Source organism: Schistocerca gregaria, chromosome 11, assembly GCF_023897955.1.
Source record: "Schistocerca gregaria isolate iqSchGreg1 chromosome 11, iqSchGreg1.2, whole genome shotgun sequence".
Lineage (NCBI taxonomy): Eukaryota > Metazoa > Arthropoda > Insecta > Orthoptera > Acrididae > Schistocerca > Schistocerca gregaria.
The window spans coordinates 123,272,529-123,544,425 of NC_064930.1; the positions used below are offsets into that span (position 1 = coordinate 123,272,529).

Below are 271,897 nucleotides of genomic sequence, written 5' to 3' on the forward strand. Positions count from 1 at the left end.
ATACAAATATAATGTCAACAGGAATTTTTGGTAATTGCAGAAATGCCGAAACAACCTTGTCAGGAACCTATGTCAAAACAACAAGAAATAAACTATTTGCACCGAATTCTGCAAAAGTATAATGAAGGTATCATATTATGACGTTACGAAAGCTGCAGCCCCAGTAGAGAAGAAATTACTTTTTTTCTTTTATTCCATACAGTTCGAATACCTAAGTCACGTCAATATAACATTCATAAAATATGTGCTAATTAACTCTTACCTATCACTTACACATTGTGCACAAAATTGCAGTATTCATTCCAAATACAAATTCGTTGTTGCTGAGCTTTTATAAAGGTTTTTCAATGAAGATTATTTAAATTAAAAAAACTTAAAAAGTTAGTTTTTTCAGCTTTTTGAATTTTCTAATTTATGAAAATGCTTATAGAACACGCAGCTATGTTTAAAAACTTATATCAACTGGGGATCTAATCTGGGCCACCAACATGGCAAGCGAGCGTTCACCACAGAGTGGTGAATATACTGAAAAAAAAAAACCCGACTTAATATTTTTCTTTAATATGTGAAAAACATTGACATTTTTGCATGTAAAGTGCATCAAGTGAAAATGACGAAGACAGTAAGCACGATGTATTACTTGTGTAGACAGTGACTAAAGACGACAATATTTACTCTATTTATTTTCATTTGTCTGATAAATGAAAAGACATTGTACCTTTTCGAGTAGTATCGCTGACCGAGGAATACGCATTCTCCCTACGTTCCCTATGAAGTATATATATATATATATATTCTGCCTGAACAGGCCACGAAGGCCCAACGGCACCGACCGGCCGCCGTGTCAGCCTCATCCCCATCGGCATCACTGGATGCGGATATGGAGGCGCATGTGGTCAGCACACCGCTATTATGCTCATAAGAAAGTCCTAGCATGTGTTAACAACGCTAATATACATACAGGGTGTTACAGAAAGGTACGGCCAAACTTTCAGGAAACATCCCTCACACACAAATAAAGAAAATATGTTATGTGCACACGTGTCCGGAAACGCTTAATTTCCATGTTAGAGCTCATTTTAGTTTCTTCCACCCACGCTCAATGGAGCACGTTATCATGATTTCATACGGGATAATCTACCTCTGCTGCTAGAACGTGTGCCTTTACAAATACGACACAACATGTGGTTCATGCACGATGGAGCTCCTGCACGTTTCAGTCGAAGTGTTCGTACGCTTCTCAACAACAGATTCGGTGACCGACGGATTGGTAGAGGCGGACCAATTCCGTGGCCTCCACGCTCTCCTGACCTCAACCCTCTCGACTTTCACTGATGGGGGCATTTGAAAGCTCTCGTCTACGCAATCCCGGTACCAAATATAGAGACTCTTCGTGCTCGTATTGTGGACGGCTGTGATACAATACGCCATTCTCCAGGGCTGCATCAGCGCATCAGGGATTCCGTGCGACGGAGGGTGGATGCGTGTATCCTCGCTAACGGAGGACATTTTGAACACTTCCTGTAACAAAGTGTTTGAAGTCACGCTGGTACGTTCTGTTGCTGTGTGTTTCCATTCCATGATTAATGTGATTTGAAGAGAAGTAATAAAATGAGCTCTAACATGGAAAGTAAGCGTTTCCGGACACATGTCCACATAACATATTTTCTTTCTTGGTGTGTGATGAACGTTTCCTGAAAGTTTGGCCGTACCTTTTTGTAACACCTTGTATATACATATATTTTTAAAAGCCTGGCTTTTGCAGACAATTTGGCAATTGTCACGAAAGGTCTAAACCAAACAAAAGAAGTTTTTGAAAAAAAAACACAAAATCGCTTCCAACACTGGACTACAGATCTCTTACGAAAAGACAGTTTGTGAGCACAAAGAAACTCTCATTTCTGAACACAAAGTACGGCATGATTTACAAAACGGCAAACTTCAAATACTTTGGTGAAACACTACAAATGAGCGGACATAACAGAGACTCAAAGGAAGAAAGAAAAACTAAACTCGACAAGGCATACAAAGTAGTGTGGAATCATTACAACAAGAAGTCTATGTTACATAAAGCCAAATTACTCCACTAAGACGCGGTAGTGCTCCCCGAGGCACTGTATGCAGCAGAGACCACACTAATCCTAGGGCACCCACGTATCAGACAACTAGAAAAAGTAGAAGATACTAGGAAAATATTTGGCGCAACTAACAATGGAATATGGATCAAGAAACCTACGGAGGAACATTACATACGGAGACAATCACAGAAAATAATAGAAAACGCAGACCACAATTCTATGGAAACCTATACAGAATGTTATCACACAGACTAACCAAACAGATCTTTGACTGGGTAACCGCTAGAAACAACAAATGGGTGGCAGAGGTAGAAAACGATCTGAATCAACTCAACATCACACCAGACACAAGAAACGACTGAACAAAATTCAGAAACATCATTACGAAATGATGAGATACACGGTGACAAACGAACAGGCGTAAAATGGACCGAAGAACGCAAGCAACGTCATAGCTGGAAGATGAAAGAACTATGGGCAACCAAAAAGGCAATCAAGATGAAGCCGAAGACAGAAAGGCGTCAAGAAGCGTGAACAGAGGACCGGAAACAGAAAAACAGCGACCGAATGAAGGAAGTTTGGGCAGCAAGGAAGGCAGCAAAAGAAACTGGCCATGTAGTTTAGTCCAACTGTGCTCTTTAAGGACAAAACACCAGTGGTAATGGAAATGAGCCGTTGGCGTCATTTGCCACGAGGCCCTTTATGGTTCAGGTCCGGCCGCCTTGGTGCAGGTCTTATTACATTCGACGCCACATTGGACGACCTGCGCGCCGGATGGAGATGAAATGATGTTGAAGACAGCACAACATCCAGTCCCTGAGAGGAGAAAATCTTAGACCCAGCCGGGAATCGAACCCGGGCCCGTTGGACATGAGACGCCCGCTAAACCCGCTAGGCAGAACAGGTAATAGAACTGTGGAAAGGGCGAAGAGTTGAAGCCAGTTTCTGCTTCTAATTCTCATGTATTGTAATTTAGTAACTCTTTCATGGTTGAAGACCAACAAGAAACCTTAACAATCAACAAGATAAAAATCCAATTAAGATAGCAACAAAATAATTTAAAGAATCAAGATATGCAAGGTGCAATACCAATGGCTGAGGGCCACAATCAAACTTCAAGATTTCAAAATATATTACCCTAATCTTTAAAGGCAGAGGGCTGCAGTCTTTAAGCTTGAAAGATAATTTAAAAATTAATCTGCAAAATTTTAAGAAACAATGACTATAAGCCTAAAATTTAAAATAGCTGACATCAAATAATTAAACACCGGTGGCACTCACAAGGGTACCTCCACATCGCACCCCCCGCAGATTTAGTTATAAGTTCGCAAAGTGGATAGGCCTTGAAAAACTGAACACAAATCAATCGAGAAAACAGGAATAAGTTGTGTGGAACTATGAAAAAAATAAGCAAAATATACAAACTAAGTAGTCCATGCGCAAGGTAGGCAACTCCATGGACAGTGTGAGCTCAGGAATTCAGTGGTCGCGTGGTTAGTGTGAGCAGCTGCGGAACGAGAGGTGCTTGGTTCAAGTCTTCCTTCGAGTGAAAAGTTTACTTTCTTTATTTTCGCAAAGTTATGATCTGTCTGTTCGTTCATTAACGTCTCTGTTCATTGCAATAAGTTTAGTGTCTTTGTTTTGCGACCGTACCGCAGAACCGTGCGATTAGTAGACAAAAGGACGTGCCTCTCCAATGGGAACCGAAAACATTTGATCGCAAGGTCATAGGTCAACCGATTGCTCTACAAGAAAACACGTCTGATATATTCTATACGACACTGGTGACGGCATGTGCGTCACGTGACAGGAATATGTTGTCGGCCCACCTAACTTGTACACATGGCGAATGGGTAAAAAGATTCTTCTGCCTTGCCTGGTTTAGCTTTTCTTGTGGATGTGATAATCACTCCCACAAAAGTAATGAAAACATAAGAGTTTGTCACGTAAACTGCAACAAATGAATGCAACACTTTCACAGTCGCACAGTTTTCAAATTTTCCCGTGTGTAGACCGTCAAATCCTGCACATGTCCAAGCAAATCTGAACATGTCCTGGAATTTTGAAGAGCGAAGTTGATTATGTGTGAGTGCTTGAACTTTGATAATTGTCTGAAAATAAAAAAATAAACTTCTCACTCGAGGGAAGACTCGAACCAAGGACCTCTCGTTCCCCAGATGCTAAGGCTAACCACGGTACCACGGCGCTCCTGAGCTCATATTCTCCTAGATTTTGCCTACCTTGGGCATGGACTACTCAGTTTGTATATTTTGCTTATTTTTTTCATAGTTCTACACAACTTCTTCCTGTTTTCTCGATTGATTTGTGTTCAGTTTTTCAAGGCCTATCCACTGTGCCAACTTATAACTAAATGAGAGGAGGGTGCGATGGGGAGGTTCCCTTGTCAGAAAGCCTCCACTGAGGTCGGTCTGCCCTCGTTCACTTAGGTGAGACAGGTGGTGAGTGCAGCTATGCTTGATCCGTCGGAACCCAACCAGGGGGCAGCCACGGACCGACCGACCGACCAACCGACCGACCGACCAACCGACCGACCGACCACGACTTGCTTGCCACCAATCGGTGCATGAAATTTCGAACACAAAATCACCCCAACAGCGAACCACCGAAACGAACCACCAGAACATCAATGGGCGTGGCTTGGGTAGTTGAAACCACTAGAGTAGAACCCCTCTAATCCGTCACCTTCGGCACCGGGACCACGGTCGGAACGAAAAAAAGGTCGGATTATCCGAAAAATCTAATACATATTGCAAAAAATATAAAAAGACATTTAGTACAAAAAATTCAACGATATAAGAACTAAAAGACGTCTACTGTAATATAAAAAGATGCTTTTTATAAAGTGTTAAACAATATATTAACTAAAAAACGTCTGCACACACTATAATACAGAGCGAGGTGGCGCAGTGGTTAGACACTGGACTCGCATTCGGGAGGACGACGGTTCAATCCCGCGTCCGGCCATCCTGATTTAGGTTTCCCGTGATTTCCCTAAATCACTCCGGGCAAATGCCGGGATGGTTCCTCTGAAAGGCCACGGCCGACTTCCTTCCCCAATCCGATGAGACCGATGACCACGCTGTCTGGTCTCCTTCCCCAAACAAATCAAAATCACATTGTAATATGTGTTGGTTTTACAAGGAAAAACAACAAACAAGTTACAGTACTGTACTGTACTTAATAACGTATAAATTATATATACTGTAAACTAAAAAATTTTTATAGCACTGTATATAAAAAAGAATTTTTTTACAAAGAAATAAACTACTGTATGTATAAACTAAGAAATGATTATACTGTATGCATTGTTTTTACAGTAAAAACGAAAACAAGCTACTTGGAAAAAAGTTAGTGATACATTTTTGTTTAGCAGATGTTATTCTAGATTTAGCTGCAGTGTCCCTTTTTTTCCCACACAACGTCCATTGCAGCTGAAGTTGGATTCTGCTCGATTTATTGAAGGGCGATGTAAAAAGCGTTTTTTGCATCGTTGTGTGAATCTTCGTGACCCTACAGTCATAAGTACTGTAGAGAACACGGAATAAAGCAAACAAAGACGTTTTCTAATCGCAACAGAGGATAAAACTGCACAATAACGTACAGTATAACAATATGCACAGCGATAGTCACCGCAACAATGGTTCAAATGACTCTGAGCACTATGGGACTTACCTTCTGTGGTCATCAGTCCCCTAGAACTTAGAACTACTTAAACCTAACTAACCTAAGAACACCACACACATCCATGCCCGAGGCAGGATTCGAACTTGCGACAGTAGCGGTCACGCGGTTCCAGACTGAAGCGCCTAGAACCGCACGGCTACGCCGGCCTGCACCGCGACAATGGCCCGACAGGCGTGCAGTCAGTGACAAGTCGGCGGGCCTCAGCAAGGTCGGACTAACAGGAGTGACGGACCATCCAACGTCGGACTACAGGGGTTCTACTGAACTTTGAGGGCCTGGGTCGGTGAAGCAAGAAGCTCGTAGCGATCGGACAGCGCTCCGACACTGCGCAGGGACCGCCAGCGGATGCAGCCGACTGCACCGCACGGAGAGATCTTCCGCGGTCCGCATCAACCGACCGACTGCCCGCTGATCAGTCCGCGACTGCTGCTCCGTCGCGACTGCACTGCTGGTGCGTCTCCCACTCACTTCCAGACACACCACGGCCGAAACACTGGCGCGGACCCAACCGTGCAGAGGAAACACGCTCACTGGCTAACCGACATCGCTGCACCAGGAAAGGACCGACCCGAGTTCCACAAGATGGTAATTGAAGAGGCCCAGAAGCGCTCTGACACCCAGTTTCACGTCGGCTGATGGATCGACCGGCCTCTCAGATGCAGTACGCAGACAACATTTAAAATAACTTGCCAGTGGAAGTAACGCCAACTACACACACACAACCTCAGAAACACTTGCACAAAGACCTGGACGATACAACAGCAACTAACCACACACGAAGACAAATTGGGAGTCGATACACACACACACACACACACACACACACACACACACACACACACACACAGCCGACTCACGAACGATCGGCGATCCAAAACGCTTCGTCCGGTTGGACGACCGACTGACGATCCATCCAGACCGCGGCCCGGCTCAGGTGATACGTGGCGGCAATGGTGGGGCTAGCCGTGTCGACGCACACCTCACTGCTGCTCCAACCCGAGTGCACCAGTGCCGCTTTGCCACTCCGACTGGCAGGTTCGGACTGCATTCCAGACGCGTTGCAACTGACTGGCAGACCCGAACTCCGAAGCCGAACTGGCAACCCGAACCACCGACACGAACTGCTTTACGACAATCACCGGGAAGTAATAGCAGCCGAGCAAAGACACTACGAGAGGGGACAGATCGATACGCGCTGTTAGCGCCGGTCACGGTCGAGGAAAGCAGCAACTCAGTAACAGTAGTAATTTAAATTAACGTAGTGAGGTGGAAGTACGTTAAAAAAGAAACAGGGTGCAGAAAAGGAGGATGGCGGAACACAGAACGATAATTCGTTACGCTGACCACTCAGCTTATCGGGGCGGACACCAATAATAGTAGCCAGCCGCGGTGGTCTCGAGGTTCTAGGCGCGCAGTCCGGAACCGTGCCACTGCTACGGTCGCAGGTTCGAATCCTGCCTCGGGCATGGATGTGTGTGATGTCCTTAGGTTAGTTAGGTTTAAGTAGCTCTACGTTCTAGGGGACTGATGATCACAGCTGTTGAGTCCCATAGTGCTCAGAGCCATTTGAACCAACCAATAATAGTAATAATAAAATACAGGGTGTTACAAAAAGGTACGGCCAAACTTTCAAGAAACATTGATCACACACAAAGAAAGAAAATTTGTTATGTGGACATTTGTCTGGAAACGCTAACTTTCCATGTTAGAGCTCATTTTATTACTTGTCTTCAAATTACATTAATCATAGAATGGAAACACACAGCAACAGAACGTACCAGCGTGACTTCAAACACTTTGTAATAGGAAATGTTCAAAATGTCCTCCGTTAGCGAGGCCTTCCGTCGCATGGAATCGCTGATGCTCTGATGCAGCCCTGGAGAATGGCGCATTGTGCTACAGCCGTCCACAATACGAGCACCCAGAGTCTCTACATTTGGTACCGGGATTGCGTAAACGAGAGCTTTCAAATGCCCCCATAAATGAAAGTCAAGGGGGTTGAGGTCAGGAGAGCGCGGAGGCCACGGAATTGGTCCGCCTCTACCAATCCGTCGGTCACCGAATCTGCTGTTGAGAAGCGTACGACCACTTCGACTGAAATGTGCAGGAGCTCCATCGTGCATGAACCACATGTTGTGTCGTACTTGTAAAGGCACACGTTCTAGCAGCACAGGTAGAGTATCCCGTACGAAATCATGGCGGTGAATCGAGGGAGTACAGTACATACTGACGAAACTAAAATGAGCTCTAACATGGAAATTAAGCGTTTCTGGACACATGTCCACATAACATCTTTTCTTTATTTGTGTAAGAGGAATGTTTCCTGAAAGTTTGGCCGTACCTTTTTGTAACACCCTGTATTCACATTAGCGTTGTTAACACATGCACCGAGCGAGGTGGCGCAGTGGTAGCACATTGGACTCGCATTCGGGAGGACGACGGTTCAATCCCGCGTCCGCCCATCCTGATTTAGGTTTTCCGTGATTTCCCTAAATCGCTCCACGCAAGATCTGGGATGGTTCCTTTGAAAGGGCACGGCCGACTTCCTTCCCTAATCCGATGAGACCGATGACGTCGGTGTTTGGTCTCTTCCCCCAAACAACCCAACCAGCCCCAACACATGCAGGGACTTTCTTATGAACATAATACAAGTGTTGGTCTACTAAACTGACATACGGCCGGGAGAGCGGTGTGCCTACCACGTGCCCTTCCTTATGCGCACCCAGTGATGCCTGTGGGCTGAGGATGACACGGCGGCCGGTCGGTACCGTTCGGCCTTCGTGGTCTGTTCAGGAGGAGTTTAGTTTAGTTTTATAATACAAGTATTTTCCGCAATATTCTACGTTGTTTACATTTCCGACTGATTGGATGAAATAAATATTTGTCGATTTGCGAGAGTGTCATTTGGCATGAACTAATTGGATAGCTTCAATTATTGTGAGTGAATCCTACATTCATATTCTTCTTTGTCTCAAAGCCGAAAGCGGTTTCTGTGGTCGTCTATATTGGGCGTGACGTCAAAATGACAATGTTTCTGAAAATGCTGTGAAAAGAGTGTTCTTCTTTCTTCTTCTTTTAGTGTTCAACCCTGAGGCCATTCCTGTCTCGTTTCCTCTTTATTTCCACATAAGTGCTACATCTAACGTTATTAATGATCTGTTGCATGTACAATATCCTTGCTCGTCCCCGCCGATTTCTTCCGTCAATAGCTCCTTTCGTTCCAATGACATTGCTGCGTCTTAGAATGTGCGCTGCAAGTTGGTCTCTTCTTGTTTGGGTATGCCTCCACAGATATCTGGTTTCCTGCACTCTTCTAAGCACCTCTTCATTTGTTACTTTGTCTCTCCCGTTGATCATCGATACACTGACTGTGTAACCTATATTAAAGAGAAAGTTGTCCGAAGTAATCGTTATTTATTGAGAAACAATCGGAAGTTTATTCAGAATTTTATAGCTTTTCCCCTTCTCCCTAAACGACAAATCTTGAACCATTTATTAGTGAACACGCTATTTCTCTCTAAAAGAGATCATAGAGTGCGGGCTTTTGAGTTTTGAATATTAGTGGGTCGAGGAAGTCAACGCCTGAAATGGCAGAGCTATGTTTGATTATTTAAAGTTCATACAGTTGAAAAATAGCAGTGACAATGATGTTTCTCGTTTTTATTCTTTTTTATGTCATTTCCTCTTAGTGCGATATTGAAGAGACGACAAGCAATCGTAAAGTACATCGCTGACTGGCACATGTAAACGAATTAACGGCAAGAAATAAGGAATTACCTCTTTTAAACTGAAAAATCAGTACCCGGCTTGTCCTTTATCCCCAAACTGTTACAAGAAAAATATTGTAACGTTCGTTTAGAAGTAAGCTAAAATCACGAATATATCTTTTCGTATGAAAGTATATACAAAGGCCAACAAAGCATATTTCTAAAAGCAAAGTTCAAAGAAATTAAGCCCTAAAGAGAAGGAATAGCATTTTTCAGTTAATAACTTGCAATGAAAAGAAAAATAATTAATCTTCATTTAGACGGGGAAAGCAAGGTTATTATTTATTGAAAAGTGCATACTTACGAATGCAGAGCTATTCCATTTAATTCTGAAAGGCTGCGACTGACGAAATAGTTCATTACAATAAAATTTTAATAAAGTTAAGGATATTGTTGTAGCAAGACGCTACTTACAGAGAGGTTATCGCTGATTCACAACGGAACATAAACAATATTACATCATATCTTTGCCTTTTGAACGTATTCCCCAATTTACTGTACGTGAAGATTTTCTAACGTTTACACTGATTCCTTGTATATACTATTATTCGTCGATGCTTTGCAAGAGGAGCAGTACACAAGAGGCAAAGAATCTGTATGACGTATTGTTCGATTATAAACGAAATCTGTCGTTTCTGGTGCTTACGTTATTGATAACTACATAGAGTAAGCTTCGCTATAGCTTGCTGTTATTAGTAAAGCAGTGTATCATTCCTACCCTCCGTAGGATTTTTCTGTTTACTGATAGTAGCTTTGATGGTAGTTTATCTTTCGAACCTAGTGAACCCTGATAGTCAGGTCTGTTGTTGTAGTTAATATCCAAATAGCTACCACTGATCCATTATATCACGTAAACTGTTATTGTGTCGGATTGGTTCAAATGGCTCTGAGCACTATGGGACTCAACTGCTGTGGTCATTAGTCCCCTAGAACTTAGAACTACTTAACCTAACTAACCTAAGGTCATCACACACATCCATGCCCGAAGCAGGATTAGAACGTGCGACCGTAGCAGTCGCACGGTTCCGACTGCGCGTCTAGAACCGAGAGACCACCGCGGCCGGCGTTATTGTGTCCATTCTTTTGTACATAGTAATGTTGTCGCGAGCTGTAGCGTGATTTATAGAGTGAGAAGCTGAACATCAAATCTTATGTGCCGTCGTTGTGTTAGTACAGTTAATTATTTGAAGTCACACAGATTACACTACTGGCCATTAAAATTGCTACACCACGAAGATGACGTGCTACAGACGCGAAATTTAACCGACAGGAAGAAGATGCTGTGATATGCAAATGATTAGCTTTTCAGAGCATTCACACAACGTTGGCGCCGGTGCCGACACCTACAACGTGCTGACATCAGGAAAGTTTCCAAGCGATTTCTCATACACAAACAGCAGTTGACCGGCGTTGCCTGGTGAAACGTTGTTGTGATGCCTCGTGTAAGGAGGAGAAATGTGTACCATCACGTTCCCGACTTTGATAAAGGTCGGATTGTAGCCTATCGCGATTGCGGTTTATCATATCGCGACGTTGCTGCTCGCGTTGGTTAATATCCAATGACTGTTAGCAGAATATGCAATCGGTGGTTTCAGGAGGGTCGAGATGACAGGCATCTTATCCGCATGGCTTTAACGGATCGTGCAGCCACGTCTCGATCCCTGAGTCAGCAGATGGGGACGTTTGCAAGACAACAACCATCTGCACGAACAGTTCGACGACGTTTGCAGCAGCACGGACTACCAGCTCGGAGACCGTGTCTGCGGTTACCCTCGACTCTGCATCACCGACAGGAGCGCCTGCGATGGTGTACTCCATGACGAATCTGGGTGCACGATGAATCCACGTTCTGTTTACAGCATCATGATGGTCGCATCCGTATTTGGCGACATCGCGGTGAAAGCACATTGAAAGCGTGTGTTCGTCATCGCCATACTGGTGTATCACCCGGAGTGATGGTATGGGGTGCCATCGGTTACACGTCTCGGTCACCTCTTGTTCGCATTGACTGTGCTTTGAACAGTGGACCTTACATTTCAGATGTGTTGCGACCCGCGATTCTACCCTTCATTCGATCCCTGCGAAATCCTACATTTCAGCAGGATAATGCACGACCACATGTTGCAGGTCCTATACTGGCCTTTGTGGATACCGATAATGTTCGACTGCTGCCTGGCCAGCACATTCTCCAGATCTGTCACCAACTGAAAACGTCTGGTCAATGGTGGCCGAGTAACTGGCTCGTCACAATACGCCAGTCACCACTCTTGTGGTATCGTGTTGAAGGTGCATGGGTAGCTGTACCTGTACGTGCCATCAAAGCTCTGTTTGACTCAATGCCGAGGCGTATCGAGGCCGTTATTACGGCCAGAGGTGGTTGTTCTGCGTAGTGATTGTGTGAAAGTGTAATCACATGTCAGTTCTCGTATAATATATTTGTCCAATGAATACCCGTTTGTCATCTGCATTTCTTCTTGGTGCAGCCATTTTAATGGCCAGTAGCGTACGTCGTTGTGCGTGGGCAAGGTCTTATCAGCACAACTTATTCTAGTGTTACGAGAGTGAGCTACATTATCCGGTTGATTTTCACTTACGTATTGCAGTGCTGTTAAGAGCTTGTCCATACAGTATATCTCCTACGAGTTAATGGCATCTGAAGGGTGGCGCAGTACATGTCCCAACCTGATGCCATCGTAGTACCGTTGCGTTGAGTTGAAACGTGGATTCGGCCTTAAGCCCTAGCGTCCTACATCACTGCCTTGTCTGGTTTCGGCCGTAAGGAAGAGTAGGTTGCCATTCCTCCACAGACATTTACTGAAAGTGTCCCCAGCATAGTTGAAGCCATCATAAAGGCGAAATGCCGACACAGCCTATATTATTGTCCACTAATAGGTGTCTGCGCCAACGGGCTTGCCGCAGTGGTAACACTGGTTCCCGTCAAATCACCGAAGTTACTCACTGTCGGGCTGGGCTGGCACTTGGATGGGTGACCATCGAGTCTGCTGAGTACTATCAGTAAGCGGGGTGCACTCAGCCCTTGTGAGGCAAACTGAGGAGCTACTTGACTGAGAAGTAGCGGTTCCTGTCACGTAGAGTGACAACAGCTGGGAGAGTGGTGTGTTGGCCACACGTCCCTCAGTGTCATCTAAGGGCTCAGGATGGCATGGCGGCCGGTCGGTGCCGTTGGGCCTCCAAGACATGTTCAAATGCTATTTGTCTTTTTTTTAATAGATGTCTGGATTCTTTTGATCAGGTACTCTATGTAGACGAACAGAAGAGGAAGAAAGGCAATTGGAAGAAAAATTCAAGAAAGGGCTACACTAATCGGTCACATTTTATTGTCAGACACAGCTGACGGTCTACAAAATTACAGAAGAAATAATAGATCACAAGTTCAGAAGTCATGTCTTACTCGCTACATGGAATTCTCTCGTATATTACTCTCTACGTAACACTAAGAGCGTTACAAGAAATTGTTGCTCAGCTCCGTATACGACACAAGAAATTAAGTACAGAAACCTTGATTATAAGTACTGTTCTCTCATGAATACTATGGCAAAATGTCCCTACAGATGACATTCTTCCAAATTATTTCTTATAAAAATAAATGTTGTGTAAAAATATATTTATGTATATGTATATAGCCTCTAATAAATGTGATATCACGTAAGTACGATTGGAAAGCGCTTTGGATGTCCGCAACCAGATGGAGCTAGCTGCAATGCGAATACGCCGGACCGTTCTGAAACAGAAGAAAACAGAAACATTTGTTACAATTACTGTATAACTTTCAGCGAAGCGTGGTTCCTTATGAGACACTGCAATAATTACTTTATCAACTATTGCAACTTTACGTTATCTAGTTACATTTAATCTTCTGCGAGGACATCTACTGTGAACAGAAAAATTAAGTACATAGGAACAGATAATTAGTTTCAATTATTAATTTTTTGTGGTGTTTTAGTAGCGTCTACAGAGCAGGAGAGCTTCTGTAAAGTTTGGAAAGTAGGAGGCGGGGTCCTGGCAGAAGTAAAGCTGTGAGGAGGGGGCGTGAGCCGCGCTCGGGTAGCTCAGATGGTAGAGCACTCGCCCGCAGAGCCTTACTAGCCTCCTGCTTCACAACTTTGCGCCAGCCTCCATGTCCGCTCCACTACTAGTATCGACCATTCCAACCCCCTTTCATTACATCCAACAATTTTTTCCTAGAGTTCAGTTATATCTACCGGTCCTTACCACTGACACGTTTGTACCTCACCAAACCAGTCTCCGAATTGTTACAACACTGGTTCAAATGGCTCTGATCACTGTGGGACTTAACATCTGTGGTCATCAGTCCCCTAGAACTTAGAACTACCTAAACCTATCTAACCTAAGGACAGCACACAACACCCAGCCATCACGAGGCAGAGAAAATCCCTGACCCCGCCGTGAATCGAATCCGGGTATCCGGGCGCGGGAAGCGGACTGTTAACAACAGTGCCGCCCGTCCAACCCCATCGAACGTAAGTATCCACAGTACGTGTGGCGACACATGCGGAAGGCGATCTACGCGCGTTTTCCCGAATCAGACGTTCAATCAGCGTCGTACATCACCGTGAATAGCAAACAAGTTAACCGGGATCGTCTGCACCGCATCCATCTCGCCGATTGATCCCTCCGCACCCACTGTGGAGTGGATGACACGGACGTCCACCGGTTCCACTGTGGCACAGCGTTCAACGTCTGGACACTTGCGCGGCGAACTTTGGCGTTTCTTACTCGCTAGACACCGGCTCAGATCGACGTCCACATGCTTTTGTACCCCGATAAGACTTTCTACACCTCCGCCAAAACTCACTCTGTGAATTGGACCCGTGGCCACACGATCCGCTATCTTTTTACTTCTGGCGACAAGTCTACGCTTGGGTATTGGACTTATCTCAATGAGCGACATTGTGTCCTCATACGACACCCGCGCTATGAGCAATATTTTTCCAGTTTCTTACGGAGCACCTTCGATGACCCACCTCGTAGCTGGAACGTCCAAGCCCTGAGAAGCTGCAAACTGTACTAACCGAACCGAACTGAATAGATCTGCTACCCAGAACCCACGCCTACGCCATGAGAAGACACGCTTGGACGAGCTGGCCTGCTGTAGGCGGAGACACTTCAGGCGCTCCTGTAAGGACTGGTCTTTAACTGCAAGTCGCACGACGAGTTTATATGGGAAAGAAAACTTTTCCTTATTTATTCCTCATAATTTCTTCTTAAAGAGAAAAGAAATTTGATTTTGACAAACTTTTTTTTGTTTCAAAAGATTGCTTCTTCGCCATCAATACACGAAGGAGACTAAAATTTTTGTTTACTGGAAGGCAACTAGTATAGTTTTAGTATTTGTTTTCAAAAAAAAGTGGTAATAAAAAAGTGGTAATCGTAAGAACTAAAAAAAACAAAAAAAACAAAAAAACAGGTAGCTCAGATGATGGAGCACTTGCCCGCGAAAGGCAAAGGTCCCGAGTTCGAGTCTCGGTCCGGCACACAGTTTTAATCTGCCAGGAAGTTTCATACAAGCGCACACTCCGCTACTGAGTGAAAATCTCATGCTGGGGACTATATCTTACATTTCAAGCAAAAGTTCAGGAAAAGGAATTACTTTATTTTTGATGTTACAATCGTTTTGTACTAGCTCTGAATGTACAGTTAAGATCGTTTTTTCAGAAACACGTCAAATTACGAATTATCTGGCACGCTTAGAATTTGTATTATTAATTACGCAGTCTCGTACTGTTTATTAAGTTTATTTCTGGAGTGATTTGTGAAATAATGATCGAACCTAATATAAATTCATTTATCAAGAAAAATTGTAAACCCTTTGTAATATTACTATTTCCGCTGAGTGAAAGAGTAGTGAGCATGCCTCTGATGTGATCGGATGTATTTTTGTATTTTGGACGAACAATGTAATTTCGGCTTTGTTAATGTGAAAATTCAAAAGACCATATGGTAAACTATAATATAGAATATATATTAAAGTAACAACAAAAATTCTGCAACCACAATCTTCAAATTTATTTAGATCAGTTCAACCACGAAGACCTAAAACGTGAGAATCTAAGCGTCAAGAAACAAACCCCTAAAAAAATGATTCAGATGGCTCTGAGCACTACGGGACTTAACGTCTGAGGTCATCAGTCCCCTATACTTAGGACTACTTAAACCTAACTAACCCAAGGACACCACACATATCCATGCCCGAGGCAGGATTCGAACCTGCGACCATAGCAGCAGCGCGGTTTCAGAACGAAGCGCCTAGAACCGCTCGGTCACACCGGCCGGCTCAGACTCCTAGACAAGAAGAAATGCAACCAACGCTACACGAAAAGCTAAGTAAAGTAGAAAGTTTATTGTAAATTTCGATCCTGGAATTAGGAAGGAGGGGGAGATTACAACAGACAACAGTATCGACACACTCAACCAGCGCACACTTTCACCAACACCCACCGCACACTACCATACAAGACACCTAGAATAATTAAACTGTATCAGAATAAACAGTGAATGCATTCAACGCTGTAAATCTATTCTAGCGTAACTATAAACATCAGACATATCCACCCCTGCTCATTATATCGCTTACCGCTGTTGGTATGTAACACTAGTAACTGAACAGTTAGTACAGAAGCAATGTAAGAGGTAAAATTCAAGACATATAATATGGGAACAAAGTTTAATTGATGATCCCAAGAAATAACATAGCTAACACTCACACACCATTGCGCTTTCCACAAGGCACGTAACAGTTATAGTGTTTCTGTAAATGGTGGCCGGCCGCTATGACCGAGCGGTTCTAGGAGCTTCAGTCCGGAGCCGCGCTGCTGCTACGGTAGCAGGTTCGAATCCTCCCTCGGGTGTGGATGTGTGTGATGCCCTTGGGTTGGTTAGGATTAGGTGGTTGTAAGTCTAGGGGACTGATGACCTCAGATGTTAAGTCCCGTAGGGCTTAGAGCCATTTGAACCATTTTTGTAAACAGTGTTTAGAAATATTAATGTGGAAATTGAACTGCAGTGAACCGGGACTGCAAGATTCAAACTAGTTCCGTGGCTTTCTGATCAGGCTGGTTCAGATAGGGTAACATTTCTCTGTCTCTCTTTCTGTCCAAGTCTTGATCTATTATCATATCTTCCTAAAATTTGAAGATGTTTTGTGCTTTTCTTTAAATTTCTAATATACTTTTAATGTGCCATTACTTCCATTGTAATTGTTGACAACAGTAATTGCTGTTTGTAATATGGAGAACGTTTAGTAATCTACAAGATAAACTGTAAAATGAACGACCTGCTATAAAATGTAAGGCAACAGGTCTATAAATGAACAATAAATCAAATTCAGATTCAAAAAGTCAACGTTCTCCTGTCCAACCCATCCTGTCGCCGCTTATCTGCTGACAACACAGCCTCCTTTTTCACTGGCGGCTCCGCCTCTAGTGACATCTGGTGGCCAATTTCGCATTACGTAGCGCTGTCCGGAAACTGTTGATCAGATAGTGCCTCATCAGTTTCGAGTTATGACATTGTAACGTGGAGTTTCGTCAAAAATGCCATTCAAAAGCCGAGGATTAACCCGTGCTGGGAGAGACTGTATGTGCTTCTCTCTCTCTCTATCTGTGTGTGTGTGTGTGTGTGTGTGTGTGTGTGTGTGTGTGTTTGCGTGCATGTGTGTGAGAGAGAGAGAGGGAGAGAGAGAGAGGTGGGAGCAGAAGGGAGGTTGCACGGTGCGAGCGTAGACCGTCGTGAAGGAAGTCAGTTCTACAGAAGACACAGCAGGGAAACGGGAGGAGAGGAAATTTGAGCACGCAGAGACGGAACAGGGGGCAGAAGACGTAGAAAGACTACCGACATGAAAGAGTTCCGCCTCGGGCTGTCTGGGAACGGGACACTCCCACACACCCACGTGACCACACACACACACACACACACACACACACACACACACACACTCACACACACTCACTCGCAATGGTGTTTCCCTGATCTGGCGAGCATATACGGAACGAGAGAAACACTAAAGCTTAAGTCGTCTCGATTCTGGCGGACAACTTCTGTGTTGTCCTTACGCAGCCTATATGCCACCTCTAACTTTTTATTTAGCTCTGAGAATTAACTAAACATCCTGTGCCTGATTGTGGCGTATGCCACATGTTTTTAGCGTGCCACTTCTTTTCGTTTCTCCATGTTCCCAGTAGGTTTTAGGACCTGCTGCAAAGAAGTGTCAGCATGACTCAGAGAAATAAAGGCAATTTCAACACTTGCTTCTACGTCTACATGACTACTCCGCAATTCAGGCGGGGGGACGATCGAACACGAACACTTAAATCTTCCCGCGCGAGGTCCTATTTCTCTTATTTCATTATGGTGTGTAGGTGTGCATAAAGAGAATATTTTCACATTCGGAGGAGAAAGTTAGTGATTGAAATTTCGTGACAAGCTATCCCCACAACGAAAAAGGCCTTTGTTTTAATGATGCCAACCCAACTTGCGCATCATATTCGTGACACTGTCTCCACTATTTCATATTACACAAAACGAGTTGACCTTCTTTGATGTCCTCCGTCACTCATGTCTCATGTGGATCCCATACCGTGTAGCTATACTACAGCAGCGGACGGACAAGCGTAGCACAGACAGTTTCTTTAGGGGATTTGTTGCATCTTCTATATGGTCTGCGAGTGAATCGCAGTCTTTGGTACGCCTTCTCCACAAAACTTGTTTCCAATTTAAGCCGGCTGGAGTGGCCGTGCGGTTCTAGGCGCTATAGTCTGGAGCCGAGCGACCGCTACGGTCGCAGGTTCGAATCCTGTTTCGGGCATGGATGTCCTTAGGTTAGTTAGGTTTAATTAGTTCTAAGTTCTAGGGGACTGATGACCTCAGAAGTTAAGTCACATAGTTCTCAGAGCCATTTTTCCAATTTAAGTTGTTCGTAATTGTAATCCCTAGGTTAAATTTACGGCATTTAAATTTGATTGATTCATTGTGTAACCGACGTTTAACGGATTCCTTCTACCACTCATGTGGTTGGCCCCACAATTTTTATTATTTAGGGTCAATTGCCAATTTTCACACCACACAGATATCTTTTCTGAATTTTTGCACTTTATTTCTGATGTAAGAAATGGAAACGTCGTGTAACTAGGGCCTCCCGTCGGGTAGATCGTTCGCCTGGTGCAAGTCTTTCGACTAAACGCCACTTCGGCGATGGGGATGTAATGATGATGATTAGGACAACACAACAGCCAGTCCCTGAGCGGAAAAAATCTCCGACCCCGCCGGGAATCGAACTCGGCGCCTCAGGATTGACATTCTCTCGCGCTGACCACTTTTTTTTTTTGTGAGGATTTTATTTCATTGTTGCAATCCTACAAATGTTCATGATACTATGCGGTTTCTTGTGACAGTGAAATGTCTTATGTAGAAAGTACCTGGAAAATATATGCAGATGTGGTCTGGTGAAGAAAGTGTGCGTATTAAAATTTAAAATAAGTGATTGCAGCAGCATAATGAGGTATATTTTGTAGTGAGGGAGTGAGCTCCACGTGGGATCCGAAGCACGGACCCCACGGGGGTGCCTGACATGCGCCACATGCCAAGGCAGAGGTGGAGGCTAGTGTTCGGAAGTCTGAAAATTCCAGCGCCGGCCGGGGATTGAACCCCGGCCCGGCTGGGGCGAATAGCCCCAGCCGAGGTGCTGGAACGTTCCAGACCCCCTTACCACTTTTTTTTTACTTTATATATTTTTTTTCTATAAAGTAATTTCCCTTAAAAGCCCCTTAGGAAAATGGAACTAAAAAAACCCCTAAGTGCCACCGCCACTTTTTATCCTATAACAAAAAATCTGATCCACTTCAGGCGTTGGCTCCTGAGTAAACCCACCCCAGAGAGCTGCCTATATATCAGGGGAAATATGGGAAATCAAGGTTAGGGCTATCCTTTGCCACTTTTTTTTGTTACATGTGAATTCTAGTAACTAAGTGTTACAAGTAAGTGTTACAACAATAAAGGTGGCATAAAAGAGTAATCCAGAAATAAAAACATAAATCACTGATGTAATTCCAACTAAAAGGTTCTTCAATAATGTAACTGGTTCCACTTGGAGCCTCGTCATCGTTATCTGATATCTCCAATTGCGCCTTTGAAGGGCATCTGCAACGGAGGCATTCAGCTTCGCTAGTGCCTCAAGGAAAACAGCATCCTTGCAGCAGCTTGTCTCTACCTTCGCTCATGGCTGACAAGGCAGAACGTTCAGCCGTTTGTGTGATGCGGCACAGAACATTAACCGCAGCTCGGCACTCCCCAGCTTAGTGGGGGGTTAACGAAAACGCTGCGTAAATAATTTGCGAAGAGCGTACGGTATTTCGGTGTGCGTTCGAGGGCATTGTGAGCATTTTGCAGGAACCACCAGTAATCAAGCTGCTCTTTCTCTCCGTCGCGAAACATGTAGGCGACGGTAAGTCCTTTGAACCATGTAAGCGCATGATATTTTGCAGCCGGAAAGTAAGTTCCATCGGGACAGAGTAGGGTCTGAGGGTCAATCATATCAGGTGTGACCCGGAGGTAACAAGCCAATATCTTCTGTGTTAGTCGCCAAACTCCGGACGATGATGCGCAAGTAAAACGATGTTCATCAGTATCCAAAATGTGACAATCTGGGCAATAAGGGGAGTCTGCCAGTCCAATAGTGTGAAGTCGCTGTAGTGTGGCATATTTTTTGTTGGCGATCTGATACCACTTCGAACGCACCGTGGAGGACAGAAAGTTGTGGTGTATCGTTTTCCACACTCTTGGCCAGTGAACCGTAGGGTACTTGTTTTCCACCACGTTATGGGGAACAGCACGCAGAAGGTTGGTATAAAAATCTTTCGCCTTTGGTGGACGCGTGGCGGAGAGGTTCGAGCTGACATAGCTGTAATCAAGACTGAAGGTCGACACATGGGAGAGCTGTGGTGCGACGTGCGCAACCGACACCGGCGGGACGTTAGAGACTGGCATCAGAACCTGTAGTAAACGACCCGTGAGAGAGGTATATTGACTTTTCCATCGTTTCCTCATGTTGCTCATGTAAAGGGCAGCTGCTCTCGCCCTGACGTTGACCAATCCCAGCCCTCCTTTGTGCACTTTGAGGGTTAGAGTATCGTATCGTACTTTAAAGATATGACCTGCGGAAACGTAGTAACTGAAGGCCGCTTGAAGCCGGCGACCTATCTGCAGCGGTAGTGGGAGGACTTGTGCCACGTGGCTGAGTTTTGATGCCACGTAGAGGTTCAGGTATTCAACACGTTGTAGCTGGTTCAAGTCCCGGAGCAGGTTCTGTCGCACCATTGCGCGTATGATCTGTAATAACCGTCGGTAGTTTGCTGCAGCTGTTTTACGTACATCTTTCTTGAACGTGATTCCCAAATATCGCAGATCAGAAACTGGTGGGAGGGGAGCGAGGGCTTCCGGTCCGAGACCTCGCCCAATATCCAACGCCGCCGACTTGTTGATGTTCAGAAGACTGCCGGCGGCCTGTCCGTATCGCTCAATCCAGGTTAGTACGCTTTGAACTTCGTCATTGGAACGAACCAGCAGTAGCAGGTCGTCAGCGTATGTCCTATAGCGAAAGGTGACGTCCCGCAACGTGATGCCAGATAGGCGGTGGTTAAGGCCCCCTAGGAGTGGCTCGAGTGCGATGGCATAAAGGTAGGTAGAAAGGGGACAACCCTGTCGTAGAGACCTCTTAATGGGTACTGGTCCTACCGTCCTTCCATTGACCAGGACGTGTGAGCTGGCTGCGGTCCAAAGACGCCGTAGGGTGTCGATGAGGCCCGGGGGAAATCCCTTACAGTCCATCACTCGTAGGAGGAAGTTGTGGTGCACTCTATCAAAGGCGCGGTTGAAATCTACGGAGACGATCGCCGCTCTCAGACGGCACGCAGAAGCGATTGCTATTAAGTCCCTGCAGTCACCGGTGGCCATGTGTATGTTGGCTTCTCCCCCCTGCGACGTCTGTTCTGGAGCGAGGATCATCGGCAAAGTCGTCTTAATACGGCTCGCCATAATCCTGGTGAAAATCTTGTAATCGGCGTTCAGCATTGTAAGCGGCCGATAGTCGTTAATCGATAGCCCTCCACCTGGCTTGTGTACCGGTATGAGAAGACCTACAAACGCTGGCGGCACAACACAGTCTGGAGACATAAGTTCGCGGAACATTATAACCCAGCGAGGCATCATGATGTCACGGAAAGTCCGGTAGAATTCGATGGGCAATCCATCAGGTCCAGGAGACTTATTGGCCGCACCTTTGTCCACGGCGTCTTCGACTTCTTCGAGTGAGATTTCCTCTGTTAGTGCATTCACGGTAGCCTCGTCGATAGTACGTGTTACCTGCTGTAACACTTCAGTAGTGGCCTCGTCATCGACGATTCTTTCCTTGTAAAGATGACGAAAATGATCCTCCACCGCCTTTACTATGGTTGCTTGGGTCGTACATAAGCGACCGTCGTGTGTCCTGAGTTGTGTGATTAAGTGGTGGCGTTGTCGACGCTTATCCGCCACAACGTGGTGCATAGTGGGTTCCTCTGCAAACGTCCGGTCGTACCGTCGCGAGCGGACGACTGCACCTTCTAGTCGGCGCTTCGTCAATGATAGTATGTGAGCATTGATTCTGCTTTGGTCATGTTCTCTCTCCGGGGAAGGGGGTAAGGCGTCGAGGTCCCTGAGTGCCGCGTAGTAAAAATCGAGGGTCTGTCGATGCCACGCAGTCACGTCCTTGCCATATTGCATAAGTGTCCTACGGATTGCTGGTTTGGCTCAGAGGAGCCACCACTCCAGGGTCGAGGCGTATCGAGGGTGGCGGCGTTCACAGTCAGTCCACGTTGCTGCAACTTGCCGACGGCAATCCAGGTCCTGGAGATGAGTTATGTTGAGCTTCCAAAAGCCGTTGCTGCGCCAGACTTGTTGGGGGCGTAGGTGTATAATGCAGATATAGGCACTGTGATCAGAATAGGTTTGAGGCGATAGTTCGGCGTCCACCACACCTTGTGTGAGATCTTGTGACACATATATGCGGTAGAGTCGGCTGGCCGAATGACTGGTAAGATGAGTGTGGCCAGAGTGGTTACCGTGGACTTTTTCCCACGTGTCGCACAAGTGAAGTTCTTGGATCGTCGCACCCAGTTCCGGACAAGGCGTGTAATGTGGGATTTGGTCCTTGGGGTGAAGTACGCAATTAAAATCGCCGGCGAAGACGCTGTGGTCGTATCGTCCTAGGAAAAGGGGAGCGACATCTGTGGAGTAGAATCTGGCGCGGTCGTGACGTCTTGTGGTACCCGACGGCGCGTAAACATTAATGAATCGGGTGTTGAGTGCCGTAAATGCTATTCCTCGAGCGGAGGGAAGAAACGTGACGTCGGTAACTTCAATACCTTCACGCACTAATATTGCCACTCCGGAATCTGCAGGGCTACCGGGCGTCACATGTGTGGTGTACCCGTAAAAGTGCGGGAGTGCCGTCGTTTTCGCTTCTTGTAGTAAAGCAAAGTCAACCCCCATGGCTCGTATGGTTCCTTTCAAAAGTTGGATCTTGACAGGAGAACTGATCATGTTGATATTCATTGTCGCCAGGCGGTAAGCCTGGATGGCTGCTCAAATTGTCTCCTAAATCGTTTATATGTATAAATACGGAACAGCAGAAGGCCTATAATACTTCCTTGGGGAACTGTGACCTCTCTGACAGGAAATTACGGGTCCAGTCACACAGCTGACACGATATTCCATAAGCACGCAGTTCCAGTACAAGCCGCTTGTGTGATACAATGCTAAAAGCCTCCTGGAAAGCAGTTTGTTGAAACCCCTTACAGGATTCTTTTTCTTACTTCTGTGCATTAACTTACATTTAAAGCGAGGTGCCATTCATCACACAGCAAACAGAAATTCTACCAGACTCCTGCTAAATTCACTTTCCTACAGAACTACGTCATCAGCAAACAGCCTCAGATTGCTGCCCAACGTGCCCGCAAATCATTTACGTATACAGAGAACAGCAGCGGCCCTATCACACGTCCCTAGGACACAGCTTTGTCTCTTAGTAGTCAGTCTTCCGACGGCGTTGATGCGACCCGCTACGAATCTCTCTCCTGTGCCAATCTTTTCATCTCAGAGTAGCACTTACAGTCTACATCCTCAATTATTTGCCGGTTGCATTCTAGTCCCTGCCGTTCCCTACAGTGTCTACAGTTTCTGCCTTCCACAGCTCCCTCTACTACCATGGAAGTCATTCCCTGATGTCTTAACACATGACCTATCACCCTATCCTTTCTCCTTATCAGTGTTTTCCACATATTCCTTTCCTCTCCAATTTTGCGCAGAACCTCCTCATTCCTTACCTTATGAGTCCACCTAATTTTCAACATGCGTCTGTAGCACCACATCTCAACTGCTTCGATTCGCTCCTGTTCCCGTTTTCCCACAGTCCATGTTTCACTACCATACAATGCTGTACTCCAGACGTACATTTTCAGAAATTTCTTCCTGAAATTAAGGTCTATCTATGATACTAGTAGACTTCTCTTGGCCAGGAATGCCCTTTTTGCCATAGCGAGTCTGCTTCTGATGTCCTCCTTGCTCCGTCCGTCATTGGTTATTTTACTGCCTATTTAGCAAAAATTCCCCAAACTTCATCTACTTCGTGACCATCAATCCTGATGTTATGATTCTCGCTGTTATCATTTCTGCTACTTCTCATTACTATTTATGAAGTCCTATCTTCACTGCCATATCTAGTACCCTATTCCGTACGCTCGGCTTCGTTCACAGTTTGCAGTGGGGCACTGTGTCAAATGCGTTCGGGAAATCTAGGAGTATGGAATGTACCAATCAAATGGCTCTGAGCACTATGGGACTTAACATCTATGGTCATCAGTCCCCTAGAGCTTAGAACTACTTAAACCTAACTAACCTTAGGACGTCACACAACACCCAGTCATCACGAGGCAGAGAAAATCCCTGACCCCGCCGGGAGTCGAACCCGGGAACCCGGGCGTGGGAAGCGAGAACGCTACCGCACGACCACGAGCTGCGGACTATGGAATGTACCTGTCGACCTGTATCCGTAGCGGGCCGGTGTGGCCGAGCGGTTCTAGGCGCTACAGTCTGGAACCGCACGACCGCTACGGTCGCAGGTTCGAATCCTGCCTCGGGAATGGATGTGTGTGATGTCCTCAGGTTATTTAGGTTTAAGTAGTTCTAAGTTCTAGGGGACTGATGACCTTAGAAGTTAAGTCCCATAGTGCTCAGAGCCATTTGAACCATTTTTGAACCTGTATCCGTGATTCGCAGGTTATTGTGTGAGAAGAGGGCAAGCTGAGTTTAGCACGAGCGATGCTTCCTGTCTCGAGGAAATTTTTCGAGATCGAATTTAGAATATGCTCAATTCTGTAGCTAACTGAATTCACAATTTTGGTCCGTAATTCTGCGGGATCGTTATTTTACCCTTATACAGCAGTAGCCTGCACATTTTTCCAGTCTCCTGGAGCTTTTGCACTGAGGGAGAGGTTCGCGATAAATGTAAGCTAAGTAAGGAGCCAATGACGCAAACAGAAAATACAAAACCGTAGTGGGTTTCCATCTGGGGACTTGATTCTATCTTTTTCAGTTTCTTTTCAGCGCCAGGGCAACTCATTTCTGTGTCCTCACACAACGCTATGTCTGTATGATCCTTTGCATGAATGATTTTCTTAAGCGCGAAATTTAAAACTTCAACTTTCATTTTGCTGTCTTCCACAGTCACACCAGACCAGTGACGAATAGAAGCCTTTGAACTACATAGCTTTTTATGTCCGGGTTCTCCACCTAGTCTATCACTAAGGTACAAGGGCTGTTCGGAAAGTATAAAAACCGCAACTGAAACCACAGTGAAAATACGATATAGCTTAGCATGGGTGTGTTGGTCAATGTCTCTCGTACGGCTGCCACTCCTGTCACGTCTCTCTCTTTAAGTTCTGAGGGTACAGTAAACACACAAAGATGTCTAGAAAGCAGTGTCTCCCGCCAAATATGTTCACCTGCCTGTGGCGGAGTGGTTACACGACAATAACATCCCTGGACTGGCCTGCACAGAGTCCTGACCTGAATCCTACAGACCTGTGGGACGTTTTGGAACGCCGACTTCGTGCCAGGCCTCACCGACCGACATCGATACCTCTCCTCAGTGCAGCACTCCGTGAAGAATGGGCTGCCATTCTGCAAGAAACCTTCCAGCACCTGACTGACAGCCTGCGAGCCAGAGTGGAAGCTGCCATCAAAGCTAAGGGTGGGCCTACACCGTATTGAATTGCAGCATTACCGAAGGAGGGTGCCACGAACTTGTAAGTCATTTTCAGCCAGGTTTCAGGATACTTTTGATCAGTTAGTGTACGTTACAAGAGAGCCGCAAAGATACAGTCCTGTAATCTACAGTTCCATACCTCCCAGGGAGCTTAAGAAACTAAATAATGACAACTGCAGTGTCATTTTGTAGTTATTGTTGATTTTTATGTCATTCCATACGCTATCTATTGTGAAAACTATGTTACAAATGGTTTAAATGGCTCTGAACACTATGGGACTTAACATCTGAGGTAATCAGTCATAGAGGCAGATATGGCCCGGCCACACGAAATACTCTCCGTCCGCGGTGGAAACACCGGCGACACCGCGGCAATACGCCGACAACAGTGCCTGAAGCATCCTGACACATGAGGAGTGTTGCCTGGTCTAGGCACAGCATTGTGGCTACACTGCCGCAATATTTAGATCATCGTTACTGCCGCCACATTGTTGTTGTTGTGGTCTTCAGCCCTGAGACTGGTTTGATGCAACTCTCCATGCTACTCTATCCTGTGCAAGCTTCTTCATCTCCCAGTACCTACTGCAACCTACATCCTTCTGAATCTGCTTAGTGTATTCATCTCTTGGTCTCCCTCTACGATTTTTACCCTCCACGCTGCCCTCCAATGCTAAATTTGTGATTCCTTGATGCCTCAAAACATGTCCTACCAACCGATCCCTTCTTCTAGTCAGGTTGTGCCACAAAGTTCTCTTCTCCCCAATCCTATTCAATACCTCTTCATTAGTTACGTGATCTATCCACCTTATCTTCAGCATTCTTCTGTAGCACCACATTTCGAAAGCTTCTATTCTCTTCTTGTCCAAACTATTTATCGTCCATGTTTCACTTCCATACATGGCTACACTCCAAACAAATACTTTCAGAAACGACTTCCTGATACAGAAATCTATATTCGATGTTAACAACTTTCTCTTCTTCAGAAACGCTTTCCTTGCCATTGCCAGTCTACATTTTATATCCTCTCTACTTCGACCATCATCAGTTATTTTACTTCCTAAATAGCAAAACTCCTTTCTACTTTAAGTGTCTCGTTTCCGAATTTAATTCCCTCAGCATCACCCGATTTAATTTGACTGCATTCCATTATCCTCGTTTTGCTTTTGTTGATGTTCATCTTATATCCTCCTTTCAAGACACTGTCCATTCCGTTCAACTGCTCTTCCAAGTCCTTTGCCGTCTCTGACAGAATTACAATGTCATCGGCGAACCTCAAAGTTTCTAGTTCTCCATGAATTTTAATACCTACTCCAAATTTTTCTTTTGTTTCCTTTACTGCTTGCTCAATATACAGATTGAATAACATCGGGGAGAGGCTACAACCCTGTCTCACTCCTTTCCCAACCAGTGCTTCCCTTTCATACCCCTCGACTCTTATGACTGCCATCTGGTTTCTGTACAAATTGTAAATAGCCTTTCGCTCCCTGTATTTTACCCCTGCCACCTTCAGAAATTGATAGAGAGTATTCCAGTCAACATCGCCACATATTGCGGTAAAATATGGCCCTTCTAAACACGCTTTAAGACGTAGAATGGAGCGAGGTCGCATGAAACAGTCAATGCCTTCTCTACGCGATAGGAATGGAGATACTATCGAAGACAGTGCTGCTAAAGCAGAGTTAATAAACACAGACTTACGAATTGCCAATACAAAAGAAGACGAAGTAAATATTCCTGAATTCGAATCGAGAACAGCTGCCAACATGAGTAACGCAGAAGTAAATATCCTAGGAGTAGTGAAGCAACTTAAATCACTTAATAAAAGCAAGTCTCCTGGTACAGACTGTATACCAATTAGGTTCCTTTCGGACTATGCTGATGCATTAGCTTCATACTTAACAATCGTAACAACCGTTCGCTCGACGAAAGATCCATACCCAATGACTGGAAAGTTGCACAGCTCACACCAATATTCAAGAAAGGTAGCAGTAGTAATCCACTTAGTTACAGGCCCATATCGTTAACGTCGATATGTAGCATGATTTTAGAACGTATATTGTGTTCGAACATTCTCAGTTACCTCGAATAAAACGGTGTATTAACACACAGTCAGCATGGGTTTAGAAAACATCGTTCCTGTGAAACACAACTAGCTCTTTATTGAGCTACTGACAAGGGATTTCAGATCGAGTCCGTATTTTTCGATTTCCGGAAGACTTTTGACACTGTACCACACAAGCGGCTCGTAGTGAAATTGCGTGCTTATGGAATATCGTCTCAGTTATGTGACTGGATTTGTGATTTCCTGTCAGGGAGGTCACAGTTCGTAGTAATTGACGGAAAGTCATCGAGTAAAACAGAAGTGATTTCTGGCGTTCCCCGAGGTAGTGTTGTAGGCCCTTTGCTGTTCCTTATCTATATAAACAATTTGGGAGACAATCTGAGCAGCCGTCTTCGGCTGTTTGCAGATGGCGCTGTCGTTTATCGTCTATTAAAGTCATCAGAAAATCAAAATAAATTGCAAAACGATTTAGAAGAAATATCGGAATGGTGCGAAAGGTGGCAGTTGACCCTAAATAACGAAAAGTGTGAGATGATCCATATGAGTGCTAAAAGGAACGCGTTAAACTTCGGTTACACCATAAATCAGTCTAATCTAAAAACCGTAAATTCAACTAAATACGTAGGTATTACAATTTCGAACAACTTAAATTGGAAGGAACACACAGAAAATGTTGTGGGGAACGGTAACCAAAGACTACGTTTTATTGGCAGGACACTTATAAAATGTAACAGACCTACTAAGGAGACTGCCTACACTACGCTTGTCCGTCCTCTTTTTAGAATACTGCTGCGGGGTGTGGGATCCTTACCAGATAGGACTGACGGAGTACATCGTAAAAGTTCAAAGAAGGGCAGCACGTTTATTCTATCGCGCAATATGGGAGAGAGTGTCACAGAAATGATACAGGGCTTGTCCTGGAAATCATTAAAAGAAAGGCGTTTTTCGTTGCGACGGAATCTTCTCGCGAAATTCCAGTCACCAACTTTCTCCTCCGAATGCGAAAATATTTTGTTGATACCGACCCACATAGGGACGAACGATCACCACGATAAAATAAGGGAAATCAGAGCTCGTACGGAAAGACAGAGATGTTCATTCTTTCCGTGTGCTATACGAGATTGGAATAATAGAGAATTGTGAAGGTGGTTCAATGAACCCTCTGCCAGGCATTTGAATGTAGATGTAGATGTAAATAAGCTGGTGCAATGGTCAGTACACTGGACTCACATTCGGGAAGACGACGGTTCAAACCCGCGTCCGGCCGTCCTGATACAGGTTTTCCGTCATTTCCCTAAATCGCTTCAGGCAAATGTGGCGATGGTTCCTATAGAAGGGCATGGCGGGCTTCCTTCCCCGCCGTTCCATAATCCGGTGAGACCGATGATATCCACCAAATGCCGGCCGCGGTGGTCTCGCGGTTCTAGGCGCGCAGTCCGGAACCGTGTGACTGCTACGGTCGCAAGTTCGATTCCTGCCTTGGGCATCGACGTGTGTGATGACCTTAGGTTAGGTAGGTTTAAGTAGTTCTAAGTTCTAGGGGACTGATGACCACAGCAGTTGAGTCCCATAGTGCTCAGAGCCATTTGAACCATTTTCCACCAAATAAACCAGCCAACCAAAGAAATAGGTGCAGATCAGAGATGGGGATTATTCGAATAATTTTTATGTGTAGATAATTATCCAACTTCACTTACGGGTGAAGAGATTACTCCTCTCTGCGAATACAAATTAGAATTTAGTATTACTATTTTTATCTGAAATAACGAATAACGGAGAATACTACCACAATTCTTTGTCTACTTCTCGAGCGTAATTGTCTCCGTATAAAACTTTGTTTTCTCCTGCGGGTCAGCACTTTCTGTTCGATTAATACTTTATTAATGCTTTACGCTATCTGATCGAAGGTATCCCACCAGGCCTTAAATGGAGGCAGCGACTACCGTGTTGTCAGTAGGGGAGCACTAATAGCAGACTGGGTCAGTCTGGAAATCTCAGTGGAAGAAAAAATAATAATAATAATAATAAAAACCCGTTCAAATGGCTCTGAGCACTATGGGACTTAACACCTGAGATCATCAGTCCCCTAGACTTAGAATTACTTAAACCTAACTAACCTAAGGACATCACTCATATCCATGCCCGAGGCAGGATTCGAACCAGCGACCGCAGCAGCAGCGCGGTTCCGGCCGGACCGCCTAGAACCGCCCGGTCACAGAAGCCGGCTAACTATGTTACAGATCCGTACAAACAATAGTATCGGCACTCATCCGATTTCGTATTCAGAAGTATCAGCTGCTGGTCGCTTGGCGCGGTGCCGTCGCAGTGAGTAACAAAAATGAGACGGAGTTCCGCGACTGTTACTTTAGAATGTGGCCGACAATCCTGCGCTCTTTTCTGTACCGAGACTGCAATAATCTATTTCCTGAACGTCCTCAGAATTTTGTTATTTCGAGCGGCCTCAATAATGTTTTGAATATCAAGCAGGCTAATATAAGTATATCGCATTTACGAGTGGGTGGAATGTGAGAGAGACGCGGATCTAGTTTCCCAGCCAGCCGCTGACGTCACGCTAGCGGCATGCTGCCGGGCCGTATCGTGATGATGTGTCACTCCATCAGAAACGCCCGCTCATTTTTCTACCAATTCTGACGCAGGAACGGATGAGCCGTGAGCCGCTGACCTGGTGCTTACGAGAAACTCCGGCTCTTTCAGTGGGAAACGGAGAAGCTGTCGGAGAGGACAGCGTGACGAAGTTGACAATTAACGACGATTCGATACAGGATAATGGCCCCTTGTGTATGCGTCATCAGCGACCTCTAGTGGCTAGCCACGTGTGTGTGCCCAGATTTCCAACCTACAGCTTGTCACAAGCAGGCGTGAGTCTTATGGCACCAATTGCATGCAAGTACACTACCGGACGTTAAAATTGCTACACCACGAAGAAGACGTGCTACAGACGCGAAATTTAACCGACAGGGAGAAGATGCTGTGATATGCAAATGATTGGCTTTTCAGAGCATTCACACAAGGTTGGCGCCAGTTGGTGGCGAGCGCCACTTCTGCCAGCTAAATAAAAGATTCAAACTACGGAAGGCACTAACTACTGATAGGGATAGTTAGCAAATGAAAGATTTTAATAGAGAACAGACAATGTATTTACCTTAATATCATCAAAAGTCATAACATATGTAGCGGTTCATAACATCCATTCTTACAAATTTCAAAACTCCGCCATCTCTCTCCCCACGTCCACCACTGCTGGCGGCTCACCTCCAACTGCGCAACGCTACGCGCTGTTCACATCCAACTGCCGCTGCCCAACACTACAATGGCAGACAACAATGCAAACCAGCCACAGACTGCACACAGCACAGCCAGCGATTTCCATACAGAGCGCTACGTGGCGTTACCAATAAGAAAACCTAAACAGCCTACTTACAATGTATAAAACTACTGCTGGTGGAGAAGAACCGTTTCGGCCAAGGTTGTAGCGACCTTCTTGAGGGTCTAATGGTTCAGCAGCGTAAGTTTTATACATTATGATACGGTACCCTACCTAGAAAATTTTTATGTCGACTGACTCCGGCCGCGGAAGCCTACGCATTTATAGGAAGGCAATTTGTCCATTGCCGTACACGTTTCGCTTATTTTAGCTGTGAAGCATCTTCAGTGATCTGTAATACATGTGTATTTTTACACATATAATAAAAGTGCAGCGTGACAATTATTGAAGGATATGAAATAAAATCGTCTTAACTTGCGAACGGTTTGCGTTAGGACGTTCAAACTGCACTGTTGGATGCGGAGCGCGATGGGAATCAGTGTGTGGATTTGGTTTGGTTCAGCGACGAATCCCACTTTCTTTTCCATGAGGTTTGTTAATGAGCAAAACTGGTGCACTCGGTGGACTGAGAATCCACATCGCGAGAAATAGCAATAGTCCTAAAACCATTGCTGAGGTAAAACCAGCCATTCAGGAGGTCATCGATGTTCCGACACATCAGCGGGTCATGCAGGATTTCACTATTCGTCTGCGGCACTTCATGGTCGATGATGGCAGGCATATCGACCAAGTCATAACCTAAATACGAATATATGTATCGATGTTTACACGTTGAATACAGTGTGTGCATGATGTAGTTTGTAACTAATTTACGATTACTTATTGTAGTTCAATAACATTGCTCGTGCATTATGTGGTTCTTACAATACGTTACTATGTTACATTTTGCAGTGTTTTTCTCTTCCTTTTCAGTGGCCGAGCGGTTCTAGGCGCTTCAGTCCGGAACCGCGCGACCGCTACGGTCGCATGTTCGAATCCTGCCTCGGGCATGCATGTGTGCGATGTTCTTAGGTTAGGTTTAAGTAGTTCTAAGTTCTAGAGGACTGCTGACCTCAGATGTTAGGTCCCAAAGTGCTCAGAGCCATTTGAACCATTTTTTTCTCTTATTTTTCTAATTAGAATCAATTTTTGGAGCACAAATTTCCTGGGGTGAGATTATCGTTCGCTGTTACGATTTCCAGCCCAAGTGTGTTGTCCTGGATACGCATTCATTACTCTCCGTGTCCCACCCGGCCAAGTGCCCGGGTTCGTTCACCGACATTTGTTACAACACTTACATTTTACATATTGACGAAAGATACCTCCACGAATTTTGAACCAACTAAGGAACAACGGAAACCAGAAGAAATAACGAAAATTAACGGAGCTGAGCTTTGTATAACCGCTCTCGGGCGTCGTTCACATCATATGTTGTGACTACACTGCATCTTTACGAACAACCTGTACAACAAGGGATACATTGCCTTTTGACCCTCCTGACATATATGATTCTTGGCCCTTAAACAAGGATTGACATTTCCACTCATCGAATGCTCATGGAATAAGGCTGTTACACAATAGTTAAGAAACAGTATAGAGGGTATAAATTTTAAGTTGACAAACCAGAATAACTCCAAAAATAAGCTTCACACGAAATAATGTATAGAATCCAAAGTTGATTATTTTCGAGGGGGACATCTCTCGGTGCTAAAATTAACCCACCCGCCAGCCCCCTGTGGGTGGGGTGCGAGGCAATTTTAAAATTTCAAGTGGGAACCCCATTTTTTAATGCAGAATCAGGTTCCACATAAAAAAACTACGTACATTTTGTCTCAAACATTTGTTTTGATTGTTGGTAGCTGGCGCTGTAATTCAAGAAAATCGATGTTGTCATTTTTGAGTGAAAAATGGTTGCGATGAATAAAAAATAGTAATTTACTTCGTAAATTTTGATTTGCTAAAACAAACTCTCCCTCTCTCCCCATAGGGAGGGATTTGAGAGAGAGGAATAAGTTTTACAAATGCTGACCGAAATACACTCCTGGAAATGGAAAAAGGAACACATTGACACCGGTGTGTCAGACCCACCATACTTGCTCCGGACATTGCGAGAGGGCTGTACAAGCAATGATCACACGCACGGCACAGCGGACACACCAGGAACCGCGGTGTTGGCCGTCGAATGGCGCTAGCTGCGCAGCATTTGTGCACCGCCGCCGTCAGTGTCAGCCAGTTTGCCGTGGCATACGGAGCTCCATCGCAGTCTTTAACACTGGTAGCATGCCGCGACAGCGTGGACGTGAACCGTATGTGCAGTTGACGGACTTTGAGCGAGGGCGTATAGTGGGCATGCGGGAGGCCGGTTGGACGTACCGCCGAATTGCTCAACACGTGGGGCGTGAGGTCTCCACAGTACATCGATGTTGTCGCCAGTGGTCGGCGGTAGGTGCACGTGCCCGTCGACCTGGGACCGGACCGCAGCGACGCACGGATGCACGCCAAGACCGTAGGATCCTACGCAGTGCCGTAGGAGACCGCACCGCCACTTCCCAGCAAATTAGGGACACTGTTGCTCCTGGCGTATCGGCGAGGACCATTCGCAACCGTCTCTATGAAGCTGGGCTACGGTCCCGCATACCGTTAGGCCGTCTTCCGCTCACGCCCCAACATCGTGCAGCCCACCTCCAGTGGTGTCACGACAGGCGTGAATGGAAGGACGAATGGAGACGTGTCGTCTTCAGCGATGAGAGTCGCTTCTGCCTTGGTGTCAATGATGGTCGTATGCGTGTTTGGCGCCGTGCAGGTGAGCGCCACAATCAGGACTGCATACGACCGAGGCACACAGGGCCAACACCCGGCATCATGGTGTGGGGAGCGATCTCCTACACTGGCCGTACACCTCTGGTGATCGTCAAGGGGACACTGAATAGTGCACGGTACATCCAAACCGTCACCGAACCCATCGTTCTACCATTCGTAGACCGGCAAGGGAACTTGCTGTTCCAACAGGACAATGCACGTCCGCATGTATCCCGTGCCACCCAACGTGCTCTAGAAGGCGTAAGTCATCTACCCTGGCCAGCAAGATCTCCGGATCTGACCCCCATTGAGCATGTTTGGGACTGGATGAAGCGTCGTCTCACGCGGTCTGCACGTCCAGCACGAACGCTTGTCCAACTGAGGCGCCAAGTGGAAATGGCATGGCAAGCCGTTCCACAGGAATACATCCATCATCTCTACGATCGTCTCCATGGGAGAATAGCAGCCTGCATTGCTGCGAAAGGTGGATATACACTGTACTAGTGCCGACATTGTGCATGCTCTGTTGCCTGTGTCTATGTGCCTGTGGTTCTGTCAGTGTGATCATATGATGTATCTGACCCCAGGAATGTGTCAATAAAGTTTCCCCTTCCTGGGACAATGAATTCACGGTGTTCTTATTTCAATTTCCAGGAGTGTATTAATTTGTTCCGCAGGTTCGGATAAGTTTTGTTTGTTTCCTGGTCATGAGGCCACACAAGTTTTAATTATCAAACAACTAGCTAACTAAGTACACAAACATCCTACATACTAACGAGTGAGCTCATTAACTAAAATACTAACTGACTCCGTAACCATTTTCCATGCAAAAATGAGAACATGGATTTTCTTGAATTACAGAGCCAACTACCAAGAATCAAAACAAATATTTAAGACAAAATGTACGTAGTACTTTATGTAGAATATAATTCTGCAATAACAAATGGTGGTTCCCATTTGAAATTTGAAATTTGCTTCCCGCCCCAACCCCAGGGGGCTCGGGTGACTGCCTACATCTACATCTACATGATTACTCTGCAATTCATATTTAAGGCCTTTGGAGAAGGTTCATCGAACCACAATCATACTATCTCTCTACTATTCCACTCCCGAACAGCGAGCGGGAAAAACGAACACCTAAACCTTTCTGTTCGAGCTCTGATTTCTCTTATTTTAATTTGATGATCGTTCCTACCTACGTAGGTTGGGCTCAACAAAATATTTTCGCATTCGGAAGAGAAAGTTGGTGACCGAAATTTCGTAAACAGATCTCGCCGCGACGAAAAACGTCTTTGCTTTAATGAGTTCCATCCCAACTCGCGTACCATATCTGCCACACTCTCTCTCCTGTTACGTGATAATACAAAACGAGCTGCCCTTTTTTGCAGCCTTTCGATGTCCTCCGTCAATCCCACCTGCTAAGGATCTCACACCGCGAAGCAATATTCTAACAGAGGACGAACGAGTGTAGTGTAAGCTGTCTCTTTAGTGGACTTGTTGCATCTTCTAAGTGTCCTGCCAATGAAAGGCAACCTTTGGCTCGCCTTCTCCACAATATTATCTATGTAGTCTGATTTTAGCACCAGCATATGCCCCCTCGAAAATAATCAACTTTCGATTCTACACATTTTTTTCGTGTGAAGTTTATTTTTCGAGTTTTTTTAAAATAATTGAAAAGTCACGATCGCTTCAGTATCGTTTACTAGATGACCGGTTTCAGCACTCTGAAGGTGCCACCATCGGATCTGAAGTGCTGAAACCGTGGCTTTTCAATTATTTTAAGAAACAGAGTGATCGCCCCGTGACACAGTATATGTTCACGGCAAGAAAGTATTTTTCGAGTAATTCAGGTTTGTCAACTTAAAATTTATACTCCCTGTATGTCACTAGCCGCCTCACTGTATAGGCGTCATCCTTACGGTAAGTGTGTGTGTGTGTGTGTGTGTGTGTGTGTGTAAGTGCGTGCGTGGGCGCTGTACGCTACTACGGCGACACACAAGGCGGCTTCTGTCCGCCCTATACGGCTGGCTTGGCAGCGATACGAAGCGTAAACTGCCTCGCCGACAGCGCCCACATATATCTCCCGCACACTTGCCAGCTTCCCCCCCCCCCCTCTCCCCCCCCCCGCCCCCCCCCCCCCCCCCACACACACTCACGCAATACACGTCAAGTCTCCAGCACTGGCGCTCGGTCCTCACCGTGTAGAGCTCCGGCACGAACTACTGGAGACTTCTAAAGCACCGGCCGCAGGCGGAACCTTCCGTCAAAGCCAGTTCGCACGACCCAGAACACTATACAGGATGGTCCATTGATACTGAGCGTGCCAAATATCTCACGAAATAAGCGTCAAAAGAAAAAACTAAGCTTGTCTAGCTTCAAAGGGGAAACCAGATGGCGCTATGGTTGGCTCGCTAGATGGCGCTGCCATAGGTTAAATGGATACCACTGCATTTTTTAAAAAAATAGGAACCTCCATTTTTAATACATATTGTTGTAGTACGTAAAGAAATATTAATGTTTTAGTTGGACCAGTTTTTCCGCTTTGTGATAGATGGCGCTGTAATGGTCACAAACGTACGAGGGCTATCCACAAAGTACATTACGTTTTGGAATTAAAAATAAATAAAGTATTGGAATTTTTTTAAATATATACAGATGAAAGCCACACTTAACTACTACTTTTCTACATAGTTGCCATTTAAATTAAGGCACTTATCGTAGCGATGGACGAGCTCGGAAATTCCTTCGTCGTAAAACTCGGCCGCCTGCGCCTTCAACCACGTGGTTGCCTCTTCTCGAAGCTGTGCGTCGTCATCAAAACGCTGCTCAGCCAACCACTTCTTCGTTGATGGGAATAAGTGGAAGTCGCTCGGTGCCAGGTCGGGACTGTACGGCATGTGAGGAAACAAGTGCCACTTAAAAGATTCGAGAACTTCACGAGTGGCATTTGCCGTGTGGGCCCGGGCGTTGTCGAGAATCGGCGAGATCTTTGAGCCCAACTTTTTTCTCTGCCTCGTAATGACTGGGTGTTGTGTGATGTCGTTAGGTTAGTTAGGTTTAAGTAGTTCTAAGTTCTAGGGGACTGATGACCAAGGTGTTAAGTCCCATAGAGCTCAGAGCCATTTGAACCATTTTGAGCCCAACTTTCCCCTGCGCTTGTTTGGCAATACCTTTGAGAGTTTATTGTAGTGCCTCTTTCCGGGAAATCCACAAAAATCGTATTTCTACCGGGTTACTGATTAACCACGTGGTTGAAGGTGCAGGCGGCCGAATTTTACGACGAATGAATTTCCAAGCTTGTCCATCGCTACGATAAGTGCCTTAATTTAAATGGCAACTATGTAGAAAAGTAGTATTTAAGTGTGGCTATCATCGGTATATATTAAAAAAATTCCAATACATTATTTATTTTTAATTCCAAAACGTAATGTACTTTGTGGATAGCCCTCGTATAAGTACGTGGTATGACGTAACATTCCGCCAGTATGGACGGTATTTGCTTCGTGATACATTACCCGTGTTAAAATGGACCGTGTTGATGTATGGCTATTGTGATCAAAATGCCCAACGGGCGTGTGCTATGTATGCTGCTCGGTATCCTGGACGATATCATCCAAGTTTACGGACCGTTCGCCTGATAGTTACGTTATTTAAGGAAACAGGAAGGGTTCAGCGACGTGTGAAACGTCAACCACGACATGCAACAAATGATGACGCCCAAGTAGCTGTTTTAGCTCCTGTCGTGGTTAATCCGCACATCAGTAGCAGAAAAATTGCCGAGAATCGGGAATCTCAAAAACGTCGGTATTGAGAATGCTACATCAACATCGATTGCACCCGTACGACATTTCTATGCACCACGAATTGCATGGCGACGACTTTGAACGTCGTGTACAGTTCTGCCACTGGCCGCAAGAGAAATTACGGAACTATGACAGAGTTTTTGCACGCGTTCTATTTAGCGACGAAGCATCATTCACCGACAGCGGTAACGTAAACCTGCATAATATGCACTATTGGGCAACAGAAAATCCACGATGGCTGCGACAAGTGGAACATCAGCGACCTTGGCGGGTTAATGTACGGTGCGGCATTTATCGACGGCGGTCTAAATGGTGCAATGCATGCTGATTTCCTGCGTAATGTTCCACCGATGTTACTAAAAGATGTTTCACTGCGTGACAGAATGGCGATGTACGTCCAAGATGGTGGATGTCCGGTACATAGCTCGCTACGATTGAAGCGGTATTGAATAGCATATTTTATGACAGGTGGATTGGTCATCGAAGCACCATACCGTGGCCCGCACGTTCACCGGATCTGACGTCACCGGATTTCCTTCTGTGGGGAAAGTGGACGGATTTTTGCTACCGTGATCCACCGACAACACCTGACAACGCGCGTCAGCGTATTGTCAATTCATGTGCGAACATTAGGGAAGGCGAACTACTCGCTGTTGAGAGGAATGTCGTCACACGTATTGCCAAATGCATTGAGGTTGACGGACATCATTTTGAGCATTTATTGCAATCATGTGGTATTTACAGGTAATCACGCTGTAACGCGTTCTCAGAAATGATAACTTCACAAAGCTACGTGTATCACATGGGAACAACCGAAATAAAATGTTGAAACGTACCTATGTTCTGTATTTTCATTGAAAAAACCTACCTGTTCGTCTAAGATTGTGAGACACAAATTTGTGACTATTACATCGCCATCTATCACAAAGGAAAAAAAGTGGTCCAACTAAAACATTCATTTTTCTTTACGTACTACACGAAAATGCAATAAAACATGGGTGTTTCTACTTTTGAAAAAAAAAACGCAGTTGATATCCGTTTGACCTATGGCAGCACCATCTAGCGGGCCAACTATAGCGCCATCTGGTTTAAGCTAGACGAGCTTCGTTCTTTGTAGTTTTTTCGTTTGACGCTTATTTCGTGAGATATTTGGCCCGGTCACGGTCAATGGACCACTCAGTATACACTTTCTTTTTTTTTTCAGTTTCAGTTTTCGTACTGGTTTGATGAAGCCTGCCCCGAAGTTCTATCCTGTGTCAAGCTATTCATTTCAGCACAGCACTTGCAACCTACATCGTAAGTTCTTTGCTGGATGTATTCCAATCTCTGTCTTCCTCTACAGTTTTTGCCCTCAGGAGCACCCTCTAGTACCGTGGAAGTCATTCCCTCATGTCTTAAAAGACGTCCTGTCACCCTGTCCTTTGTCCTTCTCATTGTTTTCCACCTATTTCTTTCCTCTCCGATTCTGCACAGAACCTCGTCACTCCTTACGTTATCAGTCCACCGGATTTTCAATATTTGTCTGTAGCACCACATCACAAATGCTTCAATTCTCTGCCGTTGCGGTTTCCCCACAGTCCATGTTTCACTAGCATACAATGCTGTACTCCAAACGTTCAGCCGGCCGCGGTGGTCTCGCGGTTCTAAGCGCGCAGTCCGGAACCGTGCGACTGCTACGGTCGCAGGTTCGAATCCTGCCTCGGGCATGGATGTGTGTGATGTCCTTAGGTTAGTTAGGTTTAAGTAGTTCTAAGTTCTAGGGGACTGATGACCACGGCAGTTGACTCCCATAGTGCTCAGAGCCATTTGAGCCAACCAAACGTTCATTCTCAGAAATTTCTTCTTCAAATTAAGACCGATATTTGACACCAGTACACTTCTCTTGTCTAGGAATACTCTTATTGATAGTGCTAGTCTGCTTTTGATGTCCTTCTTGCTCACTCCGTCATTGGCTATTTTTCTCCTAGATAGCACAATTCCTTAACTTCACGTGCTTCTTGACTATCAATCCTGGTGTTAAGTTTCTCGCTGTTCTTGCTTCTGCTGCTTCTCATTATTTTCGTGTTTCCATTTATTCTCAGTCCACATTCTGTACTCATTAGATCGCTCATTCCATTCAAGGTTCAAATGGTTCAAATGGCTCTGAGCACTATGGGACTCAACTTCTCAGGTCATCAGTCCCCTAGAACTTAGAACTAGTTAAACCTAACTAACCTAAGGACATCACACACATCCATGCCCGAGGCAGGATTCGGACTTGCGACCGTAGCGGTCGCTCGGTTCCAGACTGTAGCGCCTAGAACCGCACGGCCACTCGGGCCGGCGCTTTACCCTTCATTCGATCCCTGCGAAACCCTATATTTCAGCAGGATAATGCACGACCAAATGTTGCAGGTCCTGTACGGGCCTTTCTGGATACAGAAAATGTTCGACTGCTGGCCTGGCTAGCACATTCGCCACATGTGTCAGCAACTGAAAACGTCTGGTCCATGGTGGCCGAGCAACTGGCTCGTCACAATACGCCAGCCACTCCACTTGATGAACTGTGGTATCGTGTTGAAACTGCACGGGCAGCTGTACCTGTACACGCCATCCAAGCTCTGTTTTCGTCAATGCCGAGCCGTATCGAGGCCGTTATTACGGCCAGAGGTGGTTGTTCTGGATACTGATTTCTCAGGATTTATGCAGCTAAAGTGAGTAATCACACGTCAATTCTAGCATAATATACACTCCTGGAAATGGAAAAAGAACACATTGACACCGGTGTGTCAGACCCACCATACTTGCTCCGGAGACTGCGAGAGGGCTGTACAAGCAATGATCACACGCACGGCACAGCGGACACACCAGGAACCGCGGTGTTGGCCGTCGAATGGCGCTAGATGCGCAGCATTTGTGCACCGCCGCCGTCAGTGTCAGCCAGTTTGCCGTGGCATACGGAGCTCCATCGCAGTCTTTAACACTGGTAGCATGCCGCGACAGCGTGGACGTGAACCTCATGTGCAATTGACGGACTTTCAGCGAGGGCGTATAGTGGGCATGCGGGAGGCCGGGTGGACGTACCGCCGAATTGCTCAACACGTGGGGCGTGAGGTCTCCACAGTACATCGATGTTGTCGCCAGTGGTCGGCGGAAGGTGCACGTGCCCGTCGACCTGGGACCGGACCGCAGCGACGCACGGATGCACGCCAAGACCGTAGGATCCTACGCAGTGCCGTAGGGGACCGCACCGCCACTTCCCAGCAAATTAGGGACACTGTTGCTCCTGGGGTATCGGCGAGGACCATTCGCAACCGTCTCCATGAAGCTGGGCTACGGTCCCGCACACCGTTAGGCCGTCTTCCGCTCACGCCCCAACATCGTGCAGCCCGCCTCCAGTGGTGTCGCGACAGGCGTGAATGGAGGGACGAATGGAGACGTGTCGTCTTCAGCGATGAGAGTCGCTTCTGCCTTGGTGCCAATGATGGTCGTATGCGTGTTTGGCGCCGTGCAGGTGAGCGCCACAATCAGGACTGCATACGACCGAGGCACACAGGACCAACACCCGGCATCATGGTGTGGGGAGCGATCTCCTACACTGGCCGTACACCTCTGGTGATCGTCGAGGGGACACTGAATAGTGCACGGTACATCCAAACCGTCATCGAACCCATCGTTCTACCATTCATAGACCGGCAAGGGAACTTGCTGTTCCTACAGAACAATGCAAGTCCGCATGTATCCCGTGCCACCCAACGTGCTCTAGAAGGTGTAAGTCAACTACCCTGGCCAGCAAGATCTCCGGATCTGTCCCCCATTGAGCATGTTTGGGACTGGATGAAGCGTCGTCTCAAGCGGTCTGCACGTCCAGCACGAACGCTGGTCCAACTGAGACGCCAGGTGGAAATGGCATGGCAAGCCGTTCCACAGGACTACATCCAGCATCTCTACGATCGTCTCCATGGGAGAATAGCAGCCTGCATTGCTGCGAAAGGTGGATATACACTGTACTAGTGCCGACATTGTGCATGCTCTGTTGCCTGTGTCTATGTGCCTGTGGTTCTGTCAGTGTGATCATGTGATGTATCTGACCCCAGGAGTGTGTCAATAAAGTTTCCCTTTCCTGGGACAATGAATTCACGGTGTTCTTATTTCAATTTCCAGGAGTGTATTAGTCCAATGAATAGCCGTTTATCATGTGCATTTCTTCTTGGTGTAGGAATTTTAATGGCCACTAGTGTAATTTATTATAGTGAAGTACACAAGCGGTATCTTCTGCCTTGTGGCCGTTAACATCCCGCTTACCTGCCCTGACCGTTTGCGTAGTTTTGCGGTAGTGTGTTTTCCTCGGTGTGTTGATTGCTGTATGGCACGGCGTGTAGTTCGAAAGCTTGTTGTTGTTCTCCTTTTGTCTTTGAGTGTTTATTGTGTCTCGACTGCGTTAATAAGCCAATTATTGAGACATAATCGTGCTGTGATCCTCGTCTTTGGTGGTACCTTTGCTCGTCGTGTTGCTGGTCGGGTGGAAAGGAGTTCATTAGGTGGTTTGAGTTTCCTCCCCTGGCCGACCCTTGGAACACTTCAAAGCACCACTGTTTGTTGTTTGTGACTGACACTTCATTTGGTCTCAGGTACTGTGCCAGGCCTTCAGTCGTGTATTAATATTGTCTTTCTTATGTTTAGGATATGGCCTTCAGCAGAACTTCGTAACAACTTTAAGATTAGGCCTTGAGCCGTGTTTCATTTTCTAATCTTGTTGCTCTGTATTTAGGCGTTCGGCCGCGTTTGTTTCAGAATTTGTGGCTTTAATATGCAAATACTTGTCTGTAAGGTATCTCTTTAATTATTTTGAATTCTTCAAACGGCCCTCAGCCAAGTTCTGTAAATGTCTATCTTAAGGTTGTCTTTAATTGTTCTTGAGTAATTGCTTGGAACTTCAGCCGACAAAATACTTCAAGTTTTCTGAAAATGTTTTTCTGTTGTACTGTTTAAAAGCTTATCTTTAAAGCCTCTCTTTTATTATGTAAGCCAGCCGAAGTGGCCGTGCGGTTATAGGTGCTACAGTCTGGAGCCGAGCGACCGCTACGGTCGCGGGTTCGAATCCTGCCACGGGCATGGATGTGTGTGATGTCCTTAGGTTAGTTAGGTTTAGGTAGTTCTAAGTTCTAGGCGACTGATGACCTCAGAAGTTAAGTCGCATAGTCCACAGAGCCATTTTTTATTATGTAGAGAAAATTGTTTTAATTGGGGTTTCAGCCGAAGCATTAACTTGATTTTCCTTAATAGGGCATTCAGTTGGAATTTGTAGATGCTTGGCTTTTAAAGAATTTTCTTAGCTGAACTGAAATATTCTTTCGGCCTTTAACCGAGAAAATGTAATTTTACTTAAGTAAGGCCTTCAGCCTTGGTGTTTTAAAAGCAATCATTTAAACTTATTCTGCAGAAGATACTTGGGCCCTCAGCCGTGAATTAATTTTTGTTGTTTTAAAGAGAAAACTGTACTTTGGTTTAAGGAATAAAGTTGCGTGTGTTCTTGTATAACTAACAGTAATTGACCCTGGCCCCTTTCGACAACCTGTTCCGCTCTGTCCTGCGAATCCAGATTCCACAAATAACTGAGGAAATAGATTGCAGCGTCTCAAACGTCTCAAAAATTAGATCGACAGGAAGTGCAAAACGTCTAAGCAGGGATTGCTAGAGGACAAATGTAAGGATGTAGAGGCTTATCTCACTGGGAGTAAGATAGATACGGCCTACAGGAAAATTAAAGAGACCTTTGGAGATAAGAGAACCACTTGCATGAATATCAAGAGCTCAGATAGAAACCCAGTTCTAAGCAAAGAAGGGAAAGCAGAAAGGTGGAAGGAGTATACAGAGGGTCTATACAAGGGCGATGTACTTGAGGACAATATTATGGAAATTGAAGAGGAGGTAGATGAAGATGAAATGGGAGATATCACACTGCGTGAAGAGTTTGACAGAGCACTGAAAGACCTGAGTCGAAACAAGGCCCCCGGAGTAGACAACATTCCACTGGAACTACTGACGGCCTTTGGAGAGTCAGTCCTGACGAAACTCTGCCATCTGGTGAGCAAGATGTATTAGACAGGCGAAATACCCTCAGACTTCAAGAAGAATATAATAATTACCATCCCAAAGAAAGCAGATGTTGACAGATGTGAAAATTACCGAACTATCAGTTTAATAAGTCACAGCTGCAAAATACTAACGCGAATTCTTTAGACGAATGGAAAAACTGGTACAAGCCGACCTCGGGGAAGATGGGTTTGGATTCCGTAGAAATGTTGGAACACTTGAGGCAATACTGACCTGATGACTTATCTTAGAAGAAAGATTAAGGAAAGGCAAACCTACGTTTCTAGAACTTGTAGACTTGGAGAAAGCTTTTGACAATGTTGGCTGGAATACTTTCTTTCGAATTCTAAAGGTGGCAAGGGTAAAATACAGGGAGCGAAAGGCTATTTACAATTTGAACAGAAACCAGATGGCAGTTGTAAGAGTCGAGGGGTATGAAAGGGAAGCAGTGGTTGAGAAGGGAGTGAGACAGGGTTGTAGCCTATTCCTGATGTTATTCAATGAGTATATTGAGCAAGCAGTGAAGGAAACGAAAGAAAAGTTCGGAGTAGGCATTAAAATCCATTGAGAAGAAATAAAAACTTTGAGGTTCGCCGATGACATTGTAATTCTGTCAGAGACAGCAAAGGACTTGGAAGAGCAGTTGAACTGAATGGACAGTGTCTCGAAAGGAGGGTATAAGATGAACATCAACAAAAGCAAAACAAGGATAATGGAACGTCGAATTAAGTCGGGTGATGCTGCGGGAATTAGATTACGAAATGAGACACTTAAAGTAGTAAAGGAGTTTTGCTATTTGGGGTGAAAAATAACTGATGATGGTCGAAGTAGAGAGGATATAAAATGTAGACTGGCAATGCAAAGAAACGTTTCTGAAGAAGTCAAATTTGTTAACATCGAGTATAGATTTAAATGTCAGGAAGTCGTTTCAGGAAGTGTTTGTATGGAGTGTAGCCATGTATGGAAGAGAAACATGGACGATAAATAGTTTGGACAAGAAGAGAATAGAAGCTTTCGAAATGTGGTGCTACAGAAGAATGCTGAAGACTATATGGGTAGACCACATAACTAATGAGGAGGTATTGAATAGAATTGGGAAGAAAAGAAATTTGTGGCACAACTTGACTAGAAGAAGGGATCGGTTGGTAGGACATGTTCTGAGGCATCAAGGGATCACCAATTTAGCATTGGAGGGCAGCGTGGAGGGTAAAAATTGTAGAGGGAGACCAAGAGGCGAATACGGGAAGCAGATTCAGAAGGATGTAGGTTGCAGTAGGTACTGTGAGATGAAGAAGCTTGCACAGGATAGAGTAGCATGGAGAGCTGCATCAAACCAGTCTCAGGACTGAAGACCAAAACAACAAGATGAAAACACTTGACAGTAGAACTGTCAAACCGAACGTCACATTTCTTTCATTGAGATTTTCATACAAAAATACCATTGTAATTTCCGACTATTCTGATGATTTTTTCAACAAATTTTCTTCATACAAACCTTATCCTCATAATTACGGGCACAACAACTAAAAGAATCATCGAAATCGGTCGAGCCATAATTAAGTGGTGATCTTTTCATGCATGCGGCAACTGATTTTTTATTCATTTGGAAGACATCCGGCGTTTAGCGCGCAGTAACAATGAAAATAACATTGACTTAAACGTAACGATTTTATAAAATCTGTGGCGCGCGAAGTTATTCTTTGACTTCATGTCTCACGTGGAGAAATTACTGAAATGGTTACGGCTAGAAGTTTATTTAGACGGCTACGGCGTAAATTTTGTAAGGCGAAAAAGAAAGCTCATGTTCAAAAGAAGGAGAGAAGTTTTGGTTTAACGTCCCGCCGACATCAAGATCATCAGACTGGAGCACAAGCGCGGATTGTGTCAAGGATGGGGAAGGATATAGGGGTCTGGTTTAGCTGGGGATACAACCCGTCGGCTTTGATCAATGATGTCAGAATTGGCCAGAGCATGTATTAGAAAGATGAAAGAGCTGAGAAGAATGTTCAGAAACAAAGGAACGCAAGAGAGAAAAACTGTACTTCACATATATAAGGGCCAGTAGTAATTTCACGTTAACGATATCGCGTATATGTATTTTAGTATTTCTCCGCAAAATACAATGGAAAGAAATGAATGAAATAAATTACTAGCAAAGAATACATCACGTCACATGTATGTCAGTTGTATGTCGAAACTCTTTCGAACTGTATTGATTAAGTGCTGTACGGGATACAAGTTCAGCGTACGTCGATTTCTTAGTTTTAACTAGCATTGTGGTCCTGTTCTTCACTTGAACGATGTATCCTCCGCTTCAGTGAATCCTAATTGGAACACGGGATACAAATTGTAGATGTGTTGTTTATTTCGTCGCCACTATTACTAACAGTCTTTTCTTTCGGCATATCAGTACCATTGATGACAGAAGGACCTACGTATGTAATATACATATACCAGACTTCCGTTGACCTCTATATATGTACACTCTTAACGAAAAGGTGGAAATAGACGTACGTTACATTTACAACCTGTACCTCAATTGAACTACACGGAGACAAGAAGACGACACATGTACAATTTGTATCCCGTATTTCACTATGGGGTACAGTTTTCTTGTTGCCTTGGACGCTGCTAGTGTCCCATTCGTTACTTGAGCTACATAGCTATACGCAACATTTGTATTTTGCTCGCCAGTTGACATATATAGTGTCAGTGTAGAGGCGAAGTGAAGGACGGGATACAAAATTTTAGTTCTCTCGTCAGTGTAAAGGCGAAGTGAAGGACGGGATACAAATTTCAGTTGTGTCGGGGGGTTTCGCCTGTAGTATAGCAAGTACACATTCGAAAATGTCGCACTCATCGTAGTGCTGGGAAACGAAAGAAGATCGACAGCTGAGAAATTTCTATTACGTACTTCACATCACGAAAATACACATATTGGTGGAATAAAACAGTGAAATATGTCAAAATAGTGAAATACAGTGAAAGAAGCAAATGCAAAAGTGAACTTACCACACAGAAATATCGAGGAATAACCGAAGCTCGTCTAGACAGACAGTAACGAAAATTACATACCCACAAACAGAAAAATCCATTCCTATAATCAAAAGAATTCACTTAATATTGTTCTACAATAACAAACTAATACTGCAAATTACCTCAATATAATTACGAATAATTATTTTAATGTACAATGATAGCGCTTATACGGAGCACAGAACTGTTTTATTATCTATGCCTCCAAGTGAAGACATTACTATATATGACTAATGTATGACGTCATTGGTCAAAGCCGACGGCTGTATCCCCTGCTTCACTAGACCCGGAAATAGACCGTGGCCTTTCAAAGGAACCATCCCGGCATTTGCCTGGACCGATTTAGGAAAATCGGGGGAAACCTAAAACAGGATGGCCGGACGTGGGTTTGAACCATCCTCCACCCGAATGGGAGTCCACTGTGTTAACCACCCCGCTACCTCTCTCGGGTTCGTGTTCACATCTGAACACAACATGTATTTAAGGGTGAGAAAACTTGTCATGTTTCTGAAGACCGTTGGAGTGAGTAAGAATTTATACGTACACGCATAAAAAGATGGCTCCAGTGACGACTGATTGCCGATTCGAGCCTGTAAGTTCTAATTAATTATATCCGTTTCCAATGGAAGTGTCTCTAAAGAGCAGTCACCATTAACTATTCCCGGGAGGGCACTTCATTGCACCTATCTCCGTCGTCTCCGGCTTGTCTACCGAAAATCTAGAATAACACGACCTTCGGATTTTAACAGCAACGATAGCAGAAGAGAATCTTGGAGTTCCACAAATTTTTTTCTTCTAGCTCTGCCAATCTACGGCGATTGCGATATTCAATTATTATAATTTTACTGTATAGGGTGTTACAAAAAGATACGGCCAAACTTTCAGGAAACATTCATCACACACAAATAAAAGATGTTATGTGGATATGTGTCCGGAAACGCTTAATTTCCATGTTAGAGCTTATTTTAGTTTCGTCAGTATGTACTGTACTTCCTCGATTCACCGCCAGTTGGCCCAATTGAAGGAAGGTAATGTTGACTTCGGTGCTTGTGTTGACATGCGACTCATTGCTCTACAGTACTAGCATCGAGCACATCAGTACGTAGCATCAACAGGTTAGTGTTCATCACGAACGTGGTTTTGCAGTCAGTGCAATGTTTACAAATGCAGAGTTGGCAGATGCCCATTTGGTGAACGGATTAGCACGGGGCAATAGCCGTGGCGCGGTACGTTTGTATCGAGACAGATTTCCAGAACGAAGGTGTCCCGACAGGAAAACGTTCGAAGCAATTCATCGGCGTCTTAGGGATCACGGAACATTCCAGCCTATGACTCGCGACTGGGGAAGACCTAGAACGACGAGGACACCTGCAATGGACGAGGCAATTCTCCGTGCAGTTGACGATAACCCTAATGTCAGCGTCAGAGAAGTTGCTGCTGTACAAGGTAACGTTGACCACGTCACTGTATGGGGAGTGCTACGGGAGAACCAGTTGTTTCCGTACCGTGTACAGCGTGTGCAGGCACTATCAGCAGCTGATTGGCCTCCACGGCTACACTTCTGCCAATGGTTCATCCGACAATGTGTCAATCCTCATTTCAGTCCAAATGTTCTCTTTACGGATGAGGCTTCATTCCGACGTGATCAAATTGTAAGTTTACACAATCAACATGTGTGGGCTGACGAGAATCCGCACGCAGTTGTGCCATCACGTCATCAACACAGATTTTCTGTGAACGTTTGGGCAGGCATTGTTGGTGATGTCTCGATTGGGCCCCACGTTCTTCCACCTACGCTCAATGGAGCACGTTATCACGATTTCATACGGGCTACTCTACCTGTGCTTCTAGAACATGTGCATTTACAAGTACGACACAACATGTGGTTCGTACACTATGGAGCTCCTGCACATTTCAGTCCAAGTGTTGGTACGCTTCTCAACAACAGATTCGGTGACCGACGGATTGGTAGAGGCGGACCAATTCCGTGGCCTCCACGCTCTCCTGACCTCCACCCTCTTGACTTCCTTTTATGGGGACATTTGAAAGCTTTTGTCTACGCAACCCCGGTACCAAATGTAGAGACTCTTCGTGCTCGTATTGTGGACGGCTGTGATACAATACGACATTCTCCAGGGCTGCATCAGCACATCAGGGAGCCCGTGCGACGGAGGGTGGATGCACGTATCATCGCTAACCGAGGACATTTTGAACATTTCCTGTAACAAAGTGTTTCAAGTCACGCTGGTACGTTCTGCTGCTGTGTGTTTCCATTCCATGATTAATCTGATTTGAAGAGAAGTAATAGAATGAGCTCTAACATGGAAAGTATGCGTTTCCGGACACATGACCACATAACATCTTTTCTTTTTTTGTGTGTGAGGAATGTTTCCTGAAAGTTTGTCCGTACCTGTTTGTAACACCCTATATAAACTCAAGAGTTTAGATAACTTACGCTCTTTTCTTTTGGTCAGATACATAGTAATAACATTTTACATCTACATCTATACTCTGCAAACCACCGTGAGATGCATGGCAGAGGGTACGTACCTTTGCACCATTTATTAGGATTATTTCCCGTTCCATTCACGTATGGAGGGCGGGAAGAATGATTGTCTGATTCTGAGTCTGTCCGTCCAGTAATTATCCTAAACTTATCTTCATGATCCCTACGTGAGCGATACGTAGGGGGTTGCAGTATATGCCTAAAGTAATCATTTAAAGCCGCTGCTTGAAACTTTGTTAATAGACTTTCTCGCGATAGTTTACGTCTGTCTTGAAGAGTCTTCCAGTTCAGTTCCTTCAGTATCTCTGTGACGCTCTCCCACCGATTAAACAAACCTGTGAACATTCGTGCTGCCCTTTTCTGTATGCGTTCAATAGCCGCTGTTAGTCCTATCTGGTAGGGGTCCCACACACATGAGCAGTATTCTAGAAGTGGTCGCACAAATGATTTGTACGCAATCTCTTTTGCAGGCTGATTGCACTTCCCCAGTATTCTACCAATAAACCGAAGTCTTCCACCTGCTTCACCCACAACTGAACGTATGTGATCCTTCAGTGTCATATTCCTACAAAGTGTTACACCCAGGTATTTGTCTGAGTTGGCCGATTACAATAGCGACTCACTAATATTATAGTCATAGAATATTACGTTACTTCGTTTTGTGATGCGCAAAATTTTACATTTCTGAACATTTAGCGCAAGTTACCAATCTCTACACCACGTTGAAGTCTTATCAAGATCTGACTCAATATTTATGCAGCTTCTCTCAGTTAGGACTTCATAATAGATAACTGCATCATCGGCAACAAGCTTGATTTTAGTATTAATATTGTCTGTAAGGTCATTCATATACAACATGAACAACGAGGGTCCCAAAACACTTCCCTAGGAAACACCCGAAATTACTTCTATTTCTGACGATGGCTCTCCATCTAAGAAACATGCTGCGTCCTCTATAGAAAAAATTTCTCAATACAGTGACAAGTTTCACTGTATACCGCATATGATCGTACTTTTGAAAATAAGCGCAGGTGTAATACCGCATCACTACTGCGCTTTTAAGCGACTTGTTAATTTTCATTTAAACAAGATCGGTCTTTTCAGTTTTTGGCAAACAATATTTAAATTACACATTACAAGTAAATACTTTTTCGATTAATAATAAACAGTACTGCTGTGAACTTTTCTAACGGCGTTGTCAATGTTCAACATTATCGCGCTTTATTGCTGGCAACATGGAATTTTTTTTACCAGTATAATGACGGGTTTGATGTGGTCCGCCACTAACTCCTCTCCTGCCTCTTCATCTCCATGTAGCACTTCCAACCTACGTCCTCAATTATTTGCTTGACGTATTCCAATCTCTGTCTTCCTCTACAGTTTTTGCCCTCTACAGCTCCCTCTAGTACCATGGAAATCATTCCCCGATGTCTTAGCAGATGTCCTATCATATTGTCCCTTCACCTTATCAGTGTTCTACACATATTCCTTTCCTCTCCGATTCTGCACAGAACCTCCTCATTCCTTACCGTATCAGTTCACCTAATTTTCACCGTTCGTCTGTGGCACCACATCTCAAATGCTTCGACTCTCTCCTGTTCCGGTTTTCTCACAGTCTATGTTTCACTACCATAAAATGTTGTGCTCCAAGCGTACATACTCAGAAATTTCTTCATCAAACTTAGGCCTACGTTTGACACTAGTGGACTTCTCTCGGACATGAATGCCATTTTTGGCAGTGCTAGTCTGCTTTTGATGTCCTCCTTGCTCCGTTCGTCATTGATTTTTATACTGCAAGGGTAGCAGGATTGCTTAACTTCATCGACTTCGAATTAAATAAGGTGATGCTGAGGGAATTAGATTAGGAAAGGAGGCACTTAAAGTAGTAAATGAATTTGCTATTTGGGTGCAAAATAACTGATAATGGTCGAAGTAGAGAGTATATAAAATGTAGACTGGCAATGGCGAGGAAAGCATTTGTGAAAAAGAGAAATTTTTTAACATCGGGTGTAGATTTAAATATCTGGAAGTCGTCTCTGAAAGCATTTGTGTGCAGTGTAGCCAAGTATGGAAGTTAAACATGGACGATAAGTAGCTTGGACAAGAAGAGAATAGAAGCTTTCGAATTGTGCTGCTACGGAAGAATGCTGAAGATTAGATGGGTAGATTACATAACTAATGAGGAGGTATTGAATAGGGTTGGGGAGAAGAGAAATTTTTGGCACAACTTGACTAGAAGAAAGGATCGGTTGGTAGGACATGTTCTGAGGCATCAATGGATCACCAATCTAGTTTTGTAGGGCAGCGTGGAGGATAAAAATCTCAGAGGGAGACAAAGAGATGAATACACTAACCAGATTCAGAAGGATGTAGGTTGCAGTAGGTACTGGGATATGAAGAAGCTTGCACAGGTTAGAGTAGCATGGAGAGCTGCATCAAACCAGTCTCTGGACTGAGGACCACAACAACAACTTCGAAACTAACAATCCTGATGTTAAGTTTCACGCTGTTGTCACTTGTGCTAGTTCTCATTACTTTCGTCTTTCTTCAGTTTACTCTCAGTCCATATTTTGTAGTCATTAGACTGTTCATTCCATTCAGCAGATCATATTATCCTTCTTCACCTTCACACAGGAGAGCAAAGTCTTCAGCGAATGTTATCACTGCTAACCTTTCACCTTGTCTTTTAATCCCACTTCTGCCGGCCGCGGTGGCCGGGCGGTTCTAAGCGCGTCATTCCGGAACCGCTCGACTGCTACGGTCACAGGTTCGAATCCTGCCTCGGGCATGGATGTGTGATGTCCTTAGGTTGTTTAGGTTTAAGTAGTTCTAAGTTCTGGGGGACTGATGACCTCAGATGTTAAGTCCCATAGTGCTCAGAGGCATTTGAAGCATTTTTAATCCCACTTTTTAACATTACTTTTACGAGGCGTACCGGGAAACTAATGTCCGATTAGAGGCGAAATAGAAACTGCAGTGAAAATCCGATGGAAGTTCGCACAGATGTGTTGGGTTCAAATGGCTCTAAGCACTATGGGACTTAATATCTGAGGTCATCAGTGCCCTAGACCTAGAACTACTTAAACCTAACTAACCTAAGGACATCGCACAAGTCCATAACCGAGGCAGAATTCGCATCTGCGACCTTAGCAGCAGCGCGGTTCCGGACTGCAGCGCCTATAACCGCTCGGCCACAGCGTCCGGCTGATGTGTTGGGCAGTGTCTTCACTGTTCCCGTCGATCGCATCCTGTCGCTCTTTCCAGTTCACAGCGCAAAGTGATCACGTAGAAATGCCTCAAACAACAATGTCTCCCGCCAAGTATGTAGATATTTCGCCTGAAGCTACGCAGCCCGTATAAACATAAATGTCATTCGTTTCTTTCTTCGAGACAATTTTCAGTCGCATTCTCCAGGGGCAATGAAGACGCTCCTGCAGCGTTTTCCATGGGAAGTATCCAGTATTTCTCATTCTGGAAACATCCCCCAGGCTGTGCCTAAACCATGTCTCTACAATAACCTTCCTTTAAGAAGTGCTAATTCTGCAAGGTTCGGAGAGCTTCTGTGAAGTTTGGAACGTAGAAGACGAGGTACTGGCAGAAGTAAAGCTGTGAGGACGGAGCGTGAGTCGCGCTTGGGTAGCTCAGATGGTAGAACACTTGCCCGCGAAACGTAAAGGTCCCGAGTTCGAGTCTCGGCCCGGCACACAGTTTAAATCTGCCAGGAAGTTTCGATGGGAAGTGTTTGATCACCCACAATACAGCTCTTAGTTGGCTTCCTCCGTTGTTCATTTCTGCTCACACGAACCGCTGCCTACGAAGACAACAGTGTGGCAGATACCAGGGACGGCAGACCAGCGAAGAGAATTCGCGGAAAGCACAGGCGGCGATTTTCTGTGACGAGGGTGTCGGAAAGTTTGTACAATGCCACGAGAAATGTCTAAGTCGGAGGGGCGAATATTAAGAGAGGTAGCTGGAAGGAGTGACTAATTGTTGCGAATAAACAATTTTTACAAGTTAAAATCTTCTGGATTATTAGGCCGCGTCATGTATCTTCTACATTGATCGACGTTTCGACCCCTCTGCTGGGATCTTACTCAGGATCTTTTAGTGTCCACTGCTGCTAGAACACTCTAGCAGTAGTGGACACAAGAAGATCCTGAGGAAGATCCCAGCAGAGGGGTTGAAACGTCGATCATTTTAGAAGAAACATGACGCTGCCTAGAACACTCTAGCTGTAGTGGACACAAGAAGATCCTGAGGAAAATCCCAGCAGAGGGGTCGAAACGTCGATCATTTTAGGAGGAACATGACGCTGCCTAGAACACTCTAGCAATAGTGGACACAAGAAGATCCTGAGGAAGATCCCAGCAGAGGGGTCGAAACGTCGATCATTTTAGGAGGAACATGACGCTGCCTAGAACACTCTAGCAGTAGTGGACACCAGAAGATCCTGAGGAAAATCCCAGCAGAGGGGTCGAAACGTCGATCATTTTAGGAGGAACATGACGCTGCCTAGAACACTCTAGCAATAGTGGACACAAGAAGATCCTGAGGAAGATCCCAGCAGAGGGGTCGAAACGTCGATCATTTTAGGAGGAACATGACGCTGCCTAGAACACTCTAGCAGTAGTGGACACCAGAAGATCCTGAGGAAGATCCCAGCAGAGGGGTCGAAACGTCGATCATTTTAGAAGAAACATGACGCGGCCTAGAACACTCTAGCAGTAGTGGACACAATAAGATCCTGAGGAAGATCCCAGCAGAGGGGTCGAAACGTCGATCATTTTAGGAGGAACATGACGCTGCCTAGAACACTCTAGCAGTAGTGGACACCAGAAGATCGTGAGGAAGATCCCAGCAGAGGGGTCGAAACGTCGATCATTTTAGGAGAAACATGACGCTGCCTAGAACACTCTAGCAGTAGTGGGCACAAGAAGATCCTGAGGAAGATCCCAGCAGATGGGTCGGAACGTCGATCATTTTAGAAGAAACGTGACGCGGCCTAGAACACTCTAGCAGTAGTGGACACCAGAAGATCCTGAGGAAGATCGCAGCAGAGGGGCCGAAACGGCGATCATTTTAGAAGAAACATGACGCGGCCTAGAACACTCTAGCAGTAGTGGACACAAGAAGATCCTGAGGAAGATCGCAGCAGAGGGGCCGAAACGGCGATCATTTTAGAAGAAACATGACGCGGCCTAGAACACTCTAGCAGTAGTGGGCACAAGAAGATCCTGAGGAAGATCGCAGCAGAGGGGCCGAAACGGCGATCATTTTAGAAGAAACATGACGCGGCCTAGAACTCTCTAGCAGTAGTGGGCACAAGAAGATCCTGAGGAAGATCCCAGCAGAGGGGTCGGAACGTCGATCATTTTAGAAGAAACATGACGCGGCCTAGAACACTCTAGCAGTAGTGGACACAAGAAGATCCTGAGGAAGATCGCAGCAGAGGGGCCGAAACGGCGATCATTTTAGAAGAAACATGACGCGGCCTAGAACACTCTAGCAGTAGTGGACACAAGAAGATCCTGAGGAAGATCGCAGGAGAGGGACCGAAACAGCGATCATTTTAGAAGAAACATGACGCGGCCTAGAACACTCTAGCAATAGTGGACACAAGAAGATCCTGAGGAAGATCCCAGCAGAGGGGTCGGAACGTCGATCATTTTAGAAGAAACATGACGCGGCCTAGAACACTCTAGCAGTAGTGGACACAAGAAGATCCTGAGGAAGATCGCAGGAGAGGGACCGAAACAGCGATCATTTTAGAAGAAACATGACGCGGCCTAGAACACTCTAGCAATAGTGGACACAAGAAGATCCTGAGGAAGATCCCAGCAGAGGGGTCGGAACGTCGATCATTTTAGAAGAAACATGACGCGGCCTAGAACACTCTAGCAGTAGTGGACACAAGAAGATCCTGAGGAAGAATCCAGCAGAGGTGTCGGAACGTCGATCATTTTAGAAGAAACATGACGCGGCCTAGAAGACTCTAGCAGTAGTGGACACCAGAAGATCCTGAGGAAGATCGCAGCAGAGGGGCCGAAACGGCGATCATTTAAGATGAAACATGACGCGGCCTAATAACCCAGAAGATTTTAACTTCACTGACAACAGCCATGAAAGCCTGCAGACTTACATAAAACAATTTTATTTATTTTCACTATGGTTTCCGTTTCGTGACCGATCGGACATTCCCCTCCAAACAGACGTCGTACTTCCATCATTCGATGTACAGATTTTTATGTCTCGTGTAAAAGTCGATAGGTTTCAGTCCTCAGAACGCGGTAGCGGCTTGGTTGGGGACCAGAACAGTGTAGCTATTAGAGCGGCCCCATCTGTGTGTGTGTGTGTCTGGTGGGAGCCGCGGGGGGTGGGGGGGGGGGTGGCGGCCCCCAGCGGCGCCTTGCCTCCCCCCCCCCTCCCTCCACCCACACATGTGTGGGCGTCGCTCGCTCGCCTCGGCGGGTTGAGTGACAACGGCAGATGCAGAAAAGCCCCGGCGGCGTTGCCTTGCCTCGTCTTCCCCTCGTCCAGGCGTCAGCGCCTCACACACGGCTCGCCCGAGACATCCCACCGGCTGGATACACGCAAGCACACACTCGCTGTCTTAACTGCAACAGCGGAAACTGACGAGCTCGAAAGTAAGCGCCAACACAAGCGGAGACGTCCCACGAAACCTGAGCTGTTTGCACGAATGCAAATCTACATCCATACTCCGCAAGCCACCTGACGGTGTGTGGCGGAGGGTACTTTGACTACGTCTATCGGTTCTCCCTTCTATTCCAGTCTCGTATTGTTCGTGAAAAGAAAGATTGTCGGTATGCCTGTGTGTGGGCTCTAATCTCTCTGATTTTACCCTCACGGTCTTTTCGCGAGATATACGCAGGAGGGAGCAATATACTGCTTGACTCCTCGGTGAAGGTATTTCCTCGAAACTTCAACAAAAGCCCGTACCAAGATACTGAGCGTCTCTCCTGCAGAGTTTATCTATCATCTCCGTAACACTTTCGCGATTACTAAATGATGCTGTAACGAAGCGCGCTGCTCTCCGTTGGATCTTCTCTTTCTCTTCTGTCAACCCTAACTGGTACGGACCCCACACCGGTGAGCAGTATTCGAGCAGTGGGCGAACAAGCTCAAAAAACGGTTCAAATGGCTCTGAGCACTATGGGACTCAACATCTAAGGTCATCAGCCCTCTAGAACTTAGAACTACTTAAACCTAACTAACCTAAGGACATCACACACACCCATACCCGAGGCAGGATTCGAACCTGCGACCATAGCGGTCGCGCGGTTCTAGACTGTAACGCCTAGAACCGCTCGGGCATCCCGGCCGGTGGCGAACAAGTGCACTGTAACCTGCTTCCTTTGTTTTCGGACTGCATTTCCTTACGATTCTTCCAATGAATCTCAGTCTGGCGTCTGCTTTACCGACGATTAATTTTACAAGGCCATTCCATTTTAAATCACTCCTAATGCGTACTCCCAGATAATTTCTGGAATTAACTGCTTCCAGTTACTGACTTGCTATATTGGAGCTAAATGATAAAGGATCTTTCTTTCTATGTATTCGCAGCACATTACACTTGTCTACATTGAGATTCAATTCCCATTCCCTGCACCATGCGTCAATTCGCTGCAGATCCTCCTGCATTTCAGTACAATTTTCCATTGTTACAACCTCTCGATACACCACAGCATCATACGCAAAAAGCCTCAGTGAACTTCCGAGGTCATCCACAACGTCATTTATGTATATTGTGAATAGCAACGGTCCTATGACACACCCCTGCGGCACACCTGAAATCACTCTTACTTCGGAAGACTTCTCTCCGTTGAGAATCACATGCTGCGTTCTGTTATCAGGAGCTCTTTAATCCAATCACAGAATTGATCTGATAGTCCATATGCTCTTACTTTGTTCATTAAACGACTATGGGGAACTGTATCGAACGCCTTGCGGAAGTCAACAAAAACGGCATCTACCTGTAAACCCGTATCTAAGGCCCTCTGAGTCTCGTGAACGAATAGCGCGAGCTGGGTTTCACACGAACTTCTTTTTCGAAACCCGTGCTGATTCCTACAGAGTAGATTTATAGCGTCCAGAAAATTCTACAACAGATCGACGTTAGAGATATAGGTCCTTAGTTCTGCACATCTGTTCAAAGTCCCTTCTTGAAAACGGGGATGACCTGTGCCCTTTTCCAATCCTTTCGAACGCTTCGCTCTTCTAGAGACCTACGGTACACCGCTGCAAGAAGGGGGGCAAGTTCCTTGGCGTACTCTGTGTAAAATCGAACTGGTATCCCATCATGTCCAGCGGCCTTTCCTCTTTTGAGCGATTTTAATTGTTTCTCTATCCCTCTGTCATCTGTTTCGATATCTGCCATTTTGTCATCTGTGCGACAATCTAGAGAAGGAACAACAGTGCCGTCTTCCTCTGTGAAACAGCTTTGGAAAAAGACATTTAGTATTTCGGCCTTTAGTCTGTCATCCTCTGTTTCAGTACCATTTTGGTCACGGAGTGTCTGGACATTTTGTTTCGATCCACCTACCGCTTTGGCATAAGACCAAAATTTCTTAGGATTTTCTGCCAAGACAGTACATAGAACTTTACTTTAGAATTCGTTGAACGCATCTCGCATAGCCCTCTTGACACTACGTTTCGCTTCGCGTAAAATCTATATTTACCAGCCACCAGTGAGTTCAGTGTTCTACTTACAACAAATCCACTTGAAAATGCTACAAAATAGCAGGTCAGCAACTGGAAGCAGTTAATTCCATAAATTATCTGGGAGTACGCATTAGGAGTGATTTAAAATGGAATGATCATATAAAGTTGATCGTCGGTAAAGCAGATGCCAGACTGAGATTCATTGGAAGAATCCTAAGGAAATGCAATCCGACAACAAAGGAAGTAGGTTACAGTACGCTTGTTCGCCCAATGCTTGAATACTGCTCAGCAGTGTGGGATCCGCACCAGGTAGGGTTGATAGAAGAGATAGAGAAGATCCAACGGAGAGCAGCGCGCTTCGTTACAGGATCATTTAGTAATTGCGAAAGCGTTACGGAGATGATAGATAAACTCCAGTGGAAGACTCTGCAGGAGAGACGCTCAGTAGCTCGGTACGGGCTTTTGTTGAAGTTTCGAGAACATACCTTCACCGAAGAGTCAAGCAGTATATTGCTCCCTCCTACGTATATCTCGCGAAGAGACCATGAGGATAAAATCAGAGAGATTAGAGCCCACACAGAAGCATACCGACAGTCCTTCTTTCCACGTACAATACGAGACTGGAATAGAAGGGAGAACCGATAGAGGTACTCAGGGTACCCTCCGCCACACACCGTCAGGTGGCTTGCGGAGTACGGATGTAGATGTAGATGTAGAAATATGAATTTTTCGATTAATTTCCCAACCTAATTCCACTTACGATTGACGGACGGTGCGTGGTCCGGAAATGTGACAAGCTAATCGTGTGGCACAGGCACACTTGCCCGCTGATGTACGAGGCTGGTTTGATACGTCTGGCAAATTTCGATGAAAGAACATTTCCATTAAGCTTTCAAAGTTGGTAAGGTTGATTAAACCAAGGATCGTGCAAGGGATGTCAACCATGTACAGCGTGCAGTTCATTGTTGACATCCGTCTCAATTGGTCAGTGCGTCGACGTACGCAGACATACGGGCGGCGGTATTGTCTCGTACACAAGATGCACTAATACACTACTGGCCATTAAAACTGCTACACCAAGAACAAATGCAGATGATAAACGGATATTCATTGGACAAATATATTATACTAGAACTGACATGTGATTACGTTTCACGCTGTTTGGGTGCATAGATCCTGAGAAATCAGTACCCAGAACAACACCCTCTGGCCGTAATAACGGCCTTGATATGCCTAGGCATTGAGTCAAACACAGCTTGGATGGCGTGTACAGGTACAGCTGCCCGTGCAGCTTCAACACGATACCACAGTTCATCGAGAGTAGTGACTGGCGTACTTGACTAGCCAGTTGCTCGGTGAACATTGACCAGGCGTTGTCAGTTGGTGAGAGATCTGGAGAATGTGCTGGCCAGGGCAGCAGTCGAACATTTTCTGTATCGAGAAAGGCCCGCACAGGACCTACAACATGTGGTCGTGCATTATCCTGCTGAAATGTAGGGTTTCGCAGGGATCGAATGAGGGGTAGAGCCCAGGGGTTGTAACACATCTGAAATGTAACGTCCACTGTTCAAAGTGCCGTCAATGCGAACTAGAGGTGACCGAGACGTGTAACCAATGGCACCCCATACCATCACGCCGGGTGATACGCCTGTATGGCGACGACGAATACACGCTTCGAATGTGCTTTCACCGCGATGTCGTCAAACACGGATGCGACCATCGTGATGCTGTAAACAGAACCTGGATTCATCCGAAAAAAAGACGTTTTGTCATTCGTGCACCCAGGTTCGTCGTCGAGTACATCGCAGGCACTCATGTCTGTGATGCAGCGTCAAGGGTAACCGCAGCCACAGTCTCCGAGCTGATAGTCCGTGCTGCTGCAAACGTCGTCGAACTGTTCGTGCAGATGGTTGCTGTCTTGCAAACGTCCCCATCTGTTGACTCAGGGATCGAGACGTGGCTGCACGATCCGTTACAGCCGTGCGGATAAGATGCCTGTCATCTCGACTGCTAGTGATACGAGGCCGTCGGAATCCAGCACGGCGTTCCGTATTACCCTCCTGAACCCACCGATTCCATATTCTGCTAACAGTCATTGGATCTCGACCAACGCGAGCAGCAATGTCGCGATACGATAAACCGCAATCGCGATAGGCTACAATCCGACCTTTACCAATGTTGGAAACGTGGCGGTACGCATTTCTCCTCCTCACTCGAGGCATCACAACAACGTTTCACCGGGCAACGCCGGTCAACTGCTGTTTGTGTTTGAGAAATCGGTTGGCAACTTTCCTCATGTCAGCACGCTGTAGGTGTCGCCACCGGCGCCAACCTTGTAAGAATGCTGTGAAAATCTAATCATTTGCACATCAGAGCATCTTCTTCCTGTCGGTTAAATTTCACGTCTGTAGCATGTCGTCTTTGTGGTGTAGCTATTTTAGTCACCAGTAGTGTATAAAAGTGCCAATGGCTGTAGCATCGTGTACAAAAGGTGTAACAAGACAGTGTGTTGGCAGAGCTGTTATTTGTACTCAGGTGCTTCATGTGAAAAGGTCTTCGATGTGATTATGGCCGCAGGACCTGAATTGACAGATTCTGAACGTGGAATGGCGCTTACAAGGAGACGGCACGAGCGTGGGGTCGGGCATTTGTCCGAAATTTTGTGTGGTGAAAGAGGACCCCTAACACCTCACGTGGTTGAAATATTAAGACGCACTACCCCCATAATTCCGGGAAAAATAGATCCAAAGCTTCTTAGGTGCCATGTGAGTACAAAATGTTAGTGCACTGCCGAGCCACCGTGTGTCCTAGATGTTTAGGACTCGGACTTTTACGCCAGAGGTCTCGGGTTAGATCCCTGCTCAAGGCACTTTTTTTGGCCTGTTTCCTTTTCTTTTGTTATTCCAGCAATTACTCAGATAGTTTCCCAAACCTAAATTATCTTTAACAAGTTAGTTTCATTATTGAATAAAAATTATTTTATTTTTGTCCAACAACACAATTCATGGCGGTGGGTTTTCCATTTTTCATTGTAAAGTATATGAGGCAAAAACATTGGGTTTTTAATCAGAATAACAAAGTCGATAGGGAAACATTCAGTTTTTATACATATAATAATTATAAAGAAGAACCTCAGTGGTAATTATCGTAATGACAAACACAGCAATAATTTCTGCGCCATCTTGCGCAACATATAAAAACGGATTTTTTTACAATCACAGGGCGCTTGCAATAAATCTGTACAAAAACATGCCCCATTAACATTCACGAAAATGTTTTGAGTTTCTGCTAATTTTGAGCCAAACAAGAGATATTGAATCATGTCTCGGAATATTGGTGACGACAATTGATGGTGAATTATAGAATTAATTTTTATACAATCTTCTCGGGAATTAATTTCACGATTCTCCTGTAACAATGCACTGCAATTTTTGCAAGCCACATAAGAAAGAAAAAAAAGAAAGTACCGGAAAAAGAACCGAACCCGAGACCTCTGGCGTAACGTTCCGAGCGCTAACCATGCAGGCCAAACGGCGGCTCGGGACTGGACTTTCATTTTGTACTCATAAGGCACCTAAGAAACTTTGGATCGATTTTTCTCGGCATTTTCCGAGCAGTGCGTCCTAATATTTTGGCAACGGCCCTGCCGCAGTGGATACACCCGTTCCCGTGAGATCACCGAAGTTAAGCGCTGTCGGGCGTGGCCGGCACTTGGATGGGTGACCATCCTGCCGCCATGTGCTGTTGCCATTTTTCGGGGTGCACTGAGCCCCGTGATGCCAACTGAGGAGCTACTCCACCAAATAGTAGCGGCCCGGTCAAAGAAAACCATCGAAACGACCGGGAGAGCGGTGTGCTGACCACACGCCCCTCCTATCCGCATCCTCACCGGAGGATGACACGGCGGTCGGATGGTCCCAATGGGCCACTTGTGGCCTGAAGACGGAGTGCTTTTTTTTGCGTCCTAATATTTTAACCACGTGAGGTGTTAGGGGTCGTCTTTCACCACACACAGTTTCGGACAAATCACCGACGACACGGTCGTACCGTCTCCTTCTCAGAGCTAGACGTATGGGACAACCATTCCGGAAATTTTTTAGGGAATTCAGTATTTCGGGATCTACAGTGTCAATATTGTGCCGAGGATACCACATTTCAGGCTTTACCTCTCACCGCGGACAACGCAGTGGCCTACGGCCTTCACTTAACGACCGAGAGCAGAGTGCCGTTTCTGTAGACTTGTCAGTGCTAACAGACAAGCAACACCGCGGGAAAGAACCATAGAAGTCAATGTGGGGCGTACGACGAACGTATGCGTTAGGGCGGCGCGGCGTAATGTGGCAGCCATGGACTACGGCACGAGACGACCGACCTGAGTGCCTTTGCTAAGAGCACGACATCGCCCTCAGCGCCCCTCCTGGGATTGTCACCATATCAGACCCTAGAGCACTGGAAAATCGTGGCGTGGTCAGTTGGTAGGAGCTGATGGTAGGATGTGAAAGTGGCGCAGACCCTCGAAGCCATGGACCCAAGTTGTCAGCAAGGCTCTGTGCAAAGCTGGTAGTGAGGGCTGTGTTTACATCCAATGGACTGGATCCTCCTGTTCAACTGAACCGAGAACTGACTCCAAATGGTTTACATCCGGCTACTTGTAGTCCACTTGCGGCCATTCGTGGTGTTCAAGTTTCCAAACCGCTATGGAATTCCAGAATGAGATTTTCACTCTGCAGCAGATTGTGCACTAATATGAAACTTCCTGGCAGATTAAAACTGTGTGCCGGACCGAGACTCGAACTCGGGACCTGTGCCTTTCGCAGGCAAGTGCTCTACCAACTGAGCTACCCAAGCACGACTCACGCCCCGTCCTCACAGCATTACTGCCAGTATCTCGTGTCCTACATTCCAAACTTCACATAAGCTCTCCTGCGAACCTTACAGAACTAGCACTCCTGAAAGAAAGGATATTACGGAGGCATGGCTTAGCCACAGCCTAGAGGATGTTTCCAGAATGAGATTTTCTTGTGAGCGCTGATGTGAAACTTCCTGGCAGATTAGGTCCCCAGTTCGAGTCTCGCTCCGGCACACAGTTTTAATCTGCCAGGAAGTTTCGTATCAGTGCACACTCCGCTGCAGAGTGAAAATCTCATTCTGGAAACATCCCCCAGGCTGTGGCTAAGCCATGTCTCCGCAATATCCTTTCTTTCAGGAGTGCTAGTTCTGTAAGGTTCGCAGGAGAGCTTCTGTAAAGTTTGGAAGGTAGCAGACGAGGTACTGGCAGAAGTAAAGCTGTGAGGACGGGGCGTGAGTCGTGCTTGGGTAGCTCAGTTGGTAGAGAACTTGCCCGCGAAAGGCAAAGGTCCCGAGTTCGAGTTTCGGTCCGGCACTCACTTTTAATCTGCCAGGAAGATTCATATCAGCGCACACTCCGCTGCAGAGTGAAAATCCCATTCCAGTAAGAGCTTTGTTTACATCCAATGGACTGGGTCCTCCAGTCCAACTGAACCGATAAGTGACTCGAAATGATTACATTCGGCTACTTCTAGACCACTTGCAGACATTCGTGCTGTTCATGTTTCCAAACAGCTATGGAATTCCAGAATGAGATTTTCACTCTGCAGCAGAGTGTGCGCTGATATGCAACTTCCTGGCAGATTAAAACTGTGTGCCATTTGCGGGCAAGTGCTCTACCAGCTGAGCTACCCAAGTACGAGTCACGCCCCGTCCTCACTGCTTTACTTCAATCAGTAGTTGCCCGCGAAAGGCAAAGGTCCCGAGTTCGAGTCTCGGTCCGCCGCACAGTTTTAATCTGGCACGAACTTTCAACTATGGAATTTTTGTGGATGACAATGCACTATGTCACTGGTCGACCGTTGTTCGCGTTTGATTTGAACAACCTTCCGCACAAGTCGAGCGAATATTTCTGGCCACCAGATCACCCAACAATTATGGATCGTTATAGAGGCAGCATGGCTCAACATTTCTGCAGGTGACTTCCAACCACTTGTTCAGTCCATGTCACATGGACTACGCCGCGCTAAATCAGGTCCGAAGTGATATTAGGAGACGTTCGATGATTTTTGTCACCGCAGCGTAAACATTTTCATCTGAAAAGTTTGATTGCACCACACATCAAAACAGAACTGGATGAAGTTAGCTCAGGCTCTACATCATCATTGAAGACCATTCACTTTTGGATTAATGAATTTAAACGTGGCCGGACAAGCGCCTAAGACAAAGCACACTCCGCCGTCCAATTCAAGTCGCTACATCTACATGTACATCTACATGGTTACTCTGCAATTCACACTTAAGTGCCTGGCAGAGGGACGTCCGAACCATTTTCATACTACTTATCTAACATTCCACTCTCGAATGGAGTGTGGGGAAAAATGAACACTTACATCTTTCCGTTCGAGCTCTGATTTCTCTTGTTATGATGATCATTTCTCCCTACATAGGTGGGTGCCAACAAAATATTTTCGCATTTCGAAGAGAAAGATGCTGATTGAAATTTCGTAAATAGATCTCACGGCAAAGAAAACCGCCTTTGTTTCAGTGACTGCCACCCCAACTCGCGTATCATATCAGTGTCACTCTCACCCCTATTGTGCGATAACACGAAACGGGCTGCCCTTCTTTGCACTTTTTCGATGTCCTCCGTCAATCCTACCTTGTAAGGATCCTACAGTTGTTGTTGTTGTTGTCTTCAGTCCTGAGACTGGTTTGATGCAGCTCTCCATGCTACTCTATCCTGTGCAAGCTGCTTCATCTCCCAGTACCTACTGCAACCTACATCCTTCTGAATCTGCTTAGTGTACTCATCTCTCGGTCTCCCTCTACGATTTTTACCCTCCACGCTGCCTTCCAATGCTAAATTTCTGATCCCTTGATGCCTCAAAACATGTCCTACCAACCGATCCCTTCTTCTAGTCAGGTTGTGCCACAAAGTTCTCTTCTCCCCAATTCTATTCAATACCTCCTCATTAGTTATGTGGCCTACCCATCTAATCTTCAGCATTCTTCTGTAACACCACATTTCGAAAGCTTCTATTCTCTTCTTGTCCAAACTATTTATCGTCCACGTTTCACTTCCATACATGGCTACACTCCGTACAAATACTTTCAGAAACGACTTCCTGACTCTTAAATCTATACTCGATGTTATCAAATTTCTCTTCTTCAGAAAAGCTGTCCTTGCCATTGCCAGTCTACATTTTATATCTTCTCTACTTCGACCATCATCAGTTATTTTCCTCCCCAAAAAGCAAAACTCCTTTGCTACTTTAAGTGTCTCATTTCCTAATCTAATTCCCTCAGCATCATCCAACTTAATTCGACTACATTCCAATAACCTCGTTTTGCTTTTGTTGATGTTCATCTTGTATCCTCCTTTCAAGACACTGTCCATTCCATTCAACTGCTCTTCTAAGTCCTGTGCTCTCTGACAGAATTAGAATGTCACCGGCGAACCTCAAAGTTGTTATTTCTTCTCCATAGATTTTAATACCTACTCCGAATTTTTCTTTTTTTTTTTTTTTTTGTTCATTGCTTGCTCAATATACAGATTGAATAGCATCGGGTAGAGGCTACAACCCTGTCTCACTCCCTTCCCAACCACTGCTCCCCTTTCGTGCCCCTCTACTCTTATAACTGCCATCTGGTTTCTGTAGAAATTGAAAATAGCCTTTCGCCCCCGGAATTTTACCCCTGCCACCTTCAGAATTTGGAAGACAGTATTCGAATCAACATTGTCACAAGCTTTCTCTAAGTCTACAAATGCTAAAAACGTAGGTTTGGCTTTCCTTAATCTGTCTTCTAAGATAAGTGGTAAGGTCAGTATTGCCTCACGTGTTCCAACATGTCTACAGTACTGGTACTGTTTCCGCTACTATGCGCCATTGCGCATGCGCGCCTTTTGCTGGCTACTGCGCTTGCGCGCTGTCACCGCTCCGCCGCTTACGCAGCCGCCTCGGTGCGTCGTTTTAACGCGGGCGACAGATTCCAGAAGCCTGTGGGAAAGTTTACTCCTGCGGTGACAGTAGCCGGCACCCAGCACCACCCGTGTCCCTCTCTCTACCTCCTCCCCCTCCTTTCCCTCTCACAGCCGTCCTCTGGCCGCATGAACGGGCCGCGGTACTCTTAAAACGGCGCGCCGCCACAAACATCCTGCACCCTACATGCTGGTGTCGTACTCTATTCACACAAGTATAATAATGCTGCTGTCACAGCAATCTACGTATTTCGATATGTTGCTAAAGTATGATTTGTAAAGCATACAGCTTTTCTTCTCTGTAGGTAAGCCACCAACTCGAAAGTAACCGGTAGTATACAGGGTGGTCCATTGATCGTGACCGGGCCAAATATCTCACGAAATAAGCGTCAAACGAAAAAACTAAAAAGAACGAAACTCGTCTAGCATGAAGGGGGAAACCAGATGGCGCTACGGTTGGCCAGCTAGATGGTGCTGCCGTAGGTCGAACGGATATCAACTGCGTTCTTTAAAACAGTAACCCCCATTTTTATTACATATTCGCGTAGTACGTAAAGAAAAATGAATCTTTTAGTTGGACCACTTCTTTCCCTTTGTGATAGATGGCGCTGTAATAGTCACAAACATATGGCTCTCAATTTTAGACGAACAGTTGGTAACAGGTAGGTTTTTTAAATTACAATACAGAACGCAGGTACGTTTGAACATTTTATTTCGGTTGTTCCAATGTGATACATGTACCTGTGTGAACTTATCATTTCGGAGAACGCATGGGTCTCGCGGTTCTAGGCGCGCAGTCCGGACCCGTGAGACTGCTACGGTCGCAGGTTCGAATCCTGCCTCGGGCAAGGCTGTGTGTGATGTCCTTAGGTTAGTTAGGTTTAAGTAGTTCTAAGTTCTAGGGGACTGATGACCACATCAGTTGACTCCCATAGTGCTCAGAGCCATTTGAACCATTTTGAGAACGCATGCTGTTACAGCGTGATTACCTGTAAATACCACATTAATGCAATAACTGCTCAAAATGATGTCCGTCAACCTCGATGCATTTGGCAATACGTGTAACGACATTCCTCTCAACAGCGAGTAGTTCGCCTTCCGTAATGTTCGCACATGCATTGACAATGCGCTGACGCATGTTGTCAGGCGTTGTCGGTGGATAAGGATGGCTAATATCCTTCAACTTTACCCACAGAAAGAAATCCGGGGAAGTCAGATCCGGTGAACGTGCGGGCCACGGTATGGTGCTTCGACAGCCAATCCACCCGTGGCTCCACCTTTCATTCGATCCCTGCGAAACCCTACATTTCAGCAGGATAATGCACGACCGCATGTTGCAAGTCCCGCATTGGCCTTTCTGGATACAGAAAATGTTCGACTGCTGCCCTGGCCAGCACATTCTCCAGATCTCTCACCAACTGAAAACGTCTGGTCATTGGTGGCCGAGCAACTAGCTCGTCACGATACCCCAGTGAGTACTCTCGATGAACTGTGGTATCGTGTTGAAGCTGCATCGGGAGCTGTACCTGTACACGCTCTGTTTGACTTAATGCCCAGGCGTATCAAGGCCGTTATTACGGCCAGAGATTATTGTTCTGGGTAGAGATTTCTCCGGATCTATGCACCGAAATTGCGTGAAAATGTAATCACATGTCAGTTCTAGTATATGTGTCGAATGAATACCAGTTTATCATCTGCCTTTCTTCTTGGTGTAGCAATTTTAATGGCCGGTAGTGTAGAACTCGCCAGATCGAGGTGCTGGTTTCGTTACAATGAGTTGCGCGTGGTCTGATTTGTCTGTGGTGCAAGCGGAACTGATGGCGTCGCAGGGAAATTTTGCAGAAGCGCCAGCGGTGACATAGAGGACGAGGAGGGGGAGGATGTAGCGTCTAGCAGATGAGGGGCAGGGGGGAGGGGTGGAGGGGGAGGTAGACGCGCCGTAATCCAGAGCGCGGCACCGCTCGCCGCGTTGCGTGAGGTGCGTACGTAAGCGTCACAGCGCAGGGACACGCAGGCGGCCGTGGATGTAAACATTCCCACAGCAGGGCGACACACGGCAGCGGAGGTCTGGAACGCCTCGAGGCTGCCCCAGAGCACATCACACACACACACACACACACACACACACACACTGGCGTACATGGCCACTGGCTGCTGTCTCGTGTGTCGTATACGCCACGTCACAGCAGATAGCCGGCTGGCGACTGCAGTAGCCGGCAGTGGCTGCCCCGACACACACCAGGCACGCGTGTCTCAAGGCTACTTTGCAGAAAGACACCAGGTTGCGAAAGTCGTCTCGTGAAGCCAGTTTTCACGAAACTGTTTGCAGACACAGCGACACGAGTGCACTCGTCAGTTTCGTCGTCGTGGGTATGCCGCAGTCAACTTTAATTTCAGTGTTATGGCCGCTGCGTATGAATAGCTTTATCTTTTCTTTTTTCTTTTTTTTTATCCTTTTCTAGTCCTCAGTTTTCTGACTGGTTTGATGCGGCCCACCAAGAATTCCTCTCCTGTGCCAACCACTTCATCTCCATGTAGCACTTGCAACCTACGTCCTCAGTTATCTGCTGGATGTATTCCAACCTCTGTCTTCCTCAACAGTTTTTGCCCTCTACAGCTCCCTCTAGTACCATGGAAATCATTCCCTGATGTCTTAACAGATGCCCTATCATCCTGTCCCTTCACCTTGTCAGTGTTGACACATATTCCTTTCCTCTCCGATTCTGCGCAGAACCTCCTCATTTCTTACCGTATCAGTTCACCTAATTTTCACCATTCGTCTGTGGCACCACATCTCAAATGCTTCGACTCTCTTCTGTTCCGGTTTTCTCACAGTCTATGTTTCATTACCATAAAATGTTGTGCTCCAAGCGTACATACTCAGAAATTTCTTCATCAAACTGAGGCCTATGTTTGATGTTAGTAGACTTCTCTTCGACATGAATGCCATTTTTGGCAGTGCTAGTCTGCTTCTGATGTCCTCACTATTCTATCCTTCATTGGTTATTTTGCTGCATAGGTACTAGAATTGCTTAACTTCATCGACTTCGAATTAAATCAGGTGATGCTGAGGGAATTAGATTAGGAAATGAGACACTTAAAGTAGTAAATGAATTTTGCTGTTTGGGGAACAAAATAACCGATAATGGTCGAAGTAGAGAGTATATAAAATGTAGACTGGCAATGGCAAGGAAAGCACTTCTGCAGAAGAGAAATTAACATCGGCTATAGATTCAAGTGTCAGGAAGTCGTTTCTGAAAGTATTTGTATGGAGTGTAAGTGAAACATGGACGATAAATAATTTGGACAAGAAGAGAATAGAAGATTTCGAATTGCGGTCCTACAGAAGAATGCTGAAGATTAGATGGGTAGACCATATAACTAATGAGGAGGTATTGAACAGAATTAGGAAGAAGAGAAATTTTTGGCACAAATTCACTAGAAGAAGGGATCGGTTGGTAGGACAAGTTCTCAGGCATAAGGGATCACCAATTTACTATTGGAGGGCAGCGTGGAGGATAAAAATCGTAGAGCGAGACCAATAGGCGAATACAGGAAGCAGATTCAGAAGGATGTATGTTGCAGTAGGTACTGCGAGGTGATGAAGCTTGCACAGGATAGAGTAGCATGGAGAGCTGCATCAAACCAGTCTCAGGACTGAAGACCACAACAACGACAACCAATATCTGTCTGACTTCCTCTACAGCTTTTGTCCGCTGCAGCTCCCTCTACCGTGGAAGCCACTCCCTGATGTCTTAAAAGACGTCCTGTCACCCTGTCCTTTGTCCTTGTCGGTGTTTCGCACATATTTCTTCCCTCTCCGATTCTGCGCAGAACCTCCTCATTCCATGCTTTATGAGTCCACCTAATTTTCCAACATTCGCCTGTAGCACGACATCTCAGATGCTTCGATTCTTTTCTCTTCCGGTTTTCCTATGTCCATCTTTCACTACCAGACTGTAAGGTGGCCATGAAATTCGTACCTTACAAGCACTCATCAGCATACTTTGACGTAATCTACAGCGAGAATTAGGTATCATGTGATAGGTTGTACATAGTATATATCAATTTATAAAGGAGACTGACATTATCAAAAAATGTTCACAAATGTGTGTGAAATCTTATGGGACTTAACTGCTAAGATCATCAGTCCCTAAGCTTACACACTACTTAACTTAAATTATCCTAAGGACAAACACATAAACCAATGCCCGAGGGAGGACTCGAACCTCCGCCGGGACCAGCCGCACAGTCCATGATGGCATTATCACGTACGCCTTGTAAATAATTGTTAACGCTTATGTCCTGAAAGGTGACGGAGTGTCTTTATTATCAGAACAGCGTAATGAATGATTGCCTATACTAGCAGAGGTTGGAACGCCAGTGGAGGTGAAAAGGCAGGCAGAACTGAAGCTCTGGGTGGAAGGCCCGCACAGGTGTTGGTCCTGCTTAAACACAGGAAGTAGCCAGACGGACGTCGTGGCACCTGAGCTCTGGAGCACAATAGGGTGACGGCCGGCCGCTATTGTAGTAGGAGCCGGAAGGGTAACCGGGATCTCTGCAAATTGTATCTTGGATACTGCCACTGGGACGGAGCTGGTGCCACAGGTGTTGTATTGGAGGCACATTCAAATGGTTCAAGTGGGTCTGAGCACTATGGCACCTAACATCTGAGGTCATCAGTCCCCTAGAACTTAGAGCTACTTAAACCTAACTAAGCCAAGGACATCACACAACACCCAGCCATCACGAGGCAGAGAAAATCCCTGTCCCCTCCGGGAATCGAACCCGGGAACCCGTGCGTGAGAAGCGAGAACGCTACCGCACGACCACGAGATACCGGCAACTTAGCACTACTTAAACCTAACTAACCTATGGATATCACACAACTCCCAGTCATCACTCAGCCAGATTGTTGCTGTATAGAATATGTAATAAGGAATCAATAGTTAAATACACAGCTCTATAGCCGGCAGCATACTTTACAACTTGCAGCCGATATTTTTATAAGCAGCTACGTCGATATTTCATCGCAGGAATATTGGTATATCGATACTTCTGTCGATGTATCGAGTGCCGATGGTAACACATTTTAAACATCGGTATACTTGATTCCCGATATTTTTAAAAATATCGACATTCCTAGTGTGAACCAGGCTGTACGGAAACGGGGTGTGGCAAGCATTGCGCGACATGGACTGCCCTTGATTCAGCAGTGGGACTTCTCCGGCGCTGTTCACACGCCCAGGATCAGGGGGGGGGGGGGGGGGGTTCCTGGAATCTGGAATGCGCTGGAGACGTAAGAGCGGCGGTGGCGACCGCTAGTCCCCGATAGGGAGCGCGCTGGAACTTGTCCAGAGGCGGCCTGCCTCTCTCCAGCGGGACCGCGTATCGCTACCGCCCCCTGGCCTTTGCCGTCTCACACTCACGCAACCGCCGGTATGCGCTCTCAAGGGGATCGCAAAGTGCCGCTTCCTCAAAAGCACTCCGCAGACAGAGCAGATACGCAACGAGATGGCGGAACCGGTGCTGGAGGATGAATATAAATTCCTAGTCTTTCAAAACGGATATCGCGGTTTTAAGACTCTGCAGCGTTCCTTACATCCGTCTATTTTTCGAGGGGTCGTCAGTCTTCTGACTGCTTTGACACGGAGAGCCATACGTTTGTGACTATTACAGCACCATGTATCACATAGCGAAAAAGGTGGTCCAACTAAAACTTTCATTTTTCTTTACTTACTATACGAATCTGTAATAACAAATGGAAGTTCCTATTTAAAAAAAACACAGTTGATATCCGTTTGACCTATGCCAGCGCCATCTAGCGGCCCAACCATAGCGCCATCTGGTTTCCCCCTTCAAGCTAGACGAGTTGCGTTCTTTGTAGTTTTTTCGTTTGATGCTTATTTCGTTAGATATTTGGCCCGGTCACTATCAATGGACCACCATATATATATATATATATATATAGTTCCGTAATTTCACATCTCTCAACACCTGCTTTTCTTGGGATTCGAATTATTATATTCTTCTTGAAGTCTGAGGGAATTTCGCCTGTCTGATACATCTTGTTCACCAGATGGTAGAGTTTTCTCAGGACTGGCTCTCCCAAGGCTGTCAGTAGTGGTCAGAAAATGTGTAAATGCTTGTAGGGATGTTAGAGGGCAGGTTGTACTGAGACATAAATGTTACAAGGGAAATTCGATACGTTGCGCCGTTTCTGAGTTATTTAGCATTCCAGTTAGCCAATCACATCGTGGCGCGCGTAACTTCAAGTCGCAGCTAACGAGACAAATAAAAGCACTCGTTGGGCAACACCGCGGCTCGCAGGCCGCTTGAATGCGAGCGCGCGACGCCATAATTGCTTTTATTTGTCTCGTTAGCAACGTATCGAGTTTCTTTCTTGACATTTATGTCTCAGTACAACCTGCTCTGTAACATCCCTACAAGCATTTCGCACATTTTCTGACCACTACTGGCAGCCTTGGGAGAGCCAGTCCTGAGAAAACTCTATCATCTGGTGAACAAGTTGTACAGACAGGCGAAATTCCCTCCGACTTCAAGAAGAATATAATAATTCGAATCCCAAAAAAAGCAGGTGTTGATAGATGTGAAGATTACCGAACTATCAGTTTAATAAGTCAGAGCTGCAAAATACTAACGGGAATTCTTTAGAGACGAATGGAAAAACTGATAGAAGCCGACCTCGGGGAAGTCAGTTTCCAGTCCGTAGAAATGTTGGAACACGTGAGGCAATACTGACCCTACGACTTACCTTAGAAGAAAGATTAAGGAAAGGCAAACCTACTTTTCTAGCATTTGTAGACTTACAGAAGGCCTTTGACAATGTTGACTGGACTACTCTCTTTCAAATTCTAAAGCTGGCAGGGGTAAAATACAGGGAGCGAAAGGCTATTTACAATTTGTACAGAAATCAGAAGGGTGTTATAAGATCCGAGGGGCATGAAAGGGATGCAGTGGTTGGGAAGGGAGTGAGACAGGGTTGTAGCCTTTTCCCTATGCTATTCAATCTGTATATTGAGAAAGCAGTAAAGGAAACAAAAGAAAAATTTGGTTCAGGGATTAAAACCCATGGAGAAGAAATAAAAACTTTGAGGTTCGCCGATGACATTGTAATTCTGTCAGAGACAACAAAGGACTTGCAAGAGCAGTTGAATGGAATGGATAGTGTCTTGAAAGGAGGCTATAAGAGGAAGATCGACAAAAGCAAAACGAGGACAATGGAATGTAGTCGAATTAAATCAGGTGATGCCGAGGGAATTAGGTTTGCAAATGAGACGCTTAAAGAAGTAAAGGAGTTTTGCTATTTGGGGAGCAAAATAACTGATGATGGTCAAAGTAGAGAGGATATAAAGTGTAGACTGGCAATGGCAAGGAAAGCCTTTCTGAAGAAGATAAATTTGTTAACATCGAGCATAGGTTTAAGTGTCAGGAAGTCGTTTCTGAAAGTATTTGTATGGAGTGTAGCCATGTATGGAAGTGAAACGTTAACGATAAATAGTTTGGAAAAGAAGAGAATAGAATCTTTCGAAATGTGGTGCTACAGGATAATGCTAAAGATTAGATGGGTAGATCACGTAACTAATGAGGAGGTATTGAATAGAATTGGGGAGAAGAGAACTTTGTGGCACAACCTGACTAGAAGAAGGGATCGGTTGGTAGGACATGTTTTGAGGCATCAAGGGATCAGAAATTTAGCATTGGAGGGCAGCGTGGAGGGTAAAAATCGTAGAGGGAGAGCAAGAGATGAATACACTAAACAGATACAGAAGGATATAGGCTTGCACAGGATAGAGTAGCGTGGAGAGCTGCACCAAACCAGTCTCTGGACTGAAGACCAAAACAATACATATGTGTGGGTGGTAGGCTGAGGCTACTGGATGTGCAGAGAGTCGGAGGCCAGAGTGACTGCAGCCGAGTGCAGACTCGGTGGTTCTCCCCAGAGCGGCAGTGGCCGCTGTGCGCGCTCGCCGGCAGTCCACAGGGAGCGCAGCTGATAAGCGCCGTCCGCCGGACACCGGATCCGCTCACCAGACGCCACACACGCCCCACACGGTAGCGATAGCAGAAGCGACAGACAGCGCGCAGAGACCGCGCCGCTACACCACAAACTGACCACGCGCTTCCGTGAACACCGCGTTTTCCCGACCTCTTCTCCTCTGGGGGCACACCAAACGTACCGCCATCGGACCATCGGACACACTCCCGTACTGGAGACAGCACCCCTCGCGAAGAGAAACAGCTGAAAGATCTGAAAGGAGGTAGCTTACAAAACACTCGTTCGACCTGTCCTCGTGTATTGCTCATCAGTGTGGGATCCGTACCAGATCGGGTTGACAGAGGAGATATAGAAGATCCAAAGAAGAGCGGCGCGTTTCGTCACAGAGTTATTTGGTAAGCGTGATAGGGTTACGGAGATGTTTAGCAAACTCGAGTGGCAGACTCTGCAAGAGAGTCGCTCTGCATCGCGGTGTAGCTTGCTGTCCAGGTTTCGAGAGGGTGCGTTTCTGGGTGAGGTATCGAATATATTGCTTCCCCCTACTTATAGCTCCAGAGGAGAACACGAATGTAAAATTAGAGAGATTCGAGCGCTCACGGAGGCTTTCCGGCAGTCGTTCTTCACGCGAACCGTACGCGACTGGAACAGGAAAGGGAGGTAATGACAGTGGCACGTAAAGTGCCCTCCGCCACACACCGTTCGGTGGCTTGCGGAATACCAGTTCGGTTCTACAACCAGTACTCTACGGCAATGGCGCCTTACCTGGATTGCATTTATCGAGACTGTATCGCCCAGCACGAAGTCCTAAGCGACTGGAAAATATGACACGTGACTCGAGTATATAAGAACGACAAATGAACGGACCCGCAAAATTACAGACCAATATCCATAACCTCGGTTTGGTGCGCCGGCCGCTGTGGACGAGCGGTTCTAGGCGCTTCAGTCGCGATTACTACGAGGGCAGCTTCGAATCCTGCCTCGGGCATGGATGTGTGTGATCTCCTTAGGTTAGTTATGTTTAAGTAGTTCTAAGTTCTAGGGGACTGATGACCTCAGATGTTAAGTCCCATAGTGCTTACAGCCATTTCAACCATTTTGAATCTGTTCGCTGCAGAGCTCTTCAAAATATTTTCAGATCGAATGTATTAAACTTTCTTGAGAAGCATGGTTATACAAAACATCGCTCGTCCGAAATTCAGCGTGGTCAAATGGTTCAAATGGCTCTGAGCACTATGGCACCTAACATCTGAGGTCATCAGTCCCTTAGAACTTAGAACTACTTAAAACTAACTAACCTAATGACATCACACACATCCACGCCCGAGGCAGGATTCGAAAGTGTGACCGTAGCGGTCGCGCGGTTCCAGACTGAAGCGCCTAGAACCGCTCGGCCACACAAACCGGCAGCCTTTTGTCACGTGATATACGCCGAACAATGGCTGAACAACAGACAGATTCCATGTTTCTAGAGTTCCGGAAAGCACTTGACAACGCGCCCCATTGCAGGCTGTTAACGAAGGAAGAAGTTCCGGATAAGTGTGTGGCTCGAAGACTTCTTAAATAATAGAACCGAGTACGTTGTCCACGACGGCCAGTGTTCATCGGAGACAAGGGTACCGTCAGGAGTGCCCCAGGGAAGTGTGATGGGAGCGCTGTTGCTCTCTGTGTAGGTAAACGATTTAGCAGAGAGTGTGGGCAGCAATCTGCGGTTGTTTCCTGATGAAGCTGAGGTGTACGGTAAGGGGTGAAAATTATTTGACTTAGGAACGTACAAGATGACTTACACAAAATTGCTAGTTTCTGTGATGAATCCCACTTAACACTGAATATGGAAAAATATATGCAGATAAGTAGGAAAATATTCGGATAGAGGATTTGTAGTGTTCTGCTTGACACAGTTATGTTTGTAGTGCCCTATTTCTGACAATCGGTCCCTACAAGTGTACAGTGCTTCATAAACATTTCGTGAAGTGTTAATTTACGTGCAGTGATATAGTTATTCTTTGATGTAGTGACCTATTTCTGACAATCGGTCCCTACATGTTGTTTAAATACCTCGACGTCACGTTGCAAAGCGATATGAAATGGAACCGGCAAATGAGAACTTTGGGAGGGTAGCCGAATGGTAGACTTTGGTTTTTTGGCAGAATTGTGGGAAAGAAAGCTTCACCTGCAACCGAAAGCGCATATAGAGTGCTGTAGCGACCTCTTGTCGAGTACTGTTCGAGTGTTTGGGAACCGCACCAGGTAGGATCGATGGAAGACATCGAAGCAGTTCAGGGGCTGGCTGCTAGGTTTGTTTACCGGTAGTTTCGAACAACACGCAAGTGTTACAGAGATGCTTCAGGAACTTTATGAAACGTCCCATTACAAAAATTAGTGAATTACTGTGCTGGTAAAACCCTTACGTTATTTGATTTTCAAACAGCTGAGCAAAACTGAACGTACTCAGACATTTCTCTCTTTACTTATTGTGATCATCACTAAACTAACACACAATATTTTTTCGCGGAACGCAATCTGACTTTCAATAATCCCTGCAAAAGACTGGCCCTGTCTAACAATGACCTATACCTTTCATGAATCACTTACCTCCCAAAAATCTTCGTTACTCGAACTACGGCAATACAGCGAGCGCCACTACTGCCAGCTAAATAAAAGATTCTAACTACTGAAGGCACTAACTACTGATAGGCATATAGTTAGCAAATGAAAGATTTTGATATACCAGTTCGTGACATCCAGTCTTACATATTTACTCTCTCTGATGGACACACGTCCAGATCGTCCGTTCTCAAAACTCCGCCATCTCTCTCGCCACATCCACCACTGCTGGCGACTCACCTCCAACTGCGCAACGCTACGCGCTGTTAACAGCCAACTGCCCAACACTACAATAGCAGACAAGAATGCAAACCGGCCACAGACTGCACACAGCACAGCCAGTGATTTTCATATAGAGCGGTACATGGCGTTACCAACCAAAAAATCCTAAACAGCCTACTTACAACTTAAATTGACGAATTTTAAAGAATCGGGATTTGAATCTGACTGCGGAAGGATTCTACTGCCGACAGCATACACAGCACGTAAGGAGCACCCAGATAAGGTGCGGGAAATTATAGCTAACGCTGAGGCATATAGATAGTCATTTTGTAAGTAGGCTGTTTAGGTTTTTATGTTGATAACGCCACATAGCGCTCTGTATGAAAATCACAGGCTGTGCTGTGTGCAGTCTGTGGCTGGTTCGACTCATTGTTGGCATATTCGCTATTGTAGTGTTGGGCAGTTGGATGTGAACTGCGCGTAGCGTTGCGCAGTTGGGGGTGAGCCGCCAGCAGTGGTGGATGTGGGGAGAGAGATGGCGGAGTTTTGAGAGCGGATGATCTGGACGTCAGAAAAATGAAATTTGTGAGACGGGATGTCATGAACTGATATATATATATATATATATTATAACTTTTGAACACTATTAAGGTAAATACATTGTTTGTTCTCTATCAAAATCTTTCATTTGCTGAGTATGCGTATCAGTAGTTAGTGCCTTCAGTAGTTTGAGTCTTTTATTTATCTGGCAGTAGTGGCGCTCGCTGTATTGCAGTAGTCCGAGTAACGAAGATTTTCGTGAGGTAAGTGATTCATGAAAGGTATAGGTTATTGCTATTTAGGGCTTTTGTAGCGATTATTGAAAGTCGGATTGCATTGCACTAAAAAAATTTGTGTCACTTTAGTGTTGATCAGAATAAGAAAAGAGAGAAATGTCTGAGTACGTTCAATTTTGCTCAGCTGTTTGAAAATCAAATAACGTAAGGGGTTTACCAGCACAGTCATTCTTAATTTTTCTAAGGGGATCATACAATGTAAGCTTTCACGGCCGGTGTTATCTTCACTTAAAACTTCCGGGCTGATAGGCTGTGGTCGAAGTATATAACTCTCTCCTGACGTTTCGTCTCCGACTGCGGGAGACATCCTCGGAGGTAAAGCGGCGAAGGGGATGTTTCAATTTTTCTCTTGCTCTGTTTGCGAGTTGAACAGGAAAGGAAATGACGAGTAGAGTTACAGATTGCCCTCTGCCTCTCACCGGACGCTGCCTTTCAGGGTATCTGTGTAGATGTACATTACAGTACGTTTCAAACTTTCGCGAGAGCCCTACATCTGATTTTTTCCCTAGATGACAAAAAAGCATAAAGTCGATAAATATGTTTTTTCTTTTTAAATTACCGAACGACTATCAGAAACTAACCTTACAAGTTTATTAAGTAAGAGTGTTGAACAGGAAAGAATTTGTCGTATTCTGCACATTTTATGTGCGGAAGATTACAAGACATTACAAATATCGCGAGTCATCTGACACACCAGCGTGTCGCAACAAGGTGTTCGACGAACGCTGCGCTAATCCTTGGAACAAGTGAACACTTTCTTAGATCATACAGCAGTTTTCTTACGTCACTCATGGTACATACAAGTACGATCATGGACTGACAAGATCGTCTGCGATTTATTAAAATGATGTATCAAAAACTGAAGTTCCACAACAACGCTTATTTCACATTTCCTTCTGAACTGGCTTTCGGCTTTTCACGAGGCTTAGCCGCAAAAGCGACCTCTTCCATTTATTTTTCTTTATTTTTACGAGAAAAGTACCCAGACACTCACGTCAGTGGACATTAATATGGAATGTGTCCACCCTCTCATCATCAAGGCTTGAATTCTGACGAGGGCACTCTCAATTCGGTATCTGAAATGGCAGCTACTTCGTCCTCGAGAGTCCAAACCAGAGAAGATACTGTGATATACACTCCTGGAAATTGAAATAAGAACACCTTGAATTCATTGTCCCAGGAAGGGGAAAGTTTATTGACACATTCCTGGGGTCAGATACATCACATGATCACACTGACAGAACCACAGGCACATAGACAGAGGCAACAGAGCATGCACAATGTCGGCACTAGTACAGTGTATATAAACCGTTCGCAGCAATGCAGGCTGCTATTCTCCCATGGAGACGATTGTAGAGATGCTGGATGTAGTCCTGTGGAACGGCTTGCCATGCCATTTCCACCTGGCGCCTCAGTTGGACCAGCGTTCGTGCTGGACGTGCAGACCGCGTGAGACGACGCTTCATCCAGTCCCAAACATGCTCAATGGGGGACAGATCCGGAGATCTTGCTGGCCAGGGTAGTTGACTTACACCTTCTAGAGCACGTTGGGTGGCACGGGATACATGCGGACGTGCATTGTCCTGTTCGAACATCAAGTTCCCTTGCCGGTCTAGGAATGGTAGAACGATGGGTTCGATGACGGTTTGGATGTACCGTGCACTATTCAGTGTCCCCTCGACGATCACCAGAGGTGTACGGCCAGTGTAGGAGATCGCTCCCCACACCATGATGCCGGGTGTTGGCCCTGTGTGCCTCGGTCGTATGCAGTCCTGATTGTGGCGCTCACCTGCACGGCGCCAAACACGCATACGACCATCATTGGCACCAAGGCAGAAGCGACCCTCATCGCTAAAGACGACACGTCTCCATTCGTCCCTCCATTCACGCCTGTCGCGACACCACTGGAGGCGGGCTGCACGATGTTGGGGCGTGAGCGGAAGACGGCCTAACGGTGTGCGGGACCGTAGCCCAGCTTCATGGAGACGGTTGCGAATGGTCCTCGCCGATACCCCAGGAGCAACAGTGTCCCTAATTTGCTGGGAAGTGGCGGTGCGGTCCCCTACGGCACTGCGTAGGATCCTACGGTCTTGGCGTGCATCCGTACGTCGCTGCGGTCCGGTCCCAGGTCGACGGGCACGTGCACCTTCCGCCGACCACTGGCGACAACATCGATGTACTGTGGAGACCACACGCCCCACTTGTTGAGCAATTCGGCGGTACGTCCACCCGGCCTCCCGCATGCCCACTATACGCCCTAGCTCAAAGTCCGTCAACTGCACATACGGTTCACGTCCACGCTGTCGCGGCATGCTACCAGTGTTAAAGACTGCGATGGAGCTCCGTATGCCACGGCAAACTGGCTCACACTGACGGCGGCGGTGCACAAATGCTACGCAGCTAGCGCCATTCGACGGCCAACACCGCGGTTCCTGGTGTGTCCGCTGTGCCGTGGGTGTGATCATTGCTTGTACAGCCCTCTCGCAGTGTCCGGAGTAAGTATGGTGGGTCTGACACACCGGTGTCAATGTGTTATTTTTTCCATTTCCAGGAGCGTATTTATTTATTATACAAAATGTCCGCAGCTCGTAGTCTTGCGGTAGCGTTTTCGCTTCCCGCGCACGGAGTCCCGGGTTCGATTTCCGGCGGAGTCAGGGATTTTCTTTGCCTCGTGATGACTGGATGTTGTGTGTCTTTCATCATCATTGGCTCGCAAGTCGCCGAAGTGGCGTCAACTAAAGAGGACTTGCAATACGGCGAACTTCCCCGCATGGGGCCTCCCGGCCAACAATGCCGTACCATCATTTCATTTCATTTTATCAAATTATAGACCTGCTACGTGATGCTTTAAAACAAGTCGTACATCTTACAATTTTCGTTTTTCATCTTTTTACAGTTTTGTTTTATCTACAACATGTACAGGGAATAATACTATTCAAAATAAACAGTGTGATGTCGGATGCTGGAGTCTGGAGCGAAGTGTGAATTGGTTGTGAGGCGTGCCAAGATAGTGTGCGTAGTTGCGATAATGCCGTGTCCCGGCTGGTGCAGTGATTAACAGACCTGCCTACTAACAAGGGTACCTCCCCATTGCACCCTCCTCAGATTTAGTTATAAGCTGGCACAGTGGATAAGCCTTGAAAAACTGAACACAGATCGATCGCGAAAACAGGAAGAAGTTGCGTGGAACTATGAAAAATATAAGCAAAATATACAAACTGAATAATCCATCTGCAAGGTAGGCAACATCAGGGACAGTGGGAACTCAGGAGGGCCGTGGTCTCGTGGTTAGCGTGAGCAGCTGCGGAACGAGAGGTCCTTGGTTCAGGACTTCCCTCGTGTGAAAACTGTAATTTTTTATTTTCAGTCTGTGACAAATTCTTACGCTTTTTGGGAGTGGTTATCACATCCACAAGAAAACCTAAATCGGGCAAGGTAGAAGAATCTTTTTACCCATTCGCCAAGTGTACAAGTTAGGTGGCCCGACAACATATTCCTGTCACGTGACGCACATGCCCTCACCAGTGTCGTATAGAATACATCAGACGTGTTTTCCTGTGGAGGAATCGATTGACTTAAGACCACGCGATCAAATGTTTTCGGTTCCCATTGAAGAGGCACGTCCTTTCGTCTACTAATCGCACGCTTTTGCGGCGCGGTCGCAAAACACAGTCACTAAATTTCTTACAATGAACAGGGACGTCAATGAACGAACGGACATATCGTAACTTTGCGAAAATAAGCTTTTCAGTCGAGGGAAGACTTGAACCAAGGACCTCTCGCTCCGCAGCTGCTCAAGCTAACCACGGGACCACGGTGCTCCTGAGGTTAAACTATCCCTGATGTTGCCTACCTTGCGCATGGATTACTCAGTTTGTATATTTTGCTTATTTTTTTCATAGTTCCACGTAACTTCCTGTTTTCTCGATTGATCTGTGTTCAGTTTTTGGAGGCTAATCCACTGTGCCAACTTATAACTAAATCTGAGGGGAGTGCGATGGGGAGGTTCCCTTGTAAGAAGGAGGTCCCGGGTTCGAAACCCGGTGCAGTACACATTACTACTGATCGCCACTGATATCCCAATGCAGCTGACTGCAACGATCCCCTGCCTTTCCTTCCATTTCTTCCCCTCTACAGCTTCAATTTACATATGATTTTCCTGATGGACTTGTTACTCAGGTCAGATCTAACGACCACGCCACATTCAAAGTCACTGAGTTCTCTGGACTGAACCATTGTGATGTCGCTGCTTCTCTACTGTGAATGACCCCCACCTCCTTTAATACTGGCGAGCCTGCCTCCCGTGCCACCTAGTGGCCTTTTCAACATTACTGGACAGTGTGTCACTGGTTTCCACGCGACCCGCCCCCACGACCAGACTGTGGTCGGGATGCCGAGACAGGCTGTGCAGCGCGGCGCGGTACCCACCTGGCTGGCCCGGGGCGGCGCTACACGTGCTGCGACCAGTCGCCCTCCATCCGCCAGACGCTGAACGCGTAGCTGAGCCGCTCGTGCGCCATGTAGGAGCAGGGCGAGCCGGCCGACATGAGCGCCAGCCTAGCTCCGGGAGAACACGCCCCGCTGCCGCCGCCGCCGCCACCGCTGCTGCCGCCAGCGCTCCCTGTGCACCGACAGCGGCACAAAACACAACATGTTGACTCACAGCCAGCCAGCGGGCGCCGCTTGTTGGGCACCCTGTAGGCAGCACACTTTGTGGGCAGGGTGTAGTCGTATCACTAATGGACAAATACTTTCTAGACATACTGTAGAATAGTCATTCTTATATAGGCTATAATTAGGAACTTTCGAGACAGGGTGTAGTTGGCTCTTTTGGTACTATACTTATGGATCATACTGTAGACTAAAGGTTTTTTTTTTATTTTTTTCCCCTTTTACAATCGTATTGACCACCTAGGATTATGTTAACAACTTCAGTTCCTATTCTTCCTTTGTTGTTGTTTCCTATTTTTGCAGTATTCACTCATTTTCACCCCATGAAGTCTCCTCCTTTCTTCTGTCCGTGTTGTTCTCGATTTTTTATTTCTTCTGCTTTCAAAGCCTTCCAAATTTAGTCATTAGTTTTTAAAACCGTTTCTTTCTGCTATTTCCGATTCTTTGATGTTGTTTCTTTCAAGATCTTTTCTTACATCTGTAATCCACACTATTGTCGATTTCTTCTTCCAGAAAAATAGGAGTATTTGTTTTTTTAGTCTATTTCCATCCATGTGGTAGAGATGTCCAAAAAACGTTAATCCTCGTTTGGCCATTACTTGAGATATTTTCTCTATATTTTTGTAGATCTCCTCATTACTTGTTATTTTCCACCCATCTGCACTTTTTAATTTTTCTAATAATCCTTCTTTCCAGTATCTCTACTTTGTCCATGTTATAGTTCATCGTTAGGTATTCAGATCCATATAAACATTCTGGTTGTACCACTGTGGTGTAGTGTTTTAGTTTAGTTTTTCTAGATATACATTTCTTGTTGTAAGTATTTTTGGTCAAACCATATGCTCTTCCCATTTTTTTAAGATTTATTTTTCTTTTTATTTTTCTAATAAGCAGAATCTACTTTGTGTGCAATACGAATGTTGACATCCAGAAATAGGTCACAATTTGTTAGACAGAATTTTGCAGCAAAATATCTGGTCTCAGTGTAGTCATCTCGTAAATGAGCGCCGGCCGAAGCGGACGAGGAGTTCTAGGCGCTTCAGTCCGGAACCACACGACTACTGCTGTCGCAGGTTCGAATCCTGCCTCGGGCATGGATGTGTGTGATGTCCTTAGGTTGGTTAGGTTTAAGTAGTTGTAAGTTCTAGAGGACTCATGACCTCACATGTTAAATCCCATGGTGCTCAAAGCCATTTGAACCATTTTGATCATAAATGAGCAATACTTCCTACACACCCTGTAGTGGAGGATTTTTTAAGCAGGGTGTAGTTAGGCCCCTTTGAGATGGGATGTATTTCGCACTTTGGGACTGTTATTCAGTACCTAGCTGCGGGGTACAATTCCTTTTTTTCTACTTTTTAGTGTATTTACTATGCTTTGTCTTCAACACTATTGTTGACGGGCTACCACACGTAGGTCAGAACAAGTTAGGGACTCAGTAACAGCCAAATTCATTGGTAGGGTGTAGTCATTTTACAGATGATCTGTACTTCCTAGAGCCGGCCGCGGTGGCCGACTGGTTCTAGGCACTCAGTCCGGAACCGCGCAACTGCTACGGTTGCAGGTTCGAATCCTGCCTCGGGCACGGATGTGTATGATGTTCTTAGGTTAGTTAGGTTTAAGTAGTTATAAGTTCTAGGGGACTCATGACCCCAGATGTTAAATCCCATAGTGCTCAGAGCCATTTGAAACTTTTTTTTTTTTGTACTTCCTAGAAGTACTGTAGAGTAGGGATTGTTAGGCAGGGTGTAGTCAGGAATTTTCGAGACACAGTGTAATTGTCTCTTTTGGGACCATACGTCTGTGTCGTGCTGTGGAATACTTTTTATTTTACCTTATTTTATTTTATTTGTTTTTAATGAGCTGCCTCTCCTTTTGATGGAATACGAATGTTGACATCCAGAACAGGTCACGATTTGTCAGACTGCCTATAGAAAAGAAAAAAAGGCTCTCAGCACTATGGGACTACACATCTGAGGTCATCAGTCCCCTAGAACTTAGAATTACTTAAACCTAACTAACCTAAACCGAGCGAGGTGGCGCAGTGGTTAGACACTGGACTCGCATTCGGGAGGACGACGGTTCAATCCCGCGTCCGGCCATCCTGATTTAGGTTTTCCGTGATTTCCCTAAATCACTCCAGGCAAATGCCGGGATGGTTCCTTTCAGAGGGCACGGCCGACTTCCTTCCCCATCCTTCCCTAATCCGATGAGACCGATGACCACACTGTCTGGTCTCCTTCCCCCCCCCAAAAACAAAAAAACTAACCTAACGATATCACACACATCCGTGCCCGAGGCAGGTTTTGCACCTGCGACCGTAGCAGCAGCTCGGTTCCGGACTGAACCGCCTGTCTATAGCAGCAAACTACTTGGTCAGGGTGTAGTCATCTTATGAATGAGCAATACTTCCTACACACCCTGTAAAGAAGAACTTTTTAGGTAGTGTGTAGGGCCCATCGAGGCACGGTGTATTTGGAAATTGTGGACTATTCTTTTTTTTAATGCACCGGCTATGCTTTTGTTCGCCGTGAACGTTGACAAGCTGCCACACACAGGTCCCAACTTGTTAGGGAACCTGGCTGTAGTCATTTTACAAATGATCAACACTTCCTAGAAATACTGCAGAGTAGGTATTGTCTGGCAGGACGTAGTTAGGAACTTTTGAGACAGAGTGTAATTGTCATTTTAGGCACCATACTTGTGCGACACCCTACAGAGCAGTATTCCTTTTTTTAATTCATAGACTGTCCTCTATGAGCAGCAAGAATAATGACAACTCGCCACTCATGGGTCACAACTTGTTAGGCAGCCTGTAGCAGCAACCTCGTCGGCAGGGTGCGGTCATCTTGCAACTGATTCCTAGCCATAAGGATATGTCAGGCAGCAGTTGTCGGGAACTTTCGAGCAAATGTGTATTTGGCGCTATTGGGACTACTATGCTACTTTGTTGGAGCTTCATTTCCGAGACATCCTGTAGAGAAGGAAATATTGGATAGAGTGTGAACACATCCTGTAGCCAGAGAAAATTCGCCGCTGTTGGGACAACAGTTCTGTGACATATTAAATAGCAAAACCCACCTTGGCATGCATCCTGTCTTTGGGGCATAGTTTCCTGCACGTTCCGTCGAAAAGGAATTGTTGGGTGGGTGGAATTAGAAACTTCTCAAACAAGAGGTACATTATCTGATCAGATGTACTGGGACACATATTAGTTGCCGGCCGATGTGGCCGAGCGGTTCTAGGCGCTTCAGTCCAGAACTGCACTGCTGCTATGGTCGCAGGTTCGAATCCTGCCTCGGGCATGGTTGTGTGTGATGTCCTTAGGTTAGTTAGATTTAAGTAGTTCTAAGTTCTAGGGGACTGATGACCTCAGATGTTAAGTCCCATAGTGCTCAGAGCCATTTGAACCACTTTGACCACATACTAGTTCACATTTTTATGTGGTGTGCCCGCTGTTTGCCATTAAAGTGACTCCTTGAATTCTGATGAGGTCAGTTTCAGTGAGGTGTCCAAATGTCTGTGGAGGATTCAGAGCCCATTCTTTTTCAAGAGCCACAATGAGAGATGACGGGGATGTTACGTGCAGAGGTCTAGAGCGAAGTCGGCCTTCTAACTCACCCTAAAGGTGATTCACTGGGTTCATGTTGTGTCTCCGGGCAGTCTGGACCATTTCAGGAATGTCACTGTCCACAGAACATTGCCTCGCAGACGCTGCTATGTGATAGCGTGCATTGCCATACTGATGTTGTTGTTGTGGTCTTCATTCCAGAGACTGGTTTGATGCAGCTCTCCATGCTACTCTATCCTGTGCAAGCTTCTTCATCTCCCAGTACCTACTGAAACCTACATCCTTCTGAATCTGTTTAGTGTATTCATCTCTTGGTATCTCTCTCTATGATTTTTACTCTCCACTCTGCCCTCCGAAACTAAATTGGTGATCCCTTGATTTCTTAAAAAAATAAAAATAAATTAAAAAACATGTCCTACTAACCGATCCTTTGTTCTAGTCAAGTTGTGCCACAAATTTCTCTTCTCCCCAATTCTATTCAATACCTCCTCTTTAGTTATGTGATCAAACCTATCTAATCTTCAGCATTCTTTTGTAGCACCACATTTCGAAAGCTTCTATTCTCTTCCTGTCCAAATTATTTGTCGTCCATATTTCACTTCCATGCATGGCTACACTCCACACAAATTCTTTCAGAAACGCCTTCCTGACACTTAAATCTATATTCGATGTTAACAAATTTCTCTTCTTCAGAAACGCTTTTCTTGCCATTCCCAGTCTACATTCTATATCCTCTCTAATTCGACCATCATTAGTTATTTTACTCACCAAAATAGCAAAACTCATTTACTACTTTAAGTGTCTCATTACCTACTCTAATTCGCTCAGCACCACCCGACTTAATTCGATTACATTCCATTTCCCTCGTTTTGCTTTTGTTGATGTTCATCTTATATCCTCCTTTCAAGACACTGTCCATCATGTTCAACAGCTCTTCTAGGTCCTTTGCTGTCTCTCACGGAATTACAATGTGATCGGCGAACCTCAAAGTTTTTATTTCTTCTCCATGGATTTTAATACCTACTCCCAATTTTTCTTTTGTTTCCTTCACTGCTTGCTCAATATACAGATTGAATAACATCAGGGAGAGCCTCAACCCTGTCTCACTCCCTTCCCAACCACTGCTTCCGTTTCATGTCCCTCGACTCTTATAACTGCCATCTGGTCTCTGTACAAACTGTAAATAGCGTTTCACACTTCCTGTATTTTACCCCGGCCACCATCAGAATTTGAAAGAAAGTATTCCAGTCAACACTGACAAAAGCTTTCTCTAAGTCTACAAATGCTAGAAACGTAGGTTTGCCTTTCTTTATCTAGCTTCTAAGGTAAGTCGTAGGGTCAGTATTGCCTCACGTGTTCCAACATTTATATGGAATCCTACCTGATCTTCCCCGAGGTCGGCTTCTACTAGTATTTCCATTCGTCTCTAAAGATTTCGCGTTAGTATTTTGCAGCCGTGAGTTATTGAACTGATAGTTCGGTAATTTTCACATCTGACAACACCTGGTTTCTTTGGTATTGGAATTATTATATTCTTCTTGAAGTCAGAGGGTATTTCGCCTGTCTCATACATCTTGCTCACCAGCTGGTAGAGTTTTGTCAGGGATGGCTATCCCAAGGCTGTCAGTAGTTCTAATGGAATGTTGTCTACTGCGGGGGCCTCGTTTCAACTGAGGTCTTTCAGTGCTCTGTCAAACTCTTTGCGCAGTATCACGTGCATTACGTACGTAGATTGTGGACAGTTGGGAATGTGGGTCTCACGGGAAGCGTGCAAGGGATAAGTCCCTGCAGTCGTGCAATTCATCTGGTTCTCGGTGGCTCAGGTGGACAGAGCGTCTGCCATGTAAGCAGGAGGTCCTGGGTTCGAGTCCCGGTTAGGGTACACATTTTCAGCTGTCCCCATCGAGGTATATCAACAACACCTGTCGGCAGCTGAGGGTTTCAATCATTTATAATTTATTCTCGAGAAGCTGCACGGTCATCAATGGTATATCTTCTTTCGTGAACAGCTACTATCTTGATACGAGCTTGAGTATTCGACACTCCTCGGCAGCCGTCTTAATGCTTTTATATCGTGTCCGTGCAGCGATCGGTCGCTCCTTAAGTTGTGGAAGTAATCGACAGCAAACCGTGGCATGTGGACTGAAATACTGAATGTTATCATAAGTGTTAGCGTTTACTGAGTGTTAGAAGAAATCATAATTTGTGACCCCTAAGAAATCGATATTCTCACTTTAAACAGCCATCATAATATCCCTGGGCGAATTATTTAATGAGATTATTTCTACGGAAAGTTTGTTGGAAAAGTAAGGAGAGACTGCTACCTAACATAGCGCGCCTGGAGGGAATACCAACAGAGTCATTATACACTGGAGCCCATAGTACACAAGTTACATTACAGCGGTAACTTGAGCGGGGGGATAACATTTGCAAATGATGTTCGTTGTAAAGGCTCACTCCGGAAGAACTGTACTGGAAAGCACGCACCTTCCTCCAATATTTGAACAATTAAATATTATCTGTTTAGATTAACAAATGCGGAGATAGGAAATCAGCGGAACAACTGAAATAGCGCATCGGTTCACTGCATTTTGCATTTATTGTAACACTTGATGACACACCAAGAAAATGTCGCGTGTTACACTTGACAGATAATAGCACTAGAACAATAACAAACACCTAATTTAGTTATTTGCACAATACTTAAGGTTCGACAGGCAGGGAAACACACTAAGTTCCCCCATAAATATAAATGTGCGCGTGGGACCGTTAAAAAATGGTTATCAAACAGTCACTTATAACATAAAGTCAGGCACAGCCCATGTAAAGACAAAATAGTTAGCAAGTTTACAGGCTGACTAGAACGTCAAAATGAATATCAGGAAAGTGCACCGTCCACAACACCTTACGGCGACAGTTAAACGTACGGCCAAACTTTCAGGAAACATTCCTCACAACCAAAGAAAGAAAATATGTTATGGGGACATGTGTCCGGAAACGCTTACTTTCCATGTTAGAGCTCATTTTATTACTTCTCTTCAAATCACATTAATCATGGAATGGAAACACACAGTAACAGAACGTACCAGAGTGACTTGAAACACTTTGTTACAGGAAATGTTCAAAATGTCCTCCGTTAGCGAGGATACGTGCATCCAACCTCCGTCTCACGGAATCCCTGATGTGCTGATGCAGCCCTAGAGAATGGCGTATTGTATCACAGCCGTCCACAATACGAGCACGAAGAGTCTCTACATTTGGTACCGGGGTTGCGTAGACAAAAGCTTTCAAATGTCCCCATAAAAGAAAGTCAAGAGGGTTGAGGTCAGGAGAGCGTGGAGACCAAGGAATTGGTCCGCCTCTACCAATCCATCGGTCACCGAATCTGTTGTTCAGAAGCGTACGAACTCTTCGACTGAAATGTGCAGGAACTCCATAGTGCATGAACAACATCTTGTGTCGTACTTGTAAAGGCACATGTTCTAGGAGCACAAGAAGAGTATCCCGTATGAAATCATGATAACGTGCTCCATTGAGCGTAGGTGGAAGAATGAAACTAAAATGAGCTCTAACATGGAAATTAAGCGTTTCCGAACAGATGTCCACATAACATCTTTTCCTTATTCGTGTGTGAGGAATGCTTCCTGAAAGTTTGGCCGCACCTTTTTGTAACACCCTGTATATACTACGGCCCATTAAGATTGCTACACCAAGAAGAAATCCAGATGATAAACGGGTATTCATTGGACAAATATATTATACTAGAACTGACATGTGATTACATTTTCACGCAATGTAGGTGCATAGATCCTGAGAAATCAGGACTCGGGACAACCACCTCTGGCCGTAATAACGGCCTCGATACGCCTGGGCATTGAGTCAAACAGAGCTTGGATGGCGTGTACAGGCACAGCTGCCCATGCAGCTTCAACACGATACCACAGTTCATCAAAAGTAGTGACTGGCGTATTGTGTCGAGCCAGTTGCTCGGCCACCATTGACGATTTTCAATTGGTGAGAGATCTGGAGAATGTCCTCACTACGGCAGTAGTCGAACAATTTCTGTATCCAGAAAGACCCGTACAGGACCTGCAGCATGCGGTAGTGCATTATCTTGCTGAAATGTAGGGTTTCGCAGGGATCGAATGAAGGGTAGAGCCACGGGTCGTAAGACGTCTTAAATGTAACGTCCACTCTTCAAAGTGCCGTCAATGCGAACAAGAGGTGACCGAGACGTGTAGCCAATGGCACCCCATACCATGACGCCGGGTGATACGCCAGTATGGCAATGACGAATACACGCTTCCAACGTGCGTTCACCGCGGTGTCGCCAAACACGGATGCGACCATCATGTTGCTGTAAATATATCACAGCATCTTCTTCCTGCCTGTTAAATTTCGCGTCTGTAGCAAATCATCTTGGTGGTGTAGCAATTTTAATGGCCAGTAGTTTATGTTGGGAGTGGCAACTTAGTTCGTTGTGGAGCCCGTATGTCTCGTGGGCACCCCCCAAGGGGCGGACGGGCTGTGCCGCTGCGGTGCGTGGCGGAGAGTACTCACCGCTGTCGACGGCCGGGTCGCAGAGCTGCGGGCCGTCGTGGTGGCAGGCGAGCGCCGGCCCGCCCCCGCCGCCCCCGCCGCCGCCCCCGCTGCCGCCCCCGCCGCCACCCCCGCCGGCGCTGTCGTGCTCGGCCTGCTGCAGCACCTGGTACAGGAAGTCGATGTACCTGGCGGCGAGTTTGAGCGTCTGGATCTTGCTCAGCTTGTCCGACGGCAGCGTGGGGATGATCTTGCGCAGCGCGGCGAACGCCTCGTTCAGGCTCTGCGTGCGCTGCCGCTCGCGCACGTTCGCCATCACTCGCTGCTGCTGCAGCTCCTGCACAAAACATACGTAGCAGACATTTCAGAAGCATCTCCTATCCGTACCGGTGTTCTGTAAAGAGAGGCACTGCCCTGGCTCCTCCGTTTTAGCACAATTTCGCAACAGCTTTTGAAGACGTGAGCATATGCAGGATGGTCTGTTGATCGTGACCGGGCCAAATATCTCACGAAATAAGCGTCAAACGAAAAAAACCACAAAGAACGAAACTCGTCTAGCTTGAAGGGGGAAACCAGATGGCGCTATTGTTGGGCCTGCTAGATGGCGCTGCCATAGGTCAAACGGATATCAACTGCGTTTGTTAAATAGGAACACCCATTTTTATTACATATTCTTGTATAACGTAAAGAAATTTGAATGTTTCAGTTGGACTACTTTTTTCGCTTTGTGATAGATGCCGCTGTAATAGTCACAAACATATGGCTCACAAGTTTAGACGAACAACTGGTAACAGTAAGTTTTTTAAATTAAAATATAGAACGTAGGTACGTTTGAACATTTTATTTCGGTTGTTCGTATATGATACATGTACCTTTGTGAACTTATCTTTTCTGAGAACGCATGCTGTTACACCATGATTACCCGTAAATACCATATTAATGCAATAAATGCTCAAAATGATGTCTGTCAATACGTGTAACGACATTCCTCTCAACAGCGAGTAGTTCGCATTCCGTAATGTTCGCACATGCATTGACAATGCGCTGACGCATGTTGCCGGCCGTTGTCGGCGGATCACGATAGCAAAGATCCTACTACTCTCCCATCAGAAAGAAATCCGCGGACGTCAGATCCGGTGAACGTGCGGGCCACGGTATGGTGCTTCGACGACCATTCGCCGGCCGGAGTGGCCGTGCGGTTCTAGGCACTACGGACTGGAACCGAGCGATCGCTACGGTCGCAGGTTCGAATCCTGCCTCGGGCATGGATGTGTGTGATATCCTTAGGTTAGTTAGGTTTAAGTAGTTCTAAGTTGTAGGCGACTGATGACCTCAGAAGTTAAGTCGCATAGTGCTCAGAGCTATTTTGACGGCCAATCCACTTGTCATGAAATATGCTACTCAATACCGCTTCGACCGCACGCGAGTTAAGTGCCGGACATCCATCATGTTCGAAGTACATCGCCATTCTGTCATGCAGTGTCACATCTCGTACTAACATCGGTACAACATTACGTAGGAAATCAGCATACACTGCACCATTTAGATTGCCATCGATAAAATGTGAGCCAATTATCCTTCGTCCCATAATGCCGCACCATACATTAAGCCGCCAAGGTCACTGATGTTCCAGTTGCCGCAGCCATCGTGGATTTTCCGTTGCCCAATAGTGCATATTATGCCAGTTTACGTTACCGCTGTTGGTGAATGACGCTTCGTCGCTAAATAGAACGCGTGCAAAAAATCTGTCATCGTCCCGTAATTTCTCGTGTGCCCAGTGGCAGAACTGTACACGACGTTCAAAGTCGTCGCCATGCAATTCCTGGTGCATACAAATATGGTACGGGTGCAATCGATGTTGATGTAGCATTCTCAACACCGACGTTTTTGAGATTCCCGATTCTCGCGCAGTTTGTCTGCTATTGATGTGCGGATAAGCTGCAACTATCAGCTAAAACACCTACTTGGGCATCATCATTTGTTGCAGGTCGTGGTTGACGTTTCACACGTTGCTGAACACTTCCTGTTTCCTTAAATAACGTAACTATCCGGCGAACGGTCCGGGAGATTTGGATGATGTCGTCCAGGATACCGAGCAGCATACATAGGACACGCCCGTTGGGCATTTTGATCACAATAGCCATACATCAACACGATATCGACCTTTTCCGCAACTGGTAAACGGTCCATTTTAACAGGGGTAATGTATCACGAAGCAAATACCGTCCGCACTGGCGAAATGTCACGTGATACCACGTACTTATACGTTTGTGACTATTACAGCGCCATCTATCACAAAGGGAAAAAAGTGGTCCAACTAAAAAATTCATTTTAATTCTTTATGTACTACACGAATATGTAATAAAAATGGGGGTTCCTATTTTAGAAACGGCAGTTGATATCCGTTTGACCTATCGCAGCGCCATCTAGCGGGCCAACGATAGCGCCAGCTGGTTTTCCCTCTTCAAGCTTGACAAGTTTCGCTCGTTGTCGTTTTTTCCGTTTGATGCTTATTTCGTGAGATATTTGGCCCGGTCACGATCAATGGAGCACCCTGTATAGACGTAGTGCCTCTTCAATATCTTCTCCAGGGACAGTATTACCTCATACTTTTAATTCAGCCAGTGGCAGAATCGGTGATTGGGGAGTACCAGGGTGGTTTCCGGTCAGGGAGGTCAACAGTAGATCACATCTTCAATCTCCGGCAGCTCACTGAGACGCTGGGTGAATATGTTAAAGATTTGCGTATTCGTTGATTTTAAGAAGTCTGTGATTCTATACATCCCAAGAGCCTGCTCAGCTGTTGAAGGAAGTTTGGCACGGCAGAGAAGGTTACCAATCTGTCTGAGCGAAACACATGCAAAGGTGAAGATGGAAATCGCGTACTGAGGAATGTGAAATTGTGACAGGACTCAAACAAGCTCAACTTTGCCTTCGAGGAGATCGTACGCGAGACTTTCCAAGAAAAATAAGGGATTGAAATCGAAGGAAAGAGGCTGTCATACTTAGCCAATACAGAGGAGATCTGTTTACTCTCAAGGTCTGAAGAGAAGTTTAATCAAATGACGAGAGTACTAAAGGAGGCTGCCACATAAACGAAGCCAAGACAGAGTACGTCGTTATGACGCGTGGTCAAAGTCAGGCAGCTGGTCATCTGCAATCACTACAGGTGGGCGACCAGTCCTACAAGAGAATGCTTGAATTTCAATACCTAGGGGCACTTTTCACTGGAAACTCGTCATGTGGAGCAGAGATCAATGCCAGAATACAAGCAGGAAACCGATCTTACCACGGCCTAGCACAACTCCTTCCGTACAGATATCTCTCCAGACAGTTCAAGACTCGACTGTAAAAAAACCCTGATCCAGCCTGTTGTTCTATACGGCTGTGAGACATGGAGTATCCGGAAACAAAACTTCCATAAGGTCCTCGTTTTTGAGAGGAAAGTGCTTCGGAAGATCTTCGGATGCAGACACAAGGGAATTGAGGATTAGACACAACCTGACGAGCTTGAGGAACTATACCAGCACCCAAACATAGCAGGAACTGTCAAAAGCCAAACAAATGCAGTGGGCCGGCCATGTAGTCCAGTTGGAAGATCACAGATGGCCACAGAAGCTCATGGATTTCACACCTACAGGAAAGAGACGCCCAGGGAGACCGAAGAAGTGTTGGAGGGATGGTCTCAATGAAGATTTAAACCATGCATCAATAGATGTGGATGAATGGCGGATAGCAGCAATGGACAGAACACAGTGGAGGAGGAAACGTAGCAGCGTGCGGTCCACTGGACCTAATCATGTAAAAGAAGAAGAAGAACAGCATACTGAACAATCATTCTGACGGTGGCCTCTGCAAGGGCTTCTTTACTGCCACACCATCGCATCCCCCTCAGATTCAGAGGTAAGATGGCCCAGCATATAGCCCGTCAAAAACACAGATCCAGTACGAAAACAGGGAGAAGGTGCACTGAACGGAAAAAAAGCAAAATAGAAACAGTGACCGTTCCAACAACAAGTAGTGAAATAAAGAGCAGTCAAAATAGCAGTGTCGTCGTGGGTAATTGGTGATGGTATTAGGGTATCAAGCAGGTCAGCCGTGTTCGAAACTCTCTTGCGCAGACCGGATAGACAACCATCAAAGTGCCGCCCAGTACGACAAAGATAAGCACTGTCGGGCTGGGCTAGCACTTGGATGGGTGTCTGTCCGGTCTGCCGGGCGCTGTTGGCAAGCAGGGTGCACTCAGCCCTTGTGAGGCAAACTGATGAGCTGCTTCATTCAGAAGTAGAGGCTCCGGTCTCGTAAACTGACGTACGGGCAGCAGAGCGGTGTGCTGAACACATAACCCTTTGTATCAGCATCCAGTGACGTCTGTGGGCTGGGGATGACACGGCGGCCGGTCGGTACCGTTGAACCTTCGGGCAGACTATACTTTAGTTCTGTAGTCTTAACAGTTCTCACACTACTCGCTACTTATAGAATATAAGCCATGTGGTAAGAAAACATTACCGTCGAAAGTAAATGAGATAAGACTGACAGGTGAGACGTATGCAAGCGTCGTGTCTGATCGTCTGCAACCATTCATGTCCACTGTGCATTCTGACAGATTTTGGCAATTCCAGCAGGACAATGCGACATCCCACACGTCCAGAATTGCTACAGATTGGCTCCACAAACGCTCTTCTGAGTTTTTTCCGCTGGCCGCCAAACTCCCCAGACGTGAACATTATTGAGCATATGTGGGATGCATTGCGGCGTGCTGTTCAGAAGAGATCTCCACCCCCTCGTATTCTTACGGATTTATGGCCTGCCCTGCAGGACTCACGGTGCCAGCTCCCTCCAGCACTACTTCAGACATTAGCCGAGTCCATGCTACGTCGTGTTGCGGCAATTCCGCGTGCTCGCGTGAGCCTGCACGATATTTGGCTCTTGAATAAAAAAACGAATGTAGCATACGACAAAAGTGCCATCAAAGTTCATGTGATTAATTACTTAACCACAAATTAAAACGACGAGTATTAAAGGTAGCCGGCCGGTGTGGCCGAGCGGTTCTAGGCGCTTCAGTATGGATCAGCCCGACCGCTACGGTCGCCGGTTCGAATCCTGCCTCGGGCGTGGAGATGTGTGTTGTCCTTAGGTTAGTTAGGTTTAAGTAGTTCTAAGTTCTAGGGGACTGATGACCTCAGTTTCATAGTGCTCAGAACCATTTGAACCATTTTCTTGGCTGTAGAATACGACTCACGCGATAAGACTCCATTACCGTCGCACGTAAATGTGATGAATAGTGAGAGCAGGCGAGATAGCACATAGATGGATCGCAGATATGAAAACAACAAATAAACGGCTGTGAACTACGTTACAACAAAGGCATTCAAGAGTCAAGATTTCCAGAAGGGAACGGGACTTCAAAAACGTTAAAAACATATGTTCTGAGAGAGCACAGAGAAAGTGTGTGACTGTGAAACTGCTGCGTTCATTTGCTGCAACTTATGTTGCAAAGTATTACGTTTTCCTTGGGAGCGATCACATTCACATTCATACGAATACCTACATAGGGCAAACAGGCACATCTCACTCATTTACCAGTCGTCAAAGTAGGTGCGCCGGTAAGACATTCCTATCATGTGACACAGGTACTGTCACTAATGCCGTGTATGGCTCACCAGACGTGCTTTCCGGTGGACGATTCGGTTGACTTGTCACCTTGTCATCAAACGTTTGTGGTTCTCATTCGAGAGCCACTTCCTATCGGCTGTCATTAGAGTAGCTGTACAGAATCGAATGTTCAAATGTGTGTGAAATCTAATGGGACTTAACTCCTAAGGTCATCAGTCCCTAGGCTTACAGACTACTTAACCTAAATTATCCTAAGGACAAACGCACACACCGATGCCCGAGGGAGGACTCGAATCTCTGCCGGGGCCAGCCGGACAGTCCATGGCTGCATCGCCCGAGACCGCTCGGCTAATGTCGGCCGCAGTGGACGAGCGGTTCTAGGCGCTGCAGTCTGGAACCGAGCGACCGCTACGGTCGCAGGTTCCAATCCTGCCTCGCGCATGGATGTGTGTGATGTCCTTAGGTTAGTTAGGTTTAATTAGTTCTAGGCGATTGATGACCTCAGAAGTTAAGTCGCATAGTGCTCAGAGCCATTTGAACCAAGCTCGGCTAATCCCCCACTGTGCAAAATCAAGTGACATTATACGTCCCTACCTTACACCTCGCTGTTACAAACGGACGTTACACCACGAGACAGACACAAACTTGAAGAAAGAAGAAATAAAATTGGTCCGGGGCGGAGGGAGGGGGGGGGGGGGGAGATGTTAGAATACGGCTCGCCACTTTTGCAGTTTAGCACCTTAACCACTTTTATTATTTTTATTTTTTTATTACCATGGGTTCCTTTTGCTTAATTCCATTTTGTTCTTTAGTGTTCGTTACATTTGTTTGGGGATGACGTTCCATGACACCTGTTAAAGTTCATCGTTGACCCGTTCACACAGGTATTTTTTTATTTTTATTTTTTTTATTGCAGAGGGCAGCTAACCTTCTGACCGAACACGCTGAGTTACCGTGCCGGCACTTAACCACGACGCCATTTCTCTGTGTGTCTGCTCTATATTGTACTTCTTATTCTGGAACCGTTCACTGTTTATATTTTGCGTTTTTCTTCACAGTCCAGTACACCTTCTTCCTGTTCTCGTGCTTGATCCGTGTTCAAGCTGTCCACTGGGCCATCTTACGACTAAATCTGACAGTCTGGAGCCGAGCGACCGCTACGGTCGCAGGTTCGAATCCTGCCACGGGCATGGATCTGTGTGATGTCCTTAGGTTCGTTAGGTTTAATTAGTTCCAAGTTCTAGGCGACTGATGACCTCAGAAGTTAAGTCGCACAGTGCTTAGAGCCATTTTAACCATTTTCACTCAATGTGACAGGGATGTGATGGAGAGTTTCCCTTGCGAGAAAGCCGTTGAGGAGTGGGACAATCTGGACCAACACTGCCTTGACGAACTTGTGGATAGTGTGCCACGGCGAATACAGGCACGCATCAATGAAAGAGGACGTGCTGCTGCGTATTAGAGGTACCGGTATTTGCAGCAATCTGGACCACCACCTCTGAAGGTCTCGCTGTATGGTGGTACAACATGCAATGTGTGGTTTTCATGAGCAATAAAAAGGGCGGAAACGATGTTTTTGTTGATCTCTATCTCAATTTCCTGTATAGGTTCCGGAACTCCCGGAACCGAGGTGATGCAAAACTTTTTTTGTTTTGTGTATACTCGTATGAGTCGGGTACATGTTTGAAATTACATTTCATGTGCGTGTTGCGGGAAATGACCTGCGTTTCCTTGGAGACAAAACTACACAGCTCGCGGACGGAAATCGCCTGAAAAAAATTATAATCGAAAAAGTGTTACATTACACTTCCTTTGCTTTCTCACAAGGCTCAAATGGTTCTGTGGGACTCAACTGCTGTGGTCATCAGTCCCCTACAACTTAGAACTACTTAAACTGAACTAACCTAAGGACATCACACACATCCATGCCCGAGGCAAGATTGGAACCTGCTCGGTCACCGCTCGGTCACAACGGCCGGCGACTAGAATACACTCCTTGGCTTCTAAAGTACAAGGGCCGACAAGTTATCTACAGCCTGAATGGATATCGCTTCATAGTTACTTGTATCAGTCGAATGGCGTGGAAGGGAAGCAGTGGTTGAGAAGGTAGTGAGGCTGTTTATAGTGGTCTGTGTATCAAGACGTAAAGGAAATCAAGGAGAAATTCAGTGTCTGTTACAGCATAAGGAATTTTTCTGAATCAAACATGTAGCTTGAATAGCAACGATAAAGAACAGAATTTGTATTAATCGGATAAAGCGAAAGTTCCAGAGACATAAATTAAGTCTCAACTTTATCTATGATGATTAATACAGGTCAAAGAAATGAATTAAAATTTATACCGTGACCGGGATACGAACCTGTGTCGCCTGCTCACTAGGCAGGGTGGTGCAGTGGTTACCGCAACTGCCTAGTGAGCAAGAGACCCAGGTTCGCACCCTGATCACGGTATAAATTTTAACTCATTTCTTTGACCTGTATTCATCAACACAGTGATTCCTGATTAATTGTTGTCAATTGAATTGGGGGGGGGGGGGGGTGTAATGGATTTTGGTGCAAAAAAACGATTTTTCAAAAATATTATTTTCTTGATCTATACAGTTTAATCTATGTTTTCTGTGAATTTTATCGTGATAGCAGCTTTAGAAATGCCTTTAAATTGTTAAACTGATTAACTCTTCGCTGGTGGCCATTCCCACCTTCTCTGACATTTGGGAAACTGATTGCTTCAGCGGAAATTTTTTCCAGCGTGAAGGCTATTTTGTTTCAATATCTTTGGCTGACATCTAACCTCTGGTTGACAGCTATATCTTTGCCTGAAAACTTTCTTGCATGTGCTTTATTTACGTTTCGACGACACATATTAGTAGGTGGATGGTTGAATCCGCAAACCTTTACGTGGAAATCAAGATTTGTGCATAACGGGTGGTAGAACAACTACGTTTAGGAAACGGAGGTTTCATGGACATCGGTATACCAACAAAAAAGAGGAAGCTTCTCGAAATGAAGAACATAAGCTCGCAGTTGCAGCATCGAAACTTTGGACTGGAGAATTGTGCGGGTGCGTGAATGATGTTGATATGGATTCCAGTGGATTCAGACTTTATTGATTTAGAGCTTCTCTGCCAAGCTATAAGGTTTTCATGTTCATGTGTTAGCTGCAAAAATACGGAATGCACGATTGTTGTTGAAGAAAGAAGAGTGGGTATAGCTCGTGATTTTAAACTAATTTGTAATTCTTGTGGCTATGAATTTTGATTTTTCTCCTCCAAAAAGAAACTGACGCCTGTGAAAGCAATTTTAGGTTAGCATATGCTCTGAGATGCCGTGCACAGGGCAGGGAAGTAGGTAATTAATTGTGTGGTTTTCTGAACATGCCTCCACCTTGTGCAAGGTTTGAAAAAATAAATAAAGAAGTGTCTGATGCTGTATGCGATACTGCCAAAGTTTCTGCGAAGAAAGCTGTGGAGGAACTGGTGCAAGTAAACCAAAAAGAAATAGATCCCGGGGTAGATATCCATGACAGTGAATCTCCTGCAAATGTTACTGACCAGTGTGTGTCTGTAGATGGGACCTGGATGAAAAGGGGTCACACATCTCTGTGTGGTGTTGCATCTGTTATTGGTGTTGAGACTGAAGTTAAGTTTTGGATGTAAAAATTATGTTCAAATACGTGTGATTTCCTAAGACACCAAACTACTGAGGTCATCGGTCCCTAGAGTTACACACTACTTAAACTAGCTTACGCTAAGGACAACACACACAACAATGCCCGAGGGAGGGCTCGAACCGCCGACGGGAGGGGAAGTTATATCTAAATACTGCCACCAGTATGCAACAAGGAAAATGTCCAACAATGAAGACAGTGGCAAGGAAAGCATGGAGTAGCATGATCTAAAACTTATAGTGGCTCAAGTGGGGGCATGGAGGCTGCTGCAGTTGTGGAGATGTTCTCCAGATCTGAGTACCAGTATGGTGTTAGATATACTATATACCTTGGTGATGGGGACTCCTCTCCGTTCAAAGCTGTAACAGATAAAAATCCGTACACTACAACAATAGGAAAATTGGAACGTGTTGGCCACATCCAAAAGGGGCTTGGCTGTAGACTTCGTCGCTGGCTGAAAGAGAAGAAAGGTGTAGAACTTCAGGATGGAAAACCACTAGGGGGAAAACGCATGCTTACGCTGAAAGAAATTGATTCTCTTCAGCTATTTTATAGGAGAGCTATCAGGAAGAACACACATAATTTCGAGGCAATGAGGCGTGCTGTGCGGGCAATCTTGTTCCACAAACTATCCAGTGACCAATCACCAATGCACAATCTGTGTCCGAAAGACGCTTGGTGTAAGTTCAACAACAGAAATGAGACATATTCACATAAACACTTGTTACCATAACCTGTTATGAATGCCATGAAGCCCAGATTCAGGTTTCTTGCAGACACGGATTTTCTGAGGAAGTGTATTCACGGAAAGACACAAAATGCAAATGAAAGCCTCAATAACGTAATTTGGATTAGATGCTCAAACAAGTCATTCTATGGTCTTGAAGTACGGTATTCAAAATAGGTGTCTATGTGCAGTTTTATGTTATAATAGCGGAGATAATGACGGAATTGAAGTGCTGAACATAGTTGGTATAGATGCTGGTGTGTTTATAACAAAAGCATTTTACACCACCGACGAGAGCAGGGCCAAGAAAGCTAACACATTAGCGTCTTACCTGCAAATACAGGCCAGGCAGACTTGAAGAGAACAGAAGAGAAACCTGGCGGATGAGAAGTATATATTGGGAGGATTTTAGAATTGAGCTAAGCTTGTGACATGTAGAAGTATGAGAAGAAAAATATTTGACCTCATTTTCTCTTTTTTACAATTTTTACGTTATTAGAAGCCTTTTCTCGAAAAGTATACGCTCTAATGCTATGACATGTTCAAGAACTGTTAGCAACGTGTTGCTCTCTGCCTCGAACTACGAAAATACGAGATCCTGGAATTACATTCTGATTTTTAGAAGAATGTATGTAAAAAAAGTTAATTTTTGATGTACAGAATTAAAAACTCTATTAAGCATATAATTTGTACCATAAATTAACTGTAGTTCAGTGGTCTTATAACCTTTTCAGGATACTACAATAAAATTTTCAGATTAATTGCATGATTAGAATTTGAGTTATGGTTCTTCACAAAAAAAATTAAAAAATTAAAAATACAAATTTCTGGAAAAGTATTAATCCTTCCTATTTTATTGTACTTTTTACTTAAAACTTAGCTCTTTTACTTTACACATACAAAATTTTAGATTTGTACATAATGGTTGCAATGATTTTTTAAATAAATGTTTACAGTTTCCGTTACATTCCCCCTCAAACACCTTATTCGCAAATTCGTAATTCGCTACTAAAGGAACACGTAGATCATTATTTGGCTAAATCGATAAACTGAATCACTAGTCTTTATGATCTGCCGATTGGGGAATAATAATAGAGAATCGGATATGGAGAGGAGTGACATAGCACTGTCGGTAATATTGCAGTGGAAGTGTTACAAGTGGTCACATTCTGATGTATCAAGGAGTGGCAAATTTGTTAATGTAAGAACGTGAAAAGAACGTCCGAACAGGCCTCGGAAGGAACAATGGCACCGACCGGCCACAGGCGCCACTGGATGCGGATATGGAGCGGCATGTTGTCAGCACACCGCTCTTCCAGCCGTCAGTTTACGAGACCGGAGTCGCTACTTCTCAGTCAAATAGCTCCTCAGTTTGCGTCACAAGAGCTGAGTGCACCCCGCTTGTCAACAGCGCTCGGCAGACCGGATGGTCACCCATCCAAGTGCTAACCCAGCCCGACAGCGCTTAACTTCGGTGATCTGGTGGGAACCGGTGCTACCACAGCGGCAAGGCCGCTAGCTACGGAAGGACGTGAGGGAAGGAAAAATTGTTGAGAAGACCAAGAGATCAGTGCAGTAAACAGGTCCTAGTGGACATAGGCTGCTGTAGTTATGCAGAAATGCTTGCACAGGACAGAGTACCGTGGAGAGGTGCGTCTTTGGACTGAAGACCACACCAGCAACTGCTGATATACCAGATTGTTATTAAAGCTCCTACATATTCATTATAGTTGAAATTAATACACTTTCATTCCGAAACCTGACAAAATAAAGGCCAGGGTGGAAAAGTTTTAACTGTGTACTCTTACACAGGCATATGGGAGTTTTGTACTCATTTTATGATTGCGGCTATCGAGACAAATCCAATGATGTGTAAGAGTAAGGTCTTTGAAGGTCAACGAAGGTCAAAAAGGTGGCAGGAAGGTCCACTTACAGAAGGCATTCGAAGTGATAACCAGTGGTACCAATGCAGTGCTGTAATCTTCATATAATCCATTGAGTGCTATTTCTTATGACTTCCGCACTTACCGAAGCACATGTTCTGACATTTCTCTCTCGTATATCGTGCAAATAGACAAGTATTGGTACATGGAATTCTCCAGCAGTGGCCACAGAGATGACATGCTACCCTTTCATAATCCACACAGCCCACATGCCAGCCCATCATTTTTCACATTTACTGTTCTGTATCCAGTCATCATCAAAGTCATAGCCACACTCTGGGCACATTCTTTTTTTTCTATTTTTGTCTGAAGAGCTACGAGCAGATTCATTTTTACAGAGTGAGGTTCTTCTGTGATCTAGAAGATCCTGTTTGCTTTCCCTCTCTGTTTTCAGTTTTCCTTCTCCTTATTCTTCTCTTTCAGATCGAGAACATTGTCCACCAGTCCATTTTTAGTACATACACTTCGTTCTATCGACTGGCGACAATTCTAGCTGGGGGCACATGTCAGAAACGGACGTATGCATTAGAGCGACTCCTTCAGTGACTTCCACACACATCAAAAAAATTTTTGCTTCACCCCAGTTCCCAGAACTCCTGAAGATAGACCTTCACTGTGGATATTGTATCACAGACACATTCCCTTTGACTGTTCAGTGATCTCACTAAACCGCCCCAAAGATGAAACAACCATGCATGAGCAGCGCCTATTAGACGGAGGGAGTCCGACAGCCGATCAGTTCCAGTCATTCCACCAGGAAGGAGGTTCACGGCTCGTGTTGTCTGTACTTCAACCGTGCCTAGACGGTCAATACAGCGGTTCGATCGCGTCCGCATTGTTACTTTAAGCTAGGAAGGGCTCTCAACAAGGGAAGAGTCCAGGCGTCCTCGGAGTGAACCAAAGCAATGTTGTTCGGACATGGAGGAGATACTGAGAGACAGGAACTGTCGATGACATGCCTCGCTCAGGCCGCCCAAGGCTACTACTGCAGTGGATGACCGCTACCTACGGATTATGGCTCGGAGGAACCCTGACAGAAACGCCACCATGTTGAATGATATTTTTCTTGCAGCAACAGGACGTTGTTTTACGAATCAAACTGTACGCAATAGGCTGCATGAAGCGCAACTTCACTCGCGATGTCCACAGCGACGTCCATCTTTGCAACCACACCATGCAGCGCGGTACAGACGGGCCCAACAACATGCCGAATGGACCGCTCAGGCTTGACATCACGTTCTCTTCACCGGTGAGTGTCGCATATGCCTTTATCCAGACAGTCGTCGGAGACGTATTTGGAGGGAACCCGGTCAGGCTGAACGCCTTAGACACAACTGTCCAGCGAGTGCAGCAAGGTGAGGGTTCCCTGATGTTTTGGGGTGGCATAATGTGGAGGCCGATGTACGCCGCTGGTGGTCACGGAAGGTGCTGTAACGGCTGTACGATACGTGAATGCCATCCTCTGACCGATAGAGCAACCATATCGGTAGCATCTTGGCGAGGCATTCGTCTTCACGGACAAGTCTCTCGCCCGTCGTGCACATATTGTGAATGACTACCTTCAGGATAACGACATCGCTCGACTACAGTGGCCAGCATGTTCTCCAGACATGAACCCTATGGAACATGCCTGGGATAGATTGATAAGGGCTGTTTATGGACGACGTGATCCAGCAACCACTCTGAGGGATCCACGCCGAATCGCCGTTGGGGAGTGGGAGAATCTGGAGCAACAGTGCCTTGATGAACTTGTGGATAGTATGCCACAACGAATACAGGCATGCATCAATGTAAAAGGACGTGATACTGGGTATTAGGTCTCGTTGTATGGTGGTACAACATGCAATATGTAATTTTCATGAGCAATAAGAAGGGCGGAAAAGATGTTTATGTTGATCTCGATCCCAATTTTATGTACAGGAACAGACTACGTACACCGAATAAACGTCAGAACCGCGAGGACATATTCCAGTTCTTTTAAATGATTTTTTCTCTAATATTGCTGTCTGGAAGTTCAACCCCAGCACACTGCAGACTGGCAGCTGTTACCGTACATAAAATGGAGCAATCCAATGTAGACTTAACAGCCAATGCAATAAATTAAACTGCACCGACTGTTTGATTAAACCTGCTCTAATAACAAGGCGTGCCTGTTACTTTCGATACAAACAGGAATGCTTTCCTTCTGAATGCTAAAACAGAACTGGGCAGCCGAGCGGTTCTAGGCACTGCAGCCTGCGACCGCTAGGGTCGCAGGTTCGAATCCTGCCACGGGCTTGGATGTGTATGATGTCCTTAGGTTAGTTAGGTTTAAGTAGTTCTAAGTTCTAGGGGACTGATGACCACAGCAGTTAAGTCCCATAGTGCTCAGAGCCATTTGAAACAACCAGAACTGGGCAGCAGTAGAAAATGCCTGTCGTTATTGTAGAATCGTAGAATTACCTGCAGAGACTGGGCCGATTTGGACCTCCTGCTACCCGACGAAGACTTTTGCTGGTGGTGGTGGTGCTGGTGGTGATGGTGGTGGTGGTGGTCGTGGTGCTGGTGATGCAGTCCCACCACGCCCTGCTGCTGGAGGTGGATGTCGTGGTCTGCCGCATGGAGTCCAGCAGGGGAGTCCACTCCGTGGTCTTGAGATGGGGACCCGGGGCTCGTCATGCCCTCTGCTTGCTGGTCGTGCTCGTGCTCGTGGTGCTGGTGGTGGTGGTCGTGCTCGTGATCGTGGTGGTGCTGGTCACGATCTTGATCGTGCAGGTGGTGCTCGTGATCGTGATCGTGGAGGTGCGGGTGGTGGAGGTCCGCTGGTGGCGAGTCAGGCCCGAGCTTCCGTTTCCTCGTCGACCGAAGAGCCTGCTGGAGAGACAGATGGATCTTTTGGTATGATTGGACTTAACCTCTTCTACATCTATGTCAACATCCACATACGTACTCTGCAAAACACCATACGGAGCATGGCGGAGGACCTCTCACCCTACGAGTTTGTGAGGTAAATTCATTTTCAAAGCTCATCACATGGCCTGAGCTGACTGGTTAGTGATTCTCACTAAACATTACCTACTTCCTCTGTGACTCCCAGACAGTTATTTATCCATTGGGGGCAAAATTAGTTTGTCAGGAGGAGCAAAAACTAAAACAGTTATATTGTTGTTGTTGTGGTCTTCAGTCCTGAGACTGGTTTGATGCAGCTCTCCATGCTACTCTATCCTGTGCAGGCTTCTTCATCTCCCAGTACCTACTGCAACCTACATCCTTCTGAATCTGCTTAGTGTATTCATCTCTTGGCCTCCCTCTACGACTTTTACCCTCCACGCTGCCCTCCAGTACTAAATTAGTGATCCCTCGATGTCTCAGAACATGTCCTACCAACCGATCCCTTCTTCTAGTCAATTTGTGCCACAAATTTCTCTTCTCCCCAATCCTATTCAATACTTCCTCATTAGTTTTGAGATCTACCCATCTAATCTTCAGCATTCTTCTGTAGCACCACATTTCGAAAGCTTCTATCTCTTCTTGTCTAAACTATTTGTCGTCCATGTTTCACTTCCATACATGGCTACACTCCATACAGATACTTTCAGAAACGACTTCCTGACACTTAAATCTATACTCGATGTTAACAAATTTCTCTTCTTCAGAAATGCTTTCCTTGCCATTGCCCGTCTACATTTTATATCCTCTCTACTTCGACCATCATCAGTTATTTTGCTCCCCAAATATCAAAAATCCTTTACCACTTTAAGAGTCTCATTTCCTAACCTAATTCCCTCAGCTTCACCCGACTTAATTCGACTACATTCCATTATCCTCGTCTTGATTTTGTTGATGTTCTTCTTATACCCTCCTTTCAAGACACTATCCATTCCGTTCAACTGCTCTTCGAAGTCCTTTGCTGTCTCTGACAGAATTACAATGTCATCGGCGAACATCAAAGGTTTTATTTCTTCTCCATGAATTTTAATGCCTACTCCGAACTTTTCTTTTGTTTCCTTTACTGCTTGCTCAATATACAGATTGAATAACATCGGGGATAGGCTACAACCCTGTCTCACTCCCTTTCCAACCACTGCTTCCCTTTCATTATTATATTATGCTTTGGTAAAACTCTAGATTATTAAAAATAGGATGGTCCATTGATAGTGACCGGGCCAAATATCTCGCGAAATAAGCATCAGACGAAAAAACTACAAAGAACGAAGCTCGTCTAGCTTGAAGGGGGATTATTTTGATCACAATAGCCATACATCAACACGATATCGATCTTTTCCGCAATTGCTATACGGTCCATTTTTACAGGGTAATGTATCACGAAGCAAATACCGTTCGCACTGGCGGAATGTTATGTGATACCACGTACTTATACGTTTATGACTATTACAGTGCCATCTGTCACAAAGCGAAAAGAGTGGTCCTACTATAACATTCACATTTCTTTACAACACAAATATGTAATAAAAAATGGGGGTTGCTATTTAAAAAAACGCAGTGATACCCGTTTGACCTGTGGCAGCGCCATCTAACGGGCCAACCATAGCGCCATCTGGCTTCCCCCTTCAACCTAGACGAGTTTCGTTCTTTGTAGTTTTTTCGTTTGATGCTTACTCCGTGAGAGACTTTGGCCGGATCATGATCAAGGGACCACCCTTTAATATATGTATTTCAGGATGCTACTCCAGGCGGGTGTAAAAATGAATGTGCGCAACGGAAAATAATAAACGCTAAAATGATGATTTGGCCCTGAAGCAGATCTTAGGATCTCTTAATGCTCTTTTTTATATATAAATTACAATCTAAACATAAATGAATGACGAAGGCAACTAAAACTAGTAAATCATGAACGTTGTTGTTCAATATATTTATTATAGATTAATATCAACCCTTTAAGTACAATTGTCTATATTTCCTAACTAAAATTATTAATCAATTGCCCAACTCTGTCCAATATTATGACTGTACAGTCTAATATCACTAACGCGAAATGACTGACGTCATCAACGTACCAAAGACCAGAAGAAACTACTTTAAAAGATGATTTACGGTGGTGTGGGACCTCAGTGGAAATAAACTAACTTGTGCACAGTTGTTTAACTTTTATAGCGCTAATAATCCGAAGCAATTTGCGATATGGTTCCCGTACTCATCTGCGACGATGGAAGAACTCCAGCCACAAAATAAACTCTTTGAAACACTAGGACGGCAGAAGGCGGTCCTCTGACTAATATACTCTAATACTGTCTTCTCTCCGTGTTCTACAGACGAGAAACGCCAACTCCCAGCTACAAGGATGGAGTTCAGATAACGTCTCAACATAAGTATACGCGGAAGAAGTGCTCTCAGTAACTGAACGTTGCATACTCAAGGACGACTTTCAACCCAGACGTGAAGTCCAGAATCGAATAGGTTCGCAGCAGTACAGTGCCCAACTGTTCTAACTATAAACTCTCCTGACAGCAAAGACAGCGAATAAGTCTGTACCATAAAGCTGATACCGAGCGACCGTCACACACGGGCGCTCACAATGGAAGACCCGTCTCTCCACCGCTGGCCTCCCAGCAAGGCTCGGCTCCCCATCATCTTAATCCCGAAAACGAATCATATTCCCGAAACCACGGAATATTCTCCGTCTCTACAGATTCTTCCGAACGCCGACCAACCATATTTTAGTCTTTTGTCGTCCAGCGCGGAAAGTTTGCGAGGAAAAACCTATACTCGTACAATGACACACTTCTGAGTAAAAATTCTTGGAAATAATCCAGCCTGCTTGGTTTCCGAGGTGCCACTTCTTCGTTCCTCTCACCTGCGTCCAAGATTTTCAGCGTTCGGAAGTATTATTCGGTTATCCTTCCTGTCCCTACTACAATAGCGGCTGGCCGTCACCCTATTGTGCTCCAGAGATCAGGTGCCACGACGTCCGTCTGGCTACTTCCTGTCTTTAAGCAGGACCAACACCTGTGAGGGCCTTCCACCCAGACATTGAGTTCTGCCTGCCGTTTCATCTCCACTGGCGTTCCAACCTCTACTAGTATAGGCAATCATTCATGACACCATTTTTATAATAAAGACACTCCGTCACCTTTCATGCAATAAGCGTTAACAATTATTTACAACACGTACGTGACAATGTCAGTCTCCTTTGTATATTCATATGTACGATGTACAACCTATCAAATGATACCTAATTGTGGTTGTAGTTCACGGCAAAGTATGTGGATGAGTGCTTGTGAGGTGCGAAATTATACCCACAATATATATTAGTATATGAATTATTTGATATACATGTTTAGCTATAGGAATGGCATGTGGAAATGTGAATGTCTTAGGATAATTGCAGCCAAAAACTTTCGTGGATGTTATTATGTTCTTATAACAATGAACATGCATTTTGCTCATTGATAACAAATGTTTTACTGTGCCCCAGGGTACAACCACGATAATAACACGTCAATAAATATGCACCTTCAGTATTCGAACTTGGACTGGAAGGTCATTCGAATTTCCTTCCACTCTTTTCTAGATGGGTAAGACTACTAGGAATCCCTTTGTTCCTTAGTTAACTTGTTTATATTATATCCTAGCATCATGAGCCACCATTTAACAGGCCCACATTTAATTTGCATGCAGGCCAGCAGTGAGACAGTGATGGAAGCAAAGAACACAGAGTACCTCTTGCATGTTGTTGTTATCTTCAGTCCTGAGACTGGTTTGATGCAGCTCTCCATGCTACTCTATCCTGTGCAAGCTGCTTCATCTCCCAGTACCTACTGCAACCTACATCCTTCTGAATCTGCTTAGTGTACTCATCTCTCGGTCTCCCTCTACGATTTTTACCCTCCACGCTGCCCTCCAATGCTACATTTGTGATCCCTTGATGCCTCAAAACATGTCCTACCAACCGATCCCTTCTTCTAGTCAAGTTGTGCCACAAACTTCTCTTCTCCCCAATCCTATTCAATACCTCCTCATTAGTTACATGATCTATCCACCTTATCTTCAGTATTCTTCTGTAGCACCACATTTCGAAAGCTTCTATTCTCTTCTTGTCCAAACTAGTTATCGTCCATGTTTCACTTCCATACATGGCTACACTCCAAACAAATACTTTCAGAAACGACTTCCTGATACATAAATCTATATTCGATGTTAACAAATTTCTCTTCCTCAGAAACGCTTTCCTTGCCATTACCAGTCTACATTTTATATCCTCTCTACTTCGACCATCATCAGTTATTTTACTTCCTAAATAGCAAAACTCCTTTACTACTTTAAGTGTCTCATTTCCTAATCTAATTCCCTCAGCATCACCCGATTTAATTTGACTACATTCCATTATCCTCGTTTTGCTTTTGTTAATGTTCATCTTATATCCTCCTTTCAAGACACTGTCCATTCCGTTCAACTGCTCTTCCAAGTCCTTTGCCGTCTCTGACAGAATTACAATGTCATCGGCGAACCTCAAAGTTTTTACTTCGTCTCCATGAATTTTAATACCTACTCCAAATTTTTCTTTTGTTTCCTTTAATGATTGCTCAATATACAGATTGAATAACATCGGGGAGAGGCTACAACCCTGTCTCACTCCTTTCCCAACCACTGCTTCCCTTTCATGCCCCTCGACTCTTATTACTGCCATCTGGTTTCTGTACAAATTATAAATAGCCTTTCGCTCCCTGTATTTTACCCCTGCCACCTTTAGAATTTGAAAAAGAGTATTCCAGTCAACATTGTCAAAAGCTTTCTCTAAGTCTACAAATGCTAGAAACGTAGGTTTGCCTTTTCTTAATCTTTCTTCTAAGATAAGTCGTAAGGTCAGTATTGCCTCACGTGTTCCAACATTTCGACAGAATCCAAACTGATCCTCCCCGAGGTCTGCCTCTACCAGTTTTTCCATTCGTCTGTAAAGAATTCGCGTTAGTATTTTGCAGCTGTGACTTATTAAACTGATAGTTCGGTAATTTTCACATCTGTCAACACCTGCTTTCTTTGGGATCGCAATTATTATATTCTTCTTGAAGTCTGAGAGTATTTCGCCTGTCTCATACATCTTCCTCAGCAGCTGGTAGAGTTTTGTCATGACTGGCTCTCCCAAGGCCGTCAGTAGTTCTAATGGAATGTTGTCTACTCCGGGGGCCTTGTTTCGACTCAGGTCTTTCAGTGCTCTGTCAAACTCTTCACGCAGTATCGTATCTCCCATTTCATCTTCATCTACATCCTCTTCTATTTCCATAATATTGTCCTCAAGTACATCGCCCTTGTATAAACCTTCTATATACTCCTTCCACCTTTCTGCCTTCCCTTCTTTGCTTAGAACTGGGCTGCCATCTGAGCTCTTGATATTCATACACGTGGTTCTCTTCTCTCCAAAGGTCTCTTTAATTTTCCTGTAGGCAGTATCTATCTTACCCCTAGTGAGATAAGCTTCTACATCCTTACATTTGTCCTCTAGCCATCCCTGTTTAGCCATTTTTCACTTCCTGTCGATCTCATTTTTGAGACGTCTGTATTCCTTTTTGCCTGCTTCTTTTACTGCATTTTTATATTTTCTCCTTTCATCAATTAAATTCAATATTTCTTCTGTTACCCAAGGATTTCTAGCAGCCCTCGTCTTTTTACCTACTTTATCCTCTGCTGCCTTCACTACTTCATCCCTCAGAGCTACCCATTCTTCTTCTACTGTATTTCTTTCCCCTATTCCTGTCAATTGTCCCCTTATGCTCTCCCTGAAACTCTGTATAACCTCTGGTTCTTTCAGTTTATCCAGGTCCCATCTCCTTAATTTCCCACATTTTTGCAGTTTCTTCAGTTTTAATCTACAGGTCATAACCAATAGATTGTGGTCAGAGTCCACATCTGCCCCTGGAAATGTCTTACAACTTAAAACCTGGTTCCTAAATCTCTGTCTTACCATTATATAATCTATTTGATACCTTTTAGTATCTCCAGGGTTCTTCCACGTATACAACCTTCTTTCATGATTCTTAAACCAAGTGTTAGCTATGATTAAGTTGTGCTCCGTGCAAAATTCTACTAGGCGGTTTCCTCTTTCATTTCTTAGCCCCAATCCATATTCACCTACTATGTTTCCTTCTCTCCCTTTTCCTACACTCGAATTCCAGTCACCCATTACTATTAAATTTTCGTCTCCCTTCACTATCTGAACAATTTCTTTTATTTCATCGTACATTTCTTCAATTTCTTCTTCATCTGCAGAGCTAGTTGGCATATAAACTTGTACTACTGTAGTAGGTGTGGGCTTCGTATCTATCTTGGCCACAATAATGCGTTCACTATGCTGTTTGTAGTAGCTTACCCGCAGTCCTATTTTCCTATTCATTATTAAACCTACTCCTGCATTACCCCTATTTGATTTTGTGTTTATAACCCTGTAGTCACCTGAAAAGAAGTCTTGTTCCTCCTGCCACCGAACTTCACTAATTCCCACTATATCTAACTTTAACCTATCCATTTCCCTTTTTAAATTTTCTAACCTACCTGCCCGATTAAGGGATCTTGACATTCCACGCTCCGACCCGTAGAACGCCAGTTTTCTTTCTCCTGATAACGACATCCTCTTGAGTAGTCCCCGCCCGGAGATCATAATGGGGGACTATTTTACCTCCAGAATATTTTACCCAAGAGGATGCCATCATCATTTAATCATACAGTAAAGCTGCATGTCCTCGGGAAAAATTACGGCTGTAGTTTCCCCTTGCTTTCAGCCGTTCGCAATACCAGCACAGCAAGGCCGTTTTGGTTAATGTTGCAAGGCCAAATCAGTCAATCATCCAGACTGTTGCCCCTGCAACTACTCAAAAGGCTGCTGCCCCTCTTCAGGAACCACACGTTTGTCTGGCCTCTCAACAGATACCCCTCCGTTGTGGTTGCACCTACGGTACGGCCATCTGTATCGCTGAGGCACGCAAGCCTCCCCACCAACGGCAAGGTCCATGGTTCATGGGGAAAATCAAGTACCGCCACAAACCTAAAGTCCTTTTTACTCTCCTGTTTATTTGATCTGCAGTAGTCAGCATTTGTCGCCAGTAGTACATTCTATCAGTAACTGTTTCCCAGATTTCTAAAACTGAAGAATATAGTTATCAGTTCTAATATCGTGTTTAATGAAGAAAGCAATATTTCCAGATGGTGAAATTCGATAGTGCAGCTGCCTCTGTAGTATAATGCACAGTGCACCAGCCTGGAAGACAGGGAGGTGAACCGGATGCAGATCGAATCCACACGGCCGGCTAACAATCGTCGTTCTGGCACAACAGCGGGTGTATGCATGGATGGTTCAAATGGCTCTGAGCACTATGGGATTTAACATCTGAGGTCATCAGTCGCCTAGAACTTAGAACACTTAAACCTAACCGACATAACGACATCACACACAATCATGCCCGAGGAAGGATTCGAAACTGCGACCGTAGCAGCAGGGCGGTTCCGGACTGAAGCGCCTAGAACCGCTCGGCCTCAAAGGCCGGCGTATATATGGATTTTAGGCGACATTTCACTCTCGTTCAGGAGTGGTTCTCGCAGAGGCGATATTAATATGCGATAGGTTACATAATGGGGCTAGTGATATGACGCAAATCAACTCGCATTGGCGGAATCTGTAGAAGAGTAGCTGAAGCGACTTAACTGGTTCGCCGGCCGCTGTTAACTGCAGCCGTAGCATTACCATCACACTTGCCATAAATAAACACGATATAGGCGTATTCCTCTGTCGCAAACGTGAAAGGCAACCCTATTTCATAAATAATCCACAAATTACAACAATTACTATGTGGTTTCACTTAAATACATTGTTGTTATTATGTTCTTTCACTGAAAAACGCAAAAAAAACTAACTCGTTTCATGGTCAGCAAACGACTGAAACAACTCACAAACAGCTGCCAACGATGACATAAACGTTTCTACATCCTTAATGGGAAGCAAACAAATTTACTTGTATAATAATCTTTGCTTCTCTGAAAGTTCTGGAAAAATACTGGAGAACCACGTCTGGGACATGATTTATTAGATTCAACAGACCAATAACGACGAAATAAATGGAAATCGTGCTTTACTTTAACCCTGTACAGTTTTACGATGACTACATACACTCCTGGAAATGGAAAAAAGAACACATCGACACCGGTGTGTCAGACCCACCATACTTGCTCCGGACACTGCGAGAGGGCTGTACAAGCAATGATCACACGCACGGCACAGCGGACACACTAGGAACCGCGGTGTTGACCGTCGAATGGCACTAGCAGCATTTGTGCACCGCCGCCGTCAGTGTCAGCCAGTTTGCCGTGGCATACGGAGCTCCATCGCAGTCTTTAACACTGGTAGCATGCCGCGACAGCGTGGATGTGAACCGTATGTGCAGTTGACGGACTTTGAGCGAGGGCGTATAGTGGGCATGCGGGAGGCCGGGTGGACGTACCTCCGAATTGCTCAACACGTGGGGCGTGAGGTCTCCACAGTACATCGATGTTGTCGCCAGTGGTCGGCGGAAGGTGCACGTGCCCGTCGACCTGGGACCGGACCGCAGCAACGCACGGATGCACGCCAAGACCGTAGGATCCTACGCAGTGCCGTAGGGGACCGCACCGCCACTTCCCAGCAAATTAGGGACACTGTTGCTCCTGGGGTATCGGCGAGGACCATTCGCAACCGTCTCCATGAAGCTGGGCTACGGTCCCGCACACCGTTAGGCCGTCTTCCGCTCAGGCCCCAACATCGTGCAGCCCGTCTCCAGTGGTGTCGCGACAGGCGTGAATGGAGGGACGAATGGAGACGTGTCGTCTTCAGCGATGAGAGTCGCTTCTGCCTTGGTGCCAATGATGGTCGTATGCGTGTTTGGCGCCGTGCAGGTGAGCGCCACAATCAGGACTGCATACGACCGAGGCACACAGGGCCAACACCCGGCATCATGGTGTGGGGAGCGATCTCCTACACTGGCCGTACACCTCTGGTGATCGTCGAGGGGACACTGAATAGTGCACGGTACATCCAAACCGTCATCGAACCCATCGTTCTACCATTCCTAGACCGGCAAGGAAACTTGCTGTTCCAACAAGACAATGTACGTCCGCATGTATCCCGTGCCACACCCAACGTGCTCTAGAAGGTGTAAGTCAACTACCCTGGCCAGCAAGATCTCCGGATCTGTCCCCCATTGAGCATGTTTGGGACTGGATGAAGCGTCGTCTCACGGGGTCTGCACGTCCAGCACGAACGCTGGTCCAACTGAGGCGCCAGGTGGAAATGGCATGACAAGCCGTTCCATAGGACTACATCCAGCATCTCTATGATCGTCTCCATGGGAGAATAGCAGCCTGCATTGCTGCGAAAGGTGGATATACACTGTACTAGTGCATGCTCTGTTGCCTGTGTCTATGTGCCTGTGGTTCTCTCAGTGTGATCATGTGATGCATCTGACCCCAGCAATGTGTCAATAAAGTTTCCCCTTCCTGGGACAATGAATTCACGGTGTTCTTATTTCAATTTCCAGGAGTGTATTAGCGAAGTTGCCAAATTTCTCGCAAACTCTTTTATTAGTCGTGTAAGTAGGCTGTTTAGGTTTTTTTATTGGTAACGCCACGTAGCGCTTTGTATGAAAATCACTGGCTGTCCTATGTGCAGTCTGTGGCTAGTTTGCATTGTTGTCTGCCATTGTAATGTTGGGCAGTTGGCTGTTAACAGAGCGTAGCGTTGCGCAGTTTGAGATGAGCCGCCAGCAGTGGTGGATGTGGAGAGAGAAATGGCGGAGTTTTGAAATTTGTAAGACTGGATGTCATGAACTGCTATATATATTATCACTTTTGATCACTTTTGAGGTAAATACATTGTTTGTTCTCTATTAAAATCTTTCATTTGCTAACTATGCCTATCAGTAGTTGGTGACTTCAGTAGTTTGAATCTTTTATTTAGCTGGCAGTAATGGCGCTCGCTGTATTGCAGTAGTTCGAGTAACGAAGATTTTTGTGACGTAACTGATTTGTGAAACGTATAGGTTAATGTTAGTCAGGGCCATTCTTTTGTAGGGATTTTTGAAAGTCAGATCGCGTTGCGCTAAAATTATTGTGTGTCAGTTTAAGCACAGTCATGTATAATTGTTCAAAGGGGACGTTTCAGTCGTAACTCCGTAACTAAACATTTGCGGACCTATCTTTATATGAACTTTTTTCTTTATTTTTACTTGTAGAATTACGTATTAAAATATTTTCATGTCTTCGGGAATCACCCTGCATATGTCAATTCTAGTTACCGATTCCAATATTTGTAGCTTTTTTGCAGGGGGCTGGAATCGATAAACAGAATTGACCTATTTAGGAGGTCAATTCTAGTTACCTATTCCAATTATTCGGTGGTCTATAATTTCGGACATATTTCATTAAATCTGTGGACTACGTTTTTGCAGGATTTCTAGATATCTTATTGATCTCAGAACTAGTACGGAAAGGTAACATATATTGTACATACAGCTTCCAAATTTTTCTCTTTTTCGTAGTAGTGAAGAGAGTAATAGTATACATGCAAATCCTGTAACGCTTTATTGCGCACAATTATTGAAATGGTCTCAATAAGAAACCGTGGAATGGTTGGAATCGGTAGGTCAGTTTCAGTTTACCTTGTCCAGAATTTGTTAGAACCTACTTTCTGTGGGTTTTCTTTGGTTCTGTACTAGTCCCATTAACTTTAACAATTATAATTAAAAGTTAACGCTATTTCACAATATTATGACTTCATCATGCGCTGGACTGTAAAGGATTTAAAGTTTCCCTGTTCTTTTCTTACTCGCATAAATTACGATGATAATTTATTTCGGACTTGTACACTTCTCTTTTTGTGTTCGTATTTCTTTTCGTTACTTTTAATCAAATGGCTCTAAGTACTATGGGACTTAACATCTGAAGTCATCAGTCCCCCAGACTTAGAACTACTGAAACCTAACTAACCTAAGGACGTCACACACATCCGTGCCCGAGGCAGGATTCGAACCTGCGGCCGCATCAGCAGAGCGTTTCCGGACTGAAGCGCCTAGAACCGCTCGGCCAGAGAGGCCGGCTACCTTTAATCCTCGTCGATTTAATTTGTGGTTAAGTAATTAATCACATGAAATGTGATTGTAATTTTATCGTGTGTTACATTCGTTTATTTACGAATATGATCAGTTGCTTTCAGCTTCGCACACCCGGATTCCCGGGTTCGATGCCCGGCGGGGTCAGGCATTTTCCCTTTTTCGTGATGACTGGGTGTTGTGTGATGTCCTTTAGGTTAGTTAGGTGTAAGTAGTTCTAAGTTCTAGGGGACTGATGACCATAGATGTTAAGTCCCATAGTGCTCAGAGCTATTTGAGCCAAGTTGCTTTCAAAGGTTGCCTATATGTAGCATCTGTGCCTTAGGTATTACGTCATTGCTCAAAGCCAACGAGTGGATCTGACACTATGATTGGTCTGCAATTGCAAACTTTTAAATTGAAGGGGCAAATCGGCCACTGTAAGTGGGATTCGTAGAATTAAAACACTTGCTCTTTTAGCTGTGATACCAATTATGGTTTGTAAGCGTGTACCATTATACAGTCTGGTTGCATCAAGGTTTCATAATAAGAGGAGTGGAACACTAACCTTTAACCTGAGTTTGCGATAAGGCACTCCCCACAATAATTCGAAAGAGTTAAGACACTCTATAAGCTACGTGATGTGACGTCAGCTGACCCCACATGTCTGCATCTCCACGTATGGGTAGCCTGTACTGTGCCCCCTCCCCCCCCCCCCCCCTGCAGCCACTGTTTAACCCCAACGTGCGACAATGCGGAATGTGCAGCATTGCTTCTGAGCGTTGTGTGTTGAGAGTCTTGGGAGAGCATGCATCTATGCACTATGCCGTAGAACTAGCTATACATCATATTTTTTTAATATACTAGGCCTGTTTAACAAAGAATGATCATAATGATGATAATAGGGAAGGGAGTGAGACAGGGTTGTAGCCTATCCCCAATATTATTCAATCTGTATATTGAGCAAGCAGTTAAGGAAACAAAAGAAAAATTCGGAGTAGAAATTAAAATCCATGGAGAAGAAACGAAAACTTTGAGGTTCGCCGATGACATTGTAATTCTATTAGAGACAGCAAAGCACTTGGAAGAGCAGTTGAACTGAACGGACAGTGTTTTGAAAGGAGGATATAAGATGAACATCACCAAAAGCAAATCGAGGATAATGGAATGTAGTCGGATTAAGTCGGGTGATGCTGAGGGAATTAGATTAGCAAATGAGACACTTAAAGTAATAAAGGAGTTTTGCTATTTGGGGAGCAAAATAACGGATGATGATCGAAGTAGAGAGGATGTAAAATGTAGACTGGCAATGGCAAGGAAAGCGTTTCTGAAGAAGAGAAATTTTTTAACATTCAGCATAGATTTAAGTGTCAGGAAGTCGTTTCTGAAAGTATTTGTATGGAGTGTAGCCTTGTGTGGAAGTGAAACATGGACGATAAATAGTTTGGACAAGAAGAGAATAGAAGCTTTCGAAATGTGGTGTTACAGAAGAATGCTGAAGATTAGATAGGTAGATCACATAACTAAGGAGGAGGTATTGAATTGGATTGAGGAGAAGAGAAGTTTGAGGCACAACTTGACTAGAAGAAGGGATCGGTTGGTAGGACATGTTCTGAGACATCGAGGGATCACCAATTTAGTACTGGAGGGCAGCGTGGAGGGTAAAAATCGTAGAGGGAGACCATGAGATAAATACACTAAGCAGATTCAGAAGGATGTAGGCTGTAGTAGGTACTGGGTGATGAAGGAGCTTGCACAGGATGGAGTAGCATGGAGAGCTGCATCAAACCAGTCTCAGGACTGAAGACCACAATATCAACAACAATTTTTTATGACAACATTCCTTTCCTCATCATCATAATTTTGATGGTCCTTCGCAAAGCAGTGTCCCATGAATGCGATGCACTTGTCTCAGCGTTTCTCCCAGTCTTCAAATATATGATGGAAACCATTTTTTGAGAGGCTCTTCAAAATCGCCCCCGCAGCCTTCACCACTGCTTCTGATGATTGATAATGCCTCCCACGAAGGCGTTTCTTCATGTTAGGGAATAGAAAAAAAAGTCACGTGGGGATAAATCCGGACTATAGGGAGGGTGAGGGATGCACTCCACATTGATTTTTGCCAGATATTCAACAACAACATTGGCAATACGCGACCGCGCATTATCATGGTGCAGCATCCAGCCTGCTTCACGGAAATATGTTGTTTTGCGCCTGATATGGACTTGCAATGATTTCAGGACACCCCTGTAGTATTGTCCAGTTACGGATGTGTGTAGAAGCACAACATGCTGATAAACCATTCCATGAATATCAAAGAATGATATGACCGTAACTTCCGCAGCAGAAACAAAAAAAATGGTTCAAATGGCTCTGAGCACTATGGGACTTAACTTCCAAGGTCATCAGTCCCCTAGAACTTAGAACTACTTACAGCTAACTAACCTATGGACATCACACACGTCCATGCCCGAGGCAGGATTCGAACCTGCGACGGTAGCAGCTCGCGGTTCCGGACTGAAGCGCCTAGAACCGCGCGGCCACCGCGGCCTGCAGAAGCAAACACTTTTGCTTGTTTTTTTTACGGATTTGGTGATGATGGAGATTTCAGCTTTGAGCTTTGCTGTTTGCTCTCAGGATCAAAATGATGTAGCCAAGTTTCATGAGCAGTGATTACATTTGAAAGAAACTCCGCATCTTCCTCTAACATCAACTTTAACTGCATCCACACCTAACCAGGAATGTCCTTTTGTTTGGGAATCGACAGTCTTGGAACCCACCGCCCACAAACACGTGTCATCCGTGATTTTTCTGTCACCAACGTTTGAGTGGCACCCATGTAATGTTCAGTATTTCAGAAAGTGATCTTATGGTAATTCGTCGATCCTCTCCCACAATGACAGCATCAGTGTTGGTGTTTTCTTCCGTAAGAGGAGTAACTGGAGCACTGGGTGCACCTTCCATTTGAATTGGTTGTCTCCCCTCTTTAAACATTTTAAACCACCTTCGAGCTGCGCTATAGGGAAGAACAGATTCTCAATAGGCCTTCTGCAACATTGTACATGCTTCAGCTAAAGATTTGTTGAGAAGAAGGCAGAATTTCAAAAGCCTTATATTGTTCCTCGGGTGTTACCGCCATAGCAGCGGTAGGCGACAGTGACATGTCTGACCTTGCCTGCCTCTCACAGGCGGGAACCAGGAGTCCCAACAATGAAACTACTATGGCGTGTTTGTTGCACATTAAGCTGACAGAATACCACAAGATTAAATTTTAGCGTGAGAAATTATGACCATAAAAAATTATGATCGTTCTTTATTGAACAGCCCTCGTAGTTTATGTTCACGGATGTAAAAATTATGTTCCCTTCTCTACTTCCCCCCTTTTAGGGGTCGAAATCGTTTAATTCAATTTAAGTTTTTAAATTTTGAATCCCTCTACTTCCGTAATCATCAGATATGTTGCTGGCCAAACTGCAGAACTCATTTCTCACTTCCTAATGGAATTCCCTCGGCATCATGTGACATAATTAAAGTACATTCCATTACCCGTCTTTTACTTTTGTTCATGTTCATCTAATGATCTCTTTCAAAGACGATATCCATTCCGTTCAATTGCTCTTCCAATACATTTCCCATCTCTGACAGAATTGCAATGTTTTCAGCATTTCTCAAAAGTTTTGTTTGCTTTCCCTGATCTTCTACATCTATATCTACATCTTCATACATACTCCGCAAGCCACCTGACGCTGTTTGGCGGAGGGTACCCTGAGTACCTCTATCGGTTCTCCCTTCTATTCCAGTCTCGTATTGTTCGTGGAAAGAAAGATGGTCGGTATGCCTCTGTGTGGGCTCTAATCTCTCTGATTTTACCCTCACGGTCTCTTCGCGACATACACGTAGGAGGGAGCAATATAGTGCTTGACTCTTCGGTGAAAGTATGTTCTCGAAACTTCAACAAAAGCCCGTACCGAGCTACTGAAAGTCTCTCCTGCAGAGTCTTCCACTGGAGTCTATCATCTCCGTAACGCTTTCGCGATTACTAAATGATCCTGTAACGAAGCGCGCTGTTCTCCGTTGGATCTTCTCTGTCTCTTCTATCAACCCTATCTGGTACGGATCTCACACTGCTGAGCAGTATTCAAGCATTGGGCGAACAAGCGTACTGTAACCTACTTCCTTTGTTTTCGGATTCCATTTCCTTAGCATTCTTCCAATGAATCTCAGTCTGGCATCTGCTTTACCGACGATCAACTTTATATGATCATTCCATTTTAAATCACTCCTAATGTCTACTGCCAGATAATTTATGGAATTAACTGCTTCCAGTTGCTGGCCTGTTATATTGTAGCGAAATGACAAAGGATCTTTCTTTCTGTGTATTCGCAGCACATTACACTTGTCTACATTAAGATTCAATTGCCATTCCCTGCACCATGCGTCAATTCGCTGCCGATCCTCCTGCATTTCAGTACAATTTTCCATTGTTGCTACATCTCTATATATTACAGCATCATCCGCAAAAAGCTTGAGTGAACTTCCGATGATATCCATAAGGTCATTTATGTATATTGTGAATAGCAACGGTCCTACGACACTCCCCTGCGGCGCACCTGAAATCACTCTTAATTAGGAAGACCTCTCTCCATTGAGAATGACAAGCTGCTTTCTGTTATCTAGGAACTCTTCAATCACCCAATTGGTCTCATAGTCCATATACTCTTAACTTTGTTCATTAAACGACTGTGGGGAACTGTATCAAACGCCTTGCGGAAATGAAGAAACACGGCATCTACCTGGGAACCCATGTCGATGGCTCTCTGAGTGTGAGTTCAGTTCCCTTCTCAAATCTCATCTTGCTTAATGTACAGATTGAATAACGCCGGGAATAGCTACAAACCTATCTCCCACTTATTACATAAATTTCATTAATTTTCAGGTTTACAGGGAACATACATTGTGGGAAAACTGTGATAGACAGGAAAACGGACGTCAGATATGGATTGACGCAGAGATTTGGCTGTTGCCAAATAATAGGTAATAGAAATTTCTACACCAGTGACAGTGGATGCTGCTTCACTCACCTGGGCGTCGGAATGCTGAACTCCGGCTGGTGGCTGCTGTTGGTGATGTAGCACCTCCTGAGGCTGGTGATGCGCTGAGCCGAAGTGAGCCTCGTCACCATCTGGTCCCGGCTGGTGCACAATCTGCTGGGGCAACAAATACACAGGCACTGGGAGACGAATCAGTCAGTATTGGTGAAGAGGCTGACATCAAAGTGGTAATACATCACACGTGTACAGCGTGCTCTAAATTTCCCCTGACAAACCTGTAGGACTAGTAGAGGAGTCTGAGTACATAATATTTTGAGCTGGAACTGATGTCCAGAAATGTACCGTTTCCATGCTACAGTCATTTAAAAACGTATTGGTAAAATTTTGTACATGGCTGCACGTTCAGAGACCATGAATAATTACAATTGAAAGAAAACAGCCCTCGGTCAATATTTTTTAACGAATTAACCGGGTTTCTACACTGCTAGGAGTGTCTTCCTCAGAATTTAAATTTAAATCAAAGTACTTCACTATTTTTTTGACGAATTAACCGGGTTTCAACACTTTTTAAATTTATTTGATTCAAATTCTGAGGAAGACACTCCTATCAGTGTTGAAACCCAGTTAATTCGTCAAAAAAATAGTGAAGTACCTTGATTTAAATTCTGAGGAAGATACTCCTATAAGTGTTGAAACCTGGTTAATTCGTTAAAAAATTGTGAGCGAGGGCTGTTCTCTTTCAAGTGACATATTGGTAAGGCTGGTATTGTTCTTGTTGTATATCGGGAAACCACCCCAGCTACCGCCAGGTCTGGGTTGTTACTATGGAGGCTGGCAAAGTTAGTGGCAGAGGGTGGCCGGATACCCTTCCTCTTATCACCCCGTACCCCCCCAGGACGGAAATAGTGTACCCCAGCTCTCCGCATCTAGTGTAAACTGTGGAACAGTGCGAACGTTTATCAGATGTCTGCGAGTAGTGTAACTGAAGAGAGACGTGGGGACCAGCCCGGTATTCACCAAGTGGGATGTGGAAAACAGCCTAAAAACAACCTCCAGGCTGACTGGCACACCGGCCCTTCGTCATTTATCCTCCGAGCAGAATCGATCCGGGGTCGGCGAGGCTAGCCGAGTCCAGGAAGCAGCGCATTAGCGCTTTCGCCTAACCTGGTATTACGCGATATTTCTTTGACAAAAGAATGTGCTCAAGTATTCCTCAAATTTTCAAATAACTTACGGGTTTGCTGCCGGGTGACGTCGTCGACCACCGCCGATATTTCGACAGGAGCACACCGTGCCGTTCTCAAGGCACAAATGCAAAAAGGAAGCAATGTGCAAGGAAATTTAATACCTCGGTTCACAGAGGAGAAACAAGCAAGATACCACACACAGTAACCGCAAAGTAAACAAATCAAAGATAACCAACATCAGAAATGTCGATAGCTACTATTATTCAACAGGTGAGGTAGCCCTAATTCTGTCCCTCTGTTTTTTGATGAGAGACAGAGCCGGATTCCAAGCAGCGTTTAGACAAAATCCACGATCTCTGTTTATAAGGTTGCTTGATAGTTTGATTTCAACGGCTTCCTTAATAACACTATCCCAATAGCTGGACGTGCAAGCCAGAATCTCCGTGTTCTTGTATTCCATAGGATGACCCGTGTCAAGGCAATGTTCTGCAGTGTGGATTTGCTCGGCTGTTGTGAGCGTGTGTGACGCTTATGTTCAATACAGCGGTCTTCCATGGTCCTGATTGTCTGACCAGTATATGACATGCCACAGCTGCAAGGAATCCGATAGACACCAGCCTTACGCAAACCAAGATCATCTTTTACTGACGCCAACAGGGCCTTAATCTTAGAAGGTGGTCGAAAAACACATTTCACATCAAATTACCGAAAAATACGGCCAATCCTGTTAGAAATGCTTCCTGCGTAAGGCAAAAAGGCCGTAGACTTAGGTGCCACTTCGTTGCTATCATCACTCACCCGTTGCACAGAAGGCTGATAGCGCAACGCACGTTTGATCTGCCTCTCACTAAAACCATTGTGACGAAAGGTGCCTTCGAGATGTGACAGCTCAGCCGCCAAACTTTCAGGGTCTGAGGTCCGTAAAAGATGATCTTGGTTTGCGTAAGGCTGGTGTCTATCGTATTCCTTGCAGCTGTGGCATCTCGTATATTGGTCAGACAATCAGGACTGTGGAAGACCGCTGTATTGAACATAAGCGTCACACACGCTCACAACAGCCGAGCAAATCCGCTATTGCAGAGCATTGCCTCGACACCGGTCATCCTATGGAATACAACAACACGGAGATTCTGGCTTGCACGTCCAGCTATTGGGATAGTGTTATTAAGGAAGCGGTTGAAATCAAACTATCAAGCAACCTTATAAACAGAGATCGTGGATTTTGTCTAAACGCTGCTTGGAATCCGGCTCTGTCTCTCATCGAAAAACAGAGGGACAGAATTAGGGCTACCTCACCTGTTGAATAATAGTAGCTATCGACATTTCTGATGTTGGTTATCTTTGATTTGTTTACTTTGCGGTTACTGTGTGTGGTATCTTGCTTGTTTCTCCTCTGTGAACCGAGGTATTAAATTTCCTTGCACATTGCTTCCTTTTTGCATTTGTGCCTTGAGAACGGCACGGTGTGCTCCTGTCGAAATATCGGTGGTGGTCGACGACGTCACCCGGCAGCAAACCCGTAACTTATTTGAACATTCGATTCGCCGGGAAAAGTTAAGGTCTCATTCCTCAAATTTCTTTGACAAAGGTGTTTGACGTCGTGCTAGAAAGGAATATTATACTGTCGTCATATTTTCGTCAAATTGGAAGATGTTGGACGGCATTTCGTTATGTGCTGCAGTTTCTAGCAGCACAGTTGCATTCTGTGTGTATCTGGAAGAAAAGCAGCGGAAAAAAGGAAACAAACTTGGCTGAAGCCCTAGGCATTACGTCGAGGTAATAAAAGCATTCACCAAAATTTCCTCTCTGACAGGAAATCACAAATCCAGTCACGTAACTGAGACGATATTCCATAAGCACGCAATTTCACTACGAGCAACTTGTGTGGTACAGTATCAAAAGCCTTCCGGAAACCCAAAAATACGGCAACGATCTGAAATCCCTTGTCAATAGCACTCAACACTTCATGTGAATAAAGAGCTAGTTGTGTTTCACAAGAAGGATGTTTCCTAAACCCGTGTTGACAGTGTGTCAATAGACCGCTTTCTTCAAGGTAATTCATAATGTTCGAACACAATATATGTTCCAAAATCGTGCTGTATATCGACGTTAACGATATGGGCCTGCAATTTAGTGGATTACTCCTACTACCTTTCTTGAATATTTGTGTGGCCTGTGCAACTTTGCAGTCTTTGAGTACGGATCTTTCGTCGAGCGAACGGTTGTGTATGATTGTTAAGTATGGAGCTAATGCATCAGCATACTCAGAAAGGAACCTAATTGGTATACAGTCTGGACCAGAATACTTGCTTTCTCCACGTCCTTATTTTTAGCTGTCTTCTCTTAGGTCAACTGGGACTGACGTATAATCGTCTTTCGACACCTCTCTGTCTTCGTGTTCTATAGTTGGGGGCGCATCACTCCAGTTGTTTTTTGCGCCCTAAAGCCAAACGAAACGAAACCAACACTAACACTGGGAGAATATCTGGACCAGCGCGGGCTGTCGGCATGGTGACCATTGTTGTGACGTCATTTCGTGCGGTAGGAGGTAGAGGCGCGTTTACAGTGGGGCGGCCAGTCACAACACTGAAAACACCAAGTCGTCTTCAATATTCGTATAGCATCACCCTTGACCACACCCTTGCATACACACTACTGGCCATTAAAATTGCAACACCATGAAGATGACGTGCTACAGACGCGAAACTTAACCGACAGCAAGAAGATACTGTGATATGCAAATGATTAGCTTTTCAGACCATTCACACAACGTTGGCGCCGGTGGCGACACCTACAACGTGCTGACATGAAGAAAGCTTCCGACCGATTGCTCATACACAAACAGCAGTTGACCGGCGTTGCCTGGTGAAACGTTGTTCTGATGCCTCGTGTAAGGAGGAGAAATGCGTACCATCACGTTTCCGACTTTGATAAAGGTCGGATTGTAGCCTATCGCGATTGCGGTTTATCGTATCGCGGCATTGCTGCTCGCATTGGTCGAGATCCAATGACTGTTAGCAGAATATGGAATCTGTGGGTTCAGGAGGGTAATACGGAACGCCGTGCTGGATCCCAACGGCCTCGTATCACTAGCAGTCGAGATGACAGGCATCTTATCCGCATGGCCGTAACGTATCGTGCAGCCACGTCTCGATCCCCGAGTCAACAGATGGGGACGTTTCCAAGAGAACAACCATCTGCACGAACACTTCGACGGCGTTTGCAGCAGCACGGACTATCAGCTCAGAGACCATGGCTGCGGTTACCCTTGAGGCTGCATCACAGACAGGAGCGCCTGCGATGGTGTACTCGACGACGAACCTGGGTGCACGAATGGCAAAACGTCAGTTTTTCGGATGAATCCGGGTTCTGTCTACAGCATCGTGATGGTCGCATCCATGTTTGGCAACATCGCGCTGAAAGCATATTCGAAGCGTGTATTCGTCGTCGCCATACAGGCGTATCACCCGGCGTGATGGTATGGAGTGCCATTGGTTACACGTCTCTGTCACCTCTTGTTCGCATTGACGACACTTTGAACAGTGGACGTTACATTTAAGGCGTCTTACGACCCGTGGCTCTACCCTTCATTCGATCCCTGCGAAACCCTACATTTCAGCAAGATAATGCACGACCGCATACTGCAGGACCTGTACGGGTCTTTCTGGATACAGAAAATGTTCGACTACTGCCCTAGTGACCACATTCTCCAGATCTCTCATCAATTGAAACTGTGTGGTCAATGGTGGCCTAGCAAGTGGCTCGTTACAGTACGGTACTCACTACTCTTGATGAACTGTGGTATCGTGTTGAAGCTGCATGGGCAGCTGTACTTGTAACGCTGTCCAAGCTCTGTTTGACTCAATGCCCAGGCATATCAAAGCCGTTATTACGGCCGGAGATGGTTTTTCTGGGTCCTGATTTCTCAGGATCAATGCACCCAAATTGCGTGAAAATGTAATCACATGTCAGTTACAGTATACTATATTTGTCCAATAAATACCCGGTTAACATCTTCATTTCTTCTTGGTGTAGCAATTTTAATGGCCAGTAGTGTAGAAAACATCGTGAAAGTACTGCTGCCAAGATAAAAACTCGTAACAATATCATTCAAGAATTGTGTTGAGCGAAATGGGAGCTTCAGCAGCTACCTTGCGCACATCATCCATTGCGCTGGTCTTCTCAGCAGCCGAGTATTTTCCCCGCTGTGGCTAAACAGCTGCCGCGTCAACTCGAACCACACTACGCAGTTATACGGTGTACAACTTTGCTTCCGCCGTTTTTCCCAACATTTGAGGCTTTAATGAAACAAATTGGTTACACGTGAATCATTCAAAGTATTTTCCATCGTTGGCCATTACGTCCTCCCATATTTCGGGCAGTGTACGAATCCCACGTCGAGAAAATTGTTCATCTTTTGAAGCGATCCACGAATCGCTTCTTCATGAGATCGGAAGTGTTGGTCAGCCAGCCCATGCGCAGCCATCGGATCGCCACGTTGTGTACCGTGATTAATCAGTCTACACAACGTTTTTCCACTGTTCAGTTTTCTACATCTACATCTAGGTCATTACTCTGCTATTCACAATAAAGTGCCTGGCAGAGGGTTCAATGAACCACCTTCAGGCTGTCTCTCTGCCGTTCCATTCTCGAACGGCACGCGGGAAAAAAAGGGTACATAAATTTTTCTGAGCGAGCGCTAATTTCTCTTATTTTATCATGATGATTATTTCTTCCTATGAAGGTGGGAGCCAACAGAATGTTTTCGCAATCGAAGGAGAAAACTGGTGATTGAAATTTCATGAGAAGATCCCGTCGCAACGAAAAACGATTTGTTTCAATGATTGCCACTCCAATTCATGTATCATGTCTGTGACACTATCTCCCCTATTTCGCGATAATACAAAACGAGTTGCCCTTCTTTGTACTTTTTCGATGTCATCCGTCAGTCCCACCTGATTCGGATCCCACACCGCACAGCAGTACTCCAGAACAGGGCGGACAAGCGTGGTGTAAGCACTCTCTTTAGTAGACCTGTTGCACCTTCCAAGTGTTCTGCCAGCGAATCACAGTCTTTGGTTTGCTCTACCCATAACATTATATAAGTGATCGTTCCAGTTTAGGTTATTTGTAATTGTAATCCCTCATTATTTAGTTGAATTTAGAGCCTTCAGATTTGTGTGACTTATTGCGTAATCGAAATTTAGCTGATTTCTTTTAGTAATTATGTGAATAACTTCACACTTTTCTTTATTCAGCGTCAATTGCTACTTTTCGCACCACACAGATATCTTATCTAAATCATTTTGCAATTTGTTTTGGTCATCTGATGACTTTAGAAAACGGTAATTGACACCATAATCTGCAAATAATCTAAGACGGCTACTCAGATTGTCTCCTATGTTGTTAATATAGATCAGCAACAATAGGGGGCCTATAACACTTTGTTGGGGAGCGCCGGATCTATGTACATCTACATGGATACCCTGCAAATCACGTTTAAGTCCCTGGCAGACGGTTCATCGAACCACCTTCACAATTCTCTATTATTCCAATCTCGTGTAGCGCGCGGGAAGAACGAACACCTATGTCTTTCCGCACGAGCTCTGATTACCCTAATTTTATCGTGGTGATCGTTCCTCCCTATGTAGGTCGGTTCAACAAAATATTTTTGCATTCGGAGGAGAAAGTTGATGGTTAGAATTTCGTGAGAAGACTCCGTCGCAACGAAAAACGTCTTTCTTTTAATGATGCCCATCCCAAATCCTGTATCATTTCTGTGAGACTCTCTCCCATATTTCGTGATAATGCAAAACGTGTTGCCTTTCTTTGTACTTTTTCGATATACTCCGTCAGTCCTGTCTGGTAAGGATGCCGTACCGCGCAGCAGTATTCTAAAAGAGGACGGACAAGCGTAGTGTAGGCAGTCTCCTTAGTAGGTCTGTTACATTTTCTAAATGCAGCATTTGGTTACCCTTCCCCCCAACATTTTCTATGTGCTCTTTCCAACTTAAGTTGTTCGTAATTGTAATACCTAGGTATTTAGTTGAATTTACGGCTTTTAGATATGACTGATTTATCGTGTAACCGAAGTTCAACGAATTCCTTTCAGCACTCATGTGGATGACCTTACACTTTTCGCTGTTTAGGGTCAACTGCCACTTTTCGCACCATTCAGATATTTTTTCTAAATCGTTTTGCAGTTTGTTTTCATCTTCTGATGACTTTATTTGTCGGTAAACGATAGCGTCATCTGCAAACTGCCGAACACGGCTGCTCAGATTGTCTCCCAACTCGTTTATATAGATAAGGGACAGCAAAAGGACCTAAAACACTACCTTGGGAAACGCCAGAAATGACTTCTGTTTTACTCGATGACTTTCCGTTTATTACTACGAACTGTGACCTCTCTGACAGGGAATCACGAATCCAGTAGCAATGGTACCGACAGGGCCTGGACGCACTTGTCTAGCGCTGCAAGGAGGCCATGGAACGGGATGGAGATTGCGTGCAAATATATGGTGTGTAGATAAAACACCATTCTTTCGTGTGTGTAATTCTCATTGTGTTCAATAAAGGACTGTTGAAGAAAAAATTCGTTGTATTACTTTCTGGGCAACCCTCGTAAAATTAAGACACGTTCATATGTTTTGTCGACATAGAAAACGCGTTCTGCGATGTGAAATGGTGTAAAATGTTCCGAGAAAAACAGGGGTAAGCAACAGAGAAAGACAATATGTACAAGAACAAAGAGGGGACAATGAAGTCTCACATTAAAAAGGGATGTAATTTGGAGCCCCTACCGTTCAATCTGTACATAAAAGAAGCAATGATGGAAATAAAAAAAAAAAGTTCAGGAGTGAAATTAAAATTCAAGACGGAAGGATAGCAGAGATGCAATTCGCTGATGAAATTGCTATCCTCAGTGCAAGTGAAGAAGAATTACATATTACGCTGAATGAAATGAACATTCTAATGAGTACAAAATACAGATCGTGAGTAAATCGAAGAAAGACGAAAGTAATAAGAAGTAGCTAAAATGAGAACAGCGAGAGACTTAACATCAGGATTGGGGATCGCGAAGCAGACAAAGTTAAGGAATTCTGCTACCAAGGGAGCAAAATAAGCAACGGTGTTGGGGCAAGTGGGACATAAAAATCAGGTTTGCGCTGGCAAAAAGGGCATTTCTGTCCAGAAGAAGTCTACTACTATTAAACATAGGTCTTAATTTGAGGAAGAAATTTTTCAGGATGTACGTTTGGAGCACATGGTGGTGAAACAGAGACTGTGTGATGCCTGCACGCGAGAATATTGAAGCATTTCAGATGTGGTGCTACCGACTAATGTGAAAAGTATGGTGGACTGATCAAGGAACGGGGAGGTTCTCCACAGAACTGTCGAGTATAGGAATGTATGGATCCACTGACAAGAAGAAGGTACACAGCAGGGAATAACTTCCATTATACTAGAGGGAGAGGGTAAAATCTGTAGAAGAAGACAGAAGTTGGTATGCCTTCTACAAATAACTGAGGACAAAGATTGCAGTTGCTAATTTGGGGGAAAAAAAGTTGCCACAGGAGAGGAATTCGTGGTGGGCCACATCAAACCAGTTAGAATCCTCATGACTCAAAAACCACAAACAAATTTGGTTATGTATACTATATACACTCACAACAAATTATTTCCTACGCTTGCTGCTGTTGCAGTTTTAATGTCCAGGAGTGTATTGATCTTTTATCTGCTAGATAATCAGATCTGAAGGAGCGAGTAAGGCACAATGGCTGTAGATACAGTATGTGATGAAAAGTATCCGGACCACAGGCAAAAACATACGTTTTTCCTATTAGGTGGATTGTGCTGCCACCTACTGCCAGGTACTCCATATCAGCGACCTGAGTGGTCATTAGACTTAGCGAGAGAGCAGAATGGAGCGCTCCGCGCAACTCACGGACTTCGAACGTGGTCAGGTGATTGGGAGTCACTCGTGTCATACGTCTGTACGCGAGATTTCCACACTCCTAAACATCCCTAGGTCCATTGTTTCCGATGTGATAGTGAAGTGGAAACGTGAAGGTGGACGTACAGCACAAAACCGTACAGGCCGACCCCGTATATTGACTGACAGAGACCGCCGACAGTTGAGGAGGGTCGTAATGTGTAATAGGCAGACATTTATCCAGATCGTCACACAGGTATTCGAAACTGCACCAGGATCCACTGTAGGTACTATGACAGTTAGGCGGGAGGTGACGAAATTTTGATTTCATAGTCGAGCGGCTGCTCATAAGCCACTCATCACGCCAGTAAATGCCAAACGATGCCTCGCTTGGTGTAAGGAGCGCAAACATTGGACGATTGAGCAGTGGAAAAACGTTGTGCGGACTGATGAATCACGGTACACAATGTGGCGATCCGATGGCAGGTTGTGGGTATGGCGAATGGCCAGTGAATGTCATCTTCCAGCGTGTGTAGTGCCAACTTTAAAAATCGGAGGCGGTGGTGTTGTGGTGTGATAGTGTTTCTCATGGAGGGGGCTTGCACCCCTTGTTGTTTTGCGTGGCGCTATCACAACACAGGCCTATATTGTTGTTTTAAACACCTTCTTGCCTCGCACTGTTGAACAGCAATTTGGGGATGGCGACTGGATCTTTCGACACTATCGAGCACCTGTTCATAATGCACGGTCTATGGCAGAGTGGTTGCACGACAATAACATCCCTGTCATGGACTGGCCAGCACAGAGTACTGACGTGAATCCTGCAGAGCACCATATTGAATTCCAGCGTTACCAAGGGACGGCGCCACGGTCTTGTAAGTCATTTTCAGCCAGGTGTGCGGATACTTTAGATCACATACAGATAAATATAAACACCTGAAAGAGAACCCAAGTGCTTGCATATGTAAAGAAGAATAAAATGTTCGTATGACAATCACTGGGTGGAGCCTACCTGTCCGTGGTGTAGCTGCAGGTGGTGCTGGTGCAGAGTGGGTCGGCTGTGGTGCTGGTGCTGGAGGTGAGGGTGGTGCTGATGGTGCGGGCCAAAGCCGTAGTGGTGCCCCAGTGGTGGCGGAGGCGGAGGCGGAGGCGGCATCAGCGTCGCGGTGTGGAGGTCCGTACCGCCGGCGTCCCCCGCCGGTCCACACGGGTCCCGAGGGAGCTCGCCGAACAGCGGCACCGGCTGCCCGGAGTAGCTGCCGTGGTGGTGGTGGTGGGGGTAGTGGTGGTGGGGACGGAGGTGCGGGGAATACCCGCGCACGCCCGGCAGGGGTGCCAACACCGTGCCCGCGGTGGTGTTGGGGTTGGTGGCGATCGCTCCTCCACTGGCGGTGTCCTCTGTCGGAGCCGGCATGGTGCCGCCGACTGGCGACCCTGCAGCCACCAGGTGGTGCTGCTGGTCCACCGGAAACGAGTCCTCGGAGTCGTGTTTCGTCCCAAATCGCGCTGGGATGGCAGGTTTGTTGTCTTCAGAATCGTCTTCCACCTTCAGGTGCATTGGTGCTATCCGGTTTGTCCTACAATCTCCAGTTCACACAGATAGTCCTCTAGCCTGGAAGGTGGCGCAGACGGCCTCAGCTTGCACACAACGTCGGTGCTTTGCCTGTGGAGACGACCTGGAAAGCAAATTTAAATAATGATGTACTCATTGCGAACCATCACAGTACTGTATTCAAACATTATGAATCACCTCAAAGGCAACAATCTATTGATACGTAATCAGCATGGTTTCAGAAAACATCGCTCTTGTGCAACGCAGCTAACTCTTTATTCGCAGGAAGTAATGGCCGCTATCGACAGGGGATCTCAAGTTAATTCAGTATTTATGGATTTCCGGAAAGCTTTTGACACCGTTCCTCACAAGCGACTTCTAATCAAGCTGCGGGCCTATGGGATATTATCTCAGTTGTGCGACTGGATTCGTGATTTCCTGCCAGGAAGGTCGCAGTTCGTAGTAATAGACGGAAAATCATCGAGTAAAACTGAAGTGATATCAGGTGTTCCCCAGGGAAACGTCCTGGGACCTCTGCTGTCCCTGATCTATATAAATGACCTGGCTGGCAATCTGAGCAGTTCTCTTAGGTTGTTCGCAGATGATGCTCCAGTTTACCGTCTAGTAAGGTCTTCCGAAGACCAGTATCAAATGCAAAGCGATTTAGAAAAGATTTCTGTATGGTGTGGCAGGTGGTACAATCTAAAGGACGTAATTTTTTTAAAAAAAATTATAAATGCCATCAATGTTTCGTAAATGGCAAAGTTGTAATGTTTCGTTACTATGAATGCAATTTCTTTTCAGCTTTATTGGATTGTGGAAATGTTCCCGTTTTTATCCACTATGTGTAGAAAGCATTACTCGAAAACATGAAGAATACACATTGCCCCAAAACCCCGTATTTTCTTCCATATACAACTACTTTTCCAAGCCGACTACCATTTACATACTGTTCATCAATCCTCATCGATCTGGGACACTGAAACAATTCCAGAAAACTGGAATGTTGTGTTCATTCACCCACGTCATAAAAAAGGGGGCGAAACAGATCAATATCTAGAGAGGAACTTCATTGCTACAGTTAGAATACAAAATGTTATCGAAAGCTCTTCCTCAGCTAGATAATTGAATTGGAGGATATCAAGCTGGATTCAGGAGCAGCAAACCCTACCTTGTCCACAAAAAATTCTAAATCTCCCATAATTAGGTGCGTGGCAGAATCAAATGAAAAGACAGTTGTGACTTTTGTTGACTTCAAAAAGGCTTATCATTTTTAAAAACACAGATTCTCTTCTCAAAACACTGGAGGAATTTGCAGTATACAAGCTCGAACAAAACACGGTATCTAAAGTTAATTTTCTTTGGACAACTTCCAGTCCCTTCCAGATGGTAACAGGAGTCAGACAGAGGTCGGCAACCCACTACCATTCAGGTGTGTACTGGAAAAATTTGTGAGATAATAGAAAACAGTAGAAAAAACAAAACGTTAGTAACTACATAGAGCTGGGTAGATCTACATCTACATCCACATCCATACTCCGCAAGCCACCTGACGGCGTGTGGCGGAGAGAGGCGATAAATTGTTTGCCCTTTGCAGATGGTCTCCTAGTGACTGATGTGACCTTAGAGTATGCGAAGAAAAGACTAGAACTTAGGAAGCGGATAGCTGAAAAGGCAGGTCTGCGAACACCTTTTGAAAAGGGGGAGGACATGACAAACGAAAATAACTCACAGAAAATTTTAAAAAGCAAGAAAACAGACAACTTCAAATATCTGGATGAAAATATAAACATAAAACGCGCTAAAGGAGCAGTTATTCTCAGAACTGAAGAATTAAAACACAGACGTGAAAGTAAGAAATCTGTACAGTAAACACCGTTTTCCAGAGATGTTAAACTAAGGCAGTATAAAACAGTTGTAAAACCTGAAGTCGCCTATGGGTCGGAAACACCAATTCTTCTTGGACGCAAAAATGCGATTGATTGACTTTTCTCATTTTGTGAATACCGAAGGAGCGACCTGTTTTACTTGCTAAAAAAATTCAAGAGCCTAGATCACATAAGTATTTCTTTACTCAAGACAACCGGTTTCGACAGACTTTGCTGTCATCTTCAGGTCTTAAAAATCTTTTTGTTGTGAAAAGTGTTCATTGCACGGTGGACCTCACGCCAAGTTGTCACGCCGATAAAAAGTCTTTTACACTGTGTTGACTTTTAGATCCACATCGCAGCTTGGCGTTCGGTCCACTGTAAAATGAAGACGTTTCACAGAAAAAAAAGGTTTTTAAGACCTAAAGATGACAGCAAAATCTGTCGAAACCGAATGTCCTACATAAAGAAACATTTATATGATCAAGGCTAGTGAATGTTTTTAGCAAAAATGCATTAGAAGTTTTGTGAAAGAAAGAAAAAAGTTTGCGAAAAATTTTACATGCAATCAATAACAAAGATAGCAATTTGATTTTGCGACGAAGTAAAGAAACGTACTGATTCTACCCTAAAACAATAGATCAGGTTAGGAAAAGATGTGGATGTCTAGAGAGAAAGAGGAAGACGGACTGAAAAAGAAGATTCACACGTTCTTCCAAATTAGGAAAACAGCCAGAGAAAACGCGTGGGGTGGCAAGACCACAGAGGACTCAGAAGAAACGCAAATTGAATAGCAGAGACAAAGTCCGACGAAAAGTTAAGAAATTCGAAGATTTTCAGTAACATAAAACAGACAGAAGAACAACGGGAATGGTCAGATGAGAAGAAAAGAGCTTATTCTGAGAAAATGAAACAGATTTGCAGAAGGAAGAAAGAAAAAGTTATCTTGACGTGTTCTCAGTTAGCCTGAAACTAAATAAACAAAAAACGGCCTCAGAAGTTTTTGATCACTCCCTGTTCATAATTCGTTTACTACAGTATGTTTGAAAATTGTGGTAACGGTCACTAGATGATGACCCAGAAAACAACTACTACAGAATGAGATCTCATTTTGGAAATATCCCCCAGGCTGTGACTAAGCCATGTCTCCGCTATATCCTTTCTCCCAGGAGTGCTAGTTCTGCAAGGTTTGCAGGAGAGCTTCTGTAAAGTTTGGAAGGTAGGAGACGAGGTACTGGAGGAAGTAAAGCTGTGAGGACAGGGCGTGAGTCGTGCTTCGGTAGCTCAGACGGTAGAGCACTTGCCCGCGATAGGCAAAGGTCACGAGTTCGAGTCTCGGTCCGGCACACAGTTTTAATCTGCCAAGAAGTTTCAAGTTACAACTACTACAGTCTGCCTTAGGAGCCGCAGCACAGATGGGTCCCGTGTGTGGCGATATTTGAACACCGTTTCTATACTCATGCAACATCTTACCGATTAAAAGTAAAACTGCGCTCCACAGTATGTCACTCAAGTACGGCAGTGCTGTCCCAGTAGTAGTAACTACACCCTGCATCGAAAATTTCTTATTACACTTAGCAAAGTAACTCCACTACAGAATGCCTAGGATATTTTGCTCCAACGTATGATGTCTGCGCCCTGCCTAACCATTCTGCTGAGAGAGGTTATCTCTGAATCTGTAGCAAAGTTGTGTGCGTTTCCGGACGCATGTCAACACTGTTTTTACACATGGACCACTGCGTTTACGTCAAAAGACGAAGAATTGTACTCCACAGCCTGTCACACAATGTTATCCCGGTAGCAACAAACATTCATAAATGGACCATACCCATGCATGTGGTACACTTGGTTCCAGCGTTTCCTGCATGCCGACTTCATGCGTTTGCAATTTTAATGGCCAGTTGTAAATTCCATCCTGAGAGATACACATATTCTTAACTGTGTATGGTTTCTTCACTTGAGCTACGTAACCAAAGTTTATTTTACGTTATTAGCTTCAATTGTTCGCAATTCGTAGTTCTTACTCCACCTGTACAGCTCTTTTGACGATCGTTCGTTCCTTTTCACTCCGATAAATGTTTCTTTCATCGATCCTCGAGAGAATATCGTAATTCTGTTATTTTTTTACGATGTGCGACTTTATGCGTTTGCAATTTTAATGGCCAGTTCTAAATTCCATCCTGAGAGATACACATATTCTTAACTGTATATGGTTTATTCACTTGGGCATCGTAACCAAAGTTTATTTTAAGATATAAGCTTCAATTTTTCGTAATTCGTAGTTCTTACTCAACGTGTGCAGCTTTTTTAACGCACGTTCGTTCTTGTTCGCTCCGATAAATGTTTCTTTCATCAACCGCCGAAAGAAAATCGTAGTTCTAACATGTGTTATTTTTTTACGATGCGCGACTTCGACGCAATGACAACTAACTGTTTCGTATTCGCTTCGAAATGTCGTCAGTTAGGATGTTACAGTAGCCATTTTGATTATGTCACTGGTGAAACTACACACGTGTTATGGGAATCCAGACGTTACCCCCTCTTTTTTCTTTTCTTTGTGGCTAGGAGCATTTCTTCCGTGAACCAATGCGCAGGCATCTTTCCCGGAGATTTTCTGCTGTCTCCGAGGCGCAAAGGAGTCGACAGTTCCTGGCTGAAGGAAACAGAAGGGGGGGGGGGGGGGGAAGGTAGTGGGGGACTGGCTCCAAGCCCACAGCTCCGAAGCAAAAAACTTGACAGCCTGTGGATGACGTCACGCGTCTAGGCTGCCGACGCTGCGGAGACGAGGATGGCCAATCATACCGTCTTAGTCACGTCTTTCCCTGACGTCTCTGCCTTACCCCGGAATGGCATCCTGCTGAATTTCCACTAACCCGCTCTCACTGAATTTCGTTGGCATTCTCCGTAAATGAGAAGCATATCGACCTGTTCTTTGAAGGAATACATCATCCACATTCGCTTGATTCGACGATACTCTTCTTACCGTTCCTGTTAGTCTTGTATTTCGAAACCGTCGAATGGTGTTTACGTGTCAATGGCACGTCAGACGGATACGCCGTATTAGGGGAATATTTACTATTTGCACGATGGAGGACAAAGAATTGTCAAAGCATGTGCTTCGGTAAGTTCTGAAGTGACAAGGGATACCACTCAATCCATGACAAGAAGATGGCAGCACTGCATCGATATCAATGGTCATCACCTCGAACATCTTCTGTAAATGGACGTTCATGCCACCTTTGTGACCTTCGTTGACCTTCAAAGATCTTACTGTCACATTTTCTTCGACATGGTTCTCATTTACGGAGAATGCCAACGAATTTCAGTAAGAGCGGGATAGTGGAAATTCAGCGGGATGCCATTTTGTCATAAGGCAGAGACGTCAGGGAAAGACGTGACTCAGACGGTATGATTGGCCATCCTCGTCTCGTGCTATTGGATTCGTTTCGATAGCCGCTGTCAGTAAATAAGTACCAAAGTATAGCATCCCACTTAAAAACACGAAGTTGACCTTCATATCTCTGAAGGGACTCCACCCGTAAGCGTTTTGTCATATCGCTGGCTTAGTTGTGGAGTATCTTCGCGGGCAGCCGCATCTGTAGAGTTGAACACGGGATACTGAACTGTTGTGTTGTGGGTAGGTCTGCATGTGAGAGCCATTGTTAGTATGGAAGTTGAAGTGTTGCTACAAGTGCTGTTACAGTAGAGTGATGACATATGGAAATGGTTCAGAGGAAAGTGCGTCAAGAAATAATTGAAAATGAGCGGGGGCGTTAATAACGTATTTATGTATTCTCTCGTTGCGTGTCGCATAGCATCGGTCACCCGCGCCGTGTCCCGTCACCCAGAATGAACTGATGTGAATCAGTAGGAATTAGTTACCACAATAGAGTGCAGTAAAGTGCCAGTGTCTTGTAGCGAGCGTGAGGACGTGCGTTCGACCATCGCGTTTCCGCATCATCAACAACCAGGTTACGCGTACGCTCGTCTGAATTAGAATTATATTTTGGACTGTTAATAACCAAGATTGTTAATTGGGATAAACATTTATGATTTAGAGTGTAAACAGTGCAACCTGTGGTTTCCATATCGTCTCAGATTATAGATGTTCATACCAGACATAGGACGGTGTTGTGGCTGGCTCTGAGCACTGTGGGACTCAACTGCTGTGGTCATTAGTCGCCTAGAACCTAGAACTACTGAAACCTAACTAACCTAAGGACATCACACACATCCATGCCCGAGGCAGGATTCGAACCTGCGACCGTAGCAGTCGCACGGTTCCGGACTGCGCGCCTAGAACCGCGAGACCACCGTGGCCGGCGAGTGTTGTGTTTAAACGTTGAGTGGACCTCCTAAACACTTGTGCATTTTTTCGATAGATTATTTCAGGCAAGCAGACAGCAGTGTGGAACAGGACAATACGACCGCCGCGGGATTACCAGGTGTGGACAGGGCGCACCGTCCAGAAACGAGAAGTGAGTATAAGGTACCCCCCCCCCCCCTCCCCTCTCCGCCCATTCGTACTCCCGGGCGTGTTACACACCTAGCAACAAAAAACCAACTTCATGTTATGGCCCCCGTTGTCCCATGCAACTTTTGTTCCGCAAATTTGTCAGCTACTGTCATACTTTCGGAGTTATTCTTGGTGCCGACGGTTAGTGACTCACCCTGTATTAAAAGGGCAAAAGAACTGGCCCTTAAAATTGCGGACCAATGTCTTTAACACCGGTTTGCTCTATGATTCTTTAACATATTCTCAGTACGAATACAACCAATTTCCTTGAGGTGGAAAAGTTTTCTTCCACTAATCAGCACTGATGTAGAATGCGTCACTGGTGCAAAAATGTACGTTTGATACGGCGCCCCACTGTAGACTATAGACGAAGCATACGGAGTACTTTGCCAGGTACTCGAGTGGCTGCAAAGCTTTTAAGTAACAGAACCCAGTACGTTGTTCTTCGAGGAGAGCGTTCATCAGAGGAAAGAGTACCGTCAGCAGGGCCCCATGAATATTTGATAGGACTGCCATTATTTTCTGTGCGCGTTAATCATCTAGCCGACAGCATGGGCAGCAATCTGCTGTTGTTTGCTGATAACGTTGTGGTGTACGGTAAGGTGTCGAAGTTGAGTGACCGTAAGAAGATGCAAGATGACTTCGACAAAAATTACTGATGGTTTCGTGAAAGGCAGCTAGCCCTAAATGTAGAAAAACGTAAGTTAACGCACATGAGTAGGAGAAACAACTGGTAACATTAGGATGCAGCATTAGTAAAAAATGGTTCAAATGGCTCTGAGCACTATGGGACTTACTTTCTGAGGTCATCAGTCCCCCAGAACTTAGAACTACTTAAGCCTAATTAACATTGATGCCCGAGGCAGGATTCGAACCTGCGATCCGGCCGCAGTGGCCGAGCGATTCTAGACGCTTCACTCCGGAACCGCGCTGCTGCTACGGTCGCAGGTTCGAATCCTGCCTCGGGCATGGATGTGTGATGTCCTTAGGTTAGTTAGGTTTAAGTAGTTCTACAGGGTGTTTCAAAAATGACCGGTATATTTGAAACGGCAATAAAAACTAAACGAGCAGCGATAGAAATACACCGTTTGTTGCAATATGCTTGGGACAACAGTACATTTTCAGGCAGACAAACTTTCGAAATTACAGTAGTTACAATTGTCAACAACAGATGGCGCTGCGGTCTGGGAAACTCTATAGTACGATATTTTCCTGAATGAATATTTCGATGATCGTGTGATTGCTTTGGGCTATCCGAAACATACAGGAGGCGGCGTGGATTGGCCTCCCTATTCGCCAGACATGAACCCCTGTGACTTCTTTCTGTGGGGACACTTGAAAGACCAGGTGCACCGCCAGAATCCAGAAACAATTGAACAGCTGAAGCAGTACATCTCATCTGCATGTGAAGCCATTCCGCCAGACACGTTGTCAAAGGTTTCGGGTAATTTCATTCAGGGACTACGCCATATTATTGCTACGCATGGTGGATATGTGGAAAATATCGTACTATAGAGTTTCCGAGACCGCAGTGCCATCTGTTGTTGACAATTGTAACTACTGTAATTTCGAAAGTTTGTCTGCCTGAAAATGTACTGTTGTCCCAAGCATATTGCAACAAACGGTGTATTTCTATCGCTGCTCGTTTAGTTTGTATTGCCGTTTCAAATATACCGGTCATTTTTGAAACACCCTGTAAGTTCTAGGGGACTGATGACCTCAGAAGTTAAGTCTGATAGTGCTCAGACCCATTTGAACCATTTTCGAACCTGCGACCATAGCAGCAGCGCGGTTCCGGACTGAAGCGCCTAGAACCGCTCGGCCACAGAGGCCAGCCAGCATTATTAGCTTGTCAGAGAGACGCCGATTAAATATCTAGGGGTAACGTTACAAAACGATATGAAATCGAACAAGTGTGTAAGGACGGTGGTAGGAATGGCAAATGGCCGACTTCGATTTATTGGGGGAAATATTGGGAAAGTGTGGTCCATCGGTCAAGCACACAGCATACAGGACGCTGGTGAGACCTATTCTTGAGTACTGAACGAGTGTTTGGGATGTGCACCTGGTCGGATTAAAGGAGGACACTGAAGCAATTCAGAACCAACAGGTTCGAACAACACGCAACTAGTATGGACGTGCTTCGGAAGGCAAATGGGAACGCCTGCAACGAAAGGCGAAGTTCTTTTCGAGAACTGCACAACGATTCGACAGGCGGCAATGTACAATTCGCGTAAGGATCTCGAAGATAAGATACGAGAAATTAGGGCTCATACAGAGGCATGTAGATAGTCGGGTTCCCTTCGCTCTAACTGCGAGCGGAACATGAAGGGAAATGACAGGTGGTGGTACAAGGAACCCTCCACCACGCACCGTACGTGGCTTGCGGATTGTGTATGTAGATGTAGAACTAATAAGATCAGTTATAGAGCTTTCTGACATGTCCGAAAGAACAGATACCATCTCAGTATATACACTCCTGGAAATGGAAAAAAGAACACATTCACACCGGTGTGTCAGACCCACCATACTTGCTCCGGACACTGCGAGAGGGCTGTACAAGCAATGATCACACGCACGGCACAGCGGACACACCAGGAACCGCGGTGTTGGCCGTCGAATGGCGCTAGCTGCGCAGCATTTGTGCACCGCCGCCGTCAGTTTCAGCCAGTTTGCCGTGGCATACGGAGCTCCATCGCAGTCTTTAACACTGGTAGCATGCCGCGACAGCGTGGACGTGAACCGTATGTGCAGTTGACGGACTTTGAGCGAGGGCGTATAGTGGGCATGCGGGAGGCCGGGTGGACGTACCGCCGAATTGCTCAACACGTGGGGCGTGAGGTCTCCACAGTACATCGATGTTGTCGCCAGTGGTCGGCGGAAGGTGCACGTGCCCGTCGACCTGAGACCGGACCGCAGCGACGCACGGATGCACGCCAACACCGTAGGATCCTACGCAGTGCCGTAGGGGACCGCACCGCCACTTCCCAGCAAATTAGGGACACTGTTGCTCCTGGGGTATCGGCGAGGACCATTCGCAACCGTCTCCATGAAGCTGGGCTACGGTCCCGCACACCGTTAGGCCGTCTTCCGCTCACGCCCCAACATCGTGCAGCCCGCCTCCAGTGGTGTCGCGACAGGCGTGAATGGAGGGACGAATGGAGACGTGTCGTCTTTAGCGATGAGAGTCGCTTCTGCCTTGGTGCCAATGATGGTCGTATGCGTGTCTGGCGCCATGCAGGTGAGCGCCACAATCAGGACTGCATACGACTGAGGCACACAGGGCCAACACCCGGCATCATGGTGTGGGGAGCGATCTCCTACACTGGCCGTACACCTCTGGTGATCGTCGAGGGGACACTGAATAGTGCTTGGTACATCCAAACCGTCATCAAACCCATCGTTCTACCATTCCTAGACCGGCAAGGGAACTTGCTGTTCCAACAGGACAATGCACGTCCGCATGTATCCCGTTCCACCCAACGTGCTCTAGAAGGTGTAAGTCAACTACCCTGGCCAGCAAGATCTCCGGATCTGTCCCCCATTGAGCATGTTTGGGACTGGATGAAGCGTCGTCTCACGCGGTGTGCACGTCCAGCACGAACGCTGGTCCAACTGAGGCGCCAGGTGGAAATGGCGTGGCAAGCCGTTCCACAGGACTACATCCAGCATCTCTACTATCGTCTCGTTGGGAGAATAGCAGCCTGCATTGCTGCGAAAGGTGGATATACACTGTACTAGTGCCAACATTGTGCATGCTCTGTTGCCTGTGTCTATGTGCCTGTGGTTCTGTCAGTGTGATGATGTGATGTATCTGACCCCAGGAATATGTCAATAAAGTTTCCCCTTCCTGGGACAATGAATTCTCGGTGTTCTTATTTCAATTTCCAGGAGTGTATATAGTTAAGGCTCGCCAGCCACTTGAGCATCTTCTTCTGTGCGGATGTACAAACAGTGCCCGAACACTTGCAGGAATCGGCAACGCGCCGCGAGTAATGAGTATAATGGCCGGGAGGCACTACGAATGTAGTGCGGGACAATACGTTGCGAATGTGAGTTTCGCAGGAGGCGTGCCATAGATGAATCCCTGCAGTCGCGCTATCCTCTGTGTCCTCGGTGGCTCAGATACATAGAGCACCTGCCATGTAAGCAGGAGATCCAAGCGTTCGAGTCCCTGTCGGGGCACACATTTTCATCTGTCCCCGTTGACGTATGTCAACGCCAGTAAGCAGCTAAGGGTTTTCATTTCACAAAATGGAATACGTCGAAGAAAACGATATATAGACTCACAGAGCGCACTGATAAAATATCATTCTTGCGAGTGACAACTGGTTCTCAGTTCACACGAAGTAAACAAGGCCAGGGGATCTCAGACTGAATCCATATTTATAGATTTGCAGAAGGCTTTTGAAATTGATTCTCACGAACGGGTTGCAATCAAATTCCGTGCCTACAGAGTTTCGTCTGAGTTATACGATTCGATTCGTGTTTTCCTCTCAAAAAAGTCGTAGGTCACAGTAATCCATGGAAAGTCATCGAATAAAACAGCAGTGATGTCTGGCATTCCCCGAAGAAGCGTTATAGGCCCTCTGCTGTTCCTAATCTATGTAAACGATTTAGGGACCATCTCAGTAGCCCTACTATATTATTTGCACATGACGCTGACATTTAGCTTCTAGTAAAGTCATCAGAAGATCAAAAGCAATTGACAGATAATTTGGACAAGTTGTCTCTATCGTCCGAAAATTTGCAACTGAGCAATAAAATGTGCGAGGTCCTCACTGGAGTTATGGATCCGTTAAATTTCGGTTACAAGATAAACGTCACAAATTTAAAAGTTGTCCGCTCACCTCAATAACTCGGGACCACAATTATGAACGAGGCGAAACTAGAAACACATGACCCAAATTCGTAACAGGGAATCACACTAGAGGACAACCTCCTCAAAATACTGACGAGCCTACCGAATATGAAACTAACAGAAGACATCGACAGCAAGATCCCAGAGGAACAATTTGGATTCAGGAAAGTCCGAAGCACTCTACACGCAGTCAAAAACCACGTAGACGATATAGAAAAGAAAATAAGACTCCAGAAAGGAAACTCCCACACAGTATTCGTCGATTTCACAAACTCGATTGACAATCTCAAGAGGACCATAACATGCGCCAAACTACACTCACCCTCATATACACTCCTGGAAATTGAAATAAGAACACCGTGAATTCATTGTCCCAGGAAGAGGAAACTTTATTGACACATTCCTGGGGTCAGATACATCACATGATCACAATGACAGAACCACAGGTACATAGACACAGGCAACAGAGCATGCACAATGTCGGCACTAGTACAGTGTATATCCACCTTTCGCAGCAATGCAGGCTGCTATTCTCCCATGGAGACAATCGTAGAGATGCTGGATGTAGTCCTGTGGAACGGCTTGCCATGCCATTTCCACCTGGCGCCTCAGTTGGACCAGCGTTCGTGCTGGACGTGCAGACCGCGTGAGACGACGCTTCATCCAGTCCCAAACATGCTCAATGGGGGACAGATCCGGAATTCTTGCTGGCCAGGGTAGTTGACTTACACCTTCTAGAGCACGTTGGGTGGAACGGGATACATGCGGACGTGCATTGTCCTGTTGGAACAGCAAGTTCCCTTGCCGGTCTAGGAATGGTAGAACGATGGGTTCGATGACGGTTTGGATGTACCAAGCACTATTCAGTGTCCCCTCGACGATCACCAGAAGTCTACGGACAGTGTAGGAGATCGCTCCCCACACCATAATGCCGGGTGTTGGCCCTGTGTGCCTCGGTCGTATGCAGTCCTGATTGTGGCGCTCACCTGCACGGCGCCAAACACGCATACGACCATCATTGGCACCAAGGCATAAGCGACTCTCATCGCTGAAGGCGACACGTCTCCATTCGTCCCTCCATTCAAGCCTGTCGCGACACCACTGGAGGAGGGCTGCACGATGTTGGGGCGTGAGCGGAAGACGGCCTAACGGTGTGCGGGACCGTAGCCCAGCTTCATGGAGACGATTGCGAATGGTCCTTGCCGATACCCCAGGAGTAACTGTGTCCCTAATTTGCTGGGAAGTGGAGGTGCGGTCCCCTACGGCACTGCGTAGGATCCTACGGTCTTGGCGTGCATCCGTGCGTCGCTGCGGTCCGGTCCCAGGTCGACGGGCACGTGCACCTTCCGCCGACCACTGGCGACAACATCGATGTACTGTGGAGACCTCACGCCCCACGTGTTGAGCAATTCGGCGGTACGTCCACCCGGCCTCCCGCATGCCCACTATACGCCCTCGTTCAAAGTCCGTCAACTGCACATACGGTTCACGTCCACGCTGTCGCGGCATGCTACCAGTGTTAAAGACTGCGATGGAGCTCCTTATGCCACGGCAAACTGGCTGACACTGACGGCGGCGGTGCACAAATGCTGCGCAGCTAGCGCCATTCGACGGCCAACACCGCGGTTCCTGGTGTGTCCGCTGTGCCGTGCGTGTGATCATTGCTTGTACAGCCCTCTCGCAGTGTCCGGAGCAAGTATGGTGGGTCTGACACACCGGTGTCAATGTGTTCTTTTTTCCATTTCCAGGAGTGTCTTAAGGATCATGCTGATATGTGGTGAAACAACGCTATGGTGGGCGGTTTGCGGGTTTAAATCACCTCGGGGTCCGACCGAGCGGTGCATTTGACCTGCGGTCGTCGCACGGTGGCGCTGGCAGCAGTCCACAAACGCAGAGGTGTGTTGGTGCATATCAGTGTACGGCGCAGCGAGTAAGTGTGCAGACGTTTTCAGACATGCTAGTGGTGACTATGAGTTGAAAATGGATCAAAGAACACGTATTGATGACGTTATGAGGGGTAGAATACTAGGGCGACTGGAGGCTGGTCAAACACAGCAGGTCGTAGCACGGGCCCTCCGTGTGCCACAAAGTGTGATCTCGAGATTATGGCAACGATTCCAGCAGACAGGAAACGTGTCCAGGCGCTACAGTACCGGACGTCCAGAGTGTACAACACTACAAGGAGACCGATATCTCACCATCAGTGCCCGCACACGGCCACGGAGTACTGCAGGTAGCCTCGCTCGGGACCTTACCGCAGCCACTGGAACAGTTGTCTCCAGACACACAGCCTACACACGACTGAACGGACACGGTTTATTCGCCCGGAGACCTGCAAGGTGCATTCCACTGCATTCGAGAAAAATGTTTTCAGAAAAGACGTTCTAACAATTGTATTATATTACACGATCAAATATCTCTCCATCTCAGATACACTTCTCTTGTTATTGTCAGTGCATGTAACATAATCTCTGTTTATACTATCATCTGATATTTTTCTGCCTGAATACCAAAAAAAAAAAAAATACTATTTCCAATATACGATGCACGACAATAAAGTAATGAGACTGATTTTCTTTGCAAGATGTGTTCGTAGGCACACTATCTTTGACTTTGGTCTATGAGCTGCTTCTAGTCCAAGCTGCACATCGATGGAACTGCTCAGTCGTGAGTTGTGCTGTAATAAGTTAACACGTGTCTGTGTCTCTCGTCACGGAAATTGAACCCCATAATATTGCGCAACGGTATGCCGTTTCTTTTTGCATTGAATTGGGTGAAAACGCGACGACAACTTACGGTAAGCTTCAGAAGGCTTTTGGAGAGAAGGGTATGTCAAGAGCTCAAGTTTTTCTTTGGCATAAAATGTTTAGTGAAGGCAGAACGAATGTTGAAGGTGAAGACCGCAGTGGACGACCATCAGCCTCACGGACGGATGTCAACCTGGCCAGGGTGCGTGAACTCGTACGATATGATCGAAGATTATCCGTGAAAATGATTGCAGAAGAACTGAGCATCAGTCGAGAAACGGTTCGTCTGATAATAACTGAAGATCTTGGTATGAGAAAGCTTCGTGCAAAAATGGTCCCCAAAAATCCCACACCACAACAGCGAGAAACACGGGAAAATGTAGCAGCCCATCTGTTAGAGCAAACGGGAATCAATGTAGAATTGTTGAGCCGTGTTATCACTGGTGATGAAAGTTGGTTTTCCCAGTACGATCCAGAGACAAAACGCCAAAGTTCGCAATGGTCCTCAAAGGGATCACCCAGAGCAAAAGAAAGCACGCATGTCAAAGTCAAAAGTGAAATGCGTGCTTGTGTGCTTCTTTGATTGCAACGGAATTGTTCATAAAGGGTGGGTGCCTCTTGGACAAACAGTAAACCAATATTACTGCAAAGAAATTTTAGAAAGACTTCGTAAAAGAGTTCTTTGTGTCCGTGCCAACATTGCTGATAATTGGATTCTGCATCACGATAATAAGTCATCCCATACTGCTCTGTCAGTACAGCAATTTTTAACCTCAAATTTCAGTACTACCACGGCCACGTTATTCAGCAGATATCGCTCCGTGGGACTTTTTTCTATTTCCAAGAGTCAAAACGGCGGTCAACGGACACCATTTTCAAACAACACAAGATGTCCAGAAAGCTGTGACGAGGGTCTCGGAGGATATTACAGAAGATGAGTTCCAGAAATGTTACCATCAATGGCAGAAGCCCTGGAAAAAGTGTGTGCAGTCAGGAGGAATCTACTTTGAAGGAGACAACACTAAACTTGACTAAAACGGTAAGCAACATTTTTTTTCACATCAGTCTCATTACTTTATTGTTGCACCTCGTAAATTCGTAGGCTTCCACGGTCGGTGTCATTTTGGATGAAATAATTTTGGGTGTTGGGTCGCTTTAGTGTAAAATACGGAAACAAACGATCTTCAGGGTAATTCACTGCTGTATACTGGTGCATGTCCTCCTCTGTATACTGTCATTTCCGGTTATCTGGTGGCTAACGACGTCACATATATGACATGTCACTGGAGAGTTTGAAGAGGTTGTTATGGAGGTGTGGTTGTACAGTACGCTGTTGCCTGTACTGAAATGAAATGTAATTTTTTTTGGGTACTGTTGATTTTTATGGCACTTCATACACAATCTATTGTAAAAACTAAGTTACAAATCAATACAAACGTTAGTATTCGCACTCACCCGATATCGTATTCAGAAAATCCGCTTTTTGACCGCTTGGGGCGCTGCCACAGCTGGCAGTAACAAAAACGAAACGGAGTTCCGTGACCATAGATCACGTATAACATAGACCGCGCATCTCCATATCGCTGCCGTGTTAAAGCTTGAAACCAGCATCTAAGTCACGTGACTCGGGGCCGAAAGCTGAATTCCTGTCACTCCACAGTTACAGTTTCTCTCATTTATAGCTGAAATCAAGCATTGGTTTTCATAATTCAACGAACTCTAGTACAGCTCTTACACATGTAGTAGTGCAGTCAACCTAATTTCTCCGAAATTCCTGATAATAAAGCATTGGCTAGAGTATTTATATGTGGTCCAGTTGAAACGTATTGACAGTTCTTCAACAAGCGACAGAATCACTGTTCTTTAGTGAATAGTCTTTTTTTTTCACTGTGAATTCTTGTAGTTCACCGCTTCCACAGGAGTGGAAGACAAAATAACAATTTCGAACGCAGCATTAGTTTTCTAACGATTCCACAAGAATACGCGTAAAATGCTTTAGTAAGCTTTTGCAAGAAACGAAATTCGTTTATGTGCATAAAGCCAGGTATTTACACAAAGTAAGAACATACGTTTTCTAATTTTTGCTTAATCCAGCTCAGATACCGAAACGATATCAAGATAGGAAGCATAATATATTACAAAACATCGATTATACTGGCGCAGTGAGCTAGATATTAACGATGTCGTCTCAAAATCTTACTCAGTCACGAAGTTTTACGTCCAAGGACCAACATCCATCCTAACTAATGGAAATACCTCTGGAAATATTTTACAGTAATTCACGTATTCAGCTGAGATTTCCGTCACTGTACTTAATCTGTAGCATACAAAAAGGACTTATATGAGCATATGTCAAGGTCTTTACTTCTGCATCTAGTAAAAAGCACAACAGCAGAACATTTGATCAAAAAAAAAAGGTCATAAATTGTGCACTATAAATGCGTAATGACGTACTCGGATTCGTGCTGCCAGTCATGTGACTTAAATGTTGATTTCAGCCGGCCGGAGTGGCCGAGCGGTTCTAGGCGCTACAGTGTGGAACCGCTCGACTGCTACGGTCGCAGTTCGAATCCTGCCTCGGGCATGGGTGTGTGTAATGTCCTTAGGTTAGTTAGGTTTAAATAGTTCTAAGTTCTAGGGGACTTATGACCTCAGAAGTTGATTCCCATAGTGCTGAGAGCTATTTCTTTTTTTGTTGGTTTCAGTTAAATGTCCTCTTGCGCAGTCTATTGTTAGACTGTGTTACGGCTGCGAGAGAGAGATTATCTCTGACTCGTGAAACAAAAACTCTGTGGATGTAGTGTATAACATTACGTGTACTATGGACTGACTTACTTCTGATTTAGCAATTGCGGAGAATATGATCGCAACGGAACTGTAAATGCCTGCATCGTACGAAATTTGATTATTTATGATAAGGTTTCATCTCATAGAAGAGGACGATGTACCCTGAAATGTAGCTATGAAGATCATTTTTGAAAAAATATAGTTTCATGAACGGAAAAGATACATTTAATTCTTTGGTTATTTTAACTTCACCCTTGACTCGTAGAGAAATTTGTACCCTGAGAAATCAGTAAAGCCTGCGCCACAGTCGTTAACGCTCTACACTTTGAGAGATTAATTTCTGGACTTTTATCGAAATTGATACACAAGTTGGACACTGATTCCCATGCTGCGGAGTGTGTACATCATAGCACCCAAGACGGCTTCCCCACGGCGTACGATTTTGCCTCCGAGTACTTTAATAATTTACGGAGTCGACGATCGCCGGAATTCTGCAAAGCCACCTAAATTTTATTCCAGGCGGATGACTTCGACATTGAGAGGCAGACAGAGTATGATTACGAACTGTAACTGTCTGTCATTTTGTTTTATACACTCGAGAATTCAAACAGGCATTAAATTAATACCGGGGAGTGTGGGAGATATTTGAGTTAAACATTCAGGAGAAGCGACTTCTCTCGCCAAAAAGTTTCCATTCAGGTGACTGCACTATATCATCAAAAGTATCCGGACATCTCCAAAAACACACGTTCTTCGTATTAGGTGCATTGTGCTGCCACCTACTGCCAGGTACTCCATATCAGCGACCTCAGTAGTCCTTAGACATCGTGAAAGAGTAGAATGGGGCGCTCCGAAGAAGCTTCGAACATGGTCAGGTGATTGGATGTCACTTGTGTCATACGTCTTTACGCGAGATTTCCACACTTCTAAATATTCCTAGGTACTCTGTTTCCGATCTGATAGTGAAGTGGAAACGTCAAGGGACAGGTACAGTAGAAAAGCGGACAGGCCGACCTCGTCTGTTGACTGACAGAGACCGCCAACAGTTGAACAGTGTAGTATTGTGTAATAGGCAGACATCTATCCAGACCATCACGCAGGAATTACAAACTGCATCAGGATCCACTGCAAGTACTAAGACAGTTAGGCGGGAGGTGAGAAAACTTGGATTTCGTGATCGAGCGGCTGCTCATAAGCCACACATCACGCCGGTAAATGCCAAACGACGCCTCTCTCGGTATAAGGAGCGTAAACATTGGGCGATTGAACTGTGGAAAAATGTTGTGTGGAGTCACGAATCACGGTACACAACGTGACGATCCGATGGCAGGGTGTGAGTATGGCGAATGCCCGGTGAACGTCATTTGCCAGCGTGTGTACTGCCAACAGTAAAATTCGGAGGCGGCGGTGTTGTGGTGTGGTCGTGTTTTCCATGGAGGGGGCTTGCACCCCTTGTTTTTTGCGTGGCACTATAACAGCACAGGTCTACATTGTTGAAGAGCAATTCGCGGATAGCGATTGCATCTTTCAACACGATCGTGCACCTGTTCAAATTGCACTGCCTGCGTCGGAGTCGTTACGTGACAGCAACATCCCTGTAATGGACTGGCCTGCACAGTCCTGGCCTGAATCCTATAGAGCACCTTTGGGGTGTTTTGGAACACCGACTTCGTGCCAGGCCTCGCCGACCGACATCGATACCTCTCCTCAGTGGAGCACTCCCTGAAGAAGGGGCTGCCATTCGTCAAGAAACTTTCCAGCACCTGATTGAACGTATGCCTGTGAGAGTGGAAGCTGTCATCAAGGCTAAGGGTGGGCCAACATCATAATGAATTTCTGCATTACTGGTGAAGGGCGCCATCAACTTGTAAGTTATTTTCAGCCAGGTGTCCGGATACTTTTGATCACATAGTGTAGCTTTTTGACACAAGGACTGGATCACCTTAAAGCTGGATTCAAGAAGAATGGTTATACCGATAATACTGAATTTCAGCATGTCCGATGGAGGGCGCCACGAACTTGGAAGTCATTTTCAGCCTGGTGTCCGGATACTTTTGATCACATAGTGTAGATATTATTCAGTCATAATAATGTACCTTCAGTTTGTTGGGAAAAGAAGTATAAAATGGTAGGTTGGTCAGTTGGTACCTACAATAAAGCCTTTAGCCTGTATTGGTATTAACTCTACCAAGCACACCAACACCGCCACTAGCTCAAAAATTATGTACATGCAAGTAGGTGGTTTATCTGCAACGAATTCCTTTCTCTAGCGTACCCCCTGCGTACACAGCCGTTGTGTTCATCACCATCTGGTGTACGCACTCTGAACGGTAACAGATGGTCAATGCGGAAGCTACGAGATATAAACAGTGAGTCGTTTGCACAGTTAGGTTCAACTACGCATCCGGAGCGCAGCTTCAGTGGTTGGCACGGGAGGCCTGAGGTACGAAGATGCGATTGAAATAGTAAAACGTCGGTAGACCGCCGATTCCGTAAAGAATCTAACACCCATGTGTAATTCAGCTTCAAATTTCTAATAACTTTACATCTACGTCTACATCTACATCTAAATGGATACTCTGCAAATCACACGTAAGTGCCAGGCAGAGGGTTCGTCGACTCACCCTCACAATAATTCTCTATATTCTTTCATATTAACACCTATATCTTTCCGTGCGAGCTCTGATTTCCCTTTATTTTATTATGATGACTGTTTCTCCCTATGTATCTCGGCGTCAACTAAATATCTGGAGGAGAAACTTGAGGGTTGAAATTTCGTGAGGAAGATTCCGTCGCAACAAAAAACGTCTTTGTTTTAATGTTGTCCACCTCAAATCCTGTACTATGTCCGTAACACTTTCTCTCCTATTTCGTGATAATACAAAACGTGCTACTCATCTTTGAACTTTCTCGATGTTCTCCGTCAATCCTTTCTGGTAAGGATCCCAGACTGCGCGGCAGAACTCCAAAAGAGGACGGACAAGCGTAGTGTAGGCAGTTCCTTTAGCAAATCTGTTATATTTTTTAAGAGTTCTGACAATAAAACGCAGCCTTTGGTTTGTCTTCCTCGCAACATTTTCGATGTGTTCCCTTAAGTTGTTCGTAATTGTAATTCCTAGGTACGGAGAAGAAATAAAAACTTTAAGGTTCGCCGATGACATTGTAATTCTGTCATAGACAGTAAACGACCTGGAAGAGCAGCTGAACGGAATGGGCAGTGTCTTGAAAGGAGGACATAAGATGAAAATCACCAAAAGCCAAACGAGGATAATGGAATGTAGTCGAATTGAGTCGGGTGATGCTGAGGGAATTAGATTAGGAAATGAGACACTTAAAGTAGTAAAGAAGTTTTGCTATTTGGGGAGCAAAATAACTCATGATGGTCGAAGTAGAGAGGATATAAAATGTAGACTGGCATTGGCAAGGAAAGCGTTTCTGAAGAAGAGAAATTTGTTAACATCGAGTATAGATTTGTCAGGAAGTCGTTTCTGAAAGTATTTGTATGGAGAGTAGCCATGTATGGAAGTGAAATGTGGACGATAAATAGTTTAGACAAGAAGGGAATAGAAGATTTCGAAATGTGGTGTTACAGAAGAAGATTAGATGGGTAGATCACATAACTAATGAGAAGGTATTGAACAGAATTGGGCAGAAGAGACATTTGTGGCACAACTTGACTAGAAGAAAGAATCGGCAGGCATCAAGGGATCAACAATTTAGTATTGGAGGGCAGCGGGAGGGTAAAACTCGTAGAGGGAGACAAAGAGATGAATACACTAAGCAGATTCAGAAGGATGTAGGTTGCAGTAGGTTCTGGGAGATGAAGAAGCTTGCAGTGGATATAATAGCATGGAGAGCTGCATCAAGCCAGTCTCTGGACTGAAGACCACAACAACAACAGGTATTAATGAGTGCAAGTGTTAAATATACGCCAGGCACTTAGACGACACAAAATTTATAAAACGTTTGAAATTTGAAGTTTGTTTGAAGTCGCTAACTACTCTTATTTTGGAACACTGTATTTTGCGTTCCATTTTTAAGTGAAGGCTAATTTTTCGTGCATGTCATTGTTTCATATCTCCTACAGTCATGCGTCTTAGTATGACATAATTTAGCGTCTACATTCAGTGGTAGACGTGGATAGGTCTACTGTCTGCAAAGTACGTAGGGAATAGATTGGGTAGTAAAGGAGCAATAAATTAAAACATCACGTCTCGTGCTGAGGTTTTAGCAGATTTACAGCGAAAATGTAGTAGGCGATGAGGTTCCTCCGTTTTAGTATTTTGTGGGGGGTTGTTGCCTAGAAAAAAAAGTTTCTTAGAACTCTGAAATTGTATTTAAAGTTTGTTGATAGTGGTTTTGTGCTCTCTTTCTTAAGGGGACCACACCCTGCCTTTCTGGCCCATGTTAATGTAGCCAAGTACTTGATCCATATCTGAAAAAAAAGTATTTGATGCATGACCTTAATATTTTTACTTTATCTTACATGATGCTAATAGAGTCAACCGAACTAAAATCTACTTTATCCATTTTATAGTTTTTAAGAAATACTTTTTTAAATTTATTGACAAAAAATATTACCGGTTTTTTTTTGCAGAAAATATTTTTGTGTACTTAATGGGGGAATATTAATGAATGTAGTGCCAGAGGTGGCTTTTTATGTTATGCAGAATCGTTGAAAATTTCATTCATTTATCTATGATAGTTTCTGTTATAATGGGGCATATGTGCTGAAAATTTTAGTTTGTGGGAAATTGACTTTAAAGAAAAACTTTTGAAATTTGTTACTTACAGTTAATTAAAACTGTCCTGCTCCATATACTGGCCCTTTTTTTGGCCTCTAGCAGGTATTCCAGCTTCTTTTTCACCTTCCTCCATATGGCTTAGGGTTCACCACATTGTTGTATGCCTTACTGTCACCTTTGCCCAAATATTTGGTGTACCGTACACCTCTTGTTTCTACGGAGTGATGAAATATTTGTTGTACTCCATGAAATTCCATACCACCACTTGTTCCTCTAAAATTAGCCACACAGTTGTGTTCTTTATCTACATCTACATGATTACTCTGCAAGTGCTTGGCAGAGGGTTCATCGAACCACAACCATACTATCTCTCTACCATTCTACTCCCTAACAGCGCGCGGGAAAAACGAACACCTAAACCTTTCTGTTCGAGCTCTGATTTCTCGTATTTTATTTTGATGATCATTCCTACCTATGTAGGTTGGGCTCAACAAAATATTTTCGCATTCGGAAGAGAAAGTTGGTGACTGAAATTTTGTAAATAGATCTCGCCGCGACGAAATAGTCTTTGCTTTAATGACTTCCATCCCAACTCGCGTATCATATCTGCCACACTCTCTCCCCTATTACGTCATAATATAAAACGAGCTGCCCCTTTTTGCACCCTTTCGATGTCCTCCGTCACCCCCACTTGGTAAGGATCCCTCACCGCGCAGCAATACTCTAACGGACGACGAAAGAGTGTAGTGTAAGCTGTCTCTTTAGTGGACTTGTTGCATCTTCTAAGTGTCCTGCCGATGAAACGCAACTTTGGCTCGTCTTCCCACAATATTATTTATGTGGTCTTTCCAACTGAAGTTGTTCGTAATTTTAACATCCAGGTACTTAGTTGAATTGACAGCCTCGAGAATTGTATTATTTATCGAGTAATCGAATTCCAACGGATTACTTTTGGAACTCGTGTGGATCATCTCACACTTCTCGTTATTTAGCATCAACTGCCACCTGCCACACCATACAGCAATCTTTTCTAAATCGCTTTGCAACTGATACTGGTCTTCGGATGACCTTACTAGACGGTAAATTACAGCATCATCTGCGAACAACCTAAGAGAACTGCTCAGATTGTCACCCAGGTCATTTATGTAGATCAGGGACAGCAGAGGTCCCAAGACGCTTCCCTAGGGAACACCTGATATCACTTCAGTTTTACTCGACCCAGATGGAATTTTTCCAGCTCTCCTGCAACAGGCAGGAGGAAAGCTTGTGAGAGTCCTATGCAGGCTATTCAGGGTTAGCTTAGCAGTAGGAATCATTCCCAATGTTTGGAGGGCAGTGAAGGTCGTCTTCATTCCAAAGCCAGGGAGAATTGATCATACCAAGGCCAAGGATATGAGACCAGCCAGTCTGTCCTCCTTCATTCTCAAAACATTGGAAAAACTGGTTAATGTATGTGTTGGGGAGAGGAGGCTAAGTAGGGCCCCTGTACAACTGAATCAACCAGGTAAATCATGTGAGCTCTCCACCAACTCTTGGGAAGGTGGAAAAAGCACTTCACTTCCAAGAAATAGCCCTCTGCATCTTCCTGGATATCGAGGGGGCCTTTAGGAACACGACCTTCAATTCCTTGGTAGCGGTAGCAGAGGTGCGTGACCTGAGGACCACTATATATAGGTGGACCAGAGCCATGCTTAGTGGAAGGAAGGTAGAAGCTACCACGATGAATGAAAAGATGGTAATTAAGACCACCAGAGGCTGCCCACCCACAAGGAGGAGTTTTGTCCCCTCTAATGTGGGATCTACTGGTGAACGAACTCATTATGGATTTAAATTCAAGACAATGCTTCTGCCAAGGATATGCAGATGACCTTGTCATAGTAATACTTGGCAAATTCACTGACACAGTCAGGAATATGGCACAAGGAGGGTTGCACATTCTGCAAAAATGGTGCATCAAACTGGTTCTGAGAGTTAATCCTAAGAAGACTGTTGTGGTGCCATTTATGAAGAGACATATTCAGTATGCAAGCTGGAATCTAAAACTCTTCGATGAAACTCTGCCTGTGAAGGGGACACTGAAATATCTAGAGGTAACCTTGGGTGAGAAGCTAACTTGGACCCCTCATATTAAGAGGATCTGCTTCAAGGCAAAAAATAGTGAGTACTAGGGGAGCTTGTGGCAAAAACTGGGGCCTAAGCCCCAGGGGTATGCACTGGATACACACCACAGTGGTCATACCTAGGATTTCCCATGGGGCTGTAGTGAGGTGGAACAAGGAAGAACAGCGGGTTGCTGCTAAAGAGCTTGCTAAGGTGCAGAGATTGGCCTGCTTAGCCATAACGGGCGGAATTAGCAGCACACCAACCGCTGTAATGGAAGCCATGCCGGATATGCCTCCACTTCACTTTTGGGTTAAGATGGTGGCAACAGCTGGGGCATACAGACTTAAAACTGGCCAAAACTAGGTCTCATTCGGATATCCAGACTCACACACTAACATAGTGAGTGAGGTAAATATAGGTATGGCTGGGGAAATGCATGCCGACTATACAGGGTGTTACAAAAAGGTCTAACATGGAAAGCAAGCGTTTCCGGACACATGTCCACATAACATATTTTCTTTCTTTGTGTATGAGGAATGTTTCCTGAAAGGTTGGCCGTACCTTTTTGTAACACCCTGTATAATAACGCCCAACTGCTTCGACAAGCCTTACAACTTAACAATTGGAAGTAGGGAGCAGAGGGAGAAAACAGTTCGACAACGTACGGGGGACATGATTTGGTTCACCAATGGGTCGAAAGCAGATCAAGGCGTTGGGGCAGAGTTTTACGGGGTTCAGCCAAGACTGGAGAGCAGCATATCTCTAGGGAAACTGGCCTCTGTATTCCAAGCTAAAATTACTGCAATCAGGGCATGTGTGGAGGAGAATATGCGTAGGTGCTACAATGACCGTAGCATCTACATCTATTCAGACAGCCAGGCAGCCCTGAAATCATTTGCAGCTCCTGCAACAAGATCTAAGGTTGTGGCAGATTGCCACAGGGCTCTGGTGGAGCTAGGGGGAAGCAATAGGGTGTACCTAGTGTGGGTCCCTGGATACCCAGGGATCTGTGCCATTGGACAAGCCGATAGAATGGCTAGGATGGGGGGAACAACTCCATTTATTGGACCAGAACCTATGATCAAATTAGAATTAGGTACTGGCTTAGGAAACAGCATGTAGGATATTGGACCAAGGTCCATAAACAAAAACATGGTAAGATAATGATGCCTAAGCCATGTTTTAAAAGAAGCTGTGTAATCCTGGGCCGGTCGGTGTGGCCGTGCGGTTCTAGGCGCTTCAGTCTGGAACCGCGTGACCGCTACGGTCGCAGGTTCGAATCCTGCCTCGGGCATCGAAGTGTGTGATGTTCTTAGGTTAGTAAGGTTTAAGTAGTTCTAAGTTCTAGGGGACTGATGACCTCAGATGTTAAGTCCCATAGTGCTCAGAGCCATTTGTAATCCTGGGATTGAACAGGAAAGAGATCAAACTCATGGCTGGACTGATGACCGGCCATGGGACCTAAGCTTTTTCGCTCTCCTGTTAAAATCAATCAATCACAGTCAGAGTGTACAAGAGCTTTGAAAGACTTGCTAGTAATTAAAGCGTAGAATCAGCTGGAGAGCTCATGCATCAAAACTGCGGGCAAGAATAATATACGGAAGAATGGAAAAGAAAACAGGATATGTTAGATGCCGATCAATTTGACTTTAGGGAACGCGAAGAAAACGAGCAGTTTGACGTTGCGCTTGATAATGGAAGCAAGACTTAAAATTTATTGACAAGTTCACAGCATTTTTTCGACACAAAAAAAGCGTTCGACGGAGTACCATAATGCGAGATGTTTGAAATTTTGAGGAAAATGGGAGTTCGGTTTAAGGAAAGACGGATACATGTCGTATGTATGAGAAGCAAGAAGCAACAAATAAATATCGAGAACCAAGAACGAAGCGCTCGGATTAAAAAGGGTGTAAGACAGGGGTGTAATCTTTCGTTCCTATTGTTCATCGAAGAACCAATGACGGATATGAAAGAAAGGTTAAAGAGACGGATTAAAATGCAAAGTGACAGAATATAAACGATAAGACTCGCACTTGACATTGTTATTTTCAGTGGGAGCGAGGAAGAATAACAGGGGATACAGAATGAAATGAACAGGCTACTGAGTACAGAATATGGACATAGAGTAAAATGAAGAAAGGCGGAGGTGATGTGGAGTAGAAGAAATTTGAGATTCACGAAGTAGACGATGTGAAGCAATTGTCCTAATTTGGAAGCAAAATAAGACATGACAGAGGAAGCAAGGAGGACATAAAACAGCACCCCTGTTGAGAAGAAATGTTCTGGTATCAGAAACCGGCCTTAAAATGGGGAAGAAGTTTCTCAGACATTACCCTTGGAGCACAGCGCTATCTGATAATGAATAAAGGGGTGCGAAGAAACCGGTACAGAAGAAAATCGAAGCTTTTAAGATTTGGTGGTACAGAGCGATTTTTAAAATTAGTTGGATTGATAGGGTAAGGAATAAGGAGATTCTCTGCAGAGTTGCCGACGTAAGAAATACAGGGTGTTACAAAAAGGTACGGCCAAACTTTCAGGAAACATTCCTCACACACAAATAAAGAAGAGATGTTATGTGGACATGTGTCCGGAAACGCTTAATTTCCAAGTTAGAGATCATTTTAGTTTCGTCAGTATGTACTGTACTTCCTCGATTCACCGCCAGTTGGCCCAATTGAAGGAAGGTAATGTTGGCTTCTGTGCTTGTGTTGACATGCGACTCATTGCTCTACAGTACTAGCATCGAGCACATCAGTACGTAGCATCAACAGGTTAGTGTTCATCACGAACGTGGTTTTGCAGTCAGTGCAATGTTTACAAATGCGAAGTTGGCAGATGCCCATTTGATGTACGGATTAGCACGGGGGAATAGCAGTGGCGCGGTACGTTTGTATCGAGACAGATTTCCAGAACGGAGGTGTCCCAACAGGAAGACGTTCGAAGCAATTGATCGGCGTCTTAGGGAGCACAGAACATTCCAGCCTATGAATCGCGACTGGGGAACACACAGAACGACGAGGACACCTGCAATGGACGAGGCAATTCTTCGTGCAGTTGACGATAACCCTAATGTCAGCGGCAGTGAAGCTGCTGCTGTACAAGGTAACGTTGACCACGTCACTGTATGGAGATTGCTACGGGAGAACCAGTTGTTTCCGTACCGTGTACAGCGTGTGCAGGCACTATCAGCAGCTGATTGGCCTCCACGGGTACACTTCTGCGAATGGTTCATCCGCAAATGTGTCAATCCTCATCTCAGTGCAAATGTTCTCTTTACGGATGAGGCTTCATTCCGACGTGATCAAATTGTTAATTTTCACAATAAACATGTGTAGACTGACGAGAATCGGCACGCAGTTGTGCAATCACGTCATCGACACAGATTTGCAGTTAGCGTTTGGGCAGGCATGGCTGGTGATGTCTCGAATGGGCCCTATGTTCTTCCACCTACGTTCAATGGAGCACGTTACCACGATTTCATACGGGATACTCTACCTGTGATGCTAGAACGTGTGCCTTTACAAGTACGACACAACATGTGGTTCGTGCACGATGGAGCTCCTGCACATTTCAGTTGAAGCATTCGTATGCTTCTCAACAACAGATTCGGTGACCGACGGATTGGTAGAGGCGGACCAATTCCGTGGCCTCCACGCTCTCCTGACCTCAACCCTCTTGACTTTCATTTATGGGGGCATTTGAAAGCTCTCGTCTACGCAACCCCGGTACCAAATGTAGAGACTGTTCGTGCTCGTATTGTGGACGGCTGTGATACAATACGCCATTCTCCAGGGCTGCATCAGCGCATCAGGCATTCCATGCGACGGAGGGTGGATGCATATAATCTCGCTAACGGAGGACATTTTGAACGTTCCCTGTAACAAAGAGTTTGATGTCACGCTGGTACGTTCTGTTGCTGTGTGTTTCCATTCCATAATTAATGTGATTTGAAGAGAAGTAATAAAATGAGCTCTAACATGGAAAGTAAGCGTTTCCGGGCACATGTCCACATAACATATTTTCTTTCTTTGTGTGTGAGGAATGTTTCCTGAAAGGTTGGCCGTACCTTTTTGTAACACCCTGTGTATGAGAAACACTGACGAGGATAAAGGGCAGGCTAGTAAGACATCTGTTGAGACATCAGGCAATAACTTCAATGGGACTAGAGGCAGCTGGAGAGTTAAAAACAGTACTGGAAAACGGATATTAGTACAGCGAAAAAATAACAAGTGAATAAGTGCTACTCTTACATGAAGAGGTCGGCACAAGGGAAGGAATCACACAATTAACAAGACTGGTGAGAAAAAGGAGTATATGTAGGGCAAAATTGCTGTAAAATACAAATTCTTGTTTGAGTAATTTATTGGATTGATTATTTAGCAACAACATCGCCACGTTCGAATTCTGGCTAGAAACATGTTTTAAAAGAGTTTGTGTGGGGGTCTGCACCTGCCACGCACCCTCTACGCTGCAAATTTTTGGTGTGCTAGTTTTTCGAAATGAACTGCGGACGAGTCTAGAAACCTGTCAGAAAGATTATCTTTGTTTGTTTCGCCGGCCGGTGTGTCCGAGTAGTTCTAGACGCTTCAGTGTGGAACCTCGAGACCGCTACGGTCGCATGATCGAATCCTGCCTCGGGCATGGATGTGTGTGATGTCCTTAGGTTAGTTAGATTTAAGTAGTTTTAAGTTCTAGGGGACTGATGACCTCAGATGTTAAGTCCCACAGTGCTGAGAGCCATTTGAACCATTTTGTTTGTTCCTTTGTTTACACCGTGGTTTTCTTTAATAGTACGTACTACACACTTATTTCAGTTATTAGTTTTGCATGTATATCGACCTCTTTTGCTCTAAATGGGTCGAACAGTGGACGCATACATAAAAAAGTGAGGAAATGTCGCGACGGCAATATTCATTCACAAACTTCCCGCAGATGGAGATCAAATGGAAATGAGCGTTTGGCGTCATTGGCCGGAGACCTCTTGTGGGGCAGGTCCGGCCCCCTTGGTGCAGGTCTTTTTACACTACTGGTTATTAAAATTACTACACCCCGAAGATGACGTGCTACGACGCAAAATTTAACCGACCGGAAGAAGATGCTATGGTGTGCAACTGATTACCTTTTCAGAGCATTCATACGAGGTTGGCGCCGGTGGCGACACCTACAACGTGCTGACATCAGGAAAGTTTCCAACCGATTTCTCATAGACAAACGGCAGTTGACCGGCGTTGCCCGGTGAAACGTTGTTGTGATGCCTCGTGTAAGGAGGAGAAATGCGTACCATCACGTTTCCGACTTTGATAAAGGTCGGATTGTAGCCTATCGCGATTGCGGTTTATCGTATCGCGACACTGCTGCTCGCATTGGTCGAGATCCAATGACTGTTAGCAGAATATGGAATCGGTGGGTTCAGGAGGGTAATACGGAACGCCGTGCTGGATCCCAACGGCCTCGTATCACTAGCAGTCGAGATGACAGGCATCTTATCCACACGGCTGTAACGGATCGTGCAGCCTCGTCTCGATCCCTGAGTCAACAGATGGGGACGTTTGCAAGACAACAACCATCTGCACGAACAGTTTGCAGCAGATTGGACTATCAACTCTTGTTCGCAATGACGGCACTTTGAACAGTGGACGTCAGAAAAAAAATTACCCTAAGGACAAACAGACACACCCATGTCCGAGGGAGGACTCCAACCTCCGCCGGGACCAGCCGCACAGTCCATGACTGCAGCGCCTTAGACCGCGGCTAATCCAGCGCTGCCTGTACCCTTCATTCGATCCCTGCGAAACCGTACATTTCTGCAGGATAATGCACGATCGCATGTTGCGGGTTCTGTAAGGGGCCTTTCTGTATACAGAAAATGTTCGACTGCTGCCCTGGCCACCACACTGTCCAGATCTCTCACCAATTGAAAACGTCTGGTCAATGGTGGCCGAGTAACTGGCTCGTCACAATACACCAGTCACTAATGTCGATGAACTGTGGTATCGTGTTGAAGCTGCACGGGCAGCTGTACCTGTACACGCCATCCAAGCTCTGTTTGACTCAATGCCCAAGCGTATTAAGGCCGTTATTACGGCCAGAGGTGTTTGTTCTTGGTACCGACTTCTCAGGATCTATGCACCCAAATTGCGTGAAAGTGTAATCTCATGTCAGCTCTAGTATAATATATTTGTCCAATGAATACCCGTTTATGATCTGCATTTCTTCTTGGTGTAGCAATTTTAATGGCCAGTGGTGTACATAAAGCGCTTGGGTATGTGGTACCGCGGCGTCGACCTGTTGGGAACCGATGGTCGCGGTGCAGAGGATGGGAGTTGTGTACTTACACCAGGTGACAGAAGTCGAGTGATACCTCCTAATATCGAGTCGGACTTCCTTTTGCTCGGAGTAGCGCGCCAACTCGACGTGGCATGGACGTCTATAGCCGTCCATAACTGCGGAAGTGTTACCCGTGCAGTATGTGACGTCCCGATTACGTCCCATAAATTTTAGATTTGGTTCATGTCAGCCGATCTGGGTGGCCAAATCATTCTCTCGAACGGTCCAGAATGTTCTTCAGACCAATCGCGAACAACTGTGGCCAGTTGCTTTGGAACTTGAACTCTATGAATGGCTGTAAATGGGCTCCAAATAGTCGAACAGAACCATTTCCAGTCAGTGATCGGTTCAGTTGGACCAGAGGACACAGTCCATTCCATGCAAACACAGTCCACACCGTTATACAGGCACCGCCAGCTAACACAGTGCCTCGGTCGCAACTCGACTCCACGGCTTTGTGGGATTTGCGCCAGACTCGAACCCTATCATCAGCTCTTACCAACTGACATCCACCGAGCGTGGTGGCGCAGTGGTTGGCACACTGGACTCGCATTCGGGAGGACGACGGTTCAATCCCGTCTCCAGCCATCCTGATTTAGGTTTTCAGTGATTTTCCCTGAATCGTTTCAGGCAAATGCCGGGGTGGTTCCTTTGAAAGTGCACGGCCGATTTCCTTCCCCATCCTTCCCTAACTCGAGCTTATGCTCCGTCTCTAATGACCTCGTTGTCGACAAGACATGAAAATACACTAACCTAACCAACTGACATCAGGACTCATGTGACCAATACACGGTTTTCCATTGGTCAAGGGTCCAACCGATACGGCCACGAGCCCAGGAGAGTCACTGCAGGCGATGTCCTGCTGTTAGCAAATGCACTCGCGTCGGTCATCTGCTGCCATAGCCCACTAACGCCTAATTTCACCGAACTATCCTACCAGACACGTTCCTCGTACGTTCCACACTGATTTCTGTGGTTATTTCAGGCAGTATTGCTTGTCTGTTAGCACTGACAACTTAACGCAGACGCCGCTGCTGTCGGTCGTTAAGTGAAGACCTTAGCCGTGGTGAGAAGTAACGCCCGAAATTTAGTATCTTCGGCACACTGTTTATACTGTGGATATCGGAATGTAGAATTCCCTAACGATTTCCGAAATGGAATGTCCCGTGCGTCTATTCCGCGTTCACTGTCTGTTAATGTGCGTTCTTAATCTCGTCGGAAATCTTTTCACATGAATCTTCTGAGTGCAAATGACAGTTCCTCAAATATACTGCCTCGTGTACGCGATATTATCGCCATCTGTACACGTACGTATCGCTATCCCGTGACATTTAACACCTCAGTGTATAAATTCTGTCTACACTCTGGACTTAATACACCGTCTGCAGACCCCTTGAGCTGAAACTACATCAGTACGACAGAGTGTCGTAATAGAAAAATGTCGAGTCTTTAATTTAGTAACCTACATAAGTGAATAACAATGACTTAACAAATAATTATAAGAAGAACGCAAAATTCCCAATACTGGCAAAGTTTCACGGAAGCTCGAAATTTAGTGCGGACGTCAACGCGAGATGCTTTTAATAGTTTCCTCAATGAAATATCGTCTCAAAATATGGTAGAAAACCCAAAGAGTTTCTGGCCGTATGTAAAGTACACCAGTGGCAAAAAACATTAAATACCGTCACTGCGCGATAGCAATGCAAATGTTACCGATGATGTTGTCACTAAAGCGGAGTTACTAAATACAGTTTTCCGTAATTCCTTCACGAAAGGAGACGAAGTAAATATTCCAGAATTCGAAACCAGAACAGCTGTTAGCATGAGTAACATAAAAGTAGATATCTTAGGTGTTGCGAAACAACTCAAGTCATTTAACAAAGGCAAGTCTTCCGGTCCAGATGATATGACAATCAGATTCCTTTCAGAGTATGCAGACACAATACCGACTTTCTTAGCAATCATATACAAACGCTCACGTGACGAAAGGTCTGTTCCTAAAGACTGGAAAGTAGCACTGGTCACACCAATATTCAAGAAAGGAAATGAGAGTAACCCATCGAATTACGGACGCATATCACTGATCTGAATTTGCAGCACGATTTTGGAGCATATACTGTACTCGAACATTATGGATCACCTTGAAGAAAATGACTTATTGATACATAACCAACACGGATTCAGAAAATATCGTTCTTGTGCAACACAGCTAGCTCTTTATTCCCATGAAGTAATGAGTGCTGTCGACAAGGGATCTCAGATCGATTCCATATTCCTGGATTTCCAGAAGGCTTTTGATACCGTTCCTCACAAGCGACCATTAATCAAATTGCGTGCATATGGAGTATCGTCTCAGTTGTGTGACTGGATTCGTGATTTCCTCTCAGAGAGGCCACAGTTCGTAGTGATTCACGGCAAATCGTCGAGTAGAACAGAAGTGATATCTGGAGTTCCGCAAGGTAGTGTCATAGGCCCTCTGCTGTTCCACATAAATGATCTAGAATGAGATTTTCACTCTGCAGCGGAGTGTACGCTGATATGAAACTTCTTGGCAGATTAAAGCTGTGTGCCCGACCGAGACTCGAACTCGGGACCTTTGCCTTTCGCGGGCAAGTGCTCTACCATCTGAGCTACCGAAGCACGACTCACGCCCGCTACTCACAGCTCTACCTTTGCCAGTACCTCGTCTCCTACCTTCCAAACTTAACAGAAGCTCTCCTGCGAAGGAGAGCTTCTGTAAAGTTTGGAAGGTAGGAGACGGTTACTGGCTGAACTAAAGCTGCCAGGAAGTTTCATAAATGATCTAGATGATAATCTAAGCAGCCCCCTTAGATTGTTCGCAGATTACGCTGTAATTTACCGTCTAGTAGAGTCGTCAGACGATCAATTCCAATTACAAAATGATCTAGAAGGAGAATTTCTGTATGGTGCGAAATGTGGCAATTAGCACTAAACAAAGAAAGTTGCGAGGTCATCCACATGGGCACTAAAAGAAATCGTAGAAATCTAAGGGCTTCAATTCGATTAAATACCTAGGAATTACAATTACGAGCAACTTCGATTGGAGAGACCACATAGATAATATCGTGGGGAAGGCGAAACAAAGACTGCACTTTGTTGGCAGAACACTTAGAAGATGCAACAAACCCACTAAAGAGAGAGCCGTCCTCTGCTGGAATATTGCTGAGCGGTGTGGGATCTTTGCCAGGTAGGACTGACGGAGGACATCGAAAAAGTGCAAAGAAGGGCAGCTCGTTTCGTGTTACCGCGCAATAGGGGTGAGAGTGTCACTTATATGATAAGCGAGTTGGGGTGGCAGTCACTGAAACAAAGGCGGTTTCGTTTGCGGCGAGATCTATTTACAATGTTTCAATCACCAACTTTCTATTCCGAATGCGTAAGTATTTTGTTGACATCCGCCTATGTAGGGGGGAATGATCGTCATAATAAAATAAGAGAAATCAGAGCTCGAACGGAAAGATTTAGGTGTTCCTTTTTCCCACGCGTCATTCGGGAGTGGAATGGTAGAGAAGTAGCATTAAAATGGTTCGATGACCCCTCTGCCAGGCACATAAGTGAGAATTGCAGGGTAACCATCTAGATGTAGAACAGTAGTCGCGATCTCTATTTGCTCATGAGCCAGGTACAGGAACTCAGCTCAGGCGTTCGTTCGTACAAAACAGCACTTCAGTATACCTTAGACTCAACAGAGAGGCAAAGAATCGTCAGTCTGTTTAGAGAGAAAAGAGTTAACTTGCTTCTAGCGGCGAAATCGTCACTTTGCAAATTCTGACGGTGAGACTTTTCTCCGACGCTCTCGTCAGCGAAGTCTGTGAACTGAAATGTCGTGTGACTAGGGCCTTCCGTCGGGTAGACCGTTCGCCTGGTGCAATTCCTTCGAGTCGACGCCACTTCGGCGACTTGCGTGTCGATGGGGATGAAATGATGATGACAACACAACACCCAGTCCTTGAGCGGAGAAAATCTCCGACCCAGGCGGGGATCGATCCCGGGTTCCTTGGCATGACAGCTCGTCGCACTGCCAAGTCTCTAAGTCGCTAGCGTGCTGTGTATTCTCACGCGTAGCCACAAAGGGTTTATAGCACTAAATAAACTAAGCCATAATTTCTTTGTACATTATAAAAAGTTTAGATCGCTTGAATTTAGTCCATATCGTTTGTATTACACAGAAGTCAAATAAGAATTCTGTCTCGAACTCTGGCGGAAAACCCAAAGAGATTCTGGTCATACATTAAGCACACCAGTCGCAAGACGCAATGAATACCTTCACTGCTCGATAACAACGATGAAGTCACTGATGACAGTGCCACTAAAGCAGAGTTATTAAACACGGTTTTCTGAAACAGGCAAGAGGTCTGGTCCAAATTGTATACCAGTCAGGTTCCTCTCAGAGTATGCTGATAAAATAGCTACTGCGAAAGCAAAGAGAGCTTCACTGCAAATTTAAACGCAGCCAAAACCTCTCAGACAAACAGAAGCTAAATGATGCCAAAGTTAGCGTAAGGAGGGCTATGCGTGAAGCGTTCAGTGAATTCGAAAGTAAAATTCTATGTATCGACTTGACAGAAAATCCTAGGAAGTTCTGGTCTTACGTTAAATCAGTAAGTGGATCGAAACAGCATATCCAGACACTCTGGGATGATGACGGCATTGAAATAGAGGATGACACGCGTAAAGCTGAAATACTAAACACCTTTTTCCAAAGTTGTTTCACAGAGGAAGACCGCACTGCAGTTCCTTCTCCAAATGCTCGCACGAACGAAAAAATGGCTGACATCAAAATAAGTGTCCAAGGAATAGAAAAGCAACTGAAATCAGAGGAAAGTCCACTGGACCTGACGGGATACCAATTCGATTCTACACAGAGTGCGCGAAAGAACTTGCCTCCCTTCTAACAGCCGTGTACCGCACCTCTCTAGAGGAACGGAAGGTTCCAAATGATTAGGAAAAAGCACAAGTAGTCCCAGTTTTCAAGAAGGGTCGTCGAACAGATGCGCAAAACTATAGGCCCATATCTCTGACATAGATCTGATGTAGAATTTTAGAACATGTTTTTTGCTCGCGTGTCATGTCATTTCTGGAAACCCAGAATCTACTCTGTAGGAAATAACACGAATTCCGGAAACAGCGATCGTGTGAGCCCAACTCGCTTTATTTGTTCATGAGACCCAGAAAATATTAGATACAGGCTCCCAGGTAGATGCTATTTTCCTTCCGGAAGGCGTTCTATACAGTTCCGCACTGTTGCCTGGTAAACAACGTAAGAGCCCGCGGAATATCAGACCAGCTGTGTGACTGGTCTGAAGACTTTTTAGCAAACAGAACACAGCATGTTGTTCTCAATGGACAGACGTCAACAGACGTCAAAGTAACCTCTGGCGTATCACAGGGGAGTGTTGTGGGACCATTGCTTTCCACAATATATATAAATGACCCAGTAGATAGTGTCGAAAGTTCCATGTGGCTTTTCGCGGATGATGCTGTAGTATACAGAGAAGTTGCAGCATTAGAAAATTGAAGCGAAATGCAGTAAGATGTGCAGCGGATAGGCACTTGGTGCAGGGAGTGGCAACTGACCCTTAACATGGACAAATGTAATGTATTGCGAATACATAGAAAGAAGGATCCTTTATTGTATGATTATATGATAGCGGAACAAACACTGGTAGCAGTTACTTCTGTAAAATATCTAGGAGAGTATGCGTACGGAACGATTTGAAGTGGAAAGATCATATAAATTTGATTGTTGGTAAGGTGGGTGCCAGATTGAGATTCATTGGGAGAGTCCTTACAATATGTAGTCCATCAACAAAGGAGGTGGCTTACAAAACACTCGTTCGGCCTACACTTGAGTATTGCTCATCAGTGTGGGATCCGCGCCAGGTCGGGTTGACAGAGGAGATAGAGAAGATCCAAAGAAGAGCGGCGCGTTTCGTCACAGGGTTATTTGGTAAGCGTGATAGCGTTACGGAGATGTTTAGCAAACTCGAGGGGCAGACTCTGCAAGAGAGGCGCTCTGCATCGCGGGGTAGCTTGCTGTCCAGGTATCGAGAGGGTGCGTTTCTGGATGAGGTATCGAACATATTGCTTCCCCCTACTTATACCTCCTGAGGAGATCACGAATGTAAAATTAGAGAGAGTCGAATGCGCACGGAGGCTTTCCGGCAGTCGTTCTTCCCGCGAACCATACGCGACTGGAACAGAAAATGGAGGTAATGACAGTGGCACGTGAAGTGCCCTCCACATACACCGTTGGGCCGCTTGCGGAGTATAAACGTGGATGTAGATTTATGTAGCAATTATATAGAACCACTCGGTCACAGAAATATCCGTACCTAAAGAATGGAAAATTGCTCAAGTCACACCCATACCCAAAAAGGGAAGTAGGAGTAATCCGCTGAATTAAAGGCCTATATCATTAACGTCGATTTCCAGTATGGTTTTGCAACGTATACTGTAGTCGGACATTATGAAGTACCTCGAAGAAAACGGTTTATTGACACATAGTCAGCGCGGATTCAGTTAAAACAACTAGCTCTTTATATTCTTGAAGTAATAAGTGCTATCGACAGGGGATGTCAAATTAATTCCATATTTCTAGACTTCCAGAAGGCTTTCGACACCGTTCCTCACAAGCGTCTTCTAACCAAACTGCCTTCCTATGGAATATCGCCTCAGTTGTGCGACTAGATTCGTGATTTACTGTGAGAAAGGTCACAGTTCTTAGCAATAGACCAAAAGTCATCGAGTAAAACAGGATTAATATCCAGGATTCAAGAAAGTATTATAGGCCCTCTATCGTTACTGACCTATATTAACGACATACGAGACAATCTGAGTAGCCGTCTTAGATTGTTTGCAGATGATGTTGTCAATTACAGTCTTGTAAAGTCATCAGATGAGCAAAACGACTTGCAAAATGATTTAGATAAGATATTCATTATGGTGCGAAAAGTGGCAATTGACCCTGAATAAGGAAAAGTGTGAAGTTATTCACATGAGTACTAAAAGAAATCAGCTAAATTTCGATTACGCGATAAGTCACACACATCTGAAGGCTGTAAATTCAACTAAATACTTAGGGATTACAATTACAAATAACGTAAATTGGAACGATCACATAGATAGTGTTGTGAGTAGAGCAAACCAAAGACTGCTATTCATTGGCAGAACACTTAGAAGGTTCAACAGGTCTACTAAAGAGACTGCTTACACCACGCTTGTCCGTCCTATTCTGGAGTACTGCTGTGCGGTGTGGGATCCCGCATCAGATGGGACTGACGGATGACATCAAAAAAGTTCACAGAAGGGCAGTTCGTTTTGTATTATCGTGATATAGTGGAGATAGTGTCACAAACATGATACGTGAATTGGAGTGGCAATCATTAAAACAAAGGCGTTTTTCGTTGCGACGGGATCTCCTCACGAAATTTCAATCACCAGTTTTCTCCTCCGATTGTGAAAACATTCTGCTGGCACCCACCTACATAGGAGGAAATGATCGTCACGATAAAATAGGAGAAATCAGGACTCGCACAGAAAAATTTAAGTGCTCGTTTTTCCCGCGTGCCTTTCGAGAGTGGAATGGTAGAGAGACCGCTTGAAGGTGGTTCACTGAACCCTCTGCCAGGCGCTTTATTGTGAATAGCAGAGTAATCACGTAGATGTAGATGTAGATGTAAGAATAATGTGAATAACAGAATGGCGAATTGACGAAAAAATGACTTCACCACAATGTTGTGCTTCCATCGCCGGGAAGAAGCCATTAGAAAAAGAGTTACTAGGGGCATGAAAGGGAAGCAGTGGTTGGGAAAGGAGTGAGACAGGGTTGTAGCCTCTCCCCGATGTTATTCAATCTGTATATTGAGCAAGCAGTAAAGGAAACAAAAGAAAAATTTGGAGTAGGTATTAAAATTCATGGAGACGAAGTAAAAACTTTGAGGTTCGCCGATGACATTGTAATTCTGTCAGAGACGGCAAAGGACTTGGAAGAGCAGTTGAACGGAATGGACAGTGTCTTGAAAGGAGGATATAAGATGAACATCAACAAAAGCAAAACGAGGATAATGGAATGTAGTCCAATTAAATCGGGTGATGCTGAGGGAATTAGATTAGGAAATGAGACACTTAAAGTAGTACAGGAGTTTTGCTATTTAGGTAGTAAAATAACTGATGATGGTCGAGTTAGAGAGGATATAAAATGTAGACTGGCAATGACAAGGAAAGCGTTTCTGAAGAAGAGAAATTTGTTAACATCGAATATAGATTTAAGTGTCAGGAAGTCATTTCTGAAAATATTTGTTTGGAGTGTAGCCATGTATGGAAGTGAAACATGGACGATAACTAGTTTGGACAAGAAGAGAATAGAAGCTTTCGAAATGTGGTGCTACAGAAGAATACTGAAGATAAGGTGGATAGATCACGTAACTAATGAGGAGGTATTGAATAGGATTGGGGAGAAGAGAAGTTTGTGGCACAACTTGACTAGAAGAAGGGATCGGTTGGTAGGACATGTTTTGAGGCATCAAGGGATCACAAATTTAGCATTGGAGGGCAGTGTGGAGGGTAAAAATCGTAGAGGGAGACCGAGAGATGAGTACACTAAGCAGATTCAGAAGGATGTAGGTTTGCAGTAGGTACTGGGAGATGAAGAAGCTTGCACAGGATAGAGTAGCATGGAGAGCTGCATCAAACCAGTCTCAGGACTGAAGACCACAACAACAACAACAACAGTGCGTGCTTAGAGATGTACATGCTACCACTTACCAGGAATAGAACTGATCATAAAAAAAATTGGTGCGAACTTCCCTCCTTCACGCACTGTACAGCCAAAAGCGCATTAAATACGTAGATGCAGAACACTGATAATGTCTAGCATTGTAACCACGTTACGGATCAAGCGAAAGAGCAAGTATCAAAAACCTCAAAAAACACAGAACTATCGCACAATCAGCCTAACGACTCATGCGTCCATGTTTCTGACAAAAATAATATTCAGAAGACAGGAAAAGAAAACTGAGGATAGGTTATATGACGATCAATTAGGCTTTCGGAAAATTGAGGGCACCAGACATGCAGTTCTGAATTTGCGATTGATATGGGAAGCAAGACTTCAAGGGAAATCAAGATTCGTTCATAGGATTTGTAAAGCTAGAAAAAGCGTTAGACAGAGTAAACCGGTGTTAAGATGATCGTAATTTTGAGGAAAGTAGGATAAAGGTGTACGGAAAGCAAGAAATACACAATGTGTACAACAAGCAAGAGGGAACATTAAGTGTGTAAGATCAAGCACGAAGGGTGTAAGAGACAGATGCAATCTTTGTCCCCTACTATTGTGTCTATACGCTGGAAAAGCAATGACAGAATGAAAAGAAATGTTCAAGAGTGGAATTAAAATTCAGGGTGAAACGATATCATTATTATCATCACTGAAATTAGAATAGGATTACCGTACGTGTTGAATGCAATTAAGTGTCTAATGAGTACAGAATATGGAATGAGAGTAAAGCGAAGAAAGATCAAACTCATGAGGAGTGGCAGAAACGAGATTAGCGATAAACATAACATCAAAATTGGAAACGTAGAAGTAGACGAATTGAGGGAATCTACTTCTTTAGCAGCAAAGTAACACACTACATAAGAAGCAAGGAGGACACATAAAGCAGACTAGCAGAGTCAACATCGGCCTTAATCTGAGGAAGATACTTCTTATAATATAGCACATTTGGAGGACAACTGTATGGTAGTTAGTCAAGGATTGCGGGAAAACCCGAAACTGGAGTAGAAGAGAACATCCAGAGTTTGACACGCGCTGCTACAGAAAGATGTCGAGAATTAGGCGGACTTACAAGAAATTAGGAGGTTCTCCGCAAAATCGGCGAAGAAAAGGACGGTTAGAAGACATGGACAAGAAGAAGCGACATAGTGATAAGATAAAATATCGTAAGACATCAGGGAATACCTTGCATGGCAGTAGAGGGAGATGCCGAAGGTGAAAACCGGCGGAGAAGAGAGAGACTGGAATACATCCAAAAAATAACTGAAGTCGTGAGGTACCAACGCTACTGTGGGATGAAGAGGTTGGCACAAGAGAGGAATTTGTGGCGGGCCACACCTAACTAGCCAGAAGACGGACGACTCAAAACAAATTTAAAAAAAAAAAAAAAATACAAAATACATAACATTTTCTCTTACTTACCTTCAAATTGTCTTCTGTCTGCAATTGCCAAATCTGTGTTCTATTGTCTTTTAGCCGCTTCCAAGGGACTTCTCGGTTCTTAAAAACACGTCACCTTCCTCCAACAATGGTATCACCGCAAAAGTATTGTCCTTCGTGACCGAGCTGAAATATCTTGCTCATAACAGGAGGTAGACATCAAAATCAACTACTGTTCGAGCAGTAGACGACAGATGTAGATCGTTGTTGATTTTCACAGACCAACATCAACTATCAGCGTCAATGTCCGGTCACTAACTTTTCACTTGTGGTAACTGTCAAGGGTTAACACTTTAGCGTGACAATACACTACAATTATTTTTTGCTTTGACTGTCTTCTTGGCGAAGAGAAAAAACGTCGAAAACCTACGCAAAGCTGGAAATCTAAAAAAGACACTTTTTTCGAAAAATTAGTTGGCAGGTCCTCATTCTCCCTCACAAAAATTCTGTTACTGTAGCGTAGCAGTTATGTCAACAGTTTAGAGCAAAATATAGATATCTAGGTAAGTCACAGCCTTCTAGAAACACAGCACCTTCTCTAGAAATCGGCACAGATGTCCTCCGTGGAAGCAAATCACGCACGTAACCCAGAAAGATCCGTTTCACTAGAGTATGCTGAAGTCCTTGCGTTTTGCTGAACTACGCGGGAAGATTCGCTCAACAGATTATAATGGAAAAAAAGGTCCAGAGAATTATTAACCACACAGCTGATGCTTGTAGCTCTGAGGAACGCACGAATATGTCAGACTATTTACACACTGAACAATGTTCCTTCACTCGCTAGGTGTTACGTTGCATCTTGAAGATCACCCTGTAATAATTCTCGAAGCACCACTGTTGTCTTCGCATCACACTTTATTTGCCCTGGCGTCGCAATAGTTTGACCAGATGTTCAGTTTCAGAGACAGTCTAGTGAAGGGATCGAACACGGCATCCAGCAAAACACATTTCTGTACACAGTTACACTTGAGCTGCACGCAGAATAAGCACTAAAGAATATATACACTGACAAAAAAAATTAAAAAATCGAATTGCTATGCAGTCCGCAAAACAAAAACAGCTAATTGACGAAGCAGGGAGGGTATTATGAAAAGAATAAAAATGAAGGTTTAATAAAGAGCAAAGGAAAATTAAAAAAAATAATAATGACAAATTTTCCGCGCCAAACGCGTGGTCACATTGTCGAAGCGTCGTGTTCAATTTGCCGAAGAAACTCGCGAGATTGGGAGAGTCATCGGCAGCGAAACTGGGCCGGTTTTCCCGCACTGCCTGGGCTTTTGACGGCAGTGACGTCTCAAACGCCTGCCACCGTCCCCTACACCCTCCCCTCTGCCCCCACTCACGCCAGAGCATCGGAATTGCCCCATCTCGCGCGCTTCTCGCAGCTTCCGCGCTGCCCCATTCAACGCCTGCGAAGAGAGCGGGCCCGCGTCGCTTGTCTGCTATTGGCCGGCCGCTGCCCCCACCACACCCCAGCCGAGGCGCCAGTCGGCCAAACAGCTCGCAGCTTCCCCCACCACCGCGCTCGGCGGAGGCAGCGGCGCATATCGTCGCGGGAGGCAAGCGTCCGTTCGTTCTCAACCAAACAGTCGCGTAACGCTCTTTCGTTTTTTCTTAGCTCCTCCCCCTCCGCCACGCCGATGGGTCTCTTTCAACTGCTGGCGCTCCATTCACCAGAAGTGCGAACCGTCTTCTGTTTTTTTTTTACTAACGGTTTCGCAGTCCAGAAATAATCTCTGGCGTCTGTTAACCGGCGCCTGCGGACACACCGAAGTCGGAAATTAATGCACAAACTGTATGGGATTAAACAATCTTCTTCGCAAAGGAAACCTGCGTAGAATTTTCGCCATATGCAAGACAAAGTTTATTTATTTTTGCTTCACACATAAGGGAATTCTTGATTAGAGAACGCAGTCAAGGAAAACTGCTGATATCCACGTAATCTTTTACTGTGCTTTTAACAATACATACACCAATCAATCGTTCAGAGACGGAAGCGATACTGTGTCCCTACAAGAAATGCCAAATTAATTTAGGTTGAATGAAAATGAAGCATTATTCAGAAATGTTATTTAAAGAATCTATATTGATTCAAAATATTGCACAAAACAAAATCTATATGTGATTCTTTATGGCACCTGCTGTAAACTGATTGTAGTATAATGTATAATCTATATTACAAGACAGTGCACTCGCAGTTTGCCTACGTAACGGTTTCCGGGAACATTTAAAACGATGACGTAAACCATTCGATAACTGTTAAGGGCACTCGAGGCAAAACGAAATAGCATGGCACAGCGGGATTGTGCTGTTTCGTGCATTGGAGAATGCTGCAAAATATTGTAGTGACATATCTGTGAATGGAAGGAAAGATACGACAGCAATTTTAACTTGGTCTGTAGTGCGACGTGAAAGTGAACGGTTTTTGTTCCAGTTTCCAGTAGAGTTTTTGTAACTTTTGGTGAATTTCAACGCGGGATAAACCTTTGTTAATTGTATGCGCTTCAATGACATATAATCGTATAGTGCATGCCATTGCTGTACGTTAGCTATATAGTACTTTCAAATCTGTCAGTTATACAGCGTGTTACAGAAGGTACGGCCAAACTTTCAGAAACATTCCTCAGACACAAATAAAGAAAAGATGTTATGTGGACATGGGTCCGGAAACGCTTGATTTCATGTTAGAGCTCATTTTAGTTTCGTCATTCCAACGTGATCAAATTGTAAATTTTCACAATCAACATGTGTGGGCTGACGAGAATCCGCACACAATTGTGCAATCACGTCATCAATACAGATTTTCTGTGAACGTTTGGGCAGGCATTGTTCGTGATGTTTTGATTGGGCCCCATGTTCTTCCACCTACGCTCAATGGAGCACGTTATTATGATTTCATACGGGATACTCTACCTGTGCTGCTAGAACATGTTCCTTTGCAAGTACGACACAACATGTGGTTCGTGCACGATGGAGCTCCTGCACATTTCAGTCGAAGTGTTCGTACGCTTCTCAACAACAGATTCGGTGACCGACGGATTGGTAGAGGCGGACAAATTCTGTGGCCTCCACGCTCTCCTGACCTCAACCCTCTTGACTTTCATTTATGGGGGCATTTGAAAGCTCTTGTCTACACAACCCCGGTACCAAATGTTGAGACTCTTCGTGCTCGTATTGTGGACGGCTGTGAAACAATACGCCGTTCTCCAGGGCTGCATCAGCACATCAGGGATTCCGTGCGCAGGCCGCGGTGGTCTTGCGGTTCTAGGCGCTCAGTCCGGAACTGCGCGGCTGCTATGGTCGCAGGTTCGAATCCTGCCTCGGGCATGGATGTGTGTGATGTCCTTAGGTTAGTTAGGTTTAAGTAGTTCTAAGTTCTAGGGGACTGCTGACCAGAAATGTTAAGTTCCATAGTGCTCAGAGCCATTAGAACCATTTTTTGATTCCATGCGACGGAGGGTGGATGCACGTATCCTCGCTAACGGAGGACATTTTGAACATTTCCTGTAACAAAGTCTTTGAAGTCGCCCTGGTACGTTCTGTTGCTGTCTGTTTCCATTCCATGATTAATGTGATTTGAAGAGAAGTAATAAAATGAGCTCTAACATGGAAAGTAAGCGTTTCCGGACACATGTCCACATAACATCTTTTCTTTCTTTGTGTGTGAGGAATGTTTCCTGATAGTTTGGCCGTCCCTTTTTGTAACGCCCTGCATATGCTCCATAAAAGTTGTTAAAAAAAATATGCTCTTGGTGACGAACGGGACAGGGCCGAATGGTAGTTCTGCCCTGTCACTTTTTGTGCAAGTAAATTTCAAACAATATACATTTCTTTTTTCCCTATTTTTACAGGTTGTGTAAACATGCCTTAGAAAGACTGATAGATACAATGGGATACTAAATAAATGGAAATGGCAATATCAACCATTTTATTTTCTGAAATGGAAATTTTAAAAGCAACTAACGAGTTAAACACGTTCGAATCAAGGTTGGAATGATACGTTTACTTAGCTAAGAATAATCGTGACTACAGAGTTGACAAATAAAACGGAAAATTTACAAACGTGTTCACTGCAGGTCAAGAGGACGAACTGGTAGCGTACATGTAATCAATAGAGAGCAGATTCTCTAGTCTGACGATAAAACGTCACATGGTCAGGTGGTTAGCCTGTCACTTAGCAGAAGGAAATAGCTTACCGCACAGATTTGACAAAGAAAGGTGTCTGGTTGGGCATGACAGGGTTATAGGATTTATTGCTAGGTATCCTATGTTTTCTATTCGTAATCCTGAAAATAGGTCGAATGCACGAGGGATGGGATCCAAAAAAATAGCAACAACAGTAACAGTAACTTGGTATTAAGGATGAAACAGAATTCTACATTTTTCAAAATAATATTAAAATATTTTAGTAGGATTCTGAGTTCGAGTCTCGGTCCGAAACACAGTTTTAATCGGGCAGGAAGTCTATGATTTGGCGTAAAGTTTTAACTGACAAACAGCTCCCCTGAAACACATACAGATACGGTCTACAAAATAAAATTTATGGGAGAAATTTCAGTCTTTCAAAATAAAAGCAGGCCTACGACAAAGTGACGGCGTATCCCCCATTCTTTTTAATAGTCCGCTGGAGAAAACAGTAAGAATTTGGAACGAAAAACTTATTGAACTCAACATCTCTCCTGTAAGCTAAGGAAGAGGAAGCAAAAAGATCGAAACCAACTGTCTTCCATTTGCAGAAGAATTTGCTATACTTTCCGAAAATGTGGCATCTACTGTAGCACTAATGAATCTCCTCAAGAAACAGCCAGCAGAACTGGTTTAAGAGTTTCTGCAGAAAAAACAAAAATTTTAATGAACCTTAAGGATGCTGCAAAATTCCAGAAAACAGATATTGGCCAAGTAGAGAGGGTAAAAAAATTCAAATATTCAGGGGAGATATTGCAAAAAAAAGTTTTGAAAAATCTGCATGAGAGGAAAGGTTGCATAAAATGGGGAGAGCGTATGGTATCGCCAAAGACCTCTATAATAAGAAGTGCCTGCCCAAAACTGCAAAAATAAGACATTATAACATATTAGTGACTGCCTACTATTAAACTATAATTTAGATAAATTAGAAATACTAGAAAGGATAATTATAAGGAAAATATTAGGACCACAAAAAACAGCAGAAGGTTGGAAATAACGAAGTAATGCTTAAAGATACCAAAACATAGAAAATATTTCAAACGTAATTAGAAAAAGATGACTCATGTTTTTTTGGAAATTTATTTCGAATGAAAGACAGTAGATTAACGAATAAGATTTTCAAATATTTGTGGGATAAGAAGTCCACAACAAGGTGGGTCAACGAAGTAAAAAAGAATTTAGAAGTAAACAATATATGAGTAAAAGCAGAAGATATAAACAACTGGAAGCCTTTCGGGAAAAACGGATGGATTACAGGGTAGGGTAGCTATAAAGACTGGTTCATAACGGTCTCAAGATAGAAAGAAGAAACATAGTGAACAGAAGAAAGCACACTTGAAGAAAAGAAAAGAACAAAGAAAGAGGAACTGAAATTGGAAAGTGGTCCTAATATGGCCTGTTGCAGTAAAAAAAATTAAAAAATATTTTCTTATTGTTAACGATTTTTGAAGATTCCATACTCTTTAGTCTAAAATGTTCATTAAAGAGCTTTATGTCTTAGTTTTAAGATGATATTCCTAATGAGTACAACGTTCATGCAATAATTTCACAAAATATGCCTTAATATTATTAAAAAAACACGTAGCTTTAAGTGATTTTCAAGTAAGTTACGTAAGGTTATATTACAAGGTGATATTTTACACGTTTGCGAACTGATTCATTATGTTTTTTTATTTTGCAAAAATTTTTAAATATGAAAGAGTTCCTCTAAAAGCTTACATGTATGGTTTAAGCTGTGTGTATGTCCTTATGTATCGTTAACTCGCGGCTCACAATTTCATTACCACAGACTGTATTCATGCAGTGTGTGAAAATGGCGCCTCTTATCGACTTACAATAAACGTTACACATGGTTTCAAACATTTTCGAAACTTTTTTTCTCGCTGATACTACCCACAAATTAATAGCCTATAGGAAAAACAAAAAAAAGTATCGCTTTCCCCATTTTCGCTCTCAGTGCAGTAAAAAGGAGTATCAACCGCAACGTTCTTGATTTATTACCTCTTTACTGCCAACTTCACTCTCCATGTATTTTGAACAATACATCCATATGTAGGCCCCTACTATCAAATGTACCCGCGAAATTATATCACTGTGCGACACACAGCTCAGGAAATATGGTGTCCTAAAAACTGAGATGCGTGGAAAACTACCTTTTATTAGACGGAGAGTAAATTACTCAAACAATAATCATCCAGCGGCTGATAATGGTGGGAGTGGGGGCGAATTAGAGGTTGTAATCCCCCCCCCCCTCCTTCCTTTTTCCGTTTATTGTCCACATTAAAAAATGCCCAGTCCAAGTAATTAATAAGCTAAAGTCTTTTATGAAGATTTGAGAGGAGCGAAGATAACAATAAACTTTCAAGTCATGTTGAGATGGCTGCAGTTCTTCTTGTCTAGGGGTCTGATTATTGAAACTGAAAATCTAACATCAGGGCTTCACGACTGGTTTGAACAAAAGAAATCGGAAGATTGTAGTTGCAGACTTTTTTTTACGTAAATATATTTTCCATTAATTTTCTCACATTTTAGTACATCACACAGAAATTTGACTTTTGACATTCACAAAGCTGAAATTACATTGTGCGCACAAAAGTACGTCCTATCACATCAGAGGCAAGCTTACGACTCATACTCTCTGCGGAAATAACAATATTCCAAGGAATTTACAATCTTTCTTAACAAATGAATTCCTGCTAGTTTTCGTTACATTATTATTTCGTAAATGAATCCAGAAATTAATATAGTAAAGAGTACAGGATTGCGTAATTAATAATAGAAATTTTAGGTGTGCAAATAATTCGTAATTTCAAATTTTTCTAAAACAATAAATGTCAATGTACATTTGGAAATAGTACTTATCGATTTTAACAGCAAAACTAAAGTATTTTATACAGCAATTTCTCTTCATAAATTTTACCTTGAAATGTAATATAGTGTTTATAAAGTTATATGAAAGTTTTCAGAAAAGCAACTGAGACGATACCGACCTGTCCGAAACCCGAAAAATAATACTGGTATCGACAGCTACTGTTGAGGAAAAGTATTGCTAGAAGAGGATGTCCTGTTACAAGGTACAGAACAAATTTTATTTGACTGTCATAAGATGTTGATCAGTAAATGAGAAAAAAGGCTATAATTACTAGTTGATAAAAAATCCCCTTCCAGAAGCTGTGCTTTATTGTAATTTTAGCCTACTTTACATTTCCTTACTTTGAACGAAGGAAACTCAATGATTATGTTACTGAAATGAACTTAAGCAGAGATTTCCTGCTATTTGGAAAAGGTAGCCAGGTTTGATTGCTTTCACTAATGATTGGCGTTAAATAGTTATTTAACGTGTTTAATAAGAGAGAATTGTGTTCGCAAGATGTTGCGGTCATTGGCTTTGCCATACACGGAGGGCTTATTTCAATAGTGGTACAAGTCCATTTTTGTTCATTTTGAGATACAGAGTCCTAAAGTTAAATGAGCGCTGAATAATCTGCAGTTGAGACACCACAAATATCGAACCGTATGGCTTCTTGCTAGAGATGAACCTTTCTTCATGTTTGTTTGGATAATTAATTTCAGAAGTATTATAGGCAGAAAAGTTGAGGTAATGGACTTGTACCACTATTGAAATAAGCCCTTCACGTATTTCCAATGCTGTGATGTTTGGATACGCATCACTTAACGCAAAATCTTCAAAATATCCAAATTGGAAGTCGTCTCAGTTCTCAGCATCAGCTGTTTCACCTGGAACAGAAAGCAATCTATTTCGTTATCTACATAAAAAAAAAAACATAACTCCGATGTATCAGTGCCTCTGCTATAGATCTATTTGACATCGAAATCATCTGCACATTTTCGAGATAAGACACAGAGATTTCGTTCTAAGCGTTTTCTCACACATAATTACAAGGTGCATTCAAATGAGAACGAGACACAGGGAAAAAAGTACGTAAACTTTATTATACTATAAGTGTGTCGGCCAACACAGTGAACAACGCTTAATCGCAAGGACTCAATATAGAGAGTCGCACTTCGATTCGCTCTCGACAGAGGTGCTCTCCCAGTGAAGTACTGAGGAGAGACTTGTTCCTCACCCCAGGAGCGACAACGGGATTGCGCCTCTGCATGCTAGATGTGAAGGGGTATATCTTTAGCTCTCTTCCACTATTCCTTCAGCTCAAGGCATCAGAAATATCGTCTGCCAATCAGCATTGCTCTTCTAAAACGGGAGAATGACGTTTCGTTTTAAAGCGACCAATCCGGAAACCTGTGCATTGGCGTTTGGCGTTTGCTGTCTCCCTGTGAAAATCTCTGAAACTGCGTGCCATGTGTAAAGAATGCGTAGGCTGGCCGCTCCCACACAATGTAGCGGAATTTGCTTTTAAGCCGAACACGGGGTTGTTCCCCCCTTTCACACAGGCCAACGCTGTCCACTCCACAGACGGTCACTGGCCGACATAGGCTGTGTCATCCTCTGAAGGGACTGGCGCCCCGTTGTGCAGTTTCTCTCCCTAACTAAAAGCTTCTGTGACCGTCGTGTCTGGAATGTATGTGTGTACGCCAGCCTCGAGTATTTTAACCGCGGTGTGCTTACTTGTTAATTGCATATCGTTTACATGAATTCATACAACACTGACTTTATCTTACCGAGTTTGGGTTCGAATGAAGCGTCTTGATGTGCTGAATATTATTGTGAGGGCGGAATCTGTAAGCAATGAAGGTCAGGAGACCACGACGTCTTACACAGATGTCCTATCATGCTCTCCCTTCTCCTTATCAGTGTTTTCCAAATGTTCCTTTTCTGCAGAAAACATCATTCCTTACCTTATCAGTCCACCTAATTTTCAACATTCGCCTGTAGCACCACATCCTAAATGCTTCTATCTCTTCTGTTCCGGTTTTCCCACAGTCTATGTTTCACTTCCATACAATGCGCTACTCCAGAAGTACGTTCTCAGAAATTTCTTCCTCAAATTAAGGCCCAATAGACTTCTCTTGGCCAAGGATGGCCTTTTGCCAGCGGTTTTGATGTCCTCCTTGCTCTGTCCATCATTGGTTATTTTGCTGCCTGGGTAGCAGAAGTACTTCAGCTAGTTCGTGATTCCCAGTTCTGTGTAATATTTCTCGCTGTTCTCATTTCACCTAGTTGTTATTACATTTGTCATCTTCGATTTACTCCCAGTCCATATTCTGTACTCCTTATACTACTCATTCCTTTCAAAACATCCTGTAGTTCTTCTTCACTGTCACTGAGGATAGCAACGCCATTAGCAAAACATTGTCATTGATATCGTTTCTCCTTGAACTTTAATTCCACTCCTGAACATATCATTTATTTCCATTATTGCTTCTTCTTCGTACAGGTTGAACAGTAAGCCGAAAGATTACATTCCGGCCTTACACCCCTTTTAATCCGAGCACTTCGTTCTTGGCGTTCCACTCTCATGGTTGCCTCTTGGTTCTTGTATACACAATATATTTCCCGTCTTTCGCTATAGCTTACTCCTATTTTTCTCAGAATTTCAAACATTTTGCACCATTTTACACTGTTGATCGTTTTCTTGAGGTCGACAGATCTTACGATGATATCTTGATTTGTGTTCAGAGTTGCTTCCATTGTCAACCGCAACGTCAGAATTGCCTCTCTCGTGTCTTTACCTTTTCTAATGCCAAACTGATAGTCATGTACCGTATCCTCCATTTTCAAGCTGACTGTGCGATAAATCTCGCACTTTTCAGCTCTTGCAGTCTTCGGAATTGTGTGGATGATATTTTTTCAAAAGTCCGATGGCATGTTGCCAGACTCATACATTCCACACACCGACGTGAATAGTCGTTTTGTTGCCACTTCCTCAATGATTTTAGAACTTCTGATGCAATGCTGTCAATCGCTTCTGCCTTATCTGATACTAAGTCTTGCAAAGCTCTTTTAAATTCTGATTTTAATATTGGATTCTCTATCTCTTCTGTATTGATTCCTATTTCTTCTTTTGTCACGTCTCAGGCAAGTCTTTCCCGACTTAGAGGCCTTGAATATACTCTTCCCATCTATTTGCTCTCTTCTGCATTTAGTAGTGGAATTCACATCGCACTCTTAATAATACCACTCTTGCTTTTAATTTCACCAAAGGTTGTTTTGACTCGCTTGTATGCTGAGGCTGTGCTTGGGACAATCATATCTTTTTCGATTTCTTCACATTTTTCGTGCAGCCATTTCATCGTAGCTTCCTTGGACTTCCTATTTGTTTCTATTCCTCAGCGACTTGTATTTCTGCATTCCTGAGTTTCCCGGAACACTTTTGTACTTCCTTCTTTCATAGATCAGCTAAAGTATTTCTTCTGTTACCCGTGGTTTCTTCGCAGTTACCTTCTTTGTACCTATGTTTTCCTTCCCAATTTCTGTGATTACATTTTTAGAGACGTTCCTTCCTCTTCAACTGTACTGCCTACTGAGCTATTCCTTATTGCTGTATCTATAGCCTTAGAGAATTTCAACCGTATATCGTCATTCCTTAGTACTTCGCTATCCCACTTCTTTGCTTATTGACTCTTCCTGACTAATGTCTTGAACTTCAGCCTACCCTTCATTACTCAATTGTGATCTTAGTCTATAACTGCTCCTGGATACGCCTTACAATCCAGTATCTGATATCGGAATCTCTGTCTCACCATGATAAAATCTAACAGAAATCTTCCCTTAGCACACGGTCTTTTCCAAGTATACCTCCTCCGCTTGTGAATCTTGAACAGAGTATTCGCTATTTTATTACAGAACTAGTCTTTCTTCTCTCTCATTCCTTGTCCCAAGCCGATATTCTCCTGTAACCTTTTCTTCTACTCTCTCCCCTAAAACTGCTTTCCAGTCCCCCATGGCTATTAGATTATCTCCCTTTACGTACTATATTACCCATTAGATATCCTCATATACTTTCTCTATCTCTTCGTCTTCAGCTTGAGCTATCGTTGCCGATGATGTTTTGCTGCCGATTCAGATAAGAACAACCCTCTCACTGAGCTGTTCATAGTAACTCTGCTCTACCTTCCTATTCGTAATAAATCCTACTCTCATTATACTATTTTCTGCCGCTGTTGATATTAGCCTATCATCATCTGACCAGAAATCCTAGTCTTCTTTTCCATTTACTTCACTGACCCATACTATATCTAGCTTGAGCCTCTGCATTTCCCTTTTCAGATTTTCTAGATTTCCTATCACGTTCAAGCTTCTGGCATTCCACGCCCTGCAGTTACCATCTTTGTACCCATGTTTTTCTTTCCAACTTCTATGACTGCCCTTTTTAGAGATGTCCATCCCTCTTCAACCAAACTGCCTACTGAAATGTTCGCAACCATCACGAAGAGTAGTTGGAGGCCATGATATTGGAGGCCACACCTCCTCGGTGTAGAGGAAACTAATGGAGTAGGTCCGTAGCTGGCGCCTCCTGGAGGCGAAGGCCGAGATGGACCGCGTCGTCGCTCTAGCAGTGACTTCAGAGTAAGATCCTGACTGTGAGAATGCTTTCGCAATCGACGCCTGGCCTAGGAAACTCACTCTCCGCGAACTTTCCATATATATATATATATATATATATATATATATATATATATATATATATATATATATATATCAGTACTTCCCGGACGCCAGGTTACCGCAGGTACTACACTCTGTTCATCCTAAGAATAAACCTGATGTAAACAAACACAAACGTGATGATTGGTCAGAAGCCGTAGCACAGGTACACTGATGTTGTTAGACTCTGGAAGTACGTCTTACCTATGTATTGTCCGCCCCCGGTAGCTGAGTGGTCAGCGCGACGCCAGGCCAGACGTAAGGGACCGGGTTCGATTCCCGGCTGGGTCGGAGATTTTCTCCGCTCATGGACTGGGTGTTGTGTTGTCCTAATCGTCATGATTTCATCCCCATCGACGCGCAAGTCGCCGAAGTGGCGTCAACTCGAAAGGCTTGCACCAGACGAACGGTCTACCCGACGGAAGGTCCTAGTCACACAGCACTTACATTTACCTATGTATTACATATCTTATTACTAAGTAAACATGAAATGAAACTTGAAGATATTCAAAGTTTTTCTGAATCACGCTTTAGCTACAGGGTGTTTCAAAAATGACCGGTATATTTGAAACGGCAATACAAACTAAAAGAGCAGCGATAGAAATACACCGTTTGTTGCAATATGCTTGGGACAACAGTACATTTTCAGGCGGACAAACTTTCGAAATTACAGTAGTTACAACTGTCAACAACAGATGGCGCTGCGGTCTGGGAAACTCTATAGTACGATATTTTCCACATATCCACCATGCGTAGCAATAATATGGCGTAGTCTCTGAATGAAATTACCCGAAACCTTTGACAACGTGTCTGACGGAATGGCTTCACATGCAGATGAGATGTACTGCTTCAGCTGTTCAATTGTTTCTGGATTCTGGCGGTACAGCTGGTCTTTCAAGCGTCCCCACAGAAAGAAATCACAGGGGTTCATGTCTGGCGAATAGGGAGGCCAATCCACGCCGCCTCCTGTATGTTTCGGATAGTCCAAAGCAATCACACGATCATCGAAATATTCATTCAGGAAATTAAAGACGTCGGCCGTGCGATGTGGCCGGGCACCATCTTGCATAAACCACGAGGTGTTCGCAGTGTCGTCTAAGGCAGTTTGTACCGCCACAAATTAACGAAGAATGTCCAGATAGCGTGATGCAGTAATCGTTTCGGATCTGAAAAATGGGCCAATGATTCCTTTGGAAGAAATGGCGGCCCAGACCAGTACTTTTTGAGGATGGTTTATTTCAAAAGTTGTGTACAGTCACAGTTCAAAATAGCTCAGAGCACTATGGGACTGAACTGCTGAGGTCATCAGTCCCCTAGACTTAGAACTACTTAAACCTAACTAACCTAAGGACATCACAAACATCCATGCCCGATGCAGGATTCGAACCTGCGACCGTAGCGACCGCGAGGTTTCGGACTGTAGCGCCTAGAACCGCTCGGCCAATACAGTCGCAGCCTCTGTACTGTTGTGCTCTGATGTCGCGCTGTTAATACGCAGTATGAAGAAGGCTGAGGCTGTTTCCTGCTACGAAGTGAAACACGTGTTTGAAACATCGTCAAATACGGCGAGGAACAGTTTGTTCTTAATGTTTTTCATAAATTTCAGAAAAAATCGGGATTGAAGTTTCCCGAAGAACCGTATTTCATACAGTTGAGATACAAATACACACTGGATGTGTAGCACAATCGGTAGCATGGCAGACTGGTAATCTGCTGCAATTTATGGATCGCTGATTCAAATTTCATCTTGATGATCCCGTTTTTTTTCGTTCTATTTGAAATACCTACATCAGGTAACTCTAAAATTCATCGGCTTTTTTTTGTAAATAATATACGTCTTCTTGTTCCTAATTATATATCGCATGCGAATTTTCTGTTTTCATTTCAAATATACATACTAAATTATCGATGTTTTATGAAAGATTGTTCATGAAGGTTGATTAAATTATAAAAAACATAACAGTTTAATTTTTAGGACAAAAACGAGAAATAAAAAACTGTTTATTTGGAGTCTGCCCATTGTTTTATACCATGGAGGTAATCTCGCCCGAACCACCGTGATGAGTGCCGCAGAAGCATGAAAAACACTGTTTCCACAGCATCTAGGAAACCATGCGAATGGTGCATTTTTACATTTGCCACTGTACCGTTGCAATATGAACCCAGCAGAACTGATCTGGAGCCAAGTTACGGGATTTGGCCCGAGAAGTAAGAAGACTCTTAAGCTGCCAGACGTACCGGAACTAACGCACGGAGCTTTTTCACACGTCACTTCTAAACTCTGGCCGGATACATAACGGCTCTTCATAAAAGGAGGGGAGAAAATACGCGTCTGGAGGCTTCAAATGGCTCTAAGCACTATGGGACTGAACATCTGAGATCATCGGTCTCCTACAACTTAGAACTTCTTGAACCTAACTAACCTAAGGACATCAGACACATCCATGCCCGAGACAGGATTCGAACCTGCGACCGTAGCAGCAGCGGGGTTCCGGATTGAGACGCCTAGAACCGCCATATCGTCCGGCGTCTGGATGGCTTTGTGGATTCAGTTGTTGATCGATTCGTTATCAAGGTAGCAGTTGACACTTCCGCAACTGAAACGTATTTCTCGAATTCAGACGTCTGACTGTAATTAATACCTTCAGTGGCGTCAGTATTGAACAATATGGTGGTATCCCTGCACCATGCTTTTGCACGATTCATGGCTCACTCAGAAAAATTACCCTGCGTTTAAGTTAGGAATTTTCATCACTCTTGTTTGTAGTTAGAATAGTATGTGAGGTGAGACTGAGACCATTTTACGCTTTCCTTCCGGTCACTTCAGAAGCGTGAGGTAGTACTGGAGTTTTGCCGAGTATTATTTGATTCTCTCTAGATATTAAATGACAGTCCCGGCTATATTGTATCTCTGTTCGTATCTTTTTACGCCTCTACTGCAACTGCTCACATCACTGCAGCTTAGTTGGATAGCTGGTTGGCCAGTGCTGTCCAGTTTTAATGCGCCGGTGAAGCTGTTGTACCGCATTATCCCTCAGTCTTCAAACGCTCTTCTCCCAGATCCCAGTCCATTATTTAAGTACCGAGCGAGGTGGCGCAGTGGTAAGGCACTGGACTCGCATTCGGGAGGACGACGGTTCAATCCTGCGTCCGGCCGTCCTGATTTAGGTTTTCCGTGATTTCCCTAAATCACTGCAGGCAAATGCCGGGATGGTTCCTCTGAAAGGTCACGGCCGACTTCCTTCCCCATCCTTCCCTAATCCGATGAGACCGATGACCACGCTGTCTTGTCTCCTTCCTCAAATAACCAACAAACCATTATTTAAGTACGACCTGGCTGGACAGTACTAATGTGAACGTTGGCTTCAATCGTCTCGTTCAAGCACAATGACCGGGTTTTCTCTGTGTATCTACTGATGGCTCCAAAATTCCGCAAGAAGAGTGTACAGGACGCGCTTTTTTCTGCCCTCAGGTCCAGATTCGTAAAACCTTCAAACAGCTTACGAGCACTTCTATTTTTACGGCGGAGACAGTGGCAGTTTTGGAAGCACTTAAGTTTGTCTCTAGCACTTCCTTCTCCAAGATATTGATAGTACCTGACTCGCAAAGCGTTCTTAAAAACATTGAGTACAGTCGACGGAACAAAACAACCAACAGTTATATCTTGAATGTGATATCTGAATATATTCGCAGCACACGCACGGGCCGGACGATCCATTTGCTGTGGCTACCTTCACACTCTGGTGTCCTCTGTAATGATGAAGTTGACGCATTAGCCAAACAAGCGGCAACCTTAGGCACCGTCCTGGATCTGCACCTTCCTTATACTGACTACTTACGTGAAGTCAAGGATCACACAAGATAACAATGGCAGGAAATGTGGAACGTTTCTCAGCAGACAAAAGGCGGTTATTACGCAGTGCTACAACCTCGGATTCCTTCACAGCCGTGGTTCAAATGGTTCAAATGGCTCTGAGCACTATGGGACTTAACATCTGAGGTCATCAGTCCCCTAGAACATAGAACTACTTAAACCTAACTAACCTAAGGACATCATACACATCCATGCCCCAGGCAGGATTCGAACCTGTGACCGTAGCAGTCGCGCGGTTCCGGACTGAGCGCCTAGAACCGCCAGACTACCGCTGCCGGCAGCCGTGGTTCATGAGAACACATCTGGACCGATCCACGATTTCTACCATCATAAGACCCCGCTTCAATCGTGCCTCTTTCCCACAACTTCTACATCGGATCAACGTTTACAGTTCACCAGCATGTGAGTGTTATCCTGAGTCGGAAGCTGATGTCAACCACATTTTATTTATGCGCCCCAAATTCGACCTTGAACGGTTGGTCTTTCTGAAGACATTGCTGAGTCCTTAATCAGCTTCTTCTCTTTTGTGTACTAAAGACGTTCGTCTATATAAAGTGATAGTTAACTTCATCAAGAGTACTTGTTACAATCTGTAGGTTTTAATGGTGTAGGTAACTTATAAATATGTCTAGCTGATGAAGACATTTCAGAATTGGTGTGAATTGTAAGCCAAGACACTTTTAATTATATTCCAATTCAATTCAATTCAATTTTTAAAACATTATGTACTAAACTGTAACAGTTAAGCTTTTTATTCTTGTAAATATGCATTTCTGTATTTGTTTATTCAAGTATGTGTACATTGTCACTATGTGTTGCCGATGGCTAATTTGGGTACACACTCAAAGACCAAATAAACAAAACAAAACAAAAATCCCTCAGTCTGTGTGCGTGTAACACAACATAAAACGTATCCTTATGATCGTACTTGACTATATTGGGCAGAGCTTGGTTTCCACCCTACGCGTAACGAAATCCGATGAGATTCAAGCAAACGCAGAAAGCAAACACGTAAGAAAACATGGTGCAATGTTTACGTCACGTTTATTCTTATGATGGTTCAAATGGCTCTGAGCACTATGGGGCTTAACAGCTATGGTCATCAGTCCCCTAGAACTTAGAACTACTTAAACCTAGCTAACCTAAGGACATGACACAACACCCAGTCCTCACGAGGCAGAGAAAATCCCTGACCCCGCCGGGAATCGAACCCGAGAATCCGGGCGCGGGAGGCGGGAACGCTACCGCACGACCACGAGCTGCGGACAATATTCTTATGACGAACGGAGTATAGTTTCTGTCACATTGCTCGAAAAGGACAAGAGGTCCACGTGGCATGTGATCCTCCGCGGCGATTGCCTTACCGCTAGGACTGTTGATATTGTTGAATATATCAGGACTCCGATACCTCGATTTTTAAAAGGAAACATCATTACACGCTATCGGTATATCGTGAAACGTATCGATGATTTGGCAGAGAAAGATATCGACGTTCATGCCTGTAAGAATGGTGGTGGTGGTTAGTGTTTAACGTCCCGTCGACAACGAGGTCATTAGAGACGGAGCGCAAGCTCGGGTTAGGGAAGGATGGGGAAGGAAATCGGCCGTGCCGTTTCAAAGGAACCATCCCGGCATTTGCCTGAAACGATTTAGGGAAATCACTGAAAACCTAAATCAGGATGGCCGGAGACGGGATTGAACCGTCGTCCTCCCGAATGCGAGTCCAGTGTGCTAACCACTGCCCCCTATAAGAATATCGGCTGCAAGGTGTAAATATACTGCCACTTTTAGAGTCACAAATTTAAGTACTGATTTGTTATTAGATATTCTGTACACCTACAAGTAACAGTGTGCCTACCCCTCCTTAAAGTAAGAACAGCAAGGAAAATGATACATGTCCACGCTTTGGGATAACCAATTTTGTAAAACTACGTCCGAACAGACCACGAAGGCCCAACGTAACCGACCGGCCGCCGTGTCGTCCTTAATGAACAGCCGTCACTGGATGAGGATGTGGAGGGGCACGTGGTCAGCACACCGCTCTCCCGGCCGTACGTCAGTTTACGAGACCGGAGCCGCTACTTCTCAGTCAAGTAGCTCCTCAGTTTGCTTCACAAGGGCTCAGTGCACCCCGCTTGCCAACAGCGCTCGGCAGACCAGATGGTCACCCATCCAAGTGCTAGCCCAGCCCGACAGCGCTTATCTTCGGTGATCTGACGGGAACCGGTGGTATCACTGCGTCAAGACGATTCGCAACCACTTTTCTAACAATGGTAAATGCATTTAAGTGGCACAATCGAAGTTGTCTCATGGGTCCGTCGTTCGGTTTCGTCACATTTCGGTTTTGTTCGGAACACTTCATCTAGATTTCCCATCTTTCTCGCTTCTGCCAGCGCCAGCGACCCAGCAGCTGTAGAGTCAAAATTGTGTGGTGAAGTTAAAGGTTACAGTTTTTGTTGGTAGCGCCGAGCGCCGATTACGTCAGCATTTCCCCCCATAAGTCTCCGCCCACCTCAAAGACCAGTCTTGCCATTTAGGTTTTTGTTCACCATTTTCAGCGACTGTTTGTGAAGAACGGCAATGTGAAGAAATAGCACACTAGTTGTTTTAAATATATATTTTTAACCCAACTGGTATGCTATTTCTTCACATCTGAAGTCTTGTTATGGCATCGCCAGCCCCGTGCAATCGGATTTCTTCTTTCGTTCCACATATACTTACTTCGCAAAGTCAAAGTGAAAGGTTGGGCGTGATGAAAGTTCAAAAAGGAGTAGAACTCCTTCACACAGTGAAAGTAAAATTATGTTCTACTACCGCTTCAAAATAACTGCTTCAAATATTTACCGAAAATGACGAAAAAATACAATATAAAATAAAAGTATCGGTTGACTCTTACATAGAAGATTAAAGGAAAAAGTGGCTGATTGCTGTAATCTTCTATGTAAGAGTCAACCGATATTTTGTAAACAGCCACTGGCGCAAAATGTCAGCTTTTGACAAAGTAGCTTAATAGTATCGGTTCTCGATACTGCCGTTCATCGATATATCGCCGTGAAAATGTCGGTGCCACATATTGATTACCAATTTCAAAAAGAAAGGTCAGAGTAGGCCGTAACATTGATGTTTTATTGATAGCAGAATCGATTTTCGATCACATAGTGATCATCTTCAGTTCTGTACTAATTAAACTCAGACACTGGTATCAAGTTATCAATAACCAAAACTGAGAAGCGATCACAATAACTCAAAAGAATGTCTGAGTTTAACTTGTGCAGCACTGAAGATGATCACTATGTGATCGAAACTCGATTCTGCTATCAATAAAACATCAATATTATGGCCAACGCTGACCTTCCTTTTAATTTAACATATATGGTCTCGTTGTGCACACAGCACTCCATGGAGTCTCCAATCTATTTGAAAAAGAGTTGATATGTCGATAATTTTTATACGTTCCTAGTTGACTTCCCTCGTCTGTCGTCCGAAAAGCTGTTCCCTGCGGGGTCCGTCTCCGCATAACCTGTCTCTGTAGTTGGTAGCAGACTGAGTAGCCGCAGTTTCGTCCAGGTAGCATCATAAAGAAACTATTAGAGGTGGCAAAAAAAAAGAACTGAAATAAATAACCGGTTATTATTTCAATAAGTGACAAATGGCGACACCACGCATCGTCTGTTTGCCCACACTTGTATTTCTACTTCTCTCACAATCTGCAGGTGTGTTATCGTGATAGATAAATATGATAAAAACATTGGCTGTGCGATGTTTGTATACGACGGAAATAGCTTGTGAGTAACCGCTAATACTCTGCGTCATCTGTTTAGCAACGATTGTAGTTCTAATTGGATCTCACGCCGTCTGGCCAAGGATAAATCACATTGACCTTATGCTGTGCGTCCTTCCATGGAAATAACACATGGCATAATCTGTTACTTTCAAAGATATACAAATACTAAAATACTTCAGGTTACTGGTAACGAGAATACTCGATAAGCGGAGTCCACTCCTGTTTTATTTGTCGAAGATACTGAAAGGACACTTTTCGCTCGTTTGCATGGCCGACGATGTATCAAGATGAAGAAATCTAGCATCAGCCAAATGTCTAACTACTTTACCACTTTGCATAATGAGTTTGTGAAGTGCGATTTGTGTGGTAACAAATTTCGTAGTAGCCAAACACAGAAAATTTTAAAAAATACATATCAGCGAATTTATCCACTTTAAGAACTGTGGCGTCAGATTTAAGTAAGTCTAAACATTCATGGTGGTGTCTGTTTGTTCTATATCGTGTCTCCCTACCACTTCCGCGCAACGATGCTCTGAGCGTGTTTTTTAGGGAATTGACTAGTTTGAACGTGGGACCTGTTGCTGGTAAGGAGACGCCAGACCACACATGACATGTAGAGTTCAGAAGAGTTCATTGAGACTAGAGATGATATAACCAAATACTAAATGATTTCAGCGTCGGCTCCACTGCACTCCCTGTAAAAGAATCTTAATACTAACTAAATTTAGTGGAAGGGGTTCAAGGTTTTCCTATTTTTAGTTAGCTGGTAAAATAACGTCGAAAAAGCTGTTAAGTTTACCATTGGAAATTTTATTCTACTCAGAAAACATTGTTTATAAATTGCACTATTGATAAAAGGAAATCTTTCAATACAGGATGGGGGATGAAAGGATGACCTATGCCATATCACATCTATAATCTAGGTTTAAATTAAGTTTCACAAGAGAGAAAAACTATCAAAATGGTCTACAGTGACCCTCAATTATCTTTAATTACTTATCTAACTTGTCGTAAATTACAGTTGCTGATGTGGCTTCTCAATAACTATATAACAGAAAAATCATCGCGTTTCAGATCTTTACTTCAAGTGGCAAATGTGAACACCATGAGTTTTAATTAACGATCGACACTAGTATTACGCAAAAAGGGGTGTAACAGATGAGACTTCTGCAGTTCTGAGTGAAGCCTTATGCGCTCAAAAAATGCGGCATCGCGTGCGTTCATTACCTTTTCGGTGTTTAGGCAGCGTCAGGGCGGCAGCGGCCGGCGCAGCAGCCATCCAGCTCGCCGTCTCGGAACTAACTAACTCTAACTTCTCCTTACTACAATTAACCGAAGTTGGTTTAAAAAAACTATCTGGCTGTGTTTTCATCTGACCAATCAGGGTCTCAATGTTAACCTTAAGCTCGGCCTACAAAAATTCTGTCTATCCAATGAGAAACGTTATACTTTTCGTGGTGGAGCAATGTTTTTAAAGTTTGCAACGTAACAGAGACGCGAAAAAGTCTCACGCTAAAACTTGCGGGTGGTAGTGGCCCTTTTTGTGTTATCGTAAGATCTATACTGTTTTTCTGGAGGGCTCTAGCTTTTAACATGGGCTGGGGGGGGGGGGGGGGGGGGGGGTCCTTGACGCAACAGAGACGCGAAAAAGTCTCACGCTAAAACTTGCGGGTGGTGTGGGCCTAGTGGTTAGCTGGCGACGTGGGTGTCCAGTCCGTCCCTTATCGTAGGGGCTTCTAGCTTAACACGGTTCTGCCCTCGGCTTCTGTTCTCTTTTCTCCCCTCGGAACTGCGTCTGTCTCATGGTGGGAAGGTATGACATGCATTTAGGCATTCTTGTGTTAGTCTGTGGTATTCCATTTGCTCACTCGTTACTCGTATTACTTTGGTTAATTTAATGTCACGATTTATTCGGAGGTATGTGACATACTACTGGTTTTACTTATCATGTCAGGGTTTTTATGGAAGCTGTTGGATTTGCCTGACACCTTACATAAGTATTGAAAAAAATCATAGGTGCTTTGCCAAACGCCAGAAGATTAGCTTCGAATTTTGTCGACATAACCTATTAATCATACCTGAAAAGGCAATTTTAAAAAAGTTCACTTTTAATAGCGCAATGAAATTTTTCGGGGGCTCAGCTTTTGGAACTAACTTTCTGAAGCTACTTAGATAACTACATTTCACATTACGACGCGATCCTCATCTTATGACACGCCCATAGCCTCACAAAAGTCATTAACTGAAATGTTCTGGAAACCTAGACAGTTCAAGATTGCTAGTCAGCTCGGCTTGACATTATGGCACACTCCAGTAGGTGTCACTGGCAGTCAGTGATAACTGCACTAGCTGTTACGTTGCAAGCGCACGGAATGATCGCGCGCATCGGACTTAATCCGTGAGGTGAACGAAGTACGTATTTCGAGCTGTGTAGATTCAAATTCGATAGCCAAGATACTGAACCAAGACCTGAATCGAAAGTAAATACAAAGGGTTTACTGTTATAACATAATGTGAGAGAAAGCTAACACTTGGATTTCTATGGATATACGGTATGTCGTTTTCGCAATTGCAAGGGCGGCCTTGTAGTGTGATAAGCTACAATCCGTAGGGTGTTTCCGCAAGAGCGTGAAAAAACGTAACAGGACATACACTATATGATCAAAAGTAGCCGGAGACCTGCCTGAAAAACAAGGTCGTGGCGCCCTCCATCGGTAATGCTGGAATTCAATGTGCTGGAATTCAGTATGGTGTTGGTCCACCCTTAGCACTGATGACAGCTTCCACTCTCTCAGGCATACGTTCAGTCAAGTGCTGAAAGGTTTCTTGGGGAATGGCTCGGGGAGTGCTGCACTGAGGAGAGGTATCGATGTCGGGCGGTGACGCCTGGCACGAAGGCGGCGTTCCAGAACATCACAAAGGTGTTCTGTAGGATTCAGGTCAGGACTATGTGTGCACGTCACTCCAGTACAGGGATGTTATTGTCGTGTAACCACTCCGCCACAGGCCGTGCATTATGAACAGGTGCTCGACCGTGTTGGAAGATGCAGTCGCCATCCCCCAATTGCTCTTCAACATTGGGAAGCAAGAAGGTTCTTAAAACATCAATGTGGGCCTGTGCTGTGATAGTGCCACGCAAAACAACAAGGGGTGCAAGCCCCCTCGATGAAAGACACGACCACACCATAACATCACTGCCTCCGAATTCTGCTGTTGGCACTACACACGCTAGCAGATGACGTTTAGCAGGCAATCCTCATACCCACACCCTGCCATCGAATCGCCACATTATGTTCTGTGATTCGCCACTTCACACAACGTTTTGCCACTGTTCAATCGTCCAATGTTTACGCTGTTTACACCAAGCGAGGCGTCGTTTGGAATTTACCGGCGTGATGTGTGGCTTATGATCAGCGGCTCGAACATGAAATCTGTCATAGTACTTGCAGTGGATCCTGGAATTCCTGCGTGATGGTCTGGATAGACGTCTGCCAATTACACATCACAGCCCTCTTCAAATGTCGGCGGTCTCTGTCAGTCAACAGGCGAGGTCGGCCTCTACGCTTTTGTACTGCACGTGTCCGTTCACGTTTGGACTTAGGGATGTTTAGGAGTGTGGAAATCTCGCTTACAGACGTATGACACAAGTGACACCCAACCACCTGACCTCGTTCGAATTCCGCGAGTTCCGCGGAGCTCCAAATTCTGCTCACTCATGATGTCTAATGACTACTGGGGTCGCTGATATGGAGTACCTGACAGCAGGTGGCAGCACAATACACCTAATATGAAAAACGTACGTTTTTGGTCGTGTCCGGATACTTTTGATCACATAGTGCAGAAAATGCTGCCCTGAATAATTTGAGGAAGAGAACCTGGGGTTGGAGAAACCAGCTTAAGAAGACGTGAAGATAAACTTGTCTACCGCTTTGTCTAGCATTACTGTTTTCCAGCTCATTTACAACTAGCACGCGTAGAAGCTTACATGTACTGTGCTGACTAAGCCTCATTACTAGGAAGACACGGTGCAGGTTTTGTTTACCTGTCGACAAGGTGGCTCTGTTGTATCGTATTTATATTGTCCCATGGCAGAACGTGCTATGAATCAAAGACAGACCCATTCAGCATGACGGTGCGTCGTCTCTCTTCAGTGTGGATGCCGGAAACCTTCTCAATGCCGTATATCCTGGTATCTGGATAGGAAGGCTGGTCGTAATTCACGGCCTCTGAGGTCACCCGACCTGAATCCCCTCTATTATTTCCTATGTGGATATCTAAAGTCACTTGTGAATGAGGCCCCAGAGGACACGGAGATGGAATTAGTTGCCAGAATTGTAGCTGCCTGTGATGTGATTCGAAACACACCAGGGATATTTGTCAGTATGCGTCAGAATCTTGTTCGCCGATGTCATGCTAGCATTGGGTTGATGGCCGTCAGTGTCAGCACATTGTGTAAGGTACAGTAGAAATTGTACTTTCATTGTGTCAGTGATGATTTGCCGTTAACTGTAACTAATGTAAACGAAAAAACTACTTTGTAATGTGATTTTATTCCTATTATCTCCTTAAGCTGGCTTATCTGACCCCAGGTTCCCTACCTCAAATTGTTCAGTGGAGCATCCTCCATGAAATGTTAAATTTTTGCACGCTCTTGCAGAAACACGCTGTATATATTTACCAGTTCTTCGAAAAAACATTCTTGCACTTCCGCGTTATCCGAGAGTTACTTTCTGAATACGAAAGGGTGAGCGAATAAGTCTAATTAAAATCACCCACCTAGTACACTGCCTCGCTGCTGCAATCATACAGGAAAACATTACGTCAACTGCTACAATGTGATTTACGCTTGTGTAATGGCTTTTCACTTCATCTGCGCTTTTTTCTGGAACTAGATAGACGATGTGTCCCATGTGACTCCTGCGGGGTTCTGATCCACTGCAACTTACTAAAGTCATCAAAAAGCTCTCTTGCACTACTTTATGTTTAAATTAGAGAGCTGTAATTCAGGTTTTACAAAAAAAAGAATCCGTCCGCAATCTGATTAATAAAATGAAAGTGAATGTTATTTACATTCCATTTTATCAGTCCACTTAATTTGCATACATTCGTTATTTATATTTTCTCGTAAGTTCTTCAATTCTTAACGCTCTTTCCGTCTCCAGACTTTACGTGGAAACTTTTCTCGTGTCCACAATCTCACAGGAGACAGCACATTTCATTTCTCCATCCAAGAAAACGAGAGAATTCTTCAGAGTTCGCCATATCGAAGAATAATAATTTTTTATAGATACACATATAACGCTGTTTTCAAAAAAGTCGCTGGCTCTCTATATGTATTCTTACAGATGTTACTCTCTTCGATAGCTCATTTCGTCCATATCGAGTCCTCCTTAGTCCCCAGAAAGTGACAATACTCTCTTCGATCACAGATCGTCTCTCCCTTTCTCCACTGCCTGTGGCATGGGAAACAAAATAAAACCAGTTTTAACTACTACGTCCTCTTTTAACTAGCTATAATAAAACATTTCATTTAAATTATATTCCATTTGTGTACAGCGAGAAATGATCTGCATTTAGTGAGGTACAAAAAACACTGTGCTTGTGAACGAAAAAGTTCTGTGACAGATACACTGATGAATAATCGCACCCGCAATAACTTAAACCGTGGCATCTGTTTGGCGCCTTCCGCTACAGCTATACACCACACACTAAAGTATTGCAAGTTGCTGCCCTCGTAAGGCGCTTCTACGGAACCGCAGCCCTTTCTGCTTGGGACAGTCACTGCGATGTATGGGAGCGCCCTATCTGCCGGACACAGGGCTGCCTTACTGCTAGGGCTCTTGATAAAAAACGATGTAACGAAATATCGACAATTTTTGAAAAAGTATCGATTTGGGTCGGCGACATTATTCAGCGGTATACCGATATATCGATTTAAAAATGGCAATATCGTGCGCCGATACTTTTATTTTATATTATATGTTTTTCACAAATTTTCGTAAATATTTGAAGTTGTAGTAGAACACAATTTACTTTCACTGCATGAAGGTGTATTACTACTTTTTCAGCTTTCAAATGGTTCAGATGGCTCTAAGCACTATGGGACTTAACATCTGAGGTTATCAGACCCCTAGACTTAGAACTAATTAAACCTAACTACCCTACGGACATCACACACATCCATGCCCCAGGCAGGATTCGAACCTGCGACCGTAGCAGGCGCGCGGCTCCGGACTAAAGCACCTATAACCGCTCGGCCATTTTGAGCTTTCATCACATTCAACCTTTCTGTTTTGATGTGTGTGTGCCCCGATAGCTGAGGGGTCAGTGTGATGGATTGCCGTCCTACGGGCCCGGGTTCGTTTCCCGGCTGGGTATTGTGTTGCCTTTATCGTCATTTCATCCCCATCGGGCGTCAGGTCGGCCAATGTGGCGTCGGATATAATGAGACCTGCACCAAGGCGGCCGGACCTGCCTCGTAAAGGGCATCCCGGCCAATGACGCCAAACGCTCATTTCCGTTTTTGACTGTGTGAAGCGAGTAGCTGTGGCACAAAAGAAGAAGTCCGGTTGCCATGGAGGGGGGCGGTGTGAATAGAATAACAAGACATCCGATTTCCGATATGAAGAAATAGCGCACCAGTTGCGTTAAAAACTTAACTTAACGCAACTAGTATGCTATTTCTTCAGATCAGCATTCTTCAAAAACATAACGTGCAGCGTGTAGCTTCAGTACGCAATTCAGGGAAGTCGACATGAAGTTATAACACATCCGTCTGATACTACTGTACCACAACCTCAATGCTGGCGGCAGTTCTTATAATGAAATTATTCATATTCAAGTAATCATAGTATGAAGAAACAGAGCAGTGTTAACCTCTGAGAGGAATTTTGTTACACGTATGCTGACCGTGTTGTACCTAATGACGGTGGCTTTTCGAAAGTGAAAGTCAAAATTACCTAAATATTCAAACAGTAACAAATAATATTTTACCTATCGACACTGTTTAAAAAATAAAGAAAACGGTCGCCGGCCTAATTAGGCAAGAGATTGATGGACATTCTTGTTCAACAAAATAGGTATGAGTAACTTTAACGGACAAACACAACCTACATTTTGCCACACACTAGTGCAATGAACTCTGACACCTGCATATGTTAACGTTAAGTCTGGAGTTGACAGAGTAGAACAAATGATTTGCATAAATATAACACATAACAATACACACTATTACTTTCAGGGCTTATTCAAACTGAATGGTCTTTATAACATTACTATTAATATTCTCTGTAGAATCACTAATTGAACATAGGTTCAGTATTACTTTTCAAACATTTTTCTAGCTGACATACAATTGTAAATGTAGTTCATTGCAAAATTATGAACTAGTCACAGCTAAATAATTTTCTATTTACAATGAAAGTTAAATGGAATTCGCTATCAGATTACTTCTCACTGTCTTTTGAATAAAGAAGTTACTGTTTTCATAGATAGTTAGTGGTCTTTCTATTAATTGTTATTTATCACGAGCATAAAGGATAACCTGTGGATCCTATTACACTATTAATACGCACTTTCAATACACAAAAGAAACAAGTGCTTAGCAAGCATGAGTATATAACATTCCACAATTGCAGTTTTCCAGTTTTACTACAGTGAGACGCAAAATTAACATATTTGTAAGATACTGACTCACCTTTTGCGATTTACAACAGGCAGCAATGTGATCATTTACTAAGCAAAACTTTATAAGCCTCAGTTTTAAGAACTTTTAATTCTGAAGTTGGCAACAACGTATTAATAAGCAGTTTTAATAGGAAAATTATTTTCAGCAAGCATCATGTACTTAAGCTCACTCTCTTGCCACATTAACTTTAACTTTCTTTCAATAAAGGACACTCGGTATGCACTTTAGCGTGGGAGGGAAGCTAAGTGGATATGTGACTGAGGATAAATCACGGTAGGTACAAGAGTTAAGTTAAAAATTTCCTTGTATTTGAGTACACTAAACATCCAATGAGCTGATCCTTCACTGTACATTACTATAGTTCTTCTGTTCCATTACAATGATTGCGCAATGTGGTGGCGATTGCATGTTGGTAGGTAGATTTGCAGGTAGAAATGCTGGACTCTGTCATTTCTTGGTGGCGATGACAGACATCAATTCCAGAACAGTTCCAGCTCTTTATCCATCCATCCGAGGCATTGGAAAGCGCCAGGAAAAGCCTCTCTCAAAACCAACACAATACACAACTTTTACATGAGCAGTTGACAGTGTGGTAGCTCGTCCTCTACTGACTCTTGGTTCCACCTTTTCTACTTAGGCCAACCACAATTTGCACGCGCTACACAGTTCCGTTCCCGAGGGGAACCACAACACCTTTTACATACAAAATAACTAAGAACCCTAAGTGAAGGTCAGCAGTTTACATAACAGCAAACAAACATTTTAAATAATACAGAACACTTGCATATATTGGTAGGTCTACAAAAAATTGTGCACGGAGTTTCAGCTGTTAAATAAAAAAAATTTAATGTGTAAAACTTTTTGCGCCTAGCACTCTCAGAACCGACCCAGTTCTTCTCCATGTCCATTGAATCCAGACAATTTTAGCTGGGTTCAAAAATTTATATCTTTGAAAATGCCGAACGTATAAACACAAAATTAACACTATTTTAAGCCCATTTTGTTTTCTTCTTTATGCTACCATGAACATAATCCAGTGTGGTATAACATGGACAGATTATGTTATTATACTGGACATGACATTGTTTACGTAAAATATAAAATATCATACATCCGTAAGGATACAGTAAATGAGTTCATAAGTATACATGACCAATGCTGAATACCGAATTTAAATGCACTTTCTACGTGGTTTTGTACTGAATTTTCGTATGAAATCATACTGCTCGAGCGTTTGGGATCCCTATCACATCGGATTGAGGGAGGACATAGAAGCAATTCAGAGGCGGGTTGATAGATTTGTTATTGGTAGGTTTGATCATCACTCGAGTGTTACGGAAATGCTTCAGGAACTCGGGTGGGAGTCTCTGGAGGAAAGGAGGCGTTCTTTTCGTGAGTCACTACTGAGGAAATTTGGAGAAGCAGCGTTTGAGGCTGACTGAAGTACAATTATACTGCCGCCAACTTACATTTGGCGGAAAGACCACAAAGATAAGAGAGATTACGGCTCGTACAGAGGCATATAGGCAGTCATTTTTCACTCCTTCTCTTTGGGAGTGCATCAGGGAGAGAAGATGCTAGTTGTGATAGGAGGTACCCTTCGCCACGCACCGTATGGTGGATTGCGGACTATGTATGTAGATGTAGTGTGTATAAATATTTTAAGACAGGGTTCCACACACAACACCACGCACTGATAATGTGTAGCAAGATGCTTTCCCACTGTCTTTCTTTGATTTTGAGGAACGAACTTAACGAACAGCGGAGGCATATTTTTTGCTTGAGGGTGGTAAAACTTGCAGAAAATGTCTGTGTGTCAATCACCTTACAGGTCCGTTTTGGTTGTTTAGAGCTGTTGGCAAGATTGGTAAAGAAATCGTTTATTGACAATTGCTTGGTCTGAAACGAACTGTGTAACCAAAACGCGTTCGATACTCCTAGTAAAAGCAAATGAAAAAACGTTTCCGCCACCACTTTAGAGTTCTGTGCCTGAACACATAGCACTGCAGTCGCCTTGAAAGACACCTGTGTGATCCAAATCATCTTCAGTGTTTAGAGCATCGCCAGTGTCTCCAAAATTGAGCAAATCCTCAATTTCTTCATCGGATAAACCATGGGCGCGCCATTTCCTTTACACAGGATACCAATAATGTACTCTATCCGCAAACGAAACCAGTTACTCGTAACGAACGAAGTCCCTCGGAAACAAGACGCACATTCACGCCATCTGTCAGTACAATTAATAAACAACGGCATAAACAACGTATATTGATGGTCAGAGGTGCGAAAACAACACGCAGTGTTTTTTAATCAACAAAATATGCTGGCCCACAGAAGCCAAGTCTTTGGCGCTTTTCGAAGGGAGCCCGGCCCGTCGTGTAGCTACGGGATTGGCGCTGAAAGAGTTAGACAGCAATTTTCAGTATACAATTAAAGCACGATGACTAGTTTTGGTTGCTTTCTACAAGCATCTTCAGGTCGTTCGAGTCTTAAAAACGCTGTGAACAGGCATAGAAAAATACCATCAGAAGCTGCAGTCTTGCAACGGCATGCATTCGTATGACGAACTAAAAAAACGAACGGCAGTATGGTGGTGGTGGTTGGTTTTTAACGTCCCGTCGACAACGAGGTCATTAGAGACGGAGCGCAAGCTCGGGTTAGGGAAGCATTGGGAAGGAAATCGGCCGTGCCCTTTCAAAGGAACCACCCCGGCATTTGCCTGAAGCGATTTAGGGAAATCACGGAAAACCTAAATCAGGATGGCCGGAGACGGGATTGAACCGTCGTCCTCCCGAATGCGAGTCCAGTGTGCGAACGGCAGTATGTAGGCAAAAACTTTATCATGAGCGACCCAGGTAGTAAATCATAACCTCGCAAGATAACAGTAATAAAGATTAAAACAGCCAGTTGCATTAGGGAAATTGCATCACATGCCTACTATTTATCTCATTTTGTCCATTATAAATGGTTTTTTCCTTATAAATAACTTTCTGCCACCAGTCAAGATTTTCATATACTTGGGTTTTACACGACACCTTTCGGAAAATGATTCCCATTTTCAAGTCTGTATTTCTTTGTGCTATGTCACTTTTGCGTAATGTTTTCGATGTGTGAGTTTCTGCTCTGTTTTGTTGACTTTACTGCAATGTATAAAAAACGCGCAATTTTAGTTAGCTCTCGATTTTCCTGTGTAGTTAGTGGCTAAATTTGGAAAAACTTGTACTTACGGTTTTCTTATGGCTAATTGTGGCTAGTCACACATATGATAAACGCCACTTAACAACTCATACTGCACTGTAAACATCGAGCATAACCTACATACGCGGGCCAGTGTGGCCGAGCGGTTCTAGGCGCTACAGTCTGGAACCGCGCGACCGCTACGGTCGCAGGTTCGAATCCTACCTCGGGCATGGATGTGTGTGATGTCCTTAGGTTAGTTAGGCTTAAGTAGTTCTAGGGGACTGATGACCTCAGAAGTTAAGTCCCACAGTCCTCAGAGCCATTTGAACCATAACCTACATAAACAAACAGATACCAAGATGTTTTCAGATGTAGTTGACAGAGACAATGTTAGAGAACCCTACTGTACAGAAGGTATCTAACTTAATAATATGGATTACAGAAGCGTATCTGAGGAGGACCTCTAACATTATCTCTGTCAGATACATCTGGAAACGTCTCTCTGACTGTTTGTTTATACAGGATGGTCTATTGATAGTGACCGGGCCAAATATCTTACGAAATAAGCATCAAACGAAAAAACTACAAAGAATGAAACTCGTCTAGCTTGAAGGGGGAAACTAGATGGCGCTATGGTTGGCCAGCTAGATCGCGCTGCCATAGGTCAAGCGGGTGTCAACTGCATTTTTTAAAATAAGAACCCCCATTTTTTGTTTACATGTTCGTGTAGTACGTAAAGAAATATGGATGTTTTACTTGGACCACTTTTTCCACTTTGTGATAGATGGCGCTGTAATAGTCACAACATATAAGTACGTGGTATCACGTAAGGTTCAGCCAGTGCGGACGGTATTTGCTTCGTGATACATTACCCGTGTTAAAATGGACCGCTTACCAGTTGCGGAAAAGGTCGATATCGTGTTGATATATGGCTATTGTGATCAAAATGCCCAACGCACGTGTGCTATGTATGCTGCTCGGTATCCTGGACGACATCATCCAAGTGTCCGAACCGTTCGCCGGATAGTTACGTTATTTAAGGAAACAGGAAGTGTTCAGCCACGTGTGAAACGTCAACCACGACCTGCAACAAATGATGATGCCCAAGTAGGTATTTTACCTGCTGTCGCTGCTAATCCGCACATCAGTAGCAGACAAATTGCGCGAAAATCGGGAATCTCAAAAACGTCGGTGTTGAGAATGGTACATCAACATCGATTGCACCCGTACCATATTTCTATGCACCAGGAATTGCATGGCGACGAACGTTGTGTACAGTTCTGCCACTGGGCACAAGTTAAATTACTGGACGATGACAGATTTTCTGTACACGTTCTATTTAGCGACGTAGCGTCATTCACCAACAGCGGTAACGTAAACCGGCATAATATGCACTATTGGGCAACGGAAAATCCACGATGGCTGAGACAAGTGGAACATCAGCGACCTTGGCGGGTTAATGTATGGTGCGGCATTATGGGAGGAAGGATAATTGGCCCCCATTTTATCGATAGCAATCTAAATGGTGCATTGCACGAGATTTCCTACGTAATGTTCTACAGATGTTACTACAAGATGTTTCACTACATGACAGAATGACGATGAACTTCCAACATGATGGACGTCCGGCACATGTCTCGCATGCGGTTGAAGCGGTATTGAATAGCATATTTCATCACAGGTGGATTGGTCGTCGAAGCACCATATCATGGCCCGCACGTTCATCGGATCTGACGTCTCCGGATTTCTTTCTGTGGGGAAAGTTGAAGGATATTTGCTACCGTGATCCACCGACAACGCCTGACAACATGCGTCAGCGCATTGTCAATGCATGTGCGAACATTACGGAAGGCGAATTTCTCGCTGTTGAGAGGAATGTCGTTACACGTATTGCCAAATGCATTGAGGTTGACGGTCATCATTTTGAGCATTTGTTGCATTAATGTGGTATTTACCGGTAATCACGGTGTAACAGCATGCGTTCTCAGAAATGATAAGTTCAGCACTTGTTACCAACTGTTCATCTAAAATTGTGAGCCATATGTTTGTGACTATTACAGCGCTACCCATCACAAAGCGGAGAAACGTGGTCCAACTAAAACGTTTATATTTCTTTACGTACTACACGAATATGTAATAAAATGGGGGTTCCTACTTAAAAAAAAAAAACGCAGTTGATATCCGTTTGACCTATGGCAGCGCCATCTAGCGGACCGACCATACCACCATCTGGTTTCCCCCTTCAAGCTAGACGAGTTTCATTCTTTGTAGTTTTTTCGTTTGATGCTTATTTCGTGAGTTATTTGGCCCGATCACGATGAACGGACCACCCTGTATAATTATGCTCGATGTGTATTGTGCACTGAACGTTATAAGTGACGTTTAGCATGTATGAGACTCGCACAAATGGACCACAGGAACACTGGGAGTACAAATTCTTACAAATTTAGCTACTAATTGCGTACAAAATTCGATAATTACCGAAAACTGTGCGTTTTTTATACATTTCAGTAAAGTCAACAAAAGAAAGCAGAACGTTACACACCGAAAACATACCAAAAACTAGCATAGTAGCAAGAAATACACATTTGAAAACGGGAATCATTTCCCGAAACGCGTCGTGTAAAACATAAATAAAAGAAAATCGTGACTGGTAGCAGAAAGTTGTTTATAAACAAACCCATTATTTATTTTCAGTGTAACCACGACTTCGAACACCGATACGCTTTCCTGATATCGTAACGCATGTGCTGTCATTCTGTCGCTTCTTCCTGTCAGTGTTTTCCACACATTCCTTTCCTCTCCGATTCCGCACAGAACCTCTTCATTCCATGTCTTACCCGCCCACCTAACTTTCAACATTCTTCTGTGGCACCACATCTCATATGCTCCGATTCTCTTCTGACCCGGTTTTTCCATTGTCCCTCATTCACGTGAGGCGATACTGACCTTACGACTTATCTTAGAAGAAAGATTAAGAAAAGGCAAACCTACGTTTATAGCATTTATAGACTTAGAGAATGCTTTTGACAATGTTGACTGGAATACTCTCTTTCAAATTCTGAAGGTGGCAGGGGTAAAATACAGGGAGCGAAAGGCTATTTACAATTTGTACAGAAACCAGATGGCAGTCATAAGAGTCGAGGGGCATGAAAGGGAAGCAGTGGTTGGGAAAGGAGTGAGACAGGGTTGTAGCCTCTCCCCGATGTTATTCAATCTGTATATTGAGCAAGCAGTAAAGGAAACAAAAGAAAAATTTGGAGTAGGTATTAAAATTCATGGAGAAGAAGTAAAAACTTTGAGGTTCGCCGATGACATTGTAATTCTGTCAGAGACGGCAAAGGACTTGGAAGAGCAGTTGAACGGAATTGACAGTGTCTTGAAAGGAGGATATAAGATGAACATCAACAAAAGCAAAACGAGGATAATGGAATGCAATCAAATTAAATCGGGTGATGCTGAGGGAATTAGATTAGGAAATGAGACACTTAAAGTAGTACAGGAGTTTTGCTATTTAGGTAGTAAAATAACTGATGATGGTCGAGTTAGAGAGGATATAAAATGTAGACTGGCAATGGCAAGGAAAGCGTTTCTGAAGAAGAGAAAGTTGTTAACATCGAATATAGATTTATGTATCAGGAAGTCGTTTCTGAAAGTATTTGTTTGGAGTGTAGCCATGTATGGAAGTGAAACATGGACGATAACTAGTTTGGACAAGAAGAGAATAGAAGCTTTTGAAATGTGGTGCTACAGAAGAATGCTGAAGATAAGATGGATAGATCACGTAACTAATGAGGAGGTATTGAATAGGATTGGGGAGAAGAGAAGTTTGTGGTACAACTTGACTAGAAGAAGGGATCGGTTGGTAGGACATGTTTTGAAGGATCAAAGGATCACAAATTTAGCATTGGAGGGCAGCGTGGAGGGTAAAAATCGTAGAGGGAGACCAAGAGATGAATACACTAAGCAGATTCAGAAGGATGTACGTTGCAGTAGGTACTGGGAGATCAAGAAGCTTGCACAGGATAGAGTAGCATGGAGAGCTGCATCAATCCAGTCTCAGGACTGAAGACAACAACAACTCATTCACTAGCATACAATGCTGTCCTCCAAACGTACATTCTCAGAAATTTCTTCCTCAAATTTAGGCTTATGTTTGATATTAGTTACATTTATTTGCCAGTGCTGGTCTGCTTTTTATGTCGTCCTTCCTCTGTTCGTCATGTGTTATTTTGCTGACTAGATAGAATTCCTTAACGCCATCTACGTGATCACCATATATTCCCCATTCCCATTTCTGGTACTTTTCATTACTTCCTTCTTTCTTCGATTTACTCATCCATATTTTGACCCGGATCTACGATATTTCCGAATCGGGGTAAAAACTTGATAGTGCCCGCCCCCCCCCCCCCCCCCCCCCGTCCCTACCTAGTGTTTGAGATAGGGTGTCAAAAAATTTTTAAAAAATCAATTTTTTCAAAAATATCTTCATTTTGTAGCGCACATTTTTCTAATGAGTTCGATATATAAAGCACATATGTTCAAGGATATTTGCTCTTAAGTGTGCCAGAGTGCAGTGCCATGCCTCTTCACCCATCACTCTTCTGTCGCACGTGACTTATTTCACTCTTTGGAATTCAAACGAGTATATTTTTTTATATAAGGCATCAAACCTGTATTCTGGAGAATGGAAATTAAAATGTCCTGTGGTGCATCTCCTGCTCCCAGTCGGCCAGTTTGACATCCCACTCCCCTTGAAAATAACTCACAATTATTACTGGGTGGGATTATCTATAACTGGGAGATTAACAACTCTTCAGAAAATTTTCACTCTTTATTGCCTATTAGGTAATAACTTTCTGTTTTGTGTGACATAAAATTAATATAGGAAACATAAAACTAGTAAAGACGAGAGACAAGCAAAACAGTACACATTTCTTCAATCCTTACGTCCCAGCATGTTTTTCTCACTGTTCTTGCTCCAGCTTCACACGGCGTGATTTCCTTACTGCAAAAGAACCTGTTGTGACTGACAATTCGCAATTTTTCACAAACCCAACTTTTATTTATGTAAGTTTACAAGGTTGATGACTGAACAACAAAGGAATGGTAACAATAACGAAGCCAGTAAAAGTCTCCTAATTGAGGCAAGCAAAGGTTCACTTCTAATTTTCCACAAAGGTTCGAATCCTGCCTCGGGCATGGATGTGTGTGATGTCCTTAGGTTAGTTAGGTTGAAGTAGTTTTAAGTTCTAGGGGACTGATGGCCAAAGATGTTAAGTCCCATAGTGCTCAGAGCCATTTGAACCATTTGAACCACAAAGGTTCGTGGTAACACACACACACACACACACACACACACACACACACACTAGTAAAAGTCCAATTCAGAGAGAAAGACGTAATCTTCAGCGGTCGAAGTCCACGAGGTCGGCATCCGAAGTGTACTACTGAACTTCGGGGCTGATTCTAGCCCCTAAATAGCTGTCTCCAGCCAGTCAGGTTTTGGCGTAGTGATACTTCCTGCAGGTCGTGGCTCGAGCTCCCCTGCAGGAAGTAGGGCTCGGGATGTATGTTTCCATTATCTTGTATGTAAACAGCTGGTGTTTCCATGGTGCTATCGGTACGCCTTGGACATAGACAACCCCGTCCTCTGTGGTGTAACATGGGTTGCCGGCCCTCAGGGGCTACCTTGGCTCCGGCATAACTGAACCTATTACCTTATCAAAGCTCGTCGAACGTTTTGCTACATGAAAAATCAAAATGTCGTTGTCTAATACTGAAAAAGCTGTCAGCACGAATAGTACCCATGACCGGTGTGCTTCCTCGATTTCATTACGTCGATTTTGTCACTGTCTGTTAGATAAAACGCTATAGGTCTATCTAATATTGCAACAGTTGTAACAAACGACAATGAAACGAGAATAATTCGGCACAAAAGTTCATTTTTCTGTACCTCATTTACCTATATAGCACAACGGGATATAATTCACGAAATACCAATATCGAACGGCTATTAGGCCTACAAGCAGAAAGTTTTATGTTAGGAAATAGTTCCACATTTCATTGATACGTTCCAGTTTCTCGAGCATGAGATCGACAAGAAGTAGCACGAAATTTGTATATAAATTTGGAATCGTCGTATTATTCCATATAATTTCTGTGATGTCCCCGTTGCTTCTCCTTCGTCATTCTAACAAACAATCTTCTCATAAGTAATTCTGTAACTATTCTTGCCATTGAAAAAACTTATTCTCCGATTAACTTCACAAGTGGCCCTTAGTAGTGTAGCGTACTGGAAAAAATTTTTGGTAAAAATTTCATTTTCTTGGTTACACTGAGAATATGTAATCTTTCTTACCACTTATTTCTGTAAGTCGTTGATTTCATATCTGGAGTCTGAATCTATGAATTTCGCTAGTAATTATAACAACGCTGATCATTCATTCGCACACCCAGTCAACCACATAAACAAACAGGTTAATTCGGCTCAGCTCGTATAGCTCCGTCCCCTTTTGTCCGCTAGGAAATTTGTTTTTATTTCTTGATGCGAAGGGGATTCCCCTGGCAGAGACATCACGTACACAATGCACGCATTCGAAAATCAGTTTATGATTCGATCGGAAATCAACTTAGAATGTGTTCAGAAATCTGGGATGCGATTCAAAACCATGTGAATAATCGATAGACCGGTGTGCGCTGAATGCTAGGCGCTATCTGAAACAAGGTTTTTTTCTACATCTACATCTACATGGATACTCTGCAAATCACATTTAAGTGCCTGCAGAGGGTTCATCGTACCACCTTCACATTTTTCTATTATTCCAATTTCGTATATCTTTCCGTACGAGCTCTGATTTCCCTTATTTTATCGTGGTGATCGTTCCTCCCTATGTAGGTCGGTGTCAACAAAATATTTTCCTATTCTGAGGAGGAAGTTGGTGATTGGAATTTCGTGAGAAGATTCCGTCGCAAAGAAAAACGCCTTTCTTTTAATGATTTCCAGCCCAAATGCTGTTATCATTTCTGTGACACTCTCTCCCATATTTCACGATACTACAAAACGTGCTGCCCTTCTTTGAATTTTTTTGATGTGCTCCGTCAGTCTTATCTGGTAAGGATCCCACACTTCGCAGCAGTATTCTAAAAGAGGACGGACAAGCGTAGTGTAGGCAGTCTCCTTAGTAGGTCTGTTACATTTTCTAAGTGTCCTGCCAGTAAAACGGAGGCTTTGGTTAGCCTTCCGCACAACATTTTCTATGTGTTCTTTCCAATTTAAGTTGTTCGTAATTGTAATACCTAGGTATTTAGTTGAATTTACGGCTTTTAGATTGGACTGATTTATCGTGTAACCTATACATTTACAGCATATTCTGTATTCATTACACTGTTCATTCCGTTCAACAGATCCTGTAATTCTTCTTCCTTGTCACTATAATTAGCGATTGTTACCATCACTATCCGTAAATCTTAATCCCAAATTTGAACTTTTCTTTTATTTCCGTCCTTGCTTGTTCGACATTTATATTGAGTAATGCGGTCAAAAGACTGCACCCCTGAGTTACCACATTCTTAAGCAGACCACGTCGTTCTTGCTCTTCCAGTCGTTTTGTTCCTCCTGCGTTCTCTTAGATATCGTATATTACGCGACTTTCCCTATAGCTTACTCATATTTTTCTCAGAATTTCGGACATCTTGCGCCATTTTACGTTGTCCAATGCTCTTTCTTGAGCCGCGGTAAAATTTGCTGTTTTGAAGAGCGCGCCGCAGCGCGTAGTGTGAAGCAGTCACCCTCCGTTTCTGACGGTGGCGCCGCTGTGGCAGTCGCAGCTTTGGTGTCTCCCTCTGGTGGGAAAGGGGAAAGGTTGCCTGTTGACGCGCATTTAAGGGGCGCAGTCGGTCTCTCGTTCTCGGAGCGTGGCAGGTCTCCAACAGCGGCTCCAGGGGGCTACAGATTCCCTAACCGATTGGGCTAGGACCTGGCGCCTGGCATTTAATCCCTCCAAAACCCGAGCCCTTGTCATCTGCCGACGCCATATTCCCATTCGGCTGCCACAGGTGTTGGTCCTTGGTACCCCAGTCCCTTGGACTCGTGCCGCGAAGTACTTGGGCGTTACCCTGGATCAGCGCCTCACCTGGCGCCCCCACATCGACGATGTGCGTCGTAAGGCGATAGGGCGGCTATGCCTGCTCTACCCTCTCATCAATCCAACCTCTTCACTCCCTACGCTCCTTGCTGTCAGATTGTACACCTCCCTTGTCCGCCCCATCCTTGAATACGCCGACTCCAAACTGTCCAGAACTGGGCTCCCCGGCGTGCTCTCCGACTCCCCTTCGACTTCCCTACCCAAGACCTCCTGGCCGAGGTGGCTCTCCTTCGAACCCGCATCCTCTCCGCAGCCCCTTCCTTTCACCGACACTCTCCCAATCCTTTAATCCTTTCCCTGGGCATGCGAGTCCACCGTCTAGCCACCACTCGATGGCCTGACCTTCTCTTCCTCCCACCATTATTCCACATTCACTAGCCGCCTCGTTTCATGCCAATTACTCTTTCTCTGGGAAAGTGATAAGCAGAGCAAATGAATACCAACTCCCTTTCTGCATTGGTTTCGTTGACTTTGAAAAGGCATTTGACTCCGTCAGCCATGTAGCTGTCCTCCAAGCTTTGAGTGAGCAAAGGAGTGGGAGCAGCATACACTGAAGTGCTCAGGAAAATCTACGAGGATTCTTCAGCTCATGTTAACATCGGCGAATCAACTGAAGAATTCCGCATCGTGAGGGGTGTCAAGCAAGCCTATCTCATCTCCCCAAAACTGTTCTCTGCTGTATTGGAAATGGCTATGTCAAAGCTGAGCTGGGAAGGTAAGGGAATTAGAGTTAATGGAAGAAGGCTTACCAACTTGAGATTTGCTGATGATATTGCCTTACTGGAAAAAGACTTCGCAGAGCTCCAAAACTTAGTTACAGATCTTGCATCGGAATGTCAGCTGGTTGGCTTGAACATGAACCTTTCCAAAACAAAAGTAATGTCCAACAAATGGGTCCCAGCTGGAGATGTGAAAGTCAAAGACAGTCTACTAGAAGAGGTCAGTGAAAATGTCTACCTTGGCCAGATTATAAATATGAAGGGAGACATAAGGCCAGAAACCTATCGACGCACCAAGCTTGGCTGGCAAGCATTTGGGAAGAATTCAAAAGTATTCAGATCAAAAATGCCAGTAAATTTGAAGAAAGGAGTATTTGATCAATGCATTCTTCCTGTGATGACGTATGGCTGCGGGACATGGACACTGAACTCATTTACAAAAGGGAAACTTAGGACAGCACAGAGAGCCATAGAGAGATCAAAGCTGGGCTATACAAAAAAGGACAGGAAAAGGGTAGATGACATCCGGTCTGTGACGAAGGTTAATGACAGAGAGAACAGGTTCCTTGAAATGGCAGTGGGCTGGCCACGTTGCAAGAAGAAAAGACAACAGATGGACGAAGCTAGAACTGGAGTGGAGTCCGAGAGAGTACTGGAGGCCTAGAGGAAGACCACCAGACAGATGGGACAAAGACATCAAGAAGATCGCTGGTAACACCTGGCAGAGAACTGCCCAAGACCATCCCACTTGGAGAAGACTGCTGAAAGCCTACCTGAATCCACGACTCGAAGAGGCCACATCATTTAACGATTGAATTGGCTGATGATGATGATGATGATGACTCTTTCTCAAATCTTCGATCCATCTACCCTCTCATCAATCCAACCTCTTCACTCCCTACACACCTTGCTGTCAGATTGTCGCCCCATCCTCGAATATGTGGTGGTGTTGTGGGACAATGCTGTCTCCACCCACCTCTGCCGACTCCAAACTGTCCAGAACTGGGTTCTCCGGGGTGCCCTCCGCCTTCCCTTCGACTTCCCTACCCAAGACCTCCACATCCTGGCCAAGGTGCCTCTCCTTCGAACCCGCATCCTCTCTGCAGCCACTTCCTTTCACCAACAAATCCGACCCAATCCTTTAATCCTTTCCCTGGGCATCCGAGTCCACTGTCTAGCCAACACTCGACGGCCTGACCTTCTCTTCCTCCCCCCGTGACTCCACATTCACTAGCCACCTCATTTCATGCCAATTACTCTTTCTCATATCATCGATCCATCTCCCCACCACGTCATGCCATTCAGCCCCCCCCCAACCCCCACACCCTTCACAATGCTGGCCTAATCATAACAGGCCCTTCCCCTTTCCACTTCTCCATCTGTCACTTCTTTCTCTCTCCCCCCCCCCCCCCCACCCCACTCCACCACCTCAAGATTGTCTGCAACCACCATCACCGACGCGCCGCGAAGAAGAAGAGGCCAGGATAATGGCCTATCGCTTTGATTTAACTTTTACTGTTCTTCCTCCTCTCCTTTAATCTGTCATTTAGCTGTAATTCCTGGCTAGCCAATGGGCCGTTCGTTTTCCTCATACTCCTACTGTCCTGTCATCTTTCATTTAAAAATCACGCTGGCCAGTCAATTAGGCCGTTCGTTTTTCTTACCTCTTCTGCTATCTCTCTGACTTTCCTTTCAACTACAAAAAAAAAAAACCGCAGCACAAAAGTCAAGTCAAGAACCACAACCACCACGTCATCTCCACACCACCACACCATGTAAGAAGGAGAAGCGCCCCAGTAGCGCTAAGACTTCGCTCCCAGCAGAGCGTCCAACCCTCCGCCATGTGCGTCTGCGTCGTCCGCAGTCGGTCAGTGTGAGTCTGTCAGTCTGAGTTGGTCATCCAGTCAGTCGGAGGCAGTTCGTCAGCCAGGGCAGTCTGTCAGTCTGAGCGAGTGTGGTCAGTTGGTCAGCCAAGTTAGTCTGGGTCTGTCTCTCGTCGCATTCGTTAGGTAGTCAGTGTCTGTCTGTCGTCCGGAGTGCCAGTATGTGTTAGGCCGCCAGTCTGCTCGAGTTTGCTCAGGCAACGGTCATTGGCGGTTGGATCGGTCGGTCGGTCGGTCTCGCACTGAGACACGAGACGACTTGTCCGTCTTGAGCGTCGGCACACGTGAGGTCGCCACGTGAGTTCAGAGGGTCGCGCCGTATAGCGAGGGGTAGTGAACGAGAGCAGCAGGAGTCAACCCACGACGTCGGTCTGGCCGGCGCGAGCTGCGACGCCGTGAGGCGGGAGACCGGCGCGCCTTCCTGCGTCCGCTGAAGCGGCTGGCAGCCGACGGTTCGGGAGAGCGATTTGGGGTGCTACGACAGGTCTTCGCCAGAAATCGCAGTTATTAGAAGTTAAGTGGTTAGTGATATGTTGTTTCAGTTACTTGTTAAATTCTACTTGTGTTGTTGGTCAGTCTCTCGTCCCCCAGCTTGTTCGTTTGTCTCTCGTCCGCGTTTGTTAGGCAGTTAGTGTCTGTCTGTCTGTCGGTCTGCCGTACCTTAATAGCTGCCTCTGTCATGTTTGTCAGATTCGGTGTTAAATGTAGAGCATGTTGTACGCTTTATGCAGCTCTGAATTTCATGGTGTTTATTTCAACAGTCATTTTTATAAAGCTTGCCACCCATTCGCGGTAAGAGCCCTTTTAAAAACAAATTCCACTTTTGGTGGAAAATAATTTCGAGTGTTTGTACCATTTCCATCCCTCTTACAGGGTGCATAGTTAATGTGTTTGTGTGAGCTGTTAAAATTTTTAGTTTAAAGTAATGTGGTGTGTTGCAGATTTGCACCTGTAGCTTTTCGGAGGTCGTTGTGAGCGGTCATGACTATGGCCGCGTTGAAAGGGAGCGGCAAGGTTCTCTGCGCGAAGGCTCCTACTGTAACAAAAAATCTTTTTTGATTCTGCCTCTGAATATTGTAACTTGATATTTCGAGGTTGCTTTCCTGCTTATAATTTTAAAACTGTTTTGAAAAAGCTTTTACGAATAAAATTCACATTTGTTAAATTCTAACTTGATATTTCGAGGGTGCTTTTTTGCTTATAAATTTTAAATCGGTTTTTGAAAAGGCTTTTATGAATAAAATTTCCCGTGGATGAAATTTAATTGGTTTCCATCAGTTACTCCATGGCAACTACTTGCACGCTTACATAAGTGTGTTAATATTCTTGATGAATCGCTAGTAAATAAACGAAACTCTTTAAGAAGAGATTTTGAAAGTAAACTTATACGACGAATGCTGTGAGCGTGTCTTGACGTTTCTTCAGTCGTACTCCCATTACCAAGCGCAATTCCATAACTGCCTGCCTTATGTAGCCCGCATCTCGTGGTCGTGCGGTAGCGTTCTCGCTTCACACGCCTGGGTTCCCGGGTTCGATTTCCGGCGGGGTCATGGATTTTCTCTGCCTCGTGATGACTGGGTGTTGTGTGATGTCCTCAGGTTATTTAGGTTTAAGTAGTTCTACCAAGGGAACCTCCCCATCGCACCCCCCTCAGATTTAGTTATAAGTTGGCACAGTGGATGGGCCTTGAAAAACTGAACACCGATCAATTGAGAAAACAGGAAGAAGTTGTGTGGAACTATGAAAAAAATAAGCAAAATACACAAACTGAGTAGTCCATGTGGAAGATAAGCAACATCAAGGATACTGTAAGGTCAGGAGCGCCGTGGTTCCGTGGTTAGCGTGAGCAGCTGCCGAACGAGAGGTACTTATTTCAAGTCTTCTCCCGAGTGAAATGTTTAATTTTTTATTTTCAGACAATTATCAAAGTTCAGGCACTCACACATACTCAACTTCGCTCTCCAAAATTATATGACATGTTCAGATTTGCTTGGACATATGCAGGATTTGACAGTCTACACATGGAAAAAGTTGAAAACGTTAAAAACACATGCTTTGATAGAGCACAAGGAAAACTGTGGGACTGTGAAACTGTTGCATTCATTTGTTGCAGTTTACGTGACAAACTCTTATGTTTTCATCACTTTTTTGGGAGTGATTATCACATCCACAAGAAAACCTAAATCGGGCAAGGTAGAAGAATCTTTTTACCCATTCGCCAAGTGTACAAGTTACGTGGGTCGACAACATATTCCTGTCATGTGACGCACATGCCGTCACCAGTGTCGTATAGAATATATCAGACGTGTTCTCCTGTAAAGGAATTGGTTGCCATATGAGCTTGCGATCAAACGTTTTCGGTTCCCATTGGAGAGGCACGTCTTTTCGTCTACTAATCGCACGGTTTTGGGGTGCGCTCGCAAAACACAGTGAACAGTGACGTCAATGAACGAACAGACAGATCATAGCTTTGCGAAAATAAAGAAAGTAAACTTTTCAGTCGAGGGAAGACTTGAACCAAGTACCTCTCGTTCCGCAGCTGCTCACGCTGACCACGGGACCACGGCGCTCCTGAGCTTACAGTATCCTTGATGTTGCCTATCTTGCGCATGGACTACTCAGTTTGTATATTTAGCTTATTTTTTTTCATAGTTCCACACAACTTCTTCCTGTTTTGTCGATTGATCTGTGTTCAGTTTCTCAAGGCCTGTCCACTGTGCCAACTTATAACTAAATCTGAAGGGGGGTGCGATGAGGAGGTTCCCTTGTACGTTCTAGGGGACTGATGACCATAGATGTTGTCCCATAGTGCTCAGAGCCATTTGAACCATTTTTTTTGCCTTATATCTTTCCTTTTCCTGAAGTCAAACTGATAGTCATCTAAGAGATCCTCAGTTTCCTTTCCTCCGGATGAGCTCTAATGTCTCCGACTTTTCGCCCCATGGCCATTTGACCAGACGTATGTGGGAGGAGGTAACAAGTCGGCCGAGCGTTTCAGTAACGCCCGCTCTCGTAATTCCAACAGCGAACTTCCGCTGTGTGCGGGCGGACGAACGAGTGAGTCCAGACTTATTACAAGTCCCCCCGCCACGGGTTTGTGAAGTCACCGAAGTGAACAAGCGGCGGAGTCTTAAACTACCGCGCAGCCACAACTCCAGAAGGCCGGCTGCCCCGTGTGTCCTCCCCTCACCTCTACACACGTGTTTGCTCCCATCCCTGCGTCCTCCCGCCCTTCATTAAGGCCCTTAAAAGGGAACCGCAGGGACCTAATTAAGCCCTGGGGAGAGACCGCGAGGGCTAATGACGTCTCCCAGGACACAGCACAGGGTCTAACTCCTTCCAAGCGGTTCTCGGCGACGCTACGGAAGCGGAAGTTTCCGAACTCCCACACCCGCTGAGCCCTGTATCTCACGGGTATTATCGGTCGCAAATGTGATAGTAGAGCCTCGCTTGCAGGTAAACTCAGCAAGGTTAAGAAATCCGACGTTGTCCGGCCACTAATATATTCCAACTCTCTATCGCAAACGCAAAAATAAAAATAAACTATTTTTGCAGGATAAAACTGAAAATCATTCTACATCTACATGATTACTCTGCTATTCACAATAAAGTGCCCGGCAGAGGGTTCAATGAACCACCTTCATGCTGTCTCTCTACCGTTCCACTCTGGAACGGAACGCGGGAAAAACGAGAACCTAAATTTTTCTGTGCGAACCCTGATTTCTCTTATTTCATCGTGCCGATTATTTCTCCCTATGTAAGAGGGTGCCAACAGAATGTTTCCGCAATCAGAGGAAAGAACTGGTGATTGAAATTTCATGAGAATATCCCGTCGCAACGAAAAACGCCTTTATTTTAATGACTGCCACTCCAATTCACGTATCATGTCTGTGACACTATCTCCCCTATTTCGCGATAAAACAAAGCGAGCTGCCCTACTTTATACTTTTTCGATGTCATCCGTCAGTCCCACCTGATGCGGATCCCACACCGCACAGCAGTACTCCAGAATAGGGCAGACAAGCGTGGCGTAAGCAGTCTCTTTAGTAGACCTGTTGCACCTTCTAAGGGTTCTGCCAATGAATCGCAGTCTTTGGTTTGCTTTACCCAAAATATTATCTATGTGATCGTTCCAATTTAGGTTATCTGTAATTGTAATCCCTAAGTGTCAAGAAGTTGTTTCTGAAAGTATTTGTGTGGAGTGTAGCCATCTATGTAAGTGAAACATGGACGATAAATAGTTTGGACAAGAAGAGAATAGAAGCTTTCGAAATGTGGTGCTACAGAAGAATGCTGAAGATTAGATGGGTAGATCACATAACTAATGAGGAGGTATTGAATAGGATTGGGGAGAAGAAGAGTTTGTGGCACAACTTGACTAGAAGAAGGGATCGTTTGGTAGGACATATTCTGAGGCATGAAGGGATCACCAATTTACTACTGGAGGGCAGTGTGGAGGGTAAAAATCGTAGAGCGAGACCAAGAGATGAATACACTAAGCAGATTCAGAAGTATGTAGGCTGCAGTAGGTACTGGGAGATGATGAAGCTTGCACAGGATAGAGTAGCATGGAGAGCTGCATCAAACCAGTCTCAGTACTGAAGACCACAACAATAACAACAACATGTATTTAGTTGAATTTACAGCCCTCAGATTTGTGTAATTTATAGCGTAATCCAAATTTAGCTGATTTCATGTAGTACTCATGTGAATAACTTCGCACTTTTCTTTATTCAGGGTCAATTGCCACTTTTCGCACCATACAGATATCTTATCTAAATCATTTTGCAAGTCGTTTTGATCATCTGATGACTTTACTAGACGGTAAATGACAGCATCATCTGCAAACAATGTAACACGGCTACTCAGATTGTCACCTATGTCGTTAATATAGATCAGGAACAATAGAGCGCCTATAACAATTCCTTGGGGAACACCGGATATTACCTCTGTTTTACTCTATGACTTTCGGTTTATTACTATAAACTGTGACCTTTCTAACAGGAAATCACGAATCCATTTACTCGTGAAAACAGCACATAAATTATTATGAAACAGTCAAACAAAGAACTATGTGTACTTATGTACTAATCTATAAGTACGGAAATCAACAGATAGTTATTGTGAAGGTGGCTCGATCAACCCTCTGCCAGGCACTTCAGTGTGATTTGAAGAGTAGCCATGTAGATGTGCAGGGTGACAATTATTGAGCTATATGAAATAAAGTAGTGATCACTTCTGAACTGTTTGCTTTACGACGTTCGAAATTCAAATGGCTCTGAGCACTATGATACTTAACATCTGAGGTCATCAGTCCCCTAGAACTTAAAACTACTTAAACCTAGCTAACATAAGCACACCACAGACATCCATGCCCGAGGCAGGATTCGAACCTGCGACCTAGCGGCCGCGCGGATCCAGACTGATGCGCCTAGAACCTCTCGGACACCCTGGCCGGCTACGATGCTCAAACTGCGCGGTCAGCCGCAGGGTATGATGGGAATTAGAACGCGCATTGTTGTTCGATTTAGCGACGAAGCTCACTTTCAACTGGATGGGTTCGTCAATAATCAAAATCGGCGCACTTGTGGAACTCAGAATCCGCATTTCGCGATCGAGAAGTCTCTTCATCCTCAACTCTGTGGTGTGCAGTGCCCAGTCACGGAATAATCGGCGCGATGTTCCTCGATGGCACGGTGACTACCAAACGGTACGTGAAGGTTTTGGAAGATGATTTCATCCCCATTATCCAAAGTGACCCTAATTTCGACAATATGTGGTTCATGCAAGACGGAACTCGACCCAATCGAAGCAGGAGAGAGTTTGATGTCCTGGAGGAGCACTTTGGGGACCGCATTCTGGCTCTGGGGTACCCACAGGCCACTGGCATGGGCCTCTATTGGCTGCCATATTCTCCGGATCTGAACGCATGTGACCCCTTTTTGTGGGGCTATATTAGTGCGTACAGCAATGACCCTAATTTCATCGCTGGCCTGAAAACAGGCATTCAAGAGGTCATCATCGATGTTCTAACAATTCAGCGGGTCATGCTAGGATTTCGCTATTCACCTGCGCCACATCATCGCAAATGATGGCAGGCATATTGCACTTGTCATAACCTAAATCCGAATATCTGTTGTGACGTTTACGTTTTGAATAAAGTGTGTGCACGCAGTAGTTTATAAATAAATAACGTTTTCCTTCATGTAGTTCAATAATTGTCATCTTGCTGATGTAGATAGAAATTAAGATAACTGTATGAAGGAACAAATTCGCTGTAACATTTGACTCAAAACTTGATTATAAAAATATTTCTATAGGTTTTAAATACTTATTCAGACTCTCTAAGAAAACTGCTCTCCCCCCCTTCCCTCACCCCCTTTAATATAATAAAATAATGGAATAGATGATAATAAAATGTTGAAATGCGTGGCTTTTTAAAATGTATTGAATTAATGAGATTAATTTTTCGCATTGAATGACAAGCACAATAAGCTGAGATATGTCTGGAAATAAGTTCGTATTAGTTCATATTATTTTGCAGTTTCTTTCTCCGCTGTAGATTCGTGCTTACCATTCTTTATAATGCTACGTTTGGTCGCCGTGTTCACCTTTGAAGTCTTGACCGTGTTCCCATTAAGCTCATCGGGTCTTCGTAATTTTCCAAAGTACACAGGTGGGCTTCACTTTTTGTAATTATCGTACTATTTGAAATAACAACTCACACGACCTTTCTGTTAATAAAACAATACTGTATTTTTCTAAACGGTGCACATATGAAATACATACTCCTCACTTAGTCTTTTTTTTTTGTCATCAGTCTACTGACTGGTTTGATGCGGCCCGCCACGCATTCCATTCCTGTGCTAACCTCTTCATCTCAGAGTAGCACTTGCAATCTACGTCCTCAATTATTTGCTTGACGTATTCTAATCTCTGTCTTCCTCTACAGTTTTTGCCCTCTACTGCTCCCTCTAGTACCATGGAAGTCATTCCCTCATGTCTCAGCAGATGTCCTATCATCCTGTCCGTTCTCCTTATCAGTGTTTTCCACATATTCCTTTCCTCTCCGATTCTGCGTAGAACCTCCTCATTCCTTACCTTATCAGTCCACCTAATTTTAAACATTCGTCTGTAGCAACACATCTCAAATTCTTCGATTCTCTTCTGTTCCGGTTTTCCCACAGTCCATGTTTCACTACCATACAATGCTGTACTCCAGACGTACATCCTCAGAAATTTCTTCCTCAAATTAAGGCCGGTATTTGATATTAGTAGACTTCTCTTGGCCATTAATGCCTTTTTTGCCATAGCGAGTCTGCTTTTGATGTCCTCCTTGCTCCGTCTGTCATTGGTTATTTTACTGCCTAGGTAGCAGAATTCCTTAACTTCATTGACTTCGTGACCATCAATACTGATGTTAAGTTTCTCGCTGTTCTCATTTCTACTACTTCTCGTTACCTTCGTCTTTCTCCGATTTACTCTCAAACCATACTGTGTACTCATTAGACTGTTCATTCTGTTCAGCAGATCATTTAATTCTTCTTCACTTTCACTCAGGATAGCAATGTCATCAGCGAACCGTATCATTGGTATCCTTTCACCTTGTATTTTAATTCCACTCCTGAACCTTGCTTTTATTTCCATCATAGTCATAGCGGCCCTAAAATGGCGATCTACAATTACTCGCTAAAAATGGCGTGCTTCTCGTTCAACTAGCCGAGCACGAATCCTTCCTTCCTCCTACTGGTACCAGAAAAAGTACTCTGTTTTTTAACAACTAAAAGTCAAAAATACATGACGGTAGGCATAGGCTCTATGATGGGCTACTGCTTCATCTTCTCTCTTTGCCTTTAAAGAAGACGAAAACATAAAGGAAATGCAAAAGGTTTATCGCACCCCCCTCCCTCCCTCCCTCCCTCCCTCCCTCCCTCCCTCCCTCCCTCCCTCCCTCCCTCTCCTCTCTCTCCTCTCTCTCTCTCTCTCTCTCTCTCAATCTCTCACTCTCTCTCTCTCTTTCTCTCTCTCTCTCTCTCTCTCTCTGTCTCTCTGTCTCTCTCTCTCTCTTGCTCGTTGTCTATCTCTCTTACCTCTCTCCCCCCTCACATTCATTCCCTCACATTCCGATCTCTCACTCTTGGTCTCTCACCTGCACCTTTCCTCTATCTCTCCCACTCCCTCTGTCTTTCAGCCCCCCCCCCTCCCCCTTCCCATCTGTTTCTCTTTGATTCTCCCCTTGTCTCTCTGTACCTCTCTCCTCCTCCTCTGTATCTCTCTCCCCATCTCTCTATTTCTCCCTTTCCTTTCTCCCTCTCTCTGTTCCGTCCCCATCGCCCTCTTTCTTTATCTCCCTACCTCCTGTTCCTTCTCTCTAAGTCACCTACCTCCCTCATCCCCTCTTTTCATACCTCCTCACCTGCCTCTTTTCTCTATATCTCTAGCGCACCTTTTCCTTTATATCTCTCTCCCTCTTCTCTACATGTCCTGCCCATATCTCCCATTCTTTGTCTCATCCTCACCTTCCCCCATTCTCTTATACTTTCGCAATACAGTTTTTTGTACCTTTCCACACAGTGAGTGATATGTGTATCCCACAACTTTGCATCTGTCACATATGTTGCACACATGAGTGCCTGGATCTCTTCTATTTCATCAAAATAATCAAGGCATTTTTAAATCTATCTCCTAATCTATCTTCTCCTCTTTATTTTTCCCTCCTTTCCCCCTTCTTCATTACACACTGTCCCACTACTACCTGCCTCCTCAAACCTGCCATCTTCCTCTTCCCTCCCCATACCACCTTCCTCATCACCATGACTCCTCTGTCCTCACACCTTCCTCCACCTGCACTGTCTCCATCTTCCCTGTGCCCCTCTTTCTTTCCACCTCATTCTCCCCCCGCCTCTATCTCCTCCACCCCCTTCACTCTCCATCACCATAATATTACCCTTATCTCCAAGACCCACAGTATTTCTTTTAAGATAGTAGTATGCATATCAAGAATGGTCGAAATTGATTCAGGGGTTTAGGAGCAACGTTTAATTACAACTTCGCACGTGTATGCATATTTCACATATTTCACCAGAATCTCACGCGAATTTTGCTTTGCAGGTTCTTTTTCACACAGCTAACTGTTTATGATGTTGTACCTCCTGATCTACATGTCATACAATAATATAATTCTGCAGATACGCTCACTGGGAGTATCTGAATGCTGTCTGCAAAATGTGTTGCAAATATTGCTTGTAGTAAAGAAGTAATAAACTAAAACATCTTGCCTGAAGGAGCTGTTTTACTGTGTGAACAGTGACAATGTAGTAAGGAATAAACTTTTTTCGTTTCATCATTTTGTGAAGGCCGCCAGCGAGGAAAAGTTTTGTAAAGTTTGAAATTACGTGTAAATTTTATCGCAAGTCACTAAAAGCTCTCAGCCTCAAATACTGGATGAATAAAGTCTGGGTTTTCGCACATCATGGGCTACATTTCTCTTTCACCCCACCCACACCTTTTGATAGGTAGGTCGTTCTTACCTCCACAGCGATTCTTTCCAGACAGCAAGTGATATGTGTACCAAGTTTGTTTGAGACTGTCCAGTGGAGGAGATGTACAACATATATACTTAACATTTCTGTAATACTTATGAATTTATTGTATGGCATTTTCACACTTTAAAAAGTAAATACATAGAGATAATCAATATGTATAACAAGTGTAAGTGTTATTTGTACGAGGGGCGTTTGAAAAGTCCGTGCAAAAATAAAAACTACTTACGTGTTTGGGGTAAGCCTTTTTTATTTTTCGACATCGTCTCCTTTTAGACTTATACACTTCTTCCAACGCTGTTCTAATCTGTTGATCCCTTCCGAATAACAGGAACTGTACAAGTCTGCAAAACTGCTATTAGTTGCTGCAATCACCTCCTCGTTTGAATATAATCTTTGTCCCACCAGCCATTTCTTTAAGTTAGGGAACAAATAGTAGTCCGAAGGAGGCAAGTCTGGAGAATAGGGGGGGGGATGTGAAATGCGTTGGAATCCTATTTCCATTATTTGTGCGACCACAATTGCTGAGGTGTGTGCTGGTGCATTGTTGTGATGGAAAAGGACTTTTCTGCACTCCAATCAGTGGCATTTTTCTTGCAGCTCGGTTTTCAGACGGTCCAATAACGATGAATAATATGCACCTGTAAAAGCTTTACACTTTTCCAGGTAGTCGTTGAGCATTATCCCTTCAGAATCCCAAAAGACAGTCGCCATAACCTCTCCAGCCGAAAGAGTGGTCTTCGCCTTTTTTGGTGCAGATTCTCCCTTAGTGACCCATTGTTTAGATTGTTTTTTGGCCTCAGGAGTATAGTAATGTATCCCAGCCACACTGAGGAAACGACGTTTTCAGTCCTGCGGATTCTTCTTGAACAGCTGCAAACCATCCTTGCAACACTTCACACGACTCCGTTTTTGGTCAAGCGTGAGCAATCGCGGAAGCCATCTTGCGTATAGCTTTCTCATGTCCAAATGTTTATGCAAAATATTATGTTCCCGTTCATTCGAGATGCCCACAGCACTAGCAATCTCACCCCACCTTAACCCTTCTGTCATCCATCACCATATCACAGTTTTTATCAATGATTTCTGGAGTCGTAACCTCCACAGGGCGTCCAGAACGTTCAGCATACTTGTGCCCATATGGCCACTCAGAAAATTTTGAAACCACTTATAAACTGTTCCAATCGAAGGTGCAGAGTCACCGTAATGATTATCAAGTTTCTCTTTGGTCTCCTGAGGCGTTTTGCCTTTCATAAAAAAGTGTTTAATCACCACACGAAATTCTTTTTCGTCCATTTTCTGACAATCAGTTGACTTCACAGGAATGCCAAACACAAAGAAATAGACCAATATGGCTGAAACTTGGTGTGCGTCCTTTCCAAAGATGCTGCTACCTAAATATGTCCTCGATACACACCTGTGGTGCCATCTCTCGGACTTTGCACGGACTTTTCAAACGCCCCTCGTACGTGTACCTCTGTAATTCTGCAAACCATTCCCACACCATCATAGGGCTTATACAATGACCAGCCAAAATATTGTGACCACCTGTCTAATAGCTGGTATGTCCACCTCTAGTACGGATGACAGTGGCGATGGGTCTTGGCGTGCAAGCAGTGAGGCCTTGGTAGGTCGTGTGAGGGAGTTGGAGCTACAGCTGCACTCACAAGTCATCTAATTATGAGGATGGGGGCGTTAAGCTCTGGCGCCATGTTCAGTCACATCCCACATTTGTTCGACTGGGTTCAGATGTGGCGAGCTGGGGGGAGCCAGTACATCAACTGGAACTCGTCACTGCGTTCCTCAAACCACTCCTGGCCTCGTGACATGGTGCGTTATCTAGCTGAAAATATGGCACTGCTGCTGGGAGCGTTATCTTGTTGAAAAATGGCAATGCTGCTGGGAGCGTTATCTTGTTGAAAAGTGGCATTGTTGTCGGGAGCATTATCTTGTTGAAAAGTGGCACTGCTGTCGGGAGCGTTATCTTGTTGAAAAAAGGCACCGCTGTCGGGAGCGTGATCTTGTTGAAAAGGCACTGCTTCCGGGAGCGTTATCTTGTTGAAAAATGGCACTGCTGTCGATAGCATTATCTTGTTGAAAAGTGGCACTGCTGCCAGGAAACATGATCGTCACGAAGGAGTGTACTTTGTGTGTAACCAGTGTACGGTATTCCTTGGCCGTCATGATGACCTGAATGAGCTGCACTGGACCCATTTATGCCCACTTGAATGTCCCCTAGAGCATAATGGAGCCGCCGCTAGCTTGTCTCCGTCCCGCCATACATGTGACAAGGAAACCACGAAGAAGGTACCGGGATTCATCACACCGTGCAACGCTCTGCCAACGCACTGACGTCCAGTGCAGATGGTCGCGTGACCATTTCAGTCATAGTTGCCTCTGTCATGGTGTTAACATTGGCACACGTATGGGTCATCAGCCTTTTAGGCCCATAGTTAGGAATGTTCGGTGCACTGTGTACTGAGACACGCTTGCACTCTGCCCAGCATTACAGCCCGATGTTAGTTCCACCACGGTTCTCCGCCTGTCCTGTATTACCAGAGTGACCAGCGTACGACGTCCGATTTCTGTAACGAGGTGTGGCCGCCCAACCCCACGGCGTGTGGATGTGGTTTCACCTTTTTTTCGCCACGGCACTCACCACATCACTCGTTGAACACCTGATAAGTCCTACAGTTTCACGACAAACTGAGATACGAGGGTCACTCCAAACGAAATCCATACTCTTTTTGTAAAAATACAGCTTTCACTCTACATGTGTGAAAGTTTCACAGTGTGTAGATATATCCTTCCCGCTTGTTTTCAAACGCAATTCAACCTGTTCCTGTGAGTGGCGCCGTCACAGCATGTCTCCAAGATGGCTGCTACATTTGACGTTCGTCAGAAGCAACATGCTGTCGTAGAATTCCTGTGCTGTGAAAGCGAGACAGTAGGAATCACCCACAAGAGGTTGAAAAAGGTGTACGGAGATGCTGCTGTTGGTCGCAGTACAGTTAGTAGGTGGGCAAGCAGGTTATGTGATGAAAGCGGGCACGGCAATATTGAGGATTGTCCTCGCATTGGCAGGCCTCGTACTGCACACACTTCAGAAAATGTGCAGAGAGTTAAAGAATTGGTGACTGCTGACGGACGCATCAAAATGAACGAATTGCCACGCTACGTTGGGATAGGGGAAGGAAGTGTTTGCAGAATACTGAAAGTGTTGCCGTTAAGAAAGGTTTGTGCCAGGTGGGTTCCCAGGATGTTGACAGTGGCTCACAAAGAAACAAGAAAAACGGTATGCGGCGAACTTGTGGAACAGAACGAGCATGGTGGAGATGAATTTCTTGGAAGAATTGTGACAGGTGATGAAACGTGGCTCCGTCATTTTTCACAAGAGACGAAGAGGCAATGAGTGGAGTGGCATCAAAACCACAACTTCTGCTGGAAAAGTTATGGCTACGGTATTTTTCGGTTCCGAAGGACTCTTCCTTGTGGACATTGTGCCAAGCGGAACCACCATAAATTCTGATGCATATGTGACGACACTGAAGAAACTTCAAGCTTGACTGAGTCGTGTTCGACCATATCGGCAAAAGCAGGATGTTTTGCCGTTGCACGACAATGCACGGCCACATGCCAGTCAAAAACCAGTGGAAGCGATCACAAGACTCAGATGCACAACACTGAAACACCCGCCTTACAGTCCTGATCTGGCTCCGTGTGACCATCATCTCTTTGGGAAACTGAAAGACTCTCTTCGTGGAACAAGGTTTGAAGATTATGACTCCCTTGTGCACGCTGCCAAACAGTGGCTCCAACAGGTTGGTCCAGAATTTTACCGTGCGGGTATACAGGTGCTGGTTCCAAGATGGCGTAAGGCAGTTGAGAGGGATGGAAATTATGTGGAGAAATGAAAATATTGTTCGTAAAGGATGTATCTACACTCTGTAAAACTTACAAACATGTACAATAAAAGATGGATTAAAAAAAATAATACTGTGCGTTTCTTTTGGAGTGACCCTCGTAGATCAGGTGCCTTCCCTATTCTAGACACGGACAGCACGCTTGCTGATACTCGTACATGCACCCTGTGTGTGTCTGACTAGCTGTCATTCCTCACCAGCTGACGCTGCTATCGCCTGGACGGCTTTGTATCGGCGGTCGTAATGTTCAGGCTGCTCGCTGAATACGCAACTCATCATTCAGAACTGGTAGAGGCTTGCACTGTTTCATCATGCTGACATGTCGGCACTAAGAATGTAATTCCTTGTACATATTTAAACCATTCAGCGCCTGTAGTTGTTTTAGAACTTATGGACGCTACTTTCCATTTGGAACAGACAGGGAAATCTACTGATCAGGTTATGTGTTTAGCGCTTGACATCTACACTCAAGCTTATTTTTATTGCGACTGTAGCCAGTTTTCTATATTTATACAATGAAGCGCCAGAAGAAACTGGTATAGGCCTGCGTATTCAAATACAGAGGTATGTAAACAGACAGTGTGCGGCGCTGCAGTCGGTAATGCCTATATATGACAGCAAGTGTCTGGCGCAATTGTTAGATCGGTTACTGCTGCTACAGTGGCAGGTTATCAAGATTTAAGTGAGTTGGAACGTGGTGTTGCAGTCGGAACGAGTGATGGGACACAGCATCTCCGAGGAAGCGATGAAGTGGGGATTTTCCCGTACGACCATTCAACAGAGTATCGTGAATATCAGGAATCCAGCAAAACATCAAACCTCCGAGATCGCTGCGACCCTACAAGAACGCGACCAACGGCGACTGAAGAGAATCGTTCAGCGTGAGTGAAGTGCAAACCTTCCGCAAACTGCTGCAACATTTCAATGCTGGGCCATCAAGAAGTGTCAGCGTGCGAACCATTCAACGAAACATAATCGATATGAGCTTTCCGAGCCCAAGGTCGACTCTTGCACCCTTGATGACTGCACGACACAAAGCTTTACCCCTCGCCTGAGCCCGCCAACACCGACATTGGACTGTCGATGACAGGAAAGATGTTGGCTGGTCGGACGAGTCTCGTTTCAAATTGTATCGAGCGAATAGACGTGTACGGGTATGGAGACAACCTCGTGAATCCATGGACCCTCCATGCTAGCAGGGGACTGTTCAAGCTGCAGTGGGATATTGGTGTTGTTGATGGTGACGTAAGATTTGCAGTTAGAGAGAAAGGAGGTGATGAGTCAGATATAATTTATGGTTCTGGAGCTGAAAGAAGAGACTGGAATGCCATGAAGGGTCATATGATTTTTCGAGATCAAGGAAGACAAAAATGGAGAATTGGCGGTCTGGGATAGAAAAAGAGTAAGGTACAAGGGTTAGTCATTGAACCAGAAGCTGGGACAGAACCCACACTGATGGACAGGGATGGGTAGGTGTTGGTTTTCATGGATGCGTCCGGATAGGATGCACTCAAAATGCATGCTGAACACGAATGTGGTAGTGCCTCTTATTGATGAAACATATTTGGTCACAGCTGGATGATAAAGGTGGTAATATTGTTGCCCAAGTGCATTCTTGAGATTCTACGTACTTTGTGCTCAACATAGCACTGTCTAGAGCATTGGCGCCACCTCCCACTCCAACACATTTTTGAAAAGCAATTTCAACTTTTTGAGTCTTAGTTGACAAAATATAACACTGTTGAACAGATATATTCAAGCTTAACTAATTGCACACGCTAAAAGGTCTTGTACAGAAACGATTAGTGGCCTGCAGGATATACTTACGTGCCAGTAAATCAAATCCGCGTATACTCCTATTATTCACAAAGAAGATGTTCTTCTAAGTTTTAATCAACTATGTTGATATAACTATGAATAATAACTCAAGCAGAATTAGTTTGAAAAACTATTCAGTTTGAAATAGTTACCACAGTTGTTTCGATCACAATACATAATAATGATATACACACTCTCAATAAAGTTAACTGTTAATATTGTATAACTTCTTTATACTCGGTAATACCTGAATACTTTTTAATCCAGATCTAAATTGTCACCCAGTAGGAGCTTCAATTGCCATTGAAATGTATGATCTGAGAAACTCACAATGCTCCAAAAGGGAGTTTTAGGTCCTAATTTTTTCAATCTTTTTCAAGGTTATCTCTCGTTTATATCACCTTGTGATCTTTACCCTCTGTACTGAGTCGTCTTCCCCCCTCCCCCCAAATAATTTAGAGTTGGTAACGGCCATGGTCTAGAGGAAGGCACTTTGCTAGACATCGGAAACAAAGACTTGCTGTCACTGCGCGCTTCACGCAAGGCGGTCGGTAAGGGAACTGCACGCAATACCGGCCATAAGCAGCCGAGCAACGATGCGAGCCACTAGGCAGCAGCACCTCCGTGCCAGAGCGCCATCATCTAAAAAGTTTGTATAATGGCCACTAGATGGTAGAGCGCACTGGCCCAGGCAGCAAGCTGGTAATAGTGTTGGTTACTATGCCGACAGACAGTAACTGAAGTTAGATCCGTGCCGCAATAGCGCAGCACCTGTCGGACAAACTTCTGGATTCAGGCGGGCGAGTACGGTAAACGGCAGAGAGATAGCGCGCCAGTCTCCTGGCACTTTAGAGTGCATATAATGTGACTTTATGTATATGTACTTTTCTTAAAGTTAGATTTTTCTTCACCTATCCACCACTTTTGCTCCAAATGACAAAAAAAAAGGACAGTGAAAAATCTATTCCCAATCGAACATACAGGGTGTTTCATAAATGACCCGTTTTATTTGAAACGGCAATACAAACTAAACGAGCAGCGGTAGAAACACACCGTTTGTTGCAATATGCTTGGGACTACAGTACATTTTCAGGCAGACAAACTTTCGAAATTACAGTAGTTACAATTGTCAACAACAGATGGCGCTGCGGTCTGGGAAACTCTATAGTACGATATTTTCCACATATCCACCATGCGTAGCAGTAATATGGCGTAGTCTCAGAATGAAATTACCCGAAACCTTTGACAACGTGTCTGGCGGAATGGCTTCACATGCAGATGAGATGTACTGCTTCAGCTGTTCAATTGTTTCTGGATTCTGGCGGTACAGCTGGTCTTTCAAGTGTCCCCACAGAAAGAAGTCACAGGGGTTCATGTCTGGCGAATAGGGAGGCCAATCCACGCCGCCTCCTGTATGTTTCGGATAGCCCAAAGCAATCACACGGTCATCGAAATATTCATTCAGGAAATTAAAGACGTCATCAATCCTGTGCACTATATCGTTAGCGAATGTCTCTCGTGCAGCAATGGTAGCGGCGCTGAGGGGTTGCCGCGTTTGAATTTTGTATGGATAGAGGTGTAAACTCTGGCGCATGAGACGATACGTGGACGTTGGCGTCATTTGGACCGCAGGTGCAACATGGCGAACGGAAACCCGAGGCCGCTGTTGGATTACCTGCTGCACTAGCTGCGCGTTGCCCTCTGTGGTTGCCGTACGTGGTCGCCCTACCTTTCCAGCACGATCATCCATCACGTTCCCAGTCCGTTGAAATTTTTCAAACAGGTCCTTTATTGTATCGCTTTTCGGTCCTTTGGTTACATTAAACCTCCGTTGAAAACTTCGTCTTGTTGCAACAACACTGTGTTCTAGGCGGTGGAATTCCAACACCAGAAAAATCCTCTGTTCTAAGGAATAAACCATGTTGTCCACAGCAAACTTGCACGTTGTGAACAGCACACGCTTACAGCAGAAAGACGACGTACAGAATGGCGCACCCACAGACTGCGTTGCCTTCTATATCTTTCACATCACTTGCAGAGCCATCTGTTGTTGAAAATTGTAACTACTGTAATTTCGAAAGTTTGTCCACCTGAAAATGTACTGTTGTCCCAAGCATATTGCAACAAATAGTGTATTTCTATCGCTGCTCATTTAGTTTTTATTGCAATTTCAAATATACCGGTCATTTTTGAAACACCCTGTAGCAATCGCTACCCTGTTTCTGTTAAAATTCATTGTGTTATATTGTTTATCTCCACTTGTCTTTTGTGAGAGTAATGTATGGGTCACATTGAACTAAAAACAACTGTTTACAATTATTTTGACTCTTATTACCAAAAAGGTGACTCAAGGAGGCCAAACAAAAAAAAAAGGAAAAAAAGAAAAAATCTGAAACATTTAAGAAATATCAAGTTTATTCTCGATAACACAAATTTTCAGTTTGACAAAACTTTCTTTTTACAATAATAATTTTAAAACATTTATCTCTGCTGAAACAGAAGATATCTGATTGAATGAACACTCAACATTATTCCTAAGAGAAGTATTGTGGTATGAGGGACCCGTGGTTTCTGGCGGCTCGTCCACACTAAAATAATAATGTAAATATAATTTACTCAGTTTTTTACCACAGTCACCCTTGTTTCTTTGAAAATACGAGGGCTACTCGGAACTTAAGATACAATCAGACGCGAAATGGAAACCACAGTGAAAATTCGATATCATTTAAATCCCGTTCTTGAAGCTTTGTTAATAGACTTTCCTGAGGCAGTTTACGTCTATCTTCAAGAGTCTTCTAATTCAGTTCCCTCAATATTTCTGTGACACTCTCCCACAGATTAAACCTGTGGCCATCCGTGCTGCGCTCCTGTGTATATGTTCAATATCCCCAGCTAGTCCTGGTACTTGAGCAATATACAAGAACCTGTCGCACGGGGGATTTGTAAGTAATCTCCTTTGCAGACTGATTGCACTTCCCCAGTACGGTACTCTACCAATAAACCGAAGCCTACCTCCCGCTTTACCCATGACTGAACCTGTGTCATCATTCCATGTCATATCCCTAGAAAGTGTTACACCCAGTCATTTGTATAAGTTGGCCGATTGCAACAGTGACTCATTGATATTACAGACATCGGATACCAGGTTTTTTTCGTTTTGTGAAGCGCAAAATATTACATTTCTGAACGTTTAGAGAAAGTTGCCAATTTCTGTGCCATGTTGAAATCTTATCAAGATGTGACTGTATATTTATGCAGCCTCTTTCAGATAGCACTTCACTACAGATAACTGCATCATCTGCAAAAAGCCTGATTTTACTATAAATACTGTCTGCAACCCCCCCCCCCCACCCTCCCCATGAACCATGGACCTTGCCGTTGGTGGGGAGGCTTGCGTGCCTCAGCGATACAGGCAGTCGTACCGTAGGTGCAACCACAACGGAGGGGTATCTGTTGAGAGGCCAGACAAATGTGTGGTTCCTGAAGAGGGGCAGCAGCCTTTTCAGTAGTTGCAGGGGCAACAGTCTGGCCTTGTAACACTAAGCAAAACAGCCTTGCTGTGCTGGTACTGCGATCGGTTGAAAGCAAGGGAAAACTACAGCCATAATTTTTCCTGAGAGCATGCAGCTTTACTGTATGGTTAAATGATGATGGCGTCCTCTTGGGTAAAATATTCCGGAGGTAAAATAGTCCCCCATTCGGATCTCCGGGCGGGGACTACTCAAGAGGGCGTTGTTATCAGGATCTTTGGGTATAAGATGTAGACTGGCAATGGCAAGGAAAATGTTTGTTAACACCGAGTATAGATTTAAGTATGAGGAAGTCGTTTCTGAAAGCATGGAAGTGAAATGTGGATGATAAATAGTTTGGACAAGTATGGAAGTGAAATGTGGACGATAAATAGTTTGGACAAAAAGAGCATAGAAGCTTTTGAAATGTGGTGCTACAGAAGAATGTTGAAGATTAGATGGGTAGATCACATAACTAATGAGGAGGTATTGAATAGGACTGGGAGAAGAGAAATTTGTGGCACAACTTGACAAAAAGAAGGGACCTGTTGGTAGGACATGTTCTGAGGCATCAAGGGATCACCAATTTCATATTGGAGGGCAGTGTGGAGGGTAAAAATGATAGAGGGGGAACAAGAGATGAATACACTAAGCAGATCAGAAGGATGTAGGTTGCAGCAGGTACTGGGAGATGAAGAAGCTTGCACAGGATAGAGTAGGATGGAGAGCTGCATCAAACCAGTCTCAGGACTGAAGACAACAACAACAACAACAAACAATTGTCTGCAAGGTCATTAATACTCAGTCTGAATAGTAACAGTCCCAACATACTTCCCTGGGGCACAGTCGAAGTTACTTCTACGTATGACAATGACTCTCCATCCAAGATAACATGCTGCGTTCTGCCTAACAAGAAGTCCTCAGTCCTTTCACAAATCTCTCTTGACACCCCAAATTATCGTACTTTTGACATAAACTTAGGTGCGTTACTAAGTCAAATGCTTTTTGGAAATCGAGAAACACTGTATCCACCTGGTTGGCTCGATCATCCAAAGCTTTCAGTATGTCATGTGAGAAAAGTGCGAGTTGGGTTTCATACGATTGATGGTTTCGTAGTCTGTGCTGTTTGGCATTTAAAAGGTGATTCTGTTCAAGATGCCTCATTATGTTTGAGCTCAGAATATGTTCTAAGATTCTACAACAACTCAATGTCCAGGATATTGGACAATAGTATTGTGGATCACCTCTACTACCATTTTTGCAGCCAGGGGAAAGTGTGTGTGTAAAGATACCTAGAAAATAATGTCTCCCACCAAGTATGAGTGCTCTTGAAAGATTTCGCCTGATTTCATGCAGCCCACACATCATAACTGTCATCTATTTTGTTGCTAGAGAGAATTCTCAGCCGCGCTCTGCAGGCATAATGGAGACGATCCTGCGGCGTTTTAGATAGGAAGTGATTGATCACTCACCATACAGCCCAGAATTGACTCCCTCTGGTTTCCATCTCTGCTCACATAAACCACTTGCTATGAAGGCAACAATTTGACACAGATGACAAGCTGCAGACCAGCGTACAGAATTGTTGGAAAGCACAGGTGGCTGCCTTCTGTGATGAGGGTGTTGGAAAGCTGATACAATGCTACAACAAATGTCTCATTGGAGTGGCGAGGTGCACTATGTGATCAAAAGTATCCGACACCTGGCTGAAAATCACTTAAAAGTTTGTGGCGCCCTCCAACGGTAATGCTGGAATTCAATATGGTGTTGGCCCACCCTTAGCCTTGATGACATTTGGAAAATCATTACTTGTTTTTTGAGGCTTTACACAAATTTCTTGGCAGATAGTGCTGATGGGGACATCCAGAGTAGTTGCTGTCAAGCTTGGGATTATTTTCTACAGTAAAATTGCCTATATGAGCTGGAGGACATAGTCAAACAGCTACAGACAATGTTTTTCAACCCAAAAACCTGCAGTAATTCACAATCAATTATGCAAAATGACAGTCACAATCACATTATTTATTTTGCCGGGAACCAGTTTCAACCTGTGATGGGGTCATCTTCATGGCAATTTACACCATTTGGTTGCTCGCTGGAGTCGTCACCCTGCCTATGCACGGTTGGTAACAGGCAGGGTGACGACTCCAGTGAGCAACCAAATGGTGTAAATTGCCCTGAAGATGACACCATCACGGGTTGAAACCGGTTCGCGACAAAATAAATAATGTGATTGTGACTGCCATTTTGAATAATTGATTATAAGTAAATTAATTGCTATTTATCTCCATACAGCTATGCTGTCTAAAAAATTAATGCAGTAATTAAGCTGTAAAATCAGTACTCAGGTTGTCAAGCATTTTTCTGAAGCATTAGGTACAGATCACAGAAGGAAAGCTTTGTATCACAGAATCATAAACAATAATTCAGTCATAGAAGAGACTTACCAGACTGGATATTTCCCCTGACTGACACTTCTGGACAACTTTTCTGAACTCTACCCCTTTCCTAAACATCACCAGTCCTTTTCCTTCACCCCTCTTCCTTCCCCTTCACCCCTTCTGCCAGAGGAAGGAGTCAGTGGTTCTGAAAGCTTGCAAACTATATCTTTTTGCATGTATGTTCTCCTGCCATTGCTTGATAAGTAGCTTTTTTATTTATCCAATTACTTATATTTTCAAAAATTGATTGTTTTCATTGATATACAGGGTAAGTCACTATCTGTAAAGTTTATGGGACAAATGTTGCATGGGGCAACGGGGTCCATAACATGAAAATGGTTTTATGTTGCTAGGTGGGGCCACTTCAGAAATATGAAGGTCAAACTTTGATTTTTTTTAATGGGATTCTATAGTTTGGCACTTATTTTCTGATAGCAGCTATCAAGGCGAATCCAGTGACGTGTAACAGTAAGGTCTTTGGAGGTCAATGAAGGCCATAAAGGTGGCATCCATTTACAGAAGGTGTTCAAAGTGATGACCATTGGTATCAATGCAGTGCTGCAATATTCCGATCATGGATTAAGTGGTATTCCTTATCACTTCAGCACTTATTGAAGCACATACTCTGACAATTCTCTCTCGCATATCTTCAGGTGTAGTTGGAGTATCTTTATAAACAATGTCTTTTACAAATCCCCACAAGAAAATATCCAGAGGTGTCAAGTCTGGCGAATGAGTTGGCCACAACAGATCTCCTCCATGTCTAATCCAACTATTTGGGAATTGTCTCTGCAACTAATTTCCAGCCATCGGCAAAAAATGTGCCGGGCACCCATAGTGTTGATATCACATTCTGTTTCTTGTTCCTAAAGGTATTTCTTGCAATAACAGCAGGGATGTGGTCTACTTCCTACCATTAAGATTTCCTTTGATGAAATAGGGGCCTATAAGTCTTTCCTCCAGATCCCACATCATACATTCACTGACCATAGTTTTTGGTGTCCAGCTTGCCACAGCCAACATGGATTTTCAGTTCCCCAGTATTGCATGTTAAGCAAATTTACATTTTCATAGTTTCTGTATGTAGCTTCATCAGTAAATAAAATAAAATTAATAAATGTGTCATCCCTCTTAATCTGAAGTCAAGCCCATCGGCAGAATTCAATGCGATGCACACAATCCGTGCCAGTTACTTCTTGGTGGAGACTGTAATGGTAGGGATGATATCAAGAGCGATGCAGAACACAAACAACACTACTCTGGCTCATGCCAGGTTCCCTTGCGATTTGACATGAACTAACACAAGGATTTCGAACCACAGTGGCAAGAGTACCAATTTTCGTTTTCCTGTTAGTAACTTTCCTTTGCTGGATGTGTTTCCAGTGTGTTAAAGATCCAGTTGTCCTCAGTTTATCATACACATATTTAAATGTATGATGTGTAGGGTGAGTACATTGAGGATATCTTTCAGTGCGTAAGTCTCTAGATCTCACTGAATTTCGTTGGGATTATCCATAAATGAAAAGTATATCGATTTGGTCTTCAAAGGAATATGTCATTCACATTCACTTGATTCAACAATACTAGTCTTAGCATTCCTATTAGTGTTGTATTGCGAAACCGTTGAATGGTGTTTACATGTCAATGGCAGGTTTGATGGATACGCTGTATTCAGCAAATATTTACTATCTGCATGATATACGAGAGAGAATTGTCGGAGCATGTGCTTCAATAAGAGCTGAAGTGGTAAGGAATACCACTCAATCCATGATGAGAAGATTGCAGCACTGCACTGATACTAATCATCATCAATTCGAGCACCTTCTGTAAATGGATGTTCATGTCACATTTGGAACCTTTGTTGACCTTACTGTCATTCATCATTGGATTCGTCTCAACAGCCACTATCTGAAAATAAGTACCAAACTATAGCACCCCAGTACAAAAAACAAAGCTGACCCTCTTCTCTCTGACGCGACCCCACTTAGCAACAAAAAACAAACACCATATTATGGCCCCTGTTGACCCACGCAACGTTTGTCCCACAAACTTTTCAGCTACTATCATACATTCAGAGATATTCTAGGTTGCAATAGTTAATGCCTTACCACGTTGTATTTTCCCTATATTGTTGATATTCCAACATGGAGTTTCCTCTGTTTGTAGATTGTAAAGTTGTCTCAGCTGTTAATTTCAATAAAAATATGCTGCCATTTTGAAACCCAGTCAGAAAGTATGTAACAAATAAATTCCTAGGTGAGGATCACAAACATACCCTGAAGCAGCACAGAAAACATATCTGCAAAAGAAATTTACCGCCATCAAAGCTGGAGTGACAGTTAACATTAACTATCATTTTCTGAGAGAAAGTGCTGTGTTCAAAATAACCCCTGTTTATGGTACTCTAGTGCGAAGATATTCAATATGCTCCCATCCACCAGGAAGCAAGAAATCTTGAATCCCAATCAGTTAAAAGGAAATTTAAAAGACTACTTCATTAGTTACACAGCAAAATACCAGTGTCTTCAGTAAAGCTGCTTGACGACTAGTAATGTAACCGTACATAGTAACATGTAGTGGACAGGTTAAGGTAACTATTTTATTTGGAAAGTGTCCGTGAAATCAAGTACACATTAAGCTACCTGTAGTATATGCAGAGCTTCACCCCAGTATATTCAGCCCCCATACTCACACATATGCTTTGTGAGACAGCTACGACTGCACTAACGCACACTACATGCCATTAAAATTGCTACACCATGTAGAAATGCAGACAATAAACAGGTATTCATTGGACAAATATATTATACTTGAACTGACATGTGATTACATTTTCATGCAATTTTGGTGCATAGATACTGAGAAATCAGTACCCAGAACAACCACCTCTGGCCCTAATAACGGCCTCGTTATGCCTGGGCATTGAGTCAAACACAGCTTGGATGGCGTGTTCAGGTACAGCTCCCCGTGCAGCTTCAACACGATACCACAGTTCATCAAAAGTAGTGACTGGTGTATTGTGACGAGCCAGTTGCTCGGCCGCCATTGACCAGACGTTTTCAGTTGGTGAGAGATCTGGATAACGTGTTGGCCTGGGGCAGCAGTCGAACATTTTCTGTATCCAGAAAGGCCCGTACAGGACCTGCAACATGCGGTCGTGCATTACCCTGCTGAAATGTAGGGTTTCGCAGGGATCGAATGAAGGGTAGAGCCACGGGTCATAACACATTTGAAATGAAATGTCCACTGTTCAAAGTGCCATCAGTGTGAACAAGAGGTGACCGAGACGTGTAACCAATGGCACCCCATACTGTCATGCTGGGTGATACGCCAGTACGGTGATGACGAATACACGCTTCCAATGTGCATTCTATGCGATGTTTCCAAACACAGATGTGACCATGACAATGCTGTAATCAGAACCTGGATTCATCCGAAAAAATGACATTTTGCCATTCGTGCACCCAGGTTCATCAATAAGTACACCATCACAGCGTCAAGGGTAGCTGCAGCCGCGGTCTCCAAGCTGATAGTCCATGGTGCTGCAAACGTTGTCAAACTGTCCTTGCAGATGGTTGTTGTCTTGCAAACGTCCCCATTTGTTGACTCTAAGATCGAGACGTGGCTGCATGATCTGTTAGAGCCATGCGGATAAGATGTATGTTATCTCGACTGCTAGTGATACGAGGCCATTAGGATTCAGCACAGGATTCCATATGACCCTCCTGAACCCACCGGTTTCATATTCTGCAAACAGTCATTGGATCTCGACCAATGCGAGCAGCAGTGTTGCGATACGATAAACCGCAATCGCGATAGGCTACAATCTGACCTTTATCAAAGTTGGAAACGTGATGGAATGCATTTCTCCTCCTTACACGAGGCATCACAACAATGTTTCACCAGGCAACGCCTGCCAACTGCTGTTTGTGTATGAAGAATCGGTTGGGAAATTTCTGCGTGTCAGGTTGTTGTAGGTGTCACCACGGGCGCCAACCTTGAGTGAATGCTCCGAAAAGCTAATGATTTGCATATCATAGCATCTTCTTCCTGTCGGTTAAATTTTGCGGTTGTAGCACGTCATCTTAATGGTGTAGCAATTTTAATGTCCAGTAGTGTATATGCTTCCTTGGCCGGCTATGGCTCCTGACTTACCTCGGGAAGTTGTTTATCGACGGAAGAGTTTCTGAGCTGTTTACTGCCGAGCTTCCTGCAGTCACCACAGCATCTGATTGTGGAGGCCACATCCATATGTGGCGTGCAGGTCGCAGCAAACAGCACCACATTCACAGCAACTATTTGTATCTGTGTGGTCACACGTGACATCACCCCTGCATTCCTCCGCAGAAGGGTACTTACGTTATTGCTCGGTCCCTTAACAGCCAGTTCAACTCCGAACACCGGACTGATTGCCAGTCACCCTTGAGTAACACAATGCCTGCTTCTACCTGCCTGACAGTGCCATCTCACATCTTCTTCAGCATCACAGCACTTTCTGTCAGCCACTCCGAAAGGTCCGCTTCCTCAGCTCACCATGACTACCGACAATTGTGGACTTTGTCATAATGACCACCATTACGTATTGTTACAGAAGGATATTTCAGATATACTCAAGTGTTGACCTTCATCCTCAAAAGCTGCACTGAGTTTATTCCTGGTCCACAAACAAACAGTGGTTAATACAAAATGCGCACATCAATAACTAATCTTCAAAAAAAAGGGGTGTGAGAATAATCTGTGGAGCAAAATATAGGGAATCTTGTCACAACTTGCTCCCAAAAACAGATGTGTTAACTGTTATAAACACATACATTCTAGAAGCCATATTGCTTGTGAAAATACTTCATCCAAACACTTATTCAGATTTCCACCAGTACAGTACTAGAAATAAAGAAAGATTTTACATTGGCAGCCACAGAACAGCACTTTACAAAAAGTGGCCTCCATACACAGGTATAAAATTAGTTAATGCACTTCCTAGTGCAGTCATGTCTCTTCCTACAATTAAACTGAAACATCAGCTTAAGAAATTTTTATTAAAACACCCTTCCTACATATTAGAAGAGTACCATACTTTCATGAAGAACAACAAATGCTCTCTGAAATTATTTGAATAGAAATCAGTAAACATCTTAGTGTAATTTTGTTGTAAATTAATGATGTATTCAGAACAATGTGTCTTGTGTATTGTACAAATAACTTTAATCATTACTGTTTCTTTGTACATGTGCACACACCATTTGATGTTGAATAAAACTATTATTATTATCTTTCCTTTCTCAGGTGTTATGTCCGGTTAAAAATGGAAAGTGATGCGGACCTTGATCAAGCGTGACTTCCTTTTAACTGTACAGTATATGTTACATTGCATTTAGGAACTTTCAGGTAATTGAACATGTATCAATAATTACAGATTTATGTCATTGTATATATACGTTTGGATGTAGCTGTATTGCGTTGATGTACTGCTGGATATTGTGTAGTATGACTCCTGTAGTTGATAGTATAATTGGTATAATGTCAACTTTATCCCGATGCCACATGTCCTTGACTTCCTCAGCCAGTTGGATGTATTTTTCAATTTTTTCACCTGTTTTCTTCTGTATATTTGTTGTATGTGGTATGGTTATTTCGATTAGTTGTGTTGATTTCTTCTTTTTATTGGTGAGTATGATGTCAGGTTTGTTATGTGGTGTTTTATCTGTTATAATGGTTCTGTTCCAGTGTAATTTGTATTCATCATTCCCCAGTACATTTTGTGGTGCATACTTGTATGTGGGAACATGTTGTTTTATTAGTTTATGTTGTATGGCAAGTTGTTGATGTATTATTTTTGCTACATTGTCATGTCTTCTGGGGTATTCTGTATTTGCTAGTATTGTACATTCGCTTGTGATGTGGTCTACTGTTTCTATTTGTTGTTTGCAAAGTCTGCATTTATCTGTTGTGGTATTGGGATCTTTAATAATATGCTTGCTGTAATATCTGGTGTTTATTGTTTGATCCTGTATTGCAATCATGAATCCTTCCATCTCACTGTATACATTGCCTTTTCTTAGCCACGTGTTGGATGCGTCTCGATCGATGTGTGGCTGTCTTAGATGATACGGGTGCTTGCCATGTAGTGTTTTCTTTTTCCAATTTACTTTCTTCGTATCTTTTGATGTTACGTGATCTAAAGGGTTGTAGAAGTGGTTATGAAATTGCAATGGTGTAGCCGATGTATTTATATGAGTGACTGCTTTATGTATTTTGCTAGTTTCTCCTCGTTCTATAAAGAATTTTCTTAAATTGTCTACCTGCCCATAATGTAGGTTTTTTATGTTGATAAATCCCCGTCCTCCTTCCTTTCTGCTTAATGTGAATCTTTCTGTTGCTGAATGTATGTGATGTATTCTATATTTGTGGCACTGTGATCGTGTAAGTGTATTGAGTGCTCCTAGGTCTGTGTTACTCCATTTCACTACTCCAAATGAGTAGGTCAATATTGGTATAGCATAAGTATTTATCGCTTTTGTCTTGTTTCTTGCTGTCAACTCTGTTTTCAGTATTTTTGTTAGCCTTTGTCTATATTTTTCCTTTAGTTCTTCTTTAATATTTGTATCATCTATTCCGATTTTTTGTCTGTATCCTAGATATTTATAGGCATCAGTTTTTCTGTCACTTCTATGCAGTTGCTGTGGTTATCCAATATGTTATTATTATTATTATTATTATTATTATTACCTTGGCAGCACCACTCAGCCAAAGATACTTCACCACCACTATGAGATAAATAACTGAATTCACAGCAGCCTTTTTTTTCTGAATAGCAGTGTCCTCTCTAACATAGTCGATTAAATTTACACACCATAAGCATCAACAGCAACAAGCGATACAGTGGCGGTTTATAACCAATACAGTAAAAGATAATGTTTGGCAATGTTTACCTAGACTCGTACCACATCCTCACAGCTCTTTCTCGATGGAATCTATGGAACACTATGGAACACTATGAATGAATTGTTTATGCCACAGAGCAGAAAAGCGAAAGACATTAAATTTTTATCTAGTTCACACAGGCACAGCCACAGGTGACACCAGTCAGGGATGGAGAAACAGTTACGCAGCAAAAGGAACAATTAACAATGCAATCAGTCATGTACAAAACCACATGTTGCTAATGTTGCTACATAGATGCAACCACCGAGCACAAGTTGCACATTCAGACCTGCTTGTCCAGATGCAATTTACAAAATGTTCCAAGCAAATGTTCTTTAGTCATCAAGGGGACGTCAATCAACATGATTGCCTTCATTGTAAGAAATAGACATAAGAAGCAATAGCTACAGCATATAGTGTGTTTCATAAGTGTAAATATAACCATAGTATTAAGTAAATGGCTAAGCAGGCATGGCTAGAGGACAAATGTAAGGATGTAGAGGCTTATCTCACTAGGAGTAAAATAGATACTGCATACAGGAAAATTAGAGAGACCTTTGCAGAAAAGAGAACCACTTGCATGAATATCAAGAGCTCAGATGGAAACCCAGTTCTAAGCAAAGAAGGGAAAGCAGAAGGGTGGAAGGAGTATATAGAGGGTCTATACAGGGGTGACGTACTTGAGGACAATATTATGGAAATGGAAGAGGAGGTAGATGAAGATGAAAAGGGAGATACGATACTGTGTGAAGGGTTTGACAGAGCACTGAAAGACCTGAGTCGAAACAAGGCCCCAGGAGTAGACAACATTCCATTAGAACTATTGACAGCCTTGGGAGAGACAGTCCTGACAAAACTCTACCATCTGGTGAGCAAGATGTACGAGACAGGCGAAATACCCTCTGACTTCAAGAAGAATATAATAATTCCAATCACAAAGAAAGCAGGTGTTGACAGATGTGAAAATTACTGAACTATCGATTTAATAAGTCACAACTACAAAGTATTAACACGAATTCTTTACAGACGAATGGAAAAACTGGTAGAAGCCAACCTAGGGAAAGATCAGTTTGGATTCCGTAGAAATGTTGGAACACGTGAGGCAATACTGACCAGACGACTTATCTTAGAAGAAAGATTGAGGAAAGACAAACCTAAAATTTCTATCATTTGTAGACTTAGAGAAAGCTTTTGACAATGTTGACTGGAATATGCTCTTTCAAATTGTGAAGGTGGCAGGGGTAAATTACAGGGAGCGAAAGGCTATTTACAATTTGTACAGAAACCAGATGGCAGTTGTCAGAGTCGAGGGACATGAAATGGAAGCAGCGGTTGGGAAGGGAGTGAGACAGGGTTGTAGCCTGTCCTTGATGTTATTCAATCTGTATATTGAGCAAGCAGTAAAGGAAACAAAAGAAAAATTTTGAGTAGGTATTAAAATCTATGGACAAGAAATAAAAACTTTGAGGTTCGCTGATGACATTGTAATTGTGTCAGAGACAGCAAAGGACTTGGAAGAGCAGTTGAACAGAATGGACAGTGTCTTGAAAGGAGGGTATAAGATGAACATCAACAAAAGCAAAACGAAGATAATGGAATGTAGTCGAAATAAGTCGGGTGCTGCTGGGGGAATTAGATTAGGAAATGAGACACTTAAAGTAGTGAAGGAGTTTTGCTATTTGGGGAGCAAAATAACTGACGATGGTCGAAGTAGAGAGGATATAAAATGAAGACTGGCAATGGCAAGGAAAGCGTTTCTGAAGAAGAGAAATTTGTTAACATCGAGTATAGATTTAAGTGTCAGGAAGTCATTTCTGAAAGTATTTGTATGGAGTGTAGCCATGTATGGAAGTGAAACATGGACGATAAATAGCTTAGACAAGAAGCTTTCGAACTGTGGTACTACTGAAGAATGCTGAAGATTAGATGGGTAGATCACATAACTGATGAGGAGGTATAAGATAAGATAAGGTATAAAGTATAAGATAAGAGGAGTTTGTGGCACAACTTGACTAGAAGAAGGAATCTGTTGCAAGGAGACATTATGAGGCATCAAGGGATCACCAATTTAGTATTAGAGGGCAGCGTGAAGGGTAAAAATCATAGAGGGAGACGAAGAGATGAATACACTAAGCAAATTCAGAAGGATGTATGTTGCAGTTGGTACTGGGAGATGAAGAGGCTTGCACAGGATAGAGTATCATGGAGAGCTGCATGAAACCAGTCTCAGGACTGAAGACCACAACAACAACAACAGTATTAAGTCTGACGGTTGCAAAAGCCATCATTACAATGGCTCCATGCAAAGAAAATTTAAATAAATAAATTAATAAATTGTAGCTTTGTTTTTTACAAAGATATGATCAGCAGTATGACTTTTTTAAATGGCACCCTGTATTTTTTACTTGGTAATTCATTTCGTCTCCTAAAGTCCTATTAAAAATGTATCACAGTGTACCATTCACTGAAACACGTTATTAATTACATAACACAACATTGACTTTGAGCCCGGGATCACAAACTCGTCCACTAGCTGGAATTGTCAGAAAACAAATGAAAACCAAGTAAAAACATAACACAAAATTGGCTTTGACTCTCCTGTACCATTGCCCAGGACTAGAACATTCAAAGTGGTGACCCTGGACACCAATACACTGGTGCACTCATTGAATGAAAGAATTATTTACTGCTTCCAGTGATGCCTGCTGAAGAGAATTACAAGCAAGCACGATATGTTCCTGCGTGTCCTCTAGAGTTGTTGGAATATCTTTAATGCAACCCCAAAGAAAAAAGTCTTGCGGATTTTAATCAGGAGACCTAGCAGGCCAAGTGACTTTGCCTCCCCGACCAGTCCATCTGGCAGGATACCTTCTGTTCAGAACACGACGCGCACGCAAGGCATTATGTGCTGGACATCCATCGTGTTGATACCACATAAGCATTCAGGTTCTTAGCGGCTCTTCATCCAGACAAGGAGGAAGAATTCATCTGAGGAAGTTGGCATACACTGTGCCATTTAGACTACCATTATGGAAATAAGGGCCAATAATTCTGATACCAAGCACCTCGCAACAGACATTAACTCTCCATTGACAATGATGTTCCACCTGTCTAAAGCATCGTGGATTGTCGCTGGACAAATAATGCATGTTCCTTGTATTTACCTGCCCATTTTTTGAGAAGGAACAATCATCAGTACATAGAACATTGGAAAAGAAGTTCGGGTTGCCAGGATTTGCTGCTGTGCCCACTGACAGAACTGTACACTATTCTTGAAATCATTTCCATGCAGTTCTTGATGTAGGTGTACATGGTAAGGATGGAACCGGTGACGTGTAAGATTATGATGCGCACTGATTATAGGAATGCCAATCTCATGTTGAAGCTGTCATGTGCTCACTTGTCGATTCATAGCAGCGGGAGTGAGAACAGTAACTTGGGCAACTTCGTCTGTGCGAGTGCTACGATGCTTGCATTGTTGTGGGTTGAAACTTCCCGTTTCCTGAAGTGTGACAACAAGACGAGGAAACATCTGTCAGGAAGGTGGTTTCTTGTCAGGATATCACTCTCTGTACAGTTCCGCTGCCTGCAGAGCATTTCGCTTAGCTTCAACAACAACAATAAAAATGTGAATGTTGTGTGACCAAGGCCTCCCATTGGGTAGACCGTTCGCCAAGTGCAAGTCGATCGATTTGACACAGCTTCGGCAACTTGCGTGTCAATGGGGATGAAATGATGATGATTAGCATAACACAACACCCAGTTCCTGAGCAGGGAAAATCTCCGACCCAGCTGGGAATCGAACCCGGGCCCATAGGACTGACATTCTGCCGTGCTGACCACTCAGCTACCGGGGCCGGACAACAACAATAAAAGAAACGTTATGTCGATGCAGTTTGTAGGAAGGTCAGCCTTTACTGTATGCCTATTCTACACAATAGTATTTAAAAGGACTAAACTACTGTACTAGATGCACCTGTACTTAAGAAAACAGTATTGCAATTACTGTGCTGCTAACCTACATTCCCCATACATGAGTAGCATTTCTACCCTCTCTTCATTGTTGTACACTCTACTCACACAAATCTTCAACTGACAATAGTTGATGGAATGGCAGGTGTGCATTCTACTTATGTTTACATTTGTCCTCTATCAACATCAGCATATGGATGTGTTCCATTACCACCAGTACCTGCACTAAGCACTGGGAATGTCAACATCAGTGTCGTGTAATGTAATTGATAACATGTTTCAGTGAATGGTGCACTGTGATACATTTTTAAATAGGTCTTTAGAAGAGGAAATGAATTACTGGATAAAAAATACAGGGTGCCATTTAAAAATGTCATATCACTGTTCATATCTTTGTAAATAACAAAGTTACAAAGATGGAAATCATGCTGATTGATGAAACTTGCTGGCAGAGTAAAAATGTGTGCTGGACCGAGACTCAAACTCGGGACCTTTGTCTTTCGCTGGCAAGTGCTCTACCAACTGAGCTACCCAAGCACAACTCACGCCCCGTCCTCACAGCTTTACTTCTGCCAGTACCTTGTCTCCTACTGATCGATGTCCCCCTGATGGCTAAAGAACATTTGCTTGAAACATTTTGTAATTTGCATCTGGACAAACAGTTATTTAGGATGGTCAAGATAACACATTTCAGGAACTTGACAGTGTAGTTAAGACCTGCAAGAAATTGCTAAACAAACACAGGGGAAAGACGACTGATGACAACTAGTAAAGAAGCGAACCACATTCAGTCACAATAAATGGAGCCTCAAGTTGTTACCTCCCGTCAATCTCCAGAAATACCAATGTTCTCTGGTTCCAAATGCAATCAGTCAGTAGGATCAATGGCGTCAGTACTGAAGCACTCGATTCAGTGACCATTACAGTGTGGTGACAATCACGTGTTATATGTTCCATCACTTCTTGTGAACACATTGCTTGCTGTTACTGAGATGGCAACATCTGAATCAGCTTGACCTGCCACTCGTGGAACTTTGCAGCAGTTGCAGACTTTGCATTAGTTGCCACCTACCACATCACTGATGGGTAGTCTGTGGGTCTTACAGCACTAGTACATCTCGCGGTACTTATCAATGCACATAAAAAGTGAATTTTAGGTGTCCCTATCTCATTTAGGCTACATAAAATATAAAGTAGGCCTTAAGTAGTATTAGGCTGAAAAACTACATATAATTTAAAATACACAGAGTCGACGTTTGGATATGTTATTTGCAGAGAAAAACTATGGAGTCAGTCAGTATTAATTTATACACTGGAAAAGAACGCTGTACATCAACAGATGTGACAGGGGTGTACTTCACTTTTGGCGCATACTGGGCAAGAATGCTACAATCAGAGGAGCTGGATTTTCTGCTAAGTATGTAATCAGCTGCACACAATACTTCAGGCCAGTTTTCTTCTGCATTTTTGGCCTTACTTTTTTCCCCAACTTTACCGGGCACTTCATTAATTTCCTTTTTAACTTCCTCCAGTAAAGAAATGTTCTTGTAGATAGACCTCCCTGAGCCTTCTAATTGAAAAATAAATCTTGCCATAAGTTGTAGTTGGCTCTAATGTAAGCCAAGTCATATTGGATTGAGGGATCTTTGAGTCATTATTTAGCTGAAGTTACAAGGCGGCATCCTCCGTTAAATTTTCAGTTATTTGCACCACTGGAAAATGCTTAATGTAATACTCTGCTGTTGCTAACTATGAGCCAAATCAGGTAACAGGTGGCAAGGGGATATCTGGAACATGTTCTTTGAATGCCTGTATCCTTGATGGTACCTTAACAAAAACTATCTTTACTGTGGAAAATAATTTATTTACCTTGGGGGATGCAAGCATTACTTAGTCTGCTATACTATTGATACCATGTGCTACACAAGTTACATGCAGCATCAAAATGTAGAATACTTGAAGCAACAGAAACGCTGCAACAGTACATGCAGTGGCATCTGTGAACACCAGAAACATGCTGTTTTCATCCATATGGATATAGCCCCTTCAGCACATTGTTGACAAAGTGTACTAGTGTTAGCTGATTAGTCTTTGGGAGATGTTTTGAACTAATTAAATTAAGCATGGATGGCACATCACGGTCCAACTTGCCAACAATCAAATTTGCAATGTACAAGCCAAGATTTTCAAAAGTTCACCAACAGAAATCCATATGCAAGACTCAACTAAATTTTCTCAGATTCTGTGCAATGCGTCAATGTAAGTAGGATTCCATGTGCAACAGTTTCTTTTTTTTATCAATTTCAGTTCTCTAACCTTTGGTCATTGTAAGCAATACTAATATTTTGAAAATATAATAACTGTATGTTACATTAAAGAACTACATACCTTTTACAATTTTGAAACTAAAATGGGCAAATATAGGCTTTAATGTTGAAATAGGCTGTTTTAGATATGATAAAATGAACGGTTTTGAGTTTAATTAGCCATGAAATGATTAAGTACAAGTTTATTTGTACCTATGAACTCAGGAAAAGGGTAGGTTTTAACCCAAAGGTCCACAGTACACTTATCATACCTATGTCATTGTCACCACTGGGCGAAAGGACCATCTGGTGCCTCTGCTCAGATCATCACTATACCCACTTCCAGGTGCCAGGGGTTTACCTGTTTCACGGAGCCAGGCTCAGCCGACTGCAAGACTTACAACAGTGCGGTACATCCCGTCGAGTCACCGCCATCTCCTGGAGCTGCATCAAAGAGCTCTAATGGCATAAAAATGTCGTGTGACTAGGGTCTCCCGTCGGGTAGACCGTTCGCCGGCTGCAAGCCTTTCGATTTGACGCCACTTTGGCAACTTGTGTGTTAATGGGGATGAAATGACGATGATTAGGACAACACAACAGCCAGTCCCTGAGGGGAGAAAATCTCCGACCCTGCCGGGAATCGAACCCGGGCCCTCCGGATTGACAGTCGGTCACGCTGACTGTCCAGCTACCGGGGATGGACTCTAATGGCATTGTAGGTACACTCTCACACTGCAGCTTCACCTGTAGATTGCAGCCCACAAGATTTCAGCCAAACTGCCGGAGTAGTTGCCTCGGCAACTAGCCGGGCTGAGCCTGTAGGGAAGCAGCATACTCACGCCTTATAAAATTCACATCAGTCTTTCCATTGTGTGCCAGCCTAGTCCGCTGTAACTAGCTCTGATGTCATAAATATTGCACAATACTTTAAAATGAACTAAATAACCTGAAACGTTTCTAGCATGTCAGGAGTAATACAAAATCAATATGTGTTGGATATCAGTTCAATAACTTTAACCATTTTCAAAATTTGGATGTTTTTCTGTAAAAATCATTGGCGCAACAGAAAAGAGCTAGAAACTTAAAAATTTATATTTAGATTCCTTTTGCATAATAATTTAGTAAAAACAGTATTCTGGATATCACAAATTAAAATTTTAGTTGAAATTCATGATTCTCTGGTTTTTGTCTTAGAAATTAAGGAAGCAAGGTAGATTAAGTAAGCGAATAAATAAAGCTAGGATGTTTAAATTTAAGTAAAAGGGAGATTCGCTATAATCATAAAAATGTGAGCTATTTCAACAGAATTACTATAAAACTATAGCGATAGCGTACCTCCAAAGGGCAAGTTCAGAGCTCGTCTACTGCGTGTAGTGTAATTAAATTAATTCGCTCGCCCTAAATATTTGCCTTAGCCACGTCAGACTTTTATTATGATTACTTACTTGTGTGCTGATTGCACAATTAAATTGAAAGCTAAAGTGGTGCATTACTAGCCCAGTGCATTACTAGCCTAGTCGGGAGAGCAGATTTGATCAGGCGTTCCCTTAGCCGTCCACACCGCGGCTTTATATGTAAGAACGCTGCACAAAAAAAAGAAGGCCCCAGTTCTCTCCAGACATTGATTAGCGCACCACCTGTGCCGGGAGTCATGTCTCGTCGGTATCATTGATATAAACAGCCTCGGATGCAGTAATAAGTTACTCGGGATACGCGTAACCATGAAGTCGTTTTCGAGTGAAGTGTTAATTTTGGGATGACGTTAATGATCTATCTTTAGTTTGTGTATGTCGTATTTTCACGTGCCGCCGCAGGACAGGCATTCTACCATTATTAGCGTGGCGTTTGATGAACATTATCATCAAATTATGGCGAGCATTCACTTAAACATTTAATTTGAACAGTTATAGTTGCATCAGCGCATTAGACTCTGAACTGCTCTGGATTGTGTGGATTCTTTAGGGTCTGTGACTTTCAGAATATAGTGAACATTTTAGAGAGAATGGTTTTTAATTATGAATGCCCAACAATCTCCTAATTCCTCAGAGCTATAAGCTGTAGCTATAACTGTGTTTCTCAGATGAAGTGGGCACTAGGAATTCTAATTACAGGCTTCACGTTTTGCTAATCACTTTCTGGTTGCCAATATTGTAGTTAGAGAGCCAGTGTTGAGAACAGCAAACAGCATAAATACAAAACATTTATTCTATTATTACACCCGCTGCCCCACAAGCCAACAACAGGAGTCAGTGCAATACTACTGAGCCACTGGTATGAAGCACCCGCCAAGGCTGATGAGAAGACACTGAACTGTAAATCAGAATCAATAAATGTTAACTTGCAAATTGTGTTTTATTAGTCCTGAAAGACACACTACAAGTATGTACCACTGTCCTACCAATGTAGGGGTGTCTCCACTCAGCACCCCTGCAGAGTGAATGAATGGACAAATGAATGATGGAGATATTGTGTAACCTGGACTACCAGCCAATACATGCATGAGTCTACGTTTTACACTGTTCCCTAATGCAGGATGTGCTTACATTGGAAAACACCAGTGGAAAAATGAAATAGAGACTTTTAGCTGTCCATGATCAGTTAATCATGCAAGCATTGTTCTCAAGAGACTGCATTTTTCTCAAGAGACTGCATCTTCCAAAGATGCGACACACTATATCCAGCTAGAAAGAATGAAGGTTTTTTATATCTGCACCAGTAAACTCTAATTCTTTAAAGCTTCAAATGTCAGATTACTTTCGAAATGGGTTAGTGTGTCTAATATTGGTATCTGACTTCAAGCATGTAAGTGATAAAAAGTTTAGGTTCAAATATGGCTCTGAGCACTATGGGACTTAACATCTGAGGTCATCAGTCCCCTAGAACTTAGAACTACTTAAACCGAACTAACCTAAGGACATCACACACATCCATGCCCGAGGCAGTATTCGAACCAGCGACCGTAGCAGCAGCGCGGTTCCAGACTGTAGCGCCTAGAACCGCTCGGACACCCCGGCCGGCGGTCTTACTCATCATGGCCTTGTAAGATACGTGAATATTATCTGCAAAATTTGTTTTGTCTGCAGTTATAGTATCAGAAAAGAGATTCTCTATTTGTTTTATTAATGTATTTACAACAAACTACTCGCTTCAGAATATCTTGCATATTAGCTAAAAGGACCGCCAAGAGCTCACTTATATATCGTCCACTGAATGCAGACGCAAACAGTTTTTTTTGTCAGTTCCTGAGTGTTCGTATTCCTCTCCTATGCCAACCTCTTCGTTCCAGAATAGCTCTTGCAACCTACGCCCTCAATTATTTGGTGGATGTATTCCATTCCCCGTCTTCCTCTACAGTTTTAGCCCTCTACAGCTGCCTCTCGTATCATGGAAGTCATTTTCTCATGTCTTAACAGATCTGAGGTGTGGGGTTGATCTGTTATTCTGCGCAACGGATAAATCTGAGATGTACCCTTTTCCCTGTGGCTCTTGCAAGATGGAATTTCCAACACCACGCTACTACAGAAGTCAGACAGACGCTCCTAGCGTTCTAAAGAGAAATGCCTGAAAAACTTTCAGCAATAAATAACTTCTGGAGTCGACCACTGTAAGGAAATGACACAAAAATCCACAAAATTTCTTACGTAACTAGTGGGATACTTGGGTACTGGAGTAGTGCTAGTTAGTGTAAGAAAAACATGAAACTAACGAAAGCTATTATTTATTTTGCAAAAATTCTGAGAAATCACAATGGCATTCTTAGCGCGGTTCCGGGCTGAAGCGCCTAAGAACCGCTCGGCCACCGCACCCAGCTAAAAGATTAGGAAATGTTCGAAATTACATTTAAAGTTTGTCAGAAGTTGTTAAGTGCTTGTGTTATGAAACACTGTATGAATATAGTCTGGTTAATTTGTGCTCCATTTTAACCAAAAGCTAGTTTTCCATGCATCTCAATGTTTATGACAATACGACATCTGTTCAAAAATTTGCAGACTTCTAAAAAAATTTTATGCTTGCTGTACATGGCCTCCCTCGAAATAATCTCCTCCACAATTGATACACCACTCTCAATGCCATTTGAACTTCTAGAAGCAATCTTGGTAGGCCTTTTGCTGGATTGCACGAAGTGCTGTCTATGGATTTTCTTTTATCTTGAATGAGATTTGCGCTCTGCAGCAGAGTGTGCACTGATATGAAACTTCCTGGCAGATTAAAACTGTGAGCCAGACCAAGAATCGAACTCGGGACCTTTGCCTTTCGTGGGCAAGTGCTCTACCATCTGAGCTACCCAAGCACGACTCACACCCCATCCTCACAGCTTCACTTCTGCCAGTATCTCATCTCCTACCTTCCGAGATTGACAGAAGCTCTCCTGCGAACCTTGCAGAAATAGCACCCCTGGAAGAAAGGATATTGTGGAGACATGGCTTAGCCACAGCCTGGGGGATGTTTCCAGAATGAGATTTTCACTCTGCAGTGGAGTGTGTGCTGATATGAAACTTCCTGGCAGATCAAAACTGTGTGCTGGACCGAGAGGTCGCAGGCGACCTTCTGTGAAGCTTGGAAGGTAGAAGACGAGATAATAGCAGAAGTAAATCTGTGAGGACGGGGTATAAGTCGTACTTGGGTAGCTCAGATGGTAGAGCACTTGTCTGCAAAGGACAAAGGTCCCGAGTTCGAGTCTCGATCCGGCACACAATTTTAATCTGCCTATCTTGTCTATCATTTGCAAATCTTCATACTTTCAATGTCTCGACATCATAACCGTAGACCCATATCTCATCACTAGTTATGATTCTCTTAAGGAACATCTCGTTTTCATTTCCAAGATCCAAAAGCTCTTCACAGATCGTGAGATGAAGGTCTTTCTGAGCTCGACTCATGAGCTGTGGAGCCAACTTTGCAACAACACAATGCATTCCAAGATGCTGTGTCAAGATTTGATGACATGATACAACTGAAATGTTACATTCTTCTGTGATTTCTCAGACACTCAGCCTGTGACTGGCATGCACAATTTCATTGATATTCCTGACACGAGCGTCATCAGTAGATATCGAAAGGCATCCTGAACAAGGGTCTACTTCAACTTCTATCAGGCCATTTTTAAACTGTGCGAACCATTCATAACTCATCACTGTAGGTTTCCTGCATCATTTGGTGTTTCTCTGTAAAGATTTTCTTGAGTTTCACACAAAATTTAATGCAGACATGTTGCTCCTCTAACTCTGTCATCTCGAAATTCACAGATTAGATTAATACTTGTTCCATAGATCATGAATACGACACTTCATAATGATGTGGAACGTGTCAGGTTAATAAAAGATGTCTGTACAAGATGTTACATTACAAAATTACACAAAATATTGCATGACACTAATGTTTAAGTGGGGTTTTAGCCCCCTCCTCCCTTAATTTATATCTAAAAATCAGCCAATGATTAGAAGGAGTTGTCATCTAGAAATTATTTTAATTTATTTTTAAATGTTAGTTGGCTATCTGTCAGGCTTTTGATGCTGTTTGGTAGGTGACCAAAGACTTTTGCGGCAGCATAATTTACCCCTTTCTGTGCCAAAGTCGGATTTAATCCTGCATAGGGAAGATCATCCTTTCTCCTGGTGTTATAGCTATGCACACTGCTATTACTTTTGAACTGGGTTGGATTATTAACAACAAACTGTGTTACTCAATATTCTATTTGAATTTTTTGAACAGACATCGTACATCTCCTGATCTATAGGTTGTACAGTCATTTAACTTTGCAGGTACATTTCAGTGACATATGTAGATACTATCTGCACAATGGATTGCAAATAGTGTAAGTAACAAGGAAGAATTAAATTAAAATCTCGTGACTGATGCTGATTTCTTCATGATTCCAAAATAGTTTATAACATCATGTCTCCAGGACTAAGTGTCGTACAATGATATAATTTTGCAGGTACATTCAGTGGTACACGTGGATACGGTATGCAAACAGTGTTGCAAAAGGAGTTGGGAATAAAGAAGTAATAAATTAAAATAACATGCCCAATGGTGAAGTTTGACTGCACAAACAACATAACTGTAATAACCAATAAACTGTCTTCTTTTCGTCATTTTTTTGGGCCGGAGGGGGGGGGGCGGGGGGGGGGGGGGGAGGGGCAGGGGCGGGGGGGGGGGGGGGGGGGAGGGACGGAGGTGTCCATGAGAAAAAGTTTTGAGAAACTTTGAAATTATATGTAAAGTTCATTGCCGGTTACTAAATACTCTCATTCTCAAATTCTGGATCAATATAGTGTGGGTATCTGCGTACCACCCACTATGCTGCCTCAAAACAAACATGCAGTTTCTAACTGTGATATTTGTCTTATTGTGTTGAAAGTTTAACATAAGATTATACTTCTGAATGATAACATTATGACAACATTTTAAATTTTTAAATGGAGTTGATAATTTCTGAAATACTGAAAACCAAATTTTTGTTTCATCTGGAAGCCTCTTTGTAGACAAGATGCAACTGGTACCAGGCTCTAATTTATTTATTTATTTATTTATTTATTTCTTGTCCTGTAGATCCAGTTAGTGAGTCAATCACAAGGATATGGAACGTGTCAAATTGTATAGGTTTCAATTTAAACTTACAACAAATACAAGGGCAATTCAATGCCAAATTGTACATAGTTTAAGTAAGACATACTATAAATACAGTAATCGATACAATGTCAGCTAGATAACATAACAACCATTTAACAGAAAAAGGAGTTTCAAATAAAGGTTAAATATAAGAGCACATTAAGTTAAATCATATATTAGGGCTACAAGAGTAAATACAGGTACAGCCAATTTGTTGTTACAAAAAGTGTGCTAATGCTCAAATGCACAATAAAATCAATTGAACTACTTCTAAACACAATAAGTTTAGTGATGGTATACATTTTCTTTCAGATATTCATCTACAGTATAATAAGATTTCTCTGTCAGGTTAAATTTGAGAACTTGTTTAAATTTTAGCAGTTCTGTATGAACACGTTTGATATGTAGTGGTAGAGCATTGAACAGCTTAATGCTGGAGTAGTAAACTCCTTTTTGTGCAGAGTGAGACATTTCATTTTGAAATGCAGATTGTTTTTGTTTCTGGTGTTATGACCATGGAATTTACTGTTGTCTTGGTTGTTGTTGTGGTCTTCAGTCCTGAGACTGTTTTGATGCAGCTCTCCATGCTACTCTATCCTGTGCAAGCTTCTTCATCTCCCAGTACCTACTGCAACCTACATCCTTCTTAAACTGCTTAGTGTAGTCATCTCTTGGTCTCCCTCTACGATTTTTACCCTCCACGCTGCCCTCCAATACTAAATTGGTGCTCCCTTGATACCTCAGAACATGTCCTACCAACCGATCCCTTCTTCTGGTCAAGTTGTGCCACAAGCTCCTCTTCTCCCCAATCCTATTCGATACTTCCATATTAGTTATGTGGTCTACCCATCTAATATTCAGCATTCTTCTGTAGCACCACATTTCGAAAGCTTCTATTGTCTTCTTGTCCAAACTATTTATCGTCAATGTTTTACTTCCATACATGGCTACACTCCATACTAATTGGTCTTGGCAGATAGAATAATTTTTGCACACAAAAGTCAGCAAGGAAAAAATATGCTGTGGGGGCAGTTATTGGCATACCTATCTTCCGAAACAAGTGCCTGCAAGAGTGTCTTTGATGGATCCCACACATTATTCTAATTGCTCTCTTTTGGATGGTGAAAACTTTTCTTGTAAGTGGTTGGTTCCCCCAGAATATGATAGCATATGACATCAATGAGTGGAAGTAGCCAAAGTAGGCAACCTTAATGGTGTCAACTTCAGCCACTGAAGAAATTACCCGTAACGCAAATGTTGCCGAGCTAAGTTTTTTTACATAGATGAAGAATGTGAACTGACCAATTACATTTACTGTCTATGTAAGCACCCAGGAATTTTGTATCTTCAACTTTCTGTATTGGTTGTTATCTACATTTTATGTTAATTTCATCGAGATTACTTTGTGCTGTATTGAACCTCATATAATGAGTTTTATCTACATTGAGTGAGAGACCATTTGAGGAGAAGCAATTTAAGATGTCATTAAAAACAGTATTTGTAGTTTGTTCAAGATCATGATCAATCAAATCGTCAATTAGAATTGTGGTATCATTGGCAAACAGGGTACATTTGCTGTTTGTCTCAGAACAAAGAGGAAGATCATTAATAAAGATGAGGAAAAGCAGTGGACCCAAAACGGAGCCTTGAGGCACACCACACATTATCGTGCCCCATTCAGACAAGGCAGATTCTCCAGAAGAGCCATTTAGCATTACAGTCTGCTTCTGATTCTGAAGATATGATTGCAGCCACTAGCCAACAGTACCCCCTAAACCATAGTATTCTGCCTTTTTCAAAAGAATTTGGCGGTTTACCCAGTCAAAGGCTTTCGTAAGATAACAATTACGTAATACAAATGAGGACAAAACAACATGTCTTCATATCAATGATGAGTTTGCAACAACAGTATATTGACATGTACATGTCACATGGAGTACAGAGACTGACATCATTACATAAACAATATATGTTTTTTTTCATTTATTTTCAATTTTTGCATGTAGTCATCAAGCTGATGACTTTTGCAAACATCATACGCAGCTGTCCAATGATCTTACAGTACTAAATTGGAACACAATAGTGATAAAAATACATTACATAGGTTTAAAAAAGATATAATGGTGGTATATTGAACAGAGTATTGCAAGCAATAAAACATTGGCAGTCCTGGTATTTCCACATTTGTTACAAGAAAGAATCTTAATATCTGTAGAACTGACTATGGCAAGCACACTCAACTTTTGTAATAATAATAAAAAATAAAAAAAATAAAAAGAGAGAGAGAGAAGAAGAAGAAGAAGAAAAGAAAAGAAAAAAAAGAAAACGTTAAGAACTTCTCTTTACAAATGTTGACCCTCACAATCCATACTAAAATAACAAATACAAAAGTAATTCTGTCTGTTATGCTTTCACTACTAAACAACTGAAACAATTTTCATTAAATCTGATATGGCGATAGCTTGAATGTGGAGGAAGAACATAGCACAAGATATGTGCTGATTTTAAGAATGTAACACGATATATTGAACAATAATTACTCTTTCAAACAGCTACTTCTTCTTTGAATTTGACCTTTATCATACTTAATAAAATGCTTTTATTGTTTGATATGTCCAACATAGTCAGTGTAATGAAACAATGCATATACAATCCTCAAAGTGTTTAATCCATATTTCCATACTTATAGCCGTCACAAGCTGACTGTCATGTGTCTCTTATGGATTCTGAGATGCTTGAAGACTCATGATAATGGTATCATTTAAATGCTGTAAAACAAACAGAGAGTGATGCTGTGTCTTTACATGTAGAACATGGGAGGCATTTTGTGGGGTTGCATTTCACTATGATACACAAGTGCAGCCACAAGTAACAGACAGATACATTTGGGCAGCTGACAATATTGCACATACAAATATTATTAAATTTGTGCTGCATTGAACTACAAATTATTTATTTTCTTTCTTCATCACTTTAATACATATAATAACGTTAGAAAGCTCACATTTTATTTTAGTGCTATCATCATTCAAAATAACAAAATTACTGGTGTGTCAGCAGCTTGTCATCTTGTGGTTAGCTTTGCTGACCCTTGATGACGAGGTCCCGAGATCGATTCCCAGCCGGGCTGCTCCAGACTGGGTGTGCGTGTTGCCCTCACCATCATTTTATCATAATCAGTGTGCAAGTTGCAGAAGTGGTGTCAAATTAAAAGGTATCCACCAAGCGGCTGAACGTCCCAAACAGGGTCTCCTGGCCAATAGAGCCATATGCGAATTTCATTTTACTGATATGCGAGCACAGCTGGAAGTAACAGAACACAGTGCTTATAAACTTCTAAATACATTTAGTCCATACTTCCATACGAATATTATTAAATGCAAAATTAACTCTGTGTGTTACATTTTCACAACTAAACCACTGAACCGATTTCGATGATATGGATGGTATGGAGATAGCTTGAATGCTGAGAAAGAAAACAGGACACTTTAGAAGGGTAAGGGGAAAGGGGAGGGTGTGTGTGTGTGTGTGTGTGTGTGTGTGTGTGTGTGTGTGTGTGTGTGTGTGTGTGTGTGTGTGTGAGAGAGAGAGAGAGAGAGAGAGAGAGAGAGAGAGAGAGAGAGAGAGAGAGAGAGAGAGAGAGAGAGAGAGAGAGAGAGAGAAGGGTTGACCCCATAAGAGGGTGAAGTAAAGAATGGAACATCTTTCCTACATCAGTGAACATAAATCATGTTAAAAAATTATTAAATTTGTTGCATTACGACAAACTTCACACAATGTGAAGATCCCCACAGCCCTCCAAATGCATCATTCGGCAGCTGCACTGTGCATGCAGCATCGTCATGGTTTGGGGCAGTTCGAGGCCACATTTCACTATCTATGCTTCTCTGAACAGGCAGACACAATTTCAGCTGATGTTATAGTGCATACAACAGCTTACTTACCATCCCTCATCTTAGCAAAACTACTGGTATCTGAATGCAGCTGCAGGTAACATCAAGTAGTACATAAAGAACTCACAGTTACAGTGCAATGGTGAAATGCTAAAATTAAATGTAATAAACCTGTAGATGTACCCTAAGTTAGCATCTTAAAATGACTGTGTAGAATTACTGGAATAGCATTACCAATTCTAACAGAATTCTGTTGCATAGTTTTACGTGACTCAAGAGCTAAAATTAAAACTTTGTTCACATTATTCAAGCTTATATTCTTTTCATAGTGAAGTAAATGTAATACATATCATATTCTTACTTTAGTTTCACACATCAAAATATTTTATGGGGTCTGAAAGGATTACAACAGAATTTCTGTAGAAGTTTGTACTTACCTGAAAGCAATGCTTTGCAATGAAAGCATACTTGGGTATTTTAAGCAAGACATAATACACTTCTTCAATCAAGCAGTTGTTGCTGTTGTGCAAAAAATTCTTTTATTTCTTTGAGATCTTTTTGAGATGCAAATGTTGGCAAGTGACATGCAGAATTATCTGCAAAACCAATGCTTCACTGCACTGAAATGACTTGAACATTCATCAAGCTACAGTTTAATTGTATTGAGCTGTGGTAAAAATTGCTGTTTTGAAGAGCGCGTAGTGTGAAGCAGTCGCCCTCCGTTTCTGGGGGTGGCGCCACTGTAGCAATTGCAGCTTTAGTGTCTCCCTCTGGTGGAGAAGGGAAGGGTTCCCTGTTCACATGCATTTAAGGGGTGCTATGAGCTCGGCAGGAGGTCAGCCTGAATCAGTGCAGTCTGAGAGTGTCTGATCGATTGGTCAGCCAGATCAGTGTGGGACAATCAGTGTCTGCTGTCGTCCGGAGTGCCAGTATGTGTTAGGCCGCCAGTCTGCTTGAGTTTGTTCAGGCGGTGGTCATTGGCGGTTGGATCGATCGGTTGGTCGGTCGCGCACTGAGACACGAGGTGACTTGTCCGCCTGGAGCGTTGGTGCATGCGAGGTCGCCACATCAGTCCAGTGGGCCGCACCGTATAGCGAGGGGTAGTGGCTTTGCGGTCGACACGAGAGCAACAGGAGTCAACCCACGACTCAGTCTGGCTGGGGCGAGCTGTGATGCCATAAGATGGGAGATCGGTGTGCCTTCCTGCGTCCGTTGAAGAGGCTGGCAGCTGTTGGTTTGGGAGAGCATTTGGGGGTGCTGCGCCCGGTCTTCGCCAGACATCGCAGTTTATACCAGACATCGCAGTTTATTAAAAGTTAAGTGATTCGTGATATGTTGTTTCATTTACTTGTTAAATTCTACTTGTGTTCTTGGTCAGTCTCTTGTCCCCAGCTTGCTTGTCTGTCTCTCGTCTGCATTTGTTAGGCAGTTAGTGTCTGTCTGTCGGTCTGCCGTATGGTAATAGCTGCCTATGTCATGTTTGTCAGATTCGGTGTTAACGAATTTATTGCTTAAGGTGCAAAAGGCCGAATTCCTGAAATATGTTTTTATCTTGCCTATCATCTTGAGAGGCGGTATATCTGTAATGTAGATCATGTTTGCATATTTGATGTAGGACTGCATTTCATAGGTTTTTATTTAAATGCTCATTTTAGTATATAAAGTTGCCACCCTTCCACCGTAAGAGTTTTCATTTAAAAAACAGGTTGTACTTTCAGTGGCAAGTAATTTTTTTTTAATGTGAGTGTTTTGTACCATTTCCAACCCTCCTATGGGGTACATAGTTTATGTGTTTGTGTGTGTTGTTAAAATTTCTAGTTTAAAGTAATCTGGTGTGTTGCAGATTTGCACCAGTGTAGTCTTTCAGAGGCTGTTGTGAGCAGTTGTGACTATGGTCGTGTTAAAAGGGAGCAGCAAGCTTCCCAGCTCTAAAGCTTACACTTCCACAAAAAATAAAAAAATAAAATAAAAATAAAAACCAAACTTGTTATTTCTGCCTCTGAATAAATTGGAACTTGATATTTAGAGGGTGCTTTCTGATTATAATTTTAAATCTGTTGTTAAAAAAAAAAGAAAGGGTTTTTAGGAATAAATTTCCATTTGGTGAAAGAAATTTGTTTTCATCAGTTACCCACTGCCAACTATTTTCACGCTCACATAGTGTGATTAAACGTGTTAATGTTCTTGATGAATCGCTAGTAAATAAAGTAAATTCTTTAAGAAAAGTTTTTGAAAGTAAATCCACAGTTCATGTATCTTCCATTGTAACTCCATTTGACTTTGTTTTCAGCTATGAAATGTACAAATGCTGGATATTTTCACCTGAAAAGTCGGATGTTCATAAATTGTGAAAAGTGTTGTGTGAATTTTAAAGTAGCACAGAAAAAACCTAAATGAACAGTTAAATTAAAATCCAAAAGGTGAGCAAATCAATTTTCATTTAGGAAAAACAAAATTTTTAAGGATGCACATTCAAAAGGGCCACACATTCTTGGACAGATGGCCTTTGTAGTCTGGTCTCTTCAACCCCCACCAACCAATCAGTCACACATTCTGAAAGCAGTCAAACCATGTTTTTCAATTTTTTTATTATCTTTATTTTTTTGTCCCAAAAACTAAACAAACCTTTCCTGCCCAAAGAAAAGTAGCTCTTTTCAACTGTTTAAGGTGTAAGGAAACTCAAATCTAAGAGGACCCTTTTGAGATATGGCCTTTTGAAAATCAGACAAAACTGATCTCTTTGGGCCTCTATCTTCTTTCTTTCCTTGATCCTAGCAAAGCCACTCTTGATTTTCAATTTCTTACATCTCTGACAGCAGTACCTATTCTCTCATCCCTCCTTCCACAATCGTATGAGGGGTGTCCATAAAATAAGGTTCCCAATCTTTTTTTTCACAGTGTAAAACATGTTTATTTCATGAATGCATAAATTTTTGGAAAGTTCAGACTTTAACCTATTTTTCTACATAGTCGCCACTGAGGTCAATACATTTTTGCATGCAGTGTATGAGCTTTTGTAGGTACAAGTCAAAAAAATCTGCCACCAAGCTGAGAACCTCTTCTTCCAGCTCTTCTCTGTTACCAAAATGCGTTCCACCCAGAGGTTTCTTCATGTGGTAATCACTTGGGGCTAATTCGGGGCTGTAGGGTGGGTGTTTGACAATACCCCATCCAAATTTTGCCATGAGCTCGTTGGTGGCTTTAGCGGTGTGCATTCGAGCGCTATCCGGATGCAAATGCATCCTCTTGGACAGCACACCCCTTCTCTTGTTTTGAATTGCACGGCGCAATTTTTGCAGTGTCTCGCAGTACCAGCATTGATTGTTGTACCAGTGGGCAAGAACTCACGCAACAATACACCCTTCCTGTCCCAAAACGCTGTTGCCATCACTTTGCCGACACTTTGCATTTGTTTGAATTTTCGCGATCTCGGCAACTCTGGGTGCTTCCATTGTTTGGACTGTTATTTGGTTTCGGGTGTGCGGTAGTGCACCCAGGTTTTGTCTCCAGTGATGATGGAGTCGAGGTATTCCTCGCCACGAGTTCCGTGATCTTGAAGAAGTTCTGGGGCCACTTCAACGCGTTGACGTTTGTGGTCTTCGATCAACTTTATTGGCACCCACCTTGTGCAAACCTTAGAATACCCTAGATGCTCCTTCAAAATTTTGTCAACAGAGGTTTTTCTGACATTGGGGATCATTTCAAAGAGCTCATGTACCATCACTCTTCGATCCAAGAGCACCACTGCCTCCACTTTTGCAATTGTTTCATCATAAACAGATGGTCGTCCAGAACGCTCCTCATCATGGACGTCAGTATGCCCGTTCTTGAACTCTCTGCACCATTTGCACATGTTTTGTACACTGATACACTTGTCTCCATAGATTTTGCATAGCTGGGAATGGATTTCTGCTGGTACAATGTTTTGGAGACAGTAAACGGATCACCTAGTGCAGCTCATACTTGGCAGGTGAAGCGAGCGGGAGATCCATCATGTACAGCTGCAAAGCCTAGACTGAGCTCGCTAGGGAGGGGATTTGGAGTGGGAGAACTGAGGTACACTACAGAATCGCAGGATCCAGTGCTTTTCAGGACTGTAATGCCATGGGAACGTTATTTTACGGACAACCCTGGTACATTTCTATTGCTGAAACCCTTCTTTTCCATGGTGTACATTATAGTAATTACAACCTACAAATGTAGGATAGCATGGGGCAGTAGCACACACACAATATGACAAAACAAATATCAAGTTAATTGAAGCAGACAATAAATATGATTGGTGGAACTACAAATGTTGGCCATGTCACAAAAACAAGGGAAAGTGGATGGGAATAGAAACCACCACCTAACTGAAGGCAAGTGCAGTGTGCAAACATACAAGCAAAGAAACAGAAATAGTTTGGTGAGCAAATTAGCTGAGCATGTTAGTATTTCTGGACAGAGAGCAGTAATCAAACATTTAACAGATGAGGAGCAAAAATAATATAGAAGACTCATATCTCTAAGGAGGGAGTGCTAGTGAATAAATGTCTTGAAAACACAATAAAAAGGCTACAGTTATTAATAGATTGCAACTCTTAATACAAAATTTGAAGGATTGATGAGTCATTAAGTAGATGTGTCTTGTCTCATATGAAATATTCGTGAAGCTCCTTGCTAAAATGTATAATGAGTAAAAAAAAAAAAAAAAGAAAAACACTGTGTATGTTGACAATAGAAACTGTGAAGGCACCTTTCAGTACATATCGTGAGTATTGGCCAAAAGAAATGAAAACAGAAATTAACACTATTACGAAAAGGAAAGTTGTTACTCACCATATGGTGGATGGTGGAGATGCTGAGTCGCAGATAGGCACAACAAAAAGACTGTCACAAATTTGGCCATTAAGGCCTTCATCAACAACACACACACACACACACACACACACACACACACACACACATGACTGCAGTCTCAGGCAACTGAAACCAACAAAAATAGTAATTAAGGAATAGTAGATATGGGAAGCTGAAGCCCAGCTGGGGAGGTGTGGAGGAGACTTTCTGGCAACAAATAATGCAACAAACGTATGACAAATATTGTGACAGTAGGCTTTTTACTAGCAGTGCAAGAAGCGTAGGTGGAAGATATAAAAGAAGGATTAACCTGGTAGAGGCAATACGTCACAGCAGGGAAACTTTGTCATTGGGCAGTGTATAAATAAGGGTCAGAGGCTGTGTGTGGGGTGTACACAATTTTGTGTACGTATTAACCAGATAAAGGGTAGGTGAACCCTTGAAGGGTTGGTTTATGCCTATGGCAGATGAGTCCGCAGAAGAAATGGCATTATTTTATTTTTTTATTTTAGAGAGCTGAATAAACGGACACTCACATAGAAGAGATAAAAAGGTAGTTTCACAGTATCTTCCCACAGAACAAGGTGTACACAAGGTAGGAAAGTATACAGTAACCATTAGTCACACTGTCAGGGTATTGCACAAAATAGATGGATGCTGATGATTCTTTGTTTTCACTTTACTGTTCCTGTGTCATTGAGAACATATCTGAGATTGTACATAATGGTGTAAATTAAAATATCGGTATGTAACTCCTTGTGGTAAAGATAAACTTAAACTCTTTTTTCAATAAATTGGAGTCATTTATGTTCTTGCGATCAATAATTTCAGAGCAAAAAGGAAAAACAATTTCATTTCAGTAATCATGATACAAACCTGATTAAACAGTTCAACTATTTCTTGTAGTCTTCTTTATGGAAAGGAAACAGAGTACATGGAAATTCCATACAAAGGGAGCAATAAAATGCAAAATGGGAGAATCACTTACTATAGTATAGAATATAATGAACAAATATTTTGAAAAGAATATGTTAAATATAATCCCATTATTTGTCTAAGCTGAATGACTTGATGGAGAGTTATATTTCTTTTCCTTTTTTTAAAATTATGTTTTATCTTAAGGAACTTTACATACTAGAAAAAGAAAGATAATTGAGATGAGGTGAAATTTTTTTAATGCTATGTAATTAGTTAAGTATGTTCGGTTACAAGACATCTTTTGTCTCAGTTGGAAAATCTGTCATGTGGTGCAACCCAAGTTTCTACAGACTACTACATTCCACTTTTATACTCTTATGCCGATGAATGATATTTGTGGAAAACTGAAAACATAGTTTGTGTAGTTGATAAGTGTGGAACAACCCACGGTACACACACTTGTTTGATGTATGTGCATATAGATGCAAGAGGAAGTCTTGATGGCGAATGCACTTCTCCACCTATTGTGAAAGCCCACTTATGCTTTGGCGTCACAGCTTGACAATGCCTTGAACGCCAAGGAAAAAAGGGCGCTGGCAAGAATGTAAGAGATTTTGGTCATACATAAAGGACACCAATGGCATGATGCAATCAATACCTTCACTGCGTGATAGCAATGGTGAAATCATTGATTACATTGCCACTAAAGCAGAGTTATTAAACATGGTTTTCTGAAACTTCTTCACCAGGATGACACAGTAAATATTTCTGAATTTCAGTCAAGAAGAACTGCCAAGATGAGAAACATAGAAGTAAATATCCTCAGTTAGCAAAGCAGCTTAAATCACTTAATAAAGGCAAGGCCGCTGGTCCAGATTGTATACCAGTCAGGTTTCTTTCAGAGCACTGATACAGTTGCATCATATTTTCCAATTATATACAACTGCTCACTCTTAGAAAGATCTGTACCTAAGGACCGGAGAATTGATCAAGTCACACCAATACCCACAAAGGGAAATAGGAGTAATCCACTGAATTACTGGCCCATATCACTAACGTTGATTTGCAGTAGGGTTTTGGAACATATACTGTGTTCAAAAATTATGAAGTACCTCGAAGAAAACGATTTATTGACACATAGTCAGCACAGATTCAGAAAATATCATTCTCGTGAAATACAACCAGCTCTTTATACAAATGAAGTAATGAGTGCTATCAACAGGGGATGTCAAATTGATTCCATATTTTTAGATTTCCAGAAGGATTTTGACACTGTTCCTCACAAGTGTCTTCTAACCAAACTGCGTGCCAATGGAGTATCGCCTCAGTTGTGCGACTGGATTTGTGATTTCCTGTCAGAAAGGTCACAGTTCATAGTAATAGATAGGGAAGTCGTCAAGTAAATCAGAAGTAACATCTGGCATTCCCTAAGGAAGTGCTATAGGCCCTCAATTGTTTCTGATCTATATTAACGACATAGGAGACAATCTAAGTAACCCTATTAGATTGTTTATAGATGATGCTGTCATTCACCAACTTGTAAAGTCATCAGATGACCAAAGTGAATTGCAAAATGATTTAGACAAGATATCTATATGGTGCGAAAAGTGGCAATTGACCCTGAATAAAGAAAAGTGTGACATTATTCACATGAGTACTAAAAGAAATCTGCTAAATTTCGATTATCCAATAAGTCACACAAATCTGAAGGCTAAAAATTAAACTAAATACTTAGGGATTACAATCACAAATAACCTAAATTGGAACGATCGCATAGATAATGTTGTGGGTAGAGCAAACCAAAGACTGTGATTCATTGGCAGAACACTTAGTAGGTGCAACAGGTCTACTAAAGAGACTGCTTACACCAAGCTTGTCCGCCCTATTCTGGAGTACTGCTGTGCGGTGTGGGATCCGCATCAGGAGGAGCTAACGGATGACATCGAAAAAGTTCAAAGAAGGGCAGCTCGTTTTGTATTATTGCGAAATAGGGGAGATAGTGCCACAGTCATGATATGTGAATTGGAGTGGCAATCATTAAAACAAAGGCATTTTTCAATGCGGCGGGATCTTCTCGTGAAATTTCAATCACCAGTTTTCTCCTCCAATTGTGAAAACATTCTGTTGGCACCCACCTACATAGGGAGAAATGATCAATATGATAAAATAAGAGAAATCAGTGTTCACACAGAAAAATTCAAGTGCTTTTTTCCCCCTGCACCATTCAAGAGTGGAACGGTGGAGAGACAGCTTGAAGGTGGTTCACTGAACCCACTGCCAGGCACTTTATTGTGAATAACAGAGCAATCACGTAGATGTAGAAATGATGGAACAAATGAAGAATTGTGATAAGAACTCTCATTGAGTGTCTAATGTCAAAACATTACACATGCATGTTATGATCAATTGTGAGCTGCAAGTTATGAGTGATCTGCATCACTCACAATTGTAAAAGTATTTGTACAGTGGAAACAGTAACTTAAATAGGTCAGAGATCTCTTTCAACACCAGCCTCAACCGTAAAAGGAGAAGAAGTCACATGGCATGTTTAGTGGCATTGCATAGGAGGACCACTCAAGCAATTTACTTCCAGAACAATGACCGCATAAGGTGAAATTGGCACACACATGCAACTCGGTGACAGATCATACATGGACTGCAATGCCAACAATGTTACACCCCACTAAAGAAAATGGATGGATAATTGCAGGTATTACAAAGCCCTCCCACACACTTAAACTCCTCAATTCTTTGCAAAAACACTACACTAATCCACAGTTCCTAGATTATTACCACAAGTATAAAAAATTATTTAGGAGGGTACTGCTTGCTACAAAAAACTATTCTATGACAAAACAATATATAATACAGAAAAAAAAGCATTTTACTGTGGGATGTCATATATGAAGAAATTGAAAACTGTACAATAACATTCAAATCAAGGACAGGCATAGAATATTAGAAAATGCCCAGTAATTGGAAAATTTTGTAAATGACTAACTCTCTGGTACTGTATATAAGTTGCAACAAAATCTGCCTAAAACACATTTAGCATAAACAATAACATACACAGCAGGCACAGTTTTGTTGTCAGAAAGCAATATAGTTTTTTTTTTTTTTTTTTTTTTTTTTTAAGAAAAGAAGTTAGCAGATATACATGAGGTTCCAGTCCTTGTTCTGAAGGTGTGCAGAGACAGCGACAGCGTAAAACACCATTAATGAACATAATAAATGAGTTAATCAGCTGAGGTATTTTTCCAGAGTACCTAAAGAATGCATGAATTGTGTCCTTATTGAAGAAAGTACTGAAAACTACAGCCCAGTATCACTATTATCTACAGTCTCAAAAATTGCATTTTCCAAAAGATTGACCAATTCATGAATGAGAGACTAATGAATTACGTGAATAAACAAAACCTTTTTAGTGAAGCACACTTTGGTTTCCAAAGTGGGAGAAGAACAGCATCAGCAAGAAGCACTAAGTACAGCCGTTATGGCTCCTTCCATGACTACCAGCGGCATACATTGGCCCCACATAATGACATCTCAAAGCAGCAGGGAGCCTCCACCTTGCTGCACTCATTGGACAGTATGTCTAAGGGGTTCAGTCTGACCAGGTTGCCTCCAAACACATCTCCAGGGATTTTCAGGTTGAAGGCATATGCGACACTCATTGGTGAAGAGAATGTGATACCAATCCTGAGCGGTCCATTTGGTATGTTGTTTGGCCCACCAGTACTGTGCTGCATGGTGTCATGGTTGCAATGATGGACCTCGCCGTGGATGTCAGGAGTGAAGTTGCGCATCATGCAGCCTGTTGTGTACAGTTTGTGTCATAACATGACGTCCTGTGACTGCATGAAAAGCATTATTCAGTATGGTCGTGTTACCGTCACGGTTCCTCCAAGCCATAATCTGTAGGTAGTGGTAATACACTGCAGTAGTAGCGCTTGGATGGACTGAGTGAGGCACATCATTGACATTTCCTGTCTCTCTGTATCTTCTCTATGTCCGAACAACATTGCTTTGGTTTACTCTGTGACGCCTGGACATTTCCCTTATTGAAAGCCCTTCCTCACACAAAGTAACAATGCGGGCATGAGCGAACCACGGTATTGACCATCTAGGCATGGATGAACTAGAGACAACACGAGCCGTGTACCTCCATCCTGGTGGAAAGACTGGACTGATTGGCTGTCGGACCCTCTCCGTCTAACAGGTGCTGCTCCTGTAGGGTTGTTTACATCTTTGGACAGGTTTAATGACATCTCTGAACAGTCAAAGGGACTGTGTCTGTGATGCAATATCCACAGTCATTGTGTATCTGGGAACCGGGGTGATGCAAAACTTTTTTTGATGTGCGTATTTCAATAAGTTTTGAGACAGTATAATGCATGAGGAGAAAGCTCTCTTTGCTGGTCACAGGAACATCATAATCACTGGTAAAACATCAGAACTCCTATTAGAGAGCAAATGAAACTCTCAAGGAGGTCTACAATTGGTCAGTGTGTGATAAACTGAGAATGAATATAAAGAGTAGGAGATGCAATGGGCTGGACATGTAGGTAGAATGGAAAATAACAGAATCACCAAGAAAGCATTTGAAGGAACTCTCCAGGCAACAAGACCATTGGGACGACCTCGTACAAGGTGGAAAGATGACATAGAGAAGGACATCACAGCTTAGGTATTTCCGCAGGGTGGAGAGAGACTGCGAGAGACAGAAGGTGGTGGAAGCAGGTCGTTGATGCAGGGTGTGGTCTACAGAGTCTGTGATTGCTGGGGAGAAGAAGAGAAGAAGAAGAAGAAGAAGAAGAAGAAGAAGAAGAATATAAAGAATACAAATAGTATGCACTTCAACATAAAGAAAGAACAAGATTCTGTTGCACTAAGTACAGATGATAAAGTGAAAGGCTGTGTAGCAAATACCAAGTTCTTAGGGATGAATGTTGATTGTCAGTTAACATGGAATGAACCAGGTTGAGAAAAAAAATGTGTGTGTGTGCGCGTGCGCGCGCGCATCTGAACATGCAGTGCACTGAACACTCCTAATGATGGACCTGCGCAGCTGATGACCGTGCATGTGCTAATGTTAAACACCGTGGAATTGGCAACTAAAACTGAAATGGGCATGTGACCATCAGCAATGGTCGCTGAGACAGTGGCAGAGCATTGCATGGTCTGATGAATCCTGATACCTTCTTCATTGTGCGGACAGGAGAGCACAAGTCCATTGTTTTCCAGGGGAAGAGCCCCTCGACATATGTATGGCAGAATGGAGACCAACTGGTGACGGCTCGATTATGATCCGAGGACCATTTGTGTGGTCATCCATGGGCTCAATTAAGCTCATGTATGGCACCATGACAAACAAAGAGTATCATACACTGGTTGCAGACCACGTACAACCCTTTGTGACGAACACATTTCCCAACATTTGCAGCATTTTTTAACAAGATAATACGCAATGTCACAAGGCCAGGAGTGTGATGGAAGGGTACGAGGAACACAGTGGTGAGTTCCGACGGATGTGCTGATTCCCATCTCGACCTGATCGAACACATCTGGAATGTGATAAAACCTGGCATCAGAGCTCATCAGACCCCCTCCCTGGAGTTTACAGGAATTAAGTGACTTGTGGCTGCAGATTTGGTGCCATCTACCTCCAGCAACCCACTGAGGCCTGATTGCTTCCATGTCACAACTCGTCACTGCTACTATCCATCCCAAAGGTGGACATGCAGACTATTAGGTTGTTGTTGTGGTCTTCAGTCCTGAGACTGGTTTGATGCAGCTCTCCATGCTACTGTATCCTGTGCAAGCTTCTTCATCTCCCAGTACCTACTGCAGCCTACATCTTTCTGAATCTGTTTAGTTTACTCATCTCTTGGTCTCCCTCTACGATTTTTACCCACCATGCTGCCGTCTAATACTAAATTCGTGATCCCTTGATGCCTCAGAATATGTTTGAATGTTATTTAATTGTATTTCTTATACCACAAAAAAGACAAAACAATATTAATAAAATAAATTCTTGTGACCATAAACAGTTGCCCTCAATAATGTAGCAATTTGTATGTTAATGCAGTTTTCATAATTCAATTTAGTTGGGTTTTACTCAGTTTTTTGATGTCTTTTAGAAGGGTGTAAACTCAAAACAGCATATTTTATCAAGGAATAAAACTGTGTATAATAAATTGCCCAACATATTTAAAAGGGCAGCTAAAATGTTCTTCATAAGTAATCAGTGCTACACAGTCAAAGAGTGCTTAGAGGATTCAGACTACTTGTTAATAATGAAAGGAGATAACTACAACTCAAAGGAATCATCCAATTCCACAGTCTGCCTTGATCTTATGTGTTGTGTTGTTTTGTGGTGAGTGATACCAGTATGGCATGGCATTTTTGAACTGGTTGCATTTGTAGATGCCGTGTTATTGTATTTGATGGTGCCCTCTGGTGATGGATGTGGATGTGCTCAGTTTAACATGTGGTATTGGATCCATTTTAGTTTTGGTTGTCATCATGATAATGTGGTTTTGAGTTTAAGTAGTTGATGCGGTAACATGGGTGTGGAAGTGTTTTCAGTGAGTTACTAAGTTTTTTTGTTTTGTTTATGTGTTTGGCGTTTGTGGTAGGTCTGGTTAGTTTGGGGCTTGTTGTGCAGAAAGTAGTTCATTTTTTATTTTTTGCTTTATAGTTAGGTATGGATATGGTATATGATAGTGAAGTTAGCGAGTGGGTGTTTTAGGAAATGTCCGATTCCTGTCGTCTTGTTGGTGTAGCAGATTGTTGTAATTAATTTTTTTAGATATTATTTGTTTTGGATGCTGCGGTATTTTTTATAGATGTATATATAGCTTGTTTCTAAACTCCCAGTTTTCCGACGTTGTCCTGTTAGTTTCATTTTATTTCTGGAGTGAGACATTACTGTATCATTTTTATTTTTGTTCCCATTTGCTGGCGTACGGTATGTATGTAGCGACGTTATTGACACCCTACCGGTATTATATTCGCTGCAACTACCTGTTTCCGCTTTACTGATGATATTATTGGGTCAAAGCAGACGGGTGGAATCAGGCACTTCTGTAATGTCCTTGTTACATTACTACGCTGAAATGCTTCTGCAAGGAAATCATGGGCCAAAATCTATGTTGCACAGTAGTAACGTCTTGTCATTATCTGATGAAAGGGTGCATGCCTTGGTACAATCACGGTTCCGTAAGTACTACAAACAATTTTCCATGAAGGCGTTGACCATCTTCTCATAGTGGTATAATTGTATTACGGTGACAGTTATGTCGATTACTTTTGAAATAATAAGCAGTTTCCTTGGTTGTTTCCATGAGCCTCATTTTCATTTGACTGCCTCTTGTTTATTCTGTGTGTTCGGTTGTATTTTTCGTGCTATTTCTCATCAGAGAACTGAAGTGGTAACGCCATTTCCACAATGCGTGCGTGGGTAGCTACACCCTTAAGTAAGAAGTTGTGTTTTGCTTTATTTGCGGCATCTGTATAATTGTTATTATAATCGTATTAAAGTTTATGCGTAATGACCCGTCAAATGTATTAGCACCCTATTTAAATAGCGTTTATGATCAATGATCTATTGTTGGCGAACATGAGCAATGGCCACCC

At 43.9% G+C, this 271,897-nt stretch overlaps 1 protein-coding gene and 1 pseudogene across 1 annotated transcript; both read right to left on the bottom strand.

The window, feature by feature from the left end:
* Window positions 1-12,866: 12,866 nt before the first annotated feature.
* On the bottom strand, window positions 12,867-172,714 carry LOC126295058 (homeobox protein B-H1-like). The gene is made up of 8 exons (XM_049987305.1): window positions 172,522-172,714; window positions 131,809-132,472; window positions 121,704-121,829; window positions 105,020-105,430; window positions 90,742-90,961; window positions 90,646-90,711; window positions 82,272-82,464; window positions 12,867-13,292 (listed from the first exon to the last, which is right to left on the bottom strand). The coding sequence occupies exons 2-7, from the start codon at window positions 132,352-132,354 to the stop codon at window positions 82,292-82,294; spliced, it is 1,542 nt and encodes a 513-aa protein (XP_049843262.1). The 5' UTR covers window positions 132,355-132,472; window positions 172,522-172,714; the 3' UTR covers window positions 12,867-13,292; window positions 82,272-82,291.
* Window positions 102,037-102,154, bottom strand: LOC126295568 (5S ribosomal RNA; annotated as a pseudogene).
* Window positions 172,715-271,897: the final 99,183 nt, after the last annotated feature.

Excerpts from the sequence above, each read along its gene's own strand:
- LOC126295058 (XM_049987305.1), bottom strand. The coding sequence starts at position 132,354 with ATGCACCTGAAGGTGGAAGACGATTCTGAAGACAACAAACCTGCCATC. Across the intron at positions 90,962-105,019 it reads AATCGGCCCAGTCTCTGCAG|GAGCTGCAGCAGCAGCGAGT; the intron begins GTAATTCTACGA and ends TGTTTTGTGCAG. Across the intron at positions 90,712-90,741 it reads CGGCGGGGGTGGCGGCGGGG|GGGGCGGGCCGGCGCTCGCC; the intron begins GCGGCAGCGGGG and ends GCGGGGGCGGCG.